Genomic DNA, 282766 nt, shown 5'->3' on the forward strand with positions numbered 1-282766 from the left:
TTAACTATATCCTGTAAATATAATATAACTTATTAGCTTTTTACTAAATTCAGATTCTATATTAGAATATATTTAAATTATATAAAACTATATAAATTCCAATTTATTTTAATACCCTAAGAATAAACTTTCTATTCTAATCAATCTAAGATCTATACCAACTAGCTATAAGCACTTCGAGCACTCTCCCAATCGATAACGATCGATCTGATTATCTACTAATACCCAGATAATATACAAAACAAAACCTTTTAAAACAGAATTATAAACCTTTAGATAAAATAGTTGCAGGATTATTACAAGCAATACTGAATAGGGAAATACTGAAGACAATAAGCCTTTAATTAGCTAACATTATACTACTATAAGTGGCTGGAACACCAGCAGCCTATAGGCCCGCTCCTTAGTATATCTAGAATACCCTTCGGGAGGTTAGATATTAGACGTTAATCACTATAAATAAATAAATAAATAAATAAATATCTGAGTTAGATAATAATATTATTATTATTACTTTTATAAATTTTTGGATATACTTATTTAATTCATTATTATTCTGCTTATACTTTGAAAAAGAATATCTTTCAAAAAGATTTATATCCATAAGTATTATCAGGGTTTCAATTAGTGATTAATCTACTATAAATACAATATCTAATATTTCTATCTTTTTCGTTTCTAGGGGTAGTATAGAATTTATAGATAGATTTATTTCAACAATATTCCTTTTACTATTTTCATTAAACCTTTGGATATTATCGACTTTGAATATATTAGAGATTACTATTCTCGGTAATTCGAATTTAGGAGTGATAGTATTTTATAAGGATTCTAAAGATAATTCTTATATCTTATGTGATTTACCTCTAAACTACCTATCTGGTGTAATATGTTTCTATACCTTGAAATCCTAATATTGAATTCCTTATCTTCAAATCTATATCTCCTTCTTTTTTGATTTCATCTATAATTATTTGGCTTACTCATATAATATAGTCTAGCTCAGATAAATATACTTTTATATATTTATTAATAATATGTGAATATCCCATAAAAATGCCCATTTATATTGTATCTCATAACTTATCATATCATTAATCTTTTGGAATTATTTTCAGATTGATGTATACATAATACTTACTCCCTTATATCCTACAATAACTGATATCCAGGGTTAATCCTGTAAAGGCTTCAATTAAGCTAACTACACTATCATTAATGATTAATCTAATATTGGTCCTATTCCTGTAATATATACATTATATTCAATAGTTTCATTTCAGAATTCCAATAATAATCCAGTCTCTTTCAGTATTGCTTTTATATCGACTTTAGCAATACTGATATTCCTTTCTGCAGCTCTATTCTAATGAAATAATATCACAATAATCAATTCTGATTGAGTTCCGGAATTCCACTCCTTGATAACTTGGATCAGTGGGATGCGAAGACTCAACACCTGTACGCGGTGCATCCTACGAACCTCCAGCTCTTATTTAAGAGTCTGCAGAGCTAAGATTGAGTCGCAGATGGAATCAGAGGGATAAGGGAAAGAAAGGCTCCTGGAGTATACTGAAGGATTATATTTCGATTTGGCGATAACAATATCTACGAAGAGATGAATACCAGTGAAGAAATGCGGATACGAAGGTTACGGAAACCCCGGTTAGATTCAATATCTGCTATCCATTACTACCTATATAGAAATACAATATGTAAAGTTAGTTTCTTCTTTTTAGAAGAATCTTTTCGATATAAAGCTTGCTATCGCTCTTTTTTGCAATACAACCCTTCCTTTATACTATCAGAATTCAGTCATTCGAATTCTATGACTTTTACAATACAGAAAATGCCATCGCTTTCGAATTAATTCTATACTCTGGGCATCGATACGATACAACGTTTTTCCTTCGATTTTCGAATTTTCGAATTTTTCGAATTGATTTGTATGTGGGCAATAGGGCTTAAAATTCGGGTCCAGTTTTGCCCCACTATTTTCAACAGTTTCGACTATACACATCTAATAAGGGCTAGAGGATATCAAGCTTATAAAGGTATACAAAGGGCTAGTAAAAGATAAAGTTAAAAGAAGAGTGGTGCCTTCTATTTTCATCTCACTAGCAGGAGGACCTTTTGTTATACTGGAGGCAACTCGGGAGGGGATAGCTCTTGCCCCTTATAGAAGGGAGGGATAGCAAATTGGATTCCAATCTTGGAAAAGGATTAGATATTGGGATGCTTTAATAGGATTAGGGGTAGGGAAAGAAGGAAGAGGGAAAGGTCTCAGTGGATGAAGACATTATATCTCTATTTGCACTCCGAATAGAGATTGGGCAGAGCACCCCAACATTTGTTTTTACTCCCTCAAATTGATTATATCCATTGTAGATATTCACTAGCAGTGCTAGGCCCTTAAAGCCTAGCCGTCCTATATAGTCTTAGACTGAAGCTGGACGTTAATTCAATCAATCAATCAATCAACTTGGATCAGTTTTAATACATTATCAATTCGAACCACAAGTATCTTATTGTTTATATTAAGTTCTAATTCAATTTTCTATTTCTTTAAATTTAATATAATTTTATTTTTTATCTTTAGGATTAGAATCTAGTTTATTCTTATTCAGCTATTTATAATTAATAAAAAGTAATGGTTTCCTTATAAGGATTTTAAAAACAGATTAATAATATCAAAATGAATAAATTCTAATTTTCTTATCTTATAAAAACTAAACTGTTTTGGGATCAAATTCTTTATCTTAATAAGAATATACATTTTATATATTAGAATCTTAAATAGAACCTTGATTAGCTTATCTAGTATTATAACCTTATAGAGATTCTGAATCTTTTTTTAAATTAAGATAATTAAATTGTTAATACAATAATAAATAAGTATTTAGATTCTTTTTAATTTTATTTAAGGAGGTTTTTATTATAAACTTATTTGATTTGATATCATTATTAATCTCTACACTTTGGAAAGCTATATCTTTATGTCCTTTTGCAATTTCCAAGATCATATAGATTTCTTTATTTATTTTTGCCTTGATAATATTTATTCTATTTTTCCAAAAGTATATATAATCTGAATTGAATTTACCCTTGAATTCAGTTTTATAAATCCTCTTGCCGAAAAGGAGGTTTACTCCTAATCCTAATATATATAATATTTTAAAGAGTAAAATCATACCATTATTCCCAATCTCTATTATAGTAATACTTATTTGATTATAATATATAATTCTTCTATCAATTTTGATTGTTTTTTTCTTTATTATTTTGATATCTTTAAAAAGAGAAAGTTAATCAGATATATATAAGAATATATTAATATCTATATATTAATGAAAGGGGGTAGTTTTACAAATAAACTCTTTGGAAATATAATACTTTTTGTTATCCAATTCTTCTTTACTTTCTAATAAATCAAGATTGATTAAAAGATTCTCATTATCTACAAGATAAGTTTGATTACTCTTTTTCTTGATAAAGAATACCTTGTTCGCTTTTCTTTATATCTTTTTTTATTGTTTAGCTCTGTAATATCTTCAAATTAATATTTGTATAAACATAAGATCTTTGTAATCGCATAAAAGATACTCTTTTTATTTATATAAATAATAAATATAGATTTTGAATTCAATATCTTATTCTTGCTTTATTAATAAGCTTAATCCCCTATAATCTCTTTATTATCTTAAAATTATATATTTATTATCACTAGCAATATAAGCTTATTCTATCTCTTGAAAACTAAGCTCTTTTACTATAAAATATTTGATCTTATTTTCAACTGTTAATATACTTTGTACACTTATAGCATTAATTATTATTTGATAATCAATTAATAAATTTCTTATAAAAATTAAAAAGAGAGCTTAATCTTTATATAAATCTTTAAATACAGAATTGACTATATCGAGCTTGTATCAATATTCCTTAAGCTTATCCCAAACTTCAATAATAATCATTTCTGGTTGATTTGAGAGTTTGAAGATAAATATCTGGATTATTATTAGATATAAGTTTACTATAATATCATTTGTTCTCGAGTATTTGGATTTTAGATAGTTCTATAATATATATACTGTATTATATTCATTAATTAACACTTTATTATTATCGCTGAGTAATCTATATATATATAAAAATACACTAGCTTTGTTCTTTAAATATACAGTTTTCTTCTCAATATTAAATCTGATACACCGGAGTCGATCGGGCAACCGTTCGCCTCCTCAAGGTGTGCTGGCCTAGCACGAAGAGTGTAATACATGAGATTTTCGCAGTCTGCCTTAGGCTCAGCTATTATCCCAATAAGTGGAAACTTATTAAAGTAGTTATACTACCCAAGGTTAATAAGAAAGATAGAATGTCCTTGAGATTATAAAGACTGATTATATTGATATTATATATTGGAAAAGAATTAGAAAGGTATATTACTAGTCAAATTGTATGGACGATTATAAAATACAATGTTATCAGCCCTCAGTATTATGGGGCACTACCGAAAAGAGCCGGTATTAATTTCATAGCTGTCTTTATTTATAATATCGAGCTTACTTAGCAACTAGCAAAATAATTATATTAGTAATAATAGATATACAAGATATCTATAATATATTTCTTAAAAAACAGCTTTTACAACATATAAAAAAACAGGATTAGCCTATAGTGTTCTTGCAATTTGTTGATTCATTTCTAATTGAAAAAACATATACATATAAGGCTTAAGGGAATTACAATATAGGATTTTCTAATTACATACAGTACCCTCCAGGAATTGCTATTCTCCTCAATTCTGTATACCCTCTACCTTATTGAGCTTCTCAATCAAGATAGAGTATAGCGTTTTGAATATACTGATAATATAGCTATATATCATACATTTAAGGACCTATCCATGAATACATATATGCTTTACCAAACTATTCGATATATCCTATAATAAGGAGATTAGAATAAGGTCTTTTTTGTTTCAGAAAAGTTTGAGCTTCTTTATATATCAAGGAAGTATGAAACTACAAATCCGGCTATAAGAATAAATCGGGATCTAATTATTATATTAATCCCTCTAGAATTCATTAATAGAGTATAATTAATCTTATATTAATTTAATATCTTTTTCGATTAATATCTAATATTTTTATAGTATATCAAAATGTATATTGCAAAAGCTATGCGTATTGCATCCTATATCCAATTAATAGCTTATATAACCTATAGACCATTTGCAATCTGCCTACAAAAAGTAATCATTATCTGTATACTCCTTGTTACTCTTTTCAGTTTCAAAATATAATTCGATAGGCTATACAAACAATACCCAAATACAGACTATATTCTAGTTAACATTGAGATTAAGAAATATATCAATTTAATTAGCAAAATGATTTATAATATAGTATAGAAAGCTTTATCTATTTACAAAATAATCCCAATAATCATACTTCTTATAGAAACTGGTTTTCCGGTTGGAATTATTGTATTAGAGTAAGCCAGATTGAGATTTGCATTTTGACTTCAGATAGTGGATATACAATACCTACTTGTAAACTAATTAAAGCTATGTATTAGGAAAAGAGAACAAAGCACAAGCATATTAAAAGATTCTATTACCAGATTGTAGAGAATAGAATGAGCAATCCCTATAATTGAATGCTTCAGATTCCTATAACTATACTTCTCCCCTAAATGCTGTACTGATCCAATTAATGGTATAAGCAAAGAGGATGCCGCGAAAGCATTTAAAGATTGATAGAATCTAATTCCTTAAGAAGATTATTTTATATTCTCAAATAGATTTGAATAATATAATAAACGCAATTACCATATAGAATATAGTTTTGTGATTTATTATAATAAGCAATAGGTCGATAATAACTATAGCCGCATATACAAATAATTGTATATCTTTAATATCAAGGCAATCAGTGTATAATAGGAATTGAAGTGTCTCCTGAATATTATCAAATGTTTTTATCAAGACCAAATATAGTTATGTATTGATAGTATCTTAATAATTTAGGGAATACAAGAAAGCGTTACTGATTTCTCCTAATAGGCCTATTATAAATATTATCAAGTAATACGATATTATAATATTGTAATCAAATGATCCTCTAAGTATATTGAGATAGAAAGCAATAAGGCAGTCGATTGTCTTACTAATCAGAGTACAACTAGGACTATTTGATTCTGGCTTATTATGCCTTGCTATTGTTAGTAATTCTCATTTTATTTTATATATCAATATTAGTATTTAGCGAATAAATAATAAAATACAAAAAGAGATTTAATCTTCAAAACATATAATATATGGAAACCAGTATATAACATCTTGAAACCAAGAGTTTCAAGCTTCCTTACAGAGTATTATATAGATCTTATAGCAATACAAATCGGATATAGTGATTTCGTAGTCTATTATACCAGATTCAACTACAAAAAATAATATAAATATTTGTATATACAGAATCGAGAAAAGCTTATTATATTTCTTTCGATATTCAATCAATAATTAAATATATAGTAATCTGACTACTTGTATCAAATCGATTATAATCCGAATAAAATGTAATAGTATATATCAACCACATCCTATAATTACAATATAGCTTTACTAACCTTTTTATTAGATCTAGATTCTATATTAGAATATATCAAATTATATATAATCATATAGATATCAATCTACTTCAATACCCTAAGGACAGCTTTCCATTCTAATCAATCTAAAACCCGTACCGATCAGTTATAAGTATTCCGAGCATTTTTTTGATTGATAGTAGTAATCGAGTCGATTATCCATTGAAACACCCGATAACATACAAAATAAGACCCTCTAGAACAAAACCACAAACCTTTAGACAAACAGCCACAGGATTGCTAATAGCGATATTGAGCAGAAGAACACTAAAGACACAAGTCCCTGATTAGTTAACATTATACGACTATAAGCGACTAGAACGCTAACAGCTCGTAGGCCCGTTCCTTAGTACATCTAGAATACCCCTTGGGAGGTCAGATATTAGACGTTAATCACTATAAATAAATAAATACAATAAATAAATTAAATCTGATATACATTATTATAGCATTTTCAATAATCGAAAAGATCTCAGTACTATCGATTTCTATCCCAAGTTTTCCGATCCTTATATAATCCTAAAATATGAATTCAATTATATAAAACCAATCCTTTCCTCTCAATTATATTTTTATTTGCTAAAACTATTTCTCATAAATCTTTTAAATAAGAGTTGGGATATATTTAGCTTACTCCTTTATATTTGTCAGAAATAGACAGCAAGTTAAGCATAAGGAGTGATATATTGAAATATATATATCAGATCTATATATCCAGGAAATCCAAAGAAGGAGTTTTATACATAGTGTACATATGCTATACACATGCTATATATATGATTTCCAATATCCCCTTTATAATAGGAATCTACTATCTAAATTATATAAACTCTATATATATATATATATTTGTGAAAAGCCTTATTAACTCTTGTGATAATACTAATGTTCTAGAGTTGTCTGTAGTGTCTATATCTCTAATAGAGTTTGATAGTTCTATAATTTAATATTGTATTGCAGTATAAGAGTACTCTTTATCTGAATTCTGTTTTTCCTGTCTATATTAGATCGGATTCAATCTATTTAGTAGTACAAATTCAATTTGCTTTTGTAAAATCCTTTTTGTGTGTATATTAACGGATTGCTTCGGATTCATTACCCTTTGATCGTAGGGTTACCTTTTTAGTATAATAAATCACTTAAATCTTATCGCATATGAATAGATCTCCAGCCTTATCTGTTATTCTATATGATCTTCTCATTTTGATTAATTTGGTTAATTTGATCAATTTGCTGTAATAGTAAATTGACCAATTCAATTAATTCGAATGATTCTTGATAAACTTGATGAATGTAATGAATTTGATGAAGCTGATGAATCTGATAAGATTGTTGGAATTGATAAAATCGGCGGGTTTTGCTGAATTAGTTAATTAATCAATTTGGTTAATTTGGTGAATTTGATCAATTGGTTAATTTGGTTAATTTGGTTAATTTGGTTAATTTGAATTAAATTAAATTAAATTGATTAAGGTGATTAATTTGATTAAATATAATTATTGTTAAAGTAGATAATAGCAATGACTCAACTAGGTGTAATGTAGCACAAAGACTTTTCATTAATTCCTCTAAACTATGAAAATTCTACAATTTATAATTGTGCGCGGGTTGGCGTCGGCCCGGGGTAGGCCCGCAGGGCTACTCACGTGTCCTCGCTAGCCCTTATGCGGATTGATTGTGATAGAGCTCCTCATTTTGTATATCGCGCCTCGAGATGTGTATGTTTATCTCCCGAAATCGGTTCGTGTAACACAAGAAAATGAGGCGCTGTGTGATCGCATCCAGACCGCATTTCAAAGAAAATAAGAATGCCATAAAATCACAAATAATCAATAAACAATATTCTAATGCATTTACTGTTTTTATTAGTAGATTACTAGAGGCCCTATAAATTCCCTTTATTTTTTCCCAAATACATTTTCCCTTTCAATAGGTTATTCTTTTACCCATTCTCTTTTCGGTCCTTGTTTTATCATGGTCACTCCTCAACCTATCGATCCCCAGGCGATTGTAGCTCAATCCGCAGCAGGTCCTGTTGGTTTAATTATTCCTATATGTTTTTGTTGCTCTAAGTATATTGCAATCTCTGCCCCTAAAGATTTCTGTTACTACGATAAGGATTCTAATTCTCTTTGTAGTTATTACTGTGTCCAGAAGAAAGTCTGTCAGTCGGTACTTCTGCAATACATTCCTGATGTCAATCTCATATATCAGACTCAGCTTTTTAGCTAACTACTTTGCTAGTAGTCAAAAGGAATAGAATATTGAAAATGTATTAAGGCATTAAAGTGAACGTTACATTAAGAGTGTAGAGGCCTTTTTATAGAAGGAAGATAAGCAGGGTAGTATTAAAAAGCTAAAGTCAGTAGAAGTATTATCTTTATTTATTGTAAAGAAGCTGGATTGAATAGGTAATCTTATAGAGCGTTTTGTAGACTTTTATCAAGCTGTTATCGATTACCCCTCGTTTCTTTATAGAGTTGTTTTTTACTGATATTCTGGATTTTAGAATAATTTGCTTATATTGAATATTGCTATTCCGGGTTCCATTCTGAAATTGGTATCCACAATGGATTCGGATGATGAAGGTAAATTCCTTGCTCCGGTTATTCACCTTTGCGCTTTCATTGTTCCTGCTTTGCTCTCTACTCCCACAAAGGATAAGGCTTTGGGTACTGTAAATATAATAGTTGGTTTGGAAGGTTATCGATTTCCTTATACCGATACTAAATTATTATCTTATCTCCATATCCGCATTTATTCCTTGATATATAAAAAAGATCGAATTAGGTATTCTGAGGAGTCCCTTTTTAGTCCTAATGAGGACGATGAGGATAATATTGGTAATAATAGTAACACTATTTTTCTTTACCGGACTACTGGTGCCTCTCGATATTCCGACATTCCTTATATCTCCAAAAGCAACATTGATATTACTACCCTTCAGATAAAAAAACGTGTTTTAAGGATTCAACAATTTCTATCCATCAATCTACAATCGGAAATCGATTCCTCAAGCTATCCTCCCTCCTCATAAAGCTTTCCAAATAGTTCCGAAACAAAAGGCAATATCAGCTACTATTGATTCTCTATTTGATTCTCGATATTAGAGTTTTAGTATTCCACAAAAGTCTAAAGTTTCCTTTATGAATTGTAACATCTATATTGAAGAGTCTAACATTCGTATAGATTCTCCTGAAAATATTCAATTCTGTAAATGCTAACAGGTTACCGACAACCAACCAATAAAGGATCAATTATCCAGCGAAACCCCTATAGAAGTGAAGGAGAAGGAGAGTGAGGATGAGGATAAAGTTGATATGCCTTCAACGGAGAAGGGTGAGTATAACAATAACGATGTAAATAATACTATCTTTAGTACTTTTCTTTTTGTACCAGATTCTTTTGATATATAAAGTGAAAAAGTTAATTCTTGCTATAGAACCTTTTCAATATACTAATATAACGATACCTTCACGATGGCGTTTTTATATTAGTTAAAGATGTATCCTTGTAAAGAATAAGGTTTTATAAAAGGAATGGTGATAATCCTATATGCCGAGTATCGATAAGAATTCAGTTAATATTGATTCTGATATTTACAAGTTAAAGTCTGAAGTATTTAAAAAACATTAGGATAAATTGGTATACTTGGCAGTAGTATGCAATATACCGGTGAGTAAAGGGTTGCATCCTCGTTTTTGTTAGGGTAGGAAATAGTAGAAGAAGGAACATCGTGAACAACTTCGACTTGCTAGTGATTCGCTTGTGGGTATGCAGTGTAATCCTATTGTTTTATAGCTTTTTTTCCTTTTTCTTTGAATTCTGTATTAATAGTTCCCCCTTTTTTATTATATTTCTTTAATACTTCTTTCGCATTATCCAGATTGCAAAAGGCTTCCCATATATCTTCCACTAACTGATAGCCCTTCCATCAAACTAGATACTGAATACCTCTACCCTTCTTTTTATGTGCTATGATTTTCTCTACTTCGTGTTCCAAGTGATCGTCTATCTCCTCTGGTGGCGGTGGGTCAGCGGTACCCTGTCGTTCATGCCATGGTTCCAGTAAGGAAACGTGGAAGACATTGTGAATCTTATAGGTAGGTGTTACGTAAGCGAACACAATAGGAGTTGTAAGCTTTACCACTACGCCACACACGCAATCTGTCCAAAAGGCACAGTATCAGGGATTGTTTCCTGATAGCTTACTACTATATATATCCATATAACAGTAGGTGGTAGCTTGAGTTCATATGCTTGACCACTGGTTTTTATACCTATACTCGAAAGGGGCCTATGAATCTGTCCGAAAACTTCTTCTTAGATCGAAGTTGCTTGATATTTCGGGTGCTTAGCATCACTTTATCCCCGATGTTGTATCGCTGGGGTACTGTGCTCTCTGTATTCTTCGATTTTCGGTTTATAGCTGCTTGCCACAGTTCTCTCAATTTATCCCTTTCTTTATTGAGGGAGGCGATTCGCTTGTGTGCAGCTGGTGCCCTCCCTGTGGTATCGGTGTTCTTGCTGATGTTGTGGAATGTTGGTAGGAATCCGTACATTGCTTGGAATGGACTTGTATTTATTGTATTATACCATATAGCATTATAAGTGAACTCTACGAGTAATAGTAGTGAAGCTCAATCGTTCTGCCAGTAATTAGAATAACAATTGATATAGTAAATCAGATTCTGGTTTTACCATTCTGTTTACCCGTCGGTCTGAGGGTAGAATGCGATAGAGAGCTTGTATTATATTCTAAGGTAAAATAGAAAGCTACTCCAGAATTTGCTCGTGAATTGCAATTCCCTATCCGAAACAATACCTTTTAATACTTCGAAGTCTTTGAATATATTTTATATCAATATTTGTACAAACTCCGGCGAAATGATCACTTTATTGATAGGTATATATCAAGTAATTTTCGTGAATCTATTAACAATTATTAAAACCGTATTGTAAATATTTTTGTCTAATTTCGATAAAGATAGATTTATAATAAAATCTATAATTATCTTTTTCTAAGATCCATGGGGTATAGGAAGGGTTTGTAATTCACTATAGGGTTTATATCTTTGATAATAGTCCGCTAATATATTGCGTATATTTTAATATGCATTTTCATATCTTTTCTTATTGAAAACCAGAAATATTTAGATTTCAAGATTTCTAGAGTTTTAGAAATACCCCAATATTTACCCGTAGGATTATTGTGATGGGCTTCTAGAATCTCTACTCTCAAAACAGAATCTGGTGGTATATAGGCATTTTCATTGTATTTAAAAGCCTATTAACGTCCATCTGCTAAGATAAGGCGACTTTAGTGGAGTATAGTCTTTGATTTAGATATTCTTATTCTTTATAAAATCATTATTTGCTTGAAGCCGCAATAAAGTATTTCTTATTGTCTTTGATATTAGCTCAAATGCTGTTTTGTCTTTTGTTAAAACACAAGCTATCCAATGTGGTATTGACTGTTTGCAACTAGCTTCAATCAGTAAACTCAACTATTCATAAAACGGTAGGCTATACCCTTTTTTTTATAAAAGGCCTATAATATTATATAAAGACTCCATCTTCTTAATAAAGGAATTTTGAAACAATTTCATAATCATTAATCTATTTCTCAATTTATTCTAAAAGATTAAAAGTATATTATTAATATCCTCTATATCAATAATGTAATCAGAACAGCGCGATAGTCTATTTACAGGATTCAATTTTCCCGTTCTGTATATTATCTCAAAATCGTATACGATCAAAATCTCTGTTCATTTTGCTTATCGATTATTCAGGCTTTTCTTTATCATAAAGTGCTGGAGGCTGTTGTAATCCAACTTAACTATAACAATATATCGACTCCCTATTGCATAGTGGCACCACTATACAAAAATAATATATATCGTTAATAATTCTTGATTGTGAGTGAAATATCACTGCTCCACTGGATTTAGCTTTCTCGAATAGAATACAATGGCATGCTATTGTTGGATCGGTATATCTTTAATCCTTTTCGAGAAAAGCTGTGACAATATATAACCCAATACAAAGATCGAAGCATCAGTTTCGATTATCATGCGGAATAAAGAATCGAAATATTGGAGAATAAATACTGATATAAAAGTTCTTTTCAATATTTCAAATACCTTTTGTGCTTTGTTAATCTATTTGAATTCGATTATTGTTTTCTCTTTCTATATTCTTTTATTAACACAATTATACTGTAAGCTATCGCCGAATAGGCTCTGATGAATTGTCAATAAAAGTTTGCAAAACCAAGGAACACTTGTATATCCCTTAAGCTACTAGGTGTTGGCTATTTTGTAATAATTTGAATATGCCCGGATTCCATTGTAACCCCCTCAGCTGAAATAACGAATTTTAGAAATTCGATTTTGTTAATATAGAAAATATATTTCTTTAACTTTGCAAAAAGCTTATATTTAATGAGACATACAAGCACCTATCGGACATTCGCTATATATATAATTCTATCTTTAGAATAGATTAGAATGTTGTTGAGATATATTATATATATATTATTCGTTAACCCTGCTAGCGTTTGATTGATATATATCTGAAATGTTGCAGGGGCATTAATAAGACCGAAAGATATCACCTTATACTCATACTGGCCGTATCGCATACGAAACGCCGTCTTCCACTCATCGCCCGCTTTTATACAAATACGATAATACACATCTCTCAGATCTAATTTAATGAATATAGCACCTTGTCAGAATCGGTCTAAGGATTCACTAATAAGAAATAAGAGAGTTCGATCCTTTTTTGTAATCCGATTAAGCCCTTGATAATCGATACATAATCGATAACCTCTCCCTTTTTTTGGAACAAATATAATAGAAGCTTCTGTCAAGCTAATGAATCTTCTTATCCATCTTTTCTTTTGATATTCATTTAAATATTCTTATAGTATTTGCTAACTCTTTTTCTAATAAGAAATAGATTGAGCTTTACAAAGGAGTTGAATCGGACTTGAAATCAATGCAATACTTTATAGGATAATATTCGGATAAAGGCTACTTTCTTCTTCAAAGAAAGCTTTCTTGTAGTCTTGAAATTCCTCTAGTATCTCATATAAGGTTAATGCAAGTACCAGGCGACCCCCTTTTATCTTTAAACGCAATACCATTTTGTTCGGGAAGATTACAAAGATTGCTTTGCTTTCTTTTATTTCCTAATAAAATTCTTTTGTAGAAATGATTTCAAGTTTGTTCAAGGTATGGTGGTATTGGAGTGATATCGATTTCCAATTGATATCGGGATTGACTGTTTGTAATTACGGAAGACTTAGGATGGCATTTATTTGTGGTAGGTTCAGTACTGCTAATATGAAACTATAGGTGTGGATTCTCCTTTCCCCTTTTTTATCTTTTATTTCGATAGGGAATTCGTAGTTCCCATACGATGCAATTACAATATTATTCGCTAACACAAAAAAAATGCTTTTCTTGGTAGAGATTCAATCCCATTCAATATACTTGTTTTGCTATATAATATTGGCTTGTACTCCCAAGTCGATAAGGCACCAAAGTACTATCGGTTTGCTATTATTATTAAAAATCACCGTAACTATAAAGATTGTTTACCCTTCCTTATATGAATCCAGCATTAATAGGATGCTCATTATAATTACTGGATTTAGGCGTTTCCTATATAGATAGTTTTAAATAGATTACTTTGATAATCAGATTTTCTATACCTTCTTTTACAATATCTACACACAACATTATTCCAACAGATCATAGCATAATACCTCTTTTATTGATATCTATAGTATATAACATTCCAAACACAATCTATATACAATACCTCAACAAGATATTTCAGAATCTTAAAGGATTCTCCTTGAAAGGATTGATTGGATTCTTGGGCCTCTAGTTTAGCAGTTAGAATTGAATTGTTTTTTAGGTAAAAGTGTTTAAAAGGATTTCGATATCAAAAGAATAATTAATTATATTTGCAGGGTTGCTGTGGCTCCCCTATATCTTTTCCTCGAAATAATTTCTCCACACTTTCCAATTTACAGGCTTGTCTTATAAGCTCACTACGCGATTCAGATTATTATAAGGATTCCGAGATTTTTCTGGTTATACTAGATAATAGATCTGTTAAGAGCCTCTCGATCCGAATACTCTCCGCTTCCTGCTCGATATCTTCTTCAAGGCCTTTTAGATAGGTTACAAATACATTCACAGTTTCTTCTTCCCTTTGCCTCGTATACACAATCTTTTGGATTACTTATTACTATCTAGTCCCTTTATTCATAATAACGTTATACATATACTCCCTGAAGTTTTCCTAGTTTATCTCTTTATAACTCGACTTACTTATATATCGATATCAAATCGCCAAAGGCTGTCTTTCAAAGTATTAGATAACATATTCTATCTTCTTTATATCGATAGAGAAATAGTATCCACTATCGCTTTGAAATATAATTTCTACCTGGAAAAAGAAGTTCTTAGCTTTCTCGATATTCTTTCCTTCATATTGTTTTAATCTCTACAACTTCAATAGTTTTCCCAAATTGAGATTGATAACCTAATGGATTACATTCGGTACAACTACAGGTCGGTTATACTCAACTGGAATAGTTACATATAAGATGTGGTTTATAGTTATTTTGTAAGCTTCTCTTATAACTGCCATTTCTTTTTTTATTTCTCGAAATTGTTGGGTTAACAACATATCCTCGCTATTATTAGGAAGGTGTAATGGAACCAAATAGGTATCACTACCAATACCCTACAGAAATTGATCGATAATTTCACCGGATTAATCTTGAATTGTATTGTGAACATCTTACTTTCCCCTTAGGATAGATATTCTTCTTATTGAAACCATAATAGTATCAATAGTTACTCAACTAAGAAATAATTGATAGATTGCTCTATATATAGAATGAAAAGAATTATTAAAGTAGATAATAGCAATGAATTAATTAGGTGTAATGTAGCATAAAGACTTTTCATTAATTCCTCTAAATTATGAAAATTCTACAATTTATAATTGTACGCGGGTTGGCGTTGGCCCGGGGTAGGCCCGCAGGGCTACTCACGTGTCCTTGCCAGCCCTTACGCGGATTGACCGTGACAATTATTGACTCTTTTTGATATATTTGTATTTAGTATTCCAGATTTAATCCTAAATCTTTTTTATAAGTTATAAAGCTAGGGTATATAAGCTGTTTTATAAGGATATCGGCTATCTATTCAATTTCTGGAATTCATATGATATATAATCTTTTAGTATTAATTATATCTTTTTGAATATAGTATTATCAAATATCAATATACTTTGTTTTATTATAGAACTTATTCTCTTATATTTAATCAATTCTACTAGTGTTATTATAATATAGAGTTGGAATAAAGGGCTTTTCCTTAAAGTATTCTTTTAAGTTTTTCATTAGTTTTTTTATTCAAACTAATTCTTTTGTACTTTTATTTACTATTATAATCTCAGTTTCTATTATACAAAAAGATATCGATTTCTGTTTTATTGAAGACTATATTATAACTTCTTTATATTTAATAAAAGCTACTCCTTGAATAGATTTCTTATTAATTACAGATCCCTAAGTCGAATCTATATAAACTCGATATTTGTATATAAGCATATTTAATCGATTTGAATAGATTATATCTATTGAATATATATTAGCAAGATATTAAAGTAAGTGTTTTACAAGCATTAGATAACTTTTCCTTAATGTATATATAATACAAGCAAGCTGGCTAATAGTATATACTATATCAGATTAAGTATAATTCGAGAGATAAATAGTGCTACTAATAATCTGAAGATATAGTATCATATTATCTTAATAAAGGAATTCATTTTCATTTATATCTTATACAGTTATATCAGGAGATAAAGACAAATCTTTTGTATTGGTAAGGTTAATCTCAAATCTTTACAAGATCTTTTTTATATAATTTGATTAGTATATTTTAAGTAATCAATCTTATTGATATTGTTTTATTTAAATATTTAAAAATATATTGATTTTATTTAAATCTTTATATTTCCATTAATTTCTAATTATCTTTTTTATCAAATTTATATTAATATGATTTTTTATTATTAATAGATCATTTACATATAATAGGATATATACTCCCTGTCACGGGATCACCTCTGGGAGTATTCAGAAGCTTTACCGCTGAGCTAAACGCCCAAAAGACTAGGAGGTAGAACTGGAAGTTCTACCTTACTCTCACATATATAGCAGGACAGGACAGGACAGAAAGGGCTTAGTGTCACCCCGTGACACCACCCCCCTCCTTAAGGTATGGTCTCCATACCATCACCTACTAGGAGGTTTCAGGATTCAGGATTCTGGATTCTAATGCCTCAGGCATTCAGACAGGCAGACAGGATCTATATATGCTAGCCCCCAAACCAATGAAGGCTTGTAAGCTATAAGTGGGCCCCCCACACAGCTCCACTTATAACCAAGGGTAGTTCTACCTAATGTCACGGGATCACCTCTGGGAGTATTCAGAAGCTTTACCGCTGAGCTAAACGCCCAAAAGACTAGGAGGTAGAACTGGAAGTTCTACCTTACTCTCACATATATAGCAGGACAGGACAGGACAGAAAGGGCTTAGTGTCACCCCGTGACACTCCCTTTTTTATAAAGAAATTCGAATCTGTTATTAATTCTTTAAATTCAATTTTTTTAAAGAATTTTCGAATTATAGTTTATTAAACTCTTGATATTTGTTTTAGACTATAAAATAACTTTTTTAGTTTGAAATATAATTTACTTTTGAATTTGATTTTAGAAAATATTTCTTTAAAAAATTCTAATACTTTTATAAAGATTTCTATATCTATTAATTTATTATTCAAAAAAACAATATTAATATTTATATTATCAATTTCTAGATTTTTTACTACAACTTTTGCTAATAAAGTATACAATATCGAATACCTTATTACATCAACAAAAGTCTTTTAATAATCTATTCCATATTTTTAAAGATACCCTTTGATTATTAATCTTACTTTTCTCCTAATCAACTTACTAAAGCGATTTAGTTTATTTCTTAGAACATATCTATTATTTAATAGCTTTTGGTTTATAGATATAGCTTTATTTATAATTTCGAAAATACTATTATTCTTAAAACTCTATAATTCATTTTTAATTACTTCTATTTATACTTGAATATTCCCTTATATAATATTTTCAAACTCTATTGATTCCTCAAGTATTGAATTATAATTATTAACTGAAAAATCTTTAAAATATATAAAGACAGTATACAATATAACTATATATTAAACAATCTAATCACTAAAAATCTTTCTCAACTATTTCTTATAACTTTTATTTAGAATATCTCGAACTAGAATAGCTATTAGAATAAATCTAGTTCTTAAAATCTCTATAACTATTTATACTCTTTATCTTAAAAATAAAAATACTTGCACGTTTTATACTGAATATCCAATTCCCTATAATTATTATTATTATAATATTTATAAAAAATAAATCTAAGCTTTTTCTTACTCATTTTGAATTTAAACTTTTTTTATTTATTAATATATATATTTTCTTATATATCTTTTTATATTACCAATTATATTCTTCTTTTCATAATCTTTTATTTATTATATGAATAAGGTTTTCTTTTTCTTTCTATTTTAAATAATTTTAGAATACTTTCTGTTACGTAAGCGGACACAATAGGAGTTGTAAGCTTTACCACTACGCCACACACGCAATCTGTCCAAAAGGCACAGTATCAGGGATTGTTTCCTGATAGCTTACTACTATATATATATCCATATAACACTTTCTTCTTTAAGTTCTTTAAATAAATATCTATATTTATTGAAGTTAGCATTTGCTATTCTAATAATAATTTTGGTATAAAGATTGAGAAGATAATAGATATTATTTCTATTTATTCTAATTATAATATGCTCTCCTTTGAATACTCTAGACTCGAATTTCTTAGTTATCAGGTCTGATTGCTGGGGGTTCCTAGCCCACACTTTATAATCGAATATTCTGAGCTTTTTAAAATCAAGCTGTTTGCTATATATAACCTCATATAGTATTATCGATATAAAGAGCATTCCTGTTTCTTCAAAAAATAATATTTTGATAAATAATCTGTTCTTCAAATACATATTATATTTGATAATAAATTCCTATATACTAGGCTTGATAACGTAGTTTAACACCGAGTGGCCCATATCACCGAGTGGCCCACTTTCACCTCAATTTACACCTTTCTCTTTCAATATACATTTTATTAACAACCTATAATGAATTCGAATAACCAAGAAGCTTGTATACTCCTTACTATCGAATCTATTTATAAAGATAAAAAACTAAGTATTCGAAAAGCCGCTATACTCTATAATATCCCTCATACGACTTTTCGATATAGAATGGAAGGTTTATTTCTTTGTACAGAAACTCGAGCCAATAGTTATAAGGTTATAGAATTAAAAGAAGAAGTGATTGTTCAATATATATTTGATATGGATTCAAGAGGATTTCTATTAAAATTAAAGAATATGAAAGATATGGTGAATTATATTCTTGAATCGAGGAGTGCAAAATGTATTGGAAAGCTTTGGGCATATCGATTTGTAAAGTGTTGAATTGAATTAAAGATGTGTTTTAGTTGTATTTATGACTTTTAAAAGGCTCTCTATAAAGATTCTAAGTTTATTGAAAAGTGGTTTTGACTAATTTCGAATATACAAATGAAATATGGTATTCTTGATTGTGATTTTTATAATTTCGATGAAATAGGCTTTATAATGGGTATAATATGTCTCGGAATGGTGGTAACAAGTATTGAATGAAATAACAAAAGCAAGGCAATACAATCAAACAATAGGGAATGGGCTATAGCGATTATATATAATAATAGGAAGAATAAAACTATATCTTTATTTCTAGTAATTCAAGAATAAATTCATCTTTCCAATTAGTATACAGAAATCGATTTTTCTACAAATTGGGTTATTAAATCTATATCTAATAGATAGACAAACAATAAAATAGATTTAGAATGATTGAAATACTTTGATAAGTATATTAAGAATCGAAAAAAGGACAAATATCGAATATTAATATTAGATAAATATAAAAACTATAAATCAAGAGCTTTTCAAATATATTACAAAAAGAATAATATTAAATATATATGTTTACCACCATATTTAAGTTATTTAATTTAACCACTTGATATAAACTGTTTTAATAACCTGAAATGTTTATATAGTATTCAAATTAATAGATTTATTAAGACATATATCAATTATATTTTAAAAATTGAATTCTTTATAGCTTTTAAAACTATATATGAAAAATCAATTACTTTTCAGAATATAAAATCAGAATTTCAAGGAATAGATTTAATCCCATTTAATCCTGAAGCTGTACTCTCAAAATTAGATATTCGAATTCGTATACCTATTCTTTTCTTTTTCAACCTAAATCAATAAATCTCTCAAACCCCTCACAACCCAACTGAAACTCTTTTTCAATCAACATTAATTAAATCTCAAATAACTTATCATCAATCAAACTCTCCTACACCTATATTTGAAACTATATTAACTCTAACTAAAGATATAAAGAGATTAACTTATGAAAATATACTTTTAAATACAAAAATTCATATACTTCAAACAGCAAATAAGGCATTAAGCAAACATCGACACACAAAAAAAACCTAATTATATCAAGAAGGAATACTCACTAAACAAAAGGCTCTTAATATATTATCTCAATAAAAAATTAATATTCAGATTCAACATGATGAGCATCAAAAAGAGGGAAATTCTAATAGGAAAACATCTTCTAATCGATATTATAGTAAATACGGAAAGATAGGATATAATATAAGAATCTGTCAAAATAATATAATAAATCCTAGATTATTAGATTCTTAATAGTTTCAATCAATTGATTCAATTGTTATTGAATAATATGAGTTTGAAAGTATAAATTGAGGTGAAAGTGGGCCACTTGGTGATATGGGCCACTCGGTGTTAAACTACGTTATCTGATTTATTTAATAGTAATCTCGCTATAATACTAATATCTTGAATTTTCTTTTCAGTTATTCTATTTATAAAATACTTTTTAGGGGGTAAGGGTTTGAATATTAATCCTCTCTTTCCAATCTTTATTTAAAAGGATATTCTAAATTCATCTTTCCCATTATTTGCTTTAATAATAGCAACCTTGTAATTGAACTCTTTTTCAATTTGATTAATAAGATCCATTAATATGAGTATAACAATCTCTACAGATTTATCTTTTGTAAATCTAAGCCAAATTTCTTTTATTGTATTATTAATAATTATAATAAAATATCTATTTCCATTTTCAGAAGATTCTTGAGTTCCTGATAGATTTATATATAAGCATTGTAGTTTTGTAGATCTACGAATAACTATATATTTATTGAAATACTTATTCATTTTTTCTATAAAACAAGTCTTACAAGCTTTTCGATTAGCACTTTTCTTTTTTTTAATATAATACAATCCATTTAAAGCTTTCTTTAGCTTATTTATCTGATTATAATTGAAATGATTTAAGCATTAATATATAATCTCAGCTTTATTGTTATTTATATCAATCTCTTTTGTTTCTAAATTTATATCCGCTATATATGCTTGTTGAATAAATAGTTATTGAATAATGTAATTGTTATTGATATGTCTTACAGTTATCTCTAACTAACCATTTTTCCAGTATAATACTGAATCCCCTTTGAAGATAACTTTTCGATCTGTTTCAGCAAGTATCCCAATTGAGATAAATTGATTATTCTGAAAATTCTTGATATATTAGATATCTCTTAATATAGAGTTTCTAATAATGGCTGTTCTGTATATAATACTTATAGAATATATATTATTTACAGTTTTAACTCTTTATAAAATATTCTATTATATAATATTAAAGAGATTTTCAATAAAACCAGTAAAGTAATAAGAAACTCCTGAATCAAGAATCTATATATCATTTTAGACTTTGATATACATTACAATATTAGAATATAAAGAACCAGTATATTTGTCTGCTATAACTATTTATACAAAACTATTATTCTCAATATTCTTATTTGAATACTAAACTTCTCTGATTTTATTATACTTCCAATAAGTATTTTACCAATATCCTTTCTTCTTATAGAATTTGTAAGTATAAGATTTAGTCTTAATAGTTTTATTAGAATTTAATAAAGTATTATTGTTTTTCTCAGATATATATTTCTTTTATTCCTATAATATTCTTTATATTCTCTTTTGCCTCTTTTTTAAGCTTTTTTATTATCTTTTCCTCTTATATTCTTTATATAGTATTAGTTATTACTGAATGACTTGTTATATCTCAAGGAATTCTCTTAACTTATTATAGAATATATATATATTTCATACATTCATATTTAATGATATAATGAAGTTTCGCTATATTTGTTAGATTTCTATATCTGATAGTGTATTTAAAAGATAAGAGTAGATCTCTATTTTGAATAGAGGTTATATTATTGTAGACAATTTGTACTAATAGTTGAGGAGTCGATCGAAGAAGACTTGAATCGTTTTTGTTTTAGGGTCGAATTGCTTGCGGGCGAATTGTTGATAGAGATTCTGAGTATATTGAGAATTCGTATTATTATTGAACATTAAGAGTTTCGCTCAGATTCCTGTAATATCTTCTGTATCGATTATAGGTATAAGTTAAGAGCAATACATAGAAATTATACAGGAATTAATAATTAAGAATGCAATTCCCACTTTTCTATTTTATTCAAAGATATCAGCTCGACCGCTCACTGGTTTTACACTTCTCCCCATATATAGAGACAGCACAGATACTGCTATCATAACAATTCGAATAGCTTTATAAAAATCTATCCAATTATATTCATTAAAGATAACAAATGTTCCCCATTTTGTTTGGATTATATCAATAGTGATCTTGCTTATTATAATATCAAGAGTAAAAATAGCTATAAAGAAATGAGAACTCAAGACTTAAGGAATATAGAGATATAAAATAAAGCTTATAATAATACAGCACTCATAATCTATCAGAAATAGACAGTAAGTTATATATAAGAAATGATATATTGAAATATATATATTAGATCTATATATCCGGAAAGTCCGAAAAAGGAGTTTTATAGTGGTGTGCATGTGCCACATACGTGCTACACATGTGATTTCCAACAATATTATCCATTTTGATATCTATATAAAGAATTTACAGAGTTTTTCCTTTTTCTCTTCTTTTTCTGTATAAACAATACTATATAGATTTGTGATTGTAAATATATAAATATAGATAGTATTATATACTCTTCAACTTCATGAGTTAATAATAATGATTGATCATAATACTGCATACTGATTGTAAAGTAGTGCCACGCACTCTTTAATTCTGTAAGCTGAATATAAGGTAATGCTGTATACTCTTCAGCTCTGCGAACTGGATATAATATTGATCATATCAATTCTATCCAAAGGCCATACTAACCGGGTCTCATAACCTATTAGAAGATTAAGTGGAAGAGGCCTCTATATTGACTATATTACAGTATGTATTGACCTTGATCCCCACATTATAGAGGATCAATATGCCTGCCTTGCCTGATCTAATCTAGTAGACTTAAGTAACCATATTACTAATCTCGTCATGTGCTTAGCGCTGGTAACTTCTATCTCTTTTAACAAAAAAACATATAATTTTATATAGATATCATACTATGATAATAATAACAATTAGTAACTTTTAATCATATGAGATATCTTGGTAAAATTCTTGTTTAATTCCTTTAACAAATTCTTAATACTAATACTAATACTAAAAATAATATTATATTTTTTTTTGTAAAATCTATATAGATAAGATATAAAAAACAAGTAATACTCCTTCATTTTATTATTATAATAATAATCATTAATAAGCTTTAGTTTTATATCTAATATAATAATTATCATTTTAATTTAGTAAAATTCTAATACTAATACTTAAGAAAATATTAATATTATTTGTTTTCTTATATAATTTGTGTAAATACAATATGAAAAACAGATAATATTATTTATTTCTTTTTATATTATAATAATTATTAATAAGCTTTAATTTCATTCTTGATATATAAATCTTTTAATAAATTGATTTTTAATATAAATATTTGTATAATAATAATAAAAATTAATATTTTTAAGATTTAAAGCTAGTATAATAATCTCTTAATAATATAAATCAATATCTTATAGAAAAGAACTCATTAGTATAATATTCTATAATTAAAACTTATTCATATAACTTTTTGATAGAAAACCTTATAAAAAGAAAATTATAAAGAACTTATTCATGATAAGTTCTTCATTTAATATTCAACCTAATCAGTTACATCATTAATCCAAGGATCATCAGCTAATTGCCTAGCAGACCTCCTATCTTCCGGCCGCCATTGAAGCATACCACGCATCATATTCAAAAACATCTCCTGATTCCTACCCTGAAGACGTACTTCCATCTTCTTCAATTCCTTATCTTTCGCAACAGGCATTCCTGCTATCCATTTACCTATACAATCACAATTCAGCTTGGCTTTCACTACAATTCCATTCTGAGTTACACACCTTCTTGATCAAAGAACTCGGGAGGTCGCAAACCTCTTTCGAGAAAATCCATAGGGGGAGGTCCCAACATTCCAATAACCTCTGCTAAATGAGCACGAGTGGAATAGCCTTTTCCATCGCTATCTTCACCATAAAACATATGTTTTCCCTCAAAGAGATCCCAAATCATTGCTCCTACGTTCCATATATCGATCGGATAACTCCAAGGTGATTTGATCAAGACTTCCGGTGCCTATTGAAGAATCAGTATGGATTCCCGAATCTGGTTTTATACTGACTCGGTAGATTTGAGGCCCTGCACCATGATTCCTCTTCAAATCCCCCCGAACTGCAGAGCCAAAGTCGCTCAACACAGAATCACCAAAAACTCTTGGGACATCGAATCTTCGTGACGCATACACAGTCACACCATCAATTACCTTGCGAGGTGAAGGAGAATTCATCTCCGCTTCTGTGAAGGCGTCGAGAATGGATTCGTCCTCAATTTCAGATAGGATATTATCCGCCTTAATGTCTATAACATATGATTAATACTTTCCAAAAGCCCCTAGAGGAAAAGAGAGAATAAATCTTCCATACCCGTATGAACAAGCTGACATTCTCTATGCAAATAATCCAAAGCCAAAAACAACTGTTTCAATGCACCCTTTAATATCTTCTCCGTAAAACAATGGTTCGGAAGACGATATTTAAGTTCTCTAAAGCTTTCCCACATCGGTTTCTGCACAAGACAAGTATGATCACCGCCTATACGGGGTATTGTAAATATCTCAAGGGCTGTCCTAATATGTGGAAACCCGGGATGGGAATTGTTGCCTTTCCTTAGACGTTTATAAATCTCGGATTCTTCCTTTGGATCTCCGTCACGAGTGTAGATTTTAAGGGAAACGTGTTCATGAGCTCTAAGTCGTTAGTATATGGATATACATGTCATATGAAAACACACTGTAAATTGCGCGCCAACCAGACAGTAGACGTCATGCCATATCCAAGCTTTCCGACGACTTGGTATTTAGACATAAATACATCTCCAATGTTTACAGGACAATATAGCCCCCTTTTGAATCCCTCAAGTTGTTCCTCGTCAAGTGGTTGAGCATCGCTGGTCAATTCATACCCCGTCGTGGGGAACCGCAATGGCGCGGATGGCGATCTTCTCGTCGCTGCTCTTGCCCATTTTAAGATCGATGCCATTTCTGTGTATGCACGTTCTCATTTTACGATAAAAGATGGAAGGTTTAATAATTCTTTAAAAGTATTAATTGTAATGCGGAACGCGATAATAATAGGAATGTAAGTGCAGGTTCTATTGACCAATAACCCCCGCAAATTCACTCCTGAGCCCCACCCAGCAGATATTTGCGTAGAAGCTGTCCTGTACAGCAGTTTCGATAACAAGAAAGCAGAATTATTCCAGAGTTTAATTGCCCATTGGCTTTGTCAATTAGTGGACTTCTAGATTTTGATAATCTTATAATAAACTCAATTTACATCATCGTCTACGCAGCGATCTGATAAGCAGGACAAAGAGCAAATAATTGGTCTCTCGGCAAGGGAATCTTAATATTCTACAATACAAATAGCTGTGTGAAGTTGCAAGTGATTCAGAGGCAATGAATCTTACTGAACAAGTCTTCATCACTCAGGCGCTCTCATCAATCTCGTTACCCCTTTAGTTCCGTTGCTCCTATCGCTTTCATTCAATGGTCCCACCATCTTCAATCTCTCCGTCAATTTCACCTCCACCTCCACCTCCATCGTCATCGAAATCATTCCTACTCAATAACTCTCCAGTCAGGATCCTACCCATATGTGGTATTCTCAAAAACTCTGCCTTTTCGTCTCAACGAAAATACTTTTTGTAGAAAATTAACCGGACTCTCCTCGAAAGGGCAAACCTCCTTCATAACGGGATCGAACGATGCACGATTTGATAAAGGAACAAAATTATCACAACCAATCTCGACGTCATTCTGAGGCGGATAATAACAGAGTCCGAGGAATTGGCAAAGACGAATGTATTCATCGTGGCTTCGGAGATATAGCTGTCCAGCAAAAAGGTTTAAAAGCATGATAATACGTGGATGAATTGATGGTAGCTTCGAACCTGTTGGAAGTTTGTGAACATCAAGGCTCTCGAATGACCTTGAAGAGAAGCTCAAGCGTGGCGAATAGATGCTCAAAATGACTTTCTTGTGTTGTTCTATGACAAAGCGTAACTCTTGAACTTCGAAAGGACTAAATATTACACAGAATGACAATCCATTCTTGCCCTCAGATGTAACGACCCAGTTGACAGGACGTAAAAATGTATCAATCTCGCCAAATTCGTGCATTTCTACAGTCTGCGCAAAGTCACGAGTGACCCAAAGATGCCTGGGCCACTTGGATATATCGAATAATCCTTTTGCTGATGTGTTCTTGAAAACATCAAAAGCAGGCAAAAATCCACTCGGAGCGCTGTGGACCATAACACCGGTCGTGGCCAGATTTCTGACATCGGCATGCAATTTATGTTCCAAAGCTGGTACACTTGGGGCATGCTCACGCTGTATCTCCAATTCTTTCTCTGGTTGCAATTCACGTTCTTGTTCTTCGTGTAAACTGGCACCTGCAAAAGAATTAAAACCAAATTGGGCACATTTCTTCCGAATAGCGATGAGTTCGGCAGAGTATTCCATGTCTGTGTTAGGAGCTGTGTCAGCCAGCCAACGCCCGTCAGCTTTTTCTTTGCCGAATCCGTATCTCTCTTCCAGGCTCTGTGCTTCGTCTTCTTGAATAGATGCAGGGACAATACCAGGATTTGCGCTTAGAGCCTCAAGTCGCTCATAATGACGCTTTCCTTGAATTGCCCAAGGCACAACAGACTTTCGAACTTGGTCTAATGTATTTCTTATACACCACAAAAGAACATGCTTGACTTCGATTTGGTCAGACTGGGTCATGTTCGTGGAGTGTATTATTTTTCGTTGAATATCTTTCGGCGCACAAAATAATACTGACTGGCCCTTTCCCAGTTTTCTCATACGCTTACATGCTGTCATATAGGTGTTAGTTATAATTTTGTCTATATAATCAGATACTTCTTTACCTTGTGCGAGACGATCTTTGTTCAGATCTGGTCCAAGTGTAACAATAGCACGATAGCTGACTGGAAGTTTCAAGTCTGTTCCACGTGTGTGAGATTCATCGAGATAAATCACACATCGGTCCATCTGCTTAGCAAATGGCGAGATAGTGAGGGGTTCGGTCACCCCATCACGGTTCAAAACGCAAAGCTCATCTGAAGAATCAAAGAATACCGCCGCGTGTACCTCAGTAACTGGAAGTTTTGCTAACCATCTACTAGCAACCTCTTCATTTTTTAGCTCCAAAACCTGTGCCCCAACATCAAGAATTACCCTTATTGTAGGTTTCGACGTTACGGCAAGGTTTAGGAGGATTTCGGCATTGAAATCTTCACTCTTGACCGTGGAATCAAATTTGTTTTCAGACTGCAATAAGCATGCGAGCACTTCTGCATTTGTTGAAAGTTGTTCTTCTAGATCTCGTTGCTGTATTGAGAGCGGGAGGATATACTTGCTGTCGTTTGTTCCGCTGAAGCCAGTGAGCGGGTGGTTTTTGATCCGAGCAATATCCCAACCCGATGAAGAAAGTTTCTTGGGAAATTCCTTCATCTCCTTTGGGAAAACGAGGTGATTTAGATAGAAATCTATCATTTCTTTGGAACGCCTTAAATGTGCGTATACATTTTCGGACCATTGATGTAGGTTATCAAGATTGACGCCACTTAATTGCTTGAATTCAGTCTCAATATTGGAGCAATCTCTGGTCCACTTCTCGTATTCTCCTTGACTGTTGTCCGATCTCAAAAGCTCTCGAAAACACCGTATTGCTTGGCTTTCGGATAGCCCTTCGTAATAGTAGGAAAGGCAAGTCAATAAAATAGTCATTTCTGGATGGCTAAACTCTGCTGCGGCTGCAGGCACATCTTTCCCATGGTATGGGACCGCTAGTGATGATCGTTTCAAATCCAAACCGAAATCAACCCGAAACCTCTTATTTGAAAAAACAAAATGTAGAACTCCGTGTGCAAAGAGACCTCGAAGGAGTAGAAGGCCCATTTTCGTGGAGTCAGCATCGAATATCGAATGCTGAATTATTTCTTCATCTATCTTGGAATCTGTGATAAATCGGTATAAGAGGTCTCGATTACTCTTGGTAAATTGGAAGAATGATAATCCAGGGAGTCCTTCATCGCAGATAGATTGTACCACCCTTTTAAGAAGTAAATCACCGAGTTCGGGCTGTAGGATCCGAAATCTCGCAAATTTACCACTAATATCCGGCAAATTCTCTATTTCGAAATCATCTTTGTATTTTCGATCAAGTTTCTTGATACAAGAAGTCAATATCGACAATATTCTTTGAATTAGCACCCAACGGTTAGGAGCAAACTCGATAGGCATTTGTCTGCCAAGGGTATAAATCAATTCAAATCGCACACTCAATATCTCGTCACTCTCATCTAGGATATCCCGGCAATTCTTTAGTAGCCATGCTTGGGTGTCATTGATTACCTTACCAACAACCTTTGCATCTTGATCCCCAGAAAGTACCATCTCAAGACCCATTAACTCAAAAGACAGCAAATGCTCTGGCTGTACTAGAAGTACGCCACCGGAAGCCATGCAAGTCTTGTAAATTTTTCGGAGCTGCTTTGCCCCTTCAGCACTCATTTGTAGCGCACGTGAGATTGGTACAAAAATATACGGCGATTGATCATATTACCAAGCTTTCTGACTAACAATTCTCTCATCTGTCTAGACAGCGCTCTGAGTACTACGACGCGACATAACTTTGTCTTGTCTGCCAGAGCCGATGCCACAAGTGGAACAATGACTGATGATTTTCCAAGCCCCATGTTCAATTGCATGACAGAGTTCGCTCCTGATGATGGGTCGATCATTTCACTACTGATGTCAGCCTGATCTTTGCGAATCAGAATTCCGTTCTCCAATTCAAGTAGTAGCCAGTCCGGATGCAACAATGGGTCCCACCCTTGATGTCCCGGATTTGAAAGTTCCATGAGAAGCTCTGCTTTATTGCTACAACAAGCCACCAGACGCTTCAAACGTTGCAAGGTAGTTACAGCCAGGCCAAAATGTACAATTGCCTGCTTCCACTTTTGCGAGAGCTTTATAGGATGCGAAGTTGCAATAAGAGCAAGAATTGTGGTTCTAGAAAGGCGCGGAAGCATCGTCGTGTTCTCTGTAGCTCCGAATACGCTTATGGAACTTAACAAATGCTTTTTAATTCTGAGGTACATGCTGTCTACCAGTGCCTGACTTCTTTCCAAACAGTCTGAGAAGTCGTGAGCTGACACCGCGGGATTTAGTTTAAAACATGGTATCTCGTGCAAAGCATCCAGACTTTGTTGTAGGTGATGACTGTATTGATTCTCAAATGTTCCGGAAGTGTGTCGAGAAAGTTCCACCAAGAGCTCTGAGACTTTTATATGATTTTTATCATTGCCCAATGACTTGGATATCTTAACCAGAAGTGAATTGAACTGGAACAATTCATTTTCACTAATAAGAGTTGGAGGTTCATTTTGGAGAAGATTCCTGAGGGTAATATAAGCTAAGTTCGGATTATAATTACTGGTGGGTCTTGCATAATCTGACCATCGCTGAGTAATGGTGCAATCGATCGAGTTTGACTTCTTGAGCTCTGATTCCAAGCGCAAGACGTATTCCCTGAATTCGCTGTTTTTAAACCAAGACGAGAATTTTGCTTGGACTTTAACATTGGCAGTTTCTATGTCAATGTATGTTTGACAATGTTTATCCGTGGATGCAATAGGCTTGTCAGTTTTCCATTGCTTCAAAAGATGTTTCATGGCTGTTTCAACAGCACATTCATTTTGGTCAATATAAGTCTGCTGCCTTCGACTGTAAACCTCCCATTCAGTTTCGGCTTCTTTCTTGACAAGTTTGCTTGCAGGTGTGTTCTCATAGCCGTATTTCTGAGCGCTGATGAGAACTTTAAGTGAACTTCTATCAGGCTCGAACCCTTCGCACAGAGGGAAAAGCTGATATTGAGGAATTTTGATGCAATCAAAAATCGGCATTGTAGCAAATGCTAAAAATGTATGGACAAGCGAATGGTCGACGTTTTTCGAGAAGACCAACGTGGACAAGAAGATCATGATTTTATACTTATCTCGAGTTTCAATACTGGCTGATAGCTGCTGATAGATTGCACACCAAGTTTCAGACAAGAAAGACTCGGGTGTACCTAACCACTTTGAATCGTATCCAATGATATTTTCCGAGATTGCACCAGGTCCAATGATGGGACTTGACAAAGAATTCATGATTCCTAATAAACCCGTATAAACCTTCAAGTTCTGTGACCACGAATATACCAACGCTGCGGTTTGGTATATATCTGCACGTCGGCTTTCATCACAGTTTCCGTCCCGAGAGTCGTATACTTTATCTTTGATGGTAGTAAACTCCTCTGCCCCAAAGCCATCGACGCGATAAACGGCATTCCTAATGATAGCCGCAGAAACTAGGATAGGATTGCTGCGATTGTTTGATTCGGGAATCGAGTGCTTCTTATCGGATTCAATTCGAAATGGCACGAGTTTCCTAGCATGTGTGAAGATAAGATCGACTTGCTTGCAGAATCGTTCATGTTGAGATAATATTGGGAGATCTTTCCACAAAATCATCTGCATAGATTTTTCACGTGCTGGATAGTATGTAAATTGTGGAGATAAATCTCTCAACTTCAGTAGCAACCCTATCTCGCTAGAGGAAAGCGTGGAGAATGACCATACAGATGAGGAAGTTAACCCATTTAATGCTTCTTCCGTGCCAGTCTTGCCTGTAAGGGCATCTGGTATAACATCTGAGGTTACAGAATGAAGATATAATCTGAATAAACAAGTTTTCAGGCTTCCATTATCAATCAGACGGCCAAGTTGAGGATCGATTCGATAGTCATGATAACTACAGGAGCTCGTAAATGCTGTATCGATTTTCACTTGAACATGTTCATTTTCTCGCGTAAATACAATCTCGCCGTCTGGAACGACCACAACTCGCGTTGCGTTGTCGTTGCTACGCAACACAAGTTTGTTAAACAAGCCTGTGAATGTACCGATATCCTGATTTTTGTCCACGGACATCCCTCGAAATTGTTTAGAAAAAAGTGTCCAATCTCCTACGGTAACGGAAAAGTCAAGGTTGAAGCGGGGGAGGCGTAGCTCCAAGATTTTGTCTTGCTGATTCAGCGTCATGTTGATGTGGCTCAGAGTCTCTAAGTTTCCGAGAATTTTTGATATAGCGCAAGCTGTCGGGCTTCGGATATCAATGGCTGACATGGAGCCGTTGATTAAATGAAAGGTTTGGTTGGAAGAATGTGTGATTGTCCATTCACTGTTCGAGGAATTCCATGGCATATCTACTGGCCTCAGTTGTATGACACCAGTCTCATCATTTCGCATGAAAATATAATTTTCTGTGAACGAATGTTGGAAGTCGTCTATGAGAACGTGCTTGGGAATAACCTCAAAGCATTCATCCCCTTTACGGGTTCGAATCACTAATTCGTCGCCTAGCATTTTGAAATGAACCTAAAAAAGTCAGCATGTGTTTGAGATCAAATACCGAACTATTAATCTTACTTGTTGCCCACATACATCTTTCCTAGTCTCAAAAGCCATGCCGGGCATTGTTGATGGGACAACATCCAACATTTTCTGTATACATATAAAATTAGATTTAGGGGATCACACATTGAGATGTACACTGACCTGTCCGAAGATTCGTTGATATGTGGCATGAGACTCATAATCACGAGGTAGACGAGCAAGTGGAGATCCATTGATGAGCAATTCTCCGTCTAAAATGTTCAATTCAACAAATAGTGATTCTTGGCCATTAATTGTTGCAGTTTTCGTTCTTAGCCATCTTTCATTTGGCAGATCAAGTGCTTTCCAAGGGGTTCCAGGTTTATACCCAGACCAGAGAGTTTGAATGGTCATGTCAATACCGGCGGTTTCATTGATTATGATGCCACGCAGAATTGATTCGGCGGAATGATTCAATCTATCAAAGCGTCTCAAACCAAATTGGATCATACTACCAAGACCAGTAGTTAATGCAGGACGTCTATCGTGAACTGTGATCAGGCTCTCGATAAAAATAGTTTGAGTTTCGGTAGAGCTGAGCAAAATATTAAGATTATTGATTTCGACGTCGAATGAACCGTGACACGCCAATGCCAGTTCAAGGGCTCGAATTTTTAGTGATTCAAGCTCATCTTCCTCTTGGCAATCATGGAGTATGCGGACAACATCTCTAGTCCACGTAATTGTAATAACCTGAATACGTAAGAGTAGACGAATACAGCTCTCGTGCACTTTTTTCTTAGTTGAGACACTGAGCAACCGAGTGGTTAGTATAATAACCACGCGAACAGCTCTCACATTCTGCCAATTAGACTCTACACTTGAGACTATCGCGTTTAAAGCCTGTAAAAGATGTATCCCAAAGGCTTCGTCCTCGAGGTCTTGGTGCGAATCTCGGCATCCGAGCTTACAAGCTGCGGGGCCAACCTGCCATGCCGTCTGTGTCAGTATTTGGAAGACTTCATCAGAGTTCAAATCAAGTAATCGGGCTTCACTCTCTCGCAGAATATTAAGCCATTGAAGATAATTCCCACATCTAAGAGATGCAAATTGATAGAATTCGTGCAAAGTCAATGTGGCCGGGCATTCTGCTTGATTTGCAAGAGTATCGTTGGTGGTAGACTTTGTGTCTTCTAGAAAGGCTTCTAGCTTTGTGAAAGCTGGAGCGAATCTCATGGTGCATAACTTTCGGATACCCAAATTTTCGCAGAAATCACCCGTCACTGCTATTTGGTCGAATCCGTCATTATCTACAACCATATAGTTCAACCCGGTTGGTTTCAGGACGTTTTCAACTGTAGCCTGAGAAACAAACTTGTTCTTATAGTGAGAAATGATAAATGGCTTATTACGGGACCCCAAGCGAATTCTCCCCAAGGATTTCTGAGCATAACGCTCTAAAGCAGTGTTTCTGAAATTGTAATATTCGATGCCCTGAGAGACTCTTGGTTTTGATGATAATGTGTCAACTAGAAGGCTATACGTGCTGTCACGCCAAGCTGAAAAGACTCCAGGCACGTCAAGCTCAAATGTTATCGACTTTGCCTCTAAATCATTCTCCGGGAGAGGGCATTCAAAAACATTTATTGTGACTTGCTCGGCCGCATTTTTTGCAATGCATTTCGGACAATAACTCGCGTGAGCAGTGACTTCACGGCGTTTATGTCCTCGACCGCGAATAATTTTCTCATATCTGCATTTGGTCAATTGATCACTTTCTTTCCAGGAATTGTACTGTCGAATCTTTGCCTCTAGCTCGAGCAATTTTGCTTCGCGGTCAGAGCGAGCATCAGAGTCGATCCTCTCTAGTAACCTCTGGTGCTGGGACGATTGATCGAAGTAGCGAACAGGAAAGCTTCTTGCAGTGTTTGTTGTGGAGAAGATACATGGCATCTCGTCGGATGATGCAGCATTTCTATTAGTAATGTATTCTTCGATAGAAGCTAATCTTAGCATTTCTGGCTTGGTAGGTAACAATAGAGGAGCGAACAAGTCTGATGTCAATCCACATTTATAATCCTTTACAAGTGGCTCTTGTGAAGTTGTACATTTGTCTAATGCGACCCATAAATCGAGCAAAGTCAAGATTCTTACGGACTGATCTTCGGCAACCCCTTGATATACTTCATCAGAGACTTTCTGGTAGGTAGATAAGAGATCTGCCAGAGCGATACAAGATGGCTCATACATTTGATGTGTATTCAGCCAACTAGCCAGATGATCTCGAACCCACAGTTCGATGTCTGCCAACTCCAAGTGAACTAGATCGCTATTTTGGGAACCTAAAGACTGGGTGCTCATATGCGGGAGTTGTGTATTCAATTGAAAGTTTCGAAAGTGACAATAAGGTTCAGCAAGTGCGTGTTTTAGTTTTGATTGATTTCGTGTCGATAAACGGACAAGGTAAGGTCGGAGAAAGTTCATGGTAAGCGCTGTGTCTTCTATCAGGTTGAGTGCAGCGATATCAGGGTATATTGGGTGTGACAGCATTGGCACATTGTTTTTCAAGTAGGATGAGACTTTGGACAACACCTCCTGTATCTGCCGCTGTAGCTCACGGTCAATAAACTTTTCGAGTTTGACTAAGCGCCGTTGTACCTTCATCGACATAATGAACAATATTTCTCTGGACATGGGAGACTCTAGTGCGCGTTCTAGAATTTGAGACATGAAAAAGATCATAAACGATTTGTATTGGTAGTGTGATGGATCATTGCAATCTCTTTTCATGAGTCCAGTCTGAAGGCAGACTCGAAGAAGGAGCCAAAGGGGTGAACGACGCCAGGGGTGAAGACAATCTTTCCACTGGACGATATCACGGGTTCTCTTTTGAATGCGATGGATATCAATACGACGACCAACGGCATGCAGAGACTCCGCAAGCATGCTGGTTATGAGGGATGGGTCGACAGTGTCTCGAATCTCAATGTCAGATGCGTTTGCTTTACGAGTTTTCGCTTGGACAATATTTGGCGTCTCTCGCGAGAGCTCTTCAATGCACTGAGATAGAGCTTCCTGGAATGATTCTTCGTGAATCCGGTCCTGATGGATGGCTACTGCGGGACCTGGGAAATATCTTCGTAATCGTCCGACAGTCGCCATGTTATCTGTATTCCTTGGTGATAGCTCAAACATCTCGAATGAATACTCTGATGAGAGGCGTCGAATTATTATTCCTGCATTTTGTGCCTCGACGTGAAAAGCGTAAACATCTGTATATTTGGCAAGGTCAGTAAGAAAATTTAGGGGGGTTAAAGATCTGTACCTTCAATTTCCATTGTTTTTAAACCTTTGATAATGTTTGAAAATAGTGTGCCAGTAGCAGATGAATCAAGAACCATGCCCTCTATCATCCCGATCATCCTTTTGACTGGTTGTCTTTGATCACTTGGCAGGAAATCATGAAAGTTTTGAAGCTCCTGTTGACAAAGTTGCGTAAGTACAACATCATATTTCTCTCGCTCATCCTCCTTGTCCGGTAATTTCGGAGGAAGAAAAACATGATGAAAGATGTATTCCAGAGGTAAGTCAGAAATCATTGTGAGATCGCGTCCTTTTGGGATGATAGGTTGAGAAGCTAGCTATGAAATAAAGACCTGGGCGATGCGCTTTCGTATTGTATATTGCTTTGATCGCGAACGAGACAAACCTGCTGTCGTCAAGTTCTCAGAAGCAATGAGATTCTAGCCAACCCTTCAAAAAGCAGTTGCAAAGAGATAATTTTCCGTGTTCATGAATTCATAGGTTCCCTCAAAGGTCTCTGTCGATGTTCCCAGGTTGCGGTGCGTTTCTGATGTTGTCTTGCTGCGATCGAGAACTGTTTGGTGGTGAAGTATAGACTTGAGAATTATGAGCTTGATATTGAATGATAGTCAAGTAGCTCTCATGCAATCGCAATCATACTATGAGTAGCTCATGGAAGAGGAAGGTAAAAGCTTTTGGTGGCCAACGGAGCAATTGTTGGACATGCAAATACACAAAAATAAGTAATTCACAAAAGTGAAACCAAAGGAAATTCTCCTCGAATCACCTTTACTTTTTGCCGCTGGAAAAGCAAACAGACGAGTTATCTTTTCCTTCCCATTTCCTCATCCTCGTCTGTTCATATCCCACGGGTACGCATCTTCCCCATGATGGTCAATATCCATTGGACTTGGACGCCCGTGAAAAGTGATTTTTCAATGTAGGCACCCATTTCAAACTTCTTAGTCCGATTACTTGTCGAATCAAGTAGCGCGTCTTACCTCTTGATAAGAAAGCAAAAGGAAAATGATAGAAGGAAAACATTCTGATTTGTCCCAGTGCTGAGGCTGAGGTTACATCTCTTGTTACAAAAATGAGGCTTCACTTGGGTGAGCATCGGTGAAGTTACATTAGGTAGTGTGGGGTTCCAAGGTTGTGCGCTAATCCCACCAATCTCTCAGCAAGCACGACAAGCAGGGCCAAGCTCAAAATAATCTGCACGGACCAGGATCTTCTTCCATATCAAGGAAGCTAACCGATTTCCCTACTACGTGCACGTCCCTGCTATATGCACGATCTCGATCACCCTTTTTGAATAACTTTAAAAATTAATAACAATTCCAATTTATAAGATAAAGAGCTAGCAATTTAATTGATAAATGATAAGATACAATACTATCTAAAAACATAATAAAATCTTCAGATTTTGAATTTCGATGGAACTCGTAGTGCTCGCCCTCTACTAGATCGCAATATGACCTCCTCCTCCTTCCCCTTCGAATTATTAGCCTCTACAGCATCAGAAAGCTCTATAGTCTTTGTCGATGTTAGATCTATAGTAGAAGAAGCTTTGGGGAACTTTTTATCTCTTTTGATTGGAGATTTTGTTGATTTTAGAGTCTTTTTAACCTCCTCTTTCGCATCACGTGCAATCTGACGATCAACCTCCCTCTGCAATACCCTCTCTTTCGTCTCAATCTCCTTCCGTTCCTTCTCAGCTTTCTTTTCAGCTTTTATCTGAAGCTTAGCTTCCTTCTCTTGCTCCTCTTTAAGTGCTTTATCTTCTTGATACGCTCTAGCTTTAATAATAGCAGAAGGTGACCATAAAAACGCACCATTCCCCTCCTCTCCAATGAGATTTAAACGCTTTGAACGAGCTCTTTTCCTTTTTTCAAGCTTTAGAGCCTCTTCTAAACCTTTAGATCTATGCCCCTGTATAGAAGCTTCAGCTCCTAATGTAGTTGCAGCCTTAAAAAGCTTTAAAGTGATCTCATGGGTGGGAGCGCGACGAAATTCTAATTTCATTCTACGCATCGCTTTTGACGTATACGGTGTAGCAAGAGCATCCCTGCGAGTTTTAAATGATGTAGGTGGCGTAAGAGGAGCTTCCGGAGCAATACAGTCGATCGTAAGACTCCTATTCATAGGATATATGCCCGTTTTTTTCGAAGGATCGTAAGATATTATGCCTCGTACAAGTGAGCTCCCAAGCCTTTTTAAATATGCCCCAAAACATGCGCTTTGTCATACCAACAATCCCCCCGCTATTGTGCATCAAATCATTCAATAATGTACTGTAATTCGTCGAAAGGGCACCGAAGGTTCCAACGTCGAGAGGCTGTAGTCGATGTGTAGAATGAGGGGGGAGAATTAAGACAATAATCTTTAATTCATCGCATTTTGAAAGGAATTCCATATTGACATGACTAGAATGACCATCGACAATAAGTAGACGATATCTTCCACCTGCTTTTCGACGTGTAGCAGGGTCGAATACGTTTATAAGCCAATATAGGCCAAAAGCATTCGACGACCACCCATTGCTTGAGGCTCCAAAATAGGCTTTATCCTTCTCCCCTACATCCTGAACCCATGTATCTTGTAGATCCCCTGAGTCTCCTTTATAAATAAGAGCGGGAGGGAGAGCTGTCCCATCAGCGCATATAGCTGCCAATAGGGTGATAAACTCTCTTGATCCATCTTGCCTAGCTTTTGTCACTCTGCCTCTATTATAGGCGCTAGCACTCATTATCCTCTTCATAGTCCTCCCCATACCGATCATAAAGCCCTTCTCGTCCCAATTGTATATATCTCTCGGCCGTATATCGTATTTTATGGTCACTTTTATCAACTAAATTAAAAAAAGAGGGGCATTAGCAAGAGCGTTTTAGGTAATAAAGATCAACAACAATAGAAAATAGCTCAAACCAGATCATAAAAGTAATCAAATATAGCAACATTATCGGCTTTCACACGCAAATTATCAATGCAACGGAGATACCGACTTTTAAGACGTGTTGAATGCCTCTTGACAAAATTGCTAGTCCAGTTCTTTCCCACCTCTCTGCCTAGGATCTCTTCTGCAAGGTTTCTGACTATGCGGCTTGTAGGAGGGATAGATCTCTGTGTCAGCTTGTTGATTTGATCAACTAAAACCTCCTCCTGATCGCTAGAAAGCGCTTGTTTCGTATCGGAGAGGAACTGTTTTCTCGAGGTGGTTTTACCTCTATGCCGCCGGGAGAGCGTGGATCGATCAATTTTAAAGAAATTAGCTGTCTGGGTGTATTTAGGAGCTTGAACCCCTTTCAAATGATCTAATGCAAGCTCTATACGAGCCTCTAAAGGCATATCATCGATGTTTGAAGCCATAATGTTGATATTTTCAAAGTCGTGCACGTAGTAGGGACGTGCACATAGTGGGGAAATCGGTTACCTAGGTAAATTTATCTTGATAAGCAACCTGGAAATTTGACAAACAATATTCTCTTGAACTTGGAAATCTTGTAATTCTTTTGAATATCCGAATCCAACTTTGAAAACCAAACGGCCCTTTCAATGCTACATCGAGATCGGTCCAACCAATTCGATATGCATCCCGAAAAACGTGCAAACAACATGGTTAAGAAACACAAACGAACATGTCAACCTGTCAGCTCCAATCGGCCAGGAGTATCTTGAGAATCGTATCGATACCTTTTCTGCAAGCAGGATTCTACAGAAGTTTACACTGGGTCGTTGAATGACAAGTGGCTCCCATGGCAGAGGAGGCCGAGAGTGAAATATCAAATCCTAGTCATCACTAGTTGGAAGAAGCTGCAACAAATCATCCCTTTAACGTCCAGCCTCGAAGGGATGTCCAAAGCCAACCTTTGCTCGAAGGCTGAAACGTCATAATTGGTTGCAAGTGTTACATCGAAGGCACGGGAAGTGCACGCGAGAATGGCTCGGCTGGAATGTACTTTCTGGAGGTAACATTCCGTTAGCTTTGTGCGTAGCGGCAGAAAGATTCCTATTTCTTGTCGTATTAAAATATCATACAAGAAGATACCACTTGTTGAGAAGTCAAAGGCAAAACATTGTAGGTGCAGAAACACACAATAGCCCTTTGAAACTCAATGTGTGCTCCCATCATGGTTGAGTGCAAATTGCATCTGCTCAAGGATAAATGCATTCGTGGACGCGGTAGACGTCAAGTAACTTGGCAACGAGGTCTCATATTCTAAGCCTCTACATTCTTCACATCCGTTGATATGCATAACAAAATTTACAAGTATAAGTCATTTCCATACTCTCATTCCTTTCTGTTGTACACGCGTTGTTCCTCTCTCTTTCCCAAACTGACGGCATTATTTTCAATATGAGGACTGCAAGCTTGTTGGTCTTTCTGGCCTTTGCTAGAGGTATTTTGGGTGCTATCTGCACTCAAGATCAATGTGCTGATGCCATTACATCAATCGGTGAAATCAACGTTGGTCTCCAAAGTCGTTCATTAGATTGCGCCAAGTTCATAGCTACTACTGTCACTCCCAATGCTTCGTTCGTCAGTTCCAATTCCATTCATATTCTTCGCTAATTGATACAGAATTGCTTTGATAACTACGTCTGCTAATATGGAAGATTATCCCTATGTTCCTTCTCAAACAACAGCCGATCATGGTACAATTCCTACTTACGCATCATATTGTACCGACGCAGCTGCATATTCCTCCGCCTGTGATTGTGCGGGAGTTACAACTTCAGTAGTTGTCGCTCCAACTCCAACTACCTATCTCTACGATAAATTACCACTTTGCGCCAATCCAGCTACATGTGCACAAGGATATAGTAATGCTGCTTGTGGAGGTGGTGCTGGTATTTGTATTCCTGGTGGAGGGAATGATGATTCTGGTTTCTGTGTCGCTGCAGGAGTGAGTATAAGCTATTCAATACTTCTTTTGTTTTTGATACCTCCTTTTCTTTCCTGATCTCGATCTTGATTTTTGTCTTCCGTCTATGTATTCATTTTACTTCCCACTACCTCATCAATACCTCACATTCATGAATTTCCTTGGAATCTGTTCCAGATAAGCAATACTGATTCCCCTATCTTACAGACTTGCGGAATTGTCTGCGAAAACAATTCAGACTGTACAACTGGTATCTGTCTTAGGGATGTTTGTTGTGGTTCTACCTGTTATAATCCTTCGGTTCAATTTGTTACGACATACCCTCCTACTCCCAACAAGCTTGCCAAGAAAGACTTTAGAAATTTTAAGGATCTTTTCAACAAGTTCAATATGGCAAAATCGAAATTATTAGGCTCTTCGAAGAACAAAATCTTGGGTACTTATCTACCTGAAAACCCTCAGCCTACGAATTTCTTCAAAGGTGGATTTTGAGATGGCATTATTTAGATTGCTGATATATGGGAAGCTGGTCAGGTTGGAGGAAATGGGAGTTGGGTTATTACGGGATATGTATCTCTTTCTGCTGAAGTCATAGGGAGGATTTGGAAGTGTTTGATCTATTTCTTTGCGTTCAAGTATATGATATATATCAATGCGTCGTCGTTCTCTTCTTTTACCAGACCTTTTCTATCTAGATTACAACACAATCCAAATTGATATCTTTACACGAAAATCAAAATTTTCCAGCAGTCCCGACTCTATATTTTTCTCGAAACAATTAATATTGATACTGAAATAATATCATGACTCATCCAAATCTTGGAATCTTATGTATTATTGAGTAAGCTCGTGTGTGAGACGTATTTTCATAATGACGATTGCTGACAGAATTTAGTATCCGAAAAGTGTCCGAATTTGGGGGCGGAAATGCAGATATAAATATCACATTACCACACGTCAAAATCTTACATTCTATCCAAACTCCCCATCTAAATCATACCTCACATTCCTCAGTTCCATCCAACTCCAAAACACCTCATCATCCCCATTCCCCAAACCCCAATTTCTCTTTTCCCATTTCCTCAAATCCCCCCCCAAAAAATGACAACCTTCATCGGTTTCCTCTCCTCCCCCCTCTCCCCAACCATAAACCACACCGTCCCCTACATCCTCACAAACTGGACTCTCTCCTACCTTGTCCTCGCTTCTCGCCATTGGAAACAATACTACGGATTCGATCACAATGAATCTCCCCGCTACGATGTTCAAGAATATGGGGAGCGCATGGTGAAAGAGGGGAAATTGACCAAGAGACAGTTGGACAGGATTAAGAGGGTGCAGAGCGCGTCGAGTAATAGTATTGAACATTTTGCGTTCTTTTTGGGGTGTATTGTGAGTTTTTTTTTTTCTTTTCTAGACTTTTCTTTTAGTTCGGATGGGGGGGAAGGGGAGAGAGGAAGGAGGGGTATTGGATTACTAGGTAAGAATAGTAGATGTATAAAAACTAACACCCCCAGATCCTAGCACAACAAGCAGGACTCCCGATCCAAACAATCAATAAATTCGGACTATCCTACAATCTAGCGAGAATCGGATATGGATTCGCATATACGTTTATGGAAACGAGAAATACGAGTGTATTGAGGACGGCGTTTTGGTGGTGGGGAAACATTAGTTGTATTGGTATTTTGTTGAAGGCGGGGAGGGCGCTTAATGAGGGGGTTTGAGGGGGTGTGATGAGGGGGTGAGAGGATGGGGTAGTTGGGGAGGGGATTAGTTTCGTGGATGGGGTGTAATGGATATTCTAGGTGGGAGAAATGGGTTTGGAATGGAGTGGAATGGTGAATGGAAGATGGCTAGTGCTTGAGATACACCAGAGTCCTGTTTTTTTTTTCAGGAATAGTATTGAGGCAGAAACGCCGCTTGTTCAGTCAATGAGACTTATTGTTCAGGATCTATGTAGCATTATACTCAGTGGTACTTGCTACTTTCCTCTTTGATATGCTTGTGTCTATTTGTTCTTCTCGTCACAATACAAATGACTGCCGAACTTATCATTCAGAGAGACTCCACGTTTCCGCTCAATAAATCAAATACATATATAGAATTCCCGGGCGGCGCTGGCAGGAAAATCTTGTTCGCAAGGGCCCCTCTGAAGAGTCGGGGGAGTAAATGTGTAGAATTCTGAAGCGTATATGAGATATTTCAGCTTGTTGATACGAAGTATTTTACCAAGGATAAACAGAAAGGTGCTTTATAAGACATGTTTGTTGATGTTTCGCGCAGAAAGGAAGATGATACAGCAGTGGGTATGGGATACATCTCCAGTAGAAATTGCATACTTCAATTATTATGGTCAACGAGTGTTTGAAACCCTTCCTGCAACTTTTCAAAAGCAGAATCGGATACTATGTATTCCAAGTGAGCCGGGGTAATTTTCTGGGATGCTGCAAATCGCAGAGTCCACATCGAGGAACGAGTTGCGCGACATGCTTGCAGCCCGGGCTACTGCATAGCAAAAAGGTCGACTGTATTGCTTGAGTATGACTCTGGAATCTGAGAATAAGACTGACGACGGAATGGTGGGCCTTCGTACTGTCTTTTCACTGCTTTCTTACTTGGCTGCAGTTGTTCATCAAGGTCAGCAAGTGAAATGTCATCTCACCCATCACTGTCTTGTCCAGACGACACAAGCAGAGTGTGAGTGAGAGGCTCCGTTGACAGGAGTATTGAAGAGATTTCCGGTTTTCTAGCTGATATCAATCGGTATGGTCTGCTGATGAGTTGAGTTGAGCTATGTTTTAACTTTAGCATGGCTTGATCAAATCTAATGATATCAATCGAAGATGATCATCTTGACTTGCAAATCAATGTATTCTGAAACAGACTATTGTATCCAATTGATGAGGGCAAAAAGACAGGAGGTTTTGGAAGCTTGAATTTAGAGCAAAATTTGAGAAATAATACTGTATCTTGAGTACAATTCTTTCCCCAAAATACAGCTTTGGATTAGTGGGAGGAAGTGATTACACTAAACAGACAGAAAGCTTGTCAAACTACGAAAGAACCCGTTATTACCAGTGCAGTGAAAAATGCTTAAAAATAATTCCAAAGATTTGCACCTTATAGATTTAAAGAGAATTAACACATCATGCTGGTACGGGGTATACTAAAGCAAAGCACCTGCATCTCAATAGGTCTCTCAATGACCCTCGGCAGACGGCCAATCGCTCCAAGTTCAGATGCCATTATTTTGAATATACTCTGCTGCTTTTCCGCCGGGTTCAAACTGTGAGAGATGGCTTAAGCATTGAATATGCCAGTCTATATATCAACTCAAATATATCAGTAGTAAAGTGCGACGTAGTGAAGTGGAGTAGAGCGCTTCTGGTAACCAGAAAGTTGATTGAAAGAAAATAATGAATAAACACTTAATATCCATTGCTCATCTTATATACAAACAGCAATCTAGCAGTGGCAAAATACCACACACTAAGATTGGCTAGAGGTGAAGTACCTTCTAACAGCGCATGATGTTCAAGGTAACCTCCTAGCTAGAAAGATATAGCGCAAATTGGATTCCCTGCATGTTCAAATCTGCGACAACTTGGCTATATCCACATTCTTTATTGCCATGGTCTTCAGCAGAATCTTTAACACTCAATCCACTCTGACTTTGCTCATAAGATGAAGACTTCAACATTCTAGTACTCTAACGAAATCTTGTATCGGTGATGGTGGCTTACAGCTTTCATCTAACTTTAAGAGGCTAGCGTCCTTATTGAGCCACTGAGGTTAACCTTGGAAGAACCTCATCGTCCACGGGTCGCACTACGATGCAAATGCCTACCTAGTAATAAAAATGTGAAGCCATTTGTATAGATCAAACAGAGCCTGATGATTATTTGAAGGCAAAAATTGAATTATATTAACTGTCTTGCCTCGACATCTGATAAAGGAGACATTAGAATATTATGGTAAATATGTACAAACCACACAGGGGGGCTAATTATAATTCTACAGTGTTTTTCCGAAACATGCCTTCCTCAAACTATGCTTTCCAGTGCGAATATCTTCCGCCGGAATCAGATGAACCAATTCCATTGGCAGCCTTTTTGATCCAAGCTTCAACAACCTTGAAATATTCGTCATTGTTCTTCTCCAAGAATCCGAAATGAGCATTGCCATGAACACCGACATCAGCCATCTTGATCCAATCGGTCTTTACACCGACTTGATTGAGGTATTGAATGACACAATGTTCGTAAGTGATGTGAGGAGATGCTTCACCGGTGAATGCGACGTATGGTACCTTAGCTACATTAGGGAGGGTATGGATGGTGTAGTTTGCGGCGCTACTTTGTTGAATACAAGATCTGCTCTCTGGGGTATCCTCGCCAACCGTCTCGGTCTTGAGTTCGGTATAGTTGGAGATAGGAGGATCATAATTAAGATTGGAGACAGTCAAGCCAAATGGACGAGCAGCTGATCTTCCAACAGAAGATGTTGCGTTTCCGGTGTAGGATTCGAATGGAATGTTTCCAGGTTCGAGGTTGACATTTCCGAGCACGAGATCTGGACATTCGTCTGAAATTACAATTGGGTGGATTGCGCCAATAGAGTGAGAAATCAAAAATGATGGACCAATCAATTGAAGAAGTTCGCAACCAGCGGCACGCATCGAGATTTCTTGTCGAGTATTGTTAGTAGTCAATGGCATGAACGAACTTTCAAATGCATCAAAGATAGGATCTCCTCTAACTCCAGTACCGGGCCATTGGGTATGTTGTTGGCTTTGGGGATAAGCATTGGCAATTTCTGGAGCTGTGAATCCGACCTAAGGAAAATGGTAAGTCTCTGTCATTATAGCGTATGTGGAAGCTAAAACACACCTCACTAATGTTTGCAGTTGATCCAATTCTCAAAGGATATCCTACGAGATCCTCCTGGGTTCCGCGACCTACACTGGTTTGATCGACAACGTAAACTTGGTAACCCAAGTCCAAGAACATCGATGCAAAGCCTTTGCGATTATCAGGTGTGTTGAGCCATGTCTAATTTTGATCAGTCGATGATGGCTTTCAGAGGGATTGAACGCAACATACTGCACCAGAAATTCCTCCACCGTGAAATAAGACCACAGGATATGGTTTCTTGATACCCTTATGTGGAGTCAACTTTTCAACATACGCCTGATCGTAGGTCAACAGACCAATGGCTGCGTTCACGTAATGCCCTCCTACCCAAAAGACATCGCGTTTGTAAGATGTCTCTTGAGATTCACATTGTGGTCTGATACCATTGATTCCAGTACAATCCAGATCATCAGAAGATTTAGCTGAAGAGACCGTTGCAAGGCCGATAACGAGGGACCAGAGGAAAAACATCTCGTGAAAAGAACGAAAGTGGTAGGTGAGATGAAGATCAAGATCGAGTCTGAAGTCAGAAAGAAAAACAAACTTTCAAAAAGGGTTCATGCCACTACATGGTAAATTAAATGACAGCGGACTAGAAGTCTAAATCCGACTTGCCTTTGCTTGTACGCAATTTCACGAACTCCGCAGCATTATTATCGGATATTGTAGATCATATCCCATTTTGAATTACCCACGGATTACCCACCGATGAGATTTATGAGAGACGGAGAATTTGTCCCATCATAAAGTGCGATTGAAGGAAATTATGATATTGTATCCGATATCGTTTGTACAATAGTCCTCCAGGCTAAGTGCTAGAAGCATGTGCTAAAAGCATGTGCGTAAGGATTATTCTCTGGGCATCTGTCACTTTGACCGCTGTATGCTCAGGTTCATCTCTTATTGACATGGAAGAATTCTGGAATCTCAATCGAGACCGTTGAAATGTCAGAACCGAGTGATTCTCAAGGAACCCTTATATTAAGAGCAAGGTCTCGTTATATATATGTGATGTTTGTAGTTGAGACGAAACGCCTCGCATATATAATAAAGGCAAAACCCGTAAGTTTTGGAATTTGAGCAGAAGAAACGAAATTTGTATGAAGAAAACTTACTGAAGTACTAAAATTGCATTAAACTGGATGAAACTAGAAGAGAATTTTTAGCAATGGTTTAGCAATGGTTTAGTAGAGATTTTCCTGTGTCTTTGAACCGATTTTTGGCATCGTGCGTAAACTTGCGAGTCATGATCACGAGATATGCCACTTGCGGTCTTACCATTTTCTTGTTTGGGAGCACAACACTGGTAACCATGATCAAGTGGATTGGTTCAAATCGGACATTAAATTGTTCAGGTTTTCTTGAATAATTCACGCAATGAATACGAGGTCATGTTTTTATTGAATGCCGGGTCCGTGCGCAAAGCACTTTTTCACATCAAAACTCACCCATTTTAGAATTCAATATGAAATCAATTCATACTATTATATATTTCAAATTTTATAAAATATAAATTTTATTTAAAATTTAATAATATGGTTTTAGTTTTTTTATTAAAGCTTTCAATTAAGTCGAAAATTAATCATTAATTTTAATGTTTAAAATTTCTATGAGAAATAATGCTTATTTTAAGAATCAAATTTCTATATAGAATTTTATTATCAATTCAATTCAAAAATTAATAAATTTAATATCAAGATAATCATTAATTAGATCTCTTTATACATTATAAATTTCGAAGCTTTATAATGAATATTTGAATTATTATATATTTATAATATATAGAATAAAGTATAGTTCTGGTGAGGAAACTCGCTTAACTTTCAGCCCGGCATTTATCAAAAACATGCCCTCGTACGTATGTCAAATTTCATTTTATGAAAGAGATCGAGAGACTCGGAGAGAGCGTTCTTCAGCATGACAATGCATTCATTCATTGTTACATCGTTCCGGCACTTTCCCACGTGTCTTTTTTCTATGAATACCTACTCTATTCAATAGTCGTACTTCGTACAAGGTTATGAAGGTTATGTGTTAGCCGTGGATCATGGATCCTCTTATCCATTTTCAAGGAAATCTGTTCGAATTCTTACCTCGCTTCCCCATCAAAAGTTTGTTATATCACATCATCTTAATCAATCAATTTTTGCCATTAGTTTGTGGAAAGCCCGAAATTTCGCCTCGCGAGCATTTCTCAAAACCTTCCACCTATCATAACCATTAACAAATCGCCATTCCGCATCTGAATGATCTACATATAGGAATGAAGATTAGGAAATTCATCCGACAGTGAGGCCGGGGGCAAATGTGATAACCCACTGTTGCACAAGAATTACCCAAATTCTGGTAGACCGATTTTCAAGGTAGTTTTAGGTTTTCCCAGAAAACCTATGGTGGTATTTTGAGGGGTCGCTACCAAGTCCAGGCACCGTTTGAAAAGGCAAGATGAAGCTCATTTGATACACATTAGATATCGCTCGATACCGGTAATTCAGACCAGATAAAACGTTCCTCAGGTACCGAACGGCAACACCGTTTGCACAGTCGAGACGGTCTGTGTTTCTTTCCATATCGGCATGAAAACCTTAATCGTACGATTAGACCACCTCACTCTGGACGAAAAAACGGGCATATCAAAAAAACAGTATTATTTCCAAAATTATCTATTTAAATCAAAAATCGATATTTTGATTTTAAATTGGAATATATTATAATAAAGCTTATAAGTTATAATATATCTTCAGGTTATCTATTTTTTTTGTTATTTCAAATTATTATTAAATTTTGAATTAATAGTGTTTTGAAGAAAGTCTTGATTTTGGCGGGCTTGGTGTGCCCGTTTTTTCGTCCAGAGTGAGACCACTAATAGGTGCGCAAATAGCAACTGGCGTTCATAGGTAAATCGAATGAGGAAAGTCGCCGGAAAAATGTCTTGATAAGTGATGATGTGACCTGGGTGGATATAATTTACACAGGGCACAAGGAACATGTTACTGCGGTTTCCTTGTGATCGGAGTGAAGTTCAACATCTTCACCCTATTTCCTTCTAACAATCCAGAGAAAGGTGGACTTTTTTGTGCTCCTGAAAGCTTGATGGTAGAGGAATGCAGCAACGGGATAGTAGTAGGGATCGAGTGATTCGGCATTCGACAATTAGACTGATCTAAAACCCAACCGGTCTTGGAAAATTATCGTTACTAAAGGATATGTGCCTAAGATCTCCTCAATTCCATGGATGGACCTTCCAAGACTTCTAAGGGATGTCACGTAAGATCCTACATTCAACCATATCCTTTCCTTGCTACCTATATTTCTACCGTGTGCTCGTGTTAATATGCGATTCCACTGCGATGTTTTTGACGGGATATTCTCAAGGCTCGGATCATATATTATACTTTCTTGATCTGAACTAAACCAAAGAGTCTAAGTAAAGATTTTCGTTGTATTTCTATCTTCCCCAGGTCTTTTCCACTTTTCAGCAGTTCGTGATTGTTTCTTCGCCATAAAGTTTTGCATGTAAGAATTGGTGAATCATTCAATGCGATCCTCAAAGCCAGGCTTCCCCGCGATATTCCCCTCTTCTTTTCCAAGAGTCTCGAATTGAGGATCATTTACGTTGTCATTGGTGTTGGATTGTGCTGCGATCGACTGGAGAAAGTGAAGACGTCGATTTAAAGCTTCTATCTTCCACATCATGCCCTCCTCGATACTATCGTCTTCGTCATCGATTATCTCCTCCGCGACCAAAACCTACGCAACCACCATCCCCACAGGTACTATATCAGCTCTCATCGGTCAACCACCAAATACTACCAATGACTACTACATCGTCGCCTACCTCAATGGCGCCTTCGGCATTCACGGCAATCCTAATAAGGGAATTACCATTCCTCCTTTAGCACCACCAGGCTACGTTTACGAATCCCGCGCCACGTCAATTTTAATCGGAATGACCGTATCTATTTTCTTCATGTTCACATTTACGCTTGTTCGTCTTCTCATTCGTCTCCTAAATCGCGGTTTAAGACTCGGTCTGGACGACCTCTTCATTGTTCCCGGTGTCATCCTCGCAATTACGTGGCCAGTACTACAGATTTTAGCCGTCGTATATGGAGGCGCAGGAAAACACATCTGGGATGTAACGTATGAGGAATATGGATACTTCAAACGCTACACCAATTGGTCCAAGATATTTTTCTTCGTAGCAGTAGGAGTGGTGAAGGTTTCCATATGTCTTTTCAATCGCAGACTTACATCTATGACATCGAATAAGTGGCTCTTGTTCAACAACGTCTTTCTAGTTCTCCTGGCCATCTATATTCTAGTATCACTCTTCTGGAATATATTTCTGTGTAACCCTGTTTGGGGAGGTTGGGACGCAATTCGATTGGGGAGAGAAGGAGTTGTTGCGAAATGCTTCCCGGTGGGAAAAATGGGAACAATTATGAGTACGATTCACGTCGTTATGGATTTTGGTCTATTGGCTGTCCCGCTCATTGTACTGTGGAAAGTCAAGATGGGATGGAGGACTAGAGGGAGATTGTACATTGTTTTTTGCGGTGGGAGGTGTGAGTATGATTGGAAGTATTATGAGACAAATCGAGCAGACGAAGTTGAGCTCGGATGTATTATGTAAGTTCATTTTCTCAATTTTGAAATCTGGCCTTTTTATTTCATGGCCGGATTTTCAGAGTACAAACGATAGAAAACTAACACGTACTAGGGTCTTTCAAAGCTCTCGAGGATTGGACATTAGTCGATTTAACACTCGGTGTTATTGCCGCCTCTCTGCCCGTCCTCTCAGCCATCATCCCAGCCAAATGGAAAACAATCCACACCTCTTCGTCCTATAAAAATCCATCTCATCTCGGTTCTCATCCTCTCTCCAACGCCGGAAACTACATGCGCTCGAAATACTCCGGCAAAAATGGAAAAGACGTGAAGAATGGACGAAATCGAGGAACGAACGGCGGTACATTTGGAGAAAGTGAGGAGAACATTGTGAGAACAGACGTTATCGAGTTGAGTTTTCAAAGTAAAGGGGAAGTGGAAAGTAGAGAGGAAAGAAAGGAAGAAGGAAATGGAGAAGGAGGAAGTGGGAGAGTCATGAGAAGTTTCTCGAGGAATAGAAATCGCTGCGATTCGAATGAGAGAGCCGGTACGAATAAGCTGGATAAAGAGACGAGTGAATGGCACGGGGCCAAAGGCCAATATGGTCATAGAGTGGAAATTAGTAGGGACGAGTGACAATTAAAAGATTATGGGGGGTGGATGGGCTAGGACGATTTTACGTATTTTTACACCCTGTAATCCGGGGATAGTTAATGAGAAGCTTCAAAGACGGTTTTTATAGGGATTGGTGGCTTGTGGTTTGGAAATGGGATCATTTCATTGATTTTTGGCGTTTCACAGATGGCCGAGTCATACTAGATTGTGGACTCGTGGATATACCAAGCTTACCTGTACTCTGGGATTTGTACAGTGGGCAGGTGGGTGTTTGTAATTGGGGGGAAAATATTTATGTTATGATGCCAATGAATTGTAAATAGGAGGAGGGATATCTTTTTGAGTAGGAGAATGCTGCAATACAATCTCTGCAATGATATTTTGCTACTTTTATTCTATCCTAGTCACGAGAATGTCCGCGTCTATCTAATGGAAGTAGAAAAATGCTACGGGGATCCAGAATTATCATCTCTCAAAGTCAGTGTACAACAACTTTAATTCTCTATACCGGTAACCATTGGCAATAACCCCATCATTTATCTGCCACTTCATTCCGTTTTAAGCCTGACATTAGACGTGGATGTGCCCCCCTTAAAGCAAAACGAACGTAAGGAACCATAGACTCTGCATAACCGGACAAATCAATTTGAATTACCACACCAATTTTACTGTTTCTTATGTCAAACAATATTAAAAAAAAGATCTTCGCCACATAGTGATCAAATGGGTATATATATGAAGGAAGTTCCTTGAGTTATCGAATTTTTGATATCAAGTAGGGTGGTAAACCACATAGCTGCACAGTACAATAGTGAGTTATAAGAATTGAATTGTTCCTACAATCATAGGTAGGAATCATAAAAATGTGCATATCGTTTCCTAATTCATCAATATCCTATCTTATCGCGTTCCTTTCTTCTACCGCTCTCAGAAAGCATTCATCACTCCCCATACGCCCAGTAATCCCACAAAATTTAATCCATTAATTAACCCTCTCTTCGAACCATCAGCACCACCATTGAAGACAATATTGGTAATAGCAAATGTGTCCGCACTTTTAGTTGAAGTCGAGCTAGCACCTCCATTTCCAGTTTCAATGGCTAGAATATCGGGCTCGCTTGCAGGGCTTGTAGTACTACTGCCACTGATGGCTACATTTTTTGAACTTGAGTAGGTGCTATAGAATGTCGACACCGGCTTGCCCGAACTATATACTATTATTTCGCTAGTTCGAATTTCGGTGATGGAAGTAGTGTCAGTCAAAGTACTGTAATATGTTGATACAGGCTTTCCGGAACTGTAAATTACTATTTCGCTAGTTCGAATTTCCGTAACAGAGGCTTCTGATATTGCCAAATGATTTGGTAGAGACGTTGCGGCAGAAAGAGGAATGGTGGATACAATGCCTCCAGCATATTGCACGATTAAACCCGCAGCACCAAGGGTGGCGACAGCTGAATTGGAGAGTGTGATCGCTGGGCCATTGACAACGAGGGAGTGGGAACCGAGAATCACGTTTGATGCATCAGTCCCTACAGAAACAATCTCGCCTCCTGCAAGAATAGCAATCGCGCTCGATACAACTACAGGTACGGGCGCAGCAGTTGGGATACTGTAGGCTGATACTACTCCATTCGATTCTTGGACTACAAGACCTTGAGACCCAAGACTAACAATTGAACCGGAACCCGAGAGTGTTATTGCTGGAGCACCGGAAGTAATGGTTTGACCGGCCACGATTAAAGTCGATGCACCTGGAATTGCCGAGATAATTTCTCCACCAGCGAGAGTAGCGATGTTACTTGGCGATACCGCTGATGCGACGGCCGTAGTGGTTGGAATTGTGTAAACATTTGATTGGGATGGGTCTCCATTTTCATTTGCAATGACCAAGCCAGATGGCGTGAGTTGAACAATGGAAGAAGAAATGGTAATAGGAGCTCCACCTAAAGAGGCAGTCTGGTCTCCTACAACTACTGTCGAGTCACCAGGAATCACGGAGATGACTGAAGAAGCAATTGTTGCGATTGGAATTGGTGTGTTGGCTGGGATAACAGGTACTGACGATACAGGCTGTGGTGAATCAACGGTAGTAGTTGGGTCTTGTACAGCTAAAACAGAAGTTGAGAGTACATTAGATGACGATGCCTCTAAGGGTGGAACACTAGTATCTGAAGGTACTGAACTAGATTTTGGGACTTGAACATCAGAAGTGGATGTGCTAGAAGGAGAGTTGACAGTGGATGTTTTTGATGGTTGACTTGGTGATGGTGATTTAGCGGTACTCGCTGGAATTGAAGTTGAAGTTGCTGGAGTTGCTGATGTGACAGGAAGAAGTGCATTGACGGGAGGTACAGCTCCTGGTGGATCAAAAAGACCAAGTCGTGCATTATCTTGGCCACAGTGTCTAAAATATGGTCTGAATATATCAGCTCCTGTTTAGATACTTATATATTTCAATAACTTACAGTCCAAGTGATTCAATCTGGGGTGTAGGGATAGCCAGGGCAGGAAAACATCTATTATAGTCATTGTCCATAGCATGCATACTTTGGATAGCACCGTTAGTCGAAGATTCGGTTAATGTAATTGTTGAACATCCTGAAATGATATCGCTCAGAGTAAGCAGCGCAGCTGGCGTTGTATTGACTTGCTGATCAGACGCCGTGTAGCGGGCAATTGTAGAGACATCACTAGGATTCATTGAAATAATCACATTGCTCATTGTTGGACCAACTTGACCACAACTATTATATCCACTGATAGTATTTATGACCATGTACATTGATGGAGAAGTCCTAAACTCATTAGCATGAAACAGTATCTCTGGAATGATGTAAATACGCACATTGTAATCCCTATAGCTTCATTGTAATACGTGGAGGGGTAGGATGTATTTCCACTTGCTTGAGGAAAGTATGACAATTGGACTGTTCCAGCGAATCTATTTACCAATATTAGCTAAGGCAACGAGTAGCGAGAGCTGCTCATACATATGACATGGCGTCCAGATCAATTGGGGAGTGATTCCATTAAGATTCCATTCAGTGCAGGTGTTGATTGGAATGGATTGGTTTCCCCAGTATGGCCCAGGAGTAACAGGAAAAAACTGTGTCGTTGATTGAACATTTGCATATGAAAGAGTAGCGGAAGGTGTGATTGTAGAAGGGATAGATGCTGATACTGTAGATGCCGGGGTTGCGGAAGTGGTTGAATTTGGAAAAAGAACTATATACCAGGCATGAGTTCAATTCTCCCTTGATATCAAGAAACTAAATAATAGGGACATACCAGCAGCCTGACCAAAATTAAGAAACAGTGTAACCACCCATAGTGATGATACAAGTCGCAGAGACATTATGAAAAGATTTCAAATGATGATTAAAAGAATGTGGGTTGGAAAAAGAACGACGCAACAAGATTCAAAATAAACATCACCACGTCTGCCAAAGATATAACATTGCGCCCTCTCAACTTGATACTCGAGACGTTATCTGACATAGAGCTTAAATCTAATCTGGAAGCCAAAAATAATCTCCAAGATTCATCCGGGTCAGATGTGATGGAGAGCTGACTTCAACGAACAATCAATTATCTAGCTCACAATAAACGATTTGACCAATTGTTGAAAAGAAATAGATGTATTTGTGGGTACATTATCCTACTTTTGTAAACTTTACATGGACATGTCGAATCCTCGTGGTTGTTAGGGACTATATCCTTGGCATAGTGATCCTTCCACGGCAACGGTAACATTTTCAGGGGAGATACAACAGATGTGATAAAAAAACGGATCGTCTAAGGAGAAATCAGGTTCGATCAAGCTGTCTTCTGAATGATTTGATACAATGCTCATCCACACAAGTCAATCCCCTGTGTAGGTAGAGTATTTCAAGTCGTCGAGCTTGAAAATTAATCGCTTGTATGATGATCTGCTATACGTACAGCCGGAACCTTCGAATCATTTGGCGCTTATTGTAAGTGATAGAGTAAGGCACACGTGGGTCCTGATACCTGCAATGGTGATGATTGATATTGGTTCACTAGTTATGAACGCACTGTACGTTACTTTATCCGAGTTCTAACGAAAGGGTGTTCGTTGTTCTACAAGTGGCCATCCGAGTAAGTAATCCGGATATCCACAATCTATATGTCCTTGGTATGCCTCTTACACAGGAATAAGTTCGTCAGGATAGAGGGCGAAATGGTCGAAAGTAGAAGGAAATGCAGTTTTGCTTGTCTTTCCAAGAGTTGTTCCGTATTAGATGTATCTAGAATAGGAAACAAATTTCGGGGCAATTACAAAGGTAAATAGAGGTGGCAGTCAGCACATCTGATAAAGTGACAAAAATAACACGTGACCCTATGATAATTGGTTCGTTTTTGTCTAAGCTATATACGGTTAGTGACTTGTGACTTCCATCACTCGGTGCAACGTGGGGTTGCATTCTTTCAGGGGGTGGAGGTGGTGAGATCTCAAACTTCTTTTCCACCTCCGTACATCGTTTTTCTACCAAATCTATCTCCATACCTTGCTTTGTATTCAGCTGCTTTCATACGTTACCAAATGTATACACCGCAGTCACTAATACTGTTAACGTTCGTATTTTTTGTCATTTCATCTCGCGATGCTCGATTTGCCCCCCTCCCCACTCTCGATATACTATATTGGAAGATTATGGAGCTCGGCTCAAACACCCATTGACCCATTATGCGCTCAAAACCTCCATCACAATCATGTTTGGATGACTGCTCCAATCTATTTCTATCTAATCGCCGTACCTGTGATTCTTCATTCTTAAACGTTCATAATGTCTCTGATTTATGAAAATTTGACTGAGCCAGTGCCTAGAATGGACTTCTTTCGTAGGCAGTTTGATTCAACAAAGAAGAGGTAAGATCGAGACCCATGAGCTACGCCGTAGCCTTGCAGATATCTCCAAGATCCTCATTTGCAATCCTAGTTATCCCCCTGGATCTGGATAGCTTCTGCTTATGGATGCCAGGATAAGTTTCAACGAGAATACTCTACCACGTTTTTAACCGTGCCTTGTGACAAGGCGCTGGTCGTTGACATGCGGAATGGTAGTCGTGATAAAATAGAGTCTAGCTACCCCTGCTTGTCGTGGTAGGATTTTGATCTCCATTGATGAGTACCTCCGGAATATTCCTCTCTTTCTTTTCTGCAAGCCTTCTCATTCTTATCTTGTATTTGCCAATCCAGCCATTGTCGGCCCTCATGTTTGTCGAACAGCCGTCATGAAAATACAGTTCCATAATGGGCTCTCGTTCGCTTTGATTGTTGTACTAAAAGTCACAGCCAGTCCATTGAATGGTGTACCTGAAAATCAGTTGAAGTCAAAAAGTGTTGTTCCCTCTCCATTGGTTATACCGGCTAGTCAATACTTTGTGAGTTTGATATTTTTTTTCTCAAATTCTCAAATTCGAAAAAAAAAATCTTACATCTTTCTAGGATGGTGATGATGGTGAATGGTCTTCGTTGGCATTGAGAGTTGGGAGCCCTGCACAAGATGTTCGAGTATTGGTATCAACCAATTCACCACAGACCTTAGTAGTCTTGCCAATTGGTTGCACTTCTGCAGCTATATCACCAGTACCAAGTGGTTGTGCGAATGCTCGAGGGGGCCTATTCAACAACAGCTTATCCAATACTTGGGAGGACATAGGATTATTTGGAATCAACGGAAATGGCGTAGGATTCCAGGCAGATTTGGGATATTCTCAATCTGCGGACTTTGGCTTAGATTCAATTGGATTGGGATATGTTTCAGGGACGAATGGACCTACGCTCGATAATCAAACAATCGGTGCCATTGCTACAGCATCGCCATTTTATACGTATGTAGTCGTCTGGACTCTCGAAATCATGGCTAACTTTAGAAAGAGGAATATTCGGGCTTGGTACTCAACCATTAAACTTTACGACTATAGGGAATTATTCATCTGAGTCCTATTTCTCATCTTTATGGTCTCAAAACCTTATCCCAAGTTTGACATGGAGCTATACAGCTGGAGCAAAATATCGTATGCAATCCCTTCTTTCACCGCATTCCGAACCGTCTCATTGAAGATAATTCAGGACTCAAAGCCGGACAATACGCGCAATTAATTTTTGGAGGATATGATACGTCTCGATTTACGCCAAATTCTGCTTCCTTTACTCTTTCGTCAGACATCAATCGAGATATCGTTGTGGCAATTCAAGCTATAACATATAGTGGAACAACACAAGCTAGCCTTTTGCAAAGTCCGACTTATGCTTTTATTGAATCAACCGATCCAAATTTCTGGCTTCCTGAAGCAGTTTGCCAAGAATTCGAGAAAGTTTTTGGTCTTTCATTAGACAACAATGGTCTCTACTTGATCAACTCTACACAATACGCTTTGTTGACCTCTATCAATCCTCAAGTTACATTTTCTTTAGCGAATTCATTGACAGGTGGTGACATCGCTTCTATCGTACTACCTTTCAATGCTTTTGCTCTATCAGCTTCATATCCTTTTGTTCCAAATGATACTTATTATTTTCCTCTCAGAAAATCTGCCAATGAAAGTCAGAATACTTTAGGGCGAGCTTTTCTACAAGAAGCGTAAGTCCTTATTCTATAAATCTACACATCTTTCTAACAATATTTTAGTTATCTCACAGTTGATTATGAACGTGGAAATTTCACTGTCAGTCAGTGTTCTTTTGTTGATGGTTCCAGTTCTGAGATCAGTACTATTATATCCCCCACTTTGACAAATAATTCCTCATCTATGTCACAGTCTTCATCCAGCGCTGATTCTACTGATCCCACTAAACATTTGTCAATTGGAATTATATGTGGAATTGCTGTGGCATTAGTGGCTGTTCTCATCATTGGAGCTCTTGGTGGATTTTATCTTTTCCGTCGTCGCAACCGTCGCATATCTACAGCAGAGATTGCTCTACGTGGAATCAATGGATCATTCTCTAAGGATGGTTCTCGCATGACACCATCGCCAAATCCATCATCCATCCCTCCAATGAACCCTTCTCCAGATCCCTCGTCAAACCAAACGTATATGCAAGAAGTCAAACCGATAGCCGAAGCGCCAGGTCATGAAACTCGTCAGCTAGTGGAACTTCAATCTCCTGATCTGAACAATCAGTCAAATTTTATTCAATTTACAAATAAACCAACGGAAATATATACAAAAACATCAGAAGATCCTTATGAGGATTATACAACCGCTGCACGCCGAATAGAATCCCAAAGAAAGTTTGCAGCTTCATCTGAAATGGATGCAAGTTCCACGATATATGAGCTTCCTGGAAGTAGCCCATTGGTCGAGATGGATGATGAGAGGAGCAGGCATACTTTGTCGCCACGATTATATCCATCTCAGAAATCACTGCAATTTTATCGGGAAGGACACAACTTATTATCACAACATTCCTCATACCAAAATATATCTCCGGCCATATCAGAACTATCACCAAGTCCTAGAGTTTCCTCAACACAAGGAAGGATATCCCCATTCGAAATTCTCTCAAATAAATCATCTACCCCACAAAAAACAGAGCCTATTGACACTAAACCCTCCACAAAAACAAATCTTGAACCGCCCACTTATCGCTATAACCCGTTAAGAAGATCAGGCACAGGTTACTCGGGCAATTCAGGATTCTCAGGGATTTCAGAAGAATCAACAGGAACGCCCATTTCAATGACAAGTCCTACTCTTGGAAGACCTCCCTCGATGTTCATGAGAGCTTTCTCAAGATCTGGCAGGCCGGCTTGGATTAGAGAATCAGCTCCGAGTGTTCCGTCTAGGGGTTCTTCTAATGCTACGACGCCAGGTGGGCGAACTGGTAAGAATCCTAATAACTCTTGGTTCTTTTAACGAGTTTTGTTTTTAATAATGATGCTATGTTCTTTGTATATATTTATTCCTTAATTTCTGGGTATATAGGGGAGGGAAATTTCAAGGGCATCCTGATTGATAGAATTAATAGAGATGGAGCTGCATGCTCTACAAGTATGAGATCGGTTATTGAGATCATTTAGTGTGACATGGACAATTCAGATTAATCTTCCAAAAATACTACTGCATTCGTAGCATATCCGGCCCTCAAAGCGAATACAGAGTTCCGCAAAATAGTCCGAAGGTCAAGCACAACATCTTCTTCCGTGCTGCATATTTGAATTCAAGTGCTAAACATTTCATTTATCTCATATCTCAATCTTCCTTTCTTCACTTTTAAATGCGTTGTTTTCTATTAGCTGCTTGAACTTCCTATATATTTAAACGTTTAATAGCCTTCTCGGCGGCGATATTTGAGGGGAGGGGGTGGCTGATGTGGCTCACTTAAGCCACACATGTGAGAACAAAAATGCATACCTTGGTTTATTTTGGTCGATCAATCCGTTTGTTTGATGAAAGAAACATTCTTTCTTTTACCTTGATTCCTTTTTGTACTTGACGAATATCGAAGATATCGATTGGCTTGTTTGCACTCAAAACAGATCATACCATGGGCAGGAGCAAATCTACTACATCTACAACCAGATCTAGTTACATATATTATGTACATCCACCAACGAAGCATTGCTGTCATGAGGATTCAACACGCGCAAACGTGAATCTTCCTCGCGAGCTGTACAGATTATGTATACGAACAGCAGGAGTACTTTTGAGTTGTCCTAGCTTCTCTATCCGATCGAATATCAAGTTTTCACGAAGAAAACTTGAGGTTTGTTTGGTGTTGCACATGATGTCTTTGTTTGTAAGGTTACTTCGAGTTTGTTATTGATAATTTATAGTCATTTCTTTTTTTATGTTTTGTTTTCTTTCGAGGGAGCAAACCTTTCGATGGTACCATGGGAAGCAACGGCTACTTGCAGAGCCAGTATGCTGAACACAATAGAACTTGGCAGAATGGGATATACCTTTTTGTGTTTCCTACAATCCAGATTATGACAAATGTTTCCCCTGCATTTAGTCTTAATAAAAAGTCGGGAACGGGAAACTACTTCCACACGGGAAGTGTATGATCTATTCTTTTCCTCCAATCTCGTGGAAATATTCCGCTGGGTTATTGACTTTCACTTTGTCTCTTTCTCAAAGCAAATCATCCACAAGATAATCTCCATGTCCCGTCTTTTGACATCCAGGAACTTTCTGGGATCTTCTTATCCAATCTTTGGATCAATCTCTTATAGATACGTCTGGAAGCCCGAGAATAAGAGCTTTTTGATTCCCAAATCTACTTGGTTCAATCCATATGAATATCTAGTCAAAATGGTCAGCAACCAGAAAAATACCGAAGAATCAGAATATGCTATTCATCTTGAACTACTCAACGATGATCCAACTGGCCATGATCGAGATAATCAGCAGTATATCACACCAGTTTTCACAGCTCCCCTTCGAAACCAAATCGAGCAGTATGGATTGATAGCCGGACAATCTAGCATTCTTTCCAATAGTGAAAATCGGAAGGATCCAAGGCTGTTATATAACATAGCTGCACCTTTCAGTTCATTCATTTGTGGCTCCCAAGGAAGTGGAAAATCACATACTCTGTCATGCCTTTTGGAAAATTGTCTTGCGAATTCATCCGTTAGTAAGGTGAAGAAACCTCTATCGGCTTTATTGTTTCACTATGATGCGTTTATTGGCGATATGTAAGCTCATTTGGTTTTTTCATATGTAATTATCCATGGACTCAATGCTTCTTTACTTCCTGATATCTTCCGATGTTCTTCATTTTGCTTACTTGACGGCTAAAATCTAATTTGTTGATGTTGCAGGAAAGGGACACCTTGCGAGGCTGCTTACCTTGCAAGCAATTCAGACATAAAAGTTCGAGTTTTATGTCCGCCGACCAATGTTAGAGCCATACGAGTAAGTTCAAACTCTGGTCTCTCTTGTGTCATCCTTCCAAGTAGCTCTCATCTTATTTCGTTCTCTTCCGTCAACATCACGCAATTGAATGACTTGAGTGTCGAGAAGCTGTTGTAGACCTTGATTACTTGGACGCATCATTGGTAGTGTCATTCCAACAACCATTACTGACACACAAAATCTGACCTCAGCGCACATACGGTGATATTAAGGGTGTTGAAGTTCAAGAACTATGCATTGACGAGACTGATCTTACAACGCAAAGAATGTTGAGCTTGATGGCCGTCAAAACATCAGAAGAATTGCCGCTCTATCTCCACAGCATCACTAGAATCTTACGGGTTCTCCGGATTGCTCACCAAATCAGCGGAAAGCCTTTTCATTACGGAGAATTCAAGAAGCACCTTGAGGATCTTCGACTGACAAATGGTCAGGAAGGACCGCTCATACAACGATTGGACACACTAGAAAGCTTTATGCCAATTGAGCAGAGGAAAACTAAGTCCCCTGCCCCTTTGAAAAGAGGCAAAGGAACGGATTGGAGCATAAAGGTTACATCTTTCCTTGCAGTTTTGAGTGCATTAATCTCATAAACTAACATACCGTAGGCGGGAGAGCTTACCATCGTCGATCTTTCATGTCCTTGTGTGACCGTTGAAGCTGCATCATCTCTCTTCAACATGTGTCTCTCATTATTTCTAGAAGAGAAATCCAACATAGGGAAAGTTGTTGCCCTTGATGAGGCCCACAAAGTATGATTTTCCCTGAAAAAACCGCGCTTGGATTTCTGTGACTGACAATTCTTGGCATCTTTTAGTATATGTCGAATAATACAGACGATGCCTTGACTGGTAATTTATTATCCACGATCCGTCTCCAGCGCCATTTAGGTACACGGATTTTTATCTCAACACAAGAACCAACAATTTCTCCCACCCTCATCGATTTATGCTCCATGACTATTGTTCATCGCTTTTCCAGTCCTGAATGGCTCAAATGTCTTCGTTCACATGTTGCCGCACTACATAATTCGGGGTCTAATTCTCAGGATGATGAGTCAACGAGAAGAGATGTATTCAAGGAAATTGTAACATTGCGAGTGGGTGAAGCATTATTATTCGCACCCGAAGCAATGATCTACAAGGATTGTGATAGAATCAACTCACTACCCAGTGATGAATCTGTCGATACGACGACATTAAGTATCAACGGCGAGAGTAGCAATGGTTTGTCGGAGAGAGGAAACGGAAAGGCAATCGAAAGAGATAATGACAATGATAGTCAAGAATTGAGAAAACTGGGAACGGATTATGTCAAGATAAAGGTGAGAGCTAGGCTCACTAATGATGGTGGAAGGAGCGTTTTGGCTGCTTGACCTTTTTGGGGATCTCTAATCAATAAAATTGAAGACCCAACGTTCTTTGCCAAGAGTTCAAAGATGCAGCACTTTCAATTATACGAAGGCAATTATTTGAAAAACTTCCTATTAATATTTTATTGATGGAAAACTGTTTTCTTTTAATACTTCATTTCCTAGAGGGGGTAAACAATTGGTGAGTGTAAACATGAGTGTCAATGAACAATTGAACATCATCTCTTTAGTATTTGGATCACCAATTTTATTTCAAATCTTTGACCTGGCCAGCAAAATGAAGTTTACACCTGTTAAGAACTCAAACTTCCTAACGAATGTTTCATCCTATCATGTCTCGTTCTTTCCGCAATACTATATCAAAGCCTCTCCACCTCTTCTGTCAAAACGCACCATGACGCAATAATGGAGATCTATGTACCCCGTCTCTTCTAAGTGGATAGTACCTATATCCTAATACTTGTGTAGATAAGCAATACGGGTATTCTAATAGGATACCTTTACATCTTAGTTGGAGCCAAGCGAAATAGCTTCAAAAAATATCACTAACGACTTTCAAGTGCCGGATTAGCTCAAGTAAGTGCCAGACTGATAGATCTTGGGAAATATGTACCGATACACCCCCATATTACCTATCATTCAATGTGCAAAGTGTCTTCAACTTCACATTCAAGTACCGATTGTAAGATAACCTTGGTCATAATTCTTTTCGCACTAAAAAAATCCCATTCCCATAAGTCTTCGACTCCCCCACAAGATGTGTGGAAAACTTTCTCGTTCTTTTCGTATTTCTGAGGTGGTAGAACTGTTCTTTTTGCATACAATTTGAGGCTGGAAACTCATGATATCATTCATACTTAATTTTTAATATTCAATTGAGATTCATCATCTAATCCATCTTTAAACATATCCATACATCCATCTACAACTATCAGCATATACATAAACACAATGGCTCAACCACCCGGCTCCCCTCATCTCCAAGTCCCTCACTTCGAGCAGACAACTACATCCCACCAAACCTTCGTCACCGCACCCGAGACCTCAGAGTCCATGCAAAATGCCCCAACCCCCCGAAACTCATCTCTCGATCCCAACTCTACCCCCCAAAACCCCACCACATCCGAAGAAACCACCCCCCTCTTCCTCGCCCCTCCCCCTCGCCTTTCCTACCACCGACAAACCTCCCGTTTCTCCGAAGACTTCTCCTCTTCGGAATCCTCCCACCACAGCCCCACCCAGCAATCCCGCAGCCCCTTCCAAGCGCTCACCAACCCCCCCTCCCCTCCCGCACAGGATCCAGAATCCCAAGAAACCAAAAACGAAACCACCACCCGCACCACCAGCTCCCCTCCCCAACCCATCCACTTCCGCTCCATGACCTGGCTCCACTGCGCCTTCATCATGATCGCCGAAACCATCTCCCTCGGCATCCTCGCTCTCCCCTCGGTCCTCGCAACCATCGGGCTCATCCCCGGTCTCATCCTCATCATCCTCATGGGTCTCCTAGCCTGGTACTCCGGACTCCTGATCCATCGCTTCCGCGCCGCCTATCCATCGATTGTCTCCTGGGCCGATGCATGTTCGATTCTTCTCGCTCCCCTCGGAATTCCCAATGTAGGAAGAGAAATGGCGGGGGCGGCGCAAATTCTGTTTTTGCTGTTTCTAATGGCGAGTCATATTCTCACGTGGATTATCTGTTTGGATACATTGACGGGGGGGAAGGTGTGTAATATTGTGTGGGGAGTGGTGGGGATGGGTGTTTTTTGGATCCTGGATTTGCCGAGGACGTGTAGGGGTATGAGTTGGTTGAGTATTGTTTGTGAGTATTTTGGTTTATTTTTCTCTCGTGTCGTCTTGTTTAAATATGCCAATTGAGGATACAATGTGAAGTTGGGAGAAGAAGAAAGAAAAGAATGGGAATAGGGATAGGAAAGGAATTGAAAAATGATAGAGGAATAAGAATAAGAATAAGAAAGAAACTAATCAATATCAATACACAGCATTCGCAAGTATCGGAACCGCAGTCATCATCACCATGGTATCCGTCGGCGTGCGAGCACCCACCGAGAAAACATACTCCTTATGGCCTAAGAAAGATCTGTCTCTTCGCGAAGCCTTTCTGAGTGTAACGAATATCGTATTCGCTTATGGTACGCATACCCATCTCCTTCCCATTCCTCCCCCAAACTCCAAGCCCCAACTAACCCCCTTTCCCCAGCCGGCCACATCGCCTTCTTCACCTTCATCTCCGAACTACGCACTCCCTCCGACTTCCCCAAATCCCTCGCTACCCTGCAAACCATCGAGATAGCGCTCTACCTCCTCTCCTCCATCCTCATCTACATCTACACCGGCACTTCCATTTCCTCTCCCGCCCTCCTTTCCGCGGGACCTCTCCTCTCCAAAATCGCTTTCGGCATCGCCATTCCGACGATTGTGATCGCGGGGGTGATCTTTGGACACGTAGCGTCGAGGTATATATTCCTGCGCATATTTACCGGGACGACGCATGCGGAGACGAGGACGAAAAGAGGTTTGGTGGCGTGGTTGGGGATTACCGCGGGGGTGTGGGTGCTGGCTTGGATTATTGGGGAGAGCGTGCCTGGGTTTAATGAGTTGTTGGGGTTGGTGAGTAGTTTGTTTGCGAGCTGGTTTACGTATGGGTTGCCTGGGGTGATGGGGTTGTGGTTACAGTGGGGGAATGGGAGAGAGGGAGGGAGGTGGGGGAGATGGGGAGGGATGCTGGTTAATGGTTTGTTGGTGGGAGTGGGAGCGGTGCTTTGTGGAATGGGGGTTTGGGCTAGTGGGGTGGGAATTAGGGAGACGAGTCAACAGGGGGGGAGTTGGAGTTGTAGGTGAGGGTTGTTAATGGAGAAACATGGAGAGAGGATTTGTTGGTAGTTTAGTTTAATGTTTAATTTTTAATCTAATTAAATTTCTGTAAATCATCTCTCCAAACTCTCGGCATCAGCAATCAGCAATACAGTATAATTCAAGACAACGAATAATTATCAGTAAAAGAAATCAGAACATACGAAGTAGTCTCAACTAAAACACATTCACATACCACAATAAACCTACCTTCTCGTGTTCCCACCTAAAATCAACTCAAAGCAAGAATTCCAATAGGTATAAAAAATTAAGCACAAGAATCAAACCAATTCCGCAAACAAATTCCAAAATCCATTTTCCGATCCCACAAATCCCAAACTCCATCTCTCATCTCTCATCAAGCAGAAGAATCAAGAATTCCACTTTTCTTCTCTTGGGCTTACATGAAATTCTAAAACTCGAGAAGAATAGATTGAGATGATATCAATATTTATTTGCTTACTTACTAACATCCCTTAAATCTCATATTTGAAATCAACAGTTAAGAGAAGAGAAAATAATAGAGATACGCATTCTTACTTCATTTCGCATGCTGTATTTGCATTTGTATTTAAATGTAATGTCCTGAAAAGTAACACAAGAGACATGAATAAACAAAGAGGCAAAAATTTTCACCCCTGATTCCCGTTTCCTACTGACAGAATCAGAGATAGAGATAGAGACCGAGGTGGTTTCTCCAGTTTTGTATTTTCATTTTGCTTTGTAATAGGGGGGTTGATTTGGAATTGTGCGATGTACTCGTGTAGATATAGATGAATAAATGGTTTAGATGTGTTCTTGTGGTGTATGCACTTTTTCTCATGATCACATGGTTATTTTTGATATAATTCGATGCAACAGAATACGACATAATAGAATATATACTTGCAGAAAGATATATCGAAGGATGACGTGAAACTCTTTCTTGGCGGATTGCGGAAGAGCGAGGGATGGAAAGAGGAAAGATACGGATGTAACCCGGCATGATCATACCAAATGCGGGGGCTGAGATGTATATAGGTATTCTCAAATTTGAAATCGGTAGATAAATATAGGAGAGCGAGGAATTTATTTTGGATCTTTCATTATTGGTGATATAATAAGGGTATGAGATTGTAGAAAGATACCTACAGTTGGACATGATATTCAAGAGATTGAAGGGTACTGAATATCATCACATCTATTCATCCATCCATTCCGATCTACATAACCCCTCAATGTCGAACTATCGAATACAAGGACGAGTCATGATAACATAGAAGTCATCATCCCTAAAGAATTTTACTGTGAAACCACCATCACCATCATCATCACAATCAACGTAACACCAACACCAAATCCAACGTCCGCATACAAGAATTCTCCGAAAATCCCGCGAAATAATCACTTGATTCAGTTCCTGATTCTAGACCCATTTCCACTGCCCTCGACCTACCTTGAAGATCTATCGAATCCTACGACAGGCAGACATATTGTATCAACCCGTTAAAATCTCAATATAAGAGATGCCTACCATGACTATCGTTTCACAACCTCTGCATGCATAGAAAGGTAATGAAGGAATGATTGAATGACCGAGTACATCACATATTCCCCTACAGAAAATGCCTCAAACAGTGCAGAAATGAATGGAGAAGAATTGAGAATCCTGACTCTTGGAAATCCTCTCGTGCGACTTCTGATACATGAGTAGGATATTTATCTAATAATTCTCACCTGAGGAGAGTTGCAAAAGTCATGTCCTGCATACACTGCACTGCACTGCAGATTGGAAATTGAGGCAAGGTAGGTAGGGAATGGTGATTGATGGATGGATGGATAGGTAGACTGGCCGACATATTTTGATAATATTGGATTGGAATATTGGATTCCTGAGAATATTTGTTGAAGGGAGGAAGAGTCCTGCATTTGAATGTGTGTGTATTTTTTGATCACGACATGATGTGATGTGTTATGATAGGATGATATATCGAAATAGAATGGAATGGAATAGAATAGAAATATTCAATACTTTTTGGTGTTTTGATAGATGAGGTCGAGGGAGGTGAAATGATCGAGCGATGAATAATCTGCTGAGTAATTGGCAGTCCACGTACCTAGGTAAGTGGGGCAGGTGAGCGGCAGTATTTTCCAAGAGTGGCTGAGTTCTGAGTGGCTAGGTATCCATTCCAAGGTTGTCATTGCCACAATCATTGGGCAGCTGGAGTCGGGTATACCCAATGGACTCATCCATTGTCTTACTCGTCGTATCATATCTATTGTAGGTTTCTCAGAATCGAGAGGAAGTACCTACTACGTCGTAGGTCGGTAGATATCTATCGTATAGAATGGAGTACGAAGTAGAGACAACAATCGGATGATATTCCTATTACAGATTATTCCTGTATCAATCCCTCTTCAGCTCCTTCTTCTACTTTTTACTGGTGGGTACTCCGATACCACATTAATTTTTCTCTACGAAAAGAAAAAGAGAAAGAAAAAAAAAATCCTTCCATGTTGTGCTCATCTCCTCTGTCCCTCTCTCTCGTCTGTGCTGTAATGCTGCATCACGGCTGTATCTGTGTAGAGTAATGTCTGTGATGAATATCATACCAGAATATCATTATCATTGGTTTATCAATAGCCCAGTCAAATCATTCATCCATGAAATCCATGAAATGCAACAGAAACATGACTAATGCAGTCAAGGTATTACTTCCGCTCTGTTGCTCCGTTCGTACTACTCACTCCACTCCATTCACGCCACTGCAGGTGACAAAAGATTCCAAGCAGAGGGATGGATGCAGTGAATGAATGATAGATCACCTAGAAGGAAGGGAAGGCTAGACTAGTCTATCTAGTCGTGTAGTCGTGTAGTCGTGTAGTTTACATCGGTACCTGCTTTTAGGAGTTACCTAGGTAAAGTTAGAAATAAACGCGGAATATCGTCAAGCGTTCCCGGCTAATTGACCTTGCATTTTTCATGCTGATTTATTGTTGACTAGCACGTAGATAGACAGGTAGGTACATACGTATGCCTGATATGTGCAGCCGCCGATAACTTGGGCGCTTGTTTTCTTTTTGGACTACCTAGATACTCATATGGTGGATACCTAGATACCTGACAGTGAAGACGGAGAAGAGACCCAGAAACTAGATGGACGAGACCAGAAACGAGATGGGCGAGACCAGAAAAACAACCATGGATTCTTCTCAAGCATACTCTTAACAATACGACCACTTCCCCCAGATGCATCAAATACCTCACATGAATGGTCAATCCACTTACAACCGCATGGTACCTGAATAAGGGTAATAAGAAAGGATGTTAAATCAACCGACCAATCACCATTACATTATGCATTATCGGCAAAAGTATGGCTTGGAAACATGAAACACAGAAATGCAAGATGGGGTTCGGATGATGAATTTTTGTTTCCCTCTTCAACGAATAGAGTCAAGGAAGATAAAATCCTTTCGGCGTGTCCTACGCTCGTGCTGGGATGAGAAAGTTGATGGAGAGATTGATTCCGTACGAATGGGATGATAGAAGAGGGAAGAGGGGACGTTTTGAGGGTCACATATTCCGTGCATCCCTAGGTAGGTAGGTATCTTTGGCTCGGATGATGATCTATAGAACGGTATTGGCAAATTGGGGTTTGAATCCTTTCGATACTATTCGTATTTTGGCTTATATTGTGTATGCATACATAGCATTGCGTATATAATAAAAAGCGGTGATACTTGTTACTCGTACAGTACAGTACAATTGAGATATTAGCAGTCGACATTTATATCATCCGTCATGTCTAAATTCCTGCCTTTAGGTTTTCGCGCATCGTCATTTTTCCTTACTGTAATTAATTAATTGTTTATTTCGCTCTGCGTTGTTTTGCGTCGCTTTGTTCTCCTTGGAAAAAATAAAAATAGTTACATTTTTTCCAAGATTCACGATTCCCTTTTCAGTCGAAGATGGAGATGGAGGGGCAAAGGAATACGATACACACAGACGGGTTTCTATCTCTCTCCAGCGTTGCATGAAGATGAACAAGCAGCTCACGTTTGTGGCTCAGTGAAACCCACAAAAACCTTCACAGGCGGCATTCAGCTGATTGGGGGGCATTTTGTTTTCCTCCCCCTTTTTGGATTTTAGTTGTCTTTATTTTTTGGTCGTTCTTATTGCGAAAATCTGTCGGGATATGATCATTTGTTGAATTAATGGTTGGATTCGTGCCTTAAGTTATAATTCTCGCATACAATTCTTCTCTTTTCTTCCAAATTAAATCCTCTTTCGATGTTAGCATCTCAAATCCACATCCGGAGAATTATCCATCCATGCAATCAAATATCTTAACGCCTCAAAGAAGCTGGCCCGCTTTGGTAGACCATGTACTTTATTTGGTGGAACCTATTCCGTATACACACATGCAGCTATCGACCATCAGCAAGGAATGTGATCTGCCTTACTGGTCCACCAAAGAAGGCTTACGATAAAAAGCTTCGCAACTCAGGGGATCCACCACATTCCTAATTGGATCCTATCCATGCACAAACTAACGTCCCATGAATCTTGTACCTGAATTGCTCCTAAACTCTTATGGCCTGATGGACCGAGTTCTGGCGGTATGAGATATAAGATGTTGATAACCTCCTCTTCTGGTATGTTTTTTAATCATCACATCCTTCCATCAACCTTTCATTCTCTCAAGGTCCATTTGCTTGACGCAAAATACTCTCGACGAGTCATTCCTTCATTCTTGTTCTTGCCTACAATCATTCATCTTGATTCTTCACATACTACACATTGATCTTCATCGTTAGATCTATATTCATATTCAAATTTTGAGTCAAAGTCGAATTTTAAGTCGAATTCAATTTCACCAGCCAAATTCAGAAATCAAATCCACAAATCAAATTTCAATATGTTTACCCTTCCTTTATTCTTGGTCGCTGGCGGCCTTTTCACTCTTTCTATGGGAGCCCCCATTGAACAGCGTGCTACAAGTTCCTACACTATTTACTCTGGTGATGGAGATACTTCAGTTGGATGGCCAACTGAGAGTGATTGGATTGCAAGCTTCGATACCATGTATGTTTATATCACTCATCCTTTAGATGTTCAACCTGCTAACAAACCCTCAGGTTCGATAATCAAAACAGTGTTTTGAAAGCTTCATGTACTCAATTCGGTGTAGAGAACAATTCCGATGATGAGATTTCCGATCTCAAATCCGCCATCTCTGAAGTTGCCGAGACTACTGGTATTGATTCTCGTTTCATTCTCGCTATCGTCATGCAAGAATCCAATGGATGTGTTCGAGCTCCAACAACCGTCTACTCCATCTCTAACCCAGGACTTATGCAATCTCACGAAGGATCCGGTTCTTGCAATAGCGGCTCTTCTGTTCAAAACCCTTGTCCAAAGAGCGAAATGGTTCAAATGATTACCGATGGCACGGCCGGTACTTCATCCGGTGATGGACTCGTTCAATGTCTCAAGGAGAGTGCTGCTACCGATGTTTCAAAGTATTACAAGGCAGCTAGAATCTACAACTCCGGATCGATCGACTCATCTGGAAATCTTGGAAATGGAGTAGCAACTCATTGTTATGCTACTGATGTTGCCAATCGTCTTACAGGATGGTTCACTGGAACTTCTTCGTGTGATAGCGCTACCATTGGTTCATTGACTGGTGGAGCTGCTTCTGCTGGTTCCAGCGCAGTTAGCTCTGTGGTTTCGGTTGCAAGTTCGGTGGTTAGCTCTGTGCTCTCTGAAGCTACTTCGATATTGTCTGTTCCTACCTCTGCTTACGCAGTTCCAACATATGTTTCTGTCGGCGGTGTATTTGCTCAAGCAGGTACTTCATCCTCATCTTCTTCCGTCGTCGCAACAGTCACTTCCGCCGTTTCCGTTCCAACAGCCGCTTCATCCTCATCCTCATCTTCATCTTCCTCTGCCACTGCAGCCACTACCTCCGCTGTAGTCACCTCCGCAATCCCTATCCCAACAATTGCCCCCTCAAACTCTACCTCCGCACTCACAACCTCAATCCCCACTCCTTCTCTCCCCGCAACCATCACTACCGCCTCCAGCTCTCCCACCAGCTCCATCGCCATCACCTACCCCTCCGCATCCTCCTCCTCCTCAAACAACACCACCCACACCCCCGGAACCGAATGTGCCACCCCCGGTACATGGAACTGCATCGACGGAACAACTTTCCAACAATGTTCATCGGGTATCTGGTCAAGTGTTGGTGGATTGGCTGCAGGAACCAAGTGTACGGTGGGAGAGGGTGATCTCATCAATATCTTTACCACGAATTCTGAACGCAAGAGAAGTTTGGGAGTTGGAGCGGAGAAGAGGGGAATGAGACATACTCATATGCATGGGTTTAAGAGAAATGTTTTGTAGATCTTGGGGGCTTTTTTATGAGGGGGAGTTTTCACTTCTTTTGATGATGATGATTAATTTTATCATCTCGCCTTTTGGGCATTTTATCTTCTTGAATTTTTCACTTTTTTTTTGTTTCACTTCTTTTTTTTCTTCTTCTTCTTCAACAGACACTTAGGGTTCGGATGGGTTGGGCATAGATGGAAGGGATGATATCACACCATACCGCATCACATCACATCACACTACACGATACAACGAGATGGGCTGGAACGGAGTGGAACAGGATACATTGGGCTGGGATGCAAAACGACATCATAGGAACGGAAAAGAAAGCTACGAAACCTGGTGTTTCTCTTTCAGGTGTGGTCTGTGGAATGCAAGGTAGATGGGATGGAGTATTATGTATTGTGTATACCTGAGAAAGCGGCTTTGATTTGGATTTTCTGAGGGAAGAGGGTTTGATAGAGTAGTATATTTCTTATACTCGTACAATTCGATAGTAAAAAATCTATTTCACGCTTTCTCTTATGATGATTTACCTTTCTTGTGATTTAACGTGATGGGATGGATTTGATACTTTGTATTCTTTTCCTTGCTTTTTTTTTCGTGTATTTCGGAATTTAGAGGGATTTTAACTACTAGATTAGCTGGTGTGATGCTGGGTGTGATGTCAGATATCAGATTTGGGATTTTAGAAATGCTCTTTAATGTGAATAAAAATAAAAATAAAAACAATAACAACAACAACAACAATCAAAGAAATACAGATGAAAATATCGCGGAATATAAATATATATATCGATATAAACATCGATATACAATTATATTGTATAAATGAGAGTTCAGGTGATAGTATAATATAATCTGAAATAAATGAGTATATTCCTTACTATATACTCATTCGCTTGTGAGATGTAAGATTAGGATTAGGATATTGGGATTTTAGGGTTTTAGGATTTTGGGATTAGGATTTTAGGATTAGGATCGGAATTAGAAAATTGAGGGTTTGGGGTTTGGGGGTTGGGGGTTGTGGCGTGTTGGTGATTTGTTGTTTGAAGAGTAGAGTGGTCTGGGGGTAGTTTGGGGAGTGATGGGGGTGATGGGAGTGATTGGGAGTGATAGGGGTGATGGGGAAACGGGGAGTATATAGCTAGAATGTAGATTCTAGAATCTGGAATTTAGAATTTGGAAGAGATGCGAAGACTGAGAGGCGAGTGCAAAGGCCGAAGAGTGAAGAGCGAAGAGTGCCCAGGTGTTTATTGAATTGAATTGAATTGAATAATATCAGATTTTGTAAGATCTTATATAAAGATCTATGAATGAGCATCGATTATTAATGTAAACCTGAGTATTTGCGTGTGTATGTGTATGTGTATAAAGTACTTTTTATATATAAATAAATGAATGTAAAAATAAATTAATTCTAAGATAAGATTAGGTTGGGAAAGGAGGGAAGGAGGGAAGGAGGGAAGGAGGGAAGGAGGGAAGGAGGGAAGGAGGGAAGGAGGGAAGGAGGGAAGGAGGGAAGGAGGGAAGGAGGGAAGGAGGGAAGGAGGGATGGAGGGATGGAGGGATGGATTTTTGTGAGATTGAGTGGGTGGGTGGATGAGATGATGTGTATACTGTTTGTTGATTTATTTAGATAGGTAGTGGGAGGTAGATGGATGGATGGATTGATGGATTGGTTGATTGGTTGGATGGATGATGGATGGATTGATAGATAGATAGTCGATTTTGTGTGATATGCGAGTTTACGGAATGGGATTGGGGGTTGGGTGTCTGATTCTGAGAGAGGGTTGTGTTGCGAGAATTTGAATAGAGTGGGTATGGAAATAGAGATGAGATTGATGGATGGATGTATAAATGGATGGAAGGATAAAAAAAGGTAGGCAGGGGAGGGACTTGAAAAAAATGGTGCGTTCATGTGTATGTGAGTTTTTATGTGTGAATTTCTATATCTCATCGGCTGAGGTTTCTGTCGCACATACTGAATAAGAGTGGTAGATTGCGAGGGGTGAGATTTCATACTGTGTGTTTTGAAAGATTGCTCATCTCATCTTGATGATCATTTACTGGAGATCATGAGCATTTCTCGGCATATCTACCCACCTAGAAGATTCCATCCAAACATGATGGGGAAGATGCTCCGGAAAGTAGCGTTTCTGGGAATCTTGGGGGTAAGTAATAGAGATAGGTGGGTGGTTTTTGTCCGGGACGATCTTTGAGTTTGGAGTGGGGATTTAGGGCTGAGGTATACGGGATGAGAGGATTGTGAGGGGTAAGATGTTACGTTATGTGTTTTAAATGATAAGCTGTCTTCTTTTGACGATTTTATACTAGATAATTAATGGGCGGCTCTTGGAACACCCACTCACCTAATAAATTTTATCCAACTGCTATCCGGAAAATATGGTCCGGAAAAATGTATTTCGTGGTAGCTGGAGTTAACGGATATAGACGATTTGGTTCATCCGCGATCTGAACGCTCCCCAAGCTTTGAAAGAGATCAATTCAGAAAGTTTAAGTTTTGGAGATGTGTCACATGGCATTAATAGAATCTCAATATTTGGGATTAGATATTTGATTGTAAGGATCTGGTCGTGGATTTGGATAGCGATTTTAGTCTATATCTCTGACTCATTGTTCTAGATTTAGGTTTTAGATTCTACGTTTCTTCATTCACAAGTTCACTGTTTACACTAATATGATATGACGTGATCGGCATCGAGAATCTCGCAAGGTGTTTTCCCTACCCGAGAGATCCGGATCGACAGAATTTGTTAGATCGACGAATAGTTTTTTAAGCCTTGAAATCTCTGTAATTGGAAGTTTCTACCGATATCTACATCTAAATCTATATCTCAAGATTCTAAAACAAAGTAGACTCTTCACATTAAATTACTAATTTCTCGAAACGAGACGTTTTTAGCGAGGGTCTCCTGAATGGGTTTCAGAATTTCGGTCACTTACCCCGCGTACTAATTTAGTGTCTGGGGTTATTGACAGTAGTACATGCTAAACTCATTGGGATTAGGGGGTGGGGTAGATTTGATATGATTGTATTGGTTGTGAGTATTGAAAATCCGGAGCTGGGAGTCGGGAGTTGGGAATTGGAGATGCTTATCTTGAAAGCATGTACTAAGAATCGATGTACTAGTCCCCTGTTCGTGTTGATAAATGATGTACTAGTAGATGATTCACCTGAGTTTATGTGGAAAAGTTTATTTTGTTTCGGAAATATCAGGTCACGATGAAGATAGAGATTTGAATGTGATTCTTGGTGTGCTAGGAGATGATACACTAGTAGATGGTCCATATGAATGTATATAGAAAAGTTTATTTTGCTCTCGAGTTTGTGGGGTCCGGATAAATGCCAGAATTTTGATGTAACTGTTGATGTTCAAGAGTATGGTGGACTAGTAGATGGTTCACATGAGTGTATGGAACAAACTCTATCTTTTTCTGCCTGGATGAAAATTTGGATTTGGATGTGACTCTTGCTATTCTAGTGTGTGAGAAAAATTCGATAGTGTTGACAAGATGTTCGAGAGAGAGCGCTCTAGAGTTGAGGCTGTATAATTCTAGGGGATTACTATTGATATTGAAATGTAGAATGGAAGTCAAATGGTGTACTTAAAAGTTGCATAATTTCGAATCTACACGAGTGATACTATCTCCTGAATTTACCGAATCGACAATCTTATCGAGTAGATGGTTTAGAACCGAGAACCAAGAATCTGTAAACGAGACTTCGTTAAAATCGCCCAAATATAGTTAGTACGATGCAAAGAGGCCACGATTGGCAGGATCTTGCTGTTGAATAGTACACACACAGTAGTCAAATTGCACGAAACTATGTCAATCTTAGCCACTCCCATTAGAAATATATTTACTGTCTACTGAGAAAATAAACTGGAATGTCTAGAGTTTAGACTGCAATATTTGCCGAGAGAAAGAATCAGAATGCTCATTCAATAGATCAGAGTTTAGAATGCAATGATAGTAGAAAAATTGTTAACTTTAACCTATTCAGTCTTTTCTAAGCGTTGAGATGATTTTCACTAACGAATTGATTTGAAATAACGAACTGCTAAGATCAAGAACGCAATAGTCACTTCGAAATGTGAAGACTAGATTCGGAAAAGCACTACAATCTGGAAGAAATGTTGGAAATTCGTGAATGTGCTGTCAAGAAATTAGAGTTCAGGAACAACATTTCTAGTCCATGCTGATCTTCTATCTATAGCAGAGCACCAGTAGAATTTTCGAGACACTAGTAATTATTTTGATCATCTGAAGAGAAGATTTTTTCACGTCTAAGATTGAGAAGCTAATGAATTAGTTCGTTGTGAATCACATAAAAGGCTCGAGGATTCTCTGTGTAAGACCTCTTTCTGATTTGCGTAGACACAGTCTGACTTCCATTCGTACAACCAACCACTACCAACAACATCCAACACTCAACAACACAACAACATAACAACATAACAACACATCTGCTATCATCACAATGTCTTCCAACTCTAACAACACCCAACGCCCACTCACCGCTCTAGAAGCGAGAGTCTTAAACCTAATTGACGCTCACCTTCGTCTCCTCGTCATCGAACCCCCTCAACCCCCTAGGAACCAACCCCCAATTCCACGAACCACTTACGCGTATTCCCATCAACAACAATCAAGAGCCGCTCAACAACCAAGAGCCGCTCAACAACCAAGAGCCGCTCAACAACCAAGAGCCGCTCAACAAACAAGAGCCGCTCAACAACCCAGGGCCACTCAACAAACAAGAGCCGCTCAACAACCCAGGGCCACTCAACAACCAAGAGCCGCTCAACAACCCAGGGCCACTCAACAATCCAGAGTGACTCAACAACCCAGGTACCACTCACGCGAAGAAGAAGTTCTCTATCAACAATGGCAACAACACTTGAGGACTCTCGACTTACCAACCACGGATGAAGAAGATGAATATGAACAGTTTGAATAATCGTGTTTTTGATTAATTTTTCTTGTTATTTCCTTTGTATTCAGTTCTGTACTTCCATTTTGTTTATTTATTTCCGATTATTCTTGTATCTTCATAGATCTCGAATTTTTAATGTCTTCTTTGTATTCAATTCTATGTATTTCACTTATGTTTATTTATTTCTAATTATTCTTGTATCTTCATAGATCTCGAGTTTGTTCGCACTTGTATCCTTGCATGTTTTTGACTTTCTTCATATAGACGAGTCGTTTAGGTTTCCCCATCAAGATGGGGTTTCCCTACTCGCTTGGCCGAATGGCGCTCGTATGAAACAAAATAACAAATAAATTGCCAACACTGCTGTCTTCGATGATGATGTATTTGATTAATTGTGATGTGACAATACGTGTGTGTGTGAATGACATGTGAATAGCCTCACTTTCATACTTAATTCCGAAAACTATTGTATAATTTTTCTATGTGATTGCCCTGAGGGAGTAATGTATTTCAATCAGTCATCGTAATCTGCTTAGTCTGTATAATTAGACTTTTTGGGTAGGAAATCCGGGTCGTGATAGGCCTAGTGTCTTGTTCGGGTGTACTTATTCTGTAATGATTGGTCACATAGAGAAAAGAGGCTAAATACGTATTGAAGAGGATGAAAAGCTTGATTGTATTCCTATAAAAGGTTGAAGCTATTTAAGGTGCTAGAAAGCTAGTAAAACCACGCTAGAAGGGGCTGTAGTATTCACTCTGTTATCTCATAGACAAGCTTAATTCTATACGTAGTTCAGATAGATGGGAATAGATATCATATAATTGTGATTCTTACACACAAAACTTTGTTTTTTTGATTAAATCATGACACTGGCGCCCCTTGCAATCCATATTACTATCCCGTAAGATTTTCATTGATTTTGCTACATAATCTGGAAATTGCCAAATAACTACGGAAGGGAATCCCTACCTACTTTATGATACTGGAACACACTCGCGCTTCAACATCGAACAGTTCCACAAATCGATAACTGAAATTAAGCATAAGGGGTTTCGAAGAAAGAGGTAGAGACTAGGATGAGAATTTTCACAATTCATAAGTCTAACCTTTAACTCCTCAAGAGAAATGGCATGTAAGCACTTGTGATACTTCATCGTGCTCATTGTTCTCATTCTATCTTCTTCCACTTAAAGATGATATACATGGTAGGCCAGCAAGGAAATGGAACAACAGAATACCAAACGAAGTCTTCGATGCAAACATCTTACAATCATCCGCCAGCGAATATTTATAGTATGTGATGTGATACATTGAAGCTACAAATGCGTGCGAATGAGATTTGATACATGGTTTGTGACAATACGGTTGGCTGGACTCAATAGGTAATGACAGTAAGTCTTGGGGGCAGAAAATTGACTGGCAACTTGGTGACAAGAACTTACCATAATAAATCAGTAAACACGAGATGGCAAGGGGAGATCTCTTGAGAGGTTGTTTCAGATCATGATTATGTAGAGGAGATTTTGATGTTATGGGGTGGAAAGTGGATTAGCTGATGTATAAGTAACTGAAGCTTTAAACTGGTGAGGAATTTGATATAAAGTCTTTGGCAGTGAAGACGGGATGTGGGTTCATGAAATAAGGAGATGGGTCTTCAATAGCAAAAGAGGTGATTGAGGACTCCCAGGGAGCTGTCGTCTGGATATTGATTGCTTACTAATCAGCGCGGCCGCGTCGGCTTTCATTCAATTTAATCAATCCCCGCGACATCATCATAATGCTTCAATCATGCGACGCGTTGTAGTAACAGGCCTTGGAGCCATAACACCATTGGGTGTAGGAATCCGACCTACATGGAGTCGTCTTCTCGCAGGAAATTGTGGTATAGTTTCGCTACCCACGAATTATTTCGAAACCTCACAACGAGAAAGTCTTCCCAGCACAATAGCTGGTCTTGTGCCAACTGGTAACAATGCGAAGGATTCATGGCGAGCTACAGATTGGTTAGAGAAAGGAGAAGATTCACGAATGGCCAAATTTACACAATATGCAATAGCAGCTACGGAAATGGCACTCCAGGATGCAGGATGGAAACCACAAAAACAAGAGGATAAAGAATCTACTGGTGTTTGCCTTGGCAGTGGTATTGGGGGATTGGATGAGCTTTATACTGCTAGCAACAATTATTCTAGAATGGTAATACATCTTTTTTTTCTAATCAAAATATTAATTGAGATTTTTATAGGGCTACAAATCGGTATCCCCATTCTTCGTACCAAAACTCCTCATAAATCTCGCGGCAGGTCATATATCAATGAAATATGGATTTGAAGGTCCGAATCATGCAGTCACAACCGCTTGCACAACTGGCGCACATGCGATTGGCGATGCATCTCGATTTATTGCTTTCGGAGATGCAGATGTGATGGTAGCTGGTGGTTCTGAGTCTTGTATACATCCATTAGCTTTTGCCGGCTTTGCTAAAGCTCGTTCACTTGCTCGCAAATATAATGACAACCCCGAATCATCATCCCGTCCATTCGATCGAGATAGATGTGGTTTTGTTATTGCAGAAGGTGCTGGAGTCGTTGTCTTAGAGGAATTGGAACATGCTAAGGCTCGCGGAGCTGAAATATATGCCGAAATACGTGGATATGGTTGTAGTGGTGATGCACATCATATCACTGCTCCGAAGGAAGATGGAGCTGGCGCATTCTTGGCGATGAAAAGAGCTCTTAAGAATGCTGGAATTTCACCTCGAGAAGTTGATTACATTAATGCTCATGCTACAAGTACGCCTTTAGGTGATGCTGCCGAAAATGCTGCTATCACAAGATTGATGCTTGGGGAGGAAGGGCTTGATACCGCAAGTCAGATTTCAGTCAGTAGTACCAAAGGTGCTATTGGACATTTGCTAGGTGCAGCTGGTGCAGTGGAAGCTATTTTTTCAATCTTGGCTGTGAAAGAGGTACAATATGATATCACGTGCGATTTCTAATCACTAACTGTTTCCTAGAACATACTTCCACCCACACTCAATCTATATAATCCAGATGAGAACATGAATTGCAATTATGTCCCTTTCTCGGCACAAGAAAAAGAAGTCAAGGTTTCAGTATCTAATAGCTTTGGCTTTGGTGGTACGAATGCTTCACTCGCCTTCTCAAAGTACAGCTGAGATGTCGAACGTAATCGACTTCATTCAAGTACCGCCTCCTATACCCAAATATCTCACCTCTTTTTGTATAACAGCTACAGGTTCGTTCCAATTTCGACAAGCATAAACTTGAGGTGTTCCGACCCAGGTTATGTCAGGATCTTTTCTATATGGTCCTGATGGATCCAGAGTCAAATCGCCTGCGCATCGTATAATTTCTCGATTTGGTCAATGCAATTATCCGGGTTTACATAAATGGTCAATATGATGCATCGCTGTTAGACTTGAAAATACCAACGGACAACCTTGTTGTTTTAGTAAATTACTATTCCAGTCGTGATCGGCATAATTGCCCGGCATAGTATCAACGTGGACTCTGGTAATAAAGTAAGGAGGATCTCAACCAAACAATGTAAGGAATGTATAACTTTAAGTCTATAAAATTGTCAGTCAATATTGACATTGGATGTGTGAAGTTTCATACTCAAGATAGTATTCATCGTTTAGTTTAAATGGACTTTTTAATAGAGTCAGTTCTTCGGTATCTTGCGTATCTTTCTTTCTTATGCTAGCTGTGATTGTCCACCTGCCTTCTTGAAATCCACGAGAATTCGAGATTTCACGTGCGGACAATGAGTCCTTAGTTAAAGTCAATTTGTTTTGGCCATGAATTTGATGTATTATTAAAATCTTATGTAACATTCGTAAGACTCAGCTAGGAGGAACCTGTAATACTACTGTCTATTGCACAATGCCCAGGTGATCTTGGACCGCCCGTATCAGGAAATGGTGAAGGATCGGAACTTCAATATCGCTATTAGACATGTCAACCTTTCAAAAATCAATGGTATGGCTTGCTTCACTTATCGTTGTAAGATGTGCGTTCAGGTATTCAGTGCTTTCCTCATCAATTACAAAGGTCTTTCAGTGTTCATACATCGATCTTAATTCGCTTTCATAGTCAAACATATCGTACTTACACTTTACAACACTGTCATTCATTTTCGGGACATGAATTCTTCCCATCATCAATTGCGTGACCTCTACTATTTTATATCATTCTGACGAAACGTTGAAGTTAATTGAATTGTATGTTATTGTGATTCTCTTTTGAAAGCCTGCATAGACTTCAACTACTCTGCTGAAACCTTCTTAGCACCAGAATACTGAGGCTCGGCTAAGCCTTCTTCACACAAGGAAGGAATAAATAGATGTACGAGACAGGGGAAGGAGCTTTAGAGTTTGATGACTACATATTTCTTGCGTCTTGATCCAGAGTAGATAAAATGTGATATCGGACACACAAGCAGTTGATCATTCCAATTCATAGATTGTCACTTGCGGATTTGTTGTATGTGGAATGGTACTCATCTTGCAATTGTATATCCGCACCATCAATCATATTCACCAAAGATTTTTGACCAAATTAACTTACCACTCACAATTTTCAATATGCGCCCAAATGCCATTACAGTTTTTCTAGGACTAGCGATTTTGGAGGTAGCTGGATGTCATCCCATTTTGGTTGGTACTTTTATTCTCTTCCTTTGTTTAAATGTGTTACAAACAGAGAAGCGGAAGTGCATGTTAACAGTATCTATATCATAGAATCCAATCGCACCTGGAGCACAAATGCAATCCTTAATGGAGACGGCGCACTTGCGATTGTATCTGACGCTTTCAGCGATAACATCTTAACTGCGGCTGGTCCGCTTGGTATAGCTGTGCGTGTTGGTTCATCTGTCCGTAAGAGATCCGCGCCACTGCCTGATGCCAACAAGAGGGGGAGAAATTTGGAATAATCGAGTGGATAATTCGAGCCCTCCTGCTACCCTTTATGAAGACGGAAAAAATTACAATAATAACGTGACGACCATTGCCATGATGCGGGGATTGGAAAGACAAATATGCCGACTCTCATAGGAGGAGCTCTTATAGGAGCCTGCAAGGAATGTTTTTTCAGCGTCTGAGTCGAAGAGATCACGAAGAGAGAATCTGCGGGTCATAGTTGAGCTGAAAATTCCAGTCCCTCATTTACCCTTGATGAACGAGATGAACGAGATGATCCAGATGCATCGGACTCTGTGCTTGGTTCTTGGGGATTGTATTGGGTGATATCACATCCTTCATTGGTGTTCCACGAGCAGGGTCTCCTTCAGGTTGGTGAAGTCTGTAGCGGGGACTTTGTATATCATTGTGTGACGAGGGGGTGAATGGAGGGGGAATAAACTTTTATTTGATAACCAAGAATTGGAATAGGCGGTGCTTTATTTAAGATTGATTGATGAATGTGAAAGATGAAAGCCTTCATATGTATACGCAATATCAAAGGTTTTCGACTGAAGAGTCTCAACCTTGACCTTTTTATTCCACATATTTCATTCTCTTTCAGCATTGTCCAATGTCTACGGATATCCATCAACAAATCTTTTCGAGCGATGCTCAACAGTACATCCACTTGACCTCTAAGCTAAGTGGCCAGATATCATAAACAATCGAAACAAAATTTGGTTTTTTCTCACATCACCATGATCACCATGTAGCAAAGTGAAATTCAGATGTATTCCAACAAACTCATGACATTTCTATTACGCTAAGCTTATTATACACCATCTCATTCCCGTTGATTCCGCGCAATTTGAAATTCAAGCTCGAGATAGATTATCTTCATGTTCCATTCATAATAGGTCTTCTCCATAAGTTGAAGAAGAAAAGACAAGAACATCAGAATTGTTGAGGGGCTTTAAAGCACTTGCCGCTTATCCCCGTTTCTCTAGTTGGATAAGAGGATATCTATTAGGAGAGGTGTCTATTCATATAATAGGTGTTCTTTATAAGTGGAAGAAGGAAAAACAAGAACATCAGAATTGTTGAGGGGCTTTAAAGCATTTGCTGCTTCTCCCCATTTCTCTAGTTGAATAAGAGGATCTCTATTAAGAGAGATATCCATTCATATAATAAATATTCTTTATAAGTGGAAAAAGAAAAATCAAGGACAACAAAGTTGTTGAGGGGCTTTAAGATGATTGCTGCTTCTCCCCGTTTCTCTAATTGGATAAGAGGATCTCTGTTGGGAGAGGTGTCCGTTCGCAAAATAGGTCTTCTTCATTTTTGAAGAAGAGAAGAAAAAGATCAACAGAATTGTTGAGGGGCTTTAAGGCGCTTGCGGCTTCTCCCCGTTTCTCTAGTTGTACAAGAGGATCTTTACTGGGAAAGGTGTCCGTTCGTAGGGCTTTAAGACGCTTGCCGCTTCTCCCTATTTCTCCAGCTGTATAGGAGGATCTCAACTGGGGAGGTATCCGTGGATAAGTTGCAAGAGATGGTTGGGATAGATAAATGAGATAGATGAGTGGATTAGATGGTGGAAGATAGATGGTTGAATAAATGGTGTATAGATAGTGATATAAATGATGAGAGGTAAATGATAATAGATAGATGATAAGAAATATGGTAAATATATGATAAGAGATGGATAGGATAGATAGTGAGCTAGATGGCAAATAGATGGCGAGGTAAATGATAGGAGATAGATGGTAAGGAGAAAATAGTAAAATAAATGGTAAGATAAATGGTAAGATAAATGGCAAGATAAATAATAAGGAGTAGATAGCGAAATAAATGATAATAGATAATGAGATAGATGTAGTAAATAGATAGTGATATAAATGAGAGGAGATAAATAGTGAGATATATAGTAAATAGATGGTGAGATAAATGGCAAATAGATGGTAATACATGGAGGAAGGAATAAATGGTAAATATATGGTAAGATAAATAGTAATAGATGGTGATAGAGGTGGTGAGATAAATGGTAAATAGATGGTGATATAAATGGAAGGAGATAAATGGTGAAAGGTAAATGGTGGGATAGATGATGAAATAGATGGTTAATAGATAGTGAGATAAATGATAAATAGATAATGAGATATATAGTAAAATAAATGGCAAATAGATAGCAAATAGATCGTGAAAAATATGGCGAATAAATAGTGAAATAGATGGCGATAAATGGTAAGAGATAAATGGTAAGAGATAAATAGTAAGGGATAAATGGTAAATAGATGGTGAAATAGATGGCGATAAATGGTAAGGGATAAATGGTAAATAGATGGTGAAATAAATGATCGGATAAATAGTGAGAAAAATGGCGAATAGATGGTGAAATAGATGGCGATAAATGGTAAGATAAATGGTAAATAGATGGTGAAATAAATGGTAAGATAAATGTTGGGATAAATGATTGAATAAATGGCAAATATATAGTGATAAAGATAGTGAAGAAGATAATAAAATAAATGGTAAATAGATAGCAAGTAGATGGTAATAAATGGTAGAATAAATAGTGATAGATAGTGAGATAGATTGTAAGATAAATAGTAAAGATAAATAAGAGGTAGATGATGAGATAGATGGCGATAAATGGTAGGATAAATTGTAAGAGATAAATGGCAAAGAGATGATGAGATAGATGGTGATAAATGGTAGGATAAATTGTATGAGTAAATAAAGAAATGGAGATGGTGGGATAGATGGTAGAGTATATGGCGATAGGTAGATGGTGAGTTAGATGATTGAATAAATGATAAGCAATAAATAAGAGATAGATGTTGATAAATGATAGGGGATAAATTGTGAGATAGATGATAAGCGATATATGATAAGCGATAAAGAAGAGAGAGATAGATGGTGATAAATGGCGTAGATAAATGGAAGGAGATAAATGGGAGGAGATAAATGGGAGGAGATAAATGGCAAAATAAATGGCAAGATAAATAGCAAGGTAAATGGTGTAGATAAATGGTGAAGATAAATGGCAAGATAAATGGTACAGTAAATGGCAGACTAAATGGCAGACTAAATGACAAGGTAAATAGTGAGAGATAAATAATAGGGGGTAAATGATGATAAATGATATAAGATAAATGGCAAGGTAAATGGGAGGAGATAAATCAGATGAGAAGAGATAACAGGATAGATGAGAAGAGATGACTGAATAAATGATTGAATAGATGATTGAATAAATGAGAAGAGATGGTTGAGTAAATGACAAGAGATGGTTGAGTAAATGACAAGAGATGGTTGAGTAGATGATTGAAAGATGCTGAGATTGATGGCAAGAGGTGTGGGAAAGAACGAGGTATTTATAGACTTTGAGAAATTAGCGTAGTGGTCTGGAAATATCGTTACTAACTGAATCGATAGTATCACAAATTGACGAAATAGAATTCTTTGAACCAAAGACCCAATCAATCTGAACGTTCAAGTAGTTTCAAGATCCATAGAAACATACTAGAGCTACAATGATTGGAAATCACACCATCAGGACAGATTTGATCTTTGGTGTCAAAAGTCGTAACGTGTCGGTTCGTTAGCCAACTCGTTAAACTCTGAATTCAGAACTCGGCTAGACGAACCAGTTTGATTCGAAATCGATAGTTGAACATGTTAAGCCTAGATTGAATAGTAATCACTCAATAAAAACAGATTTAACCTTTGGCGTTCAAAAATCGTAACATTTCAGCTTATTAACTAACTCATTAAACTCTAAATACAAACTCGATTAAACAAACCAATTGATACGAAATCAATAGTTGAATATATTAAACCTAGATTTATTAGAAATCACTCGATAAGAACAGATTTGATCTTTGGCCTTCAAAAATCATAGCATTTCGGCTCGTTAACCGACTTATAAAGCTCAAGTTTCGGAACTCGGCTGGATGTAAGATTACTAGGCGAGTTTAGTTAGAATTTCAATCACATACTATACCTGTGTACTTGTTCAGATAGAAGATGTACCGATTTGTAACAGCAAAGAATAATTCATCACAATTTCTAGAACTTTCCTTCGTTACTAAACTATTGATCGTTCCCTACATTCAATTTTCCCCGCGTTTTAGATTGACATTCACGATTTTTCCACGCGAGGCTATCCTTGTAACACTCCCCAGATCTGCCTACTAGCTTGAGTTGATCAATCGACATATCTGTTCTCAACCTCTAATGCCACCTTTCTTCGATACCGAGCCAATCACACTTCTTATCATGCTCTTCCGTTACACATCTAGGATTCCCATTGCAAAACACAACCTCGGAAGTACCGGCACCATTCCACGAGTATTAAGTTACTCGTTTCGACTCAATAGCTTATCCAGATATTTATCTAACTGGAATTTATGGAGTTCATCTCCTCTTTACGATTTATAATAGCGAAATGATAGTAGATCGAAAGTAAGATAAACGAGCGAATATCGTCTAAACTCGTCAAACCCCCCTTCCCCCACTCACCCTACGTGACACCTAACCACAAACCTTAAAAAAACCACTGTACATCTGTCATCTAATAATAACGTAACGGCGGGATTCTTATCGAGCATTCAAATCACAGAAAGAAAATCTCCCACTCCCCAAAAACTCTATCAATCGACTTCCCCAGAATCATCTATTATCTTCCAGTTACTAAGTTTCAAACTTCATCAAGGTCTAGATCGCTCCCGAATACGATTATCGCACATCTACCATGTCCTACCTAAAATGAAATTTCTAGCAACTACTAATTCGTATCCAATTATCTATCCACTACTTCCACCACCACAATTAAGTAAGTTTCCATCCATCACCACTCATCCACTAACTACTCCACCCCCTCCTCAAACCCGACCCAACCCAATTCCTCGCACATTCCAGACTCCCGATCTCCAAAATATACCCTAACAATTATCACCACCATTGCAACATAATCTCTTCTGCAAATCCGTAACTCAAAATTTCCTCACAAAAATTCAATAGTCCAAACCACACTTTCGCAAACTAGCGAACATCATTTCGATAGTTAACCGAGCGAGTACTTTCCCTAATTTCCGACTCACGATTTAGATCAGGACGTTCGAAAAAAATATCTTAGACAGTTTCTTCTCCTGTGCTATTATCGATATGCCGATGTATCAGTCGATTCGTACTTCCTGATATATTTATCACACTAAGTGAATGGGATTATCAAATCTTCCGTTCTAGATCTCAATGAGATCTACTGTTGATCATTGATTCGATCGCTCCAGAGAACAAAAAAGGACACCTAGATAGTTTGAAAAATAAGGTTTCGCGATAAGAGGAAAAAGGAAAGAGTCAGGAGGTGAATTAGTTTTTCTCACGGATAACATTTGGATAGCGATCTGATACGCGATCCCCATGCCATTTTCAATTTTCGCTGTCTTCATCTATCTCGGAAGTAATCGTTAGAAATTCTCAGCTAATCGGATACAAATTTGTATCTACCCTCTGCTCGCATAATTGCCGAGTTCAGGACTATAGAACTTCTTCTTGTTTCCTTTCTATTCCCTTCGCTTCCCTTTTTTCATCCCTAGCACTTACCCAACCCCCTACCAAATCAATTACCCTCGATTACGTTCTATCCCCATCTCGAACATCTCTATTACAAATCTCCATCACACATTTCCCAATCTCCCTCTCCCCCTACCCCAGTCGCAGTCCCAATCCCAATATCTCCCAGAAAACATAACAACACCCCTCCTATGAAAAGTCACATATCAAATAAACAATAAACTCCCCCCCGGCCTCCCTAAACTATACTCCACAAATCCTCCCCCCCCTCAGCCCAAATCTACAATCATCGTGTTTCCCATTATTCCAAGCGTATCTATGTACTTACCAACATCCCTTCTTTTCAATTCCCTCTTCAATTCCCCTCTTCAATTCCCCTCTTCAATTACCCTCTTCAATTACCTCCTCTATTCCCCCCTCCCAGACCTCCAATCCCCCATCTAAAACCCCCCATCCCATCATACAGAAACCCCACACACAATTCCCCCAACCATCACTCCAACCCCCGCAAAATTCCACTACATAAGCAATTGGAAGCTCTTAGTAAAATTTACAAAGCCATCATCCATCCATTCATCTATTCATCTCTCTATCTATTCATCGCCTATCTATACGGCAAGAAAAGAAATACTATTTATCTATTAATTGATATCTATATAAGATTAGTATATAGTACAAAATCATATCATTCAGTTTCTTTTATAGTCCTTTTCTATTTTATAAAGTATTTATTTATAATGTGTTTTATTAGTGAGTAGGTCATATCAATAAGTAAAAATCACTTTCACCTCAATTCATTTATTCAAAACTATATTATTAATAACAACAATATCAATTAATTAAAATTATAAGATTCTAATAATCTAGGATTTATTATATCATTTTAACAGATTCTTAGATTATAACCTATTTCCCTTTCCACATTTACTACAACATCGATTAGAAAATACGTCCCCATTAGGATCCTTCCTTTTTGATACTTATGACATGTAAATCTAAACATCAACCTTGTTGTTAAGATAATATATCAAAAACCTTTTGTTTAATAAATATTCCTCTTTAACAACAATTAGGTTTTTTTTGTATATCAACAGTTTATTTAATACTTCATTTGCTACTCAAAATATACAAATCTTTATACTTAAAAGTATATTCTTATAAGCTAATCTCTTTATACTCTTAACTAAAACTAATACAATCTCAAATATAAATATAAAGAAGTTTAAATAATAACGAGTTATTCAAGATTTGACTAATATTGATTAAAAAAAAAGCTTCAATTAAATTACAAAGGATTTAAAAGATCTATTAATTCAGATTGAAAGAAAAAAAAGTAAATATACAAATTTGAATATCTAATTTCGAAATACAGCTTCAGGATTAAATAGGATTAAACCCTATTCCTCGAAACCCTGATTTCATATTCTGAAAAATGATCGATTCTTTATATACAGCTTTAAAAGCTATAAAGAATTCAACCTTCGAAATATGATTAATATATGCCTTGATAAATCCATCAATTTGACCACCATATAAACATTTCAGATTACCAAAACAACCTACATCAAATAATTGAATTAGATAACTTGAATACAATAATAAACATAAACATATAATGTTATTCTCTTTACAATATACTTGAAAAACTCTTAATTCATAGCTTTCATACCCATCTAACATCAACATTCGATATTTACCCTTTCTTCGATTCTTAATATACTTATCGAAATGTTTCAACCATTCTAAAACCCATCTCATTATTTGTCCATCCATTAGATATAAATTTAATAGCCCAATCCACAGAAAAATCGATTTCGGTATACCAATTGGAAAGATAAACCTATCCTTGAACCACTAGAAATGAGGATATTCAGTTTCACCCTTTCTATTACCACATATAATCACTGTAGCCCATTCTCTATTGCCTAGTTATATTACCTTACTTCTGCCATTTCATTCAGCACTAATTATCACCATTCCGGGGTATATTATACCTATCATAAAGCCTGTTTTGTCGAAGTTATAGAAATTGCTATCTAAAATGCCAAATTTCGCTCGTATATTTACAACCAATCAAAATCATCTTCAATAAGCTTAGGAATCTTTGCAAAAAACTCTTTGAAATCATAAACACAACTAAAACACATCTTTATTCGATTCGACACTTTACAAATCGATATGCCCAAAACTTCCCAACACGATTTGCACTTTTCGATTCGAGAATATGATTTGCTATATTTTCTACATTTCTTAATTTAGATAAAAATCCTTTCATATCCATATCGATTATATATTTAGAAATAATATTCTCCTCTAGTTCTAAAAAATTATTAGATTTAGATCGATATTCAAAATAAGAAATAAAACTATTGATTCTATATTGTAAGTGTTTGTATTTGGGATATTATATATCTTGTAACTTTTCGAATGTTTATTTTTTTCTCTTTTTGATAGCTTCAATAGCAAGAAGTATATGGGCTTTTTGATTATTCGGATTTATCATAAATTATTGATAAAACGCATATTGAAAAGAGGAAGAGATGAATTGAGATGAAAGTAACCCACTCAACTGATATAAACCCACTCACTGATAAAAAACGTTATATTCATTATTTATCTATCTATATATATATTTCATCCCTTCTTTCCTCTCTTCTTTCCTCCCGTCTTTCATCCCTCCATCCATCCCTTTTTTCCTCCCTCCCTCCCCCCTCTCAAACTCCCAAACTCCCATTCACAAGCGCCCTCTTTTCTCCCTCATTCATAACCCAACTTCCAATTATTTCCTCTATTCTTCTCAACTCATCTAATCTCCATCTGAGCTCCATCTCATCCCAAATCCATCTAATTTCCATCTCCTATACCAAACTACCTACATATATACCTATATATATATACATATCTCCCCGCAAAAACCAGCCACATATCATATCATATTACATCACATTACAAAGCAATCAGAAAATTTCCCAAATTTCCCAATTTTCTTTCCCTCTTTCCCTCTAATCTCTCAATTCAATCTCTCACCCCCCCACTCTCCCTCCCTGCCCACCCCCCCCAAAAAATACAACTCACAACTCACAACTCACATTCCATTCCATTCCATTCCACTCGGAACCAGGAATATCAAAAAACCAAGATGATCACTTCATCTTCATCTCTTTATCTCTATATCTTCACTTCCTAGAGATCCTTCCTAAAAAATCTTCCCAACGTCATCTTCAACTTCATCTTCCCCAACTCATCTTCCCCAAATCCTTCCCCAAGACCCCCCCCAAGAACCTTTCCCCTTCCCTCCCGTCCCTTCCCTTCCCTTTCAAAAAAAAATAAAATTCTAAATTATAGACTATATAATATAACATAACATAACATAACATAACATAACATAACATAACATAACATAACATACAGCAAATGACTCTCATCTCATGCCCCCCCCCCCCCTAAAAGCGATTGATTTACTCTTACTCTTATTATATCCTAAATGAGAAGATGATTTACTCTACTCTTATACTCCTTGAATTCTACGATTAGAGTAAGTAAATAAGTAAGTAAGTAAGTAGGTAAATAAGTAAGTAGGTAAATAGAAGTAAGTAGGTAAAATAAGTAAGTAGGTAAATAAGTAAGTAGGTAAATAAGTAAGTAAGTAAGTAAGTAAGTAAGTAAGTAAACAAGCCGAGTTGATCCATATCAATAAATACTTTTTTTATAATGCTTTCTTTACAATGCTTTTTTTACAATAAATAAATAAATGAATAATAAATGAATGAATGAGAAAAGGTATCATATACACCAACTAACTAACTAACTGACTAACTAACTGACTAACTAACTGACTAACTAACTATCTCTCTCACCTCCTTTCTCACCTCCTTTCTATCTCTTTCTTATTCCATTCTCATTCCCTCCTATCTTCCTTTCTTCCTCTTCCTTTCTTCCCCCATCTTCCTCACTCATCCACCTTCTTCAATCTCATTCTATAAACCCCATCCCCCTCATCTCACCTCTTCTCCCCACCCCACCCCAACCAACCAACCAACCCAACCCCCCCCCCCCAAAATCTAAACAAACTTAACCTCCCCAAAAAGTCCCGCTCTAACCTGCACCAACGCCGCCAACTCCAACAAAAACTCCTGTAACACGATAACATTCGTTAGAATATGACTTACGCTTACCTTTTTATCTTCTGTCTCTCCCTCTGCATCATCCATCACTACCTCTGTCTCTCCCTCCTCCTCCTTCCCCTTTGAACCACCACTCCCCTCCACCCCACTACCATCCATCTCAAAATTCTCCACCAAAGTTTTACTTTCCCCCGCTCCATCCCTCGTTTCCGAAGCTTCCGCTTCCACCTCCACCTCCACCTCCACCTCCACTTCCACTTCCCTCTCACCCCTATCCCCACTCTCCCCCGTCCTCTTTTTAGCAACCTTAAGATCCGGAAACGGTATCGCCACAACCTCATCTCTCCTAACCCTCTCCGGAATCCCCACCCTCCGATTCAAAATCCCCTGATCAATAGCCGCAAATGCCGCTGCCTGACTAGGCACAATAACTCTCTCCCTCCTCTCTCCCTCCTGACTTCTCGATTGCGAACTCCCTCTACTAGGTGATTCCGCACTCGATAAGAACTGAGGTGGTGGATTCAGCGTCCGATTTGTAGGAGTAGAGAACCCATGACTCCCACTCGTACTTCTCTGTTCACGATTTGGATTTGCTGGACGACCGCGAGTTTGTGGAGATCCTGATCTAGAAGGAGTATTAAAGTCACCAGAGAAGATGCGTTGAGCTACTTTATCAAGAGCAGATTGACGAGGGGGTGATTCTGTATGGGCGGATGATTCACGGTAACTTCTAGGTCGATGACGAACCGGAGTGGTCATGGATGCTGCTTGTTGAAACGCATCACGACGTTGTTGAAGTATATCTTCAAAACGAGGGATTTCGGCTCGATAACTATTAACTTGATCGACCAACATATCAAGTCTGGTAAGTAATTCTGGTTTTGGTGTTTCTGACCATTTGAGACGACGTTGTGTTAGTTTTAAAGCACGAATTTGTGCTTTCTCCAAAATTTCGTCCGGATCTCCTATATTAGTGAGAAGAAGATCGTCCACAATTTCATCAGTTCTACCTTCTTCAGATTCTTCATATACATATTTCGAAGGGTCAGGCAAAAGCCACCCATCAACACTCATATAGCCACATGTTGCCAAATCTATAATTGCGGCCGTCAAAGAAAGATTTGTCTCGACGGAATTTATGAAAAATGTCGACAAGATATCGAGTAAAGTCATGAGAACCGGATCTTCAGGTCTCAAAGTATGGGGACGAATATCTCTCGGCGCACCAGGAATGGTCGCCTGAGAACCGGGAAACTTGGAAGTTCCACTAGCTGATTTAGGCGCAACAAGTGCAATGGAACAAGAGTGACTTTCCAAGATATTCATACTATCTTTGATGTGATTTTCATAAACATCATCAAAATTATCTTCACCGCCAAGATCTTCGGCCATTGAGAGTAAACACTCAATTTCTCTTTCATGAGCTGCAATAGAACGTTGCGGTCCGTCACCCAATACATGACCTGTTCGAAGTAGTGTGGTCACAGCGTATCGATGATGTCGTTTCAAAATAACGGATAAAAGCTGCAACGTAACGGTTACAGTCTGTGAACTTTCTGATCGTAAACTGCCTAGAATAAGATCCACCAGATTGTATAATGCAGGGGCACCTCCTTCTACTTGCAAAGCAACTAGAGTTGCAAGATCCAAAGACTTTCGTTTCCTCGCTGCGCTCACAGAAGCTTTCGAGCCTGAAGGAGCTGGTGTAGTATCAGGTAAAGCGAGAAGGTAATGAAGGATAAGATGAATCATGTCAGGATGATCTAAAGATTCTAGAATTCGTCGTAAATATGTCAATACTGCAACCGATGAACCTCCATCAACATCTGAAGATTCGAGTAAAGATGGATATCTATTACAGACATTAGTTTTAGTAGCCAAGGAATGACAAAGAACCCATACAGTAGTTGTTGTAGAAAGATGACCTGAAAGTGCTCCAAGAGTGTCTGTTTAACCTCCATGGATTTGCAATGATTCAGCACATCCTGCCAGAAGACCAAATGTGAAAGGAAAGTTTCCATTTGCGATTGATAATCCTCATCGACTGAGCTCACAATCTCATGTGTAGTAAGAGGGTGTCGATAATCCGAAAGCGCCAGAACAGGAGGTAATGCATCCGGGGGATGATCAATAACAAGTTTTCGACTGAGCTGACTGTATAGTGCACCAAGTCCTGTAGCCATGAGAGTAGCCAAATCACTCTCAACTATCCATTGCTCCAGCGCCACATCATTCGAAGCTGCTTCAATAATATAGAGAAGACCTGTCCTCGCAAAATCTCCACATCTCCCTTCTTCATGTATGTAATCAATCAACAGATAGAACAGCTGAAAATCCTCCTTGTGTGTCTTTCCCGCAAACTTCTCATGTGGATCCGCAGTATATCCCTTTGCAGCATCCTCATCCCTTCGTTGCGAAGTAAACCAAACCGGCAAGATTTCCGGGTCAAGTCTAATCTTGGTCGTAATATTGAATGACAGCTCCACCACCTCGACCGCCAATTCCGAGCCCAGATTAATATTATTCGACCCGGTAATCCGAACCAGCAGATTCATAAGACTTTTGGCGAAAACATCATTCTCGACAAAATTCTCCTCCTCGCTATCAAGCAATGCAGCAAAGAGAGAGACCGCCTCCCGAATAATCCCCTCATTATACGACGTCGTAGCTATCTTCCCAATCGAGATGTAGATTTGTTTCTCCGCCGCAAAAGCGATGCAAGGATGTGGTAAAGGACGACGAGACTCATCGCCGAGCACTCGAGTAATTTCAGACAGACAGATGCGTATTTGTTCCGCAGCGTCATAATCTCGAGAGAGATCCGTCGCATTGCGCCATAATTGCTACAAGATATGCTGATTAGCTCTCCCTCCTCACCGTCCCCCACATTCGCAACAGAGCTATCTTACCAAAAGACGATTATATTCCCTCTTGAACCTCGCCAGTCGTTTTTCCGGATTATTCAAAGTTACCTTGCTGCCAGCTGGCGCGAGCGATGTGCCCGCTATCAAGCGTTGCCACTAATTATCGAAAAGAAACATCAGTAACTGCACTGTCATCCAGAGATCCATCTCTCTGCACAGATCAAGATACGATGCCATGTCATATACGCAACAAACACTCTCACACCCAAAAGAAACCGCGCAAACTTACAAAATCCATGACTTTGGAGGAGGCATCATTCATATCACCTTGACAAAAGTTATCGCATAAAAAAGTCCGAGAGATAGTAGCCGACGCGATCTGGTGAAACGCGCCTGCAACTTAGATGCGGAAGTTTAATTCTTAGTCAGCAAAGTTCGATATCGTTATCAGAAATGCGTCAAGTGACGGTGAAATGTACACAGGATGGTGAACGTGGAGGGGCTTATGAATTAATGAGGAGCAATGCGATTTCAAGTATATCTGCATATTTCATTTCCCCCTTTTCAATCTGGTAGTAAGTACCCTTATGATGACGATGCAGATCATAATTTTTGACCCACCTCATATGCCAAGGATATCACAAAATGCCCAAACTGGATCTTATGCAAAATGTATGATACGATACATCGTATATAACTTCAAATTTTTAAATACATATCCAAGTACAAATAACATATATACAGAATGTCCTTCATGAGTTCCTTCACTCTAGAATGTCTAAACCAAGTCCAATCCATCTCATTTACAAACCCAGAGCCCCCAACCAAACCGCCAAAATCGCACTACCCAACCACACAATATCAGTCTTCTTCCCTGGAATTCCCTCAGACGTCTTCGAACTCTGCACTACTCCCGCAACTGTACTATCAGCCAACGCTGGTATCGTTGTTGTTCCAGTCTGCGCCCCCAAGACACCCTCTGAAGTACTTGTACTAGCCCAATCCATAACCACCACGATTTTTCCTAATCCTCCTCCACTGATCGCAGATGTGGTTGCACTTCCTGCCATCGTCTCGTTTTGCACCATTGTTTCATCACCCGCCGTTATATAGAGGGAGGTTGTAGATGTAGTGCTTGATGCCTTGGAAACGGAAGAGGGTGTTTCGACTGGCGTCGAGGTAATTGTGTTTATGACGGCTGCGTTCACTGCCGAAATTGTTGTTTGGATGCTTGATAATATTGCCGATTTGGTACTTGTAGTAGTGGAGGTTTTAGTGATTGATCGAGTGAAATATGAGGTTGTAGTGTGAGTCGAAGTAGTGGACGATATTGTAGATGATGCGGGTATTGATGATTCAGCTGTCTCGCTGGTTGAACCAGCAACAATTTCGGTACCATAGTTCGCATTCATTATTGATGTGGTGGTGGTAGTAGCCGTGATTTCATTATAGGGGACAAAGGCGGTAGGAACACCTCGTCCAGCACCCAATTTACAATTCTCAAGGTTTGTTAGGGAGTCTGATTTATCTGATGCGGCATAATTGACCATCCAATCACGCAATTGTGTTGGCAATGTTGTTGAAAAAGCTCCCGGTGAGTTCCAACCGTGATCTGTATCTTCATCGGCAAGAAAGAACCCGGATGGATAAGGAGATATTTCATCACCGGATGAGCTTTTGATGTCTCTCGGGCGAGGGCATGCGTATGAACCATGCTTTGATGTCGGTGATTGCAGTTTGCATATATGACATCTGTATATACCCAAACAGGTGTTGGCGATTCATAGACTGTTCCATAAGGATCGGTGAAAGCGGTACCGTGAATGAAGGTTGTCTCGGCTCCGTAACCCCCCAAATCAGTCCCAATTATGGTTGTAGGAAGACCATTAATGGACGATCTCGTTATGGGTTTCGATGGGGCTGTAAAGTTTGTAGGAATGGTCTGAATACTCGTGATGGCTGTGTCGTCGTATTTGTATACGATGGTAGAGACAGTGGCTACAGTAATATTGATGCTTTCAGAATACCATAGAACTTGGCCGACTTGAAATGACGAGAGATAACAGCATTCGAGATTGGCTTCAAGAGTGGCGGTAGCTGCTTCGGAACTCGTTGATGTTTCATTGTATGAGATCGAGGCCGCTGCTTGACATCAGTTTTGATTCTTGAACAAAGAAGTAGTTTTATGAATGACATACTTCTCTGTGGGAGTTGCCTAATGCCATGTGCTTGTATTGCCCATAGTGATATTATCAACAGAGTGGTTCGGATTGTCATTTTCATGATGAGACCGAATAGAATCTCAGGCCCGAAGGATGAAGGGTAAAAAGGTCTCGAGCATGGCTAAAATACGGAGCAGATTTATGGTATTTAGGAGAGCAGAGACAGGGCTGAGTTCTAGGCCACCAACTTCATCTTGAGAGCAAGAGCGTCGGATCGACCCGCAATTTGGACTGTTGGCGCCTACAAACCTCATCAAGAAATTTACGAATCCGAATATCTGGCGCGTAGCGCCTCAGCCTTGGAGGAACATTGAAATGACTGGAGAATATAGACTTGGGAAATCTCTGTCCAAAATAGAGATTGCGAAAGGCTGATTTCTTAATCCCTATGTCAACTTTGATACGAGGGATACTTGGCACTCCCATCAGAGCTTCGTTTCTGAAATATGCCGGTTGCAAAATCTTCGAATATTTGATTTTGAGCACATGTTCATAAAGTTTTCAACGCTGTGAAACGTCTCTGACATTAAAAACAAATTGAGAATATAAGGAAGGCTGTAAAGTATATCTCTTTCAAGAGTTGTAAAGTCAAATTTTGGAAAGTTTGAAGATCACAATCAAAAGACACATCGACACTTCCACCTGCAAGGTGACTGATCTTGCAGGATTCTCCTAGGAAGAATCGATGATTTTCTCATGTGATATGAGTGGTGTCCGAGCAGGCTTTGAGAAAAATCTCAAAGATCAAATTATAATAGCACACTCAAATGGGGGGGGTGTAGCAATACAGCCTCTCAAAGTCTCAAACCATTCGTTGTCAAGTTCATGGATGGAAACGTTCTCGACCTTTGACAGCCCAGGCAGATTTACTTCAGGAGATGGCAAGACTGGTCCAAGTAGAGTGGGGTACACGCGTCTAGTAGTGTCGTGATAAAGAGATGAAGCGATGGAGTTTGGATGTGATCAGAGCATAAAAAAAAATGAAGTCGTCGGGATTCCATGCCTGTTTTACAGATGTGACCGCACGAAAATAGAGTGATCTACCCAAGTCCCTAATCCGAAACCAGCTAGCTCTTACCTTTAGACGCCCAAGAAATGCGGAGACGAATCTTGGTATAGATCACCCATCACTTCTTCCCTTGCGATCCTAGGTGACTTCCCGTGCTTTACCATAAAACTCTGATGATACCCCTGATAACTATATCGTATTTCGAAGAAATTCGTTCACGCTGCCCATGCATGGAAATATGTGTACAGAAATTGCCATCTCTTCTCTGGCTTCGTCATTCATCATTTCTTTCCAAACCTTAACGGTAAGGTCATCCGTGGCACCCAGTGTGATTTATACACATGACTTTTGAGTCGAGAGAGACACGTTGAACTCAATTGAAATGAGTTTATTGAAATTAATGAAACGAACCGAGACCGATACTGGGTGGGTATGAGCGAAAAGCTATTTTCAGTTGGAGGATCAGATCACCGTCGTCACCCGAGGCTAAATCATGGAGACTGTTAATATCACGGAATGCTCGGGTCGCCTTTGGTTCATTGCAGATATATTTGAGGTGTGATGGGCAGTTTCACACATAATTTTCTGGTGTCAATTCTCCTGATGAGACTGGTCGAGGTCCCATGGATGGTGCATAGCTTGGTTTCCAAAGTGTCATGGCGATGTACATAATTTTTATGAGAATTTATGAGCGTCTGTCTGGGTTTACATCAATAGGAGTTTGATTTTGAATCAAGCAGCGGTCGTGGTTCCCGATAAATGAATACTCAGGTACGACGGTACTGCTGATCCTGTCCCATTGATTATAGACGAGAAGAGATTTGGGGGGGTGAGCGGGGGGTCTGCGACTCTGTATTTGGTCACCAAAATTCTAGAACCACCCCTAAAAAAAAGGGTACTACTAATGCTGTGTCTGAAATATCGGTCAAGCTTGCAGATGGTGTATGCGGTGAATTGCATGATCGTTTGCCCGATGTCTTTTTCCTAGATTTTCGAAAAGGGTCGCAGAGGAAAATACAAGACGGAAAAGGAACGAGGACTGCAGGTATCCAAACGCGATTCAATCAACATTACCGGATCGACCAATTTCCCCGATAATGAAAGTTATGCCCCATAGCCTGGGAGCTGTTTTAGGATATGTGGTTCTCGTATGCAAGAGACACAACCATCGACCTGCGAGCTCCACCTTGAATGATATATTATCGGGAGACATGACCATTGCTTTCGGAGCGTTTGCGCATACCCGGTGGTAAGAATGGTCACTGGAGTCTGGCAATATTAGATAGAATAGCTACCCCTTTGTAAATCAGTCATGATGAAGATAGTTTGGGTTTCTGTATCGACACAGTCGACAGTCCCCGAGCGCAAGGGAGAAGATTTGCAGCTGGGCAGAATGGCCAAATGGTAGGTGAGAATGCAAGTCGGTTGTTGTTTTTGTTGTAGTTGTGGTTGCTGTTGTTGTTGCTATCGAAACATCGCTCTCGGTAACCAGTTGAATGTTGCCATGGAAGGCAGGGAAGTTCCTAGTCGCTGGACGGCTGTCATCATCAGCTGAGTTGGGATGAGGGGTAGATTGATGGCTGGAAACGGAGCTATTTTCACATTTATTCATGGATGTAGCTTCGGAAAATTAAGAGAGATCTGGGTAGTTTGGGAGGGAGGTATTGATGGTGAGATGGGATTCTGTTGTTTCCAAGTTTTGTGGATGTTTTTATTTGGATGGATTTGGATGGATTTGTATGTATTTATATGTATTTGTATGTATTTGTATGTATTTGTATGTATTTGTATGTAGGTATTTGTGTGTAGGTATCTGTATGTATTCGTATGTGTATATGTATGGATATGGATATGGATATGGTAACTATTGATATATCGATATATCGATAGATGTATACCGATATATTACCTACTGCGTAATAATAATAATTACCTTGATGCCGTCCACCATAGATATGTAGGTAAGATATACGATAGCGAAGACAACCTATGAGAGAGTCGTATGCATGAAATCATGATATGTATGTAGGTGTATCGGTATGTAGTATGTAGCATGTAGTATGTACGAAGGACTTGGTTGCATCATTCTTCTTACATCGTCCCCAATCCCTTGCACGTCCTTTTACCTACATGAATGATAAGCTGCGCATAGTGGAGAAGAGCGCCGTGCGTGCGGAAAGTGTCCCTTTTTCTCTTTGTTTACATTGAATGGATTCTTCACGATGCAGCCAACAACCAATGATTTCCATGTCGTGAATACCGTCTTTTGATATGTGAGACGACGGGGTGGATGGTTCATGAAGCAACATATAGTAGCGGGCTGGGTCGTGTGTGTATCTTTGCTCTTATTCGATATTATCCTCGTTGGACCTTCTGCAGGAACCCCGACAATCCACGGCGAACAAATGGCATTGTGCGATTTTCTCTTTCATAATTGTCGATGGATCACATACACATACTCGAATCTTCTACCTTGCTCCAAAGAGTCGAAAGGTCTCAAATGCATCCATGGATCGAATCCAATGGGGACGGATTTGGAACTTTGGCTATCAATTGGGGCGACAATTGAGTTTACGGAGCCAATCATCGGATGATGTCTGTAATTTCATTTGAATTCTAGTGCGGGGCGTGGAAGACTTCACTAGGATTAGGGGTTATTCAAGGTTTCTCACACTTCATACTAGGCATCAAGTAGTCAGGAAGTGGTCAGGAAGAGGTCGGTATTATATCTTACTTTACTTTTATATGGATGGTAGTCATATGGATGGTAGTCATATGTATGGTAGTCATACGCATGGTAGTAGGTAGGTAGTCATAGTCATAGTCATAGTCATAGTCATACTCATACTCATACTCACACTCATACTCACACTCATACTCACACTCATACTCACACTCATACTCACACTCATACTCACACTCATACTCACACTCATACTCACACTCATACTCATACTTATACTAGGAGATACTACAAGACTACAATCTACGACTAGGTAGAAAGGCTGAGGTAGCGATATCGAGGTCGTAGGTACGGAAGTAAGAAAGGAAAGAAAAGAAAAAAAGGGAGCACGGTTGCTAGAGCGACGCGTCTAAATATCCACCCCTACCACACATACCTATCTAGTAGGTACTCCAAGAAAAAAAAAAGTTACCCAACTCGGCACATTCAAGCATAATAATAATATAAATAATAATAATATTAACAATAATAACAATAATATACGATAATAATAAATAAATTCTTGTTTACTACCTAGGTACCTAGGTATATTTGTGATTATTATTCTGATATTGATTATCCGATTATTATTCGATTGCCCGATTCTTTCATTATTCTATTACAGGTAATAGAGTATACATCCATCCTATCCATCCCAATCCATCCCATTAAAACCACAAAAAGTCAGCCCCATACAATTTTATACTCTTTCGTCTTCTGTCTTCTGTCTTCTGTCTTCTCCTCTCCTCTCCTCTCCTCTCCTCTCCTCTTCTATCCTCTCTCTCTCTCTCTCCTACCAGTCAACCAGCCCAGTCCACCAGTCCAGTCAGCCAGTGATAACATAATCGGTCCCGGTACGACAATCATTTGTTGATACAACCCCCTTCAACTCCCTCGCCCCAACCCAAACAAACATCATCCAATTACTTGCCTCCCTTTCTTCTAATTTATTCTTCTTTGCTGTACCTGTACGTGCAAACTATCTTCCTCAAGATTCTTCATTTTCCGCGTCAATAACGACCACCGCTTTCTCCTTTTTTTAATATTGAAGCTCCTTTTTTTTTAATCTCCCATTAAATCAAACAGTACAGTATTCAAGGCGGGAGTGAATCTCTCCTTCGTAACCCCAATTCAACAAATCAACTTACCTATACATTCGTTCCTTGAACCACTATAAATCCATCTACCAGCTACGCGCATTCCTCGCGTCTGATAACGAAAAGGCCTGCTTGCTTTTTTATCAACATTGTCATTTGTCCAAAATCCCACATTCCACAAATATACATCTGGCTACTGCAAGGTGATTATCCTTCTCCACAACGACACATTCGGGGTTTTTTGGGGGTGGAAGTTGGTAACTTGATAAGATGTCTTCTTCGTCTTCGCAACCGGTAAGCGCACACATCGATAGATAAATTTAGATGAGAGAGCGCGTGGAGGGTCATGCGGTGGTAATGGTTCTTGCAAGACAAACATGAAATCTAATATTTATAATGCAGGTTCCTCCGCTGAGGATTCAAAAAGGTTCCATATCATCTGGATCACCAGTCAAAACTTCTACACCGCGACCACTTTCAGAGCTAGCTCCAACAGCTCAAAGGCGGAATTCTCCAAGTTATAAGCAAGCCACAAAGGTAAGAATTCCATGTGTCGATTTTCAGCATTTCTCTCGCTCGGAGATTTAAAAGCTAATTCTGACGTAGAAGATGAGTCTCAATCTCAATGGAGATTCGTCTCCATTCCAGTCCTCCCCGTTCACTTCCGCCGAAGGCTCCTCTCCACATCTCTTCTGGCAAAACCGTGATCCAGGCACACCAAATCGAGTCGGCACGGAAAATGCGTTCAAAGATTCCTCGATATCCCCAACAAGAAAATCATCCATCGAACGTTTACAGCGCGCGTCGCGTGTGAAGAACAGCACCATGTACGCAAGGGAGCAGAAACTCGAATACGACCCCATGTCAATACCCGTTGTTGAGAGACCGTTGGCGAAGAACATACAAGGCAATGCTTATGGAGGAAAAGGTCTGGAAGGGTTTAGATCGGAGCATAGTCGACCATATAACCACATGAAGACGGATAGTAAAAGCAGTATTTCACTGGCCAGTCCGCCGCCTCTGAGCCCGAACAGAGAGCCCTTGAAGGTAGCAGCAGCAGCAACAAACGGTCTACGATCACCCAGCAAAGATCAAATTTCTCCTACGAAGTCCTCCATGGCAACTAGTCGATTTACTGGCAAGGCACTTTACGATCCAGAGCACAATACCTTTGGCGATGAAGATTCGGGTGATGAGAGAGAACGAGAGCTTCCGCCTGGACGAAGTTTACACAGACATGCGAAGAGTGTTACTTTTGATGTAGCTCCTCCGCAGATCAACGAGTACGAATTAGCTACACCTGATATATCATCTATTGGAACAGGTTCTCGGGAGAATAGTTATGATTCCGAGGAGGATGACGAAGAGGATCTCTACTACCATGACAACGGGCTTGAGCAAGACGATAGCTTCGATGCTTCTCTTGAGGATATTGAAAAGACACCAGTTGTTGGACCGGATGACTGGAGACATCCCAGCCCGAGAAATAGCTATGGTCAAGGTTCTGCTTACTTCGATGATCCATTTGACGGTCCAGATGGTAGTCCAAGGCCTGATGCTCGTCCTCCATCCTCGGCGGGGCGTCCTAACGGGACACGCAACGATTCGTTAAACTCAAATGGCGAACATCGACCACTACCACCTCTACCCGGTATGGCTGCCAATGACCGAAGGGGTTCGGCGTCCTCGGGTATTGAGCGTGGAGCAACGAGTTCACCCAGAAACCTGCCTACGCCACCTCCTCCCACCTCTATCAGCAAAGCAGATCTTCAAGGAATGAACGGAAACAAGCTGACTTTGGAGGAGAGATTGCATTTGATGATGATTCAGGACGATGATAGGCCAAAGTCTTCTGAAGGTAGACCAAAATCTGCCGAGAGAGATGAGCAACGAGAACGTCGCATGCGTCGTGCAGGAGCACGTAAGAGTCAGACACCTGAACGAGAGGCCCAACCCATCAAAATCCATGAAGATAAAGAAGACCGAGAAGATCATGAAGATGAAGATGCATTGGATGATCTTCCAGGATTGGGTTCGTATCAATTACCACCTCGCATCTCACGAGAATCAATTTTGAGAAAGGTCAATGGCCAGGAACCATTTACTCGGGAGTCAGATTACAACTTGGATTCGCCTCTACCTAGCTCAAGTCCCGAACGTCCAAGCACCGCTGAAATGGCACATATTGACCCCGACACTCCCATTCCATCTACGGAGGATTCTTTTGTCGAATCGGCGGACGAGGATGACGAGGATGACGAGGATGATGAGGATGATGAGGATGACGAAAACAGCATCTTGATCAAATCTGAGGCTGGAGACGAGGAAGGAGTTGACATGTATAATCTTCCTGACATGTATCAGCGCACCGAATCCGGAATGGAGAGTCATCAGACTGAGAGTGAAGTTGGGACGGTGGATGATTCTGAATTGGAGAGCCATTATTCCGATGAAACATCATCCGAAATGCCACTGCATGAAAGCCCACAATTCCAATCGAATAGCGTTCCAGAAGAGGATGGTCCACCAACTCCAAGAAACATCAGTCCTTCTAGTATCTCATCGGATCCGGCAAAGGAGAACAGAAGAATATCCCTGCCCGAGTTTTCAGGACTTCTCGCCGATAACACAGACTTGAGTCTGAGTCTGAGATCGTACATGACACCATCCCCTGAACCTCAAAACGAAAAGGAGAGAAAGGTCTCTCAGATGTCAGAGGCACATGAACATCTCCAAGGATCCAAAACACCAGAGGCGGACGATGAAGCTGCGCACCAGGCACCAATCAATGAGCGTAAAGCAAGTGTGGCGGAAACTGAACCAGAGACAGAAACAGAGACAGAGACTGAGGGAGAGACCGAGGCAGAGACCGAGGATGATACTCCAGAGCCACAGCAGATTATTTCCGAGCCTCAAGAGGAACCTGCTCCCATGTCGCCACTCAAGAAAATGGTTTCACGTCCAGAATATGATGGATCTGAATGGGGACCACAAGAAGATGATGATGAGGAGGAGATGTCAGAGTCAGATTCAGTGATTCATCATCCAGTTGATGAGCCAATTGACCATCCATTCAGAGCATCTTTGGACCAACCATTTAGATCGTCGATTGATCAGCCATTCCAACACCCATTCATCAATCCTCCTAAGATCTCTCCTACACCACCACCACCCTCGGATTCTCCTGGGATTCCCGAAACAGTAGCTACTATCAAAGCCCGCAGCGGGTCCAAACTCAAGACAAGGCCATCCGTAACACCTTCTGACCTAGCAGCCATGCGTGAAGCTCGGCGTCAAGTCAGTGGTGCTGGTCCTGTCGTTCCCCCAATCCCCCAGCGACACCGCAATCGCCCTTCATTAAATGGAGAGCAAGACCCCGAGGATGAGGATAATGATAACGATGATGATAATGATGCGGAGAGGGGTACCATACAGCGAGCTCCCAGCTTCAAAAAGCGAAGTCTCACACTAGACATCGGCGGTGATCTTGGACTAAACTTGGAGTCAGATTTCGACCGGGTCATTGAATCTTCAAAGGTAGCATATGATTTAACTTCTCCTCACCCGACTTTCCTTACTGGTGGACCTGGACAAGCGTCCGAATTGTACAACTTAACCGAAAAGGATGATCATGCTAACAGGAGTCCACGACAGCGAGGATATTTGATGCGACAAAATACCAAAGTAGTTGTTGCTAGCAGCGACGAAAGAGAGCCACGGAATACCAAATCGGTCGAAAACTCACCTACCAAACCAGACAATCGACCACAGTCTTGGGTCGTTGAACCATGGAACGGCTCTCGCAGAAGCAGCGCTCGACCTTCCAGTCCACGCAAGAAGCCTCCAACCGGACCAGTCCCTCCAATGCCGGGTCATGAAAGTAATGCCACTGGCTTAGGTATCGTAACAGAAGGTCAAGTCGCAGAGCCTGCATCTGATGAAGCTAGTGAGCGAGGGAGGTTGTTCGTGAAAGTCATTGGAGTGAAGGACTTGGACCTCCCCTTACCCAAAAGTAGGTCTTCACTCAATCATTACCTTTTGACACACTAACATGAGAATAGATGAACGATCATGGTTCAGCCTGACTTTGGACAATGGTGTGCACTGTGTCACTACAGCATGGTTAGAGTTGGGACGAAATGCTCCTATTGGACAAGAGTTCGAACTTGTTGTGCCCAATGAGCTTGAGTTTCAATTAACATTGAATGCAAAACTTGAGAAGCCACCACCACCAAAGCGCGCCCAAACTTCTCCGATCAAGGCTTCAAAACCTTCAAAACCTTCGACTTTTAGCCGAGTATTTGCTTCACCAAAGAAGAGAAAGGAACTTGAGATGAGGCAAAAGGAAGAAGAACAACGCATTGCACAACAAAAACAACAAGACGCTCAAGCATTGAAGAAATCATCACAGCCAACTGCGTGGGATCTCCTCTCACCGCTTGCTGCCGCAGATGGTAGCTTTGGTAGATCTTATGTTTGCTTAAAGGATCATGAGACTCGCTGCTTCGGAAGACCTTATAATGTCGATGTGGCTGCTTTCAATGAATGGGCTACTGAAGAGGTCAGTCAATCATCGAGTGTCATGAGCAAACGTAGCGTTCCTCCTCCAGTTCGAAAGCGCGCTCCCTATACCATTGGAAAGCTACAACTACAGCTCCTTTTCGTGCCAAAACCAAAGGGCGCAGGTGATGATGACATGCCCAAGAGTATGAATGCTTGCATCCGCGAGATGAAGGAAGCCGAACTCGAGGTTGCTCGACAATTTGAGGGCCACCTGAGTCAACAAGGTGGTGACTGTCCTGTAAGTTTTCACATACCCACGTAATCTGATCATTACTAACACACTTCAAGTTCTGGCGTCGTCGTTTCTTCAGATTATCAGGAAGCAAACTCACGGCCTACCACGAGTCGACCAGGCAACCTCGTGTCACTATCAATCTTGCAAACGCCAATAGACTGATTGATGATCGCAGAGCATTAACACAAAAAGAGACTACTGCCAAATCTGGTAAACGTCGCAAGTCTGGTTTTGCTGAAGATGAGGAAGGTTACATGTTTGTTGAAGAGGGTTTCCGTATTCGATTCAACAATGGCGAAGTCATTGATTTCTATGCAGACTCACCAGCCGACAAAGAGGCATGGATGTCTGTTCTCGACCCTTGTGTAGGAAAAGAACGTGCAGGTGGTAAAGGTGGTTGGTGTGAGATGGTCCTCAAACGGGAAGAACATATAATGAGGAAAGCTTCCGGAGCTTCGGGCAAGGGCCGATCACATTCGAGAGTCAAGAGCACCATTTTTTGATCTCTCTTCTTCGCGTTTACTCCGTCGGTTTACGTCGCCTTAACAACAACTGAAAGGGGTCTTCCTTTTCTTGTATTACTTTCTGCCCGGGCGGCCTTCATTCTATTTCGGCAAAACATTGTTTCTTCTCGTGCGAGTTCGGCTAGAAGTAGATAAAAAGTTTCGTCAACATTATTGACAGTCACAGGCACCATTTTTGTTTTATACGTCATCTTTTGATATGGAAGCGAGCGGGTTCATGGTTAGGGTGGGGGAAGTGGGAGCATAATTCTTGACTTTTTTGTCTCATTTGCGTTTTCACAACTGCTTTTGTAAGATTTCTGGTTTGAGTAGTCTTAGCTAGTTTTTTCTTTTGGCATGCTAAGGCAACAAACTTATTGTTTTGTTTTAAGGATTAGGTTATCTTTGTTTTTCTACCGTTGTTTACCTCTCCTTTTGATTGGTTGGTTTGCAGTTTGGGTTTCCTTTCTTTGGGAATTGGATTGGAATGGGGGGTTTAAGGGGATTGTGGAGGAGAATGAATTTGAGAGGGGGGGGGTGAAGACGCGTGGGGAGGAGATCAGATGAGATGGTGTGGGAGAAGGAAGATTGTCATTGGAACTTGGTGACAAGAAGAAGCTTGATTCGATTTCAGTAATGATTCGTGATGGATGTGATGAGGAGATGAAATACACGTATACGTATGAAGGGAGGGAAAGAGAAGTTTCATGAGTTTGATTGGGAGGTGTGAGGAGAAGGTGTAGTGAGGGAGTAGTGTGTGAGTGAGGAATGGGAAATGGAAATGAGAAAATGAAAAAGAATATTCAATTTATATTTTATGATTTCTCTTTGTGATGATGTGATGATGTGATCTGATGTGATTGATGTGAACTGATCTGATGTGATGTGTGAGTAGGTAGGTAGGTACTCATTTCGGTCAGTGGAGATGGTGTGTGTATATTTGTATTCGTATTCATATTATATACATATACATACCTAGGTAGGTATAGTATACATATCTAATCAGCAAGCAGTACGATAGAAGCAGAATCTTTTCCCTTTCTCCCGAGTGAGTGAGCGAGTCTCTCTTCCAAGTCTCTCTTCCAAGTCTCTCTTCCAAGTCTCTCTTCCAAGTCTCTCTTCCAAGTCTCCCATAGAAATACCTACCTACCTCATAGAATTCTTAAATATCGATTGACCTATTCACTTCATCCACTTCACTTCATTCACTTTATTTACTTCTCCTCTCAAAATCATGATCTAGTATATATATAATAAGGTTTGCATATATATATATATATATCATCCGACCGGCTGGCTATCTTCTATACATTCATGTATGTATGTATGTATGTATGTATGTATGTATGTATGTATGTATGTATGTATGTATGTATGTATGTATGTATGTATGTATGTATGTATCCTATGTATTTTAGTAATCTAGAGATGGATTCTAGTTTACTATAGATGTATGTATTTTAGTTTATTATATATATACTCTGATTTACTATAATATATTAAGTAAGTAACTAAATAAGTAATTAAGTAACTAAGTAAGTAACTAAGTAATTAATAAGTATTAAATAAGTAATTAAATAAGTAATTAAATAAGTAATTAAATAAGTAATTAAATAAGTAATTAAATAAGTAATTAATAATAAATAAGTAAATAAATAAGTAAATGATCCAGAGAGATCATTTATATTTATATTTATATATTCGAAAGATCTGGTATATATTATGATGTGGAAAAAAAATGAAAGAGAAGAGGGAAAAGAGAAGGGAAGAGGAAAAAGATAAGGGGAGTGGGGAAGAGGGAAAAGAGAAGAGGGAAAAGAGAAGAGAAGAGAAGAGAAGAGGAAAGAGGAGTGGAAGTAGAAGTGGAAGAAGAAAGTAGGTAGGTAGAGCAAGAAATTGAATAGCTAGATTTTCAGAGGTTTATCAAGTTAGTATCATGCATTTATGTAGTTTACCGAAAATCATCTACCGGTATTGTGAACTTGAACACTTTGGATGTAATCCGTAGTTATATTGGCATTAATAGTCAATCAATCATTCAACTACGAGTAGTTTTGCCAAACAAGTACTCTGAAAGAATATTTGAAATCTTGATATTCTATAAAGAATGTAGAAGGAAGTGAAGCTGTGATTCTCTGATACCTAGTATATAAAGTAGCGCTCTACTCCTAAGACAATCTAAGAGTGATTTTCCCGCTGAATTGGCAATCGTAGATCTCCCTCTCCGCCAAATCCATGAATGCCGCGTCCCCGAGAAGTCTACCAATCAAAGGAAACGCCATCCAAGAAGTTCACGTGAATCTCTGACTTCACCTCTATAATCTGGCAAAACAAGATAATCGTATGAATAGTTATGTTGCTCTCGCACATGTCTCCGCAAATTTCCTAGGTGCAAAAACCCATTTTCATGATTTTCTCGGTGAAAATAGCAACTTCGTTCTGGACAGAAATACCACACTTTAGATTCGCAGCTTTGGCCTTTATGTGATGACAGACTCCTCTGAGAGTAGAATCGCAAGCCACAGTATTCGCATTTATACGTTTCAAAATGGATCGCTTTGGGAAGAAAGGTTGGAAGCCAATTGTTGATCAGTGTTAAAGCAAAAGCTGATTGTTTGATTAAAATTAGACTGAACAGCTGGCTGTTGTTGATCGAGGGTAGGTCGTGCGATAGGTTGGTGAGAGGGATTGATTCGGAAAGCTGGTTGTTGATGGTATGTGGGTGAGAAAGTTGATTGCTGATTGAAACTCAATTGAGAAATTGATGGCCGGTTCAGACTGGGTTGGAAAGCTGGTTGTTGATCAAAGGCCGTTTGAAAAGCCGGGTATTGATTAGTGATATTTTGGATACCTGATCGTTGATCGAGAGTAATTTGGAAAGCTGGTTGGAGAGTAGGTTGTGAGATAGGTTGTTGATGAAGATCGATTGAAAGATTGGTTTGTTGGTGGGAGTTCAAGTTAGAAAAAGATTGTCATTTGGGCTAGATTGGAAAGCTGGTTGTTGATTAAAGGGTAATTGGAATGCTGAGTGTTGGTTGGTGGTACTTTGGACAGCTGATTGTTCATCGAGAATAGTTTGGAAAGCTGGTTGTTGATTAGGCGAAATTTGAGAAGCTGGTGTGTGAATGATCCCTTCCAAAAATTGTGATGGTGTACCAGTTGAAGGCCTGGTCTGGGGAAGATGTTTGGTACGAAGGATGAACTTTACTATTCCAGGAACTGGTTTCATCGGCTGGGATGGCAAATGTGAGGAAATTCGCGGAACCTATAGAAATAATGATAATTAGCTGATTGTGATGAGTATCAGGCTGGGTGGATAGGTCAAGAATTTTGGAAGTAGCTGAAGCGAGGAACGAAATATGGAAAACACACATCGTATCGGCATGAGATTCCAAAGTGGTTTTCAGGCGAAGACTTTAGACAATACAAACATGTAAGAAGTTCTCCTTGCTCGGTAATCTTAGGGACGATGGTCCACATCGTTTCGAAAGAAGTATTGAATCCCCTCTTGCAATACGGACATAAAAAACGTTTCGCTCCCGTAGAAATTGGTGTGTAGATTTTTCTGGATCTTGCTTCTATTATTTCCTCCGTGAATTGTAATTTCTCTCTGATGGAAGGGACTTCACAATGAGGGCATTTAAGAACCTCCTCTTGTTCCATATCAACAGGGGCAATACGTGACATCGATTTGCGAGTGTTTATATAACTCTTTGTGCAATACGGATAGGTATAAACGTTTCACTTGCTCGGTATCGACATAAATTATAATCTTCATTCGGCGGATTTTTTGTGGAAGGCGAATTTGGGGTATCCGGCATCTCGTCATTATTCGACAGAGGTACTTCCGAGAAAACATCATTATATAGTTCTCCAAGCGTTGCTTGCTCATCTATAGTTCCCACCAGTCATGATGAGATCCTTGTCAGTGGTAATGGAAATGTCGATGCCCTCCGATGAGCTATTGGCTTGCAACAAACAGTTGCGACCAATTGCTCTTTAACGAACGATTTGTTCGGATTATAAATGTTTAGTGTGCTAATACAATATGCTATTAGTCTATCCAAGAAATAAACGCAGTCAAGTTCAAATGGGAAAAATTCGAGAGAAGTAATAAGCTTGATGTTTTGTTGCAGGATGACTTAGCTGGAAGTTTTAGGATGAATATGACTTGGTAACTATTGCGCCTGCCACGTTTTCCTTACAGAATTGAAATAGGAAACGACGAGATTGATCTAGCATTCGCCACAATGAGAGCTTCAAATATGAAGAAACTCATCTGGGCATTGCATGTCTCGAATTCACAAATATGCCTTCTCTAGTTTGACCATTTTGAAAAAGAGATTGTATTTGGTCGCGGCGGGCCACTTTTTGAAGAAAGTAAGTGAAGGTAGATAATGGGATCATGTTTTGAAGTCGACCTGTGATTGAATTCGAGTATCAAAGAATACGGTGATATCTTCAGAGTGCCAGATCTAACCTGGCTTTCCTTCCACTGTTTCCCAAGACATTAGATGTACCAATTCTTAGATTATTAGATCTGTCTGAATCACGAAACTCGCGACGCTTCTTACCCAAATCACACTATCACAAACGCAATATAAGTCGGGAAAGTCACCTTTTGTAAGAGACTGTTTATCTCCAAGCCTATCTTGCATCCTTGTAGTCTTCCCATCTCATGATTAGATGGGACGATCCACCTCTCCCCAACACCAGTCCTCACCGGACCAACCTTCGTTTCCTTTCCTCCACTCTCCTACATCATCGACTTCCTCTTTTCCAACCTTCAACCCATTATAGATGTGAGGAAAGAATCCCGCTTTTCCCTCTGTATCCCAACACCCGCCTATTTCTTCGGGTTGCTTTCCCACTGCATTCTCCCATTTGATGTATGGAGCCACTTGCTCATACTTGATGCGGAGAATGTAGACGTGGGATTCTTTTCTAATTGAGCGTTAATTAGGGGCAATGACACGGAGAAGATGCCAAGATACGCTGGAAAGAATGTAGAAATCGAAGGAAGACGGTGCAAGAACATACGAGAAAAATGCATTCAAAGTTCTTAGTAATTGCTTCGAGGTAGAGCAGTGAACAAATCCGTCTCTCTTATCGAGATCAGAGACTGGAAGGACTTCTGGAAGTGATGAAGTAGGTTTCGCATCAGAAGGAATGATTTTGTAGATATAAGTTGGATATGTTGAAGCCATTTTTACGTTTGTTGCACGAGATGGATTATTGTTTCCTGTCGAAATGGATCTCTATGTGAAAATATAGATATATAGCGTTGATTATGAGAGTCTCTTGCTGTTCAGTGAAAGAGACAGATGAACCTGTGATGTGTGATGCGAGAGTGAGTGGAAGTGATGTGATGAATACCTGGAACAAGTAAACGAGCAGGGAAAACTTCGGTATAATAAACGATCCTTTCAAGTCTTTCTCTCTACTTCTTTTTGTAGATGATATATCAAATGTTTCAATGACCAACGCTTTGATAAGACAAAGGAGGAATTATGTCAAGCATTTCCAGAATTTCAGCAGCAATAAAAACAAATCGAAGTTTAGACATTATTCCAAACAAAAGCATACATTCAGAAACAAAATCATGGCGACACTCCCGGTGAGCTTTGTAGTAGGTAGTCGATGTCAATCGATCAATGTGATGTCGACGCATAGACCAATCAGAGCAGGGATAAAAGCTATGATGGATTTATCTCCATTCACACGTGACCATCTCACCGCTCTCGCTGGCAGAATTCGTCTTGCCCCGAAAAAAAGTTGATGGAAAATATTCGTGCTGTGAGGAAAAGAAAAAGAGAGTTTAGTCTTCAAGAACACGAAATAACTTCAACTTCCCAAAATCATCAATCACCATGTCGTCAGACGAAATCGTTTGGCAGGTTATTAACCAACAATTTTGTTCTTTCAAGCTCAAGTAAGTCGATTATATCCATAGCTCTTTCCATCTACTAATGATATCAGGACTACGAAGGATCAAACTTTTTGTCGCAACGAATACAATGTTACTGGTCTCTGTAATCGACAATCATGTCCTCTCGCAAACTCCCGATATGCTACTATTCGCGCAAATCCTCAAACCGGTACACTTTACCTTTACATGAAAACAATTGAAAGAGCACACATGCCATCGAAATTATGGGAGCGCGTAAAGCTATCTTCCAACTATGCCAATGCATTGGTACAAATCGACGACAAATTGAAGTACTGGCCTAACTTCCTCATTCATAAGTGCAAGCAGAGACTCACAAGATTGACGCAAGTCGGTGTTCGCATGAGAAGATTGGCCAAAGAGGAAGATAGATTGGGCGAAAAACTTGTTCCAAAAATGGCGCCTAAGGTCAGAAGAAGAGAAGAAACCAGAGAAAGAAAGGCAATGGCAGCTGCTAAGGTCGAGAGAGCGATTGAAAGAGAATTGATTGAAAGATTGAGGAGTGGTGCTTATGGTGATCAACCATTGAACGTCAGCGAATCTATTTGGAAGAAGGTTTTGAAAGGTCTGGAGAGACAAGGAGAAGGAACTAGAGATGAGGATATGGATGAAGGGATCGAAGAGGATGAATTTGAGGAAGAAGGAGAATATGAAGATGAAGAGGGCGTTGGCGACGTGGAGTACGTTAGTGACTTGGGAGAAGATGAAGAGGATTTGGAAGATATCGAGGATTGGCTTGGAAGTGATGATGAGGAAGCTACCGGTGAAGATGATAGCGAAGATAGTGAGAGTGACAGCAGCGAGGATGATAAGGCCAAGAAGAATGCTACCGGCGCAAAGAGAAAGAGAGCACCAGTTTCCAAAACCAAGCCAAAGAAGAGAATCTCGAAGATGGAAGTCGAATACGAACAAGAGCTCGAAGGACCACAACGAGAATTGGCTTTCTAATCTGGGAATGCATGGACTTTCATTATACCTGGGGTTGGGCGTTCTTTATAGGTGTTGGTGCTCTTGGTCCCTCAAAAATAGCTGTTAATTTATAGTACTGTAGACAGCTTTCTTACTTGGCTATGTATATCAAAGCAAGCGAAATTCAAGAACAATTTCTGGAAGAAAGAACCAAATGAATTATTGACTGATTAATTTATTGTGATTAATTCCATATCAATTTTAATACCGGTACCATCAGTGGCTCTTTCATCGGCCTCCTTATTAGTCTCATCCTTTGGCGTGGTGGGGTCAGATCTCTATCTTGCAGCGAAACCTGGGAAGTTTCAACTTAATACTTCCTCTCCATAAATTCATAACTTCATAACTAATTTGCGACACCATTCTACAAAACACCATAAATTCAAGACCAGCCAATACTTTCAAAAACGATAACAACAAATTCTTTGAATTTATTGTCGGTGAATCACCGCATACCAACCAAGTTCAATTGCGACACACAGCCTTAGCCATCGCTGGTCCAACAACGGTCCTTAAATCAACACAATGTACTCCTCCTATCTCAACTCTATTACCTCCAAAGTAACCTCGATCCGACAAAACATATTTCAAGGCGAAGCCGACGGCGATACAGAAGATGACACCTATCTCTGCCGCGTAATGCGCACCTATTATCTCCAAGAAAAGAAACAAAATCTGCCAGCGTGGCTTCCCCCCGATCCACGTGGTCCAGCACCTGCTCCTGTCGTCCAACCAATGTATACCCAACCCGTCGGTTCGACATATGGTCAAGCGCCTCCTACACCAGGCGGCTCACAAGGATTAAACAGTCTCTTCGGCGGCGCGACAGGAAGAACAAATGCGCCTTCGCCACCACCAGGGAGTTTGCGCGCCGCGAGAGGAACAGCCGGTCCGGCTCGCACTCAGAGTCCATTCGCGAGTCAGCAGGGTGCAGGCGCAACGGGTAGTTTATCTGCGCGAGACAGATTGAAGATGGGGAGATCGAAGGGCAGCGCGATGAATACTAATGCGAGTGCGTCGGGTGGTGATGCGAGCTATGATTCGGGAGGAGAGAAACCGTTTATGGCGGCAACGAGCCCGTGGGCTTCGAATGAGGCGGAGTTTGGTGGTGGGGGATATGAACCTCCGGCACCGAGGAGGGGGATGGGATTACCCAGTGGAGGACCTGGAGCGGGAAGGAGACCGGGTTTACCTAGTGGACCTAGATCGGGGAGATGATTGGAAGGGAAAGGGGAAGGGGAGATGTGTATTTTGGGGGCTGACTGTGAATATCTGACGCTGGCCGTGGTCGTGGGATTTTGATGCATGGCGTGGAGTCTTAGATGGTATGGTGTTAAGGAATGGTCATATTTTATCTAGTGGTGGTGTATGGAGTTAATACTTTAATCTAGCATGATATGGTTGGAGCAGTGGAGCAATGATATTTTGAAATAATAAATTAATCCCTCTGGTTCTGCATGCCCATGTCATGCACTTGTTTTTACACCCTCTCTCTTCTCTACCCTTTCGCCTCAGATGGCTTCACTATAAATACACGTAACCCATCCATCTATCCTTTTCTCTTCAAATCGCTAAGTAGAGTTTGCAACAGAGAAAAGGGGTGACGCTATTCCAAAACTCAGAACGCGCCGCAAGTGCTCCCTCTAAATACCTGATCTCTCAGATTTCTGGAATATTCAGCAAAAATACACCATCATTGTCAATCCACTATCGCGATTCAATTCTCATCACTGCCATTTCTATCTATCCGAACATCCCATAATACACCTTCATGAATAACAGTGAGAGGCGTAAACCGACAAAATATATTGGAACTATCACTCCAACTCGCATTGTCTATTACACTTGCTCCAACTCCAACAGCCATTCAAGAGCGGAGCCCAAAAGGGACATCATATCACATCCTCGCTCTCCATTCCTGTATATTTATCACGAAAGCTATCACTTCACATTATCGAACCCAACAAGCAGCACCACGCCTTATATACCCACCCGCAAGTATCCAAACTCTGCCATGCACACCACATACTCACAAACACCAGAGTATATAAGTGAATCCCCTCCCCCCCCCCAATCTTTTCCCCACCCCTCTCCCTCCGCAAAACCGAGCTGGAAAACCCATGAATATCAGTATATAACAATTCCACTTCTACTATACATTTCCTCTCCAGACATCACACGTTCCTGGCGGAAACGGAAAATTATGGGGGGTGAGAAGTATGTTGATGAATCACCTATATTTAGATTAAGAATGTCATTGTGGCAGTTAGTATAGTCTACAATCTGTCAAGTTGGAATTTCTTGTTTGGTTTGTGGAGGTTGATGGAGGAATTGTTATTGTTGTGATTATTATCATTGTTATATTTGTTTGCTATCATTGTCTTCACCATCAATCATTTCTTGACATCGCATTCATAGACTATATCCCTTTCCGACAATAAGTATGCTACTGATTTGACGAAAGTTTTGCCCCTATTCACGGACGAAGAGCTTCGCGTCTTGACTTCTATTGACTCTGTGGAAATAGGTCACAGTGGGGAATGAATTGATAGAATTTAGGGTATAGTTTACCTTGTATTAATTTGACTAACGAGAAAAGCTATAATATGGTTGTGCTCTCTACGAGGACTTGCTTTATATACCTGCACATCTATGAGATTTTCTTGGGAGCGGGTCGGTAGCATATCTTCCTTCCCTTCATACGATCAGATTTAGATTTGATTATTATACTATACACTCTATATCATCCTTTCGGATATCATGGGTTCGTTTATAGATTTGTATTTTGAATGGATACTTGAAGAGTCTTTAAATTGAAGATGTATCTAAACTGCTTTTTTTGGCATATTTGACATCTTTATCACCGATGATCTATTAGCATTAGCATTGGATAGTAGTGCACCAGTTGGACTATTCGATACTACCTCGTCTAGTACTGGTTTTCTCAGAAGAGAGCTCTCTCGACCTCGCCTTGCAGGCATGATTCGAGGTAATCAAATGGATAGTGTAGCCCTGTTACTTCCCTTATATTCTTCGACGCGATCCATACATGAATTTTACCATCAGACCCAGGAATATACTCATCAGCTGATCGATTCATATGTTCACGTTTCTGTCGGCATTAAAACCTCGAGTATAATTCCAGAGGTGATATCTGATGTGGAAACTCGGCAGATCGACCTTCTCTAGATGCAGTTGACTCAAACTGCAAGTATAATTCACAAAGACCTTTAGAATTCTATTCTACTTTGAAATACGCAAACAGAGTCTAGATAATGATGAATATTTTCATCCACCCACACCCAGAAACCTCTAGAAGAGACGAACATACTCCAGTGAAACCGGACAAGAAACAGAAACAGAGATGAAACTACCATTACTACCACATATACACCACTTAAACCGCGACCCCTACACTACAAAATTCTCTTGCTTCCAAAGTCCTCCCATCGCAACTCATTTCTCAATATTAATGACCAGGTCGAATGCTAATTTTACTCATTCCATTGACCGTAATCTAGTCGTACATTTTCGAAGGTTAGTTTTGATATCTATATGTTGTGAAGACTTACCTCGATTTTATGCATGCTTCCTGCCTTCTAATGTTAGGAATAAATGAATTTTGGGCGTCAAGAAAGAAAGATTCCAATGATACCATCACCACTGTCTATTGAGAGAAAAAGTTGGACGCTTATTATTTATCATCTTCATTTCTTCTACTTTGGTTTGCTAGATTCTTGAAAGTATACTCGGGTTCTAAGGGCCATTTTTGGTGCTACTTGTCTATCCATAATTTCTATAAACTTGCAGATTATTAAAGACGGCCTTGAGGAGGACTCGCTTCAAAAGTGAACAAGATATTGATATTCAATCATGAAATGCCTACACTACGAACGCCCCCTCCGGTGTCAAAACACATGATTATAGCCAACTCCCATGCATTCATGCACCCATCAATTCATTACATATACCAACAAAGCTAATCCTGTATCCTCCATCCATCTATCCAACTCACATAGCCGAGAAACCCAATTTGCCAAATAGACTATCCATCGCAACCCACTGCCTACCACATTTATCCAGATATTTCTCCACTACACTTTTTAGCGTACCAAATCTGACTCGGTTGTGTTCTGCTAATGCTGAAACGAGTTCTATTTTCATGTTAGCTTCTGTCTCACGAATTCCTTTCAAGATAGGAAAGTAAAAGAAGCCTTACCTTTCTCCGTACCCCTAGCATTACTCTTCGCCTTATCCACATCAAACAAACTGGAGAAGTAAAGCAATTGGTTATACATCATTTTCTCGGTGTATTCATATCGCATTTTGCCCAAACATCCTTGAGCCAACCCCTTTGGTCCCAAGCATCTATGACCATAAACACTCATTTGTCTGGTACGATTACCACATGCTTGATCATCGCACACGAGCCAGCCTTCATAATATTTACATGTTTCTTGACGAATTTGATGTTCGAGTTGTGTCATGATAGAAAGGGTTGAGAGAGTGGTGCCACAGCGACAGATTATACCGGACGGAGAGCAATTCTCAGTACTATTGAGTATACCTTCGAATCCGAACATAGCTTTGCATGATCGACAGCGGAGAGTGAGACGAGTCGAATCCTTAAAGCGCACAGAATCATCAATTTGACTCTCGAGGGGATGGATTTCTGCTTCATTGCTGCCCGCTGAGTTGTTGTTATTGATGCTATATTTGCGTGCATCAAGTCCGAGACAATCAGCCAGGCGTACTGTATCAGTGCCGGAGATGTTTGCACACAATCTCTCGACGGGTGGGAAAATTTGTTTGTAAAGATACCATTCAACGTCTGGCTTGAGACCTGAATCGCGCTTCATTACATCTTGAGGGGTAAATGAACGTTTGGCGGCACTCTCAGATGTTTTCCCTTCTCCTGTCACGATGTAGGCGATAACATCATCTTTTCGGACCTGTTTCCCTTGGCCAAGTTCCCGTAAAGCAACTTGAACTTGAGGCATATTATCGGCATTAGGATAATCTTTTGGCGCTTTTCCAAGTTTCGTGTAGATTGTATATTTTTGAACAGGAACATTTCCTTCCCTCATTTTTGTTGAAATTTCTCGCAAATATCGTGAATTCGGGTGATAACAGCCTCAGAATCATCACCAAGAGACCAGAATTTCATTCAAAAGTTGAGATGAAACTTCCTTTGACAAGTTACAGTACTCACGACGCTTCATATCTAAACCCTTGACTTCCATTTTGTCAATGAACTTTCCATCGACCTGTACAAGGTTAATGGCAGCGTATTTCTTCTTAGCTTGAAGTAGGATACGTCTAAACACGTTGTCGATATCGATTTCTAATAGCCTGTACAAATCGTTGACAGACTTTTTGAAGTCGTTTCCAACTGCAAGAGCATCTTGGATATTATCCACGTTGGCATTGATCATGACGGAATCTGTATCACCATAGATAACTTGTAAAGATTTGCTCTCGGCCAGATCCTTGGTACTTCGAAGAATCTCACGACCCTTGTATGTAGTGAGAACTGCAAGTGGTCGAGCATAAAATCTAGATTTGGTGTAACCCAAACAACCGTACATAGAGTTAGCAGTAAGCTTCAGTGCCAACTGTTTAATATCCCAAGTCGCCAATTGCTCCGAGGTTGCATGTTTGTCTTTCATAAGACTTTTGACTTGTCGACGTCGACTGACAAGTGTGGCAATAAGTTTAGGCAAGATACCTTGATCCTGATCTTTTGGCACCTCTGGAACCCGATCCTCGTCATTGGACTATACTTATTAGTAAAATATGACTTTTAATGGCAGAGCATGAACGTACCAGATTTAAACCTATCAACAGTAGTAAAGCAAATGTTATATTCCTGGATAATACTGGGATACAGAGAATTGAAATCCATGACAAGCACGAATTTATCGTATAGACCTTTCTCAGGCTCAAATACTAGACCTCCCTTGTACTTGTCCTTCTTCTTAACATCCCCACTTTCTTCATCAGCATTCTCTTCCTCGACTTGCTGTTTACCTTTGAAAACAGCTTTGTCAGGACAAATATACTTATTGCGATGAAATTCATGTAACAGAATGTATTCATTGCGTTCAGCTCGAGTACCGGTAAGTGTTCTTGCCCAGGAATTTCCCGCCAAGTTAGTGAGAACTTTGGTTAAAGGAAGCATTTGAACCTTCAAGGCCAGAGCTGCAATGAAGTACGTGTCTGCTTCGCAATGACTGATATAGTCCATGAGGCCATCCTTATTAGTAGCCCATGTCTTCAATGCAGCCTCGTTGTCGATTTCTCGACGGTTAGTACCTGACAAGTAAAGGCTGCACATCTCTGTAAGGGTCCAAGATGTACATTTCGTCATAGTCGATTTACCCATGTCGTTGGCCAAGTCACACATTAGACGCCCTGACATTAGCGTGCGTTCTGCAAAGAAGTTTCCGCCCATCTTCCCCATAGAGCTTGGCCATTGTTTACGTCTCATTCGACCGATTCGTGACCATTGCGGGGTCTTTCTAGCTTGAAATCGGCTTAGTAGAATACTAAAATCAACGCCTTCTAATTGATGGCCAACGAGGACATCTGGGTCAACTGAATCCAAACGAGCAAGGAAGTAGCTCAAAATCTCATTCTCTTGCTTAACTAGCTTGACAAGCCCTATCGAACGCTGTTTAACCACACCCTCGAATCCGATGGGAAAATGTGATCCATTTGGCCGCATGACAGTAAAAGTTTGGCAAGGCAATTTTTCAGGTGGAGTGGTATCGCTTAGCGAGATGTTTTGATAAATGCGTGCACTGATTGCGAGAACTTCTTGTTTATTTTCTTTGACATTGAAAACAGTTCGCATCGCAATGCTCATCAAAGTCAATGGTGGCGCTTCGAGATTATCAGAATCGCTGATGGGAGTAATCAGATTTGGTTTTGTAACCTGAACTTCTAATTTGCAGTGAGAAGCGTTTTTAAGAGCTCCAAAATCTGCATCTTCAAATTTCAACCAACACGGACCCATAATGTTCTTCCATAGAACGAATTGTTCAAAGAGTGGAGTATTTGCTCCAAAAACATGAGAGAAAGTCGAGCCCGTGTAGCTGGTCTGCATTTAAATGCATGATCTAGAGTGGTCAGTTTGAGTAGCTAGATGGTAGATTTTACACTTACTTGAGTACGGATACAGTAACTTCAAATATTCGCCTTCCTTCGGTATTTCAGGTAGTTCGAAAGCGTATTTCCTAGTGCAAGGTTTGATTTTGTGCATCCCAACTTTCATTTTGGTCATCATGCTATCAACCTCTTCGTAGACATCCTTCATCTCCACCTCGTCAGTTGTGTCCCGACCGTTACGTTGAAGGTATTGTCGTGGAAGAAAGAAGAGCTTCCTCAAAACGTTGTCGACTTTTACAAAACAACTAACAAAAGTGCCCGTCTTCTTGTTCTTGACCTTGCCAAAAAGACACAGATTACCGTGCATCTCAGTATAATCAGTCCAAAACATGTGAAGGCTTCCATCTTCTTCAATTGCGTCATTATAGTCGAGTTTTCCAAAGGACGTTGTTTCCGTAGGTTGGCTACTGTTCATAACATTCAATCGTTGCGTAACATCGTTCCAAGACGATGCATCCACTTCGTCAATTGGGCCGCGAGGTGGGGATGAAGTTGTGGGGGTTGGATATAGCTCCTTCTTCAACTTGGGCGGAGGCCTGGTCCCGGAAATATTGACGCTGCTAGCTGTGATACCATCTGCTTGAGCGACCTCCATCATGTCTTCATCCTCTTCCTCTTCCTTAACACTGATATGAAGTCTTCTCTCGACAGCTTTCGCCACAGGAGATGAAGGCTGCGGTTCATCAATGGGCATATCATCGTCGTCAATTCCCGCCATAAAATCATCGTCGTCGCCCATATAGACAGGAGGGCTAGATGGCGCAGCCGTAGTATTGGCAGATCGACTATCCGCTACCTTAGTTCTTTTTGACGTATGTCGAGATTCGTTTAGCGATGGAGATAGAGCTCTCGTCCTCCTCTTTTCCTGCGTCCTACTAACTCTCGAAGGCTGGGCTTTTGGCCGAGGAACATTGGTGTCTACCTGCCCTAAAAGTCCCTCTAAAAAATCGTCATCTGCCTTCGTTTTAACAGGCTGCCACAATTAGCAATGCGTAAACAGATCAGACTAGTTGCAATTACCTTTGGCTTTTGCTGAGCAGCTGCCGGTCCTTTGGTGAAATAGTTGCTAATGCCTTTGTCCATATTTTCCTTTTTGGCCTTTTCTTCCTCTCTTTTCCTCTTTGCTATGAGACTGTCAGAAGTGCAATCATAATAAGGGCCTCCAATACCTACCAGCCTTTCCATTTTTGCTCCTCGTAGGAAGCTCCTCTTCACTTTCAGTTCCGTAGCCTCGTCTATCATCTCGATCCCAATCCTCACGGCCATCATCTGCGTAACCTTCGCCGTTGTCGTCGATGACGAAATCATCTTGATCTAAAGCGATTTCTCACGACTTCTTGTACCCTTCTTCGTCAACCTCTTCATATAGATCCTCTCCCTGATGTACTTCGTAAGTATCGAGACCGCTTCTTTCCAGACTCTCGAAGAGCACGAAGTTCTGCGAACTTTGCTCGCGCAGAAGCGGCTTTCGACATTATGAATTAGAGGGATGGTGTGGATAGATGTTGGAAGGTGTAGTTTTCGATTGTTTATAACATTAAAAGAAGAGAAATGTACAAATATGTTCTGAAAGAAAGTTATCAAAATTGGATTGGAACCCCCTCATGTATGTAGGTAGATAGGTATGTGTGTATGTATGTGTCTGTGTACAATATTTTGGAACTGTAGAGTGGATGATTGATACGCGAAATTGGAGAAGGGGAATTCTGACGCGCTCCTACCACTTTTCGCGTTGTGAAATCGCGAACCCTTGTAAATTATCGACACGAAAGTTAATTGGATTTTGATGACTAAGTCAAACGGATTATTATTAAACCGACCACGAAAAAAGTATCATAATGATGAAAGAATGGAGGGGAAATTGATCTTTTAACTCTAGCCTTGACAAGATGTTTACATGTCGGCGCCTGTCCGAGGAGATGCCTACAAGCACTCCTCGGAGATTCCAACGATTCATAGTACAACTCACAACTCATAATTCCCCATAAGACAACTTTATAGGTCATTTGCCACGAATGCGACGGATTACTGATAGTTACAACCTACCAGCCTATTTCACAAGATGAAAGAGTCTTCCGAGCCAACGAAGAGCAGGACGGCCAAACGACAGGAATGGCTAGATTCGCGGGGACAGAGGCCCGCAGGACAAACAGCCGGCAGCTATTGATCCACGAATTGACAATAAATTTATTTGGAAGCTTAAACAACTGCAAGATCCACTGCAGCTCGCCGACTATGTGCGAAACCTTCTCTCGAAGGACGATTTTGAGGAGGCATTACTTTATGTTCGATCTGCAAGCAAGAATGTTGAGTGTGTTGTTAGTTGGAATCATTTGATTGAATGGCAATTCAGTAAGGGACTGTTGAACCCGGCACTTAAAACATTCAATGAGGTTTGTATTTCTGTAATATATGATGAAGCTTTTGTTGACCAGATGATCACAGATGAAAAAACGAGCGCAATTTCCAGACGCGCAAACCTACACCATCATTTTCAAAGGCTGCAGCGAGAGTCCTCATACCAAACCAGCCTTCGAGAAGGGATTAGCAATTTATACCTCGATGCTCTCTGATGGTTCCCGTTTACGACCAAATACTATTCACATGAATGCAGTACTTAGGCTTTGTTCGAGGGCAGGGAAGAGGAGGCTTTATTAGGAAATCGCTTCTCAATGCCTGCTGAGGGGAATCGCGCACCAGACAACCTTACTTTCACGACCATCCTGAACGCATTTCGCATGAAGGTTATTAGCCAGCGAGACATGCCTGAAAAGGACCTTTTAAAAATGAAAGAGAAAATTATAGCTAGTGCGCATCGAATGTGGGGGGACATCTATACTCGTTGGCGCAAAGGAGATATAATGGTCGATGAAGAGCTTGTCTGTGCTATGGGCCGGACATTACTACTTGGTTCAGAAGAAGACAACGATGATGTTTTGTCCCTTGTTCAGCAGACAATGAACATTCGACGCCAAGTACCTCAGCGAGGTACAAAATCTCGAAAGAAGATTGAACCGGGACTACAAGGGCAGTCCAGACCTGATGACAATAAGGGATTAGCCGAGATAGAAGGCGGTGATATCGATCCTCCTAAAGATCTCGAAAACATATTTTCTAGCTACGGAACTGCAGTGGCTTCATTGCCCAAGTCGCATGTATACGCTACTCCAGGACCAAACACATTATCTATGATAATGAAGGCATTACTAAAATTATCTAAAAAGGACGCTGCAACAAAATATTGGCAACTTTTCACGAAAGAGTTGGGTGTTGTACCTGATGCGGATAATTACCACAGATATCTGAGAATCCTCCGAGTCTCCCGATCGAGTCGAGAGGTCCTGGAACTTTTACAAACAATGCCCAAGAAACCTTGAAACCCGAAAACTTTTCAAACTCGCACTGAGTACCTGCGCTCGGGACAAATTAACCCCAACGTCTTCACCACCGCGGTTAAAAATCCTCGATATAAATGCAAGATGCACCTCCCAGTCCCAGACATTAAAGCTCTAGTAACTTAAATGGACGTCGCCGTCTCTTCCTCTCTCATCCGCAAAGCCTCCGGAAACCGACCTACCAAATACGAACAAGGTAAACAAATCTCCCGCGCCCTCGAACGCGTAGGTCCCTCATACCTTAACCTCCGTGCTCTCGCCACCTATGGAAACCCCACCGTCACCGATGATCACTTCCAAAACCAAGAGTTCAAAGACCAAGTCCTCTTTCTTATCCGTCGCATAATAGGCGCTTACGACACGCTCATGGATAAAGGTCTCGTGTCCCGCGACACGTACACTGAAATATACGAACGTCGCAATAAACTCATGGCCTACGAAGAACGTGCCAAACAACAGCAGGACGGATCTAAAAAATACCCAGGCCGCTTCAAGTACAAGCTCGAGCCCAAAGAAGATGATGAAGAACCCCAAATGTCTACCGATCACCAGACCCCTGAATTCCAAAAGCCTATCGATCGCCGCACTCATGAATTTTCGAAAATGCAATTCAAAAAAGCAGTCAAGGGGGGCTTGGCTCCATTTGCTGCTACTCAGGGATATGTGGCGCGCGTTCAACCGTTTGCAAAAAGGAAGTCGAATGTTGGGGCTCCGGCGTCGTTTGCAAACAGGAAGCCAACTACTGAGACGTCTGCTAGTTTTTAATTGTAGTTTCCCGGGGCGTACAGCATTGCTTAATGCACAAGATGGTTGCTGAGATAAACTCCATATGTTATATACTGTACACTATCAGCTTTCATGTTATAAAAATACCCAACCTATACAATACATCCGCAACTCATCCATAACAATTGATTTCCAATAAAATTCATCTGCCTCACAAGCGAAATGCAGCAAAGACGATGCGATGTTCAGTTGAATTTGTCTTTTATTATGGATTAAGTCTTACAATGACAAATTCTGAGAATTATCTGATTACTCAATGTCTGGTGTTATCCTCCCCGGAACTGAATTCAATCAATATAAAAATATTACCATGTCTTTCAACTTTAGCGATGGCATGCCTCTCTTCTCGCACTCCATCAATATCAATAACCTTCTCCGGCATCATTGATCTTCAAGCGATACTCCACCCAATAACAATGCCCGACATAATCAATACACTCTTCCTACCCCTTTATCAAACCACGACCCATTCATGCTTTTACTTCATTCTCACTCGTACTTTTGTCCTCTTCGTTTATCAAGCAATACTTACTCACCCTCATTCTCTCCAACTTCTCGCCAAATCCCTCACTAATCTCCGTCTCATCACCACTCAAATCTACATCATCCGTATCATCGACACTCATGTTCACACTAAAATAATCTCTACCTTTACACTGCTTCTCCAGCCCACTTCCCGGCGTCTGAACCCTCTGAATTGGATTCGAAACTTTCTTGTCCTCTTCCAGTTGCGCAGGGCTATAAATCTTCCCCGAAGGCGTAACGATTCTCGGAATTTGAATTGGAGTATATGTCTCTACTCGTTTAAGAGTTGAGATTGGCTGGAGAGGAGAGGAACATTTATCTAAGAATGGCCGAGCTGAAGATGGGGACGCCATTCCTCGTGAGTGACAGATGTTTACTAACGTAGGGACTCGCTTTGATTCAATTCTTGTGTTGAGTTGTGGAAGAACCTCGTTGTCTATAAATGCTTGCGACACTGTTTCTACACGAAGACTGGAGGTTTGAATTATGTGTTCGTTGTCTTTGGGTTCTGTTGACTCGTCTTTTTTGTTGTCAGATGTTGCGAATTCCTCGATTTTTGATGCTGCTGGTGCAAGCGCGGTTTCAAGACCTAGTTTACCGAATATAGAAGATGCAGTGCATGCGGATGCATCGCACTTATTCTGCTCTTTTGTACAGGTGCCGGCCCAGAGACCTGGCTTGACATTGGCTGTCTCTTCTTTGTTCTCGGAATCTGCTTTGGCCAGATCAAGACTGGAAAGATTGTTGTTCGTTTCGTGGTTAGTCACAGTCGCAGTATCAATGGGTTCAGGAACCACGACTGTCAAGTCCGCGTCAGTAGAAAAGGCTGCTATATTCTCATTGATTTCTGCAGGGCAGGGTGATTTTGAATCACCACAACCAGCATTTTCCTCGTATAAATCAATGTTATCGATAGGACGAATGAATATACTCTCATCCAATTTGTTCGACCGCATAGCCACTGAAGGGCCTTCTCCAGAAATGGCATTTGAACGCTCCCTGCGATGTATCATGTCCTTGCCAAAATTGAAAATAGTGTGTTCTTTTGCACCCTTTGTTTCAGAAGCTATCTCTTCTTGATTCTTTGGAACGTCGTTGGGTCCTGAAACTCCGCAATATTGATTATCAAGAAACCTTGAAAGCTTGTGCCCTTTTTTAAAAGATGAATTTGAGCTCTCTCTAGTTTCTTCCTCAACAACTTCGATTTTGAAAGATGCACCTCCATCATCCGAAGAGTCGTCAAGCTTTGCGTGGTGAGTGGCTTGAGCGAAAAGTTCGTCTATCATAGCTTGAACGCTTTCGGGAGTTGGCTCAATAGAATCGTACATTTCTCCAGCATTTTCGGATTCAGCCCATATCTTTGTTGCGGTCTTGCGATTTGACTGAAGATCATTGTCTGCGTACACGGAATTGCTGCTGCGATTCACACCATCAAAGCTATCCAAATACTCGAGAATCTGCTTAGAGCCTCTAAGAAGAGGTGCCGGTCTATCGGAATCGTTTGCCATGAATAATTCAGTAATAAATTCATGATCTGACTTTCGAGGAGTTCCAGCTTCCACGCAGAGGCTCATATCATTGCTACCTGAAATATCCTCACCAGCTGCTTCCTCTGCTTCTTCTTGCGATTTTATACTGAGTGAAGAACTTTCAGGAGATTTGATGGTAACAAGTTGGAACTCATTCTCCAAATCGGAGAAATCGGGTAGATCTTGGTCACTCTCATCCCTGTCACCGAGAGGCGATAGTGTTGGTCTCCATACAGGCTCGCGGGTTCTGTAAATTGGCTCAATACCTGCCGTTTGTGCTTCTACACGTGAGCTTTGTTCGGGAGCACTGTAAAGAAACGTGGAATTCTTGTCGATGTCAACTCGTGAGATATCCGGTTTGGATTCGGAAATTTGGGTTTGAGTCGATTCTGGAGAGCCAACAAAGACTTTGCGCTCCGTCTCTGATTTATGAAAACCTGCGAAGGAACAACTGTGGAGTTCATCCATAGCTTCATCCAACATGAAATATTGGGACCTGCGGTCCGAGGCATTGTATCTGACTTCTGACAAACTTCCACGGCTTTGTTCACACAGATCAACCAATGCTAAATCATTTTTTCCGTAGGTCTGTGTTCGTGTCAATCCAGCTTTCATTTCTGAATAGTCAACGCGAACCTCACGTTTCGGTGCTTCAACAATATCACCCCGTGCGTAAACATAAAAACAGCGTTCGGATGAATCGTATCTAATGTCTGAGAATTCACCTCGATTCTCTCGGTCCATATCAGCCATGGCAAGATCGCCGTTGTCATAAAATTTGGTTCGAGCCCATCGAGTCTTTGTTTCCGGGTATTTAACGCGAACACTAAGCTCAGACTCTGTTTTGGGAACCTTCCCCCACAGATGAACGTAAATGCAAGTTTCTTCTGGGCAATATGATACTGTATCCGAGTATTCCCCTTTGTTTCGTTTGCGAATATCTGAAATGGCAAGGCTTCCTGTTGAGAAGTATTGCATGTGGCGCCATTTGGCGTCTGTTTGAGGAAATCTGACATACATCGCGCCGTCCAAAAACTGCCTGCTCGTGAACGAACTTATGTTTTTGCGTATCATTTTAACGCCCGAGACTTCCTCAATTGTTTTTGTATGAAAATTTTCGTCGGTCTCCGAGATGTTGTCTAGGTTCTTGTCAGATGTCTCCTCTGAGATTCTCTCGTCCCAATCTTCTATTGTCTCTTCCGAGGAAGAGGAAAGATGGAGGTTCTTTGTCATTTTATTTACGGTCTGCTTGATATTGTGGGCAATTCTCTGGTGATCTGATTCATCGGACTTAGAAGGGGGTGGCTGTGATCTCTGACAGTGACTCTTTCGTTCTTCAACCAAGTTCACAAAAGGAGCATCGACTTTTTGAACATAATGTCTATCAAATTGATAAGGAACTCTGGCTCTGCTTTCCAGCATTGCGTTTCTAGATTTTGCTGCGGCTTGCCATGTTGGTGGTGATGGAGCTATCTGATCCTCGAATGCCGAGTTAGATTTAGAATCAGATGTCACTTCCCGAATTTTAATCATTGGCCGTGTCCCTTGGTGGGATTTTTGCTCTGGTATTGCCAGTGTATTAATTTGGCAACCTATTGACGAAATTGTATCCATGAATTGATTGCTAGAACAAATGTTAGCTATGGTTTGTAACCTCTAAGAAACAATCACCTTGGGCCTGATCTCTCAGGAATCACATCTGGGCTCGAATCTTTCAGAAAATCAACGGGTTTGGTTGGGCGTAACTTGTCAGGGGAGGGCGACGGAGAGACAATCAAACCTTTCCCTTTGGCGGCAAATGATTCATTGTTATAGTCGTCAAAAGACTCAATCATCGAGCAAAGATATGAGTCTGGCGTTTTTGATTCGTCTTCATCTACATCTGTTGTTGGAAATTGACTTGTCAAATGCTCATTAGATCCTACACTTTGTATTGTTTGCGCTTGACTCGTCCCTAAAGTCAAAGTGTCAAAACACATACTTCTAAAATACTAGAAGTAGGAAAACTCACAACTGTCTGCGTCGTATCCTGCTCGACCATTGGGTAGATCTTCAGACTGTCGGAGTTTTTGAAGATCTTGAGTATTGGTTAGACATGTTCCTTCCATGAAATATCATTGCGACGTATTGAGAAACTCACTCTCGATTATGGTATTGAGATTCTCTTCCAAATTATAAGTTCCTCGTAATCGTTCCTGAGGAAATCTTGATTGACCATCAGATGCTGTTGTTTGCAGAGGACTCGAATTATTCGCTTTCAAATCTATCAACTCTTTTGCCAACCTCTCGGCAAATATGTCCTCTTCACAATAATTTGGTAATCTCTCTTCTCCGAGAGTGTTTTCACGAAGGGTTGTACTACGTCTAGGGGATACCTTGTTGGAGATTGATCCGAGTATGTTAACGAGACTCTTTCGTCTTCTTGGAAGCAGTTTCGATGCCTCGTCTACAAACACAATATTAGCTCAAGACGGAGAGATTAAGATGATTGTTACTTACTGATTTGCGGCTCTGCTTTGAGAGGAGTTGTGGTGAGAGGTCTTTCATTCTCAGGAGTACCAAATTCACCAGATTTTTTTGTACGAATGGTTCCCAAGAAGTCCCATGTTGGATTTTTGCGGCGAATGGGGCTAGAAGGACCAGCAGAATAACCTCCCACATCTTCCACATCAACGTTGAGTCTCCCGCGTGACTTTAAACCTCTTAAACTATCAAAAATTTGTCGAGCTTTTTTTTGGGAAGATGTCCGTCCCAAATCTGATATCTTGTGTGAGTTGGGCGTATGTGGAGCTTGAGGTAGAGGTACATTCTCATCATTCATCTTCTCAGGGTTTTGAAATGATATGGAACCCATGTTTGTTTAACTCGCTTTCAGGATCTACCTACACTTCATTAGTTAGGGGTACAAATCCAAGAATGGGAAGATATAGATCATGAGTAGCACGGGAAGAATAGCGAAATGGCTAGATTAGACCAAGATACGGAGAAAAGAGAAAAAAACATTCTTACTTGTTTGTAGTTCATTAACCAAAAATCCAAAAGAAAGCAACATGTAAAGATTGGGTTGTTGATCGAAGAGAATCAGAAGGAAAGAAAAATTGACTGGACAATATCACATATCGCACCATTGAGAAATGGCAAGAGTAAAGAATCAACTTATCTGGATGACATTCGCACCTACCTGAGTTGTAATGTCACAATCAATCAATATGAGTCTCGTTGCTCTTAGAATAGAAAAGGGGGTCGCGAGGTTGCAAGATTTCTATTCTTAAAGTCCAGCCCTGGTGGTACATTAGTTTACAAATCGATCCAAACCTTGAAAACTCAGATCGTTTTCAACATAATAATAAGTTATACACGAAGCTATTCGAAATATATCTATTTATCAGGTCTTGGAGTGAGCAAAGATAAAGGGATGTTCGTTCTAACTCAAGCTAAACCGTACACTTGATCACGCGGCCGCATTTTCCGCTTCAAAGTCACTCGCGTACTCCCCAAATGCGACGTTAAACTTTCGCGACCTGAACTTTAGGATTCTATTTATCCTCGGCCATCCTATTTCTCATTCACCATAATTCCTGTCTTTAACCTCAAATATTATCATTCGATTTTGAAGATATTCATCCGCCTTTTTGAGTATTGTTGCATCCGGACTTCAGGAAATCTGCGAATTTATCAACTCTAATAATACTGATAACAGATAGCGGTAGCTGCAACTTAACACTATGGCACCCAAAACTGACTTACCCGATTTCAATGGATTCATTAACAAAGGTAGGTAACCTTGATCAGGACATGCAGTATGTTTGCTATGTCGTCAGTGACTGACATAAGATTAGGACGTGAGCGTCGCAAGGATGAGCTTCTAGCAAATAAATTCCTGGGCAAGAATCGTCGAGCGAGTGCGCCAGGAGCGACAAACAACAATCGCAAGCCAGGCGCTGGTCCCTCACTTGCAAGCAGAATGGGCGTTGGAAAGGTATGAAGGCTACTGGCAGGTGTCTACAGATCTACGAATCTAACAATCGAATAGCGCGGCCCGGCTACATCCAAACCTGCACCAAGGCAAAATTCCACACCTACTGTCGGAAATGTTGATGCGGAATGGACTCATGATCTGCACTCTCTTAACAACCCAGGCAGTTCTAGAACATCCCAAAATCCTCCTCGTGGCCCTAAGAATATCAACACGCGTGCGCGCAATGATCGACTTGCGAAAGCTTTCAACGGCTCTGCATCAACACCGAACTTGAACGCTCAGTATAATATCGTTGGGAAGTCGAAGGCGACTAAGAGTATGTCTATCAAGGGACTCGCAGGACCGTATATTGTAATGGCAGAAAACTTTGCGCGAGGCACTTCAGCACAAGATATCGAGACCGCAATGACACCAGTTGGTGGACCTCCACTAAGCTGCCGCCTTATCTCTGATTACCCCAGAATTATCGCAGAGATCATTTTTGATACAAAAGATGGAGCTGACAATGTCATTGATACATTCAACAACCAAGAGGTATTTTCACTCAAGGTAGAACACCCTTGAAGCATTACTAATAGGCCCATGATAGGCGGATGGTAATTTATTGAACGTTTACAATAAGTCGGGAGCTCCTGCGCCAACGCTTCAACCTGCCAGCCAACGTTCTGTTCCTCGATCAAGTGTTCCTACAGGCCCAAGAGCTAGCCGTGTTGAACGCAGTGCAGGTTCCGATAGCTACGATTCAAGATATGATAGCTCGCGAAGTTCTCGGGATGATATTATCGATGGCTCCTACGGATTTGAGGATCGCATGGATACCGATGACCGGGACGGGGGCAGTCGTAACAACACTCGAAGCCAAGGACTTTACAGTGACAACCTTGTAGGAGGTCGTGCTGGCAACAACAACAACAACCGCAATGGCAATAACTGGAATGCCGGGCGAGGAAATGATAGAAATCGCAGCTATAGATGATTACGGGACATGCGATTTTAATTCCATTTTTCCCGTTCACGGACCGTTGAAGACCACCGAAACGTTACGAATACCTCATTTTGAGATTTTATGATGCAAGACACGGTTCTTGCAGGATTGCATGATGAGCAGCGACTACAGAAAAGGAGATGCGACGCGGCATTTTTATATGCCATGGGATCAAAGATTTTCATGTCTACATGGAGTTATGGGGAAGGGTACGAAATCCGCGATACCTTGGCATACCTTGCGATTAATACCCCTGTGTATAATAACAAATACAAAAATAAAGCATACAATTTTTATGATATTCAATCAGCTCTTCTTCGGTTGACAAGATTCGAAGGGACTAAACTCCATTCATCCTTGACCTTGGACATCCATTACTCTGCACGTCTCACATCAGACGGAGAGCGTGCTTTATGCGTACCTCTATCTTGATAATTTTGAAGTTCACAAGGTTGAAACATTGTCCCCCGCATCCTGGTCCTTTCTTTTGGCCTCTTCCTTTGCATATCTTATCTCTTTTCTTGGACTCATATACCGTATCTCGTCTATGGTTTCATCATCAATCCAATTTCTCCACTGCCTTCCTTCACTTTGTTGTTCATGCTTGATTATTTACAGACCTCGCCCTTTGCGTCTGTACTTCTCTTTCCCATAAGAAGAACCTTAGAAAAACATACATCTCAATGAATTGGTGATGACTTGGGCCTTCTGACCTAATCATATATCTAATTTCTTTTTGACCGAGCTCTGGCAAGTCGTAGTATTCGATAACTGATCATCGCCATGTAGGCCTGGGAAACCTAAAGCATGTTATCGTCTGTTGTCTTGCTCTCATATCTCTCATTCAAGCTCTCATCCAACCCGAATACCGCTTGTCTTGAAGGCTTGATTTATGTGGATCTGGGAACAAAAAGACCTAGTCCCGAATAATATCAATAGAAATCTATATACTCACAGCTCTATTTTTCATACATTATTCTTCTTTAGTCAAGATGTGCAATAGTTTGACTGCCCTCATGATATAGGCCGCATGTTTCCCGTCACGTCACCCTAGTGATGCATGTGCCAGTTGGGGGTAAAATTGCTCGACTGATCCGAATGCTGAAGCTACAAGTACTTGAAGATTCGTTAGTTGACTCAAGCGCTGGAGCCCTTTCAGTTTATCGAGGTTTATGTAAGTGACTGAAGTTACTCGGAGATCGATATAGCGATAAGGTAGGTCTGTGTTGCTGGATATAAGCAATTCGGCAATTGCCAATTAAGGCACTGCAATGGTGCATAGGGTAATGATTACGTGGGTCCGCGGATCATGAACAATTAACTGGAATGCTAATCGTGTTCTGCGCGAGTCTCTTTGTTAATACAACTCCCGTACTGGACCCATCAAAGCCTCCATCATCAGAGAAAGCTTTCGACATCTTCAAGTTCGGTCGCGCTGATGGCACTGTCCTTCTTCCTGCTACTATTGATACATCATTATATCGAGATCCCTCTGACTTCACTGTATTAGAAAAACCTGAGAGAAAAGACACCACCTCTAGACTCCAATCCTCAAGTCTCGCCGATTGACTCTCATTCATCCCCGGATACGTCGTCCACATAATCCCCGCAAGTGCACATATCCAGCACCAGTATGCGCAAATTTAATAACTCCGATCAGCTCCACGCTCCACGCTCGTATATTCATGCAAGCTGTTATTCAGTAGCAGAAAATCCGAGAAGCTATGCAAATTCAAAGCTGCAACTTATATGCCGCGAGGATCCTATTCCGAAAGAATTGCAGCCGAGCGTTTATGTAAGGGAACCTGAATGGACGCCTACTCCTTCTGCTGAAGCACCGCCAACTGTTCCTATGGATAATGGAAGAAGGGTGAATCCTTAACAGCATCAGTAAGGTTGCGTTTTCTAAACAAAATTTAGGCCACAGACTGTAGCTTGTAATATTCGTGTTCATTACAGGGCTTCCTCATAATTAGGTCGAGAGATAACTAGATGGGTATTGATGAAAGAGTGGTTTGATTGCCTAAGACGTTGAACAGGAACATCTGTCTGAAAGATGCGTACCTTGTTTAATCTTAATGTCGAAATTTTGATTCACGTTGTTTAGTTAATTGAATGTTGCGCCTCCTAACAAAGTGTCATTGGAGCGGATCTGGGGTTTGTGACTTGAAGGATGATTGGATGACCCTTAACCAACCAATCTAGCATACAAATTAATCTTTGGAGGGTTAGAAAACACTATCTGAATCTAATAACTCGAAGGAAGATTTTAGTTTTCAGCCACCATAAGCAATCAACATGGGCACCAGAAGACATACGAAGAGATTTAAAGGATCTTTTCGGGGAGTTATCCGTTCATTCTCAAAGTCAGGAGACTTCGAACTTGGCTGCAAGAGCAAAACAACAGAGCTGTATTTAACTTAATTTGAATGGATGTTTTTAGATCTTTGGATTAGCAGGACATCGAGAAATCTAAAAGTTCACACATCGCCAGAAGCAGTGTTGTCGTTTCTCCCTCTCCACTAACATCGCCAATTCAACCAATTCGACCCCCGCTACTTCCATACTTTGCGAAAATTGCGGGACTCTGATCTTTAGCGCGGTGAGAGCCAGAATAGACTCTATCTTCAGGCCTAACGTTCTTCAAACAGAGAGCGTTCATGTTGTAGGGCATCAAACTGTACTTCTTGTTAAGATCAGCCATTCTATTGATGTTATAGATCTCCCCAGTACAATAACCAAACTTCCAATCTAGGCCATAGCTTTCCATCAATTTCTCAAATTTTGATGGCTCGGTAAGGCTTGGCATCGAAAATCCGAATATCAAAACTCCACCGGCTTTTGCATATTCAACCAAATTTTGATTGATAGCAACGAACTCGGATTCCATGATTGCCGCATTCGTAACGATGATGACGTCAAATCCTGTGGTTATCCGATACATATCATTGCCGATATACCATCTGTAACTTCTCTAATCGTGGCTTTAGAGCGAAGTTGGGCAAGTACAGAAGCGTACATTAGATCGAACCATGACTCCTTAGCCAAGAATACCAGAAGTATTGAAGTAGGAAGTGCAGGGAGGTAGGAATTATCGAGTGCTTCTAAGATTGCATTGATTTCGTCTTTGTCCCACGCGTACTTTGCAACTCTCCGCAGACCTCTCGGATCCTTGTTATGAGCCGTATTTTCGAAACAATACATCAAATATCTCTGGTACTTCGTCGGTTCATCAGACTCATAAGCTATAATTAGGTTGGGCCATCCGCCATACCCTCCCACGTCTTCCGCACATCCATGACCTTCACCACCCAATACCACGAAGTTGGTAGTTGCATCTGCTCGCCCAGCACAGGTGATGACATGTTCCCAGCCATCTTCAAAATCATACATGTAATGAATAGTCCTACCACTGGTGAGTCCACCATCCATAATTTGATGAGGCCTGGTGTGTTTGCTATTCTCGGTTGGGTATGTGCTGAAGCCGCCATTATCCGACGTGTCCAGATTGGTAATCCTGCACAGTACCGGCTGCATAACGAACCTATGTTCGGAGCCCATCATTTCTTTATGATCGAGAACGTCGAAATTGTAAAGATGGCAGTTCTTCCAATCAAATGAAACTTGGAGGGCATCATGCAGGTCGGCGAAAGACGCTGTGGCAGGACACGTGAGAGTTCGGCTGATGCGAGGGGGTTTGTGATATGACGAGGGCAGAGATCAACCTTCAGAATATAGTTCCCGCGCTTGCATTTTGCCTTGTGGGTTGGCAAGTCCCCGGTTCGACAATCTGTACCTGTGAACAATATCTAGTACACGAAGCTTTTGGAATGCATTTGGCTTTTCAAAAAAGCCACAGGCGTTTCCAACTGACATTGAACCTTTCATTTAGAGCCCGTTCGGATTGTTTTTTTAATTTGTTAACGAAATGATTTGTTAACTAATAATTTAGTTTAATTTTGTGAATATAGATTCAATTTTGTAATCTACAAAATATAGAGTAATAATATATTAATAAATACTATAATAATCAAAGTTACATTACAGATTTAACGAAACTTGATAAAACTGTTATACAAATTTTCAAAATTTGTAAATTTACATTTTATAGTTTTTTGTAGCTCAATATAAGTATTCGACAAATAATTTTTTTTCAATTTTTTTATTAATATAGATTGTTGGATAATATTTGTATTTGGTAAATGCTTATTTAGACTTATATTGTTAATAAATGTAGCTCAATATCACCTAAAAAAATCGATCCGAACGGGCCCTTAGTATAGATTTCCCATATAAATCGTATCTTTCACATGACGAGACTCAATACAAGCCTTCAAAGAGACTTCTGACAATTTGAAAACATACCACAGTATTGCCGAGAACGACACAAACTACAATAGAGGACTTTTCCACCTTGGTTCTGGCATACGACACACCCGTTAGCCATGATGTGTTGACTCAAGTGTTGTTTGCGGATTGTTCAATGAACAGAGGTAGAATTGGAAGACGGAATATCCGTCAGTTTGAGATACGTTGGGCTGGTGGGCTAGGGAAAGACTCCAGATTTATAGCTAGCCGTATATCTGGACCTGCTAATAGTGAATAACAATGACTACCAGTTTCTTTATCTCTTTTTAACTAAATGTCTCTGCACTTTCCGTGATTTGATTGCTTATTCCGGATAAAAGTTGACAACACGGTGGATACGCGTGAATCATTCTTTCCCAACTTCCAAACTGTAAAGGAAAGCAGAATCAATTCATCAAATAGGATCAATAAACAGTAGGTAACGAGAGTAATCATTACTTTGCTGTAATATGGGCTACCCTCTCTATTGCTTATGCCCCTCTCTAGTAACAATACATCGTTCGTACTCCCCAATCTAGATTTTTGATGCTCGACTTCTGGATTTTGCTGCAAATCAGATTAGCCATATGTCACTATCAAAAGGGTTACTCGAAAACTTACCCTCCATTTCTTTCCTCTTAGCTTCAAATCTTTCAAACGGCGCTCCATCAACGAATCTCTCAGCCAAGGCATCAATCGAATTATACACCGCCAATATTCTTGAATCTCTCAGGGGCAAGTTCTGCAGCCTCTTCGCCTCCATCATACTCTTTCCATCATTAGTTTTCAAAATTTCCTCCAGATACTCAATCACTTTCTCTCCAAACCCTTCTGACTCAAAAATCCGATTGGCAATACCAAACGATAATATATCATCTGCAGTAAGTTTTCCTCCAAACATCAAGAACTCATTGGCACGATGAACACCCATGGATTGAGTTAGTGAAATAGCCGAGCCACATTCTGGAATTAGACCAAGTGCCGAGAATGGAATTTGAAGGTAGGTTGATGTAGATGCGAGAACAATATCAGCTACTCCTGGAAACCATGCTGCTCCAGCACCTACTGCTGGCCCATTTAGAGCGAGAATGAAAACCTTAGTGTGGTCGATTATTGAGCGCATGAGTTCGAGAGCTAGGTCATTAGGTCTCTACTTAGATCTGGGAGTAAAAAGGCGCTTACATAAGGTCAATTTAGAGAGGTATGTAATTTTCTTTTCCGCAGCATTGGCATATTCCTTCTTGCCAGATAATGAAACATCTTCTATATCTCACGTGTCAGCACGTTGTAGACATTAGACTTCCTCCCAAACCCACGTCTGACATCTGCACCGGCACAGAAAAATCTCCCTTCTCCTGTTAAAACTGTAAATACAGTATCGGGGTGTTCATTTAGTTCTCGCAGAGCAGCAATAGTTTCTGGTACTAGACTTCCTCCCAAAGAATTGAGGGCTTGAGGACGATTGAGCTAATCATACATCAGCGAATTCTTATACTACATACTCAATGTTCATATCTTACTTTGATGATTCCTATCTTATTTTGGATGGTGACAATGATGTCTTTGTAATTATTCTTAGACATGATGATAGTTAGGCTTCTTGATTGGCTGCCTCTTTGAAATCTCTAGTGGTGAAATGGTTGAAAAGGATTAGCTAGAGTAAATCAAAAATCTCACAGTAATTCCGAACTTTCTAACTTTTGAAGTAAGGAAAAAGGAGGAAGGTAGTTGAGCTATATGCGCTGATCTGCCGAACCCTTGTCCAGAACGCGGGGAAGCTTCCCCGGGGGTTCCGAGGTATATATCTCGCTCAACCGAGCTTGAGTCTAGCATGGCTCAGATGAGCGTTGCTATGATAGAGGAAGAAGCGCCGGGGCGCAACACAAAAAGAACACGCTCCTAATGATAACAGCTCTGTATGATTTGAGTGAAGAGATTTGACAAGTTGGTAGTTTTCACCATACCGGTAACCTCAAGATTGCAGGAATCGCCACTCGTCGCATGGTGTGGCTGATCCGTACATACTGCACCGTGCTTGGTTCTTCATGATCTTTGAGCAACTTTCAAGTCATTCCGAGAAATCTGGGTCACAAAACATGATCGATGTACAGTTATGCAAAAGCGAGATAGGTCTTTGTACTCTAGACCCTTAAACCTTCTCCGTATGGGATCTGCTTGAAACAAAACGGGTAACCTTATGCAGCAAAATTCATACTAGCCAAGCGAGTCAGGGCCCACCTTTGATAATCAAGAGCCTAGAGACGATGTGATAATCTTCATATTGACGTGCCTGTCACGAAGAGTTATCCGAACCTTAAATCTATCATGGCATATATTCAAGTTCAGATTCTTATTAAACACACTGTCAAATTTCCAAAATTTGTGTATAATATAGGTGGTTCAGTCAAATTCCCACCATTAGACGTTTGAATGAGTGGGGGTCGGCGGGGTAGCGACTCCTATAAAATGTGAGCTGCGCATGTCTATCAAGTGATTCACAAAAGCGCTTACGCCACTTTCTTGCATCTGGAAATACAACAATCTTACTTCTTTTTACGTGAATCTCTTTTTGATATGAAGTCCTGAGCGCAATTTCAAATACACAAGATCATCCAAATCTCACTCTCCCTAGGTCTCCATAAGTGATCTCCAACAAACCAAGCAACTGCTCCCTCCGAGTTAGCTATCTCATCTCACCACGCAAAGTCGACAAACTCACCAAACGAAACGTTCAAATCAAAATGTTTGAGCACATCATCCTCCGCCACATTCCTCCTCTCCTCCTCGCCACAACAATAACCATAGGCGGCACCATGCCTCTCTGGAACGCCGAAAACGCCATCCGAACATTTGGCTTCAACGAGAAAATAGCTGTTTCTAAACCCGCTCATCCCGTGATGGTATCTGGCTCGGCCCGCGTTACTGCTGTTGGTCTAGCACTATGGGGTTTGTATTTGGGCGATCATTTCGAAGCGATGGATGTTGTGATTGCGTCTTTGGGATACTTGGCCTTTGTGGATGGTTATGTTTGTTGGAAGCATGGGGTTCCGGGGAGTGTTGCTTTTAGAACGCTTAGTGCTGGGGTTATTTCTCTTTGGGGGTTCTTTGGTATGACAAGCGGTAAGTAGTGCTTCATTGACAGGAATGAGTAGGTTGGGAACTTGGTTGGTTACTGGGTATGGGTCTGTTTGATAGGAAAGCTATCCGGGCCTTGGCCACGGCAAAAGGAGAATTGTTTCAGAAAAGAACTCAGTTGGAATTTGTCTTTGACCATTGCAATTTTGTGATTCATCTTCCAAGGACTGGTCAGGAACAATCGAATGCGATGTATTTTCATAACAAAAACATTTTTCAAAAACACAATATCATCAAATTTACAAATACTACATCAATAGGAACAAAATCGAACCTTGATCAATAAATGTTCATCCTACGAGAGAGGGTATATCGAGACGAAAATGAATCAATTTGTAAATGAACAGTGGAACTAGAAGAAGCCTAATCTACGACCCCCCCCCCCTTCTAAATACCACACATAACAACGGGAAGTCGAACCAACTAATTAGGATTCTCAATTGTAGACAGATATGCTAGGCACATGCATTCCTCCCCTTGGTTGTAAATATCTGACTTTTTATCAGAGATTCGAGTATGACATCGAGTCGATTCATAGCTGAAGCTTCTTCTTACAAACTGCCACATAAATCCCCTGTAGATCCCAAACACCACATGCGTAAACTTAGAATAGAAACTTTAGAAAATACAGCCAAATTAGCCCCAGAAACAGCCTTAAATCAAACTCCGAAGGTATCTTTTTGAAAAGCTCTCCGATGAAATCAAGAAATACAAGTGGGTATCTAATCTGACATACTGAACGCCGCGTGCGCAATGAAATTTGTTGATCTGAGAATAAGAAAAGTGAAACTGAAATGAGGGCGCCTCAAATTTGCGCAAAGTCTGGCTGTAAAAAGATCGAATGTAGTATAGTAGAGAAGCCAAGGTTTCGGATGATTGTTGTTAAGGGTCGTGTTGTGAGGGAGTTTGCTACTTTGAAGAGGTTCAACATCAGGTGTAAGGAAGTATTACGACAAATCCAGTGATATATTTGACGTACTCTGGTCGTCGGTATTGTTGAATGCCTGCGAGCTTTTATACTAGGTGGAAGGATCGAAAGAATTACAACATGGCGAGAGCAGGTGATAACCATCGGTTAATTCTTTTCATCTTCTTTCTCAGGCTTTGTCTCGCCGTTGCCGCCATCTTCGCCATTATCATTGAGATCTTTCGTTTCTTCATCTGAGATTTGCTCTTCGTCTTCAGCCCAATTTTCTGCGAATTGACTGTCTAGATAAGCATCATATCCACCAGATGCGCGGGTTTGAGATGCTTTGATAGCTTGTTCTATCCAGTCTGGGTCAAATCTTCCGTAACTACCATCTGACTTGAAGTCTGCGGCAGTGGTTGCAATCTCATCTCCAGTCATTCCATCGAAAGGGTATGGTCCACCCTGCTCAGCCATCGTTTGTTTTGTCAATGGATGAGTAAGAACCGCCTGGTAACAGTTAGTAAGATATGGTAAAAAGAATCTAAAATTATTCATGACCTTGATATTCGCATCTTCTTGGAAGATGGGTGATTTGAAGTCCGACAACAAGTGGTCAACATCCGCGTACTTGTCAGGCTTTGGCTTCTTGCGAGCATTACCAGCAGCACTACCACGCCTCTTCTTTGGACCTCCTCCGCGAAGGCAGACCTTCTCCTTTTCTCCTAAATCACCACTAAGGATACGAGGTGCTACTCTTCTGATAGTCGGCTTTTCTTCTCCTCTAGGGGAGGAATCTTGTGCAAGATGAGGGTGAGACTCTCTTCCGGATGCAGTGCGAGGGGTGTTGAATGGCGTTGGGACGTAGGATCTATCCGAGCAGGATGAGATCATGAAATGATCACTGAGCGGTCTTTCTGCATGCAATTGGTTCATCTCCCTGGTAGGAGCCAGGTTCCTCTCCTAAGATTGAATATTAGCTCGTTATCTGAATATTGAACACGTGATTATATGAATGTACTAACTGATCTTGCTGCTGTTTGATACGGGGCGATTGGGTCGAGCAACCCAATCGCCTCGTTATAAGCCAAGGACGAAGCTTCTGACACCGGGATTGATGTCGCTGCCACCGCGGTCTGGGGATTAATTCCAGAATCCGCGGGGCCTAGAACAGGCGAGCTCGGTGGAGCAGCCGTCTCCGGAACAGGAGGCGCACTAGGTAAAGCCATCAGAATAATGGTAGTAAAAATGGGTTGGAAGTAGAGGTTATGGCCGAGAAAACTGAAAAGAAACGCAAAGTCGCAGAATTGGTCCAGCAGATAATGAAGTATAATCCTCTCTTTTCAGAAATAGAGAGAATAAAGTCAGAGAACAGAGGGTTTTCCTTTCTGAAACGAGTGACTCTTTTGAGTGAAAGATTTCCAACCTGAAAAAGACTGTTGTGAAATTGAAAGTTGAAGAGAACAAACAAGAACTCACCAAAATATTCTTTTTAGAATATAATAAATATCTGTTGTAGCCTCCTCCTCACTTAGTGCGTCATTGGTAGCCTCGTGCTATAAGTGCTATAAGGGGAAGGTGTCATGTCGGTGTTCGGAGAGAGTTAATCCGACTCAGGGTTCTGGATATGGATGATGGAAATTGGGACAGCTTTTGAATCCATTGAAGTAACCAGTTCCTTTTAAACACTTCCACGTCTTTGATTAATAAGTTTCTTGATCTGTACTTTTTCTTGAGATTTCTTTTCTCTGATATTTCTACTATCAGATTGAAATCTGCACAAGGTCTGCGACACATGTATTAATATCATAATCATAAAATAACACCTAATAAGTTCGACAAACGTACCTTGAGGAGCTCCAGCTACGACCAAACAAGATGATCAGATCCACGCAAATTGCGAGGCTGGATGGTATGGCGACTCTCGATTATACTGTTAGAATTTGGCTAACCTCGCACTAAAGGCCTTATGTTATGCGCCTCAGTTGACGACGAGCAGGTGCGCATGCTGTTCCTAAGTTGGGGGTTGCGAAGCTGACTTAGGTACTTTCCAGACTGAAACTTCCCTGGCAGAGATCAAGTCGCAAGTCAAGATGGTTCTCCGAAAAATGAATCGAAATTCCGCCGATCAAGCAACTCTCGATAGCGGTCCATATACTATGCAGTACGTACAAGAACATAATATCCTTTGGTCCATTTGGATGCATCTTGTCTCTCGTTGCTTCTGTAGCCCTTACTGTGAGATGCAGCAAGGCCTAGAGCCATGAGACTTCTTTTAGGAAGCACATACGGTCTTACAAAATGGAATGGCAAAGCGAGAATTAGCAAGCGCAGATCTCAATTTTCCTCTAAATAAAATGCGCATGTGAGACACGAACAATTGTTCCCGCCACGAAACTCTTGAACATATCTCTTGATTTTGGCGTTGGGCAATGAGGGATCTTATTGCCAGTCTGAATTCGAAATGGAAATTCTCGATGCTATGTTCTGCAGAGACAGAGTTGCTATCTGCCTTTTTTTTTGCCTGTGATCCATTAGCAGCTAGAATTCATAGTGGATATATCATGCATACCTTTCTAACAATATCTCAGCTATATGATCGCCAACGACATCGTTTTCCTATGCATCTGCGAACGCTCATACCCACGAAAGCTTGCATTCACATACCTCTCTGATCTTTGCACCGAATTCAACACCACCTACCCCGCCACTCAGGTACACTCTCCAACTTTACGCCCATATGCCTTCATGGATTTCGATACGTTCATTTCGCGGACAAAATCCACATATTCCGATACACGAGCAACACAGAATCTTGACAAGCTTAACGATGAACTTCGAGATGTCACCAAGGTCATGACCAAGAATATTGAAGACTTGCTTTACAGAGGAGACAACCTGGAGCGTATGGGTGAGGTGAGCAGCAGATTGAGAGAAGACAGCAAGAAATACCGCAAAGCTGCCGTAAGAATCAATTGGGAACTGATGTTGAAACAATATGGACCAATTGGCGGGCTGGGACTTTTCATGATCATCTTCATCTGGTGGAGATTCTTCTGATCCTTTAAGTGCTCATGGATAAAGTCACGTAAAATAGGGTTTGGAGAGGCGTTAGTGATGTACATGAAAGGAGTTTTCGAGACCAACGGCGGTAGCTTTTGCTTCCATGTATAATGATTCCCAATAAATCGCAATTTGTCTTCCTTCAAAATAATTAGATCTACAATGGTCAGCTGCTTTTCACAACAATCTTTTTTTGGCTCCATTTCCACTTACAGCGCAATTCGGCTTGGAATTTTAAAGTACGAAAACAATCCATCATCATTCCAGGTAAGAAAGATGAATCACAAGAAGGCCCAAAAGCTCGATGACCTGTACATCTGTATTCCCTCCACTCAAGACGTGACATAGGGTCCCTTAGTTCTAGATCGCCCCTCTCTCTCTTCTCGCTGCAAATACTAGAAGAATAAGAGAAGGAGGACTGACACACGAAAGATAATGTAATGACTCGCGAAACGATTGGTTGTGAAAGCCAGAGGTCTGGCAACGATGACTTGAAAGAATTCGAGCAAGCAGCTGCTAGTGCAGTCGAAGTGGAGCAAGTGCATTGTAACTCAATATCAAAAGCACCCACGATTTCTCAAAGAAAGGTGGGGTTTGTTGAATTCTTGTTGCTGACGATTTCAGTTCATGGTAGTAGGCATCGAAATTATCAGCAAGAGGGCTATTACCGCAAGGGAGAGGAGCTATGTAAAGCACCGATGGCCATAAGCGAGATTCACGTCTGTAATTTTGTACCAAAAAAGCAAGTATTCGAAGTAATCGTAGTGTCTAATTGCGTTCTTTCCTTGTTGTCCTGGTTTCATAAGCTTAGGCTGTTCGACATAAACGAATTTCTTTGCTTCAAACACATAAAGATTCTCGACGGAATTTGCATGGGAATTGGAAGAGACTGCCACATCGACTTTAAATTTGCTCAGATGTTTTATCTAAGTTATGCAATAAGAGTATTGAAAATGAAATCCGCCTTTGCTTTGAGTGGCTGACTCTCCACCATCTTTCCTTGCTACAATAGCGATATCGGGGACTCTCTTCACCTGTGTACGAGTTCAGACCAGGCTGAGGATAACCTGGCAGGTTTCGCTCATCTTCAGGAGAGGTATGTTTGCATTGCCGAGAAGCGTTGCGAGAATACCAGCTGAAAGCCGGAGAAATAACAATTTCTGAACAGGAGTGAAATCCTGCAGCTTGGGCTTATCCTGTTGAGATTGGTGTCAGGATACCAAGAAATGGTAAGATGAATGGCCCAGGTGCTGGAAAGATCGATCAAATCGGTTTATCTCCTTGAATGCAGTTTGGTTATTCCGTGCAGTAGGGCCTATGATTTAGTCTCGTACCGTTTGTCTTTGAAAGGGTTGATAATCTTGATAGAAGTCATCTGGTTCTCCACCATCATTTGGATTGACCTCGTCTCTGTCCAAAAAATCCACACAGACTGCCCTCAAGTTTGAAATCATCAAGGCGTGGTTCGGAAGGCAAATACCAAGCCAAGGGGAAGAAAGGCGAAAGTTCATCGAGGAAGAGAATCCGTGTCATGTTGTTCTTATGGGTGTGTAATAGCATTTTCTTGATGAATTTAAAGCGACCAAATTGTTACGCAAAGATTCAATTGGTGCAGTCCGAGTACTCTCATCATTGCGATGACAACATTTGCTACTCAAAGAGATAGAGAGAGAAGTGAATAGGAGTTTTTGAACCATGATGGTCACCAGCTGAGTAGCTTGTAGGTGTGGTAGGACTCGCATTGAAAATCATGTTGTATCCGTCGAACGAGTAATTGGTAGGTGTCACCGGACTCATCTTGAGAATCGCATTCTTGTAGGCAGTACGTACCGGTTCAGGAAGTTCCAAGCACCCGCAGAATGAGGATATGTTGAAGCCCCGTTTGCTTGGGCCTGCTTCAGGGGCTTCGCTCATTCCTCCTGTGTTATTGCGAGTGCCTGGAACTTCCCACCCACAAAGGCACCATGCCTTGTTGTTGCAGGTTTTCTGGAGTGTGTCGCAGAGGATGGGCAGATAGACATTACTTTCCAGAGTCTTGAGTCTTGATGGTGTTGCACCGGTGAGTGCTGTTGGTTTATGGCTTCGAAGATATCTTGGTGGCCCAGATTAGGGGATTGGGCGGCGGAAGCAACATCAGAGTATTCGGATGGAGTTCAGCATGACCTGTGAATTGCTGGGTCCCTCAGGATCTGCAAATTTGCATGTATGCAGTGTTGACCACGTATACCGTTGATATTCAACGGGCTGACGTGCCGGGGCAACGAAAAGGATTGCAAACCCCGTCAGTTCAAAGCTTGTTGGTTCATTCTCATGCCTGCTCCCATAAATTCTTCTATTATGGTGGTGAAGCTGTGCCGTGTCTAATAGGAAATTGGAACCCGGGATTTAATTATCTCCGCAGGATTCAAAGATCAGTTGTCATTTGGCGGCTTGGAAGGTTGGAAACCCTTTGCTTAAAGAAGTAGTTGGCGCGGGTGCTCTTTTCGAGGCTTTGATGCTTGCCGAGATGGAAGTTGGAGTGGAAGAGTGAAGTGCTCGATCTTCCCTTCAAAGTGCTTGCTCCAATTTGACCTCTTGCGAGATTTCCATAGCCAGAGTGTCTTACTTGAGAACGCCAAGTTATAGTCCATCCAGCATAGTTTGGACTAGATGGACTATAATTTGGAGAGGTTGGCGAGTAAGATGGCGAGGTAGGACTATTCGATGGACTGGTTGGTAATCCATGCCGCAGCTTATTGTGGCACTCGACATCTATGTTCTAGAAAGAGCATCTCGTAACCAAGTCAGGGATTCTTGAAATGCAAGCTATAATGCTGCGCTGTCCAATGGGCGTCGGCAAACTTCCTAATGCTCAAGATGAGCACGAAGCTTTGTTTTAAACTTGATGCAACGATGCGAATCACTGAATGGGTTGAATCTTGCGCTTGATTTACTGGTTTTCGGTCTGCCAGTCGCCCGTTGGATGGGGTAGCGTAGTTCTGGATAAATTGTTTCTTTCAAATCATCTCGCACTTGATCATCGATATCTTCGAGTTTGGAATTTGGAATTGAAATTGAAAGGAGGATTTAGAATAGAGCCTGAAGGGAACCCTGGATAGGGGTGATAGGTTTTGGATGAATGATAGTATGAAATACGTCTTCATGCTCAATGAATCCCTTCTCGCTCTTTCGGTATAACTGCAATGATGTTAGCTTTCAATTAGGAATGGCTAAGGATAATGTCATACCACGGAATATATTCCAGGAAGGAGCCACGATTGTTCGTGACCATCCGATTGTTCACGCGACAGCGCATCTTTCGACGTCGATGGGCCTCGTCGGTATTTGCGTGTCGAGTGAAATAGGTTGAGTCCTCTGCTGCAGCCGATGCAAAGAGGTTTTTGTTGTGGGTGCGTTGGTTATTTATCTCTCTGCGCCACGAAATGTGTTAGTATATTGCTGCGTCTTTGTTTTAGGTTGAAGAAACATTACTTACCCATCGAACTGCAAGGTGCAGTAGATGCAAATCTCTTGTCTTGGCTTTTGATGCGCTTCCGGTGGTGCAAACGGCGATCTGAAAATCTCATTGTTAGGCACAAGAAATATTTTAAAATTATTGGAGAGCATTAAGTGTTGCTGGGTCTCACAAACTTATCAGAAAAGTAAAAGAGAGATTCATGAATAAGACTTACATATTCTCAACAATTACTTCTCTCCTAAAATCGCAAACGATTTCTCGTTATTTCTCTCACTATTTCCGCAAAGAACACGATTACCAGTCGAGGGCATACAACTAAACCTACTACGATCTACCCCATTTGTTAGTACGTATCACTTATTGGAAATTGTTAAATACTGAACGAACAGTGGCAGCCTCCATAAAGTACGAAGGCTGCTTCTTGTCGATCTTGGAGGCAAAGAGAAAGTATTGGAAAACTTACAAATAGGCCTACAACCATGCCATGCACAGCAAGTCAGTAAAAAATTGAGGCATTATGGGATGCGAAGGCAACGGAGCAATTGTGAATGTTTGTATGGGGTTGAAGTTGTCGTTGGAGTTGGAGTTGGTGTTGATGTTGATGGAGTGGAAGCTTTGGATTGTTTGAAAGGTGATGCTTTAAAAGGGATTAAAGAGATTGTGGGAGAAAGAAATCAGGTCCAAGGGTAAAAGTTGCCCTAATTACTATATCCAGTCAGATTTGAGGTTCTGCTTAGTCGGCGACATGATGGGTGCCTCGAGGCAGCAACATGGGGATTGCTCAGATGGAAAGCTTTTGGTGTAAGAGAAATGGAGGTGGCCAGTTGTTTACAAGAGTAAACTGTATTAGAACTTATTATAGTTGAATCTATGGGTATGTGACCTGCCCCTTCATGATATTACTATCATCAAGTCTAAAGAGATATGAACTTTTGTCAATAAACCGAAGGCTGGATCTTTGTTCTAGAGCAAAGGTTGATATTATTGTTTTACCAGTGATCATTTGCTATTCATTACCACCCCAGATTATCATAACACCTTCTCAATAATATATGGTTGATGATTAGGTCTTTTGTTACCTTTCCACCACAGAAAACCTGTTCAGCTCCTTACTTTCTTATCCAAAGCACATGCTGAGATTAAGCAACTACTACAGATCTATGAATTTGCTGTCTAATCTAATACAAGAGCAGACAACAATCTAGTTTGATCTAAGAGATCTTTCCCCATGTTCACCAATAAATTGTTTACAACTCAGGAAACTCATTTGACCAACCACTAGCAGGAAGGTTAATCCGAGATATAGTCTAGAACTTCTTCATGTATTTTGCCTACCTCGTTTTGGGCATCTTTCTGGCTTATGGATAGACAAGATGCTCAGAACGAGGTAGATGGCACTTTTTTTGGTTTCATGCCCCTGTATTTGAGATACCTGGTGAGATGAATTTTTTTGAATCTTGGAGGGTTCTGTAGAATTAATTCTAGAATGTTTGTTTGATAGCATTTTGAAAAAGTATTCTGACTTTCTCCATTCTTCTCCATGGGACTGGGGCGGGAGACTCAGTAGCGCTTGATTTGGGTAGTAGGAAGAGAGTGTTTCATATATTGAGATAGGAGTAGAGAGGGTGTAGGAATGACCCTATTTCTCCAAATTTGCTACTAGACCCTATTATCTGAAGTTTTTGATCGATTAAAAGACCATTCAAAGAGTGAAGCCCCAAATACGTTCAGACCTAAATTATTTGTATTTGTTTTCCAAATATAAATCTTTCGCTCCCTCGCTCTCTCTCCTGTCCTAGAACACAATATGAGAGAGGCTTATTCACACTCGCCCTTAGAAATCGGAAAGTAGGACGAGATTCAACCCTACCATTCCCTTTTCGAGAAAAAAAGTTCCTTATTGAAGTTTACCTCCTCCCTCTTCCTTCTTCATGTCCCTCTCTCCTGAGAAACAAGACCATAGCGGCTCATTGAAGCTTGCTATTAGATGTAAGTAATTGCTACTGTGAGAGGAGTAAAGACAAAATTGAATATTCAAATTAAGATTCATAATCCAGGGAAGCAAAAGAGCACGATACTGAAAGGAATCAAGATGTTTATATTTTCTCACATAGTTATTAGATCGTTCTGATCTGAGGCCTTTGACTTTCTCATCGTTTGCGGACCCTTTACTGTATTGTATGATTTTTAGCCTCAATGAACAGGACTAGACAAGAATACGAGTTGGCAGTCTAAAGTTCAAGTTCTGTGATTCTAGTTTAAAATTTTGTGATTGGGATACGTTTCTGACATTTCTTAATATCAACATGCATTCTTGGCACTAAATGCTAAATCGACTACTTTTACTATTCTACTATTGAATATTCCGCAAATAAATGCCAAGTCTAGTAGAATCGCTTCTGCGAAACCCAGAAACACAGACCCACTTACTTCAATCCTTTCATCTCATGACAAACCTCGCTTCAATCCTTGCTTGAAGCTAATCCATGATGAAACAACTTCTTCTCCTTCCTCTCCAAATCCTTTCCCATCTGTAGTTCGAATGCGTCATCTTTCCCTCCTTCTCCGACTCAACCAAGTTAGGAAATCGTTTCCTAAGACAGCCCAGATAGGTATCGACATGACTCCCCAAATCAGGGCTACTCCCCTCACTAGCCAAGCTCTAGCATCCGGACTAAAGCAATAAAGAAGGTTGAGTCTAAGATTTCCACATATTGATTTGTGAAAGGGATAAGGGGAAGCAAGTGTGATGTCTGCATTGGCAGGACGAAGATGCTGGTTTGAGTATGCGTTTAGGAGAGGAGGCAAGGGTATGGGTGGATCTTTCGATCTGTTGTCATTGATAGAGAATAGGTGGATGGATGGATACTAGGCAAAACAAAGCAGCGAATACACTACAGAAAACAACGACAACTCCACATCTGATTATCATATGAACAAAACTTCTGACTGCAAACTTACTCGAAACAATTGTTTAGCAGTAGCTCACACGATTGGTCCTCGCTGGAGATTGAGATGTGGTGCTTCAACGAGTGATTGCTGGGTAACACACTTGTGAGATCAATAAGTTCGAATTCACCATGAGGATCATGTTGTGAACCTAGGAATTGTCAATGACCAGATTCTTGATCCTTATAATTCCATTGTACCAACTCATCAATATCGATGATGTTGATGTCGTCTGAACATCTTCTGAATAATTCCATACCCGAGTCCATCAAATGATCAATTAACCCAGTCGCTCACCGGGAAGCGATTGCGTAGGGAAATTTGCCATGCAGTGAGAGGTTACGATTACATAAGCACAATGACATAACAGCCCTTTCAGCTTCGACCCCTTGTGATCATCCACACACCAATCATACAGCGCTAACAACCCCACAGACTGCGGGGTGGAGTGTATCACACCCAACAATTATCTTAACATTACTATTTCGTACCTCTCCAGGGCTCTTCCCAATTACATATGGGATCAGAGATAATTCACGGTGATTCAGTCAATTCCGTACCAAGAAATCAACACACTCCTTTCTCGAAATTCAAACCACGTTTCCTTTTCTTACAGGTTTCCTTCTCTATTGTGATCGTCACCAGACAACTCGTACCTGCAGATAACATCCACTCTTACCACTAATTCTCTTGGGTACTTAAAGTACGTAACATACTTGATCAGACCTCGAATCTAACAGACAGTATACAACATACAACAACAAACAAGACTTTCAATACACAAGATATTCTTTTAATTCCAACTTCACAAACAACATCACTATCATCCACACTTTTTACTTTCATCTCAATAAAACAAAATGGCATCCGGTGGCGCCTCTCCTCTCTCAGCCGCTTCCCCCGTCCCCTCCCTTCGCGAATCAACCAACCCATCCATTTCTTCTCCCTTAGCCCAAACAACCAACTCCTCCTCTACCTCTCCGCCCCCCACGAAAATATGCGTCTTCTGCGGTTCTTCCCCGGGACTCTCTCCCTCTCACATGGCCATGGCGCGTTCTCTCGCCCAACACATGGCTGCGCAGAACATATCACTCGTCTACGGTGGCGGCACCGTTGGACTCATGGGCGAAGTAGCTCGAACCCTCGTTGCACTCTCAGGTCCCACTTCCGTGCACGGCATCATACCCGCTCCATTGGTGAAATATGAGCGCGGGCCCAACAGCGACGCGGCGAGTATTCACAGCAAGGAAAACGGAACCGGGACACCAGAAAATGGAGACGGGCTTCCTGAATATGAGATTTATGGAAGAACTACTGTGGTGAAGGATATGCATGCGCGGAAATCAATGATGGCTAAGGAGGTTATTGCTGGGGGTCCAGGTTCGGGCTTCGTTGCGTTGCCAGGTGGGTATGGTACCCTGGAGGAATTGATGGAAGTGGTTACCTGGAATCAATTGGGTATTCATACAAGAGGTATTGTCGTACTTAATGTGGATGGGTATTGGGATGGATTAATGGCATGGGTTAAAAATTCTGTAGAGGCTGGATTCGTGGGAGAGGCTAACAAAAATATCGTGGTGGATTGCAAGACGGCAGAAGAGACGATCCAGGCATTGAGGGACTACAAGTTGACGGAAGGAAGATTTAAATTGGAGTGGGGCAATGAGTAGACAGGTGTCCTATTTCTCGAGGGATAGAGATGCCTGATACAGTAGGGAGATGTTGCATTTGCAGATGCGTTAGTCTTGTCTTTACATTTTGGACAGGCGAGTGTTCAGAGCGGGAAAGACAAAATGGATTTACATCTCCGTCATCACGGACGTAAATCTAACTTCTTCCACAGAAAGCACACGAAGCGCTGAGTATGTTGAAAATAGGAAGTACAAGCCCGAAAAAGGAGACGGAAGGTAACATACCCCTTAGCATTTTAGATTTTGGCAATGCATTGTTAGCATGGACTATAGCATATAGGATATCAAAGTATCAGTTTCCTGTTCCCAATCAATAGTTACATACGATAGATCAAATGAGCAGCCATTCAAAATCTTGAAACCGTAACGAAACTATGGATATAATGGAGTGGAGTTCTCGAATTAAGTTATTGTGTATGCGAAAGTTTCATGTCGAATATCAAGGATTAGAAGATATTCACTTCGCAACAGAAAGCTTCTCTCCTGATCCTCTCCACCTGAAAATAATATATTCCATCTCCTCCTCCCTCCCCTCCTCTCCCCCACTCCCAGAATAACTTCAACACCAACTTAGCCTACAAATAGAACAGTATTTTCAGAGGTAATTAGGTGATCTCACCTCCTATATTCCCCCTCCCCTCCCTTCCCCTCTAAGAAATCTTCCAACCTGTACCATGCGAGCACCACGTACGTACACTCTGAACATCCAAGACAATCACCAACATTAAAATCTCATTCTCATTCTTCATTTTGGATCCCATGTGAGATTACATGCATGAAAAAATATTCCATACATTTAGGGCCGATGTCTGAAGCAATCGTCTCTGTGTTCCAAAAAAATCATAGACATTTTTATGGATATTCCAAAATGCGTCCAAAAGTTCAGATTGGGATAGCCACACGGTTAGCATTCCCACATCCTCTAACTGTGCCTACCTTTAATTGTGCATTAGACTTTGAAATTCGAATCACTTTCAGACAACAAGAACACTGCGTTCAGAGCTCATTTCTATTAGCATAAGTCATGATCCATAGTGCCATCCAAATTGTTCAACCTTCATTTATGCATCTACCTCCATCGAATCACCACCCTCCGCAGCTTCGGTACCTTCTGCGCCTTCTGCACTATCCGCTGCCAAATCTACCCATTGCTTTACATCCTGACCATCGAATAGCTTGAAACCTTCAATGCTCTTAGCCCCTTCTGCTTTAATTCCTACAACTCCCACACTTGTGTTCTCGACCGTCAACTCCTTGTCTTGAGCTAGAGATTCCTTAAGTGCTCTTAAACCATGCTTAACCAATTCCTCTCTTCCACAGTCTGGAAACTCCTCCAAATGTCTCTCCAAATAAGTTCTGGCCATTTGACTCCTCGCACCAATCGCACAAGCATTCATTTCCTGCGTCATGCCCGATGGTTGGAACTCGAATAGATGAGGTCCGGTTTCATCAACACCAGCTACGAGAAGACCAACACCATATGGACGCTTTCCGTAATGTTGAGTATTAGTTTGAGCGCGGTCACCGATTGAAGCGACGAGTCGTTCGATGGGGATAGCTCGGTCATATGTTAAACGCGAGGCGAGAGTTTGGTTTTTCATGAAGTTGGAGAGGACGCGGGCGTCGGAGGCAAGACCGGCGAGGGCCAGTCCGACGTGCTCATCGATTGCGATTACTTTTTTTTGGTAGGAGGAGAGTTCTTCTGCGTTTCTCTGTTTGGGAAAGAATGTGTTAGTCTTGATTCAGTACTATAGAATGGGGGCGAAGCAGAAGATAGTAAATTGTGCCGTATCATATACTCTGCTGTTTGTGGTCGTAGCAGAAAGTAAATAGTCCATAACTACTAACCTTTAAAGCCACAAGAACAGCATGAGTCTTGCTAACTATTCCCACAACAACACTACCCTGCTTCACAGCCTCTGAAGCATACTCGACTTGAAAGATTCGACCCTGTGGGGAGCTATAATTGCCATCTCATCAATTTCAATTTCCATTTCCATGCCACCAAGAAGTAGTTGACTTACAAGGTAACAGAATCGTTATCATAATTGTTTCTGAACATCTTGATTAAAAAGCAAGTTGAAACCACTCAGACGCAGAGATAAAAACACGGGTATCTTCAAATATGCGTCAAAAACTTTGGATGTAGTGGTTGAGAAGTGTAAATTGCAGAATGGAGGAACTGGACGCTTTTGTATGAGGCAGACACGATGATGAGGCAAGCTCGAACTGTTGTTAGGTATGATTTAGAATAGGTAGCTAGAAGCTTAAAATGGCAAGACTTTGAGGTTTATTGTTCTGCGTAAAGGAGAAGAGTTAGTGCTGCTTTAATGAGTGGATCAACAAGGCTATGAAGCTATCATTTAAGCGCGTGCTTCCGAAACGTCAGCTCCAAGGCGGTTGGTGATTGATACTTTGAATCTCTTACTAACAACAAGCTTGAGCAATTCTATCTTCCACCAACAATTCTCACATCTACCCGTTCATTCAAGCCGTCTATCGAGAACAAAAAACACACACAAGACAATCGCATAGTACAATTCTGTGTGATACGATAGTTACTGAGCTACACCGATAACGCAAGCAAGCGACCGATAACTATCAACCTCAATCGCAACCTCAATCGCAACTCATCCAACGTGCCATTCCCAGGTTATTCAATATGACCGCCGGCCTTAAAACAATAATTTCCCTCTCTTTCGTACGTTCTCTCTCCCTCATTATATGCCCCATCCCCTCAGTCTCTAATATCCCCCCTAGGTCCTCGCTCTCGGATTCCTCCTCGTAATCCTCTCTTGCGCGCTCTTCCACCAATACCTTCCCCTCCTTGTCGTTCTCACATTCATTATCGCTCTCTCCCCAATTTCTCGCATCCCGCTGTTCTTCTCCCGATGACTTTTCCGATTCTTCCTCTTCTGGAGTTCTCGATCTCGGTCGTTTCGCAACGGGTTTCTTGTGTATGATGGGTGTAGCTCTTCCGGCGGTGTTGGCGCATAGTCATATTATTACTGTGCCAGCCATGGTCATGAGCATTATTGGCGGTGTGCTGATTTACGGCACGGTGATTAGTTTTGGAATGTTTTTCCAGGAGGAGGCTGAGTTTTAGGAGGGTGTAGGAATGGGAGGAGGAAGTGTTGCAGGGGCAGATGTATTGGGGATGGGAAAGGAGGAACTGGAAGTGTAAGGATATATAGGGTTTTAAGCGGATGCAGAGATTGGACTTTTCGTGAAAGAAAGAGATAATGATGATGACAAGAGAAGGTTGCGACCACTATGTAAAAGAAGATGAGGAGCACAATGTAGCCATGGCTGTGATGAAGGGATAAGGTCTATGTCAAGGACTACTTGTCCTTTCAATTCATGGTAGAGACCTCACCCCAAGGAGTGCCCTCGAGTACTTGGACTTCGATTTTGGATTCAAAGTAAAGAATAACACATGCGAATGATTAATGGAATGAAATAACGTCATACGCATGGAATTTAACGCGGTGAAAGACATGATATGATAACGAGCAGACAATTCAGAAAGAGCTCAAATGCACGATGTAGTAATGGTAGTCAGGTCATGCGGGAGGGTTGGGACAAAATAGGTAGGAAATTGATTTCAACATCCAAAGGTTGTCGCAATTGTAGAACCATGCACGCAAGATCGTGTACCAAAAATGAGTTGAGAATGTAAAGTTGGTATTACCAGTCTATGAAATATATCTATCTAGGTATGTAACTGCACATGTGAATCCTTGCGGACCTTTTCTTTTCTCTCTCTATAAAAAGATATATGTCTTCGTTGAGATTTTCTGTACTCCATGTCCCGGTCTCTGTTCCTATCCAATCCATATCCAATACACGAAAGCGCCATCCCAAGGTCATAAGTCGTCAATGCCCCGCTCTCTATATGATAGATACGATACGTTGAGGTATCTCGAACTGGGGACTTTACCATAAATTTGTGTTTGAAAATCTCCCAAGAAACCAAGAAGAAAAGTGAATAGCCCCATGAATAACTCCGGAAAATCTTCCTTCATTATGCATAAACCAACCGACTCGCGTCGTATGAAGAAAATCTCTATCTCATTCAACGAAACACTCCAAGTGTTCCATTAAGCTTTGTTAACATCTCATCTCTCTCGCCAATGGGGGTACTAAGAGCCGTAACAGCTCCGCCCGCACCAATGTGCCATTTCTCTGTATCCTTTTCTTCGGCTTCAATGACGCCATCTTCATCGTCCCAACGGTACATTGATCGGATAGTAACACTGAAGTCGCCGCGGCCGCCAACATCCATGTATCCTACAACACCAGAGTATAGAGAACGAGGTTTGTGGTGTTCGATATCTTGCAAGAGTTCACAGCTACGTTTCTTTGGTGCGCCAGTCATAGATCCAGGTGGGAGAGAGGCTGCTAAAATATCGAGTCCAGTGTATGCTATTTTCTTGTCGTCCTTGATGGTAAGTGATGACATATTTGTCTCGATATCATCGGATCCGGATTTGGTATAAGAACCTTCGACAACAGAAATCATCTGGAAAACTGATGCATATTCCTCAACCACCATCAATCGTGGAACAGAAACGTTGCCAGACCCACAGACGCCATGTAAATCATGACGAACGAGATCAACAATCATGAGGTTCTCAGCCTTTTCTTTTGGATCATTAAGGAGTGCGGTGGCGTCTGAAAGTGTCACTTCGTCAGTCTTACGAACGGTGCCTTTCATAGGTCGAAGAGAACATTTTCCGACGCGATTGTCCCACTTAAGGAATTGTTCTGGAGAACTAGAAACTAAAGTCGCAGCGCCAAGGCGAAGAAAAGAAGCGAAGGGGGCGGGTTGACGTGTGCGAAGATTTTTGTACAAGGACCAGGCGCCTTTAGCTGGAGCTGGTCTTGGAGTTTTGTTGTAAAGAAGGATTGACTCAGTAGTGTTGTGGACTGATGTATGAGGAGGATCGCTGCGAAGACGGGTGATGGTGGTTTGGTCGGTGAGGCATAACTCGTAGGAGTCACCACTAGCAATTTTATCTTGGCATCGACGGACCTTTGCTTCATATGAATCGGCTGTAGGTTGAGTGATAGCCATGGAAAACTTCGAAGCGGGGGTACGAACTGGTGACCAAGCTCGTTTTTCTCGACGAGAAACCTTTATGCGATCGCAAGATAAGACGAGATCACCTGGTCGGAGGGGGATTTGGCGAGTGCTTTTTGGAGATTTCGGTTGGGCTGCTTTTTCAAGCTTGGGGCCAACCGCTTCCATCCATGCAGTGTCGCTTTGGCTATCACCAAGGCTGGCCAATTGCTGAAGGTAGAGAACCTTCTTCACGTGGTCGACCACTATACTTCGAGTGACCCATGCAAAGCAGAGATCTGGTCGGTTGCTATGAGCATCGGGTCTATCAACTTTCACATCAATAGTTTCCAGACCCAGCTCGTATGTCGTATATCCCATAAACCCTCCCCAGAAAGGCGATTCATCATTGCCTGCAGCAACACGCGCAACCTCTAATCGATGTGCTAACAAAGACCAAACTCCGCCACAAGACTTTAAATCAATCTCCTCTTTAGTATCGAGATATTCGCCGGATGAAGAGGGGATCTTGGTTATGTATCCGTCCCCGACACGATATTCGAATCTCAAACAATCATCGATGTCCAGGCCTATGATACTATATCGTCCTTTCACATCGGCAGATCCTGCGGAGGATTCGTCTGCATTGGTGGATTCCAGTAGAATATGATCTCGACCCATGTCCTGGATGGATTCCACAATATCAGGTACAGATAGATTCTCTGGTAAATCAATTGTTCGAGAAATGCACATATTTTTGGGCTTCATATTGCCGGTCGAGATATCGCTAGTCGGAGATACAGGTATTGTTTGTAAAGCTTCGAATTGTTGGAGAAGGCTCACTCGTGTAGCAGATTGGCCGTGCATTGTACCGTCGTAATTTATCTCCGTCTTCCTGAAAGTTTTATTCCAATCTTGTGCCGACTTGAACCAGTTTATAAAGATTTCTTTGCTTGTATCATTTGTGCAGACCGACTCAGGATGATATTGTATTGCCCAAAAGGGTTTCGTTGCATGTCGTACACCGACCAAAACTCTGCTGTCTTTCACACCGCAACTTCTCGCATGTTCAGCGTCTAGATCGGCACTTTCAACCCAAGCCAATGGTATCAAATCGGGAGATTTTTCTGTTGGCTCCCATCGTGATGTGTTCCAATCTTCATCTAGAATGTCGTCCTGGCCTATATCGATACATAAACTTTGATACAAGGTAGCGGTAATCTCCCCAACCCCACAGAATATTGAATCATTTCCAACGGCGGAGACGGCTTGGGCCTCTCCTGCATGTAGAACCTTTCTAATCATTCCATGTTGTGGACCATTTAGCCTCCTTATTTGTCCACCGAATTCCAAGCACAATCTTTGAAATCCTAAGCAAATACCCAATACTGGTAACATCTCCTCATCGGCAAGTCTCCAGATTTTCTTTATAATTCCGATATCACTGTCCGTCTCCGGATTTCCAGGGCCCGGCCCGCATACTACCGCTACATAGTGTCTCAATTCTTCGTGTAATGCTTCCTCAGATGCTAATAGGATGGGATCATTGATTTTGACCGTTCGCACTGAGGCGGTGAGTGAAGTTTCAAGGAGAGAAATGATATTATTCGAGAATGAATCATATGCATCAATAAAGAGTATTAAGGGTTTCTGAATCAACATCGTAATTTGTCTGCACCTGCCTTGTAATTTGAGAGGGTTTCCTCCGTACTTCCCTTGTGATTCCCAGGTAGAGATTTTCCAAAACAGAGGAAGGAAAAAAAAAGTTGCTTTTTTGATATTGTGTTCAAGGAGGACAAAGATCTGGCGGTGTAATTTTCCCGGGCGGTGGCAGAATTCAATTAAATAAGGTTTAGCTTACATGATATGGAATAGTGGGGTATCAGGGGCTAGATATAAATACTAACTAACTATGCTTAGGGCTGATTAGCGGCGATTAGTGGTAAACCACGTGTGCATGTACCGACGTCAAGATATAAAATGATAGAAACCATTTTTGCAAGAATCGTGAGAAGATTCATCTCTCAAATGTCAATGGGCAATTCTGCCTCGTCGATTCAAGTAATGAGCTATGTAAGCTTACCTAGTATGTATAGTTTTTGTGTAACGGTTATCCCACTGCATGAGTTGGGTTTAGTTTGCTTTCACGAGTCCCATCACTGCATGAATTAGCTAATAGTTACTCACAAATACGGATAAGCACTACTAACATCCGAAGTCTTACTCGGGTATTGTTTTGCTTTTCAATTCCAATGACCTTCCAAGATTTACTCGGTGATAACATATATACTTTGATATACTTTACTTGTGGTCAGTACCCTGTCCGGGTAGGTCGATCCAGCGCAAAGGTTGTGCCTCAGTTCTTGTTCATCTCCATGTCCGGACCAACTTGATCATCGTTGATGTAAAGGAGAAGAGGTCACACGAGATGATTACGGCTATTTTGATCTTGTCGGTTTCAATGTTATCGAGAGTGCTCCATGAGCTACTGAATCCGAAGCACTTGGTCAGTTCTCATGCTCAAACGAACCCCAATCAGACATCGACCCTGCCATAATAGTACTCAGAGGCCGGTGAAATGATGTACGCTAGTCATGTCTGATCTTGATATCCTATATTCTAGGGTCCTCCATTCATAGTATGAGTCTTCGTCATCAATTCGAGCTCAAAGACATCGCAAGTGTGGGACCATGTTGAGACTGACCGAAGATCGTTACTACCACTTCGTCTGTCAAAGATGATCTTTGAGCTCACCTAGAAATAAATATAAATAGCATTCAAAAGACTGGTTCGTTAATGCGGTAGCGGTTGATAGCGATCGTCAAAATATTGAGTACCCGAGTTCAGCTGTTCATGCGGTATTTGGACGAACCTCTGTACTCAATATAGCCCCGATTAATAAAACGCCGTTGCAATTGATTCCATTTGTTTTGTCTTTATTTACGTTTCACTTCAATTCTAAATATCGCAATAGCCTAGATTGCTATTGGGGGCTTGCTGCAGTTCAATTATTTGAAAAGAATCAGTGGATTTTCGTACGGAGGAGAAATGCGCTTAGGTACTATATAAGGCGTCTTAAGGAAACATTTCCATCGAGAGCGCAAAGGCGTCAAACAGGCTTGTTTGGTCAGGTCAAATGCGCTCTTGTGGTGGAGTGGTAACATCGCCTGGTTCGGAAAAAAAACCCCGCGGGGGTTTCTCCTCCCGCCCCTCTTATGGGGCGGCAAGGTTTTGCAAGTTCGTACGTTACCAGTAACTACTGATTTAAATCTTGTTTTTATTTTTATACCTACCCAGCCCAACGTCGTGCTCTGGAACTGAATTATGACTGTTGTAGCTTTTCTTTTGAGGGGGGGACGGGGGGACGGGGTTGCTCCAGTGATGCCAGCGGGAAGCGTATGAGTGATCGGTTTATTTTCATGATCATGATTCACTGCATAGTAGACAACCATAATTGACATGCTTCCTGTCAGGTCATTGTGCTATATTTATTAGTTTATATGATTCAATCACTTCGAATGGCGTGTCGTTTGAAAGCTACATCCCTCGATCGAAGACGAGAGATGTGCCTACCTCTGTCTTCTCTCTATGCTTACACGCCTCCAATTCTATCGTGTTTCCCTCGAGACTTCCTGAATCGTTAAAAGGAACCCTTTTTTTCCCAAGAGAGATTTTGCCGCCCCAGCAAGAGACAGCAATTATGGATCTCTCAATTCTTCAAAACTTACACACTTACCTTGAAGGTTTGTTTAGAAATGCATATTGATCGTTCTCACTGTTACATAGCTAATCAAAATCAGGCAATCCAACTTTTAACTGCCCGATTTTGTCGCTAGCATTGTCTTATATTCTTGGCAGCCTGATGATGATCTATACTCCCCCACGATTCTCGTGGCGAGCATGTTCATTTTTACTTTTCTCCGTCTATGGTTGCGCCGCTTTATACTATGGAAAATCCAATGTCGGTTCCTATTCACATTTCACAAGTTACGTGCTTGCAGGCCAAATACTAGGTACCATTAACTATGGATTATTCAGACTAGAGTCGCCGCATTTTTCTGCCGCAACATTCAAGCAGAGACTAAAATGGGCCATGGATGCATATCTCAACCCAAGACAAATCGGAACGACTTCGCAGCCGAGAAACCTGTCGTTGTTCCCAATAACAAAATTCGCTCACCTGACGGATCCAAATGTATTTGTCATTAGCAGATCACTCATGGCATGGTTTCACTATCTTCTCTGGGGAATAGTCAACGACCTTCAAAGAGATTATCACACTCATCTTCAGGTTGGTGATTATAGCCCGGAGAAAGAGCAATTCTTCCGGAGAATATGCCATGTTACTATACGAGAGATAGGCATAAGAATATCACTACCTGTATTGTGGATTCTGCCTGAGATTCTTAGCATTTCTGCGCACCATTATTTTATATCTGCAGTTGCGGTGTTCATTGGTGGTGCCAAAGCTATACCTGGCTGGAACTATCCTGTTTATGGATTATTGACGGAAGCATATACCATCCGAAGATATTGGGGGTACGTGATCATTTCATATGACTATAGAGAATGCAGTCCATGCTAAACTTGTTTTCATTCCCAGTGTTTTCTGGCATCAATTCTTGCGTCGAGATCTTATTGCTTGGGCATCATTCATATCCTCAAAGCTATTTCGTATTCCCCGAAATTCTAGGTTTAACAAAATCGCCATGCTGTATTTGGTGTTCTTCGTCTCTGCATGTATGCACGCCATGATATATATTCCAGCAAAAATGAAGTTTCCGAACTGTGGACTACGTCACATATTTCAGTGGTATTCCCTATGTCCTTGTGCAATTATTGCTGAAGATCTTGTTCAGAAATGGGGGAAGAGAGTGCTGAGACGCTACGGATGGAGCAATGATTCGAGATGGCATTATTGGATTGGGTATTTATGGGTTTGGGGTTTCTTTGCTTGGAGTTTACCCAAATTTGTCTTTCCAAAGGACGATTGCGTGCCTTAAAGAGACTATCTCATTTTACTGCGTAACTCAAAATCTGTTGAGCCAGCGGCTTGGCACCTATCTCCTCAGTACTCGAGAATTGTATATGTAGATTTTCAAATGTCAAAACGCTTCCAAGAATGTTTAATCTCAATCTTGTTATCTTCCGTGAAACCTCAAGGCCCAAATCTGAGCATATTGAAGTAATACTTACTATCATGTCACGTTCTTAAACGTATAGTTCGGGGTCGCTTCTCGGTGATCGGCACCACAATTATTCCGTCGCCTTAGCTTATTATTGTGCCGTAAGCTTTCCATAATTATTTACATCTAGACAACGTACCTGTTGACTCTTATACCTCAACAAATAATTGAAGAAGTCTTATCATCTTCAATATGCCGGCCGGAACAGCTCCTCCAGCTGCGGGTGCGCAAGCCCAAGAAGGCGGTATGAGTGTGAGTCCCTCCTAGAGCTGCCCGATAAAATTTACTGACAATGTCATGAACAGCCTATGATCAAATCCGCTGTGCAAGGCATCGCCATTTTCGTTGGCATGCAATTCTTGATGAAGCAAATTACTGGAAATAAAGGACCTGCGGACTACTGCTACAAACTGATGCATCTGGAGTAGTTATGAATGTCCCAGCAAACAATGGTGAAATCCCCCCATATCTTGCGCGACCAGACAAATTAGATGAAGGAGCAGTATGGAGTCCCATTCCTCAGAGAATTGCACCGATGTGGCCTACGGATAGTCCTCTCGACATCACTATTGTTGTTTCCCCCACTTTTGTAGCGGAACCTATTGCAAAAGTACCAAAGGAGAGAATCGTACTGGATGAGACTGGATTCGCATTTGGAGATTACAACCAACACCGATCGATTGATGCGAGCTTCGATGTTCCATCTGAGGTGCAGAATAATGGTACACTTTGGGGTCACTTCTATATTGGAATTTCTGGAAGTAAACTGGATCCTGCTACACCCGGCTATGATCCTACAAGGGCATTTCACTTTGTGCATCCTCTCACCCAATACATTGCGCAAAAGAAAATCAGAAAGACCAAAAATCTTTTGGCAGCTGCTGAAGAGACGGATGAGGTGAGTTTGTTAGGTCCAATTTCAAAAGATTCCACTAACGATTGATTAGCCTGAAGAGGAAATTCCTACTGGGCCTGTAATCAAATCTCACTATCATCCTAACTTTACAATGTCCTTCATTCCAGATTCTGGCGTCATGGACTTTCCATCTTTACATCCTGCTGTTCGTCAATATGTTCATTTGGAGGCAAGTGGAGCTAGAGATGGCACCGGACTCAATGGATGGTACTATCCACTACTCTTCGTCAACACCTTTTGGCAATTGAAGACTCACATGACAGTACTCAATTCAACCGTCACCAGACTTCCCATTCATATTGACCTGCAAGACTTTGCCAATTGGAAATTTACCTTGATGGCAAGTATGGACGAAGGTGCGAAACAGACCGCCAGAAATGCTGCTCAAGGACAAGCACCACCCGGTGGCGGAGACGGTAGTGAGTTTGAGATGATCAAGGAAGTTTTATTAGATACCAATATATATCTTTTGGCCACCACGGTCATCGTTAGTATTTTCCACATGATCTTCGAGATGATGGCCTTCAAATCCGACATCAGCCATTACCGAAACAAGAAGAACAATGTTGGAATTTCAGTTAGATCGATCCTCGGAAACGTCTTCATGCAAGGTGTTATTTTCTTGTACTTGATGGACAACAATGAGAACACTAGTAAGTTCATATCTCAGCCCCATGTTCATAGATATAAGTACTCACATTTTGTAGGTTGGATGATTTTGTTCACTCAAGGAATGGGGATTGTACTCGAGTTCTGGAAGATCACCACGGTGGTCAATGTTCGTATTCGCGATGCACCAAATTCGATCATACCATACCGCATCGCTTTTGAAGATAAACATGTCCTCTCCGAGACGGAAGAAAAGACCAAGGAGTACGATGCAGTTGCTTTCAAGTATATGTACATGATTGCTGTTCCACTTCTTATCGCCTATGGAGCATACTCCTTGAAATACGAAAGTCACAAATCTTGGTATTCTTTCGTAATCGCAACTCTTGTCGGATCTGTCTACGCATACGGATTCTTGATGATGGTCCCTTCATTGTACATCAACTACCGACTCAAGAGTGTTGCACATATGCCAGGTAGAGCGATGATGTACAAGTTCTTGAATACATTCATCGACGATCTCTTGCATTCACTAGTAAGATGCCAACACTACATCGTTTGGCAAACACTCAGAGATGGATGTCATCTTTTTCATTTACCTTTATCAAAGCTGGAAGTATAAGGTTGACTACACCAGAGTCAATGAATTTGGACAAGGAGGTGACGATGAAGAGGTTGAGGAGAAGATTGCGAATCAACCTTTGAAGAGTATCCCGGGCGCTGATGCGACCGTCAAGGAGGGGCTTGAAGGTGCCAAGATCGCCGAGAACAAGGCAGATGCAGTAATTGGCAAAGCTACAGGAAGTTCTAAGAAAGGCGGAGCAACGAAAAGAAAGTGATGACCTAGTAAAAAGGGTCGGTTCATGTGTATAATGAATATATGGTATATATTATTAGTTACTACTTCAAACATACCAGGGCAGGACACTGGCGGAAAGAACAATTCAGGAGTACTTTTCCCAACTGGGAATCACCAACCTCAGCATCATGAACTTGACCCGCCGTAGAGCCATCTATATTCTGTGAAAAGCTTGCACACCATAGACTTACAGTGTCAACCCTAGTTCTCCTGGTACAAGGCTGCATGGGTAAATGCCGTTTGAGTAATTCTCCGCCAAGTAGAGCACACACGGTGTTGGAATGCTTGGAATATAATGTCTTGCTTCGGGGAAGTTGGTTTGGCATCCGCTGGAAATTGCCGCTAATCGAATTTTACAGCCGGTGCCTGATGCGCCATTCTTTTGTTGTCGCTTGTATTGGATTTCCGCAAGTGATGTTGATTGGTATGCCAGCAGGGGTATACCAGATGTTGACGGCCAAGTGCCTAGCACTTCTACATGATTGTTCTCTGCTACAGTTCGTTGTTCTAGAGATGTTCTTTTTTTTTGAGAGAGAGAGACGGATACTTATTCTGGGGGTTCGAAATGTTTCACTCGAAGATCTGTGATGAGTTTATGAATAATTCTATCGGGATTTGTTTGAATTAGCATTGAAATTTCGCTGTTCTTGGTGAGAGCTCGAAGTGACATAGTCTGTTTCTTTCGGATCTTCTCCGTCTCTTGGGTGGCTGTCTTAGACATCCTTCAAGACCACCAAGCGAGTGCGAGTGATGGCGACTGCGGGGTGGCTTAATGAAAGTAAGGGATGTAATTGTTGTCTTGTGGCATAAGGGTAGTTCCGAGGTGGCGGAAGCGGTAGTAGGTTTCCCCGCTCGTAGTTTCTCTCTTGGTGTTCTCGGCTTTCGAGTTACGACTCCGATACTTTGCATAGAAAATTCTTGGAAACACGATGATTTCGGAATCGTTGGATTGAAATTCATGCTTTCAAGGTAAGAGTTCAGTTGGATAGAAAGGGGTGAGTTGTGATCAAGTCACGACATGATGGATTGTGTACGCCTATTCTCAGGTGGCTCATCGGCTGCAGCATGAATTAAAACAATTGGGAGCGGTGAAGTCGTGACGGTAGTGATGATAGGAGAGTCAATCTATATAAACCACTTGAATCTTGGATTTCTAGTAAACATCGATTTTGACATTGTTGTCAACAGGCACTTATATCATCTCTCTCAAATACCTATTTCTTCTGTAGATCACTTGAACAAAAATGCATTCTCACTTCTACACTGCTGTCCTCGCGGTGCTTTTCCGCATTACCCTCTGTGATACCTTCTACTACGAGGGTATTAGCAGTGTGTTAACCTCTACTTTCACTCCCATCACCTACTTATGACACATATCCCTCTTATCCAACGAGCAAGTCAACTTCCACAGAACAAACGACTTATATACTACCCACTAGCGGAGTTCCAACTACAACCGAACCCACTACTTATGTATACCCCACAACCACCACATCTTCATCATCAAGCACCTGCGTATCTCCAACTTTCACCTGGACGGAACCCACTACTGTTCCTACAGACATACCAAGCTATGGCAGTTATCGCATGGGGAAACGTGCTGACCCTCCCAAGCTCACACCAGACCAAAGTGAGTTCAGCTTATAGCTTTCTTTCTCCTACCAGATTACTGAACAAAGTTAATCATCATTACATGTAACAGTCGAGAAACTAAGAAAGCTCATCCGCATATATGATGCGATAGAGAAGGCAAAGCCAGTAATAGATAAAGCAATCGAAGACGGTCTTACTAAGTGTCAAGATTTCAAGGATTTAGTTGCTATTGTAAGTTTACCTGTTGTTGATGAGTAATGAAATATGATACTAATGAGTTTGCTTTAATTACAGCTCAAATTGTTCGCGCCTATTTTTGATGGACTTCAGGAATGGCTTGATGAACGTCATTTGTGATTTGATAAAACATGGGAAAAGTTTACATCTTACTTTTTTTTCGAACAAGGAATTATGGAATGGTCATTTTTGGATGTATTCAGATGGGATCTAAAGAGGAAGTCTGCTTATCTTTGGCACATTTGACATTCGTTTGGCGTGCTCGAAATTCATCTGTCTTTACCCATTCTACCGGTCTCAATCACTCACGACTTATGATATATTACTATTATTCTCGATTTTTTAACGATCTACATTCCCAAATTGTGCTCGCAGCGTCCATCTCCATTGGCCTTGGTCAAAATATACTGTGACTCTCGAAGATTGAAAATTCTTCAGGGAATAGGCTCATTCCACAGTTCAACTGCGAGAAATGAATTTGAGGTCTTGCTACTTACTTCGTGTCTCTAGGGTGGTCAAAATTATACAGTTATGTGGTATTAATAGAAAGCTTTGACTGCTTCAACATGCATATTCCTACGCGATGATGGGAGTAATTCTGACCTTTGGTGAACCAAGTCCTAGATGATAACAACGGGTTTTGTTTAGGAGAAAGAACCGATATATTTTAAGTTACGCCCTTTTGCAGGCCATCGCAACGTGAAGTTAGGAGAAGTCCTACTGAAGTCAAACAGCACCAGACTTTGGGGGTGTTGGTGTTCCTTCTGTGAATTCCCCTACTCAAGTCATATTCACGATATTTGTTACCTTATATAGCTATTAACTTTTCGGGAGCACAATTTGCGGCCCCTTCCTCAAATCTAGACCTTCGAAAAACATGAAGGTATTTTAAGACATGGCTGGACCCAGATTCTTTCCAGATATGGAGGCTGATGATAAAATAGACTCTACATTTTTGGCACCAACACCACGACGACACCTTTTAATATAAAAAGTATTTAGCTTTGTTGAACAACGGCTTCCAAGCATTCATACTTCTCTTCTCAGCTCCTTTCAATAATATCGCAAGTCTCTAAAGTGATTTAATTTTCAATAGTATTCCACGAAAGCTAATTACATCGAAACCAAGGCTAGATTCTTGAATGCCAAACCTATGTAAATCAATGTCCGTTTGATTTACGTAATGAATCTACTCATCGAAGCTCGATTTATTGAACGGGATCCAAGCTATACATTATGCCACCACTTTTAGGTCGCCTATTAGCCCGATCTCTTCCAAGTTGTCGTCTCCTTGAAACACGTATTGCACAGGGAAATTCTCCTGCCCAGGAATTTTCAAGACGTGCCGAATGCCCACTTCCTCCCATTTTCCAGTCTGGCAATAGCCTTGTTGGGCGAGTGCGCAATTGGCGCGATGATGAGGGCAAATTGTGAATAAATTTCATGTCTCCGGTCATATCGTAGCCTTGGCGACAGGTATGTACCACTCTTTTCCAAAGATCGCCGAATTCCATCACACGGGGGGGGGAGTGCCTCTATCCATGAATTTGGTAGGGTCAATTGAATCACTAGCGCACGTGTTGTTTCCGCTCGTCTTCTGATGTATTGTCGATACTGATCCGCAACCTGATAGTCAGGTGCGAAATATAGTGCCGCTCCGTAGCCTCGAAAATCAGTCGCTCCCTCACTCACTAGAGAGCCAACATTAATCTTGCCATCCCTGTATTTCAACCTCTCTGTCGAGATGGCTTTGAACAAGGTTTGAAGACCCGGGACTCTTGTGTTTCGTGGTACCGCACTACTTGCAACACTAGGATTAATGGTATGGTTGTTGATCGTCCTCTGATCGCTTTCCTCCTTGATTCTTTCCAAACTTAGGTATCTTATTTCCATGGTTTCGGTTACCCAATACTGAGCTGACTTTGTGCATCTTACGTCCGTAAACTCGACATCCATTATTGCAGCAATAAGCTCCTCACTTATTCCCCAAACCCTCATATGCTCCTCCCAGTCGCTGGAGCTATCCTCGAGAACCTGGCGAGGGATATATCCTAAAACTTTGCTGATAAACTCGACCTCGAAGATTGTTCCCTGCTGATCCTCTGTTGATTTTGTTATCTTCCAAGCGTCCCATATTTCAGCAGCTTTATCGGGAGTCCAACCAAGCCATTCAATGGTCTCCTGGCTCTCGAGAAACTCGGGCATCATAGTGAAGCCTTTCGTGTCGATTCCCTCTGATGAACCGGAACCGGAACCGGATGAGGAGAGTGATGCATCTTGTGAAATGGATGATGATACTAATCTTCTTCGGCGTGTAGCTGGTTTGAGGAGATTTCTTTTTGTTAAAAATGCATCGTCGAGGGATTGAAGATGGGTTTTTCTGCCATGGTGAGAGAATATAGTCTGAGGTAAACTCTAAGGAATTTATTATAGACTGAGAGTGTGTTCTGAGTCGTCTACCAGGTCTACTAGATGTGAGAGAATAGTGTGAAGAGATATAGTGTAATGAATTGATTACAGATTGAGAATGTATTTGGAAATGCCTGACAGATTTGATGTCGAGAAGATCAAGTTGTGTTGCAAAAAAATGGGAGCGATGAGGTATATTTATAGTAGGTACGAGAAGACAAGGTTGAGTGGGTAATGTGGTGTATTGGTCTAGAATCTGTGATTCATAGTCATTCATTCTAAGTTGTAATGATATGATATTGTTACCTAGTTACAAGAAGTTTGACAGTAGTTGAAACTAAGTTGACAGTAGTCCAAACTTAATCTGATAATAGTTCAAACTGAGTTGATGAGAAGTAAAAAGAGCCGACAGTAGCTCAAACTAGTTTGATACTCAAATTCCATGTCATGAACTAACGAAAATAAAAAGACGGGATGAGATATTCGAAGTGACTATCAAATCTAGTTCCGTCATAATCAATCAGTCCTTAATCTTAATAATCTTTAATTGTATTACCAAACACATTCTTAAGAATCATAAACTTATAGTTCCAGCTTTGTAAGTGTGCGAAAAATAGTAACGCAATTTTGATGAACTATATGTAACACAACGCTCTCTCCAACAAATCCAGGTACCCCTCCAACTGACCCAAATACTCCTGTCATTCCCGATCCTTATCCACTCACTCCACCTAAGAAAGGACATAGAAATGTGACCGAGAAATTCGTAAGTTGTGCCTTTTACTGGTACTAAACTATATGGAAGAAAAGGCTGATATGGGTGCGCAAAGCTGGATCGACTTAAGAAGCACGCAGGGCCGGGGCTTGGGTTTCATTAAGAATGGCGATTTTAAGACAAGAACTAGTTTGCTGCTTTCCCAATGTTTCAACGGTAAAACGAAGCGGAAGTAAGGGGAAGTGTAGGTGCTTGGCATTACTTGCAGATCTTTGGCCATGGGTAGTATAAGGACAAACCGCATTATTTGGCCCCTGCCTTTGATATATAGATCAAGGTCAAATTTACCTCAAAGTGTTTGTGGGCTTCAATGCGTGTGGTCATGCCAGTAGTACCAGCTCCACATTATCAGTACATTCGGTCACAACATTAATTTCTGTTCCGACATCAATAGTTTACAGTTCCAAGAATTCTTCCACAACTGCATACCCCTCAAGCACACATTCTTTTGGATTTTCGTCAATGAGCACCTCTGCTTCTAGCAGAACCTCTACGAGCGGTATCATATCATCACTTATCTCTTCAGCAACCTTATCTAGCTCAGAAAGCACTCTGCATACATCCACCGCGTTCCCTTCAAGTCTTATTAGCATATCTACTTCACAAATATTCGAGTCAGGCTCCACCTCATCAAATAGATATCAATCGGATTCAGCTTTTTCCAGCATCTTTTCAGCCACCAAATTTCCATCAGATACCACTATTCTCAGCTCTGTGTCTTTCTCCGATATCACCACTAGTACCAAATCTTCAACTACTTCTACTACAAGCTGTAGCGCAACTCCAAGCAGCACTAATCCATGCCCAGAGCTTCAACTAGTCGGCAATGATCCTGATCCACTTGATGAGGATAAACCTATTACGAACAAAAAGGGTATTTTTGACTTCGATTTCTTTTACGTAGATCGTATAGAAAATCCACAATTCTAAAACAAACGATGAATATAGATGTGCAACAAAAAGCTAATCTCGATATCCATACTAGTTGCAGAATGCGAGAATTGGTTAGAATCAAACGTCGAACCTCCCGAGGGCTCAACTAATTCTCCAGGATACATAGCCTGGGACCAGATGCGTTCGTATTGTCCATTCTCTAGCTAGGCAGCTCCACAGTCTGATTTTCTGATCTTTTCCCGCTCCACTTTTCAAATTGAAGAAGCTAACTTGGTTGCTTTCTCACAGGTGATCGATGTAATCGCATTGAGAATGTAGATAAGAATGTTGCCATAAGAAAAGAATACATACTCCAACAATCTTCTGTATTCCGGTATGAATGTGTTCAAGAGGCTGTTGCGTGGGTATGTACTCTTCCTAATCGGTTTCATTTGTTGAGTACTATCTAATTGTTTCCAGCTTAAAAAACACGCGGATAAAATACCGGGTCTTCTTGAGTGGTTGGAGGAGCATAAGGATGATTGGCATTCTCCATGTGGTCCGGGGATATGAAGATGTGTCCATGTAGCACATTTTTATACGCAAAGGCTTGGCTGCAGAGGTACAAGAGGCTCTCAAAGTTTGTTGACTCCTTCTTGTATTGTGATATGATCTCGGTTGGCGTTAAAGCAGGGTATTTAACAGTCCGAACTGCAGTTCAACAATACAAAGATTTCATATCTAAACGCAATTAGACAATTGGAGATCTTCTAATTGAGTTCAACATCATGAATAACTTAAATGTTCTAGTAAGTTTGGAGTTTAAGAATCGTTCTTGTCGGATCACAATACGGACTATTAAATATTCTACTCTTGAATCTCTTATTTACTCAAAAAATCTGATCCGATGTTAATCACTACACATTATTCATGAATTCAAAACAGCTCGAGTGACAAAATCTTATAAGGGAAAGTAGCAATAGACTTCTATCAGGCTCTAATCCTTGAGCTTTAAGTGACTCAATAGATTCAAAATACAAGAAGAGGAAGCGGACAGCAAACAGGTCAAAGTTCTACGATCGAACTTATCTCTTTGTCATTTAAATATAGATTTCAAGCTTTAGACTTGTGAAAAATGGAAGTAATAGACTTATAAGACAGCTATTTAAAGGGACTATCGGATATGGATTCTTTAATGGCGAGTCATTTCTCAATTTTGTTGAAATCCGGTTGTGCTACCAAATACTCCCTCAGAGTCACTACTCCAAAGTCAGAGCTTCATTAGCGAGCAAACGATAGTCTTCTGGTTATGATGAACCATAATTAACAGCTATTTACCTATAAGTTGCTTGCAAACAATGTGAAAAAGATACAGGAAATCAAGAATCATCATATTCATCACGTGATGTGGCTAGATCAAAAGTGGCTAGGTTCGACGTTACCTTGGGACCTCCATCAAAACAAGGCAGGAGGAAACTGACAACGCATCGCACACCCATTATTCTACAAACTTTCATCATCCGTCGAAACATCATCTTCCTCCAAATCGCACTCCTTCATTGGGGTATCCACTTTTAGCACCCCCTCCCCATCCACGCTAGTCCCCTGACCCTTCTCCACAATTTCCCCAAACAACCCCGGTTTCGTCTGCAACACCCCCGCCACCCAACACGCCTTGCGAAACTCGACGCGATAATCCTTCCACTCCGTCGTTTTCTTCCCCTCGTCCCATCCCCCTCTCTCCACTACCTCCATCGGCATACTGTCCAGCCGACTCCACAACACCACCGTCTCATCTTCTATACTCCGCGCATCCAGTACCGCGAATGTGTTGCGGCTGAAATGGTACCCATCGGTTTGCGGAGCCGAAGTCACGAATTCGGAGAGCGTGGAGAGGGAGGCGTTTAGGAAGCCGGTGGGGAATGGGAGGATGGTGGTGCGGGTGCGTTTGCCGAGGGGGTGGGAGGTGGGTGTGCGGACGATAGACCAGATTTTGGAACTTTCTTGAGTGCGTTGGGAGAGTTTGATGAAGTGAGAAATTAGCTAGAAAAATGTTAGTAAGTAGGTAGCGAATGCGATGGTTTGAAAAAAGGGAAGAAGTCATACTTCGGGTGGGATTTCAGCAGTGCAGAAGGTGAGGATATTTTCAGTCATCCTGATGGAGTTTTATGAGGTTGTTTTGGAAATTTGGGAAATCTGTGTTGAATTTTGTTCTGATTAAATACCGGGAAATGAAGTGCTGAGCTTGGTTTTTTTATCACATTGATAGATTAGGATGGCTGATGCCATGAAGTGTATCGCCTAATTTTGTCACGTCACCTTACATAATCAAATCGTCGCTGGTAGGGTAAATAAGGAATTGAGTTGCAGGAAACGAACAAGATATCTTGTATTTTCGGAGAGCTCAGTACCAATCATATCTTTCACATTAAGCAGTGAGTGTGTCATCCCCTTTAATTCAAGAATCTGATAATCAGATAAAGGCACCAGATTTTCGCTTAAATCTAGGAGGATAAGGTCCGATATGATGGTTTAACGTCGAGAATCATTAGCATCGACAGCCGCATGATTTTAGATACCTCTGTATTTTCTCAGAAATATATAGCAAATGAGTGAAAAGCAAACCCCAGTATAATCACATGGCAAAATAGCTAAAAGAAGAAGAAGAAGCCCCCTCTAACACGATTTTAGTCTCATGCTATGCGTATAGTCTACAATCCTCTAGTTGATTTATATCACCCATATATCACCGACTTAATCTTTGACTGAAAGAACAAGATAAAAAAATGTTTATACTTCACCCTATCCAAATTCCGCACTTCGTATCATCCTTAGTGGGATCATAACAAATGATTTTAATAGCCAATAGAATCCGTGGTTATCATAAATATTCCTTGCAGACATCAATGTCAGGAGAGTGGTGTACATCCAACTCTTCATCATGGACCTCTGTCACGAAGCATGCTAATCTGGCTCTCATCGTGTAATTGAAATCTGGGAAGGTCACACGTTCGATATGCTGGCTCATTCTCGAGTGGCATAAGTGCTGAAGATCGATATTAGCATCTTGCTTATTTCCGTAGTCGATGCTGAATAGATCGCTGCCTTGATTGAAGTAGACAGAGAAGCAGAATCTGTATGTTGCGGTTCTGTAGCCTATGTCGATGATTAGTTCAGATATATCTGACAGTTCGGATTTAACGACTTCCGAGACTCCAGACCCGGTGCCTCTAGCTGTATGCAAGTTGAGTGATTAATAATTGAGAATCGGGGAGAGGCAGCCATAAAAGCCAAGGGCTCGTGGTGATAGTACCCAAAGGTTCAAGATATCCGAGATATCACGCACTAATGCTAAGTCTGTGTACACGGCGCATTGCAATTATACGTCATGGAAAGCCCCAGCCAGTTCGTGTTATTTCCCCAATAGAAAAGAAATTCTGGCGTTGATATCTTTTCTAGGCAACGATATACAAAAAACAGAACTGCTCAGTATATTCATCACGAGGCCGACGTATCTCCCCCCTCTCGGGAGGATCCGAAAATGGTGCAAAAGCGGGGTGTAAGCACCCCTACTCCACTTTAAAATAGCACTAGAGAAACCAAATACGAGCCGGCTACCGAAGTTGGGCCCTTGGTTCCTGGAATCTAGGTAACTACAAATTTTAAAAGAAAAACGGGGTGATTCTGACGCTAAGCAAAAGTTATACAGCATGGAGACGTGTCGGCGGGCTGTATACGAGTTGTAGCATTGCAAACAGAAAATTGTACAAGCAACCATTTGGATTAGTTAATCTGCAGGAGTATGGATGAAGCATTCGGTCTGAACATATGACGTTAACACCTTGAAAATGCCTCACTACATTGAATTGATGCAAAATCCCCCGGATGATTCCATTTGCTGAAATCTACTAGGAAAGTATCTCACTAATACTACCCAAGAATCGTGCATTTGCAAGTTACCAAGCAGCTACCAACCATTCACAATCATCGGCCTAATTGCCAGGGTACTCCATTGGCGTTGTGACGAGTGAGAAGTGTTCTGAGGTCATGAGGTGTCGATTCTAGAGACCAGCCCAAACAAATCCCAATGGCGTCGGAGAGTCGTGGTATTAGCGAGTGATGAGTCGCGATCTTTTTGAGACAGGGATACAGATATAGGATTTGATGTTCTATCTCGTGATATTCCGTTACGGAATCGCATAGATAATTCCATACAAGAATACCTTCAAGTTTGGGGCATATATCATTTGCTAACTTCCGTCATCATTGTACAACTGGAAACCGACGTAACTATAGCAAACAGTATTATTTGACCAAATTTTATCAGTAATCTCAGTAAGATGGATACAAGTTTGGCTAAGCCCATAACTGCAAAGCAAAGGGGGGATTTAGAAAATAAAACATAAGCCTTGTGGCTTGCCAATTTGATTCGAGTTATACCGCCCGGCGCACGCCGTATAATCCCATCGTTTTGAAACGACCACCTGGTGGACGGTAGAAAGTAAGCAGAGAATAACTCTCATTGGCTCTACGCACACGAGACGTTTTGGCGAGCACGCATCTCAAACAACGCAATTGCATCGATGAAAGCGGCACAGTAAGCTCGAAGCCTAATTTGCGGCCCACCACTCGCTAGAAGGCTGACATGCTCTTTTAATAAACATGAGCCACCACATAGTTGTGTTGGCTCAAGATTCCTGGCTTGCCGTGCCGCCTCGGCTTTGTCCCAAAATGTTCGGTAGTTGCTAGTGCTATCTCACGCCGCAAATGCCACCACTAGATGGCTTCCTCCTGAGAATAGATAGCATAATGTCTGCCGGTGAACGTTTTTGCAATATAAATAGTATACTGATTACTTTACTAAGCATGTGTCAAATTCAATGATATCGCTGTTGTAACATGTTTCTCATCACACAATGGCGCAGTCCGAGTGAATTGTTGTGACATGTTTCTCATCACACAGCGGCGCAGCCCGAGTGAACTCAATGTAGATTCCCCGCGACCCCATTCACTTGTGTAACGATAGACATAATTGAGTAATTAGGGTAGAGCATTATCCTCTCTTTGAGCCTTGAATCTTGACGTGTAATTCTGCATCTATTCAGCGCCACTGTAAAGAAATTTGAGAACGAAACTTGAGAAGCCTTCTGCGTGGTGTCAAACTCCGAGGACTATCACCACCCCCACAAGACTCAGTAACTTGTTTCGGATAAGCTCAAGAATTTATTGTGCCTGCGTATATCAACGAGCACCATGCAGTTGAAGAAAGATGAGGCATGAGAGCAAGCCATACGTACTATCGATACGGTATGACGAAGATGACAATAACCGCTGCGAAGGATTCAGGGGCTATGTATCTTGATACTAAAGCCTCAGTGAATGTTGGCATGTTTTCCTTTAATATTTAATGCGTCTTCCGATATATCGTAGTGATTCATGAGGATTGGCTTTCTTATTGTATTTCATAAGATAGCGCTGCAGCACAGTCGCTCTTCAGAATGGGTATTCTCACAAGCAATACGCAACCCCGAACAACAAATTCGACATTTCGACTATTAAATCGACCAAGTTACGCTCATTCTGAACATAGTATCAGCGATATGGGCGACAGTATTGATAAAAGGCGGTGTTGCCTACCTATCTACCATCGATCGGTTGATGGTCTTCCAAATCCAATGAAAGGGGCATGGAACTGGAAACGTAGATTTTGGGTATTGCTTTATCTATCAGTTCTTGGCAGTATTGCCATGTTGTCAGTATTGCCATGTTGTCAGTACTCTCACAAATCTTGTTTGTGTTTGTAACTACTGGAATTCTTCGAACTAACCAGAACCTTAGGCTATGGCTTATGCTACTTATGACCCTTCCCCGTCACCACATGCCTCATGTGCCATCGAGCGGAATAAATTATTTGGTTGAGCAGTGGAAAGATCCCAGCGATCCATCTTCTCTCCTTGCACCTTGGAAGCCAGATTTCACAAAGGATATTGTACCGCTGTCATGCCATTCTCACAATGACTACTGGAGATCCGTTCCTCTTTTCGAAGCTGTCGCTGCAGGTTGTACAGGAGTAGAAGCAGACATATGGCTAAACAATAAAGCCGGTAGCGATGGCTTGTTAGTTGGCCATTCTTTGAGATCGCTCAGAGATGATCGCACGCTCCAGAATTTATACATCAAGCCCCTCCTCAGCATCCTTGAGAATCAAAACAATAATTCTACAGAGTCAGACGGAGGTTCCAGCAATCCTAACGGCGTATTCGAGTCGAGTCCCAATACTACTTTAACTTTAGTCTTAGATTTCAAGTCCAACGGGTCTGAACTATGGCCTATAGTGAACCAGGAACTTGAAGCTCTTCGTTCCAACGGTTGGCTCACCAATTGGAGTAACTCGACTGAAAAAATCAACTGGCGCCCAATAATTGTCGTCGCTACAGGAAATGCCCCATTTGACCTCTTGATCTCGAACACTACCAACCGCGATGTATTTTATGATGCCCTTCTCAAGGATATCGCCAACCCTAAATACAATCAATCGAATTCGTATTATGCAAGCGTTTCCATGAGTACTTTGGGGAAAATCTGGCTTTGGAAATTCAGCTCGTCGCAACTAAACCAAATCAAGACTCAAGTCGCTTTGGCAAACGCAAAGGCTCTCAAAGCTAGGTACTGGGACACTCCAGCTCTGCCAGTAATCTTCAGGGAATATATCTGGGGAATTTTGGTGGAAAATGGAGTTGGAATGCTAAATGTTGATGTGTTTCCATCATCGCTGTTCTATCTCTTGGTCACTAGACTTGGTCAAAATAGACTTGCATGTTAGATTTCTTGCAGATTTGAGCGCAAGACAATCTTGCGAATTGCCTTCTTTGACTGGACTTGAGGTCTTTCGGACCTATATTTTGGGTCGCTGGATAATCTGACCTCGAGATATGCCGATACGAGCGTCGACAAGTATGCTATGAGCAAAAAGCCTGTTTTGTTGTTGCCTTGAGGAATTTGATCCATTTTTGGAGCCAAATGCAAGACATCCTGCAAGATGTCGAGGACGATGACGCGTCTCCACAAGGACGGAACGAGGTTAAGCTTAAGCCATCAAGATTTCCAAGAAGGATTGTAATGTCGATCTCCAATTGAATGATGGGAAGCATCTGATTCAATTGATAGATTTTAATAGAAAAACCAAAGAGTACTACTATAAGGTTTACTTGATCTGCAACTTTTTTTTGTTCTGTTGTATGCGCGTGTAGGAATAGGAATTGAGTTGCACGCGAGAGGATGGTCACGAGTCTAAGCTAAGGTTACGTAAGCGTGTGTGACTACCTCGCTACCTACCCACAATACTTCTCTGTCGTGCTAAGGATCTTTTTCCTCGAGAATAACTTCAACCATAATCTTGAATCGGTCTTTCGGACTTTCCATCGTTGTCTTAAATGGCCGATTACTGCACTGCTCTGTTTCAAAGAATTTTACACTTTTCACACATCAACCCGAGGTGGAGTGGTCGGAAAAGGCAGATTCCAGCAATAGACACAAGCGGCGTTCCAATAATGGAGATGCTCATATTGAGTTTAAGCATCACTTCTCCCTGTTGTCAGCTCATGTCAAAGGTTCACTTGATTCTCATGGTGTCTATGAAGTCATCACCAGTTACAAATGCAAGTGTAGATCATCGCACTCCGATACACCCCAACTACCCCGCATTGTTGTGAGACCTGCAGTAGTTCTGCCGCTCTTGATATATATCGGTACATACCAGCCCGAAATTCGATTTAGCAAAAGATATTTTCCGTACGCTTACATGCGATAGAAAGTTTCTGATTCGTAATGATCATAATAACACACAGCTATCGCTGCATCTTGCCCATTTAGTATGCATATAAGAATGGTGGTGGGAGACAAGCAGAGGGAATTTCAACCCTACTACAAAGCAAATGGGCATAAGACACCTTAACAGTCCCATTCTGGTCGTGTAAATATGATTTTGACATTTTCATTCTGATCGATCAAAATATCCTCGATTGGACGTTAATTTGTGATTATGCTGCTTTCTCATTTCCTTCTACTATTTTCGGCAACAATCATAACATGTTCGCCGGTAGAAATTACTAAATCGCAGTTCGGTGAACGTCAAAGTAGTAATACCTCATCTCCAATAGTTGACCTCGGATACAATGTATATCAGGGATATTACAATTCCACATCACAACTCAACATCTTCAAAGGGTATGTATCGCGTCAATTCAATCGTTCGTAAAAGCAGGAAACTCACAGATCCAGGATTCGATATGCGGCACCTCCAACAGGAGCACTGCGCTGGCAAAAACCACAATCTCCTGCAGTGAACAGAACTTCGATGATAAAGGCAACTGCCTACCCTCCTCACTGCCCCCAAAGTCCCAACGCTCCTATGTAAGCATCAGTCAAGTGTTCCTGATATTCCAAAATACTAACAATCCAAGGGCCGCAAATTACAATTTTACCAGATCAGGTCTTGGGAATGAAGATTGTCTATTCCTAAGCGTGTGGGCCTCACCAAATGCGACAAATCTTCCAGTGATGGTTTGGATTCGTAAGTCTATGGTTTATGTCCATTTCTTTCCCTTTCGACGATCCAAGTTAACTCCCTTTAGATGGCGGAGGCTACGGCACCGGCTCCGGTAACAATGATTTTTCGGAATTGGCCAACACCAACTCAAACGCCTTTATTCTAGTAGCGATCCAGTACCGGCTTGGAGCCTTTGGGTTTCTTTCATCGTCAGAACTTGTCGGCTCGGGCGGTATCCCAAACGCCGCTCTTTATGATATGAATTTCTCACTTCAATGGGTTCAAACTTACATTTCCAAATTCGGAGGTGATCCTTCCCGTGTGACTATTGCCGGAGAATCAGCAGGAGGCGGGGCGGTAATGTTACAAAGTATGGCTTTTGGTGGAAGTTTAGGGACGAGTTTGTTCAATAATGGAATTGTGGCAAGTCCGTATCTGCCAATGCAGTATGATTATGACGGATTGTTACCAGAGGAGAGTTATAAAAAGTTCGTGGAAGCTGTGGGCTGTGGAACGGGTAATGGGAGTGCTTTCGATTGTCTGGTCTGTGCGGATACGATTGCGTTGCAGAATGCAAGTGCATGTATCTCTGCAAGCGTGAGTTACGGACAATGGGCTTTCTTGCCAGTAACAGATGGCGAATTTGTAGTAAAGAGACCATCGGAGCAACTATTAGCCGGCGAGGTTAATGGTGTGAGAATGTTATCCGGAGTGAGTATTCCTTTCAACTATATCCTCAAAAATAGGACGCGCAGCTAACCTTTCCTAGAACAATGCTAATGAAGGCCCTGTATTCGTCCCACAACACATCAACACAACTACCGCTTTCAACACTTACACACAATCCCTCTTTCCTCTAATATCTAACTCAACTTACGATCGCCTCCTCAAAATCTACTCCATCCCACCAACGATCCCAGGTCCTCTCTTCGCATCAGCAGGTAATCATGGTCCCACGGCTCTCAACCAATCTGTCTACGCTATGGGTCAACAGCAACGAGCCAACAACCTGTATGCTGAAACTACCTTTGTCTGTCCCTCTTACTGGTTAGCCTCCGCATATCCCCAAGCCTGGAAATACGAGTTCAGTGTTCCTCCATCGCAGCACGGAGGAGATTTAAATGCATATTATGCTGTAAACCGTGAATACATCGGCTTCGGAACACTATCTCCTGGCTTCCGTACTGCGGTGGAAAAAATATGGGGGAGATTTATCATTTATAACGATCCAACACTACCTAATGATGTCATTACATCTATCACCACTCTTGGGAATGGAACTCAGACGGGAGATAATATTTCTGCAGCAGGAGCCGACGTATGGCCGCTATGGAAAACTGATGGGTATGGCGCATATCAGATGTTAAAACTGAATATGACTGGAGGGCAACCGAAAGAGGTTGTATGGACAACGGCAGATGGATTGAGTTTGAATGTGACAGAAAATACAGGGTCAGGATTGGAAGCTGATTTAGCAATCGTGAATGCTTACGATTGGGAAGGGGGGAGGGGAGCGAGATGTGATTTCTGGGCAGATATCGGAAGCGAAGTGCCAGAATAGAGCAGAGACGATGAAAATGAGGATGTTATTTTGAGAAAGGATGCAAAAATGTTTGAAAAAAACACTCAAGTCTTATTCACGTGCACAAATGCAAACATGTTCCTTCTGCTATCATGTTGATGCACTAACTTAATATGAATTGATACTGTGTATATGCGTATTTTTGAAGACGAAAATTAAAAGAACTGATTATAATGCCTAGAGACGAAGCTCTTCTTATACTTCATGAACGAACGATCCAGACTTTTAGTATCTGCTATGAGAGCACAATTGAAGCTGGATTATCATTCACCACAAAGAAAGTTAGAGACTAAACGAGAATAGTAAAATCAATATCAAATCCCAAGTCAATCTCATCCCCAAACGAATACGAAAATATGAAGCTATTCCAGGATCTGCTTATCTAATCACGATAAAATAATCCCTGTCGTTGCGAATTATAGATAAGATAGCGTCATCGATTCCTATCCACCAAAAGATATATGTCGGACATCACCCCACTATCCCATCAACTCATTAAAACAATTACAAATAAATTCATATATAAACTTTACTCTTGTACTTTTTCTTCTTTGTTTTCGGACAATCTCTTTCTCCCTTCTCTCATAATCTCAATCGTTGAAATCGAATTCCGCCAGAAAAGAAAGAAGCAAGATAGAAACGAAGCACGCAAAAATGGTTAATTCAGTAGATGATCAAACGGCAGCCCCGTCAATTGAAGTCAAGAACCTTACCTATAAATTCCCGGATTCGACTTTGGGTCTTACGGATATCACGCTGAGTTTGCCGCCTAGCTCGAGGACTTTGTATGTTGGCTTATTATTCCGGTCTGCGCTGTCTTTTGGCAGATGGATATCCCTTCACTCAATCTCTCCGCACAATTCTCATAATTTACCCTCCATCTTTGTGAATCATAGCTAATCTCCTCCCTCTCAGACTCATTGGTGCAAACGGAGCTGGCAAAACCACACTCCTCCGTCTCCTCTCCGGCAAACGACTTGCTCCCACCTCTACAATTTCCATCTCCGGTCTCGATCCCTTCAAAGACTCTCTCGTCGGCGTAACCTATCTCGGCCTCGAATGGGTACTCAATCCCATCGTACGAACCGACATTGGTGTGCGTGAACTCCTCACTTCCGTGGGCGGAAACCACTATCCCGAGCGAAGAGACGAGCTTGTGCAGGTTTTAGATATTGATTTGGAATGGCGCATGCATCAAGTATCTGATGGAGAAAGAAGAAGAGTACAACTTGCCATGGGACTTATTAGACCGTGGAGAATTTTGCTACTAGATGAGATTACGGTGGATTTGGATCTCTTGAGTCGAAAGAGATTTTTGGATTTCCTGAGAGATGAGACGGAGAAGAGAAAGTGTACGATTGTGTATGCGACGCATATTTTGGATAATTTGGCGGGATGGCCGACGGATCTGGTGCATATGAGTCTTGGACGAGTGAAGGAGTGGGGGAACATAGAGAAGTTTGAGAAGGAGATGAGTGGAGATAGTAGTGGAAATTCGAGATTGGGAGAATTGGTTCTTAAGTGGTTGGGAGAGGATTTGAAGGAGAGAGGACCCAGGAAGAACGCCGGCAGTTCGGGCACTAGTTATTTGGTGGCAGGTGTCGGTGGTTATGGAAGTGAGAAGATGGTTTAGCTGAGGGGATTGACGGGGAGCAGGAGGACAGGGAAAAGGTTAGATGGATTCCAGTGAGAATAATGTGGTGAAGCGCTTTAACGCGTATATACACATGGGACAACACAGCACTCGACTTCAACTAGAGAGCAGGTCCAAGGGATGTTTCATATTTCATACTTTTATTTTTTATTTTGTCTATTTTCTTTAGAGTGCCTTAACGCCTTTAACTTTGTATGTATCTATGTATGGGCAGAAAGGTTTGGCGTTCAACAAAAGTATCACAGGAGGCGTACTTTAACATACGATACCCCTTAGAATTATTCAACATAGAGAATAAATCCTCAAAGAACTATCTTCACTTGCAATTGCAAGTTCCATGCTTGAAGTGTTATTCTCTGATGTTTCTTTTGAAGATGGTTTCCATGCTAATTGGGTGATGGCTTTGGAGGGGTAGTAGTTATTGCTATGACATCGAGTTAGTATATCTAAATAAGAGGAAAGAAGAATTAAAGTAGAAGTTTGAGGGAAGATCAAGATCAAGATGAGAATCATTAGGGAAGAAAAATAACACATACCTAATCTCCAACTCCAACTCAGCAACAGTAATCTCATCTCCAATCTCCACCCGATAAACCTTGAATCTCCCAACTTCAGTCCCAACAGCTAAATACACGGTACTTTCCCCCACCAGCTCATCGCAGAAATCAATTGCGGTAACAGGCGCTTCGGATGCGATGGTCGCTTTACATACGAATTTGTCTTCTGCGTCGCGGCCCCAGATCTTGACGCTTTTATCGCGTCCTGCGGTTGCGAAGACGGGGGATGTGCTACCAGAAGGAGAAGGCGCCCACGCCGCATCAAGAATCATTCTCGTGTGGCCTTTCGGGTTACTCTCCGCCAACGCATAGGTATTTCGATCTGAATCATCGCGTTTGAAGATCGCCCATTGACGATCGCGTCCGACGGAGAGGAGATACTTGTCATCGCTTGAGAAGCGGAGACGCGCGACGGTGAGAGAGTGCGCGGTGAGAGAAGGTTTGAGTTCATGCCATTCTTTCGTTTCGAAGAGTCGGATGACGGCGTGGTCGATCGAGCTGGCTTTGCAGGCGGTGGCGATGATCGAGCCATCGTGGGAGGCGGCCAGCGCGGAGATTTCGTAGCCGTGGCCGTAGAGTTTTTCGGTTTCGGGCCAGAGCGTGTGTCGGGAGAGATGGTCTTCGAGGGGAGGGGAGGAGAGATCGAGGGTTGATTTGTGCACGATGGATGCGGGGTCTATGGCGTCGCGGTCGCGGTCGTCGGGTTGTGAGACGGTTTGGTCGTCGGTGATGGCTTCGATGGCTTTGTTGGAGAGGCCGAGGACGGGCATGTTGGCTGCGTCGGGCATGTTGGTGGGGTTTTCGTTGCCGATGCCGCAGAGTTTGTGGAGGAGCGTGGCGACGGCTCTGGGTTCGTTGAATACTCGGAGGAGTTTCTCATCGGCGCCGGAGACGAATTGAGAGACGCCGAGAGAATCGATACAATTCAAATCATAGCCGTGGATCTGCGGTCTCGCCATCTCATGCCAACTGCTTAGTGCATCTCTCTTCCACTGGGCGTGTAAGCGAGTAGTTTGATCCGTGCTAGTCGAGAGTAAATAACTTCCGTCTTTCGACCATGCGATTCCCATGACAGGTTTCACATGGCCTGTGATGGCAGTATTTTGGGCCCAGCGATCGGAAGATGTATCGTGGTTCCATAGACGCCAACTTCCCGTTCGGCCGAGCGAAACGACGGTGTTGCCGGTGGGAGACCAGAGACCGGTCCAGAAACCGCCGGTGCTACCGGTGGCGGTGGTAGAACCCTTTTCCGCACTGATCTCGCCAAGTCGTGCGATGGTTACCCAGACGCCGGTGTGGGTGTCGGGTTCCCAGATGGCGAGAGAATTATCTGCTGATGCGGATAGGAGTTGGGGTTTTTGGTTGGAGGTCAAAGATGGAGAAAGCCAGCGTGTACTGTAGATCCAATCTTCGTGTCCGAGCAGTAAAGCTTCGAATGTAGCTGAGAAATCTAGTTCTTGAGCTTGGAATCGATGAGCCTTGTTGGATAGAGATTTTCCAGGCATAAATGCACCGAATGTTGGATCGGCTGCTGTGGCTGCGGCTGGCAATTCTTTGCCTTGATGGATTCTCCAGAGTCGGATGTATTTATCCTGACTAGCTGATGAGAGTAGTAAATCACTCGTGAGACTATCGCTCTCTTTGGTGAATTCTAATGATCTGATCCATCCTTCATGTCCAGATAATGTGGCTTTGTACTTGAATTCTGACCCTGCCTGCGCATCAAGCACATGAAGTTGAATAATATCCTTAGTACCTGCAACTGCAAGAACCAAAGAATCTGAAGCTCCAGTCAAAGGACTCAAAGCCAAAGCCAAAGGGAATAATCGGGGAGTAATCGTGATAGACTGCTGCAAACTTGCAACACTGCTGTCATCCAGTTTCCACACATTGACAATAGCATCTGCTGATCCGGTAGCAAAGATTTTGGATCCTTCCGTCACAGCTATACAATTGATTGTGCTCTGATGATTGGTAATAGTTTGAACACAAGTAAAAGTCTTGGATACTTCATCCCGTTTCCAGATCCTGATCGTCTTATCAACAGATCCACTGAGTATGAGACCATGTGATTTCGGCATGAATTTTACCACATTAACAGTATCCGTATGGCCACTCAGAATTTCGAAAACACCTCTGGAAGTTTCACTCTAGAAATCATCAGTATCTTCTCTTGATAGGCATCATGGGACCAGTCATAAATCTCCATGATCCGGATCTTCATCAAAGACATGTCAAAACTTACTTCGGGATACCATAATGCGATATTCCTATCTGTTCCATAGGCCAAAAGTCCAGACTCGTCCCAATCGGCAGCAGAAGGATGTCTATTGGCACCTGCCGCAAGATATTCTGGAGTAATTTTATCCATCATATTTAGTATTGTTTCATCAACGCATTCACGAAAGAAAATAAGATTTATCGTAAAATCGTTCGGATCATATCCAGGTGGAACGCCAATATCATATAAAGTCGTGAATTCGTGGTGGGTTCAATATTGCTGTTCTGGAGATATTTTGTTGATGTCGTGAAAATTGTTTTCACCCATTTTTACAGGAATTTTTGGTTGGAGTCACATCACCACAATGCATTTTGAAAATCGGTTAAATATCCAAATTTCATTGAAACTCTTTGATATTGATATGAAAAGAAGTGTAAGACTTAGAATTAATTTTATACATCTTGTAAAACTGGGCATTCAATTCTTCTATAATTCTTTCCATCATAAACTCAGGTTTCCACAAAGAATAAACGTTGCTGTCTGAAGCTACAAGTCCAAAATAAGCGAGGCTGTGAAGCGTCGCATTTCTGCCGCTGCCAAAATTTCCCCGACGCAAACCACCACTTCAATATCAAAACCTCCAAGAATTCAAAAGTCCACAACATAACTTCAAAATGGCGACAGACACCCTCTCTATCGTGGTAGAATTTACGTACGCCTCTCTGCTCCGCCCCAACACTCCCTAAAACAAATCCAACTAACCCTCTAACAGTGGCGGTCTCGAAATGTTATTTTCCGACCAACGATCCCACAAACTCTCAATCCCCAAAACAGATTCCAAGGGCGATCCCGTTACAGTCGGCTGGTTGGTAAATTATCTGTGCGACGAAATCATGCAAGATAGTAGAAAAGGCATGTTTGTTCTGGACGATCACGTGTGAGTCGCAAGTTTATTATTTTCCAATTTCCTCAATGTCTCGAAAGGCATGGGAAGGGAAGGACACTAGTGTGTTACCATGGGTTGGTTTCGATGAAAGTATTTTTGGATTCTCTTGGGCTTGGGTGTCGATACCATGTTATGCTATGCCCCTAATGTTCATCTGAATTTCCATTATCTGCACCTTCCGTCGACTTTCTTTTGAGCTTTCACCGTTTCAAAACTATCCCCGGTACCAAGCCACTTCCCCGTATGCACCAGAACATACTAAAATTCCATACTAACCACATATTGCGTGTCCCTAGGCGTCCCGGCATCCTAGTCCTCATCAACGACGCAGACTGGGAATTAGAGGGTGAAGCTTCATACGCATTGCAATCCAATGATAATATATTATTCGTGTCGACGCTCCACGGGGGCTGAATCTGATGGATACCGGGTTGTGGGGTCGCGGTGAAGTTGCAGCTGAGTTTGTTTGCAAGCTACATACAATATATCATTTTTTTTAGATGGTCTGAGAAATTTATTGGATACTGAAAGGACCCCCTTATTTCACTAAGGCGAGATACTTGAGTCAGGAATTTTCATCATCCTGGTTATATGATAGCATACGATTGTGAGGAGCGACCGATGTATCATATATCAGCCAGCTGATGATCCGAGAATTCGATGACAAGAGATTTCGCCTTGTCTCGGCTCAGCAAAGTTTGATCATCGGGCCGTCATACGATTATACATTGTACATTCTAAATACATTCCAAAATGGTTCTAATCCAAATGATACCTTCCATTCCCTTGCACGTGATGTACCCGTGTTCTGATCTGCGTCATGGGTTAAAGGTTATCGCGCAATTGACAAACAAGGCTCACACACCCAACCCCTTTCTCTTGACGATCCCACTCCAACATGAAGTTTTCAATATTCAGCCCAGAGATGTAGATATAATTAAATCTGCTATACCATTTTTTGGAAGCGTTTGTAGTAGAAGCAGGACTTGACATGATGTTAAAATTACCTATTTATTATCCCTAAACTAAAAACCGGCTATTCACAGGCTCTTCCCGTCCGTCCGTAGAGATGGGACCATACATAGTGTGCAGTGTGTACCCAAAAGCTAGTTTCTCGAGCATCCTCCAGTCTGTGCCACACATGTACCGTCCCATCCGCGCCGCGCCATAGGCCAAGCCGTCAAGATCGTAGAATCCATGACATGGACAATGAATCGCATTGCGAATCGAAAGAGCCCATGTCCTGTTGTACACAGACGCAGACAGGAAACGGGAAATCGAGCCAGAATTGAACAGAACCCCACACTGGGTTTGAATGGCCAAAAACCATCAGCACTTATGCCCAAAACGACCGATTATTTCCTAAATTTGACGAGCCTAGGGGAATTGCCTGGTTCAGAATTTTTCCCTTGCGCATACCAATCGTTGCCATAAGCATGCCAAACAAATCCAGACCTGCACACTAGTTCCAATTCAGATCTCGGACGAATCGAAAGAAAAGTCAAAGACAGGTGCAACTAAAGGGGGGAGCGCGGCAGATCTAGATTCCATCCCGCTGCTAGCTGCCAGTTTAACCTTACTGACTACTGCTAGTTGCCGGGTTTGCTAAATTTGTTAGACATGCTGGGATTGTTTCCCGCGTTTTCGTTTGCAACGAGATGAGATCATAAGATCTGTGCGAGATGCGGATGGAGATGAAAGAGGGAATGCAGACCCGTAACAAGCTCAACAACCTGGACTCCACACATTTCCCAAAGGAGCGAAATGGTTTCTGCAGGTATCGTTGAGTGATTGAAGGATTGCCAAAGTGGCTCGAGTGGATCAAACACTCGAAGACTCAGCAATTTATTAATCATTCCCCCATTCAGCCCAGTCCGGTGATAGGAAATAGGAGATAAGCTTATTTGAAAAGGGTTTAGTGTGATGCGACGCTTGTTCAATTTACATACCCACCTAGTATACGGCATATACGTACGGAACGTTACTTCAAACGAAGAAAGACATGGAATGGAAGGATATTAATCCTGCGTTTAAATCGCACGTGGGGATGTGAAGAAATGGCTTGAGTCAGTCGTGCGATATTTGTTTGATGCATGCCAGATTGACCACGATTCGTTTGTCAAAGTGACGATTTCATATCGCCATTCCCAGCATCGGTAGGTGGTGTATGTAACAGAATGTAACCTGGGGTGAAGCGGTGAATGCTCGAGTATGCATGCAGAACCGCATCAATCGTACATACCCTACCTGTTCCCCCGGGTACGTCCTATGTACTATGCACCATGTACGTATGTGTGTGTATGTAGAAGCAGTGCAACATCAGAGATTTCGTCAGTGCAGAGCAGAGCTTGCTTGCTTGCTTGCTTGCTTGCTTGCAGATAGGTAGGTACTCGGTGTGAAGATCAATGCGAAAGCGAGGCAATTGCCGTGGTTGAAGACACTGTACCTACATACCGTGTAGAACAATTCATACATTCTTTCACGTGCTGTTTGCGCAGTAATCTGTACACATACGTGCGTTCATTTTAGAGATTTCTCTCTGCAGTTTTTCGGTGTGTTAGTTCACATTGAAATGTTAGTTTGGGAGGAAGAAATCGGAAACAGGCAACTCCCTACCAAGATCTCCTTCTCCCTCGCGTCGGGTTCCAATAATCGGTACGGGATGATTCGAGGCGAAAGCTGTGAGGCTGGCTGTTTAAGGTAAGGGATGGATGAGATGTCAATACTTGCAGCCTCATGGCATTCGGTCAGTGGTCACTACGTGTAACTTCTTTGAGGGTCTGGAGAAGATTCAATAGCGATATACTCGCACCTTTTGTTTTGGTATCCATATCTTGAGTTCTAGTCCTTCAGTAAGTGTAAAACATAAGATTACTCCACAGCAGTATTTAGAATAGCGCATGGTTATCACCATGGGATCTTGGAAATATTGAACAACTTGAAATGGATCAAGCTTAATTGATAAGAATGTGGTCATATTGTTCGTTAACAAATCTAATTCGCTCGACTATCTGACTATCAACTATTGTGATAATTATACTCAATATTGTACTTCTCCTTTCCCACTTTCTCTCCACTTATTCCCCCCCTCATCGATTCCTCAACCTATCCATACAAGATATACTCCATCCCTTTGCCCCACTCCCATTCTGTCCTCATACATCTACTAATACCTCCCCGTTCCACTATTGTCTGCCCAAAATACAAAGATCCCTGCCCTTCCTAAGAAATACATGATATCCGCAGTTTGTAAGATTTTGTATTGACTGTACCACCCGGTAAAAATGAGTAAAAAATGAAAAATGGAAGAATGAAATGATTGTGATAATGAAAGATATAAAAAAAATAAAAGAGAAAAATGTCCAGATAAACTACTTCTGATACAGAAGTGATGGGTAGGTACTCGGTCTGGTGCTGTAAAAATACAACGCTTTTTTGTAGATGGTCGTGTGCGCGGTCGTTTGATAATGATGATAAGAATGATAGTCGTGTTGATGAAGATAGTTTTCTACCATTCGTCCATTTTCGTTTTTCTGCTCGTTCGTAACTTGCATTTCTCGTAACTTTGTACGTTTGTTATATGTGCTCGCCCTCCCCTCACCAATCCCCGAGCTTTCTTGTCTTGAACTATTAGCAGAAGCTTAGTACAGCCTCTCTCCAAAAGAGAATCCGCCTCTTGAGTTTTCACCACGATGATCCTCATAATCTGAGGTAATTTCGTCTGATGAACTTGAGCAGGTAGATGCCGTTCCATCGCTGGAGACAGAACCATAACTACTATGTACACTCATGCTTCCACTAGTATGACTCCTCAGACTCGCATCGGAATCGTACATCGTTACATCACTACTGAATGGTGAGGTTGCATCCACGCCCATGAGTCCATGACAACTCCGCATGTTAGACGAGATATAACGGCTAGCATTTGTACCAGTACTTGCATGGCCGCTCTTGGATAATCGACTTCGGGGACTGATGTTTCTATCTTTGCCTCGTCCTTTGATGCCCTTGTTACTGTTTTTGTATAGATCGGAGAAGTAAGACCAGAATTCTTTGTTAGCCTCCAGGTCGATTTCGCCGCTTTCAAGTTTCAACAAGAGATTTTCAATTGTTTGCTGGTGAAAGTTGTTGTGGTGAGTCTGATTGACGAAATGTTAGAGCTTATTCCATGAGTGGGACGATGAAAGGAAAGGTAAAAATAAGAAGTTAATGAGTTAGCGTACTTTGAGGTTACCACGTTGTGTGAAACGTTTCTCGCATCCGTCGAGTTTGCATTCATAGGGTTTTTCGCCAGTGTGAACGATTCCATGAGCACTCAGATTGCTTGGTTGTCCGAAACGCTTGCCACATATTTCGCAAGAAAAGCGTCGTTCGCCACTGTGACGATTCATATGCGTCTGAGGAGATTCTTGATTAGCATGAAATTTGACAGATGAGAGGCAAAAGGGAACTCTTACCTTGAGGTTTCCTGCTTGAGAGAATTGTCGACCGCAAGATTTCCAGCTACATGTCTAAACACATACTATTAGTTTGGTGTACATATTAAGTGACATGCATAGATTCTGACTACTTACATATGGTTTTGCACCGGTATGCTTTCGGAGATGGATTTGCAAGTGTGTCTTCTGTGGGAAACTTGATGGACAATTCTCGAAAGTGCATCGATACTTCTTCTCTTTTCTCTTGGAGTGTCCTGGTTCACTCGAAGCCTTACCAGATGTGAGCATTTGCTTTTCTTCTTTTTCATATCCATAAAATCTTCGATACATTGAATCCTGCCGAGAAAGGGTGTGGGGTGCACCTACCACAGTTGTAATCTGAGGAATAGGTGGTAATTGCGTTTGCAATGTTTGTGCTTTAGTTTGAATGACTTTCATAAGTCGGTCAATTGCTGTGCTCCCAATGTGTGCCTCATCAGAGCCAGTCAAAGGAAGAGGATTCATGTCTTTGCTAGGTGGTGGGGTTGATTGTGTTTTCGGTGGTGATTTTTGACCTGCAGGTGTTGCCCATGAAGGTTCAGGTTTGATTTGAGGACTTTGATTTTGATGCGTACTTCCCACAAATCCTTGTCGGTTGCTTCCGTTGAAAGGTGCCTGTTTTGGAGTAGGAGCAAAAGATTGCATCATGCCGGGAAGAGGTCGTGGCTGAATGTAATTGGCTCCGTAAGTTGGGATGATAGTGTTTAAGCTACCATCATTGTAAGATGTGAAACCATATGAGTTCTGTTGAATCTGTTGATGGCTATTGGGCATGTTGAAAGTGCTGCCACCATAAGAGCTTATTGGCATGATGGGAGCAGCAACGGTTGCTCTCCCTAAGCCTGCTGAAGTTGTTGTTTGGGGATTCATAGATTGAACCATGCCGGCTGTATCCATATAGCAAAATGGAATGTGAGAATCCTCACTCCAGCGCCAGGCGTTGCCTGATGTGTGTGATATAATCGTCATTTTTTCGAGTTTTCTTGCTTGATGCAAGACTTGTTGTTGCTGATAGTGTAAAGATTGATCTGAAGTTGATACTTCGTCAAGTTGACACAAAAGCTTGAAGAAAGAAGTGACTTGAGAACAGATATGAACTGAAGATGATCAAAGAGGTTGAAGTTATTGAGAAAGTGTATGTATTGAGGAAGGAAATATGTTCAGTATTTGTATATGCGTCACACCTTGGAAATGAATGCGTATTGTGAGATCTGGACAAGTCTTTTCCGGCCTTTAAAGCAATGGAAGGAAATTGATTCATATAGACTTGTTCCCCACTACTGGTGAAAGTGCCGGTAGACAAGGTTGTACAGTGCGATTCCAACTATTCCAATCGAGTGCCTTGACCGGGGAGGCAGAGATAGTGAAACAAAAACAGACAAGGCTGGCAATTCACTAGTATGCTTTACTGCTGAAATCATTCCCATACAAACGATATCCTAAAAGGGTGATTGATAGATTTGCTACTGGCAGGGATCTATGAGATACCTGACCAAGGCTGCAATTTCGAAGACATTGTAGCTAGAGTGATGGCCAATCGGAAACTGACATGGTCGTGATCCAGAAGGACGCTAACATCATGCCAGCACGTCAGAATTCGAGGCAGCATCGGCTACCTTGTGAACCTACAGTGTGTGGCGCTGAGGCTTTTGATGAAAGGGATATACTACCATCTTTCGAAAGAGGTCAAGTCCTCATGGGTCATGGATCTTGCGAGGCACCAAGCAAGATCTACCATGAGCCATGATACAAGAAGATATAAGCACTGGGATTAAATCCATAGTGGAGGCGGGAAGGATAAGGTCTAGAGATCTCATGGGGGAGTGATGAATTCGACCTTGCTTAAAGTGGCTTGAAGCGAAATCTGTTGGCGACATTTGAGGTATGGATTATGTCGAACGCCATTACTATAATAACTAGTTCTAAGTAAATTCTTAGCATCAGCCTAGAGCCCGATCGGCTGATATTATCGGATCGGTATGCATAGAATAACTTATTCCACGGTCAGATAAAATCTTTTCCAGCGCACTACGCGGCCTTAACAATGAAAGAAATGTTTGTATATGCAAATACCATATCAAATTGTGATAGAAAGATGTGATAAATTGGCGGGGCTCGGAAAGCTCGCCGCGGAGTACTTTTAGATCCATGCATATGTGATGAGTTATTCGGGCTTAGTGGAGCAAACATTAGCAAACGCTCGAGGCTTCGAGTCAATTGCTGGTCTCAGGAAATCACTGAGAAGAAGAGGGGCATTATATTCAAGCCTGAACAGCCCTATGTGGTTGAACAAACTGTACATAACATGCGCCCATCTGGACGGTAAATTGTTTTCGCTGGGTTAGAGTAGAGAGTCGTGATGTGCCATGGGAGGAGAATAAAGAGCCAATACGAGACGCGATACTAAGCCGGGGGGGGCGGACGGCTTGATCCCGTGGAAATGGTACTGTACGGATATGGCCGTGTCAGACTGACTTGTGTCCCGGATAATTGCATTTGATCAACCCTTGTTGAGGGCTGAAGCCTTGGAAATTCTCACCAATGGTTGGCTCTATACCCTGACAACCATGCATGGCACTGTTTTTGAACCAAAATAGTGACAGAATAAGTGCGACTTTAGGTAGACCAGCATTTCGAATTTAGGGGCATTGCAAATTGGAGAAGATTGAGCATCGAGATGCTGATTGCTGATTGCCACAGCTTGTGGCGAGAGAACAGATTATCTGGATCATAACGCGTAAATTTGTAAAACTTGCAAACTCAAAACCCAAAATCTGAGATGTTGTGGCATGTAGCTAGTTGCATGTGTGTGCCACACATCTCAGTCAGTCGTGACTGTGTGCATTGACCTCCATCATAGATTTGGGGGATGATAGATTCGTGAGACGCCAACCATGCAAACTTCGTATGTGATTAGTTGTGGGGAATGCTAGACGGATCTCACCAAGAATCTCCACGGCTGGGGCTCGAAATCTATGCCATCACAAATCTACTGCAAGTGACGTTCTCACGATGTCACCCATCCAATTGACCCATGAAATGCTTACTCTTCACCCCCTTGCTTTACTGGAGACCCGACACTTTGGTTGGTGGTAGATCCTCGTGGATTCAACTCAATAAGTCCAGTCTTGCGAGAATAATGGGTCGGCATCTCCAAACTTTTTCGTCAAAATGGATGTTGGGAAGTCGTAGAGATGTCGATGCGTAAGTGGAGCGCATACATTCTCATCTTTGATAAGATAACGTGAAGTCGCGAACCGGTTGAGTATGAAGAAACGAAATCAAATTGCATGGCAATACATTAAGTGGGTTGGATCTACAAGTGGATGTTGGGCCCAGGTGCATTTTGGCATCACCTGCTCGAGACTCGTTCACTTGATAAATTCTGCATTCGAGTATCCTACTGTATATCTTGTATATCCTGTATATCGAATGTGGTTGTCGCATATATTTCCTTGTTTATGACCCTGTCGTGTTGGTGGGTATTTTCCCTAGTCAAGTCTCACAAACGGCTGGCTGCATATTCCCTTTGTAATTGCACGAGGATCGTTTCATTCGTTTGTAGAGAGATCGAGATTCGAGATAGTGGTATGAGTATCTAGCAAGATGATTAGTTGGATGCTTTCAATTGATCGATGAGGTCAATATTGCGAGAGGAAAGGAAGGCAGGAAGGTATTTGATAATTGATACTACCTACCTGAGCAGAGACAGACAGACAGACAAGACATCTTTTAGTAAGGAAGCCAAAATGTCTCCAATATGGATCGAATTAATTATAAAAATGCGGTAGCTACCCGCAGAGTGATGGGATTGTTTACCCCGCCGACGAGTGTATGACGAGAGGGAGAGGGAGAAGGAGAAGACGGAGGAGAGATTGACAGGAATTGATTAATTTTGAGGTAGCTAGGCAATAGGTCGTAGGGAAGTAAGGTAGTAAGGTGGTGAGGTGGTAAATTAGTAAGGCAGTGAGGTCGTCATCTCTTGTCAAAGTACCGTGCGATCATACAACCTACCGTACTCCCAGCTAAAGTGTCTGTGCGACAGGTAGGTAGGTATCGATGACCAGCGCCAGTGAACATTTCTATTTCCATTTCCATTTCCATTTCCATTATTGACAACAACAACAACAACAACAACAACAACAACATCATCATCATCATCATTATCATCACCATTATCATCATCATTATCATCAACATCAATAACCTCAAAATCAATACCGACAACAATATCAACAGCAACAGCAACGACAGCTCGAGATTTAATCAACCCCCAATGCATCCATCCATTTTTTTTTATCATCTTCTCTTTCTTATCACACCACAGCCATCATTGCATACGAAGAGGGCCACCAATTCAACTCCATGTGGAAGATAAATCTATATTAAGAGTGATGGTCCAAGGATGCATTCATAAAAGCGATCAATTCATCATAGAACCACTGGTCTACCTCCCTACGTAAGATGTCTGATCGGTTCAAATCGCTTTCGATCTTCCTCCCTCTACGCTCTCTCCGTCCTAGTCTTTGATATATCCTAGCTACCTTACGCGAGACCCGAGCAAGAAACACTTGGTTGACTATCTTTTAGAATTAGAAGCAGTCTAGTCCCGACTTCTCAAGGGTCTCATCCGATAAACTTATGCCTTTTGCACAGACTCCCGAGTTCTCCATTTGGTGCCGAATCGAAACAGTAAATATCTTGGTCACACATTGCCTTTACAACCGACCATGTAAGTCTCACCTCAACCTGAAGGCCCCCCTGCTCTTTGAGGCTTTTGCACAGACGTTCATCATTCTAATCGTTTCCTATATCGAATTGCATCCTCTCGTCGACATACCAAGGTCTGTGCGGAGGCAGATTGAAACCCTACAGGGTCCCCAACCATCTGATTACGAACCATGCAAATATCGCTGTCAACACAATCAATCCATATCTCACATGTTCATACTGCTGTAATCGGCTGCTCTTCCCGCAATACACGATTTCACAGCCATCATATTCGCAGGTTGTGCAAATCACAATTGACCTCATTGTACGGTAATTTCACTTTGAGCCTCTATCACGGGATATTGATGGGTACGAAGATCATACTACAAGCCACTTTTGACCACATAAAAAGCAACCAGACACTGCGGGTCAAACGCGAGTTTACGAGGCAGTACAGCTTTTGCCCAATCTTGGTTTAGCCTTTTCCTCATTTGATGCTCCATAAGCTCGTCCTAATCTTTAAGGGCCTATTTCAATTGTATTTGGGTCATCAGATAGTGCAATCTCCAACAAGATTTTCATGGATTTGAGAGATTACGCAGGATTAGTTACGGAGCGCTAGGCCGCTCCCAGACCCGAATCACCCCTGGAAAGACTATTTTCGCTTCCATTCTCATGATCTTACTCCGTACTGATGCATGCGGTTTTAAGTGACAATTCTTATGCATGCATTGGTTCAAGTAAGATCCCAAAATCCTCGAAATATGCACGTTTGGATGTTTTTCTTTTGCTTAATTCGCAAACTTCAACCGTTTAGGTTCGTCTTTCAATTTCTAGAAGAGATTTCTGGCTAGAACACGATCGATCACAACTGCCATTGCGTCGTATTGAAGATTGATGATCTCGTGTGTATTGCGGACATCACATCTATTTTGATTCGCTACCGCTTAGATTCCCAAGTGTCTCAAGAGGATTAGCAAAGAATGAATCTGCTGAAATCAATGCTCTGAGCTGCAGAGGGTTTGCATTCCAAGAGACCTTGATTTTTCTTACTCGCGCTATCCGTTAAGGGCGCGGCAGATAAAACTTCCATGGCAGTATCAACCATACTACTCTTACTCATGCTTAGGGCTTTGACTCAAGAATCATATATGAGTGTTTGAGACCACCCCGCGAATTTAATCTCATCGGAGAGACTTGAAGATGGGGGGCAATTTGGAGTTGGTCTATCACCCGATTCCCTGTCATTAAGCACCCGTTTCATAAAAGTAAAATGAAGCTTCTCATCATATCATCTATATACTGTTGTTGTTAATATCAATATGTTTCAATCAACTCTCGTATGCCAACGTTGAAGTGATTAAATTTTGAGAAGACCCTCAATCTTGATTGATAATTACCAACTATCCTTCCCATGATGGTTAGTCCTCAAGTCTGATCACCCAGAGTAGACAGGGTAGAGAGTCTTCATCGTACCACTTTCATGCATGCAGCATCTGAGGATTTAGTAACTCTACTGTGAGACGGTCCACTTTGGCTACAAATCAGTTGCACTGAATCTTTCTTAAACAGGAAACAAAATATGAATATATTCGTGTAATTGGTTCACCGGCCGAATATCATGAACGTTTCCAATTGTACACAAGGCAAGAATTACCCCTCGCCCTCGGACTTGGATTGAACCCCAGAAATGAGAAGGGGAAGAGCCGAAACTTTAATATATTGTGGCTGTCAAGCGCGGTGCGCAACCGCTGTCATTTATCGAGTTTCATCGTTTAGCTCGGATGAAGGTTTAGCGATATTTCGGATTGCTGGATAACTACATTTCAATCCACTCCGCTTTGGTGAGTGGGGCGGAATTCCCCACTTCATGTTTGCCGGTATAGCCTGTTGCCCCTCTCTTCTTCCTTGACAATTTTCCTTTTCACACCGTACTTCACTCCACAATATCCCATCATGACGCCCCTTCAGGCCGTGAGCCTTCTCATTCATCTCCATTCATTTAATAAGATAGCAATTCTTTCATGGCAAGATGTTTTCGGCTATGGGAATCACCTCTTAGGCTTAAAGAAACAGGAGCAGGGACTTGCATTAACTCTCCCTCCTGCATGATCTGGTTCGCAGATCAACTAGGCCAACTGCCGTAAGACATATTAATGAACTAACTTACCACGTTGTATACAGTGAACTCCTCTAATCTCGCCATCCTTGTTACTTTACTGCTGAATGTTTTACATCCGCCTTTAGTCAAGCTAATCAATCTGACTACAGAAATGTTAGCTCATTAAACATTCGCGAGTATAACCAAATGTGTCACTGGAAAAATGGCCATCTCAATATAGATCAGACAGTATCATAGAGTTCATGTTGAATGAGAAGTCATCTGATAACAGAAACAGGGGATAGAAGGTCAGAGAGGTCACTATGTGATTATGTTCTTGGAGATCCCGTTTCTCAAATTGCCTGTTTATGATTTCGAGGTGAGAATACAGAAAACGACCATCTGAAACTTGAATTCAAGTTCGTATTGTTTTACACGTCCAAGCGTTCTATGGTTCAGCGGTGTTTTTACTCTTCACGACTTCCACTGCATACAGCTTCTCCATTGGGTTATGATATCTGCCAATCGCATCTACCCTCTCAGGAGTTACATATCTTCGTGCACGTTAGCTTCTTGACCTCTTCTTGGTGGCGTCAGACATTACGAATCTTGCATTGTTTAGCAGTGCTAGCTGAGAGAGCTTGTTGAATATTTTGTGGCGGAATTCGATAGTTGCTCGATACTGCAGTGCAGCCTGTACTGCAGGGCGTTCTTTACATATCGAAAATAAGTATGGGATATCTGCAATCCATACCGCTTGGATGGATTCCATCTTTTCTACGGAGGCATCTCCGTCTCGCCTCGGTAAGTGGGCAGGGTTTGAAAATCTCGGGATTTTACTGGGTTTGCGAGATTCAATCCACTTCATGGTACTGCTTTGGTTCCTTCCTGCATGTTCACGTGATTTAAAAACTTCTTAATGATATATCCGAAAAGACTTGAGGATATAATTAGATGCAGGTGTAGATGTGCATACGAGCATCGTCGCCAACATGAAAGATTTAGGTGAGAGGAACTTTCTTTTATCCACATGTCTACTGCAAACCCCATTTTTGATACTGCAGTTTTCGAGCCGCGATTGCCCCACGCTTGGGGATTGAATCCTTTGCTTTGTCTATGTACTGTTGTTGCTGTTATTACCTCTTGCGTGTGTTTAGGTTGTAAGAAAAATGGATTTTTGAAGAATATCTTTTGAGAAAGATTGAATGGAAAATTTTGAGGATGGAGAGGGGAGCCTACGTGTTGAATTGATTTCTTGTCTTGATTTTCAATTTTCATACGCTAGTGCAAATGGAGGGGAAGGAGAAGATCGTGATGTAACGGAAATTTTATGGAGGGATGCGAAAGATATATGCTATCCAGTCACTCAGTAGATTTTGGGATACTTACATATTGTATATGATCTTAGTACAGATAGTTGAGTTTCTGGTTTGGTGCAAGATGTTTGGGATGGAGGGGTTGGTGGGTAGTGGAAGATTGGGGGAGGAGAGATGGAGAGTTGAGAGATCTTGTACATGTAGACAGTCGACTACGCTGACATAGATTATATGAGTACTGTAGGGGATAGCTGTTGCCCTGGGGCCGGATGGCCTTTGGTCAGGTAGTTGACATTTTATTTTACTTTGCTAGTGCATTGGCACTATGTTCAATTTTCACACTGAGACTTTCATCACCTTTCTAATCAAGACTATCTCATTCCTCAAATTCTATTCTGGTTTTTATATTTTATGTATTTTTGAATTTTTATTCTTGTTTTGGTTTTCATGGAAAACGCTTTCATAAAGAAGAGACCCAACTCCAAAGTAGGAAGAGGCTCGAAGGTGTTTTGTATCAATAGACATCAGCAAACTAAACTCCAAGCCTACTGATGACATTTGAGATATCTTAGCGCTAGCGCCTTCTTATCTCGTTACCGAGAATCACTCTTCAAACTTCTTCATCAAATTCTTTACCCTCTCGCTAATCCTCCTAGTGACTTTGGCCGGGGCTGCTGGGGGAAGTTGGGGGGGTTGAGGTTTTTGGGAAGGAGCGTGTGTGGTGGTTGACTTACCTTGACTAGGGGCGCTTTTTTCTCTCTCGAGTTCGGTCGAAGCTTTCTCCTCGCCTAGTTCGAAGATCATGGCGCCAAAAATGGTATGAATTTGTTCCAAACATGTATCTTCTGTACCTGTTCCCGTTCAAGCTCTCCGCGTGATCAGCGCACAATCTGCCGATGGGTCTTCCGTTTACGGTCCCCATCAACATTTTGAACTCATCACTCGATGGGTCGTCAAAAGTTCGCTTCACCGTCACTTCACTTTCAATTTGGCCTTTCGAGACACCTTGCGAGAGAAGAACATCTCTCATGGTAGCAAGGGTTCCTGAATTACCAATTGGAGCACGGATGATGTACTTTAAATCTGTAAGTTTTGACACTACTTGGGGAGATGAACCTGTCACATTCGCAGTGACCGCATCGCGCCAAGCTTGGTAGATGAGCTCACTATTGTAGAGACGTGGTGTATCTAGTCCGGGAATGTCAAGATCAGTCGCCGTAGCTGACGTTTGCACAATGACTGTACCCACCTTCGCAGATACCCACACGTTGCAGACACAATTGAATCCGGGCCAAACTGCGTCAAACCCCCTGTTGGTGTATCCTTTCGAATGGAAATTGACTTCGGACCAGTGATAGCCTTCGAAGTCGATAGGATGCTTTGGGTCGGTGAGGATGTTGCGCATGGCGCCGAAACAGAGTCTTTCAATACTGTCTTGACCATGGCGTCCGCCGGGGGTTGAAATAGCGGATGTTCCAATCGGGAAATGGAGTGTCTTGACGAGGGGTGGTGTTGATGGCGTCCTCGATGGCGCGGATCACTTTGATTCCGCGATTGAGGTATTCTGATGGTGTTAGAATTTCTCCCAAGCCTTTATCTTGGTTTGCTTCGCTGAATCGTTCGGGTCGATTCATAATGTTGTCCATGGTTAGAGAAATTAGGATGACTTACTTTGACTTGAGACTAGAGTGACTAGACTAGACTTGATTGGTTTAGCTTATTAAGGGACTCGTTAGAATGTTTGATTTACTTTGTCGCGAATCTAAGTGGATGGGGAAATCTAAAGAGATCGACAAGGGGTCCTATATGTGGCGTTTTATAGCCACGTGTCCGCCTTTGTTTGAGAACTATTGGATTGTTATTGGATTGTTGTTTGGATGTTGTACCGGTGCTCGATAATATAAAGAAATTATTGAACAACGTTTATTGTTACACGGCACTAGAGACTTCTGGAACAAATGGAGAAAAGTTAACTATTGGTGTGTACTATTGTATCGGTGTTGTTTTGTGTCCCTTTGTTGCAGTCCTCAAACTAGCGGTAAATGGAAGAGGTGATTCACAAGATATAGTGCGCAAACTAGCAGCTGTCAAGCAATAGATAGCGTCGATTCGCACACCCAAATTCACATTGTGAGACAGCGATACAGATCGGAGGACCCTGAATCGAAGGGTCTTTGACAAGATCTTCAAAAGGGTCTTTTTGGTGTCTCGGAGTCCCCCAATTTTTTCAATAGGATTTTTAAGTTAGAGAGTGAATAGCTTCACTTTCCTCGTATATATCACACTCCGTGTTTTCCGCTCCACCTCCTCTCCACCCATTCTTTCCGTGTTTCTGGAATTTCAATTGGGAATCTGCATTTTGGGTCTGGATGGTGGGGATTAATTTTTAGTGCGATCTGATAATGAATATCACTATTTGGAATTGTTTGAAATGTTTGAAATGTTTGAAATACTAGGTAGGTAGTCAGTCGTCGTGAATGATTTACATACGTACATGCATGGATTGGCGGAATGATCAGATTTGGTAAGTCGTTAAGGGTATTCTGTGGGTATCTGGGGAAAAAAAGGGGAAGTTGGCGCGGATATTATTATTTACTCATTTTTTGGATACTGTGTAGTTAGTTGTATGTATATCCTCAATCTGAGATTTTATTCCTCGCTGTTTTGATTTCTTTCTTTCTTTCTTTTCTTTCTTATTTCTGTATTCTCATTCTTGGATACGATATTTATACATCACTCCTTCTCCCTCCCTTCCTATTCCATTCCATTCCTCCCAATTCCCACCCCTTGAATCTGCCTTCCTCCTCCGCTCTCTCCATCCCCTCATTCTCTCCCTTACCAAACAACATTCCTCTCAGACTCCGGAATCCAGACTGCAGGTTCCAATGTATCCTATGCATATATTTAAGAAATTATACTCTATCAACATCTCGTACTTTTCTGACTGATGTAATTACGACTGTGATTCCATTATATATAAGTTGTATGAGAATTACATGTGTAAACTGTATATAGAAATCACACATATACGTACATACATATACTATAATCAAAGAACAGATGAGATCAGTTCGATTTTATATCTACACAACATCCATATTATATAAAACCAATATCCATACAGAAGACGTTGGATATCTAGGTATATAAACTCCACATCTATAAATAAATAAATAAATGTCAACACAACACAACACAACACAACACAACACAACACAGCAAAAGTAAAAGTAAAAGCAAACACACACTCACATAATCATATACTAGACCCCGCCGCCCTTCACCAACGTCTATCCATCTCATCTCCTCTCCTCCACACTCCTCTTCCCATTCCCATTTCCCATTTCGTTTCCCTCCTTTCCATCTCCGATCTTTCCCCTCCATCATCTTGCACAAACATCGACAAAAGAAAAAATTCAGCCCATTCAATTCTTTATACTTGTATAACCCATTCCATCAAACCCAATCCCAATTAATCACAGAAAACCCAACTCCAACCTCATCATCTACATCATCCTCACCCATATCATCCTCACCACATTCAACCTCCCCACCAGATCACCTCCCCACCAAATCAAACCTGAAACCTAAACATTCCTCAATAGCGATCAAAGCCAATACAAAATCCAATCTCATCACATCCAACTTCACCATATCCAACCTCACCACATCCAATCACAACAAAATCCAACCACCATAACAAAAACACAACCATACGAGACAAGACGAGCCGAGCCGAGCCGAAACAAAACAAATTAGATGGGACGAATCCGACTCACCCCCCAGAACCTCCTCCCTTCAACCTCCAATCCCCACTAATAATAATTAACCCCCCCCCCCCCCCCCCCCCCCCAAGATTATATTTTCCCCAAATTCCCAAATCTATATATTTATATATCCATACATTCATATATAATAATATATATATATCCATACATTCATATATAATAATATCTATATATCTATATATCCATACATCCATATATCCATATATCCATACATACATAGTAATACACAGTACACAGTACACAATACCAATACCTATATCAAACTCCCTCCCTCCCTTCTCCCTCCTACCAATACCACCCTACACACCAAAACACCAAAATCCCCCCCCCCCCAAAAAAGAAAAAAAAACATATTCATTCCCCTTCCACGTAGTAAATTTTACAAAGTGACAAGTAACCTTATAGGATTACATACATTATTCGAGTAATCATCCATTATTTAATGAAACGTGATATGTAGGTAGGTACCTAGTACATAATTCTCTACAAACGATTTCGAATATGAGATGTTTTTGTGTGTGTATTTTATTTGATTTTATGGATTATATCGAGTTTCGTTCATTGATCTATCAATCATGGAGTTGCTGGTTCCCCTTCATACACTAGCTACCTAGGTACCTACCTACACAGATCCTCAAGAAAGATAAAATACGAACTCCTAATCTATCATCCTATCCACCAAAAAAAAATCTCAATCTCAAAAATTCATTCTATTCCAGACATGACATCATCATCAAAATGTCCTTCCAAATAAGCGGGAAATCAAACCCGCTTCCCTTCCCCCTAAATCTCATCCTCCTCATCATCAAAATCTTCTCTATCCTCCGCCCCCATCTCATAGAGAATCTTTCCACCACTCCCAATGCCTCCCTCTTTCTGCGCATCGAAATACGGTAGTACAACATTCTCCCTATCCCTCTTCTGTTTCTCCGTCAATCCCAGCGAAAATGTTACATCGCCCTCTATTCCCTCCTCCTCCTCCTTCCCCATCGCAGCATCCGAAATATCCGGGACCGCGAATGCGGGATGCTCATCGAGAAGTTGAATACTTCCTATATCTTTCGTCGTAGGAGATGTGGTATGATGTGAGGGCGGTGTGTAGATGAAAGTTTCACGAGTTCCTCTCCCGGATTTCCGGCGCAGTTCGAGGATTAGGACGATTTCCCCATTTTTCGCATCGCTGGTCATACTGGCATTATTGCCAAAACCCATAAGTACACCTTCTTTTCCTTCTGCGGTGCCGAATTCAGGCTCGCGTGCTGACTTGTCGCGCGCTCGTTTGCGTGCTAATTCGTGGGTGAAGTTTTGAGGGGTGATAATGGCGGTGGCGAGGAAGAGGAGAGTTGTGAGGGGAGTGGGGATGTAGGGGTTTGTTGTTGAGGAGGGGAGAGGAATATCGAGGTGGTGTGTGCAGAGGAGAGAGATTGTGGGGTGGATAATTAGGGAAGAGAGGAAAGGGGAGAGGTGCTCTGGATGAGCTGTGAGGGGATGGAGGTTATCGATTATGAGGAGGATTTCTGGATGAGGTCAGCTGATTGATTCCACTATTAACCATTCCAGAAGAGAAGAAGAACATACTTTGTTGAGAGCAGAAGGGGGAGTTGTAGGCGAAGGTAAATGCGCCACGATTTCTCGACGAAGTTGAGCAAGTGGTTTACTATGAGCCGAGACAAAAACATCTGGAGAAAAGGGTAAACGTTTCTGGAGAGTGGAAAATGATATGAAGATGACTTTTGATTTTGATATCTGTATATTTCGGTCAGTGTAGCTGAAGACGTACCAGAAAACAAAATCCCAAAACAATCTATCAGGAAACATGACGACTCGTTCATCCACGTGATCATTGATCCAGCACAAATTTTCCACACGATACGAGAACTACTCGTACACAACATCCATCATCCTGTTCCCCTCATTTCACTCCTCATCATCCCAGCCTCATTCTCCCTATACAATCCTCCAAGTCCAAGTTCTTCCCATTCCCTCCCTCCCTCCCTTCCCAATCAAACCCCATCCCCAAAAGAAAAAAAAACCCCTCCCCCAAAACTCACCAAAGCTCTCCTCCAAAACTCCCTCACAACCAACCTCCCACTCTGCTCCAACGAATCCAGCACCAGCGTAAGCGGACTCGCTCCATCTCTCAAATTCAGCAGTTTCTGAAAAAGTAACGTATTATGCGTTCTTCTCTGTTGGAGGGGTGAGGGCGCCATGCTCGTCTTCAGGAGCTTCAAATGTATGTATGTATGTATGTATGTATGCGTATACTTCTATGAACCCCCTAACTGTATGAGATGAGATAGGAATGGATAAAAGAAATGTGCGATACAAAATCCCCAGGCGGAGCGGAAAGATACCAGTGGGAAAAAAACTCGTGATGCGATGATCAGCGGGAAAGGGTGAGAACTTTTTTGAGCTTTAGGATGTGGTGGGGGCGGGGTAAGGAAGGATAACCTTGAAAAGTAGTACGGTACTGGAAATTTTATTAGTTTCCTAACCTTAACCTTAGCTGTACTTAATAAATCGTGATCTCGATAATTCTTTCAAGATATGTTCAAATTATTTAATACATCGATATCAGACCAAATATCTAACAAGTATGAATATGCATCAAAGTTTATCAATACATTTTCAATTTTCCATCACGAATTAACACAGATGAAAAGTTGTATGCGAGGGGAGAATGATAATATCACGTGATTTCTTTCCTCTTCGACTTTATTCTCCAGGAGTTCGTGATTATACTAGGTATGTATTGAACTGGAGTCATGTTGATCGACATTACAACCGAGTACTTATAGAAACTAGTATATCCTATCAATAGTGAAATTAGGACCTTAACCAAAGACTTTGTAGCAATGTTCCACACCTCGCAGGCAATCGGTAGTGTTCACCAAAAGCTGTTTCTCCCATTGATCAAAAGCTCAACTGTGACTCTGCAGTCCCTCTTGTCCTAAGGTATATAAATCAACATGTCATTCCATTCTCAAAAGTTATATACAATCACCATCACCATCACCATCACCATCACTCAATCTTAGATCTACAAGGTCCTCTTCTATCCCAGCCCAAGGAATCGAACCTCTTGACACGTAGATTGATGCGCACTCATGAACTCATACCAGACGTCTAGATTTAATTTCCATGGTTTTCTTAATTACCACCATCAACTATAAACCATCACCTAGCGATCAACGACACCAAAGTCCTAAGACCATACCATACATTTCCTCAACTGCCTGACAATCCCCATACATCTTGTCAAATCCATCCATCACTCCTAGAACTCCACGCCAAATGCATATCAACCAATCCATCCGTCCCCCCATTTATTCATTACCCTATCCCAAGGAGTGTGATGTAAGCTTAATTTATTCCACCTCTATGTCCTTCTTCCTTCTCTCCCCTCTACTCTCTTCCTGAATTTCCAGCCCCACTTAGCTCTGCCACATATGCTCACTCAACTGCAACATGCACTCTCCCATTCCCCTCTTAGCTACTGTCGTGATTCCTCTCTCGTTACTTCCCAACTGTTCACTAAAGCACAACTCAACCAACCCCTTCAACTCATCATAAGTAAACTTAACCCCCTGATCCTCACCCTCTCCATCTCCATTCGTATTCCCAGCATTTGCACCACCCTTCTCCTTCGCCCAGCCCACAATCCCATCAGGTCCCTCTTCAAACAATCCCCAATATCTTCCGCTCCTAATCAAGCCCACGCCATCTTCTACACCCTTCAAGTTTTGCTGCAGCACTAGTACGTTTAGTCTCATCCTTTTCCCTCCTTCTTTATTGATTCTTTGGATTTTCGGCGCGTTGTCGACCATGAATGTATCAATCAACAATCCCAGCCCCTTTCTCACAAAGTTGATTTCCTTCTCCCTCAAGAACTTCACTATCGTTTCATCATACGCCACTAAATCTGCGTTGAGAGAAAGGATAGTTGGGTCAGGGTCTGAGACAGGTTGAGAAAGAATATATGGGTAAGTGTTTGATCCCGAGGAGGGCGAGAGAACGCGTGCTAGGGAGTGGAGGATTTGAATGCGTGTTTCCATGTGCAGGGTTAGGAGTACAGTAGCGGCTAGTTCTTGGAATGAGGAGACAATTGAATCGAATGCGCTGTATTTCACGTTAGCCATAGATCAAACCATAAAGGGAAAAAGACTTACACAACAGTTTCTTGCGTCATAGGAAGATAAACCACGACCTGTTCATCTTGTGCTCTCGTGGGATCATTTAGTAGAGTCCAACGTCTATGCGGTGGTTTCTGCATTGATGGTGTACGAGATGAATCTGCATCATTCCTCGTGATATGTCTTAGCTGACCAATTTTGATAGCTAACCACTTCATACTGGTGTATAAAACGCAAAGAGACGAGATGGTTTCTCGATCCGAGATAAGATCATCCGCCTCAAGAGGATTCTCATTTGTCTGTAGAATCAAAAGACCAGTTTCCTTGTCTAGTAACCGATAATCGACTTCTTCACTGGTCCATATTTTCTGCATGGTATCGTGAATATCACCAGATTCACTGGCAAGCAGTGCAGACAGCTTCAGTGTCGACCCTTCGGAATCTCGAACTCGAGATACGAGCGATTTGAACCAGTCATAACATCTATCATAATATCTCATCATTTGCGTGATGATAAGTTGACTCAATGCTTGATCATGTGGAATTGTGTCCAACATCCTGCAAAAAGCTGTAATTAATGTAAAGAAAGCAGCTGTACCTTTGAAAACAGGTCGCCTGGCAACTCTTGCCCACTGTGCATCTTGTTGGAATGCATCCGTCTCCTCAAATACTGAATCACTAAGCTTGCCTAGAGTTTCGTCAAGTTGAGGTAGAAAGACATTGACAAGAAAGTTATCCAAGAACGACGTCAAAGTACTTGTGACCAAGTCCGAACCAGGTGGAACAATGGCCTTTAATCTCTGTAAGAAGCTCAAAGTAGGAGGCAACAACAGGCTCATGTTGAACACACTTGGCTCTACCAAAGACTTGTGAGTTCCCATACCACCCGTTTTAGCATCGAAAGCGGAACCAGTCAAACGTTTCGTTCCATTTCTGCCAACGGAATTCTCCAAGAAAGATTTCGCTTTCTTACTATCGGCACCTGATTTCCTCGAGCTCGACATAAGACCCGGTACGGCAGCTCTGATGATGTTCTCTAGATCGTCATATTCAGTCGTCATAGAGACAGACTTAGCATCCGCATCCGAAAACCTGAAAAGCTTCTCTAACTTGGACGATTTTGATGCACCAGGTCTGGGAGAATCGAATTGATAGACATCTGCATCTGTAGTGACATAATTATGCAACAAGGAGCGAATTTCGTTCTGGTATAGATTCCATAGTTCCCTGAAACCACCAAGAAGTATGACTGAATTCCTCATGCCTTCTCTTTTTGTGATAGCTTTTACCACATCATGAAATACACGATGACCCTCAGCAATAGCCTCGAACTTTGCGTATAACGTCCACAATAGATCATAAATGACGTCGGTACGAATCGTATTCTCTCGACTAGAGAACGTTTGGTTTCCTTGTGTGGATGCGAGTCCACCACGTAAAGAGCTTGGATGTTTTTGATCGACTTCGCTATTAGTCTCATTGACGATACCAAATAGCTCGACAGGAAGTCTCTGTTTGATAGTATTCACGGCAATATCCAAACGACCCAGCTTATTCAATGCTTCTGTCAACAATTCCACATAGTAGAACGTATCCGCTTCTGGATTTCTGGACGCATCTTCTACCATCGGCTCTGCCAAATCCATCGTGTCAAGAACCTCAAAAAATGGACTCACTGTCATTGAACTCTCGAACTTCTCCTTCGCAACACCACCTTGAGTCTTGGCCAGCATCTGCCATCTCTCCTGGCAGTAAGGCGACTTCAGATACAAATGATCATGAAGTTCCTCAATCAATATATCCGTCAAGGCCGTTTCCTGATTCGCGAGATAAGTCCTCAGTTCACTCAGACCTCCAATATCATCCAACTCAGGCGATCGAATTCTCCTTAACGCATCCTGTAGAACATCTACCGCAGTCAAGAATCGCTTCTCCGAAATCCGTGCTTCTAATTGATCCGGAACCAGCCGTAAGTCCTCCACCTCCGAGAGCGTATGTAACAACTCATCATAAGTCGTCGAAGCCGCGCCCAATTTTCTCAATTCGGGATCGGTAGTCGAGAGATTAGCTTTCGATTGTGCGAGCGAATCTTTCAATGTTCGTACCCTCTTCTGCGACGTCTGAATACTCGTTTGAATCTTATGAAAAGTACCAATCGAACTGTTGAATCCCTGATGATGTTCATGCACGATGTTCTTCAAAGAGTCTTGTAAATATTGCATCGATTGTTGAAACTGCGCATATTCATGAGCCTTGCCAACTGAACTCGTGTCTAGAAGCTGCAATGCCAATTGTACTGGCACACATTCATTCTGACACAACGCAGGCCATTCCGTCTTAATGTGTTCTAGCACTTCCCCAATTTGTTTCTCCGCATTGGTTTCTTCTAACTTTGGTCTGCCAGCTGGTTCTCTCGGTCGTGAAAGACCTCTCGATCGAGGTGTTCGAGGCATGGAAGGTGATGGCGTTCGAAGCCCTTCTGGTATAGGGGGTGGAGTGGCATATCGATCAATGCCGGAGCCATAGGGATCATAGTCTCCATCTTCAGTTATTTGTCCCGGATAGGCACTTGCATTTGTATTTGCATTCCCATTCCAGCTGCCATTTCCATATCCATTCCCATTCGCATATCCAGTAGAATTGCTGTTCATGTAAGGGTCCCCCCCGAGACCTCCATATCCTCTTCCTGACATATCCTATATTATGGAAATCGCATTACTTTTCCGATTTGTTTCATGCCATTCGCAGATGTGCTATAAATTATGGACGCTTGGAGATTAATTGGGTTTCGAGACACGGATTCCGATATGCTGAAGCTCGGCCGCAGCTTCAAGACACCGCGTGGCATTAGTAAATAAGCGAGTGTGAACATCAAGTTATGTTTGATATATATCCCAAATTCTATACGACGACAACTGTCACGCCACATCTCTTTAGAATAACAACACAGTAAAATAAGCCTCAAAAATGCACAAATTACTCCCACGATTGTATTCAAGCAGTGATATTCAACAAGGGGATCATGATGACCCATCCTCACCTACACTCACCCAATTCCATCTATTCCCCAGTATTCCCACAGAACTGCGCTACAAAATATGGCATCTAGCCATCCTCCCCCGCGTCTTAGAACCCTCCTTAGATTTCCCAATGGTGTGCCCACCAATTTTACTTGTCAAATATGCACACTTACAATCAACTAACACACTCTCCCTCTAGATGAACAAAAAGCGCAATATTCCCGTCGCAGACCACCTCCAGCCCTTTTCTTCACGACCCAAGAAAGTCGTCTCATCTGCCTCGACGAATATATTGTCCAAACAATCCGCAACAAACCTTTCTATATCCATCGCCGTCTTGATACACTTTTTCTCCCAATCAGCAACCGAATTTCCGAAGATCTTTCACGCACCGAGCCCTTCTATGGCTGGCTCATCTCCCAAATTTCCACCCTCGCCCTCGAAATCTCCGTCGATCCAGCATTATTGAACCTCAGACCATCCTCAAAATCTTTCCGTGTCTTACCTCCCAGAGCCGCTATCATTCCATCCCTCGATGGATACATGTGGATGTATTCTCTCACCTCCCCATCCACAATCCTCTACCTCACCTTTCAACTTAGCCCTGCGCGGCCAAGACCTCGCTCAACGCCCCCTCCACAGTCACTATCTTCTCTAGAACCACTATGCTCCCCATCGTCACCGATTGACCAATACTACGCAGATATTAACCAATACGCAGACAGGACCATCATAACAGAATACGAAGAGGATTGCGAGACGAATATGCCATGGTCGAAGCTTCTGCCCAAGCCTAAACTCGTACCAGATCCCATGGCCATTACAAGAAGACAACAGATGGCTTTGAGATTGGAGAGCGAAAGAATGGTCACGAAGAATGTAAGTTATAGGACACACAAGGTGATCCGAGAATGAATGACAGTAATGTTTGTACAAATCATGGAAGTGAAGTCGTGTCGTTCGGATATGAACGATGGGGAAAGGAATGCATTAGGGAAGTAGTACTCGCGCTGCGAGGTGCAGCTAAGGAATCTTGGGCGATGCAGAGCTAGGCAAGTATTTGAGATAAGGAACGAATTATCCATTTTGAATTATCACAAGGATGAGCACATTTTATTGTAGCATCGATCATGCACATTCCAATACACACAATATCATACCATCACACGCGTAAAGTCACATTCCCTTGAAGCCTGAGTGAACTCAATTATAAATCAGTGTACTACCTTTTAATTTGATTCTCTAGAGAAGAAACTTTCTCGCGCTATGAATGAAGAACAAAAAAAATGGTGCAGCTCAAAAACACATGAAGAAGTTGGCACCACTAAAAAGTAAGAAAAAAAGCTTTGTATGATTGATACGACATTTCGAATTCCTCCCCCAAGCAAACAGTCAGCTAGATCAAAGCCCATCCGTTACTTCGAAAGAGTCCACCCAGTCGTTCAATCGCTACCAGAACTTTTCGGAACAACACTTCGCGGCGAAACAAAACACTGGGATTTGTTGTTTTGTTCGAATCTTCTTTTGGATCAAATTCGTGAAGTTCGTGATGTGAACACAAATCGACCGTGATACGCTGTGATATTGGTGATTAGCGTAGGCCCATCATCATGGGAACTAGGGATGATTGCATACCTTAGAAACACTTGCGGTGGACAATGGAAGGTCCAGACTCGTCGTACTCTTGCTTTGAGATCCACATCTGTTGGAAAGTGGACAAAGATGCCAAAATAGAACCACCGATCCAGACGGAGTATTTTCTCTCGGGTGGTGCAATGATCTTGACCTTCATCGATGATGGTGCAAGAGCAGTGATTTCCTTTTGCATACGATCGGAGATACCTGGGTACATAGTAGTTCCACCAGACTGAGAGAAAATGTTAGCATAACCTCCTGTAAATTTCGCAGATGGAAAATCTTACCATAACAATGTTACCATACAAATCCTTACGAACATCAACATCACACTTCATGATGGAGTTGAAGGTAGTAACGTGGATACCACCGCTCTCAAGACCCAAGACAGATGGTTGGAACAAAGCTTCTGGAGCACGGAAACGCTCGTTACCGATGGTAATAACTTGTCCATCAGGAAGTTCGTATGACTTCTCCAAGCTGGAGGATTGACTGGCGGTTTGAATTTCTTGCTCGAAATCAAGGGCAACATAACAGAGCTTCTCCTTGATATCACGGACAATTTCACGCTCGGCAGTGGTGGAGAAAGTGTAACCACGCTCAGCCAAGATCTTCATGAGGTAATCAGTCAAATCACGACCAGCCATATCAACACGAGCAATGGCGTGAGGAAGGGAGAAACCCTCGTAAATTGGAACAACGTGAGTGACTCCATCACCGGAATCGAGAACGATACCGGTGGTACGACCGGAAGCGTAAAGGGAGAGGACGGCTTGAATAGAGACGTAGAATGCAGGGGCGTTGAAGGTCTCAAAGACAATTTGTGTCATCTTTTCTCTGTTGGACTTTGGGTTGATTGGGGCCTCAGTGAGCAAAACTGGGTGCTCCTCTGGTGCTACACGAAGTTCGTTGTAGAAAGTGTGATGCCAGATCTTCTCCATGTCATCCCAGTTGGTGACAACACCGTGCTCAATTGGGTATCTAAGGGTGAGAATACCACGCTTGGATTGCGCTTCATCTCCAACATATGAGTCCTTTTGACCCATACCAATCATAATACTATAATATCCCTTATCAGTTCCTATTCGGGTGACACGAGTTGTGGGGGGAAATGGCGGGGTGTCGTGGAAATGGAATTCTTACCCATGATGACGGGGACGACCGACAATGGAAGCTATATTGCATGTTAGAGATGTTTCAATATCATCGAGATAGTTGTCGATGATTGATTTTGATAGAAATCAAGGTGGTGGGTTGCAGCAGTTGCATGCAAGGATGATCATCTACTTAAGGGAAAACAGCTCTTGGAGCATCGTCACCGGCGAAACCGGCCTTACACATTCCAGAACTACAGAACCTATCAGTCTCATTCTTCTTACTCATAGAGTCTTCGCCGTTGTAGAAGATTTGGGGTTTCTCGGTCGGTTGTTGATTCCTTCCGAGAGCTACCCCTCTGTCTTTCGAGGCTCACGACCATTTTGTTGGATGGTGGGAGCTTACCCATTGTCAATGACGAGGGCTGCGACTTCTTCTGTTGATTGAGAGATGATGTTAGTAGATGCTCATGATAATCATGTAGCTGCGCAAAGGATGTACATGCGATATACATGTCGGAATGAAGCTTACCTTCCATGGTTGATAAATTAAGACGTTAAGTCAAATAAAAGAGGCGTGGAATATGGCGGTGAGTTAATTCTCGTGATAATTAAGATCTCGAGAATGATGGAGTTTTGTATTAAAGTAAGATTCACGAAGTTGTTAATTCGTGGTTGATAAAAAAGAAGATGGTTGAAAGAGAAGAAGGTGTGTTGTTGTTTTGTCAAAAGAATTGGTGATCGTGGTCGTAGTAAATGGGAAAGGACGATGTCACGAAGTTTGAATGTGGGCCGCAACTGCAGGAGGCGAAGCGATCTTATTCGGTATTCGCCGCTTTAAAATAGAATGCTGAAGAAGGATTTGATAGGCAGAAAGGGGAATGAGGGGATGGAGGTATGTGTGAGACTCGGTGGGAGTGAATTTTGGTATCAGGAGAGAGAGGAAAGAAATGGTAAATTAGTCATGAACGGATCTACCTGGGCATTCATGTAATATATATAAATAGCTTCAAATGCTGGCCAGAGAGGGGAACGACAAGATACAATGTAGATTCACAATTAAAAGCAGCATGTAACTATTCCGAATTATTTATGCCCATAAGATAGGTAGGATAGGTAACAGGTGTGAGAAAAATCCAGGTGGCTGTGAATGGGAAGAAGTCGGTGTCGTTGGGGTAGGGACATTGGACAACAACTTCTTTGCTTTCCAAGTTATCCGTTCCTCTATTCGTGTTCTATTCATCCATTCGTGTTCTGTTCATCCATTCGTTGTTCCTCAGGAGCATTCACATTCAGCCAAAGTATCCAATACTGGACTGGGTACTTCGTAGGAAGCTTCTTAATCTTCCCCTTTCCCCCTTTTCCTGTTCCAACCAAGTTGACTCAACCCCCATGCAAGCAGGGTCATTCAAGGTCACACCGACTCTATCCAGGTAGGTAGAAGAGGATGTATATCGTACCAACCCTCCGAACATATAACCTCTCATTCCCGTTCTTGGAAATGATGAGGCTACAATGTTACATGAGATCACCTAGGTCTACGATGACAACTACATCTACACTCAAGTCTCATGTACCACCATCAGACGCGCGTTAGATGTTCAGTCAGATACAATATCTCTTCCATCATTGGTTGATAGCTTCAAGTTCCTTACCATACCATCAGCGAACGAGTCTTACACTCGATTGCCAAGCAGGCATCTCAAGATATCTCCCGTAACGCTGTCTTGACATACGTATATCTGCTCTATGTACTGGTAGAACGAGCAAAGTCTACTTTCCACATCTACCCAAATGTATCCAAATCTCTACTACATCTTGATCAATATCCAGCTACCTAACTCCATCATCCTTCGTAATCGCTTTCCATTTCCTACGTATACGTAGCTATACGAAAGTCCGAAGCAAGACAGCATCCGCCCCCTGAAATAAAAACGGCGAGAGGCAACTTCCCATTGGTGTCGAACCAAGAAATTGCATTGCTGGTCCGAGAGTCAAAGACAAAAAGCCATTTGACGGTTGGAAACACTTGTTCAATACGGTGAGCGACATGTGAGAATCATGCAATAATTGAGGGGCTTGGTGGGGTAAAGCTTCAGATGATTACTTGTCTGCTGGTATCAACCAACTTGCATTTATGCATGAATTCGTTTTATATTGGGGATTCAACGTGTATTGTTGATTAGGTACCTAGTAAGCTTTAAGACTTATTTCAAATAAAGCTTTATATGTTTAATTGTAGATGTAACTTTCATGCATTCTCTATCATAAGTCCTCAGTGAGGTGGCAATCTTATTCAGAAAGTCCTGTTGCAACTTCCCTCCCCCCCTTAACAAGATTGGCAGAATATCAATATCAATGTCCCAGTGTCATTCCCAAATGTCTAATCTACCAAACTCCAAAACTCCATCCCGGTTCATCCATGTGACGTAGTAGCTCTCGCTATAACTCGTATCCCTCAATCGTTTTAACCTTGTTGATATCTCATCCTCACTCATGCTGCATTTGCAGCCTCCTCCCTCAATCCCCCAATCAAGACATCACAGGCATCCATATCTGCCGCATCAATCTTCTCACTACTTCTTCCCAATTTGCCCAGCTCCTCAGTCGCAGCATCCATTCCCTCCTGGAAATTTCTGATCGCACTACTCAAAGCATAAACGGCCTTTCTCCTAACGTCCTTCTCCTCCTTCTCATTGACACACATCTTGACCAAAAGTGGCACACCCCCTTCCTTTAACATAGACTTCTGACTCTTCTCATTATTCTGCACTGCTGTTCCTATGCACCAAGCAGCCATTTTCCTGATTTCTTTTTCCTCATGTCCCAAAAACTCCAATAAAGGTTTCCATAACTCGAGTACCTCGATGTTGTTGGCATTATCGAGGTTCTCAATAAGTTGTTCGAAGTTGTCAAATGCAATAACTTTATCTTCAATGGTGACTTCGGGGTCGTTAGATTGAACGGCCCATATGGAAGCCTTCATGAGGTCGGCGTCACTGGGACCACCAAATAGCACATTCATGGCATCCGCTGGGAGGGCTCTGGTTTGTGGAGGGGTGCGCTAGGATCGGCGGCGGTGGCAGTAGAGTTCTCTACACTCCATTTGAGGAGTTCGTTCATTGCTGGTGGCATGGCCATGATGGCAGATTTCTATATTCTTTCTAGAACTGAATGTTGTGTAAATTCGTATGATCGAAAAATCGAAAATCGGTAGGTGAGATTGCTTTGCGGCCGAAAAGGGTTTATAGGATATTGAACATGAAAATATTTATTTCTCAAAAAAGTGTAGATGAGATCAAGAGAAGGTTGTAATTTTGAGTAAAAACGTATCTAAAAAGTTTTCTTCTCTTGCTTATGAGATGACTAATTAAATTTGTCTATTTATGTCTACTAACTTCGAGATGCTTCCAATCGAGACTTTTTTGGCAGGGCATGAGAGGAGAATTTTGGCGGTGGGAGAATGATGGCTTGCTTATTCATACATTTCCTCCCACCAATAACAGCTTTCTTGACAATCTTGAATTCCAGCCATACAACTGCAGCGCAGCTTTTAGAGTATCGCATGGTTGATAGATCAAGCATCTATTACTAACCTACACGTTTGGTTTTCATGACTTCCCTGCGTACGATCCCTTATTTGGGTACCTGTGAAGTTTGCTCTATTAAACACATATGTGTGAGATCATCTCGACATATTTCCTTGGGCCAGTCTTGAAGAGCTGCTCGAGTCTGATGTGGAAGTCTACATTGCATAAAATAACAGTTACTCGTACAATGAAGGACTCGGGGCGCTCTACTGTTTCAATCAGCATCATTATGTAAAGTTACAATTTGATACATCAGACAAGTGCTGAGAACTCACTGGTCATACATACCTAGTATCCAACCGCAACTCGAGTCTTTGAAGTTGAAGAATCTAAGAACGCCCTCCTAACAGCCTACTCAAGACATGTACGCAATCAGTCATGCGAATCTCACGAGTTTACGTTACTGAATAAGATCAATAAACTGTTTCATAAGCGCATTATTTTCTGGTGGTTTGGTAGTACCGCAGCTTCGACTGCCTTTACTCATGGAACAAGGCAAGCAAAACTTGAACTTGCTTCCTTTCTTTAGGTACTTAAGCTACTGTTCTTCGTTGAGAGTTCTTGATCTATATTTGATCGCTTAGAGTCGTTTGCCAAAAACGCTTTGCCTACAGTAAATCCCATGATGACTCTCACCACGAACGTTTGAATCCGAGACCATCGAAAGACCGGAAATATTCAGATCTCATAAACACAGTCTCCGAGTGTTGTGCTCATAATCGCGGTTTTCACATTTATCGAAATAGAAATTAACAGTGGAGATAAATGGTTTGCTGGTAGTGAGACGACCACTCCGAAGTCATTGATTCCCTTCCCATTTCTCAGTTCATATCTCTCTACACTTTACCTCATATCAAAGAGCATATACCAACAATCTATAATCAAATATATTCACCTTCATACACCTCTTTACAACGCCCTCCTTCCCCTTTACATCTTATCAACTACTCGAGTAACTCCATTCCTCTACATGACTGTCTTCCAGAGTGTTAGCCTGGTGAGCTCCCAATTTAAAATTTAAACCTCATAATACTGCAATTCAGTACTTGTACTCGGCCCAATCCCTTCATTCTAAACTCAGAATCCAAAAGCTTCTTTGTCAATCACCATCTTCTTTCTTATTTCTCCTCTTATCTCGCGGGTTGTTTCTCAAATTCCAAGTCCCAAGTCCCAGGCTTCCTATCCCTCTTCTCTCTTTTCATCCATATTTCTTTTCTAGATTTCACAACTCCATTTACCCAATCCCTCCCCTCACGCTCCTCTCCGCTCCCCCTCCCTCTCCTCCTCCCTCTCTCCTCCTCCCTCCTCCCTCTCCTCTCCCTCTCCCTCTCCCTCTTCCCTCTCTCCCTCTCCCTCTCCCTCTCCCTCTCCCCTCTCCCTCTTCCCTCTCCCTCCTCTACTTCACTCCCCTTCTCCCACACACCCACACCCAATTCCATCACTAACACACCCCAACCACTCTCCACTCCCCACCCTTTCTCTTCCCTTTCTTTCCCCCAGCCCTCAACAACTACAACTCCACCTAGCAACCACCACCCCAGCAAAACAAACCAAACCATCCACATCCACCTCACCCTCCCACCCACCCCCCAAACTCCCAAACTCCCCATTCCAATCCAAGTCCAAGTCCAACAAAGAGAAGAAAAGACAATAAAAATGCACAAAGCCAAAGCCAAAAACAACAAGGAGCAAAGAAAGAGTAAGAGTAAGAAAAAGCAAAAAGCAAAAAATCTCAACCGGCCAATCCAAAGTTTCCTATTCCTTCATGTATTCATTCATTCAATCAAAAAACCTATTCGTGCCTGCCGTCAAAAGAATAGAATAGAATAAGAGTAGAGTACGAGTAAAAAATGAAACACAAAATATACATTAAAATGAAATATATCCAAACAAACCAAACTCTTAGAAAAGCAAAAGCAAAAGTAAGAAGAGCAAGAAAAGGAGAATAAGGATAAGGATAAGGACACGAACGCGTTATAGATGATATCATATTGATGTGATGTGATGTATGAAGATGAAGAAGATGATGAAGAAGAAGATGATGAAGAAGAAGATGATGAAGAAGAAGATGATAATGATAATAATTTGAAGGAGTTTGAGGTGATTTATGAGGATATTATATATCTATCTATTTATCGATATTCTTATCTACTTTCCTACTTTCCTATCTACTACGAGTTTATAAATTTATATATATATATATAGCTAACAACTACACCGTATCTATTTCATCTCTCTCTCCTCTCTCTCCTCTCTCTCTCCTCTCTCCCGCTCCTCTCCTCCTCGACTCCTCTCTCTCCTCTCTCTTCCTCGCTCTCCTCTCTCTCCTCTCTATCCTCCGCTCTATTCCTCCTCTCTATTCCGCCTCGCTATTCCTCCTCTCTATCCCATTTCATTCCCATCATCATCCTCCTCCTCCGCGCATCATCCTCATCACCACCACACTACCCCCTCCCTTCAAGCAGATTCCAGGAATGAATCTACACTATCAAACCCCTGCCATACACTAGATACACACACACACACACCAAACCAAACACAAACACAAAACACAAACAAACACAAACACAAACACAAAACAAAAATCATTCTTTTATAATCAAAAACAATCAAAAAACTATTTCAAACATTCAATAACATGGAAGCGAGCAATAAGTAAGTAAGTAATTGTTATTCATCCCTACGCCATCCACATACATCCATCTCCTACCTACTCTTAACCCCTACCTACACCCCCAACTTTCTACCCTCCAGCACTCATCGCAATCGCATATGAATTTTCGCTCCACATACACACATCCACAAATATACGCTCTAACTACCCCTTTTCTCTCTCTCCCACAAACCCTTCCTCAAACTGTATATTCATAAAGGAAGAAACTAGCTCACGAAACATTACATTTCCACGCAGCCATACATATCATGCCATTGAGACAAGATTGAAAAAAAAAGTGAAAAAAAAAAAAGAATATCTCAAATTTCTTATTATGAATCTCTGAATCTTCATACCAACGCACGCCCAAACGCCTCATGCAATGCGAAAGAATCCCCGAAATGCAACTAACAAACTCAATAGTATGTTGGCATTGGCATTAGATTTCAATTGTCTTCATCGCAGATTCATCATCAGCATGGGTTTCCTTCTCAGAAGTTCCTGATACTAATCCCAATCCTGTAACTTTTTCACCGGCCTTTTCATTTTCTTTGTTCTCGTTAGGCGAATCGGATTCTATAAATGGTTGGTCCGAAGATTTGTTTTCCTCACTTGGTCTTGGGGTTTGAACATCGACAAGTTTCGTAGAGGGAATATCTATGGTGCTGACCTTCATTCCTGATCCGGATCCTTCTTCAGCAACTTGAGCTAAAGGACTAGATTTTCCATAACCAGGACGATTTGGACTTGGAATTGGTGAGGCTCCTGAGAAACGTTGCATAGAACGTCCGCGTGGCTCACCAATTTCGGCAGCTGGGCTTGCGTAAGGAGATCCAGACGGAGATCCTCCATTGCCATTGACGGGTGGCGCCGATCTTCTTCGCACATTCTTGCGACCATACTTCTGATCCATTCTCCATCTTAAAATATCAAAGTAACCAGGTTCAACTTTTCCTGACTTAAATTCCTTCAATTTTAGCTCATTGGTTTCTTCATCCACAAACCATTTGCCACTGCTGAGATCATCTGCGACAGTAGCCAAGAAAGCAGACCACGATCGTGCGACGACATATTTGCAATCGTAGTCCCGACCAAATAGAATAACCTGACCCCATTTACCAGCTGGTCCTGGTGCCAAATCAACTGCCAAGTTGTTTCCACCCCAATCTCGAACGAGTGGGATCCAAGCGGGATGAGCGTAAACCTTTTGAATGGCATTAGGAGGTTGAGAATCCTGGCGGGCCAATAAATCTTGTCTCCAGTAGGGGTTTTGTGCATTTGCAGGTTGCTTCGACGACGAAGATGAGCTACCACCTAATGCCTTGGGTGGAATCGAAGGTCTATAAGAAGAAGATTCTGTAAGATATTCCTGGTTGACCTTTTTCCAGTTTTCCCACTCTTGTACAATTTCCTCACAGTCAAGCAACATGGAGCCAAAGATAATTCCCGTAGGTAGACCACCACGTTCTTGTCCATCGTGAAGTTGCATCGATTCTCGAACTTCCATTGGAAGGGAACAGTCCAATTGATGCTCTAATTCATTCAAATCATTGTTTGTGCATCCCTCGCAGAGTTGATCGAATAATTCTTCGTAGTTGTCCTCGGCCCATCTATCGATTTTCTTCCACGAGTGTCCAACTGGTGGTGGTGGAGGAAGCCCCTCTTGGAAAGCTTGCAATTGAATTTCTCCTGGTGTAACATTCTCAAAATTTTCTTGCGTAGATTGTCGCTGAAGTGTAGATGATCTCATTCCTGGCGAATATGGAGATTGTGGACCTGGACTAGCAGGAGGAGCAAATGGTGAACTTGGGTAAGCATTGCCATTGAGTGCCGATGTAGATTGTCGACCTGAATCTTCAAAATAGGGGGAATTCAAATCTGCGCGTGATTCTGAAGCTGTTGTTGCAACTGATGTTAAAGGTTCGTGTCGACTTTGTGCGAGAGGAACATGTCCGCCAGTTCTATATGGAGAATCATACGACGAGTCTGTTGATTTGATTATTTTGGTTAGAAGAGAGATTAAAGTTTCGCGGGGAGTTTTGGTTTCAACATACGACGATCATAACTGGTCATAGTATGCCAGAAAGACTTAAAGGCAGAGCCCAATGGGCTAAAGGGATCAAAGTTAGCATCATTCGCAGAATTATTAATTCAAGGAAAGCGAATTGGAGGTGATAGATAACCTTGATAACAGAGGATCAAGACAAAAAGGGGAATTTTGAATGATGACTTACTTTCCTGCCATGACTGGCGATTATTCAAGTATTGTTGTAAATACTTATTTAGATGACTGGATGAAACTGTCACAGTTTTGATAGCTGTTGATGAGAAATTTCCCAAAGATATTTGACGTGTGTAGGCGGGGAGGTGGTTATTTGTTTTGATTTGTTTGTTGTTGATCTTGAGAGGTTATGCGCCGTACGGAGAGAGGAGCGAGGAGAGATGATGCTGGAGATTTGGGGTTATTAAGGAGATGGAGATGGAGATGGAGATGGAGTTGACGTTGGAGTTGAGTTGAGTTGAATTGAATTGATAGGTAGGGAGGGAGGGAGGTTGGAAGATTGAGAGACTGGGAGACTGGAAGATTGGAAGACTGGGTGATTGAGTGAGTGGTGGTGAGTGGTGAATAGTAAGTGAGTAAGTAGTAAAGTCGTGAAAAAGATTTATCAAATCGCGGTTTGATTTAATTACTTTTATTGCAACTTATTACACTTATTTCACTTATTGCACTTATTACACTTATTACCCTTCTTACCTAGTACGTACACTACAATCTGCACCTAAAATCTTTGCCCTGAATTTGGTGTATGGTCACTTTACTACTTCCTTCCCTGAAACCCGCCCTTGGTCCTCCTTGGTCCTCCTGGTCTCCTGTCCTGGTCTCCTGGTCTGGGTGGTGAGTGGTAAATGGTAATAAGTGGTAAGTGAGTTTATCAATCAATCCCATCAATCAGTCATCCAATCCCAACGTCAAGAGAGCTGACTAGCTGAAATTTGGGTGGGACCCTTGGGAGAAAATGCCGATAGTGAGCGAGCGCGATAAGTGAAGAAGGAGATTGGAGATGGATGGGAGAGAGAGAAAAAAGGAGAGGAGAGGTGGTGACGAGGCGTTTATTGGTACTGATATGTATGTATGTGTGGATGTATGTACGTATAGATGGACGTATATATGTATGTCTATGTGTGTATGTCTAGACAGGTGTACCTAGGTTGGTATCAAGAATTAAGGAGGACTAGAAGAACCATCGAGGGGATCTAGAAGAAGAGTCGAAGAACTAGAAGAACTAGAAGAGATCTTGTAATGTTGTAATGTCCTTCTCCTTTGTATCTCATGATTATCATCCATTCAACATTTATAGTGAATATTCAAGTATCTATCTAATCCATATATACAAAGCCGGAGCACTCGACCGTAGTAAATCATTCGTTTGAATGGTGGCTTATTTCATGCATGTTTGGGGTATAAATGTATTAAATACTATATATGGAGAAGTAAAATAAATAGATATTTATTATCGTTTTATAATCCAATCTTGTTTGTTATCGTTTCAGCTCAAGTCAAAAGGGGATGATTATAGAAAGAACTTGAACGACCTACCTACCTTCCTGCCGTGCATACAATACTTTGTTCGATGACGACGACGGGAACAAAGGCAAAAAAGAAAAGAGTGCATACAGTCTATAGACAATAGGTATTCGCTATCTGAGATTCGCAGTAGATCAAGATAACGATGTTGGCGATATGATATATCCCATATGCATCAAGTCATGATACAATATGATAACTGCAGATTACTACTCTTATGAGATTGGCTTCATCGCATTGTATCTGATGTCTGAATCGTTCCATCAAAATAGACGGAAACCCAACATTAACTCGAATGGATGATACCTTCAAGTCAAAATACAGTCAGCTAGCCTATATCTGGTATTCGGTATTCTATAATTGAACTTTTGATTCATATCATATGCAACGCTTCGCCACGAGTTTAACACATACATGCAAACGAATCGAGTGCTGCTGAGGATATATATATATTTGGGTAAATACCAATCAATTACATCTCATACCAGGAAATCCTTCACATCCACATTGGTCCAACAGTCTTACCCTCACTCTGCCCCAATCCCCCCCTCCCCAGAATCGATTCTAGATGTCCATTTCATCTTTCCATCAAATTTCGCTTGCATCACTCCCTGAACCCCCTAAATCCTTGAGTATCAATAGGTATGGGGGTTTCCCTTTGAGTCTCCACCGCTAATTCATTCTTTCCCGCTTGCATGACATCTCCGGAAAAGGAAAAGGGGAAGTCGATATAAGTGAACCAGGATTATCATTATCAGAGGGGTAACCTTAACATATCAATCTTATAAATCTCATCACCGTCTGAATATTGTACAGAGTACAGAGTACCGACAGGTGCTTGGCGAATGGTATATCAGCATCCAGATATTTACCCGTCATCGAAAATCAAGAATTCGAGGGATCACAAAACCGTTGATCAATATTAACCTTAACTTCTAGTCATACCATACGTTGCCTGCGCAACAAGAAAAGGGAAAGAAGACTTCTTCAGGGCTGAGAATGTACGACGAAAATACATATTCCTACCAACTGTTGGCGGCGTAGCATCACACGTACACATATTCTCAAGCCTTGGTCCTCACTATCCCTCGCCACACGCTACAAAGATTTACAAAGTATTCATCTCGTTATGTATCTTTCAAAGCTAATTTCATCCCAGGTCAAAATTAACCTCGTGTGGCTTCGTTTCAAATCTTATAACCATACATTAGCTTCCTATAAACCTGCATCTTGCGCTCCCCGTGCAGCGGAACAAGCACAATCAGGCATTTGATATCATCTCATCCAATAATCTATTCGCGATCAATTCCTCTAGCTCCTTAAAAAGCTTGGCGAGTCGACCGCCGAAACGACCGTGGGGTTACACGGGATGATTGGTTCTGGCTGGTGATTATATTGATCGTTAGGAAATAAACTCATTAAGGCGCCAGAAGGCACATGGCGAATTGTTTGGAGGGGAAGTTGGAGAGGGCTGATGAGGCTGGTGGGATAAGTCATGTGGTGATGGCTTTTGATGTCACCGTTGTTTCATGGCGAAAATCGATTTATTGGATGGAGAAGACATTTTCACAATCGAAGGTTTCAAAGCTGTAGGAAAGGAAGATATGTCCTTGATATGCAATGCGGTTATTTAGCTTTTTTCTTGTTAGAGTCAGCATTGGGTATTGAGTTGAATTGGACTCGTCTATCTTTTAGGTGTATTCAACTCAACCTGTAGATACTTTTCCTAAGTAGCAATCATATTCAGGAATCAGAATTTGAGACTCAAGTCAAGTGAACTTTGGATTCGCCACAATATCTCATTATCATTGTCTCAGCATAAATACCCAATATACACAAAACGAGAACGACGACCCCAATCCAAGCATACCTCTAACGTGGCACGTGATGCTCACACTCACACTCTTATTAATGTAAGCGCGCGGCGGTAGCGGGCTTGGCTGAAGCTATCATTGCGCAAGCTTGATTGTGATTCAAACAGCTACCTAGCTAATCATATCGCAACACCAACAACTATATCCATCTACAAATTTGAAACGAGTTGCGCCATCAGTCGAGACATACTGTTCGACAAGAAGTGATTACTGAATTGAGCGCCAAAGGGTAAGTTTAGAGAAGGCGGAGCGAAATTCAAGAAAGCAACGGTCAAGGAGCAGATAATCGGAATCGCAAAGTAATAATGTCGGAAGAACGTCTTTGGAAATTCAGAAAGCCGGAATGGATGAACAGTGCCACGGCGAAGGGTGCTGGTGTTTATGCTGCGGGGGCTCTGGTATGATGGCCTTGCAATCTCATCCGTGGTGTTTTTTATTGCGATTCTACGGAAAGCCCGATAATCTGCGATTGATCTGTGTTTCAAATGTCTCTACTAACACATCTACAAACAGTTCTCTCTCTCATTCTTCATCCTTCTCGATGCGGCTCTTTGGTCCAAGTCGGCCCTCAATGGGTCTGACCCCCCAATTCATATCACATTTATCGATTGGCTCCCACTCATCTTCTCTTCTCTCGGCATGCTCATTATCAACTCAATCGAAAAGTCCCGACTCTCCGCGGACTCTTTCTCTTACAGTGGAAGTGGTGTCGCTTGGAAAGCAAGAGTAGTTCTGTTCTTAGGGTTTGCAAGTTTGGCTGGAGGATTGGCTGGAGGTATTACCGTGTTGGTTTTGAAGTATGTGGTGCCTGGTGCACAATGGCCTACTTTGGGAATGGGTGTTGCAAATGTAGGAGCAAACGCTGGGGTTATGTTGAGGTAAGTTCTACATTTTAGTCTGGTTGGAAGCAAGGGTTTCGTGGCGGGATGATAAGGAGTAGAAGGCTAACATCACTTAGTTCGGTGGTCCTTTGGATCTCGCAAAACATTGAGGACGAGTACTCCTATAACCTCGCTCTTTAAGAGAATCTATCATGTGCGAAGGTTTTGGCATAGATTGATAAGAGGTGTAAGCTTAGAAAATGCGGAACATGATGGTATATGGGTATGAAGAATGAACGGACAAGGAAGGGGCATGATGAAGAATGATCAAATGCTTTTAGAGCATCACTTGTAGTTTAAGGGGCATGGGAATCTGTTAGCGATATAATCTTGAATTTCTATCTGGTGTTAGTGATAACATTCTGACTTTTTGGAGAATATGTGATCATTGCTTCGACGTTCTCGCATGATAGACACTTGATGGATCCAATTGATCTTTCCAATTAACGAGATCTGTCTCCGCATTGAAGACAAATACCGTTTTGTCAACACCTAGATACAGATATGCCATAATGGTTTACAAGCTTCCCATAGGTAGACTTAAGAAAGTATGGGGATTTCCCGAGCTAGAAGTAGCTCTAACGAATCGGCAGCCGAGAAACCCTTCGAAAAAAAATAGCTCATCTTGAAGCTTTATGCACATCATTCATCATTACTCTACTTTTAATTGAATGATTTGTCCTCAATAATATTTTTCTTTTCTACACAAACATAGGTTTTCAATTGATGGCTTCATAATATTTTATCTAGGAATATATCTTTATATTTGATAATTGAAGAACCTAAAATCTGCTGGGAGTGTCCATCCCAATCAAGATCTTATCATTTTAATAAGGGCGAACCAAAGAGCTGCGAGCTCAAACAAAAATGGTGAAGACTGTAGATCCAAAGCCAGCACCTGGCGCCTATGATTCGCTCGCAGCGCAATATGCGAGAGCGAAAGCGCGCAAGGAAGCTCAGGAACAGGCACTTAGAGAGGGAAAGAAACTGGATAAGGATGGGAATATAATACAACCTAAAGTACCCAAAGTACCCAGGAAGAAGGATAAGAAGGATGAGTTGAACGAGGCAAAGAGAGATAAATGGAGAAGGGAGTGGTGGGCAGTTGGAGGATGGTGGGCTTGGCTGGCGTAAGTTTTCTATAAGGCGGGCTGTGGAGGGGCATTGTGCTAATATATTTAATGAATAGAGTTATGCATGCCGTGGGAATCTATTACTTCACAAAGGGCTTCTTACTCACACGACTAGTTTTGGAAGAATCATCTACCTGCGCCGAACCCCCAATTGCGAGAACTGTTGATTATAAAGGAGCCGGTACACCGGAGGGAGGATGTTGGCATCCAAAGACATTCGACAGGGCTGTGGTAGTAATTGTGGATGCGTTACGCTACGATTTCACGGTACCGTTCGCGGGTGACGATTCACAGGCCTTTCACAATGCATTACCATTCTTGTACGAAACTGCGCGCAGAGAACCAAACAAGGCTTTCTTATTGCCTTTTATCGCGGATCCACCTACAACTACATTGCAAAGATTAAAGGGGCTTACAACCGGAACACTTCCTACATTTGTGGATGCGGGTTCGAACTTTGCAGGTACCGCTATTGAAGAGGATAATCTTTTGGGTCAATTGAAGGATGCTGGCAAGAAAATTGTACATCTGGGTGATGATACATGGACCGCGCTGTTTCCTGGATACTTTGAACCAAATATCAGTCGTGCATATGATTCTCTCAATGTTTGGGACTTGCACACGGTTGACAATGGGGTTACAGAACATATTATGCCGTTGCTCGCGAAAGAGAAGAAAGCTGAATGGGACGTTATGTTTGCCCACTACTTGGGTGTGGACCATGCGGGCCACAGATATGGACCAAATCATCCGGCTATGACGAGCAAGTTACAGCAAATGGATATTATGATCCGAGGACTCGTGGAGAAGCTTGATGATGATACTTTATTGGTCATCATGGGCGACCATGGCATGGATGGTAAAGGTGATCATGGTGGAGAGAGCGACGATGAAGTCGAAGCTGCATTGTGGATGTATTCTAAGAAAGGAATATTCGGTCGCACAGATCCAGCTTTTGCATCACCTCCACAAAACGCAAAGACACGACCAGTCAATCAAATCGACTTGGTACCTACACTTGCACTGCTTTTAGGTTTGCCAATTCCTTTCAATAACCTCGGAAAGCCTATCGAAGAAGCTTTTGCAGGCAAGAAAGGTAATGCCTGGGAAAATTTGGCAAATGTGGCTAGAATGACAGCTGCTGGAATCAAGAGATACCAAGCTGCTTACTTTGACGCCAGGGGTATCGATGAGAGCACAATTGATGGTTCTCCATCTGCTCTTTGGTTGTCAGCTGAAAAAATCCAGGGTTCCAAATCAGCTCAAAAGTCTACCGAAGTTTATCATGCATTTTCTGCCTATCAGACAGAGACTTTACGAATTTGTCGAGATCTCTGGGCGCGATTCGATGTTCCTAGTATGATTTTGGGTATTTGCATTCTTGCTGCTAGCGTATTAGCTTTGGTATTGTATGCCAATGGTAATGCTAGTGATGGTAATGAACCTGAATCAGCAGATCTTGACGAAGCTCAAGCCAAATTGGAACTCGAAGCTTATGCAAAGGGCGAGAGAGATATTGGAGATGAGGAAATTAATCCAAACTTACTTTTGTCGATTTCTCTGGCCTCTGCTGTTGGTGCTGCCGTAGGATTGGCTCTCTGGACAATGAAAGCTACCATTTTGGAAGATGTCATCGAGGGACAAGTTATTGAGTTGAGTCTAAATGGTGCTGTCATTGGTGGACTCATTGGAGCTCTCCTGTCATTGATGAATATTGGTAATCCCTTCCCCAAAACATTCTGGGGTTGGATGGCAACTGTCTTCACAATCAGTCAGTCTATTGGCTTTGCATCGAATTCCTATACTATCTGGGAAGACTCCATCTTGTTGTTTTTCATTACAACTTTCGGAGTAGCTGGTGTTGTTTCTTCGCTTAGACAATCGGAAGTACGCAGTCGCACTTTGGGAGTGTATCACTCTCTTGTGTTTATGGGTCTTGCTTGGGTTGCTTCGTACTCCAAGTTGTGCAGAGAAGAACAGATGCCTTACTGTAGATCTACTTACTATGCCTCTGCCACATCGTCAACTTCTGCTCCTTGGCAATTACTCATTCCATTCTTTTTCGCAATCTCCTTACCTGCGTTCATCAGAGCTTACTATGCAACTAGTCTTTCCTATGAAGGGTTTGCGCCAGTCTGGATTGATGGAGCTTTTAGATTCGGGCTCTTCCTCATTGCTATCTTCTGGACTTTAGATGCCGCTGATGATGGAAATTGGTTCCCTGACTTTTATGAAGGTGCCTTGAAAGCTATTCGAGTACCAATTGCTCAGACAGTTCTTGCCATGGTTGTGGGTGCTGGGTCTGTTGCGTTCTATCTTGCACCACCTTGTATTGCTATTGGTACCGTTTCGATCGGTGATCTTTTACCGGCTGGAGCCCCCAAACAACAAGGTACTCGGGTTATGATTCTCGGCTATGGTAATAGTCATGGTGCTCGATACTTCCTTCTTGTTACCAGTGTGCTTCTAGCAGTACTCATGGTTCAGAAGCCTGTGGGATTTGGTGCTCTTTCTCTCATGTCTCTCCAAATTCTTTCTCTAGTAGAGTTCCTCGATCTCAACTCCTTGACCAATTCTCCTATTGGACCAATCATGCTCGCCATCCTCGGCTCCTTCCACTTCTTCAAAACTGGTCACCAAGCTACTCTCTCTTCCATTCAATGGGAATCCGCTTTTATTCCTCTCCACACTATCCGCTACCCTTGGTCTCCATTACTCGTCGCTCTCAATTCATTCGGTCCTCAAATCCTTGCCGCAACCGCAGTTCCCCTCATCGTCTTCTGGAAACAACAACCAAAGAAGAAGGGACTCTTGAAAACAGCCACCGCTGCTTTGGCATGGCATATTCTCTACTATGCAGTCATGGCATTGGCTACTACCATGTGGGCAGGTTGGTTGAGAAGACATCTTATGTTGTATCGCATCTTTAGCCCGAAATTCATGATGGCGGGTGCGGTGCTTGGAGTGGCGGATTTAATTACTTTGACGGTTGTGTTGGTGGGGATTAGGTGGAATGTTGCGGGTGTATTGAATGTTTTTGGTTGGCCTTGAGGGGGAGGTTGGATTGGAGGAGGGGGGTGGATGGGATTAGAAATCTTCAATGTTATTTAGAGATAATGGGAAGAAGGAGGTTTGTAGAGGGGGACATGGGTGTTTTTTGAATAGCATAGCGTTGGTATGGTATGGTATTATGGTTGGGTGTAGGGTCAATGGAAAAATCCATCAGAATTAGAATAATATGTTTGTTTATCGATTTTTGACTTGGTCATCTAATCACTGGATGTGTATTGTAGGAAATTTGTAGGTGTGGAGTGGAGTGGTCCCATGCCGTGTAGTGCGATGCAGTGTATAGCGCAGTTGGAGAATCTCAGATCTGGATGGTTACTGGGTATGTATCTATGGATACCCATGAATATGAATAGAGATGCTATAGTTTGGAGATGCTGATGGAATGATGCTGATGGAATGATGTAGATGTAGATGTATTTGTATATATATATGTATATGGCTGGTTTACATGGCTAGAAGCTACAGGCTATCATTTTGCGTTGGGTGGTTCGGAAGTCTGCTTGTGGAGCTGGGAATAGGTATCTGGTATATGGATGGATGGTTGAAGTAGGTTGAGGTAGGTAGGATTGAATTGGATGGTGAGGGAGTGGCTGGGTGGGTTTGAATGGTGAGGGTGAGAGAGAGTGGGTTTGAGATTAGTGGAAGTACTTAGTGATAATGATAGTAGAGATGTGGATTGAGGGAGAGGAGGGGGAGGGGAAGAGGAAGAGAGGGAATTGCTTTTTATTTCTCTTTTATTATAATGGTGGATATTGCTTGTTATTGTATAGATACCTACCTAGTAGGTATTAATGATTAATGAGGGAAAGAAGTGATGGGATGGGTTGAGATGAGATGAGATGGGTTGAGATGGGATGAGACTAATATCAAAAACCATATATACCAAGCGAGGTAATAGATATTACCTAGATAGATATTCACTTTGTCTTCAATCTTATATCACAATTAATCCTGAGGGATAGGTATTTGATACTGAATACTTATTAATAATAACGCATGTTCATTATTTGAACAAATATTCACTTATTCATGGATTTTCTATTTCAATCGCATCCTTTTTTTCGCGGAATCCCTTGGTAGGTAGATAAAAAGTTGGGAAAAGCTTTTGGGGGATTGAAATTTGAGTGGGAGTACCTACCTAGTATATGAGTTTAAGGTTGAAATTTCTGAAATTTCTGAGATTTATTTTTATTTTATTTGGGGGGTGGGAATGTATAGGAGGAAGATGTTTCTAAGAATTCTTAGATATAGAACTTGATATATTAAGAGATATTTACAAGTTCATTCTTGTAGTGGTGCCCCGTTAGTCTGTACACCCATTGGTGGCGTCAATTGCGAATGTTAAAGGGTCCAATAGATATGCAACATAAAGTTTGGAGGTACGGTATCATGTGATTTGGACCCATTGAAATTTGATCCGAGTTGATACGGCGCGATACGGTTTTGTCGCGAAGAGCCAAGTGTATGGTGTAGCTTCTACATTATTTTATTTTACTTCATAAACAACGATAATTTCCGTGCATTGGATTGGACTTTTCGAGAAAGAATTAAAATTTAAGATTAATTCACAATGTCGGATTTACCAAGAAGAAGACAACGTCCGGATAGTACAAAAATGTGGGAGGAAAGCGAAAGTCGTGGGTCTGCTCGAGACCGAGATGAGATAAATGATCGAGGAGATCGACGCGATGAGAGAAATCGCAATCATGATCGCAGTCGCAGAGATAGAAGCAGGTCGCCGCGCGACTCGAGAGATCATAGACGCAGTTCGTACAGAGATCGAGAGAGGGAACGAGATCGCGGTGGGAGGAGAGATGAATATCGAGATGGGCGAGGGAGTGACAGGAATAGGGATTATCGGGAAAGAAACGAGGAGAGGTCGGATAAGAGAGATGGACATCGAAGAGATGTGCCGGATAGGACTAGAGGTGAGCTTATGCCCAATGCGCTTTCGCAGACGGTGTTTGCGCTGAGAGGTAGATCTAACGTTGAACAAGATGATACTCGACAATCTCGAGGAATTGATGAGGATAGAAATGGGAGAAAAGGTATGTTTTCACCGGATTCAGCGCAGGATGGAACATTTGTACTTGCGATCAGAACACTGTCTAATACGCATCAAGACAATGCGCGATCAGGAGAGAAATCAAATGAACGAACAAGATCTAGGAGTCCGCGGCGCGACGATGAGCGAGATTATAAAGAAGATAGAGGTAGTGAGAAGACACGAAATAGCGAATATATAGACGACGCTCCACAACCTGTCAGCTTCAGTATTGGGGCTAGTCATACAAATACAGCTACAGCTCAAGATCACGATCGGATGGATGTTGATGGTGGAAACAAGAAGGCGTCACGGCATAAGAAGAAAATTGAGGAGGAGGAAGAGGAAGAAGAGGACGATGATATTGTGGTTGAGGATGATGGAATGGCAGCCATGCAGGCCATGATGGGTTTTGGGGGATTCGCAACGACGCAAAATAAACAGGTAGCAGGAAATAATGTTAGTGCTGTGAGGAAGGAAAAGAAGACACAGTATCGTCAATACATGAATCGGGTTGGAGGATTTAATAGACCTCTGAGTCCGAGTAGGGATTAAATGAGGAGCAAAGGAGTGGAAGAATAGATCATGGCAAACAGGCCAGATGAGGGGTTACATATTGAGAGAGAGGGGAAGACTGTGTGAATTCGTAGATTTGTGGATTGAAGATTGGCAGATTGGTAAATTGGTATTAATACATGACCACATGATATCCGGGGAGTTATCAACCTTGTCCATTGGCACTTTTTTGAGCGTTTCCCCATACCAAGATAGTTGAGACTCGAGAGGATAAATACTCAGGAACACTTTCCCGATTACCGGAAACATAATTCATTTATCCGTAACTTTCGGCCCGCGTTTCTATCCGTGCTTTGAACATTTGAACCAATAATCATATGGCATCATGAAGCCTTCCCTGCAGCCTCGCGCCACAGGCTGATCGCAACGCAATCTATCCACAAATTCGCAACGGTGTTCTTTGGATATCACGTCCTATGATTTCTCCCATAAAAGCCTTTTTCCTTTCTTCATCATAAGTTAAGTATCCAGATTGCCAGTTCTGGATCTTCAACTTTTTGTTTTCTTCAATTGGAATTGGGGAAAAAGATGACGCCTGTCACATTGCGGCCCGTCACAGCTCTGGTAGCGGTACTTTCGCTGTTGGGCACTTCGGTCCACGCGGCTGAGAAACAAGATGTGGGAATTGTGACGACGGAGATCGCGCGAGAACAGAATAGTAGTTTGTTATGGGGTGCTTACAAACCGAATTTGTATTTTGGGGTTCGTCCGAGGATTCCTAAGAGTTTTACCGGAGGCTTGATGTGGGCGAAGGTGGATAATTTCGTGATGTGCAACATAGTAAGTTTTGTGTTTTATGGGAGGTTTGGAGGATGGGAGTTTTGGGTTTTGTTTGTTGTTGTAGTGATGAGGAGGAAGATAGAGCAATCATGGCTAATTGGATAATTTATAGACTTTAGACATACTTGCGAGCAAGGTGATGGTATGAGAGGTTATGGATGGGAGGAATTCGATGCTCGCAATGGCGGGAAACAAACTATGTACGATGAGAGCAATGGGATTGATATCAGCACTTTCTTTGTCAAGTCCCCTGGGGGCAAACATGGCGGAAACTGGGCTACGAGAGTGAGGGGTAAAGTTAGGGATGGGTCGCCTGCAGATTTGAAGACGACGATGATTTTCTACGCTTCTCTTGAAGGATTGGGAAGTTTGACGGTTGCGAATGAGCAGGATGATTTGGGGTTTGAGGGAGAAGTCAATTTCAATGGTGATTCGGATGGCTTGGGCGAATATAAGATTACGGTTACTCCTGGTCGGGGCTATCATCCTGCTTCGGATCATCCGTCTTACAAGGAGAAGCCGTTGGATAGAACTTTTGTCCACTCTCTTACACTTGATGAGAAGTTACTTTGGGCTGCCAAGCCTCATTGGTTCGGCAAGTTGAAGGAGCAAATCGATGAATATCTTGGAACTTATGGAGAAGATAATGCTCCTCCTCCATATCAGATTTATACCATCTCACACGCACCAGATGAAGGAAACTTCCATTTGGTTCAAAAGGTCTTCGAGGGAGATTTTGAATTCGATATCATTTTCAACAGTGCCTCGGCGGAGAAGGAGCTTTCTAGTCAAGAAATCTCGAGATTGATTGGCGAAAATAGTGTATCCTTCTACAGCAGATTTATTTCTAACTTCGATCTGCAACCACCTTTTGATATTGAGAGTCTTCAAAGATTCTCGAGTAAAATGTTCTCAAACTTGATTGGTGGTCTTGGATATTTCCATGGAGATTCGGTGGTCGATCGTTCATATGCTGAGGAGTATGAAGAGAGTAACGAGGGCTTTTGGGAAGAAGCCGCAGCAGCAAGGGGACGAAGACAAGAAAAGCTGGAAGGTCCATCTGAACTTTTCACTACCGTTCCATCGCGACCATTCTTCCCTAGAGGATTCCTTTGGGATGAAGGATTCCATCTTCTTCCAATTGCCGACTGGGATATTGATCTTACCCTTGAGGTTGTCAGAAGCTGGTTCAATCTTATGGATGAAGATGGATGGATTGGTAGAGAACAAATTCTTGGTGCTGAAGCTCGCAGCAAGGTTCCTGTTGAATTCCAAACACAATATCCTCATTATGCCAATCCACCCACGCTATTTTTCATCATCGATGCTTTTATTAGCAAGCTTGGTGCACTGAATGGTACTTCGCCAGAAGCAAAGGAGCAACTCAGCCAAGAACCTTCAATCTACTCGGCATATTTGAAGAATCCAGAAGCTGGTCTTCAATATCTTAATGAGCTCTATCCTAAGCTTAAGAAGCACTACTACTGGTTCCGCAAAACTCAAGCCGGAGATTTGAAATCTTATGATCGTGATGCGTTTAGTTCCAAGGAAGGTTATAGATGGAGAGGTCGAACTCCACAACATATTCTTACCAGTGGTCTCGATGATTATCCTCGTCCTCAACCACCTCACCCGGGAGAGCTACATGTTGATTTGATGTCCTGGATGGGTATGATGACCAAATCTCTCAAGAACATTGCTGGTCTCCTCGGTATGGCAGATGATGTTGCCGAGTTAGCTACCATTGAAATAGCTATTCATCACAATATTGATGATTTACATTGGAGCGAAAAGGAAAAATGTTATTGCGATGCTACGATTGATGATTACGAAGAACATCAATTGGTTTGTCACAAGGGATATGTTTCTCTCTTTCCTTTCCTGACAGGTCTCATTGATAAGGATAGTGATAAATTGGGTCACATTCTTAACTTGTTGGGTGATGAAGAGGAATTGTGGAGTGAACATGGTATCAGATCTTTGAGTAAGAGAGATTCATTCTATGGAACAGATGAAAATTACTGGAGAGGTCCTATTTGGATGAATATGAATTTCTTGGCCGTTTCTCAATTACTCGTAAGTTCCCCCTTTCTGATGATTCCTTAGCCGAAAATGCTAATCCTTTCATAGAAATACGCAGAAATTCCTGGCCCCCACCAAGAAAAATCTAAAGATCTCTACACGAAACTTAGATTGAATCTTATCAAGACGGTCTATGATAGTTGGCAGGAAACAGGATTTGCGTGGGAACAATATAATCCTGAAACGGGAGTGGGACAGAGAACTCAACATTTCACTGGGTGGACAAGTTTGGTGGTTAAGATTATGGGGATGCCGGATTTGAGTGGAGGGGCTTTTGAGGCGGAGAAGGGGGGGAAGGTCAAGGATGAATTGTGAGAGGTGGTGGGAGATGGGAGATGGGAGATGGATGAGCAAGGGGGTGAAAGTTTGTGAAATAGAAGAGTGCGCGAGGAAATGAGAAGGGGAATTAAAAGGATTGTGATGTGATGTGATGTGATATGATATGATTTGACATGGGATGAAATGGTGTCATATAATGCAGATGCATACTTATGGTGTTGTATTGTATTATGTATGTATGTATGTATGTATGTATGTATGTATGTATGTATGTATGTATGTATGTATGTATGTATGTATTATGTATGTATGTATGTATGTATGTATTATATATTACAGATATAGTAGTATAGATATCTATCATCTTATATATCTAAGTAGGTAGGTAGGTAGATGGTGAATCAAAGGACATGTTTATGATTTAGATATCTAGGTGTTTACATCTAGATTCTAGAGTGGAGATGGATTTTAAGGATTTTGAAAATGGAAAATGTGGATGTTGTTTTGAGTGTGTGAGTGTGTGAGTGTATGAATAATAAGATTGGAGATTGAGGATAGGGAGATAGGGAGATGGGATAGGGATAGAAATAAGAATAAAAATAAGGATAAGGATAAGGATAGGGGAGGGATAAGGATAGGGATAGGGATAAGGATAGGAATAGGGATAAGGATGGAAATAAGGATCGGAAATAAAGATAACGATGGAGATAAAAATAGAGATAGAGATAGGAATAGAAATGAAATAAGAATAGAAATAGAGATAATAATAAAATAAGAATAAGAATAGGGATTAGAAATAAAAATAGAGATAGAAATGAAAATAAAGATAAAGATAAAGATAAAGATAAAGATAGAGATAGAGATGGTGGTTCTGTAAGGGGGTTTGATGGGATGAATAAGCGAGTGTATATCTGGATTAAGATATTTAGGGTTGAGATAGAATAGAATAGAGTGAGGTTGTATATTTTATAATTGTACATATCATGATTGAGAGATGGTTTAGAGATGATTAGGAAATCATTTTTGGATGATGGATTCCTTTATTTGTTATTGGATTGAGGATTTGAGTATATGTATGTGTTGTTTGTTTTGCTTGTATATAAATCTTGTGTGTATATGTATATGTATATATTTTATATTAAGGATTCTTTCTTTCTAACTTTATGACTTGCCAGGTGAGAATTAAATAAAAGTACTCGTAGGATGAGAGGATAAGGAGATAGGAGGGTTGGAATATGTGAGTATGGAGAGAAATAATATATAATAGATGTGTAAAGAGATGAGAATGATTTTTAGGAGGGATGTGAGGGATATTAGGGAACTTGTTGGTGGTTTTTGTTGGGGATGTGTGCAAGTTGAAGTTTGGAGGTAGATTGATTGATTGATTGATTGCTGTGTAGAACTAGAGCTAGGAGAAGGAAAATGAGGGTATCTATATGTATATTGATTAGCAGGATTTATCGAAATTGTCGACAAGAAGTTACAATAGAACTTGACTATACCGGAATAAAAATTCGATCAAATCAAATCCAATATAAAGAAGACTCCGATATATAAAATAGTGATTCAAATATTCTAATCAAAATTTATATCCGATTTCAGTTCCAACCCTAATCTTTTTGAAAAAATAAAAACATTATATCATAATCAAATCAAACTTATTCATTGAAAAAAACTTATTAAACTAAATCTGTTATCAAAATCTTATATTAGATTTACAAAAAAGTATTCAGTATTCTGATTTTATTCAACATGCTGATATTACTATATAAAAAGTAGTTAAATAAGGAAATCATTCCATATATTCAAGATTCCGATATATCTTAGTCCGGTATAATCAAGTTCTATTGTAGCAAGTTGATTACTATAGTCTCTTATTGAAATCGTATTCTACGATACTAGTAAGTTTAGAGGACTTGATAGTATGATTGTAAATTTCTGACATGAATTTTTATACAGAATGACTGGAAAGTTATCTCAAATGCCGTGTATTCTTTACTTACTCTCAAGCTATTTATAATATCATATACATACACGTCGATTGCATTTTCTTTGAGCTTGAACTGTCGTATGAGTATAGTTGTCAAGTCATAATGAAAGGACAGATGGATGGATTCTCGAAACACGTGGGCAACAGTAGAAAGCATAGTATGCGAAGATACGATCTTTGTAGAGACATCTAGGTAGCTTGTTGGTATCTATTAGTGAGTTGTTGTAACTTGTAATCTCTCGAAAGATTGCTGTAACTCTGGGAGAGAGATACTAACCTGCATGCCAAAAAAAACGAAGTGTTGTTGGGCATATTTTCCGCATGAAATCAAGGACTTAGGAACTTTTACCATACAATCAATACTGATCCATTGCATGATTACATTGACAGATGAAGCAGGAGGTATTTGCTGTAACAATTAGAATTCAATCCATTGACCCCCAGATCGGAGACACTCATATATCAGAATGTATTAACTCCACTAATTGGCATTGATTCCAACAGCTCATGCAAACTGCTCATTCAGTAAGCTAGTTTCAGACTCCTATTGAGAGGAAAGCTACAATCGCGGGGAGAAATGCTCATAGCTTGCCTTGCGAGACGAAGATTCTCACCCCGCCTCCACTCAGATTGCGTGCATACGAAGTAATTTGAAGGGCCAAGTATATCTATTGCTGCGTTGCGTAGTTGAGAAATATATTATAGTACCAATAGGAAGAACGATACTTGCATCCGTACCACAACACCGGTACTGAGAATTTCCTAAAAGGGAAGGTGGCGTTCGGAAATCCCTGGCGCAGTTTCAGTGGCCTGACCAATTTCGCTTGAAATTTCACTATTCTTTTGGAGCAAAGTTACAAAGGAATACATTTGTAGTTGGCTTACTGATGCGGTGCTCATCCAGAAACTGTGCGTAGAAATGACCATAGAGACATGTTCACACGATACTCGCAAGCAGACTACCACATCCTTTCTTGACATCCTCCAAGCCGAACCTTTCACCTAAAATGTTTTGTTATAACCTATCATCCATGTATGATTTGTCGAAAGATTCCCGCTAATCCATATGGGTAGTTATGGTATGGTTACCCACACCTAGCAAGCATAACTCAAGCATCGAATCTATCCGGATGCAGAAAAATGCATGTGGTATCCTGGGGTATTGGATAGTTTCCAGTCCCGACATTCTAATCGCGCAGTGTCATTTGTTGATGCTAGACAAGAACCAGCTCATGTCCTAACCGCCCCAATCTTGTTAGACCACAAGAAATTCACAATACGCACTGCTACTACGTACCGACTAATCAAGGCAAGCTGTCCGTTAAATGTTGGATGAAAACTGCTTAATGCACCGTCCAGGTTTCCAAAACGATGAAATGCATTTGCATTGCTAGATGCAATGGTAGAGTTACTTTCGGTACGGGGATGAAGTCACAAGTCAAACAAATATTCTCAATAAGACCTACGATGCCTTGAGGTAGACGGATAGATGCTCCATATTTCTGCCACATTAAAAGTTCAGGAATTTGCACAATTCCCCTTTCTATTCAAAATCAATAATCGAAATCAAAATGCTAGTTGAACCGAGATCAGCCACTGAAGCGCCGGCACCAGATGGAGGATTTGTTGCCTGGGTGCAATGCGCAAGCTCATTTTCTCTATTCTTCCTGTCTTGGGGTCTCCTGAGCCCATTTGGTAACTCCTGAGCACTGCATTATTCAACATATCCTTACTGAAGCCTTTAGGTTTTTTTCAAGCATACTACGAGACTGACTATCCTTCATGGACTCCGTCTCAGATCTCTTGGATTGGGTCTATTCAAGCATTTTTTCTCTTCGGATTCTCCATAGTTGCTGGTCCAGTCTTCGACCATGGATATTTGAGGTCTCTTGTTTCGATAGGATGCTTTTTGTGCGTGCTAGCAATGATGTTGAGCAGTATAAGCTCTGAATATTGGCATTTCATACTGGCTCAAGGAGTCATGTTCGGCATAGGCAGTGGTTGTTTATTTATCCCCAGCATTGCTGTGCTTCCAGCTTATTTTGACAAGAAACAAGCATTGGCGTTGGGAGTTGCAGCTTCTGGTAGTGCTATAGGTACGTGTGAGAAATATAGAGGCCTTATATCAAACGTTGACACGTATAATTTGCAGGAGGTGTTGTTTTTCCGATAATGCTCAACCAGTTGCAACCAAAAATTGGTTTTGGGTGGTCGATCCGCGTCATTGGTTTTATCATTCTTTTGGCCGCTACAATTCCTGTACTCGGAATGCGTGTGCGGACTCCTCCGTCTGCAATCAGAAAGATATTCGATACGAAAGCCTGGAAAGAACCGCCGTTCTTGGTTACTAGTATCTTTTTTTCTAGTGGTTATGGGCGCTTATATCCCGCCTTTCTATGTTCAATCATATGCTCTTGACACCAATATAGTGGGAAGTGACCTTGTTCCTTATCTTCTCCCTTTACTCAACGTCGGATCTTTCTTTGGACGCATCGTATGTTTAAGATTTATCTATATCCTTACCAATGCCTGGTTTCTAAAGAAATTATAGATCCCAACCCACTTCGCCGACATCTATGGTCCATTTAATATCGACATAATCTGTGTTCTCCTAAGTGGAATCTTAGCTTTCACCTGGATAAATATTCATACCACTGCTAGCATAATTTTATTCACTGTATCGCATGGCTTCTTTTCCGGCGGTTTGACATCGATATCTCCAAATCTCGGTGTTGCACTATCTCCAGATACGGGCGTTTTGGGTGTCCGCTTAGGGATTCTCTTAATGCCGATATCTGTAGGCATATTGGTCGGAAATCCAATTGCAGGCGCTCTGAAATCTTATGGGTGAATTTCTCTGCAGGTATTCACAGCCGCATTGTTGATGGCCTCTCTCTTGGTGGTTGTCATTGCTAGAATCTTAATGTATGGTAAGAGCTTGACGATTAGATGCTGAATGATATAATACATCATGTTATGATCATGTCATAGCCAGATAAACTGCTGTCTTACTAGACACACAATCCTGAAGCAACGGTAGCATTTACTTTAAAGGGTCCGTGACTAAACATTTAAAATTGGAAAAAATTGTATGTTGAGGTTGCAATGACTGGCCTTTATACGCCACATCACCGGTAAAACGGCAAATACTACCCGGTAAAATACTTCTCGGAACGTGATTCCGAAACCAAATGCGCCCGAGGGGAATGAATTTGCTACTGTCGTGTACGATTTTCGAATACGATACACCATTCAATCACGAAATTCATGAGATACATGAATACCCAAGATAGATAGGGAAAGCGCAGTGTACTAAGTGACTTGGATTGGAGCAAAAGTCATGCCATTCCTACATTGCATGATGGTTCACACCAGCATCTTCACTTCAAGTAATATGTCTATTCAGTGATAATATAACTTCAAAGCTCTTAGGTCGTAACACACGTTTACTCAAACACTTGAACGGACCTAACCAAACACCACCTACACAAACTAATCTCCTGGCCCAGAGTCTCGGGTCAGGCTGAAGATCCCTCTTGGTTGACATGTGATAGATTAACTAGGCTTAGAAATTGGCATTTGACTCATGTAAAATTTTGGAGTGAAGAAGGCAAAGCGTCCTTATAGTGACATCCTAGATTGTAGACAAGTGTTACATTGATTGTATCAGGATCTTCCAAATACATACGTATCCAAATACCCAGCAACTATTTCACGGCTAGAATGTTAAACACTAAGCCAAATAAATGTATGGCTGCAGACGAGTACACGCATTGTCTTTAGTTTTACGTGCCGGATGATGATCACATACTCCAAGATATTTCCCAGGTGATATCATTTATCTAGAGCCTTGGAATCTATCCCAACTCTGGGATGCTGCAGATAGATGCGAACACATCAGCAAGGGTCAAAGTGAAATTCACCAGGGCACTTCTACACCAAAGTTAGAACGATCGAAGAGTTGTGTTATGTAGATTTCTCGTAGGATCGCTATTTACCCCCAACTTCTAATGAAAGAAGTAATAATACAAGAAAGCAGATGGGTCATGAGTTTAAAATCTCGTTGAATCCAGGGTTCAAAAGTCATCGAGACCCTAAGAAATCTATCGAAGATTAAATAAACAAAAAGCCAATCTATCACCAGTGTATTCTTGGCCTTGCCAATGTAGTATTGTTCCATAGGTAGAATACTGTCTCAAATGATCAATTCACGTCTTAAAGACATAATCTTTAGCGCCTGCATCTGCAGATGCACTACGCCACTACGCCACCAACGATTTTCCAACTATGATGGATAGCTTCAGTATCGAGTTGAAGATCCATAAGCTCACAGAATGCCGCTGTTTGGAGAAGTTCACCATACGAATGTAGCCACAAGTGTCGACTCTGCGAATACTACTCGCATATCTGAGGCATTGATAACAAAACCGAATCATGATGCCAAATAGTTGTCAAATATTTTATGGGTGCGGTTTCATTGCTAGCGTTATCCTTACAGAAAGAGAAAATTTCTTCGGTATTGACTTCGTAGAGGTGTAGTCAATCGAACGTTGAATGGACAGAAAATCCAAGAATCTTTTGCGCCCAGCTTTTCACCCTTACGCTTATGTGGGTATAGCTCAAGGGTCTGCGTCTATGGTGGTGGCACTGTATGCAGTTGTTTTTGTTGATGACAAATATACATTTGAAGAATGAAGAAATTGTTGGAGATACATTTTATCCGATGCGATGATTATCCTCAAATGTACCTTTGTGCTATAAGCGGCACTGACACCTTATCTCCACTAGGGTAGCTATCATCTGGTTTCAAGAATACTACCTCAATGTTGGATGTTAGTGACTTGTTGGAGGTATAGTACATCAAGCTTCTGAAGCTTCGCTTAGATGGGATTGAATTGTAAGATTACACAATAGAACTAACGGACTTGAGTGCACCAAGTGGTTTAGATTAACATTGCATTGCTGAAGTGTAGTATGATTCTATGATATAAAAGTCTCCCGCTGCCTCGAGAAGATCCATACCATTCACACAGCATTCTCACACTCAATCATATTTCGGACGCTAAATTTATCTCTACAGATTCTATAGCAATTGACAAGCTTTAAAAATTTACTTCATTATGGACTGTATCTCGTTTAGTCCTAGCTCTGCTTGGTTTGAAGAATTCGACACTAATATACTCGTGCAATGACAGGGTATTCATTAATTGAGTAGCTCGGTAACTCATGACACTACGATTGCCTCCTCCACATTTTCAGATCAACACTTGTCTTCCGATGCTCTCCTCTGGTGGAATGCTACAATTGAAATCCTATGGAATTTGCTCGTGTCGGGAAAATACGACTTGCGCCAGCAGACTTCCGCCATGATGTTCTACCACACATACGTCGTTCCCAATCTCGGTCCATTTCCGATGGAGACAAACCAGCCCCCTCAATGAAAAGCTACATGACTGATGATTTCAGTCCTATTGAATTTAGCTGGAACTGGGGGAATGCACAAGGAGATGTTGATAGAAGAGTGCGCTTTAGTATTGAAGCTATTAACAAGCAATCTGGCACAATTACCGATCCATGGAATCAGAAAGCTACGATTGATCTTGTTAACCGCCTTGAACTCGATGTACCGGAGATAAAAGTGCAATGGTTCCATCGTCTTCTTAAGGATTTCACTCCCTCAAGAGACGTTCTTTCTAAAGATTTTATATCTCCTTTCGACCCGCAACAACCCCGTTCAAGTTTATTCATGGCATTTGAAATGAGAGATAAGATGCCTGTTGTCAAGCTGTACATGATGCCGTTTGCGAAAGCAACGGAAACATCTCGAACTGAATCTGCTATTATTCTTGAATCTCTAGCCAGCTTCGCTCAGGAATTGGAATGGTCATCCCTCCAAAGTTTGGTTCGAGCTTTAGATCTGAAGAGCAAATCACTGGGACTTGACCCATTCATGATTACCTTTGATTGCGTTTCGCCTCAAAAGTCACGCATGAAGATATATGCTAGGTGTCCAGATATAAGACTGGCAAGCGTCATGGAAATCATGAGCATATTTGAGGATAAGTCCAAAATTGCCAAAGGTCTAGAAGAGCTTCGAATGTTGTGGAATCTGGTTTTCAGTTGGTGAACAGGGTCAAGCCGGACATCTTCCCTACAAATCGCATATTACTTCAGGAATCCTCTACTATTTTGAGGTTCGTCCTAGTAGTTCCAAAGTAACCACAAAGGTTTATCTCCCGGTAAAACATTACGCAAAGGATGATCTTTCTGTTGCTAAAGGGCTGCAAACATTCTTCAACAAACACGGAGGTTCACAAGACCAGAGTGTAAGAGATTTTATGGATGCTCTGGATCGAATGTGCACTTACCGTCGTCTTGAAGCCGCCACTGGGCTATAGACGTACATTTCATGCAAAATTGAGAATGACTCTTTGGAAATTACCTCTTATTTGAGTCCCGAGATATACAATGAGGGGCGTTGGTCGCACGGAAAACCTACCATATAGGAAGGATTCGGGTGAGACTTCTATGCCAGTGTTTAGTTCTTCAGTATTCCATTCACCTATAATCAGTAAGAACGGTGATAGAAAACGAATTGGAAAGTTGAAGCCATTCTGATGCATCATCAAAGATTGCTTCCCCACAAGCGAAATTTGAGAGAGATGACAGCTTCAAAAGGATCCAGCAATGAAAAATCCTTCATCTCATTGATCTATCATCTGTTCTGCATAGCTTAGAACCAAGATGAGCTTTGCCAGCGCATTATCTTTCACGGACGATACTTGCCATCCAATCTGAATAAATCGAGTCCGAAGCCCATCCCTGGTTAATCTCTCGAGTTTCTAAATATCACATGCCACTTGACAAGAAGAAATAGCCATACATCGTGCCTGGTACTGATATTACTAAATCTATATGCTTTATTGCATGTTAAATACCTAACATAAGTCTATACACTGTAACGGTGGCAATGATTGGATAGATCTTGATGATTTGATTCTTCTAGTTGGAATATGGATATTGTTACATTTATCGAGTTCATTTCAGATGATAGGTGTGATATCATCCAATGTTGTTTCTGGTCTTGCGGACCTGATGTACTGAAAGACAAGAGAATTGCAAATTGTTGTTTAGATGCGAGAGTCCTAGCCTCTTTTTCTTGCCTTCTGATGAAGCTCTTTCTTTGTGAGATGATCTGAATGATTTTCAACTTCAATCAATGTAATATAAAGCTACAAGCTACAAGCCACTTGTTTTTTATTCTATAGCCACAATAATGGATGAGCTCAGCAGTTTTGAGCAAACGGAGTCCCAGATTGAAGAAACCTAGTATGTACCTGGGAAACGGTAGCCTTGGTAGAGATGGAAGTCTTTGATAGAATATACATATGTGTCAACGTAAACAACGTAGTAAATATCAATGGAGAAGTTGAACATATAATACAAGACAATTGTATAAAGTATACAATAGCCAGTGAATGAATCGATAGACAGATACCTAAGTACTTGACATATCCAATGACTTGCTCTATGAAGCTTTGTATGAAGCAATTCTCATCTTTGTGTAGCATTTATGAATTATATCAACCTGCCTGACTGTCCAAAATGCACGAAGTTACACCATGGAGATTGCTTTGAAGTACATCAAACAATGCACAAACAGTATCTTCAAAAACGAAAAATGTTGAATTCGGAACTGGCCGAATCAGATGACACCAAAGAAAGTTCATTGATTCAAGGTATGATTGCTTCGGTTATTAATCTTTTAGGTTTGGAGGTTGTTTAAACAACAACCAGAGAAATAACCACTCGGACTCCTCCGACCTCACAATCCTCAAAAACTCCTCCTTTGCGCTTTCTAACATTATAACTATGGGCAGAACAAAATCAATACCTATCGATACTAGGAATTTGAGTGGTATAAATGAGGCTCAAATAATTTCTTCCACAAACTTCATCGGTACCAATGCTCAGGAGGATCGCGCGATCAGATGTATAAGAGAGGCTCCATTTGTCACCTTCAGCGACAGCGGAACCATAAATGACATCTACGAAGTTCACAGAAAAGCTCAGGCTAGCGACCGTATCAATTTCAGGACGAAATGGACTTCACAAGCCTTACTTCGAGATGAGGAGAGCTGGATTGCCCATCAGTATGCAGATGGGGTTCCTGGAAACAAACAAATGACAAAAGACATCGCTCAAAAAGATGGAGTTCGCGCACAACAAGAAGGAATCATCCGAAAATACGTCGAGCCAAGTAGTGAATTCATACCGCGCCCTAATCGCATTACGGATAAGATACGACGTCGCCCAAAGCAACTAGAGCTTCCGCCAGTCGTTGATGGTATCAATTGGCTTGCGGATCGACTGAAAGAAAGGACAGTCAACAAGCAGACAGCCTTTCTAAGTCACTGGCAGAATGGTTCCTACCGATGTGCCGAGTCAAGAGGCAGAGTCAGAAATCTTTCGACAGAGTATGCATCTGAGGCGCCTATGGAAGATCTCGAGGACGATGAACCATACTCTTCGGGAAGTGACTATCAATTAGCATCTTCTCCAAAGCAGCGCACGCCTGCAACATCACCTCGAGCTTGTATCAATTGCTATGAGCGGCATCATGGGTGTGACAAAAGTTTGCCTAGTTGCTCTACCTGCAGCGCAATTCATGCATACTGCGTCTATCCCAACGTAAGTCCCCCAAGTTAAATCATCGTGATTTGACAGCTGATATGTTCTTTGAAGGTTACTACTAGAGTATCTCCAAAGAAGCGAAAGAAGTGGTAGTTGGATATGTTTGTGTGGGTGACAAGCATCAAATTGGTTTCGTTAGCTAAAGGGATCTTCTGGGGCGGCTAGATTGGCTGTAATATGTGGTGATATCAGATGATCATGGTGAAGGGAGGAGCGGTGGAAAAGTCATATCGTGCATAGTCTTAAGCAAAAGTTCTCGTCTCCGAAGAGAACAAACAGCTTCTACGATATTCAGCGTATCGAGTACTTCACGAGTCGCTACTCACAAAGGAGGAACATGTCCAGTAGCGTGCACATATGGTAGTGAAATCCGAAGTAAATCATTCAACCTCATTATATCATTGCACTCCAGCTAGTCATACGAAGATCAGATCTTTTACGCCCTGGGGAGTAAGAAGCTCGTCTAATCTGTGAATCGAAGTGCATCACAAGTGAGATTGCCAATTAGGTGAATAGACCACTCGCGATGTCATGAACCTTGAACATTGATTGGACTTCGAAACATTCGTGTACATATATACTATCGCTGTGTTGATATCCAAAGTAATGAGGTTGAGTGACTTGGAGTGAAGTTAAGAATCTAGCCTCGGGATGTGCCGCTGCTGGGGGACCTTGAATCATTTACCAATCATGCAAAATAGTCACCGTATAACAGGGGATCTGGTATCCTCGTCGTTTCAAAGTAAAGAGATAGCTTTAACACAAATTCATTATTCGTCATATTTTACTGTTCTCTGGTCCTAAAAATTCTCGGACATTTAATATATTATTTCTAACAGTCATGAATCTCAGCTCAAGCCGGTAGTAACATCACCATATCACGAATTCGAGCTCTACCTAGCTAGGCGCATCGCATCCAAATGTTCTCACAATGCTCGATCAGCTGTCGCCCGTTGCTCCTGCGAGAGTACGAGTTGTGCTGTTACCAATTGGGCAAATCAAACGCGCAAGATTTCTGAGCTTCGTAGAAAGATTACAACCTCAGAATGTTGTACGTTTGGGGGATATCAGTCCAGATGGACGTCCCAATAGAAGTGAGAATTAAACTCTCCTTGATGCGCATTTGGCAGCGCTGACAATTGGCAGATATGTTCTCCCCATTAGCCTTTCCTTTGGGGATGATTGTTTATGATCTCACGACACATTATCCACCCTCTACCCACCTCGCGTTATCTCCCTTTGAATTACACAGAGAGCCACTCGTTATTATAGCACTCGCGGATGGTGCCGAGCTTGAGCATACATCTTATAAAGGGGTTTCGAGGAAGAGTCCCAATGGCACTGGAGTATCGCGGTTAGATCAAAATGTGCGGAACTTATACCAAGATTTGGAAGATTTGAGAGATAGATACCCCAAGGCGCTGGTCCACCAAGTATTATTGTTCGACCATATACATGAGAAGTCTGCTACAGCCTTGCCAGAAGGCCTAGTGGCTATACCACCAGCTGCCGACTGCGGTTTAACGACAATGAAGACTGTTATGTGCGACATATCTGCCTTGTTGCTTGCGGAGATGACGACACTCGCAAGGTCACTCCAAGCCTTACCTACAATCGAGTCACCAGCCCAATCAGGAAATAGGCCGTTCAATGGAGGATCTTGGGGCGGAGGCTCACCCGATGGATCCTCAAGACGGAACTCTCAATTTGGAGTCCCTCAACAAGACTCCAGATCTTCTTCTCCCGCCAGCGCCGTTGATCGTGCGAACTATCGAATGTCGATGCCAGTCATTCGATCGGCACCCTCGGATTCTGGCACATCTTCACTACTAGGTCGCTCTGGCAGTCCTGCAACCGGACTCCGCTCTGACTCGCCACCAACCTTTGATAACATAATTGGGGATACTGGGCTTACAACGCAAAAACTACCTTCTCGACTCGGCACTCCGAGTAGCAAAGGGGTCAGAGATAGTAGTAGGGACAGAGTGTCGATAATAGGATTCGGATCAGGAAGCACTAGTGAAAGGTCAAGAAACAAAGGGAAAAGTCGTGTTGGCATTGTCATTGGTTCGATGTATATGTGCGCAGGGCGGTGGAGTGATGCATTACGCGAGCTTGTCGAAAGTGCCGCTATTGCGAAAGCAAATCTTGATCATTTATGGCATGCAAAGGCACTCGATAACATTCTTGTGAGTATGCTCATGCTCGCCTGGACTGGCTTGGACTTTCAAATTCCCCAAATCTGCTATGTATCTGCAGAAAAAGCTCCTTCCTTAACGTCGGCTCTGGAGCCAAGAAGTCCCGCAAGCAGCCGTTTAGTCTCGCTACAGAATCTGGCTATTTTGCTTCCAGAGCTGTTGGATAGAATCTTAAATCTCTATACTCGTGCTGCGAATAATAATGGGGAGGCTATGCCACAACATCCATTTTCCGAAACTGTCATTCGATATGCAAAACTTTCTTCAGCTATACACACAGGCGGTGGTCAATTGAATGATGAAGTTTTACAACTAGTTGTTCTCGGAACCCCCTTTCAAAAAGCCCCCAATCTCGCAACGCCTCGTTTGAACATACAGCCCACCCGTGGGGAAATTCTCAAAACCATACTAAGAGCATTTCCTGTGTATTCATCCTCTGAAAATATTGTTGTTGTGGATCGAATAATAATATTGAGCGGTATAGCTTCAGTTCTAGGATCAATGGGGTATAATAGGAAAAAGGCCATGGTAATCCGTGAATTAGTTTCGGTGTTAATTCCAGCCCTCGTCCAAGCTCGTCTTAGAGGAGCAGCCGAAATGGGAGTTCATCCAGCTGCAGGATTGGCAGCTCTAAGTGCGAACGGAAACACTAACGGTGCTGGAGCTCTTGAACTTGGTGAAGGTGACATGGAGAACGGTGTAGACTCGTTTCTCTCGTTACTAGGCCAAACTTATGGAGTTGTAGCCTCTAGAGCTACTGCGGAAGAAGCATTCGATGATTCAGATGAAGCAACTATTCTTCGGATACTTGACGATTCTTCGATCCGCGCTTTCGGGAGCCAAGCTTTGAAAATGGAGGTTCTGAGATCTTGTATCAATCTTTCTGAAGCATTGCCGGATTTTCAAGGCGTTCTAAAGTTCACTGCAGATTTATTAAGAACTGCCGGTAGTGGTGTAGCGCCGGGCCCACGGAGTGAAGATGCATCCCCCAATATGAGTCGCGAGGAACAGATTCGATTAATGACCAATATTACTCGCACGCTGGGAGCTGCTAGGAATTTGGGGGTTCATGAACTTTCCGCAGAGTATTGGGATGAATTTCTGGTTCGAGGTGTTGAGCTTGAGCCTCTACCTCAATCGAGAGCCCCAATTCCCCATACACGCGGAGAACTCCCTGATGGAGAGAATATAGCTACAGCGAGAGAGATAAATCCTTTCATATACAATCCTTTCTTGCGCCCACTAAATGCCTCCATCGTTGATCATATCATGGTTGCTGGTGAGGGAGCTGCTTTTAAGGTTACTTTGCAAAACCCATATGAGTTCGATGTGGAAATAGAAAGTATCAAACTCGATGCTGATGGGGCGGGCTTTGAATCTGCCGTACAAAAGACTGTTATCGGACCTTACAGAACACAAATTCTCACCATATCAGGGACACCTAAAGACCCAGGGTCCCTTAAAATCACCGGATGCATTATAAAAGTAAGAGGATGCCGAGAACGGCGATTCCCTATATTTTCGGATTCCTGGTCACCACAAGGCGATGTCAAAATTAAGTCTATTGGCGTGGCAAAGATATTCGGGCAAAAACCTCGCCCTACAAGCTTTGGCTCTACATCATCAAGTGTAGTACCTTGGGGCGTCATACCTCCTCTGCCAACTACCGTAGGATTGAATGTCATTGACAAACAACCTATAGTCGCAATAAAGTCTACTAATCTATCACAATCTGCTTTGATGGTATTAGAAGGGGAGCGCCAAAAGTTCTCTATTACTTTAGAAAACCTTTCAAAGGAGACACCCGTAGATTTACTATTATTTTCCTTCAAAGATTCTACTCAGGCGCCACTACAAACAGCAATGAGTAATCGTGAAGCATCACCAGCAGAGCTATATGAGTACGAATTAATCCTGGCACGCAAACAAGCACTTCGATATATTCCAAATCCTGACCAGAAGCCATACATCGAACCTGGTGGAAAGGCCACTTTTGAATTAGAAATCCTGGGAAAACCTGGTTTAACAAGTGCTTCTGTTCATGTGGACTATGCTCATCTTGGTATCCCTCAGTCAGAGGTTGAAGATGGTTTCCATACTCGTCAAGTGAGCCTACCACTTACGATAACCGTAAATGCAAGCATAGAGCTGGCACGAATGGATGTTATGCCATTTACTGGAAACTTGCCCCTATCTTTGTGGTCTAAAATTGATGGTACTGTTGCAGCTGAGGATTTTATACCGCAAGATCATTGTTTACTAATTCTTGATCTTCGAAATGCTTGGCCAAGCAGTATCCATGTCTCGATCGATATTGAGAAAGGAGGCAAGATTGAAGAAGAAGTGGTACCGGGTAATACGTCCCGCATCATGTTTCCTATTCCTCGGATATATTTGGAAAACCCAACTGCCTCTATCCCAGCTCTTGATCCCTCGCGACAACGGCAGTTCGTCGTAAGCGCAGGCCGAATATCCGCAGATTCCGAACGAGCTACTCGGGAAGCATTCTGGTACCGTGAAGAAATTCTTAAAATTCTGAAAGGAACCTGGGAGACGCGGTCTGGCGTCCGTCGCAAAGGAAATATAGAATTACGCGGTCTTCGTCTCAGCCAACGTGTTATTGACGCTATCAGAATTGAGGATATTTCAATTGACATCTTAATAAATGATAAGTCGGGTCCAAAACACGACGTTCATACCGATACATTCTCTTCGATTACTGTTCGCATCAGCAATCGATCGTCTAACTCCATTCATCCACTTCTTCGTCTTCAACCATCTATTCGCAATCATTCACTGACTCAAACTCTCGATCTATCCAAGAAATTTGTTTGGAACGGTGTGCTGCAACAGACTCTCCCACAAGTTCCTGGGAACGAACAAATCGAAGTTAATATCGGCATGACTCCGCTTTGTAGAGGTGAGTTCGAACTCAGTGCTTCAGTCGAAGAAGTGAGATTAGTTGAGGTGCAGAAAGAGGAAGTCACAGTTAAAGAAGGTGGGAGAGCCAGAGCTGATACGAAGAATCTGATGGATGCGATGCTGGGGGCTAAGGAGAGGAGGATCTGGCATTCGAGAGAACCTTGCTTGCTTGTTGTGAGGGATGAGGATGATACGGAAGATGAGGAAGAAGAAGATGCTGATGATCAAGATAAAGTTGATGATAAAGTTGGAAGTGCTCAAGATGATTAGAGAAATAACTAAAGAGCAAAGGAGTCTAATTGTATTATCGTACGAATGTTTGTACCTAGATTTGCTGTGTATAAGGTTAAGCGTTCATTTGGAATCGGAATTTTAGCGGAGAGGAGACGAAAATAGGGGATAGACGCAGTGATGAGAATTCAACGGAGGTTGGCTTTTTGAATACCCACCTGGGTAGGCATTGCATGGCGGGGGCTGGGATATAGAAGGAGAGATACAATGAATGTTGGAGGGGTGAGGGGGAAAGAGAAAAGAGAACAGGGAAAAGGGAATAATATAGATAGGATGAGCATGAGCATGAGATACCTTAAATGATGTTTTATGATCCATTTTTACTTTTACCATGATTTTCATATAAACTTCCGTTCTCGAAATGCTTCCCAAGGGTTCGGCCGACTTTCACCCACCCACCCACGGAAGGGGCACTGTCTCTTGAATCGATGAATTCTTCATTTGCTATGATATACTCAACTTATTAGATTCACATGAGAAATACCTGTTATTGATATGTCAAGTAAAGTAAACTTATGCCCCCACATAAAGAAGAAATTCAGCAGCACAAAAAAGAATACAACGTTTCATTACTCGAGGAGTGTTCGATCTTATAACACGTTGATAACACGAAATCTCTATTTTTATAACTATCCTTGTCAACGAAGACATATTCTAAATTCTAGTCGTAGCCAAAGCCATCTAATCTAATGCGGCATGCAATAAAGCAATGATACAACAATTTCCAACCCTCCCATTTCATAACACCAGAAAATCATGTAGAGCTATATACACAAAATTAAGCTTATTGCCGACAAGTAGTTCCTCAATATCATCATCTAGTTCCGACCCTCTAGAGAGCCCCATGTTGTGTGACACTTCCCTGACTTCTAAGACCGCCCCTGGTAGGTTCTTCCGGCGCCTTGAAATTACCCTCTACCAAACTCTTAAGCTTGTTTGCCATAAGTTGATATTTCTCCTTCGGCTCATAATCGACTGCAGGTACAAAGTCGGCAAAGCCGGTTCGGAATTCTAATTTTCTCACATTCTTCAGATGTTTCAAGGGTTTGAACATGCCGCAATCCATGAATATTTCCGTGGCGGTCATATTAGCCTTGAGATCCGCCTTGCTTTGTTTGTCCTCCATTTCATCCAATGCATCTTCATCATCTGAATCAATTGATTCGGCATCTAAACGTGTCTCGGCCGTGACTTCGACAAGTAGATTGATGGTGAGCTTATTGACGACTGGGGATTTAGATAAGATCTTGACAAAGTCCTTGACGAAGGTCAAACTGCTTATGCATCTGCGAAATCTAGTTTCATCTTCAGAATCAAATTTCCCAGTCTCGATGTCCAAAAATAATGGGACGTTCTCGGTATGATCTTCTTCCAATGCACAATCGAAGACAACCTTTTGAAATTTTGCGAATATGTGAGGCTCCACACATCCACCCAAGTCCTCTTGATCGTATTGTATGGTGCCATTTGGCAGTTTTTTCGCGACAGATGTGAGAGGATTGTGCCTCCATGGATTCATACCATACATGGTACCCAATTTGTAAATCTTGTCGTTGAAAAAGAGAAGGTCGTTACAACAGATGACGACGGTGGCTTCAGTGAAGAACATGGAAGAGGCCTCTTCGTATATTTGTTTGTTAACCCGCAAGATCTCAGGCCACATGCGGTATTTTGCTACGAAGTCGCTTCCACCGGAGCTTGTAGAGTCTGTTTCCCACTTCCCTCCGTACTTTGTTCTTATGGCCGTTCCTCCATCTTCTAAGTTCACCACTTCAACATCATCAGGTGTAGGTATTGCCGGGTCGACTTCACTGAGAATCGACTCCGCTTCGGGATTCGACGGGAACTCTGGATCATCATTTGTTTCGATCGTACCTTGTTGCTCCGCCATTGACCACAATAAAGTTCCCAACTCATCGATACCCCCGGGTCCATCATACTCTATCTCCATGTCTGAATTATCGCCATCGAATGAGATCGTATCTTCGTCGGTCCAACCATCCGATGATGAACTACCGCCAGAACTTAAATGATCACCCCCTCGCCTGACAAAAACGTATCTCACGGGAAGAATCAGATATCGATATATCTCTAGTCGAATTTCTACAATTCTTATTAGTCAACGCATAAGAGATAAGCATGGCGAGATATTACCTTTCGGAAGAGAGAGAAGCATAGATGGCATATCTGGTGTTGGAATTGCTGCAGGATGATTTGCATAAAGTTGAACCTCTGGTGGTGGAGGCATTCGATTTCCAGTTTGTCGAATGTAACGGTTAAACTCTTCTTTCTGATCACTAGATGATTTGCCGATTTCAGCTTGAGAATCATCGGAATCGTTGTTGGCCATTTTCGAGCACTAGAATGATGTTTGGCTGTAAAAATTTGGAGCTTGTGGATTGGAGATTGAAAATGATTTATGACCTCAATAAAATTCTAGATTATCGCGGGGTACTTTGGACTAACCCGATTAGGCAGCGCGTCAAATTAGGTAGTTGTAGATAGACGAAGGGGGAAATGGAAATGCCGCTTAGGGGTCGGGAGTTGAGAGGTATTTTTCATGAGAGCCGTGATAAATATCTCTACTTTGAATCTAATTGAGCTGTCACCGTGGTAGTCTGCAGTTAAGTCTTGTATTATAGAATTAGTTAAGAAAGGAGATGTAGATTACTACGTCCTTTGAAGCATCATTTGTTATACGTAAGGTATAGTTCAATAGCTATCTACAAATCTGAACTTGAAGTCCGCTTCGAGTTCACTGAGTGAGAGTCATCGTAGTATACATTCCTGATTTCCTGATCTAAACTATTTTCGTTAGAATCGAATATTCAGACTAAAGTCAAGATATATTCTACTTATGGAAAATACTTATCTAAATTGCTTAAATATAATCCCAAGATGATCTTAAAAGCTAGAGCAAATATACTACATCATACAGATTAGAAGTAGTGTTCTCTTGGCTAGATTGACTTTGGATTAGGGGAGACCATTTACCGTAATGAGTATAGCGCGTCATTGATGAGCTTAATTCATGAATGATTCACACACTACAGAAGATAACCCGAATAATTCACCAATGATTTACAACAAAATTATATCATGTTCTTGTTTCAAGAGAGGTAGCACATGCACTAAGTGTGTGAATCACACACTATTTACACGATTGATGGCACACGTGATTCAAAATTTGTACCTTCAGTAGATACACAAGGCTTCTTTCGAAGGGTATAAAGTCTCGACTTTGGCCTCCCTATCATCTTCACAAATTTCTCACATACATTTCAAGAACAAAAAACCCTTCATCACAACTCTTCCCATTAATTACTATATAGCATAGCTTCTCAACATGTCTTTGTCTTTTGAGGGACTCAAACCCGAGGAGTTTCAGATTCTCGAGCAGGAAAAAATCATTGGCGCTTCCATTAACGGGAAGAGAAAGGTTTCTACCGGGCTTTTGAGTAAGCTTTCTTGGAAACATCATTCATTGATATCTTCCAGCTCCAATATAACAACTACTGATACCAAAATCTTTAGGTCCAGAGAACAGCGATGGAAGCACTACATCTTCATTAAGTTCCGGATCCACAACTTCAATCCGAGTCCTTCACAAAGGTGCAGCAAGCGTTGGAAGTTTCGACCTTCCGGAGAGCCTCGAGTGTCTAGCTCTTGTCGAATATCTTGGATATACGAGACCCAAAGTCGCGGAGATTTTCACAAGATGGTCTGCTCGTCCAGATCCAGACTCTAATCCATATGACCTTAAGAAGTAAGTAGTGACACTTTACTCACGCTACTAGCAGCCATATATTCCGTTTTTCAAAGGGTGTAGAACATTGCTGACCTTCATTCTTTCTAGTCACGCCCTTGTCGAACTTATTAATCTCGAGAGAGAGCCTCTCAGAGATTTCCTTGATCGACCAGCAGAGGCAATGAGACGTCTTGGGATTTCAGAAGAAATGGTGAACTGCATGACGGCTCCAGAGCATAAAGCTATGTTCGAGACCGGGACACTTGCTGCTTGGTTGGACATTGCCATGCGCTCTAGATATGGAACCGCGATGCGATATCTCGATATCTTGAAGTCTCAAGCCATCCGAACCATCCGCACTAAGAAGGGGAAGAAGAGAGGAAAGATTGACAGTGTTTTCCAGCCTGGTGGTTCCACTACTACCACAAATGTCGCTTTAGCCACGAGTTCTGCTTCCATGAGCTTGGAGTCCAAGTTTGCTGGCGAAATGTTCCCGCGTGAGCATGTAACAATTGTTCAAACTCCCCCGCAGGACCGCCCAGGATTCGTCACTTTGTACAAAGGAAAGAGCACAGGATTCGACTATCAGAAGCCAACGACGCTCATCGAGGAAAACGGAAATCTCAACATGCAATTCTTAGCAACATACACTGGTGGTGAATTCAACGGGCAGAATTTAGCATGGTATTGGACGCGGGAGAAGGAGACTGCGGAGTGTTACCGCCAATGGGCAGCAACGTACGATGTCCACGGCGAGACATGGATCATGCAGATACAAGTTCCGGAAACATTCTTGCAGAGCGTCAAGATCGAGAGATTGTGGTATGGATATGACTGGAAGTAGTATTTTTGGTACTGCAAGAAGATGACTCGCAATTCCAACTTGCCGGAAAACTTGCGCAAGTATGCCACCGCCGATGTCATGGAGGGGCATATCTGTAAGCGCCATCCTTCCATTGTACCAAAGATTTTGAAACAGGATGTTCAACAGAAACTCACGGAGGATGATTGCTTGGTTTTAGGCAATGGACGAAAATCTACACAGACGGTGTTCATGAACTGGGAGGTAGTCGATAGGCTTGAGCCTCTCATTAGAGGAAATATGTACATAGAAGTTCATCGCGCTGCGGTCAAACAAGCATAGATGATGAAGGTACACAGTGTAAGATAGCAGGTTGAAGCATGGGTTTATGAAACGTAGTTTATATAAATAGCATAGCCTGAAAATTTAAAATATTCATTAAAACCACCTCTTCGGAAGACAAATTCCATTTCTCTTCTTTGATTCTACTGTAGATTCGTCACTAAGAATTGGGCTATATCTAAGATTATAAGTATTTCATAGATTAGCTTCTTGTTGTTATTTGATCTTATAAATTCTCTTTAAATTCAATTTACAGATATTAAGGTTTCCTTTTCAATTCTTTTTGTATCTTTATATATCTATCTCTAAAGAATTTAATCTTACTTTTCATTATTGTATTTTACTTTCTTTATATCTATATTGTGTATAGAAAGCGATTCAATCTTAAACCCTGAACTATAGATTGTAATAACTTTACTTTTTTTAAGCACAATCGCAGAAATTATTTAATTTCTTATTACATGGGTTATATGATCTATTAATACTTATTCTTATAATAATATAATCCCCATCATCTCTTTAAAAGACTTGATATATTAGTAAACCTGTTGTATTTTCTATCTTTATATTCCAAGTTTTATTTAAATTGAGACGATTGAGTTCAAGGCATGATCGATAATTGATAATAAATAATGAATTAAAGTTAACAATTTATACAAAAGAATATCAAGTTATTGAATATAAGAATTGAAGGTATAATATCCTTTTATACCTTTTGCTAATAGGACCTTAAGATTTTGCCAACAGAATCTTTTTCTCTGTTCTGGCAGGCATAATCCTTTCAATCCGTCACATCACTTTCCCTTCTAGAATCGGCAATGCTCTTATTGTTCTTGTTTCTATTTCTTTATACCTTTCTTATTTTCAATCTTAATTTCTATATCAAGTACTATTCTTTTTCTTGAAATCGAGAGCAAGGGCGAAGTGTTATAATCTGATTTCGAATCCGAGATTTCGATAGTATAAGCCTTTTTTACCTTAATCATTTTTCTTAGTGTATGCCTAATAGCTATACTGCCTTCATTATTGCAAACGCGCAGAGTTCTTTTTCTTTCTGGATTCCCAGCTTCTCCTAGAAATAGAAAGGAGGTTATGGAGAATTCATCCTTGAATGGACCCAGGATACTGCAAGACAATATAATTAATCTATTTTCTTTAAAGAAGGTCGAAATTATAGAGAGCAATTTCACTAAGGCTTTTTTCTTTAACAAAGTTATAATTGTTTTGATATTATCGTTACAAAAACCGAAATACTAGTTTCCAGGGTTTCTAATTCTCTGTTTTTTGCTTTTCATTAAAATTCTCTAAAGATAGTTAAGGATTGCTATATTGATAGTTTAACAGCTATCAATCTGAGATTTGGTTAGATAGAGGGTATAGATTAGAAGGATAATAAACGAGACATTATACTGCTATTCTTTTATTGTTTTAAAATGTTTCTGGAATATAATAACTTGAGGTTTTTTTTAACTATATATTTTGTTGTCTTGTTATTAGAATTTCTTTTGCAACTTTGTACTACGTTTCAGGAAGTTTTTATATTCAAAATATTCAATCTAGATTTCGACTTTAACACAATTGTTAGCCTTTTAGAATCTTTCTTTTTTTTCAAATTGGGATAGCTTGGATACCTTATTTCTGGTATCGAGCAGATTCTTGATAATCTGCTTTTTTATTAATCTAACTGTATTGAATTGTATTTGCTAGCCTGAAATTCGTTTGATTCAGTTAATAATCCTGATTAAAGAAACTAATCCCTTAAATTGAAAAGTTATTAAAGCCGATGCCTTTTCCGTATTTAGTTTTGAAGTAATAGTATTTGTAAATAGTTCAAGTTGTTTATATAATGTAACTTCATTTGCGGCAACTTTTGTGAGTTTATTGTTGATAATAGTAAGGAAGGAGGTTTTGCTAATATCTGATTTATTTATTGGAGCTAGGGAGTAATTACAGCTGGGGATTCTTGGTAATAATATTCTTTAATAGAATAAATTAAAGAAACTAATAACTAAATTTATTTTTATCGTAGGTCATGAGCTAGTATATGAGTATATAGTATATAAGAGGGAATAGACTAATATTAGTCTATTATGGGAAGCTGGCTCGTATTAACAACTAAATAGCTATGAAACACGTGATTTTCATGAAACAGTATATGATATTCTTATTTTCTTATTCTATATTCGAGGGGAAAGGCCTTATTTTATGCTTTTTCCTACTAATCTAGCTTTCCACTTTCGTTTATTTATCGTAGATCTCTTCCTAATCCGGCCATTCCATCAAATAAAGCTTTTCTTTCTTATTCCTTATTCGATTTCGCTAGTACTATGTCGATCTTACTACGAATGGATTGAAAGAACTAATAAAGAGCTAATAAAGAATTGATTTTCAGGCCGTTCTGGGCTAAGAGCTCTCTTAAGCGACGATCATGTGATTTGATCATGTGATCATGTGATTCGCTCTTAGTTTACTATATGAATATAGAACTATATATATATATATATAAAGATATATTATTATATTATTTTTTTATATAAAAACAATATATATTACTATAACTAATTTATTAGCGAACTTTTTCTTATAATCATTAATACAATCAATCAAAAAATTATATTCTTCTTTCGAATTTTATTTTGAAAAATAATAAAATAAATACATTTGATAAGTATATTAAAGATCGATTTTATCCTGAAACATATTATTTGTAGTATTTATAATGGGATACGATGACTCTCACCTATATATAGTATATCCTACAAATCTTCGATTGTATGATCGAAAAGCTAAGTAGAGTCAGCTGGAGCTGGGTAATGGTTATATACTAATTGGAGACTATATTGAAAGCAAAGATATATATAATTGATTACCAAAAAATGATTACAAAGATATTCGAAATAAAGGATTACTAATAAAACAAAGATGAAAATTATTTGATAATAAAAGGAAAATAAAAATAGGATTGATATAGAATTATATTTTTATAAATCTATATAGAGAATAAAGCCAGAGTATATTATAATAGAATATTTGTAAAGTAGAATTAGTTCTTGAAATAATAAATAATAAAGCTTCTATAATATAATTAAGTCTAATTGAAGCCTGTATTAAGAATAGGGCTGATATCCTTAACTTAATAAATGAAAATCAATAGAATATCTTTGGAATACTAGTGTGTAGAGTTTTTATAATCCAATAATATATACGATCTACAGGTATACTGGATCGAATATTTATAAATAATAAAGGGAGTAATAGAAAGTATATAAAAACTAGAATAATATCTATTAAGGCTAGCAGGAGTATATATAGAATAAGAGGAGGGATGTTTTTAGTATCTTATTTTTGAATATATAGAAATAGTATAGTGATGAAGGAGCTTCGATATAGAAAGAATATTTTTAGCAAGCTATACTCAACAATACTCGATCAATATTATAGTGACAAAGGATTTCAGATAAAAGCCAATCCTATGATATATATATACAATATATTTTTAGTACTCTATTTTTGATTATAAATTATATATTAAAGAAATAGATTCTATAAGTAAAGCTTTGATTAGTGGATTAGAAATATTATGAAAGGGCTGTTTGGCTAAGGATCTGAAATAGTAAGCCTGTAAAATATAGTTAGTTTTGTTATATAAGAGAATCCAATAAGGTAATGTAAAATAACTATTAGCTATAAGATATAATATATAATAATAGTAATAATAATACTATCTATATGGCTTAAGAGAATAAATATATATATCAGTCTATAATCGGATACTATAAGGTAAAGAATATAATAAAGATATTAGATAAACTTAAGGAACCAAATAGAAATAGAAGTGTAAAGAAATGGTTTTGATTCTAACCGGAACTTCTGAAGGTAATTACACAATAAATGGTTTAATATAGTTAGAAGATTCTACAAAAGCCTAATACTAGTAGCTTTATCATAAGTGAGCCGGGAAAGTATCTATAGATATAGCGAACCTACTTTGTATTATAATATATTCTAGAAATTAGTTATAATATAATTCATTTCTGACTTACGATGTCGACAGACTTATCGCCAGACTTACAAACGCATTGAGCGCCTCTATAGAAGCTGTAGGGCAGAAAGGCCGCAAACCCTACCGATCATCCCTATGGTGGATCGATAAATGTAAGGAGGTATATCGAATATATACATAAGCCAGGAGAACTGGAACTGTTGACAAAATAGCAACTGTCCAGCAGGACCTACAAAGGGTTGTGCGAGTATCGAAACAAGTCTATTGAATTAAACGCCTAAACAATATACAAAATGATCAGGAATTATATAAAGTCATAAACTGGCACAAGCTGACCTCAGAAGCAGCCCTTAAAGCCCCTCCTCTGGTAATCAAAGACCAAGAGATTACTGATACTAGGGAAAAAGCCGAAGCATTTTTTATAGTAATATTCGATCGCTTCAAAGTATTAGATAATCTATAATACAATTCTTTACAGAAATAGAATAACTAAATAACCTTATTATAGAAAAGAAACGATTATTATAAAAGAAATAGAAAAATATATTTATTTATTTATTTATTTATAGTAATTAACGTCTAATATCTGACCTCCCAAGGGGTATTCTAGATATACTAAGGAGCGGGCCTATAGGCTATTAGCATTCCAGTCGCTTATAGTAATATAATGTTAGCTAATTAGGAGCTTGTTATCTCTAGTGTTTCCCTATTTAGTATTGCTTATAGCGATTCTGTGATTGTTCTGTCTAAGGGTTTGTAATTCTATTTCAAAGGGCCTTGTTTTGTATACTATTTGAGTATTAGCAGATGATCAGGTCGATTATTATCAATCGGGAGAGTACTCGGAGTATTTATAACTGATTGATGTAGGTTTTAGATTAATTAAAGTGAAGAATTTATTCTCGGAATATTAGAATAGATTGGAATTTGCATAGTTTTGTGTAGTTTGAATATATTCTAATATAAAATCTGGATCTAGTAAAAAGATTAATAAAGTTATATTATATTTATAAAATATAATTAATATATACTATTATATTCTATTCAAATCGAAATCGATTTGGTGTAAATGGTTAGTTATTGCATATCTGATTATTGATTGAATATTGAAAAAAGTATAATAAGCTTTTCTCAATTCTATATATATAGATATTCATACTATTTTCGTGATTGAATTTAATATAATAAGTTGTAAAGTTACTATATCCGATTTATATTACTATAAATCTATATAATATTCTATAAAAAAGCTTGAGGCTTCCTGATTCCAAGATATTATATACCGATTTCCATATATTATATATTTAAAGATTAGATCTCTTTTTTCCTTTTACTATCTGTTTTTGAAACGCTGATATTTGGCATATAGGATAAAGCAGAAGCTGCTAACTATAAGGAAGCAGAATAAACCAGGGTTAAGCGATCCAATTGTACCCTGATTAGTAAGATAATCGACTGCCTTATTGCCCTTAATCTTAATATATCTAAAGGACTATTTGATTATAATATTATAATATTGTATTGCTTGATAGTATTTATAATATGCCTATTAAAAGGAGATAGTAGTGTTTCCTTATATTCCCCAGATTACTAAGATATTATCAATGTATAATCATATTTGTCCCTAATAGGGGTAATCAATAATACTTAGAAAACATTCTAGTTCTTACCATATGCTAATCGCCTTAATATCAAAAACATGCGATTATTCGTATATACAACTATAACTACTATCGATCTATTGCTTACTATAATAGATTACAAAACTATACTTTATACAATAATTATTGTTGGTTCAATAATGAGATCAGGAATACGGGAGACGTGGTTCCCACTATCATTAGTAGGCCCCTAAATGTCTGTATTGTATTCTGTCTAAAGAGCTAGCTAATGAGGGGAAATAGTAGGCCTTATATAGGCACTACTGAAAGAGCTAGTCTCCTTTGCATTCGCCTAAATACCTTTGATACAGTAGCCATTGTATTGAAGTCATTCTTTTGAAGTGAATTCCCTTGTTCACACATTCGGAACTCTCTTTTATGGCTTCAAATACAATGGCTGAAAAGAAATTCGTAAAATCATAAAAATCCTCCATCTGTTGGCTAAAGTCCCTGACTTCTTACCAGTAGAACCAATCCCTTTCTTTAATTTTGTTTTACTTATTTCATTACCTTGATATCGATCTTATTTGTATTGATCAGATCAGCAAGAGCTTGACATAACTTTCCTTTCGTTATTGCATTAGTCGGATTAGTTGGATTATCAATCCAGATCATTTCAACGATCTTTTTTTGCTTGTAGGATTGATGTAGTGTTATAATATCGATCATTAATCTTTTTCTTTTTGGATTTCTTATATATAATAGGATTCTTGGGATCAGCAGCAAAACATTTGGGATAGTAATCTTGTATATGAGCTTGAATCTGAAATATGACTACTCGCGGAAAAGATATTGATATAGATATCTAATCATTCTTGAATAAATCCAAGAGAGGTTTCTCTGGATTTGTTGTATATGTAATCGCTATTCCTGAAGAAGGTAATATAACTTTGCCGGAATTTGGCAAAGTTACCTCGGGATCAATATCATGATCCCTATCCCTACCACCTCTACCACTGTTTTTTACCGTTATTATCGCCGCTTCTATCATTATTACCATCTTGATCGCTATCCCAATTATCATCATTATCCGAATCATTATTATTATTAGGTAATCCTACAAGAACATCAACCGGTAGAATTCTAGAGTCTGGTTCTGGTACTGATAAAGGTGTATGTGGGATTTGTATATTCTTAGATTGGAATAGAGCTGGTCCTCTATGCATATCAAAAGGAATAATCGAATTACTTATAACTTTACCAGATTTTAGCAAAATTAAATAACCAGCTGGAGTACTATTCTAAAATTCGACAAAAGGTTCGGTTTGTGGTCTCGGACCAAGTCCGACAGAAAAATAGGCTCATTTCGTAAATACGAATGGTTGTATCTTATTAATCTAGTATTCCAAAAACTGATCCGCAGTTCAATCGTGATACTCTTTGTGGAGAAATGCTTTCATTAAAGTATTATTGAGATTTGTATTCATATTAATATAAACTCTATAATGTTGCAAAACCTTACAAAAGTTATATAATATCAATTTATTAACGCTCCTAAGTAAGGCTTGTCGAATAAGCTCGAAATCGAATATGATTGTATTCTGAAGAAATGTGTCAGTGATTCTTGTATTCGAGTATGCAGCTATTCGAAAAAGAAAATATCCGTCAATCTGGTATTCTATCCCCATTTTGAATGTATATTCTTTATAAAACTACTTAGTTTTATTGAAATCTTTTGAAAAGGAATAGTTCTGAGATTCTCCTTTGAACTTCAAATCCTTAGCAGTTTCCTGAATTTTTCTTTTTTCAGTTACTGTTTTGTCAGGAATATAGGGATTGAAAGGAGCAGAAGGATAAGGAAAAGCACTAATCATATCTTTATAAAAAGAAGTCTTAAACTCTTGTTGTAGAGGATCAGTATCATCAATTGTCGTATCGATAAATCCTCCTATACCGGTAGATTGATTGAATAAAACAGGTTTCTTGCCAGCATCGGGTTTCTTGCCAGCTTGCTTAGAGCTAGTACTAACACTTGCTCGGGATATCATAATGCTGACAACGGGAAATAAAAGAAATAAAAGTGAAAAGATATTTCGAATAAATAAGTTAAGTAATTTGTGATATCACTAATTAGTATTAATTCAATAATAAAATCAGGAATATGGGAGATGTGGTTTCCACTATCATTAGTAAACCCCTAAATGTCTGTATTGTATTCTGTCTAAAAAGCTAGCTAATGAGGGGAAATAGTAGGCCTTATATAGGCACTACTGAAAGAGCTAGTCTCCTTCGCATTCGCCTAAATACCTTTGATACAGTAGCCATTGTATTGAAGTCATTCTTTTGAAGTGAATTCCCTTGTTCACACAATTATATTTGTCATATTGTTTAGATTTATCTGAAAATACAAAATAGTCTTCTTAAGGAATTAAATCCTATTATTCCTTGAATGCTTTTGTAATATTCTTTTTATTCATATTATTCATTGAATCAATACAATATTCGGAAAAAAAGTGAGGCTATAAGAGTTTAGAGCATTTGATAATAGGAATTGCTTATCTCATTCTTTATAGTTTTATATTAAAATCTTTCAAAATATCTATATCTTATTTTTTCTTCCTGATATATAGCTTTAATCGATTTATAAGTAGATATTATATATCTATTATCTAAAGCTGAAATACAAATCTCAATCTAACTTATTCTAATACAATAATTCCAATTAGAAGACCAGCTTTTATAAAGAGTATGATTATTGGGGTTGTTTTGTAAATAAATAAAGCTCCTTATATCACATTGTGAATCGTCTTACTAACTAGATCGATATATTTCTTAATTTTAGTATTGATTGGAATATAGCCTGCATTTGAATATTATTTATATAGCTTATCGAATTATATTTTGGAGCCGAAGAGAGTGATGGGGAATATACAGGTAATAATCGCTTTTCGCAGGCAGGCTGCAGATAGTCTATAGGCGGGATACGATGACTCTCACCTGTATGTGGTGTATCCTACGAACCTTCGATCATATGATCGGAGAATTAAGTAGAGTTAGTTGGAGTTGGGTGGTGGTTATATACTAATCGGAGGCTGTATTGGGAGTAAAGGTATATGTAGTTGATTATTAGAGGGTAATTGCAAAGATGCTTGAAATAAAGGATTACTAGCAAAATGGAAATAAAAATTATTCGATAGTAAAAGGAAGATGAGAATAGGATTGATATGGAATTATGCCTTTACGAATTTGTATAGAAAACAGAACCAGAATATATTGTGGTAGAATATTTGTAAAGCGGAATTAGTTTTTGAAATAGTGGATAATAAAGCTTTTATAATATAGTTGAGTTTGACTAAAGCCTATATTAGAAGTAGAACTGATATTTTTAATTTGATAAACGAAAATCGATAAAACATTTTTGGGGTATTAGTGTGTAAAGTTTTTATAATCCAATAATATATATGATTTGTGGGTATATTGAATTGGATATTTACAAATGATAAGGGGAATAGTAGGAAGTATATAAAGATTAGGATAGTGTTTATTAGGGTTGGCGGGAGTATATATGGAATAGGAGAAGGAACGTTTTTAGTATCTTATCTTTGAGTGTGTGAGAGCAGTATAACGACGGAGGAGTTTTGATATAGAAAGAATGCTTTTAGTAAGTTATATTCGATAATGTTTGATTAGTATTATAATAGCGGAGGATCTCAAGTAAAGATTAATCTTATGATATATATATATAACACACTTCTAATGTTTTAATTTTGATTACAAATTATATATTAGAGAAATGGATTTTATAAGTAGAGCTTTAGTTAGTAGGTTGGAAATATTATAGAAGGGCTGTCTGGCTAGAGGTCTGAAATAGCAAGCCTATAAGATATAGTCGGTTTTGTTGTATAGAAGAGATTCGGCAAGGTAATACAAAACAACTATTAACCGTAAGGCATAATATATAATGATAGCGATAGTAACACTATTTATATAGCTCGAGAGGATAGATGTGTATATTGATTTATAATCGGATACTATAGAGTAGAGGATATAATAGAGATATCAGATAGACTTAAGAAGCAAACAGGAATAGAGGCATGAAGGAATGGTTTTGGTTCTGGTTGGAACTTCTGAAGGTAATCATGTAATAGATGGTTTAATGTAGTCAAAAGATTCTATAGAAGCCTAGTACTAGTGGCTTTATCACAAGTGAGCCGGGAAAGCGTTTGTAGGTGTAGCGAACCTACTTTGTATTATAATATATTCTAGAAAGTAGTTATAATATAATTCATTTCTGCCGGACGCTCTGCCCCCTGGTGGACGAGCGAATGCAGAACGGCACATCAAAACTATAGAACAGTTAGAGCTGAGGGTACCGACCAGGCGGAACAATGGCGGCGGGGATTGATGACTACGATTAGAAAAGCGAAACGCCAATATTGGCACAGAATCATTAACAAAGTAAACTGTGACAGAGATCTTTACAAAGTGATTGGCTGACACAAGCTCGCTGTCAACCTTAGAGTACCGCTCCTGGTCGTCGATAACGTAACGATCAAAGACATTGCGGAAAAAGCCCGGATTCTACAAAAAAAATCCTCAAGCATTTCGATAACAACAACGATCTTACAATAAATCTACTCCGACCAAACCGCATACCCAATAAACTCCTATAGAATACAAAAGTGTCCCTCGAAAAAGTGGAAAAAAGTGTTATAGGAATTTCGAGTACTTCACTGGGGCCCAATCAGATCACTATTTGTCTTCTGAAAGCTTACTAGAACTTTATTAGACTAATAATTGCTGGGATCTTCAATAGATATCTATAACTTAACTACTTCCTAGATAAATAGAGATAGATAGAAATAATAATAATCTTTAAAATTGAAAAGAAAAACAAATCGTTAATATAATCCTAGCAATCGATAGCCCTATTTTTATATATTTTGAAAAGTCTAGAATATATAATTGCTTGATATATCTTATAAATTATAATAATAGCAAATATACTTAGCCTTCAATACAATAGAGCGCTTCCCAAGCGAATAGTAATGAATCTAGTTACTTTGTTTATATACAATATCGAAAAGATCTTTGCCCACAAACAAGAAATCACAATGATTATACTAAACATACAAAACGCATTCGACACACTCCTGTCGAATAAACTACTGGAACATATATACCAGTAAAAATGGCTCTGCTTTTTCCTATAATTAGTCCAAACCTTTCTAAGCAACCGCTTAATAAAAGTTCAGCTAGAAAACACAACTACAGAATATAGCCACATCAAGTATAGCACTCTGCAGGGCTCCCCATTCTCATTTGTACTATATATTTTATATCTTGCTAAACTTTTGAATCAAAATATTAAATTGCACTTTAGATATATTAATAATATCTATATCTACTATATATCCAAGAATATTCATAAAAATATTGATTTCCTTAAATGTAATTTCCGCTAGATTTTCCAATGGAATAAACGAAATTGTATAGTGTTTGTATTAGAAAAGCTAGAGATAATATATCTCTTCTAAAGGAAAAAAGTATATATTCTGTATTTGAAAATGAATAATAAAATAACGATCTGCTTAATTAGCAAGACGGATAATGAAACTGTTTAACTAGCCCTATATTAACTGAAAGTTTAATTTGATTGGAAACTTTCCTTCAAAAAACATATAATAGAACAAAAAGCGAAAGCCTGCAAAGTTACAAAGCATATCAAAGCATATCAAAGGGTTCGCACAAACATACTACAGCCTACCAGCTACAGTATTATATAAAGAAGTGATTACCTGTATTCTTTCCTTTATTCTTTATAGATTCGAGATATAGTATATAGATTGAATAAAGCCAAACCAAGTAGGGGGAGCTGTTTGTAATCTAATGATAAGTATAAAGCTAAGCAATTATATTATCAAAATCAATCGAATGATTGTTTTAACAATAAAAGGAGTTCTACCTATTTGATATACAATTCCGATTATTACAATCCTAAAAGACTCTAAATTACTATCCAGCAAGCTAGTATTCGAATAGGTACAAATAAGATTTGCACTCCAATTTTGTAAAGTGAATGAAAATCATTTATTAGCGATTTATTTAATATGAATACCTCAATGCAAAATAAACAATACTAACCTTTATAGACTAACCGAATTGATTCCAAAAGTATCAAAACTAATACTCTCTCTGTCACACTTCTTTATAGAGAATTGTAACAACTCTACAAAAAATATAAAGAAAGAAACAGCTGTACTTGAATTCATACAATAATAGAACTATCTGCCTGACAGTCATATTATAATCTTCTCGAATAGTATTAAACAATATTATTGAGAGTAAAAGATAATTAGCTATAGCTATATAATCTATCAGGAACAATTTCTAATAACATTTAGTTATAAGGTAATCAACCTGCTTTTGTATATCTTTGACATTAAGATAATAGGTATTCTAAAAGATTTAAAGTATATTATTCGATTAAAGCTGATTGGATAGATTACTATATATATCAACAGCATTTCAATTATTTAGTGTATCAAAAACAATATCTTCGATTTATTCTAATAAGTGTTTTTATACTATTATGAGATTATAAGGAATAGGTAAATAGTAATCCGATAATCATCTAGATATATTAAAATCCTTAGAAATAAGAAGACCAATCAACTCGCCGATCTGGGTATTTATAATGATTATTTTGAAAACGATAATTCATCGTTCCCTATTATTAATAGGATAAGCTTAATAGTTAGAATCTTTAGATAAAGGATAGAATAGAAATAATGAAAACGAAATAAGGTTATTCTCGTCAATTGATACTATTACTAGCACCTCAATTATTAAGTTAAGAAATCTAAAGAACTTGTTCTTCCTATTTTATTCTTCAATAACTAGTAGTATTCAAAATTAGATATAAGGATTTTGTATTCTACTATTAATATTTTCAATATAATAATATCACCTCAGAATACTCCTATGAATATAATAAAGAATCTAAGTATCTAATACTTTGCTAACACTTTCATATCTAATTCAATAATTGATTGAACAAATCTGGCTCAATTCTATAAAATACAAAAAATATAATCAACTATCTCTCTCTTCTTCTAAAGATTCCAATAGATTTTGTAATCTTTTTAACGATTATTAATCACTTCAAGCAACCACATTTAATCTCTCCGGAGATTCTCTAATCTCTTATTTTCATATTGTTAATCAGAACTGTATCTCCTTCTAAAGCTACTTTCCCCTCTCTATTGCTATATACAAACTACATCAAACAAAAACTAACAATATAGAGCCCTCTAGTCAATCACAAATCTAAGCTATTCAACATGAAGTAAATTGAATAATACTGATATTACAAATAGAAAACAAATAGCAGGAGCACATATAGCACCCCTGGCCGTTTCTCCCCCGGCCTGTATCACAGCTATAGAAAAACGGAACGCATAGTTATGTATCACGGTGCAAGGGATAGGTACTAGATTGGATATATGATATTCTACAAAGAGGTTGAAAGTGGTACAATGTAATTTTGCTATATAATGGCAAAGATGATTAATATCTACTATACTAATATACTACACTAGTAAATTCGTAACAATATCCTTCCCTTTAAGACTTGCTTGTTCTAAGTAAGCTAAGAGAAAGTATATTATACAAATCACATTTTCTTTTATTATAATGAATGTTTTTCGCTCTTCAAGTTTTTTTGTAGCTTTTTGTTCAAAGATCAAAATTGCTTTAGCCTCTAGGTTTTCTAGTATTCATTTTGGTGGATCTGGTTTCTCTGGGTATAAGTGATGGTAGTGAGCTATGATCTTTTTATTATTTTTAAAATTTGAGGCTAATTATTATTATTATTATTATTATTATTATTAGTAATTTTCAACCGGGCCGTATAGGCGAGCCTCCCAGGGGGCATTACGGTTGGGCTAACTGCGGGATAATCTCTAATTTACATGATCCCCCTCTCCTAAAAATGAGGGTCTCAATACCCTCAGTAGCCTCCCAAGCGATAGCTAGCGCGCTTGCGCTTTTGTCTCCGATCCTCTGAGCGCCTCCGTGCGCGCTTTCCGATCTTTTATATAATGTTTTGATTGAGAGCTGCTTTATCCTGTAAGGGTAGCTTTTGTATATATTCTAGTGCAGCGCAGAGTATTGCATATATCGATTTTGTTCTTTATAGCCTTGCTATATCGATCGCCTCCTATTCTGTATTTGTGTTCACCCGGATCGGTCAATCTATTTCCATTTTCTCTTTCTATTCTTCTGGTAGCGTTTTAGGGCATATACTCCTGTAAAAGTCTGTTATAGTAATAAATTCAGCGAACTTGGTTAGTATGTGTATTAGCTATTTCAGTAATCGTTCTTAAGCTGTCTGGTTACAGGGTGGGTATTTAGATCTGATATCTAGGGGCCAGGTTTTGTAAGTCACAAGGACTTTGTAGTAGTGCATGATATACTTAAAGGATTTGTATATACTATATAAGCAATGGATTGTTATTTCCTTATGTTTAAATTGTTGGTGATAGCTTTCAAAATCACCGTGTGCTAAGCGAATTGTTAGTATGCAATGGAGAGTAGCTTATAAGAATTCTAATTCATTAGGGTATTTGTTTGTACTCCTTGAATTCCATTTCTGGTACTATTTGGAGAGCATTGGTTTCTGTTTGATTCACCATATCTGTGCTGCCGATTTCATAGCAGTTTTTGCTATAAAGCGGATACTGCTTACTATAGGTTGATTCGTATACCCTGAGGCTGATTTTCTTATTCCTTTATTAGCAAATATATCTGCATATTTATTCCCTTCAATCCCTGTATAACCTAACAATTATTTGATCTGGATCGAGTGTGTTTGTATTAGTTTGTAATATTTAAGGAAAGCCTATTGTGATGTGATAGAGGCTGTGCCTTTTATTCTCTATATCATCAATGTGCTATCGATATATATACAGATTTCTATTTATTTTATACTGGTGATATTTCTGATCACTGCTTGAAGGCCTCAGTATACCCCGATTGCTTTTGTGTCGAATATATAAGAGTTGTGATACAATCCACTGTTTCCTTTGTATACTATCATTTATCCTTTATATATGATATATCTATATTCTACTCACCTATTATCCTTATTGGTCTGTTCCGATTTATTAGAGAATATGGTGATCTGATTGTGTATGTGCTTGTTCCATTATTCCTGAAATTGCTCTGCCGCTATCTCTTTCGTAAGGCCTCTAGTAAGATCCATTTGATACCCTAATATATAATAAGGCTCTACTAAAATCATCTCCTTAATTCAGGGAAGGTACTAACTAATCACCTGAATCTTTGTTCTGACTGGCTGCAATTGGCCTTTTCTGTTACCAAAGAAATAGATGGCTTTTATCCCTTGGTAATAAAGAAGATGTTTTAGATCAATAGTTTGGGTATGGAGAGCTACTCTCCATTTTATTTGTTTTAATATTACTTCTGCTAATGGGAGAGCGCTGTCCCTTATTATTACTGTATTCGGGGTTGTTTGTCAGACTGGAAGGATTTCTCTGATCGCTATTTGTAGAATCTTGTTGATAGTTAGAATCACTCCTTCTAATCGGGTGCTTACTACTATTGGTGTCTCGTCTCGGTGCTGTTCAGTGGTTTTTGTTTGTCCTGTGTATCATACCTTTGCCCTATAGAATAAAGCTAGGTATAAGCAAGTGATCACTACTTTCCATAAGGATACTGCTGGGGGTCTGTTTGTAATTCGAGCTAGCCCTTGAATGTGATAAGCCAATTTCCGGCCTTTGGCTGCTTGCGTTTCAATATACTATTTGAATGTGAGCTTGTGATCAAATTACATGCCTAGCTATTGTAGAGCCGATTCTGATATGATTGGAGAAATAATGCAATCGCGGGTTATTTTGTATATTGGATTAATGGAATGCTTGTGCTATGTTATATAGATTATCTCTATCTTTTCGGATGTAAAGATTATTTTATTCCTAGCTTCTCAGCGGAATATGCTTTTCACATCTCTTGCTAGCATTGTGACGTTTTGTTGAATGCTTGCTGATGATTGGTATAGATAGATATCATCTACATACCTGAATCGGAGTTTAGAATCTTGCTAGAATAGCTCTGCGAAATAAAGTATGTATAGAACTGGTGAGAGGGGTGAGCCTTGTGGGGTACCGCATTCCACTGTACTGTAGCCAGTTATTACTTCATTAAATCTAATTCTGAGTTGCTTTTGGGTTAAGAAGGAGTTGATTAAAACAATCAGGTTTTGTAGGAATCCCTGTTCCCTTATTTATCTTAGGAATCTGTTTTTAAATAGAGTATTGAATACTTCTTGTATATTTAGTGTAACCATTATAATCTTGTAACCTTTGTTGAGTGTTACTTTTGTATTGTGAATGAACAATACTATTAAATCTATAGCTGATTGTTTTGGAAGGGTATTGTAATATTGTGGGCTGAGTATTTTTTGTATTAGGGTTATTTATATTAGATATCTTGCTATAATCCTTTTCAGGTTTTTTTCAATATAGGAGAGGAGGGCAATAGACCGCTATGATCGTAGGGATGTTCAATCTATCTTTCTTACTTTTAATAGTATAACTATTTCTGCTTGTTTTTATACTATAGGGAAGTGATTGAGCTGTAGATATTTATTGAAAATGGTATATAGAATTGAACCTATTTCCATTCAGATAGCTTTTAGTAATCTCACTGTAATCCAGTCTGTCCCCGGGAATGTATTCGAGACCCCTATAATGTTATATTCCACTTCCTCTATAAAGATAGACTCCTTTTAGAATAGTTTTTCCCCACTTTGATTGTGTCCAGAGTCCGAGAGATCGTCGGTAGCTTTGAAGCACTATAAAATCTTTGAGTGTAGTAGCTCGATCTTTTCTTTATTTGATATAGTAGTGTGTTCGCCTACTATAATCAATAGAGAGTGGTATATAGGGCTTAGGTTGTGCTATCCGATTACTCTATATAGATCTCGATCTGATTTCATCTCATTAAGGAATTTCCTCTAATATCCTCTTTTGGCCTATTATATGTACAATAAGAATACTCTATATTCTATAGAGTAATCGCTATTGGTTATACAGCTCCGAAGATATATATCTCGAGTGATTGTGCAGTCGGATATCCATCAGGGGGCCGATTTTCCTGTCTTCCGATCTGGTCTTCCTATCGTTCTGATTGCCTATTGTAGTACCTTCTGCATGTTTTCGATAGCTCGATTTAGGGCTATGTTTATAACTACTGTTTGTACCTCCCGTTTGATTTCTATTATATTAGCTGATACTATTCTTTGAAATAAAGATAGGTCTTCCTCCCTGATGTGATATGCGTATTGGGATCTCAATGCTGAGCTTGCTCTTTGTATAATAGTGAGGAGGGTATTATAATCGGATCCGTAATATATATCAGCCCTTACTTCTATATATATTTCTGAGATATTGGAAAAGACTAAATCGATTATATATCCTGTTCTATATATTACTTAACCCGGGATATTTGTGAATTTGAGGCTTCTATTGCTGAATTATTCCGTGAGCCGATTGTTACTATGTATTGTATTCATATCTAGCTCGAATAGTGTATGATAAGCATTAAAGTCTTTCCCAATGATCATATCCCCAGTTAATATTAGGTCAAGGATTATCTTTAGGACTCTTGAGATATTTAGTTCCCTATATAGATTTAATAGTTTAATTCTGTTTATAGAAAGCTATATATAGTCTCTATACTTTTCTCCTACTAATTATAGTACTTGTAGTCTAGTCTCAGTTTTGATATATATCATTACTCGTGGGTATCCCTACCCTTCCTCGCACGTTTCATTTCTTCTCCAGGAAATTATTGGGAATAGATATTGGTATCCGTTATGTGTTTGAATATGTATATTAGATATCCAGAGCTCTTGTATATATATTACATCAATCTTTTCCTCAAATGCTCACTGTAATACTGCTGTATACAATGCAAGGCTTTTCCGTGTGTTTATCTAGACAATAAATAGCGGATTCGATCTATTTATATAGATTTTCTATTATTATATTATATTCTCTAATCATAGCCTGATTATTTAGAGCTTTAAGGTTAAGATTCTTATTGATCTTTACTGTCCTACTATAGGTAATATGTTAACCTTACACATTCCGCTCTTTATCCGTTAAGCTTCTCGAAATATCGTTTGCTTGCTCTCTTCCAATATCGCTTTCCGAATTGCTGTTATCTTCGTATTGGGAGACTATATTCATTCTAGATTTTCTTTTTCTTCCTTACACTATTATTGGTATTTAAACTATTACTACTAATACTAAGATAATAATAATACTAATCTCCCCTACTTGTTGAATAATCTGGATTTGCTTTCGATCCGGGTATACTATCTTGCCGTTCACCCACTAAAGCTTGATGGGGTAGTTATCATAATCCGCTGGGAAAGGCCTGTAGCATCCTGTATATTGTATTGGGTAATTACAATTCCCGGTTGGCTTATAAGTAGATAACGGGTGTACACATTTTCTGTATACTGCTTTTCTTTTGCATTTCCAGTTTTCATAGTATTGCTAATATCCTAAATCATATCTTCCAAAGCTTATCTTTTATTTGCTAGGAACATTCGAATCTCATTAAATAGATTACAACGAGATAACTGCTCCTAGAAGGATAATATCCAGGTAATCCGATTCTGCTTATTTGCTTTAAGCTTGGATCTCGCTATTTGTACTGGACATAATCCCATCTGATACCAGATTTCTTTTCTTATTTGTTTTTCCCCAATCTCTATAGACATTCCCAGAAAATCAATAATAATCATCGGAACCCCTGGTACTATATATATATATCATAGCTTATTGATTGCAAGATCTATAGTTTTAATAGCTGCTATAACCTGTTGCTTGTTTGCAAGAAGAACTATACAGGCTTCTGGGAAAGCTGTGACTGCCCACCCAGTTTGGGTGGATGTTACTGCTGTAATAGCTCTAGCCCCTAAAGTAACAATCTCTGGGATCGCCTTTATTAACGCCTGTCTGATCTCCCATAAGGATAACTCTATCTTGGTTTGTTTGTTGAGTTGAAGGAAGAGTCTTTTATTTGTGTATTCTAATCTCGATACTCCACTAATTACCCGCTTGGGTCTGTTTGCAGCCTCTGCTTCTATAATTGAGCCGGAGGGAGTAGCGGTCACGGTTTTGAGGGTTCGAAATATCCCCGCATATGTTTGTGTAGTTGGCTTTACACTTTCTATTACTAGTTTCAAGTTGAAGGTCCCTTTTATACTATCTGTAATAGCTGTTAGTGCTCTGCATATCAGTTCTTCTGCCAGTCGGCTCAGATCCTGTTTCGCAAATTGCGCTGCGAACTGTACAAGGATTGTCTCGAAGCTGGTGAGTACTAGAGCTTTGTTTGCAATGCGCTTCCGTTGTGTATTGATTTTCTTCTGAATAGCTGTCTTCACAGCTATTTCAATGATGTTCTGGCTGCTTTTGAACGAGCTTGAGAGGGGATCAGCGCTTTTGTTACTAATCCGCGCTCTCTTCGGAGCGGTAATTGAGGAGCGGTCATCGAGATCAATCGGGGAGCCCGTTGTTCCTGTAGGTAACGGCTAGCTCGCCGGCCCTCTCTGATTCTGCTGCGACAGCATTCTCGAGCCAAGCAGCTCGGAGCGCTACAGTGATCGCGCTGGTATGTATTGTATAATATGATTTCGGGATATCCGTAGATATGGTTGTTATAAGCTCGTGAGCTGGTATCCATTAAAATACTGTTATAGTTAAGGATATTATGAGGCTAATTATCAAGTTGGGGTATAATGTTTTTATTTGATTAAATAATGATATCTATTCTCATTATGATTATTTAAAATACCTTCAAATACTTACTTTTGAATTAGCTCCTTTTTGTCGTTTTCCCTTTTAAGGATTCTATCCCATATAATAATAGTTTTTGTTTTGTTGATCTAGAATTATATCGGAAATTATTTATTATTATATATTGATAAAAGTAAAAAGTAATGAAAGATAGGGAAGATTTGTATATTCTTTAGTAATTGAATAAGATAAGATTGTGGATAAACTTTAATGATTTTATAAGGTTCAATTTATTTATTATTTAGTTTCTTTGTTTTTTGAGAAGTCTTTATATTCTTTGTATTAATAAATATTTTTTGTTCTATACAATATTGAAATGAATCAATTCAATATCGATTTACATACTCCTTGTATATATTTATAGTTTGTTTAGCAAATACTTAAAGTTAATCCAGAATCCTCTTTATTCTATCCACTGTTTTATTGCCCTTAAGAATTCACGTTTTTGAATTAGTATTATTTCTGGTAAACAGGGTTTGCTTAGCTTTATACCAATACTTAGATTAAAACTATAATTAATAAAGAATAGAGAATATTCTATAGTTTCCGAAACTATATTATTAAAAGTAAACTCTATCAATAATAATCATTCTATTTAATCATCTTGATAGAAATTAATGAAAGCGTGTAGGTATTGCTTGAGAACTGAGTTGATATACTTTGTCTACCTATCTATCTGTAAATGGAAGACTGAAGAGTATTTTAAAGTTACTATTAATCTTTCCAATAATTATGCCCAGAATTCTGATACGAATTGTATACCTCGATCCAAGATAATATTGTCTGGTGTATCATATAGGATATATATCCGATTAATAAATATACTAACTAATTCTTCTATAATCAAGATTCTTATACCAATAAAGTAATACATCTTTGTCAATCTATATATCATTACCAGGATATGCTTATATATCGAGTTGTAGTGTTTATTCTCTAGAAGAAATGTAATATAATCGATTGATATATCAGACCATACTCGAAATAAAACTAGGAAAGGTCTTAAGAATCCCAATAAAGCTAATTTTGATAACTTAATACAAATATACAACATACATGCTTGCATATATACACCAATCTTCTAATATATATTTGACTATCAATAAATTCGGAAGATAATATTGATAATCTTAATATATTCAGGATAACCAATCAGACCAGAAAAATATATCCTGTAAATAATTTGTACTTTCAGCTTATCATCAGACAATATCCAAAACTTGTTATAATAATATATTCTATTATTGAATACTCCACAATCCTATATAACAATTCTCGGGATACGATGACTCTCACCTGTACGTGGTGTATCCTACGAACCTTCGATCGTGCGATCGGAGAGCTAAGTAGAGTCAGCTGGAGCCGGGTGGTGGTTGTACACTAATCGGAGGCCGTACTGGGAGCGAAGGTACACGCAGCTGATCACCAGAGGGTGATCGCAAAGATGCTCGGAACAGAGGACTACCAGCAAAACGGAGATAAAAACTATTCGATAGTGGAAGGGAGATGAGAGTGGGATTGATGTGGAACTATGCCTTTATAAATCTGTATGGGGAGCAGAGCCAGAGCATATCGCGGCAGAGCATTTGCAAAGCGGAATTAGTCTTTGAAATAGCGGATAATGAAGTTTCTATAATATAGCTGAGTCTGATTAAAGCTTGTATTAAGAGCAGGGCCGATATCCTTAACTTAACAAACGAAAATCGATAGAATATCTCTGGAGTACTAGTGTGTAGAGTTTTTATAATCCAACAATATATATGATCTGCAGGTATACTGGATCGGATATTTATAAATGGTGAAGGGAGTAGTAGGAAGTATATAAAGGCTAGGATAGTATCTACTGGGGCCGGCGGGAGTATATATAGAGTAGGAGGAGGAACGTTTTTAGCACCTTATCTCCAAGTGCGTGGAAGCGGTATGGCGGCGAAGGAGCTTTGATATAAAAAGAATGCTTTTAGTAAGCTATATTTGATAGTGCTTGATTGATATTATAGCAACAAAGGATCTCAGACAAAAGCCAATTCTATGATATATATATATAATATATTTCTAACGCTCTACTTTCGACTACAAACTATATATTAGGAAAGTGGATTTTACAAGTAGAGCTTTGATTAATGGGTTGGAAACACTATAGAAGAGCTGTCTGGCTAGGGATCTAAAATAGCAAGCCTGCGAAACATAATCGGCTTTGTTGTGTAGGAGAAATCCAGCAAGGTAATGCAAAACGGTTATTAGCCGCGAGGCGTAGTATATAATAATAGCGACAGCAATACTATTTATATAGCTCAAGAGGACGAATGCATATATCAATCTATAATCGGATACTATAGGGCAGAGGGTATAATGGAGGTATTAGATAAGCTTAAGAAGCAAACAGGAATAGAGGCGTAAAGGAATGATTTTAATCCTGACCGGAATTTCCGAAGGTAATCATGCAATAGGTAATTTAACGTAATCAGAAGATTCTATAGAAGCCTAGTACTAATGGCTTTATCATAAGTGAGCCGGGAAAGTGTCTGTAGGTGTAGCGAACCTACTTTGTATTATAATATATTCTAGAAAGTAGTTATAATATAATTCATTTCTGCTGGACAGCACCGAGACGGGACACCAGTAGTAGTGAGCGCCCGATTAGGAGGAGCGATTCTAGCTATCAACAAGGTTCTATGAATAGTGATCAGAGGAGTCCTTCCAGTCTGGCGAATGACCCCGAATACAGTAATAATGAGGAACAGCGCTTTCCTATTAGCAGAAGTAGCACTAAAACAAATAAAATGGAGAGCAGTTCTCTATGCCCAAACTATTGATTCAAAACACCCTCTTTATCACCAAGGGATAAGAGCCACCTACTCCTCCAGCAGCAGGGAAGGCCAATTGCAGCCAGTCAGAACAAAGATCCAGGTGATCAGCCAGTGCCTTCCCCGAATCAAGGAGACGACTTTAATAGAGCCCCATTACATATTAGGGTGTTGAACGGATCCCACTAGAGGCTTTACAAAAGAGGTAGCGGCAGAGCAGTTTCAGGAATGGTAGAACAAGCGCACACACGATCAGATCACTATATTCTCTGATAGATCGGAACAGACCGACAAGGATGGTAGGCGAGTAGGATATGGATATATCGTATATAGAGGACAGACGATAGTATGCGAAGGAAACGGTGGATTGCATTACAACTCTCATGTATTCGACGCGGAAGCGATTGGGGCATACCGAGGTCTCCAAGCAGTGATCAGAAATATCACTGGTATAAAACAAATGGAAATCTGTATGTGTATCGATAGTATATCAATGATATAGGGAATGAGAGGCACAGCCTCTATCACATCGCAGTGGGCTTTCCTCAAATGTCACAAACTAATGCAAACACACTCGATCCAGATCAAATGGTTGCTAGGCCACACAGAGATTGAAGGGAATGAGCGTGCGAATGCACTTGCTGATAAAGAAATAAGAAAATCAGCCTTAGGGCATACGAATCGATCTATAGCAAGCGGTATCCGTTCTATAACAAAAACTATTATGGAATTGGCAGTATAGATATAGTGGATCAAACAGAAACCAATACTCTTCAAACAGTACTAGAAATGGAATCCAAGAAGCATAAACAAATGCCCTAATAAACTAGAACTCTCACAAGCTACTTTCTACCACATACTAGTAATCCGCTTAGCACACAGCGATTTCGAAAACTATCATCAACAATTTAAATACGAGGAAGCAATAATTCATTATTTATATAACATATACAAATCCCCTAAGCACATTATACACTATCGCAAAGTCCTTGTGATCTACAAAACCTGGCCTCTAGATATTAGGCCCAAATACCCACCCTGTAATTGGGCAGTTTAAAAATGATTACTGAAATAGCTAATATATACACCAGTCAAGTTCACTGAATTTATTGCTATAACAAACTTCTATAGAAACATATACCCTAGAATGCTACCAAAAGAATAGAAAGAGGAAATGGAAATAAATTGACCGATCCAAGTGAATACAAATACAGAATAGGAGGCGATCGATATAACAAGGCTATAAAGAACAAAATCGATATATACAATACTCTGTGCTGCACTAGAATACATACAAAAGCTACCCTTACAGGATAAAGCAGCTCTCAATCAAAACATTATATAAAAGATTGGAAAGCGTGTACGAAGGTGCTCAGAGGATCGGAGACAAAAGCGCAAGCGCGCTAGCTATTGCTTGGGAGGCTACTGAGGGTATTGAGACCTCATTTTTAGGAAAGGGGGATCATGTAAATTAGAGATTATCCCGCAGTTAGCCCAACCGTAATGCCCCCTGGGAGGCTCGCCTATACGGCCCGGTGAAAATTACTAATAATCATAATAATAATAATAATAATATAACAATTCTCATAGTCTTCGGAATTCTGCTGGCCATTTCGTACATACGGATTTCTAATTACTGCTAACAATTGTTGTGCCATATCGGATTTCGTATAGGCATTGTTAATCAATTTGTTGATAGGCTTGTTTCCTATAGGTATTATCAAATCCATAGATGCCAGCATTACTTCCCCTATCAATTCTTTATACAAATCAATATCGAACCTTTATACTAATAAAACTATTCTTTCTCTATTTTTCAATCATTCGTCATCAGGATTCAAAAGATTTAGTCTGTCTTCCCACTTGCAGCTCAAGATATCCGAACGAATGGCTTTAGTACCTGGTTTGTATACGATATGAAAATTGTATTGGGATAAAAACTCGGATTATCTAACTTGTTATTGATTAAAAGCCTTTATTATAATAAAATATTCTAAATTCTTGTAATCTGTAAGAACCTCGAATTCCTATTGCAAGCCCTAAAGTTCAGATCGCCATTTTTCTATTGACTTGATTATTGCTAGAAGCTTTTTTATCGTAGATTTCGTAATTACACTTTATTACTAAGTACTTCGATAAGAAATAAATTACTGATTACAAAACATTCTCATTATTATATTGAGAAAACACTTCCCCAGAAACCCAATTCAAAGTATTAGTCTCTAAAACCGTACGTTGTTATAATCAAAATACATAAGAACAGGTATAGTTATAAAAGTCTGTTTTAGTATTTCGAAAGTATCCTTATATATTTAATCCTATATCTAGAAAATATTCTTATATAACAAATTGTTTAAAGGATAATAAATCTTCAAGAAATCTTTTATAAATCATTAATAGAAATTAGTAAATCCTAGAAAACATTATAGATCCTTTATTAAAAAAGATTACTCCCAAAATATAATCGCTTTGACTTTATCGATATCCATTTTAATACCATTTGTAATAATAATCAGATCTAAATATCATATAGATATTATCTCGAATTTGTATTATTGATATCAATCTGTAAACCTGTATTAGCGAGTTTTTGGATAATTATTGTATATACTCCCTGTATTCCGTTTAGTTATTAATAGAAATAAGAATATTATCAAGGTATCTATATAGTATTTGTTGGTTTATTGAAAAGCGTATAGTTAATGTAATACTGAAAAGATACTGGCATATTATATAATCCAAAGGGTATACAAGAAATTTAAATAACCCAAAATGTATAATGAAAACTGTTTTCCATTTATCCCTTTCCTGCAATATACAGTTTATTGAAGATAATGATAATATCTAGTTTGAAGTAAATCTTAATATTATATAATGTATTAGAATCTTTGTATAAGAGAGTAAAGGATAGTAGTTCTTTATTATAATATTATTTAATTCTCAATAGTCTTAACAAATATGAACTTCGCTTTTTGGCTTTATTATCAAAAAGGAATAGTATTATATTATAAGATCTTGATTTCCGAATAAATCATTTAGAGAGATTATTATTAATCTATTTCTGAACTATCTCGAATTCCAATAATAATAATAACTGGTTTTTGAAATAAAATATTCTTTGTTTAATATTAGTTTCGATTCTGTAGTCCCAAGCTTGTTATAGTAATAGTACCTCAGCGTTTCAAGGAAGGAAAGCTGATAATTTGTTTCGAAGCTAATTAAGGAGTATGTTTTGTATTTCTTTATTACTAAGATCTGATTTTCCTATTAAAAACTTTGATATATTAGTTTCAAAGATTCTTTATAGGTAAACCGATTTATAGTATCTCGAATAAAGTTATATAAATATGATAGTATTGTAGAAAATACTTCTGTTAGGCTATTATATCCCTGAAGTATATTTTTATAACTTTGTTCATTTTTGGCAAAATTGTCTATAGAGATATAATTGAGCTTATATTTGAATGCTATAATCTAATTTAACTTATCCCAGGTGATTCGCATTATATAAATATTGTCTTGTTGACAAAAAAGAAACAAAGCTTGAGGCATATAACCATCGAATATTCTTTATATTTGAACTTGTTTTGTATTCTCGAATTATTAATAATAATATTAAAAGAGATAATAATGGTTTTTTTTTGTTGGATTTGGGTTTTTTTTATCTTATCCTGCAATCTTGTTTATTACTACTAGGTATATCTTCAGCTGATTTTGTATTATCTGTATTTATATATCTATATTCTTATTACAAGTCCTTATATAATAGTGATTTACACTAGAAGTAAGTATTACTTTAATAGGTATATCTTATTCATATTAGGATTTTTCAGATCTATAATCACTATCAAGTTCATTATCGTCCTCTATATATAGTGACCAATAATCTTTTATCTTATAAGCTTTTAGGAAATAACTTTCAATAACAATAATATATCCAAAACCCTTTTGATCTTTAATTAATACTTTAAAGAATTAAAGTATTATCAGATTATTATTAAATCGATTTGATTATAAATACTTGAGAGTACAAACTCCCTTTACAACAATATTATATTATATAATATCAAAAAATAAAAGAAAATATTATATTCACCCAATCTATATACAAATTATAATATTATAATCATAATAAATCAAAAATAATTAATATATCAGGAAAGAATTTCATAATAAAGAATATCCAGATTTCTAAATATAATCCTATCACTATAGACATAATAAAGTATTCCATAATAATATCTACTATATTGCCATCGGCTAAGCAAAGCTATCAATAATAGGATAAAAGTTAGATATGAATTTTATATTGATTAATAAATAATCAATCAGCAAATACTTTATCAGAACACTTATTATTAATCAGACTGATTATATTAAAAGGGAAAGTGTGTATTGAAAATATAATAATTTGGATAAATAGAGATTTGCTATTTATAGAGCTGAATTATAACAGCTTAGTACTATCTATAGTATATCTTATCCATTCCTCGTTTTTTGATGACCTCCACAACCAACTTATTACAAAAATAATACATTTCCCAGGAACTCGTATATACTATTAAACAATAATAGTAATATTGTACTATTATATAAAGAGATATTAAAAAACACTTTCCAAAGATACTAAAGAACCATTCTCGATATAGCCATAAAACTGTATTAAGCTATTATCACATATAGAACTATTATTGATAATCATATTCCCGAAAGTCATTCTGATTGTAATTATTATTGCTTTGATATTATTCGTCTTGACCGAATTATTGATTTCCTTTTTCAATATTACTGTAACTATATCCTAACACCCCTCTTAAAGATCCTATATTATATCCTCTAATCACTCACTATATATCGACTTATTTTTTCGCATTACAATCTCAAACAAAATAATCTGATTTCTTATAATAATAGCAAAGGCCGAAATAGCGTTTCTTTTTGTATTGTTATATCTTGTTTTGGAATTTGATTGTATCGAGCTCTATAGGATTACTATATAGAGTAATAACAAGTATAAAAAGGATTGTATTAAATCGAAATTGATTGTAATTGTTTTTTAATAAACCTATATTGTAATAATCATTCTCTTAGTAATTCTGACTCCAAATTGTGAATTTCTTTCTCTATTCTTCGATATTATCTAATATACAGAGACTTGAATCTATATAAACTATAAGTTTTAATTTCTTCAAAGACTTTTTGCTTTAAAACAAGAACTATCTCTCAATTAGATTTGTAACATTAATTACCTAAATATTCCAATTATATATAAAATATTACAAAGACTTATTTCTCCAACATCTTAAGTTTATCAAAACTGAATCACTGCTTCCCGCTCGGAATTGATTATAACATAAAGGCTATCAGCTTTTTGAAAAAACGAATCGGCGATTATATAAACCAAGTTATTTTATAAATATCATTAATATCTTTTAATCATTCTTAATATACATATCCTCCGATAAGGAAAGCTATATGCAAAAGTTTCTTCTTCTCAATATCAAATACAATAATATCAGATATCCAATAGATTTGTAATTCTTATTTCCAAGCTAAATATTCATTTTGTTATATTATTATATTAGTCTTTTCTTCTTTAAAGGTTTCCGGATTTTTGAAAGTTTATTACTAAACGTCAGCAAATGAGTTGAGGATCTGGACTAGTGTGTTTTGCAGTAATTAGAAAAGCTGATTTTATAATACTATATTCAGTTATATCTGGGTTTGTAAATGAATTTGTATATCAATCAGGGCTGTACGCTCGTTGCTTAGATTTGTATCTATCCTAATCTATATATTATAAAGTGACTCCAATAAATTATTAACAACACTATATAAATAATATAAATATGATTATTCGTCCTCAAAAAAACTAAACATTAGATTTTGAAGATTAAGATCGAAGATACTTAAAAGTTCACTCGCAAGCCATTACTATTCAATAAAAACAATTCAAATACTTATTCTAAATTGTCGAATATTTGAACTTCGTTTTCTACAAACAACAAACCAAGTGTATTTGTTATTTTAAAAGCAAAAAACAAAAATAAAAATGAAAATGAAAACAAGAATGAAGATAAAGATGAGAATAAAGACGAGAGCAAAAACGAAGTTTTTATTAGAGTATTATTATCAAGATCGAATTGCTATAATATATAGTAATAGGACCTTTAAGAAAA

At 40.0% G+C, this 282766-nt stretch overlaps 72 protein-coding genes across 72 annotated transcripts; 41 read left to right on the top strand and 31 right to left on the bottom strand.

Moving 5' to 3' along the window:
• Positions 1 to 24077: 24077 nt before the first annotated feature.
• On the bottom strand, positions 24078 to 25515 carry EAF02_007666 (uncharacterized protein; the record flags this gene model as incomplete). Its single annotated transcript, XM_038903714.1, has 5 exons — positions 24078 to 24265; positions 24322 to 24553; positions 24600 to 24835; positions 24901 to 25223; positions 25268 to 25515. The coding sequence occupies 5 exons, from the start codon at positions 25513 to 25515 to the stop codon at positions 24078 to 24080; spliced, it is 1227 nt and encodes a 408-aa protein (XP_038756528.1).
• A 502-nt stretch (positions 25516 to 26017) lies between these two features.
• On the bottom strand, positions 26018 to 35565 carry EAF02_007667 (uncharacterized protein; the record flags this gene model as incomplete). The annotated part of the gene is made up of 7 exons (XM_038903715.1): positions 26018 to 26155; positions 26220 to 27358; positions 27413 to 29055; positions 29130 to 31969; positions 32036 to 32095; positions 32150 to 35238; positions 35292 to 35565. 7 exons carry the CDS (start codon positions 35563 to 35565, stop codon positions 26018 to 26020), a joined length of 9183 nt encoding a protein of 3060 aa, XP_038756529.1.
• A 3834-nt stretch (positions 35566 to 39399) lies between these two features.
• Positions 39400 to 40647, top strand: EAF02_007668 (uncharacterized protein; the record flags this gene model as incomplete). Its single annotated transcript, XM_038903716.1, has 4 exons — positions 39400 to 39478; positions 39547 to 39805; positions 39852 to 40176; positions 40363 to 40647. 4 exons carry the CDS (start codon positions 39400 to 39402, stop codon positions 40645 to 40647), a joined length of 948 nt encoding a protein of 315 aa, XP_038756530.1.
• Positions 40648 to 41142: 495 nt separating this feature from the next.
• Positions 41143 to 41882, top strand: EAF02_007669 (uncharacterized protein; the record flags this gene model as incomplete). The annotated part of the gene is made up of 2 exons (XM_038903717.1): positions 41143 to 41547; positions 41673 to 41882. The coding sequence occupies exons 1-2, from the start codon at positions 41257 to 41259 to the stop codon at positions 41880 to 41882; spliced, it is 501 nt and encodes a 166-aa protein (XP_038756531.1). The 5' UTR covers positions 41143 to 41256.
• Positions 41883 to 44206: 2324 nt separating this feature from the next.
• EAF02_007670 (uncharacterized protein) lies at positions 44207 to 45542 on the bottom strand (the record flags this gene model as incomplete). The annotated part of the gene is made up of 3 exons (XM_038903718.1): positions 44207 to 44992; positions 45048 to 45209; positions 45261 to 45542. The coding sequence occupies 3 exons, from the start codon at positions 45540 to 45542 to the stop codon at positions 44207 to 44209; spliced, it is 1230 nt and encodes a 409-aa protein (XP_038756532.1).
• A 3223-nt stretch (positions 45543 to 48765) lies between these two features.
• Positions 48766 to 50318, top strand: EAF02_007671 (uncharacterized protein; the record flags this gene model as incomplete). Its single annotated transcript, XM_038903719.1, has 2 exons — positions 48766 to 49639; positions 49795 to 50318. 2 exons carry the CDS (start codon positions 48766 to 48768, stop codon positions 50316 to 50318), a joined length of 1398 nt encoding a protein of 465 aa, XP_038756533.1.
• Positions 50319 to 51094: 776 nt separating this feature from the next.
• On the bottom strand, positions 51095 to 54569 carry EAF02_007672 (uncharacterized protein). The gene is made up of 5 exons (XM_038903720.1): positions 53589 to 54569; positions 53291 to 53525; positions 53146 to 53241; positions 52766 to 53095; positions 51095 to 52716 (listed from the first exon to the last, which is right to left on the bottom strand). Exons 1-5 carry the CDS (start codon positions 53653 to 53655, stop codon positions 51225 to 51227), a joined length of 2220 nt encoding a protein of 739 aa, XP_038756534.1. The 5' UTR covers positions 53656 to 54569; the 3' UTR covers positions 51095 to 51224.
• A 987-nt stretch (positions 54570 to 55556) lies between these two features.
• On the top strand, positions 55557 to 58187 carry EAF02_007673 (uncharacterized protein; the record flags this gene model as incomplete). Its single annotated transcript, XM_038903721.1, has 5 exons — positions 55557 to 55706; positions 55771 to 56156; positions 56203 to 56342; positions 56398 to 56908; positions 56957 to 58187. 5 exons carry the CDS (start codon positions 55557 to 55559, stop codon positions 58185 to 58187), a joined length of 2418 nt encoding a protein of 805 aa, XP_038756535.1.
• A 1398-nt stretch (positions 58188 to 59585) lies between these two features.
• EAF02_007674 (uncharacterized protein) lies at positions 59586 to 61566 on the top strand (the record flags this gene model as incomplete). Its single annotated transcript, XM_038903722.1, has 5 exons — positions 59586 to 59971; positions 60098 to 60191; positions 60383 to 60742; positions 60800 to 60943; positions 61009 to 61566. 5 exons carry the CDS (start codon positions 59586 to 59588, stop codon positions 61564 to 61566), a joined length of 1542 nt encoding a protein of 513 aa, XP_038756536.1.
• A 948-nt stretch (positions 61567 to 62514) lies between these two features.
• Positions 62515 to 64425, top strand: EAF02_007675 (uncharacterized protein; the record flags this gene model as incomplete). Its single annotated transcript, XM_038903723.1, has 3 exons — positions 62515 to 63385; positions 63567 to 63716; positions 63785 to 64425. 3 exons carry the CDS (start codon positions 62515 to 62517, stop codon positions 64423 to 64425), a joined length of 1662 nt encoding a protein of 553 aa, XP_038756537.1.
• A 4913-nt stretch (positions 64426 to 69338) lies between these two features.
• EAF02_007676 (uncharacterized protein) lies at positions 69339 to 70831 on the top strand (the record flags this gene model as incomplete). The annotated part of the gene is made up of 2 exons (XM_038903724.1): positions 69339 to 69505; positions 69559 to 70831. 2 exons carry the CDS (start codon positions 69339 to 69341, stop codon positions 70829 to 70831), a joined length of 1440 nt encoding a protein of 479 aa, XP_038756538.1.
• A 4492-nt stretch (positions 70832 to 75323) lies between these two features.
• On the top strand, positions 75324 to 75803 carry EAF02_007677 (uncharacterized protein; the record flags this gene model as incomplete). Its single annotated transcript, XM_038903725.1, has 1 exon — positions 75324 to 75803. One exon carries the CDS (start codon positions 75324 to 75326, stop codon positions 75801 to 75803), a length of 480 nt encoding a protein of 159 aa, XP_038756539.1.
• A 1765-nt stretch (positions 75804 to 77568) lies between these two features.
• Positions 77569 to 79587, top strand: EAF02_007678 (uncharacterized protein; the record flags this gene model as incomplete). The annotated part of the gene is made up of 4 exons (XM_038903726.1): positions 77569 to 77976; positions 78026 to 78748; positions 78797 to 78986; positions 79039 to 79587. The coding sequence occupies 3 exons, from the start codon at positions 77569 to 77571 to the stop codon at positions 78956 to 78958; spliced, it is 1293 nt and encodes a 430-aa protein (XP_038756540.1). The 3' UTR covers positions 78959 to 78986; positions 79039 to 79587.
• Positions 79588 to 80389: 802 nt separating this feature from the next.
• On the top strand, positions 80390 to 80739 carry EAF02_007679 (uncharacterized protein; the record flags this gene model as incomplete). The annotated part of the gene is made up of 2 exons (XM_038903727.1): positions 80390 to 80517; positions 80565 to 80739. The coding sequence occupies 2 exons, from the start codon at positions 80390 to 80392 to the stop codon at positions 80737 to 80739; spliced, it is 303 nt and encodes a 100-aa protein (XP_038756541.1).
• Positions 80740 to 90339: 9600 nt separating this feature from the next.
• Positions 90340 to 93564, bottom strand: EAF02_007680 (uncharacterized protein; the record flags this gene model as incomplete). The annotated part of the gene is made up of 4 exons (XM_038903728.1): positions 90340 to 92254; positions 92305 to 93245; positions 93312 to 93422; positions 93556 to 93564. 4 exons carry the CDS (start codon positions 93562 to 93564, stop codon positions 90340 to 90342), a joined length of 2976 nt encoding a protein of 991 aa, XP_038756542.1.
• A 505-nt stretch (positions 93565 to 94069) lies between these two features.
• EAF02_007681 (uncharacterized protein) lies at positions 94070 to 95549 on the bottom strand (the record flags this gene model as incomplete). The annotated part of the gene is made up of 3 exons (XM_038903729.1): positions 94070 to 94981; positions 95029 to 95408; positions 95465 to 95549. 3 exons carry the CDS (start codon positions 95547 to 95549, stop codon positions 94070 to 94072), a joined length of 1377 nt encoding a protein of 458 aa, XP_038756543.1.
• A 1345-nt stretch (positions 95550 to 96894) lies between these two features.
• EAF02_007682 (uncharacterized protein) lies at positions 96895 to 97167 on the bottom strand (the record flags this gene model as incomplete). The annotated part of the gene is made up of 2 exons (XM_038903730.1): positions 96895 to 97026; positions 97075 to 97167. 2 exons carry the CDS (start codon positions 97165 to 97167, stop codon positions 96895 to 96897), a joined length of 225 nt encoding a protein of 74 aa, XP_038756544.1.
• A 390-nt stretch (positions 97168 to 97557) lies between these two features.
• Positions 97558 to 97811, bottom strand: EAF02_007683 (uncharacterized protein; the record flags this gene model as incomplete). Its single annotated transcript, XM_038903731.1, has 2 exons — positions 97558 to 97766; positions 97793 to 97811. 2 exons carry the CDS (start codon positions 97809 to 97811, stop codon positions 97558 to 97560), a joined length of 228 nt encoding a protein of 75 aa, XP_038756545.1.
• A 2775-nt stretch (positions 97812 to 100586) lies between these two features.
• EAF02_007684 (uncharacterized protein) lies at positions 100587 to 105617 on the top strand (the record flags this gene model as incomplete). The annotated part of the gene is made up of 5 exons (XM_038903732.1): positions 100587 to 100610; positions 100719 to 100853; positions 100923 to 104328; positions 104378 to 105117; positions 105168 to 105617. 5 exons carry the CDS (start codon positions 100587 to 100589, stop codon positions 105615 to 105617), a joined length of 4755 nt encoding a protein of 1584 aa, XP_038756546.1.
• A 3701-nt stretch (positions 105618 to 109318) lies between these two features.
• Positions 109319 to 109529, bottom strand: EAF02_007685 (uncharacterized protein; the record flags this gene model as incomplete). The annotated part of the gene is given in 2 exon segments (XM_038903733.1): positions 109319 to 109509; positions 109523 to 109529. 2 exon segments carry the CDS (start codon positions 109527 to 109529, stop codon positions 109319 to 109321), a joined length of 198 nt encoding a protein of 65 aa, XP_038756547.1.
• Positions 109530 to 110299: 770 nt separating this feature from the next.
• Positions 110300 to 110824, bottom strand: EAF02_007686 (uncharacterized protein; the record flags this gene model as incomplete). Its single annotated transcript, XM_038903734.1, has 2 exons — positions 110300 to 110561; positions 110658 to 110824. 2 exons carry the CDS (start codon positions 110822 to 110824, stop codon positions 110300 to 110302), a joined length of 429 nt encoding a protein of 142 aa, XP_038756548.1.
• Positions 110825 to 111382: 558 nt separating this feature from the next.
• EAF02_007687 (uncharacterized protein) lies at positions 111383 to 112674 on the top strand. Its single transcript, XM_038903735.1, has 3 exons — positions 111383 to 111549; positions 111597 to 112565; positions 112616 to 112674. Exons 1-2 carry the CDS (start codon positions 111488 to 111490, stop codon positions 112510 to 112512), a joined length of 978 nt encoding a protein of 325 aa, XP_038756549.1. The 5' UTR covers positions 111383 to 111487; the 3' UTR covers positions 112513 to 112565; positions 112616 to 112674.
• Positions 112675 to 113058: 384 nt separating this feature from the next.
• Positions 113059 to 113751, top strand: EAF02_007688 (uncharacterized protein; the record flags this gene model as incomplete). Its single annotated transcript, XM_038903736.1, has 1 exon — positions 113059 to 113751. The coding sequence occupies one exon, from the start codon at positions 113059 to 113061 to the stop codon at positions 113749 to 113751; it is 693 nt and encodes a 230-aa protein (XP_038756550.1).
• Positions 113752 to 116544: 2793 nt separating this feature from the next.
• On the bottom strand, positions 116545 to 121178 carry EAF02_007689 (uncharacterized protein; the record flags this gene model as incomplete). The annotated part of the gene is made up of 9 exons (XM_038903737.1): positions 116545 to 116687; positions 116753 to 117610; positions 117746 to 118310; positions 118360 to 118370; positions 118414 to 119523; positions 119701 to 120676; positions 120724 to 120827; positions 120877 to 121017; positions 121091 to 121178. 9 exons carry the CDS (start codon positions 121176 to 121178, stop codon positions 116545 to 116547), a joined length of 3996 nt encoding a protein of 1331 aa, XP_038756551.1.
• Positions 121179 to 122375: 1197 nt separating this feature from the next.
• EAF02_007690 (uncharacterized protein) lies at positions 122376 to 123080 on the top strand (the record flags this gene model as incomplete). The annotated part of the gene is made up of 1 exon (XM_038903738.1): positions 122376 to 123080. One exon carries the CDS (start codon positions 122376 to 122378, stop codon positions 123078 to 123080), a length of 705 nt encoding a protein of 234 aa, XP_038756552.1.
• A 144-nt stretch (positions 123081 to 123224) lies between these two features.
• Positions 123225 to 123863, top strand: EAF02_007691 (uncharacterized protein; the record flags this gene model as incomplete). Its single annotated transcript, XM_038903739.1, has 1 exon — positions 123225 to 123863. The coding sequence occupies one exon, from the start codon at positions 123225 to 123227 to the stop codon at positions 123861 to 123863; it is 639 nt and encodes a 212-aa protein (XP_038756553.1).
• A 491-nt stretch (positions 123864 to 124354) lies between these two features.
• Positions 124355 to 128792, bottom strand: EAF02_007692 (uncharacterized protein; the record flags this gene model as incomplete). The annotated part of the gene is made up of 5 exons (XM_038903740.1): positions 124355 to 127562; positions 127610 to 127892; positions 127950 to 128015; positions 128079 to 128384; positions 128438 to 128792. 5 exons carry the CDS (start codon positions 128790 to 128792, stop codon positions 124355 to 124357), a joined length of 4218 nt encoding a protein of 1405 aa, XP_038756554.1.
• Positions 128793 to 129663: 871 nt separating this feature from the next.
• Positions 129664 to 130893, top strand: EAF02_007693 (uncharacterized protein; the record flags this gene model as incomplete). The annotated part of the gene is made up of 4 exons (XM_038903741.1): positions 129664 to 129712; positions 129778 to 129917; positions 129972 to 130451; positions 130507 to 130893. The coding sequence occupies 4 exons, from the start codon at positions 129664 to 129666 to the stop codon at positions 130891 to 130893; spliced, it is 1056 nt and encodes a 351-aa protein (XP_038756555.1).
• A 1335-nt stretch (positions 130894 to 132228) lies between these two features.
• EAF02_007694 (uncharacterized protein) lies at positions 132229 to 132471 on the top strand (the record flags this gene model as incomplete). The annotated part of the gene is made up of 1 exon (XM_038903742.1): positions 132229 to 132471. The coding sequence occupies one exon, from the start codon at positions 132229 to 132231 to the stop codon at positions 132469 to 132471; it is 243 nt and encodes an 80-aa protein (XP_038756556.1).
• Positions 132472 to 133438: 967 nt separating this feature from the next.
• On the bottom strand, positions 133439 to 134463 carry EAF02_007695 (uncharacterized protein; the record flags this gene model as incomplete). The annotated part of the gene is made up of 2 exons (XM_038903743.1): positions 133439 to 133827; positions 133863 to 134463. The coding sequence occupies 2 exons, from the start codon at positions 134461 to 134463 to the stop codon at positions 133439 to 133441; spliced, it is 990 nt and encodes a 329-aa protein (XP_038756557.1).
• A 1321-nt stretch (positions 134464 to 135784) lies between these two features.
• Positions 135785 to 136832, bottom strand: EAF02_007696 (uncharacterized protein; the record flags this gene model as incomplete). The annotated part of the gene is made up of 5 exons (XM_038903744.1): positions 135785 to 135816; positions 135871 to 136383; positions 136432 to 136512; positions 136566 to 136716; positions 136770 to 136832. The coding sequence occupies 5 exons, from the start codon at positions 136830 to 136832 to the stop codon at positions 135785 to 135787; spliced, it is 840 nt and encodes a 279-aa protein (XP_038756558.1).
• A 1158-nt stretch (positions 136833 to 137990) lies between these two features.
• On the top strand, positions 137991 to 138377 carry EAF02_007697 (uncharacterized protein; the record flags this gene model as incomplete). The annotated part of the gene is made up of 1 exon (XM_038903745.1): positions 137991 to 138377. The coding sequence occupies one exon, from the start codon at positions 137991 to 137993 to the stop codon at positions 138375 to 138377; it is 387 nt and encodes a 128-aa protein (XP_038756559.1).
• Positions 138378 to 139459: 1082 nt separating this feature from the next.
• Positions 139460 to 140520, bottom strand: EAF02_007698 (uncharacterized protein; the record flags this gene model as incomplete). The annotated part of the gene is made up of 3 exons (XM_038903746.1): positions 139460 to 139801; positions 139853 to 140254; positions 140317 to 140520. The coding sequence occupies 3 exons, from the start codon at positions 140518 to 140520 to the stop codon at positions 139460 to 139462; spliced, it is 948 nt and encodes a 315-aa protein (XP_038756560.1).
• A 649-nt stretch (positions 140521 to 141169) lies between these two features.
• EAF02_007699 (uncharacterized protein) lies at positions 141170 to 142351 on the top strand (the record flags this gene model as incomplete). The annotated part of the gene is made up of 4 exons (XM_038903747.1): positions 141170 to 141203; positions 141256 to 141290; positions 141346 to 141455; positions 141883 to 142351. The coding sequence occupies 4 exons, from the start codon at positions 141170 to 141172 to the stop codon at positions 142349 to 142351; spliced, it is 648 nt and encodes a 215-aa protein (XP_038756561.1).
• Positions 142352 to 142794: 443 nt separating this feature from the next.
• Positions 142795 to 143337, top strand: EAF02_007700 (uncharacterized protein; the record flags this gene model as incomplete). The annotated part of the gene is made up of 1 exon (XM_038903748.1): positions 142795 to 143337. One exon carries the CDS (start codon positions 142795 to 142797, stop codon positions 143335 to 143337), a length of 543 nt encoding a protein of 180 aa, XP_038756562.1.
• Positions 143338 to 144004: 667 nt separating this feature from the next.
• Positions 144005 to 145960, bottom strand: EAF02_007701 (uncharacterized protein; the record flags this gene model as incomplete). Its single annotated transcript, XM_038903749.1, has 4 exons — positions 144005 to 144446; positions 145490 to 145531; positions 145582 to 145764; positions 145830 to 145960. 4 exons carry the CDS (start codon positions 145958 to 145960, stop codon positions 144005 to 144007), a joined length of 798 nt encoding a protein of 265 aa, XP_038756563.1.
• A 3660-nt stretch (positions 145961 to 149620) lies between these two features.
• On the top strand, positions 149621 to 150430 carry EAF02_007702 (uncharacterized protein; the record flags this gene model as incomplete). Its single annotated transcript, XM_038903750.1, has 1 exon — positions 149621 to 150430. One exon carries the CDS (start codon positions 149621 to 149623, stop codon positions 150428 to 150430), a length of 810 nt encoding a protein of 269 aa, XP_038756564.1.
• Positions 150431 to 151512: 1082 nt separating this feature from the next.
• EAF02_007703 (uncharacterized protein) lies at positions 151513 to 152513 on the bottom strand (the record flags this gene model as incomplete). The annotated part of the gene is made up of 3 exons (XM_038903751.1): positions 151513 to 152163; positions 152300 to 152411; positions 152476 to 152513. The coding sequence occupies 3 exons, from the start codon at positions 152511 to 152513 to the stop codon at positions 151513 to 151515; spliced, it is 801 nt and encodes a 266-aa protein (XP_038756565.1).
• Positions 152514 to 152870: 357 nt separating this feature from the next.
• Positions 152871 to 153557, top strand: EAF02_007704 (uncharacterized protein; the record flags this gene model as incomplete). Its single annotated transcript, XM_038903752.1, is given in 3 exon segments — positions 152871 to 153152; positions 153193 to 153406; positions 153424 to 153557. The coding sequence occupies 3 exon segments, from the start codon at positions 153114 to 153116 to the stop codon at positions 153555 to 153557; spliced, it is 387 nt and encodes a 128-aa protein (XP_038756566.1). The 5' UTR covers positions 152871 to 153113.
• A 969-nt stretch (positions 153558 to 154526) lies between these two features.
• Positions 154527 to 157175, bottom strand: EAF02_007705 (uncharacterized protein; the record flags this gene model as incomplete). Its single annotated transcript, XM_038903753.1, has 1 exon — positions 154527 to 157175. One exon carries the CDS (start codon positions 157173 to 157175, stop codon positions 154527 to 154529), a length of 2649 nt encoding a protein of 882 aa, XP_038756567.1.
• Positions 157176 to 159213: 2038 nt separating this feature from the next.
• EAF02_007706 (uncharacterized protein) lies at positions 159214 to 160516 on the top strand (the record flags this gene model as incomplete). Its single annotated transcript, XM_038903754.1, has 3 exons — positions 159214 to 159256; positions 159314 to 160052; positions 160117 to 160516. 3 exons carry the CDS (start codon positions 159214 to 159216, stop codon positions 160514 to 160516), a joined length of 1182 nt encoding a protein of 393 aa, XP_038756568.1.
• Positions 160517 to 160891: 375 nt separating this feature from the next.
• On the top strand, positions 160892 to 163063 carry EAF02_007707 (uncharacterized protein; the record flags this gene model as incomplete). The annotated part of the gene is made up of 6 exons (XM_038903755.1): positions 160892 to 160943; positions 161005 to 161022; positions 161128 to 161597; positions 161647 to 162268; positions 162323 to 162759; positions 162848 to 163063. The coding sequence occupies 6 exons, from the start codon at positions 160892 to 160894 to the stop codon at positions 163061 to 163063; spliced, it is 1815 nt and encodes a 604-aa protein (XP_038756569.1).
• A 1264-nt stretch (positions 163064 to 164327) lies between these two features.
• Positions 164328 to 165033, top strand: EAF02_007708 (uncharacterized protein; the record flags this gene model as incomplete). Its single annotated transcript, XM_038903756.1, has 4 exons — positions 164328 to 164412; positions 164495 to 164713; positions 164786 to 164907; positions 164971 to 165033. 4 exons carry the CDS (start codon positions 164328 to 164330, stop codon positions 165031 to 165033), a joined length of 489 nt encoding a protein of 162 aa, XP_038756570.1.
• Positions 165034 to 166248: 1215 nt separating this feature from the next.
• Positions 166249 to 167121, bottom strand: EAF02_007709 (uncharacterized protein; the record flags this gene model as incomplete). The annotated part of the gene is made up of 1 exon (XM_038903757.1): positions 166249 to 167121. One exon carries the CDS (start codon positions 167119 to 167121, stop codon positions 166249 to 166251), a length of 873 nt encoding a protein of 290 aa, XP_038756571.1.
• A 1438-nt stretch (positions 167122 to 168559) lies between these two features.
• On the top strand, positions 168560 to 169543 carry EAF02_007710 (uncharacterized protein; the record flags this gene model as incomplete). The annotated part of the gene is made up of 4 exons (XM_038903758.1): positions 168560 to 168971; positions 169083 to 169172; positions 169280 to 169395; positions 169451 to 169543. 4 exons carry the CDS (start codon positions 168560 to 168562, stop codon positions 169541 to 169543), a joined length of 711 nt encoding a protein of 236 aa, XP_038756572.1.
• A 930-nt stretch (positions 169544 to 170473) lies between these two features.
• Positions 170474 to 171124, bottom strand: EAF02_007711 (uncharacterized protein; the record flags this gene model as incomplete). The annotated part of the gene is made up of 2 exons (XM_038903759.1): positions 170474 to 171013; positions 171077 to 171124. 2 exons carry the CDS (start codon positions 171122 to 171124, stop codon positions 170474 to 170476), a joined length of 588 nt encoding a protein of 195 aa, XP_038756573.1.
• A 727-nt stretch (positions 171125 to 171851) lies between these two features.
• Positions 171852 to 172344, bottom strand: EAF02_007712 (uncharacterized protein; the record flags this gene model as incomplete). Its single annotated transcript, XM_038903760.1, has 2 exons — positions 171852 to 172204; positions 172317 to 172344. 2 exons carry the CDS (start codon positions 172342 to 172344, stop codon positions 171852 to 171854), a joined length of 381 nt encoding a protein of 126 aa, XP_038756574.1.
• Positions 172345 to 174468: 2124 nt separating this feature from the next.
• EAF02_007713 (uncharacterized protein) lies at positions 174469 to 175793 on the top strand (the record flags this gene model as incomplete). Its single annotated transcript, XM_038903761.1, has 2 exons — positions 174469 to 174722; positions 174809 to 175793. The coding sequence occupies 2 exons, from the start codon at positions 174469 to 174471 to the stop codon at positions 175791 to 175793; spliced, it is 1239 nt and encodes a 412-aa protein (XP_038756575.1).
• Positions 175794 to 177011: 1218 nt separating this feature from the next.
• Positions 177012 to 179079, top strand: EAF02_007714 (uncharacterized protein; the record flags this gene model as incomplete). Its single annotated transcript, XM_038903762.1, has 5 exons — positions 177012 to 177196; positions 177251 to 177382; positions 177433 to 177542; positions 177604 to 178229; positions 178288 to 179079. 5 exons carry the CDS (start codon positions 177012 to 177014, stop codon positions 179077 to 179079), a joined length of 1845 nt encoding a protein of 614 aa, XP_038756576.1.
• A 675-nt stretch (positions 179080 to 179754) lies between these two features.
• Positions 179755 to 180733, top strand: EAF02_007715 (uncharacterized protein; the record flags this gene model as incomplete). The annotated part of the gene is made up of 2 exons (XM_038903763.1): positions 179755 to 179885; positions 180016 to 180733. 2 exons carry the CDS (start codon positions 179755 to 179757, stop codon positions 180731 to 180733), a joined length of 849 nt encoding a protein of 282 aa, XP_038756577.1.
• A 303-nt stretch (positions 180734 to 181036) lies between these two features.
• EAF02_007716 (uncharacterized protein) lies at positions 181037 to 183685 on the bottom strand (the record flags this gene model as incomplete). The annotated part of the gene is made up of 3 exons (XM_038903764.1): positions 181037 to 181178; positions 181291 to 183461; positions 183557 to 183685. 3 exons carry the CDS (start codon positions 183683 to 183685, stop codon positions 181037 to 181039), a joined length of 2442 nt encoding a protein of 813 aa, XP_038756578.1.
• A 521-nt stretch (positions 183686 to 184206) lies between these two features.
• On the top strand, positions 184207 to 184892 carry EAF02_007717 (uncharacterized protein; the record flags this gene model as incomplete). The annotated part of the gene is made up of 3 exons (XM_038903765.1): positions 184207 to 184244; positions 184305 to 184469; positions 184775 to 184892. The coding sequence occupies 3 exons, from the start codon at positions 184207 to 184209 to the stop codon at positions 184890 to 184892; spliced, it is 321 nt and encodes a 106-aa protein (XP_038756579.1).
• Positions 184893 to 187468: 2576 nt separating this feature from the next.
• EAF02_007718 (uncharacterized protein) lies at positions 187469 to 190911 on the bottom strand. The gene is made up of 4 exons (XM_038903766.1): positions 189053 to 190911; positions 188936 to 188989; positions 188702 to 188875; positions 187469 to 188617 (listed from the first exon to the last, which is right to left on the bottom strand). The coding sequence occupies exons 1-4, from the start codon at positions 189923 to 189925 to the stop codon at positions 188120 to 188122; spliced, it is 1599 nt and encodes a 532-aa protein (XP_038756580.1). The 5' UTR covers positions 189926 to 190911; the 3' UTR covers positions 187469 to 188119.
• A 2030-nt stretch (positions 190912 to 192941) lies between these two features.
• EAF02_007719 (uncharacterized protein) lies at positions 192942 to 193259 on the bottom strand (the record flags this gene model as incomplete). The annotated part of the gene is made up of 1 exon (XM_038903767.1): positions 192942 to 193259. One exon carries the CDS (start codon positions 193257 to 193259, stop codon positions 192942 to 192944), a length of 318 nt encoding a protein of 105 aa, XP_038756581.1.
• A 4427-nt stretch (positions 193260 to 197686) lies between these two features.
• Positions 197687 to 198729, bottom strand: EAF02_007720 (uncharacterized protein; the record flags this gene model as incomplete). Its single annotated transcript, XM_038903768.1, has 3 exons — positions 197687 to 197934; positions 198026 to 198517; positions 198585 to 198729. 3 exons carry the CDS (start codon positions 198727 to 198729, stop codon positions 197687 to 197689), a joined length of 885 nt encoding a protein of 294 aa, XP_038756582.1.
• A 2925-nt stretch (positions 198730 to 201654) lies between these two features.
• EAF02_007721 (uncharacterized protein) lies at positions 201655 to 203081 on the bottom strand (the record flags this gene model as incomplete). Its single annotated transcript, XM_038903769.1, has 3 exons — positions 201655 to 202388; positions 202530 to 202617; positions 202923 to 203081. The coding sequence occupies 3 exons, from the start codon at positions 203079 to 203081 to the stop codon at positions 201655 to 201657; spliced, it is 981 nt and encodes a 326-aa protein (XP_038756583.1).
• Positions 203082 to 204305: 1224 nt separating this feature from the next.
• Positions 204306 to 207697, bottom strand: EAF02_007722 (uncharacterized protein; the record flags this gene model as incomplete). The annotated part of the gene is made up of 2 exons (XM_038903770.1): positions 204306 to 204990; positions 205041 to 207697. 2 exons carry the CDS (start codon positions 207695 to 207697, stop codon positions 204306 to 204308), a joined length of 3342 nt encoding a protein of 1113 aa, XP_038756584.1.
• A 405-nt stretch (positions 207698 to 208102) lies between these two features.
• On the top strand, positions 208103 to 208939 carry EAF02_007723 (uncharacterized protein; the record flags this gene model as incomplete). The annotated part of the gene is made up of 2 exons (XM_038903771.1): positions 208103 to 208157; positions 208224 to 208939. The coding sequence occupies 2 exons, from the start codon at positions 208103 to 208105 to the stop codon at positions 208937 to 208939; spliced, it is 771 nt and encodes a 256-aa protein (XP_038756585.1).
• A 265-nt stretch (positions 208940 to 209204) lies between these two features.
• EAF02_007724 (uncharacterized protein) lies at positions 209205 to 211535 on the bottom strand. Its single transcript, XM_038903772.1, has 7 exons — positions 211286 to 211535; positions 211160 to 211190; positions 210959 to 211112; positions 210803 to 210833; positions 209947 to 210740; positions 209660 to 209891; positions 209205 to 209600 (listed from the first exon to the last, which is right to left on the bottom strand). Exons 1-6 carry the CDS (start codon positions 211290 to 211292, stop codon positions 209661 to 209663), a joined length of 1248 nt encoding a protein of 415 aa, XP_038756586.1. The 5' UTR covers positions 211293 to 211535; the 3' UTR covers positions 209205 to 209600; position 209660.
• Positions 211536 to 213247: 1712 nt separating this feature from the next.
• EAF02_007725 (uncharacterized protein) lies at positions 213248 to 213894 on the bottom strand (the record flags this gene model as incomplete). Its single annotated transcript, XM_038903773.1, has 2 exons — positions 213248 to 213817; positions 213853 to 213894. 2 exons carry the CDS (start codon positions 213892 to 213894, stop codon positions 213248 to 213250), a joined length of 612 nt encoding a protein of 203 aa, XP_038756587.1.
• A 1419-nt stretch (positions 213895 to 215313) lies between these two features.
• On the top strand, positions 215314 to 216046 carry EAF02_007726 (uncharacterized protein; the record flags this gene model as incomplete). The annotated part of the gene is made up of 2 exons (XM_038903774.1): positions 215314 to 215340; positions 215870 to 216046. 2 exons carry the CDS (start codon positions 215314 to 215316, stop codon positions 216044 to 216046), a joined length of 204 nt encoding a protein of 67 aa, XP_038756588.1.
• A 916-nt stretch (positions 216047 to 216962) lies between these two features.
• Positions 216963 to 219623, bottom strand: EAF02_007727 (uncharacterized protein). Its single transcript, XM_038903775.1, has 3 exons — positions 219231 to 219623; positions 219051 to 219106; positions 216963 to 218982 (listed from the first exon to the last, which is right to left on the bottom strand). The coding sequence occupies exons 1-3, from the start codon at positions 219239 to 219241 to the stop codon at positions 217436 to 217438; spliced, it is 1614 nt and encodes a 537-aa protein (XP_038756589.1). The 5' UTR covers positions 219242 to 219623; the 3' UTR covers positions 216963 to 217435.
• A 3138-nt stretch (positions 219624 to 222761) lies between these two features.
• On the top strand, positions 222762 to 223478 carry EAF02_007728 (uncharacterized protein; the record flags this gene model as incomplete). Its single annotated transcript, XM_038903776.1, has 3 exons — positions 222762 to 222854; positions 222970 to 223334; positions 223415 to 223478. The coding sequence occupies 3 exons, from the start codon at positions 222762 to 222764 to the stop codon at positions 223476 to 223478; spliced, it is 522 nt and encodes a 173-aa protein (XP_038756590.1).
• A 726-nt stretch (positions 223479 to 224204) lies between these two features.
• EAF02_007729 (uncharacterized protein) lies at positions 224205 to 227521 on the top strand (the record flags this gene model as incomplete). Its single annotated transcript, XM_038903777.1, has 2 exons — positions 224205 to 224467; positions 224527 to 227521. 2 exons carry the CDS (start codon positions 224205 to 224207, stop codon positions 227519 to 227521), a joined length of 3258 nt encoding a protein of 1085 aa, XP_038756591.1.
• Positions 227522 to 229109: 1588 nt separating this feature from the next.
• On the top strand, positions 229110 to 230138 carry EAF02_007730 (uncharacterized protein; the record flags this gene model as incomplete). Its single annotated transcript, XM_038903778.1, has 3 exons — positions 229110 to 229467; positions 229537 to 229587; positions 229663 to 230138. 3 exons carry the CDS (start codon positions 229110 to 229112, stop codon positions 230136 to 230138), a joined length of 885 nt encoding a protein of 294 aa, XP_038756592.1.
• Positions 230139 to 230557: 419 nt separating this feature from the next.
• Positions 230558 to 233367, top strand: EAF02_007731 (uncharacterized protein). The gene is made up of 3 exons (XM_038903779.1): positions 230558 to 230939; positions 231072 to 233015; positions 233070 to 233367. The coding sequence occupies exons 1-3, from the start codon at positions 230688 to 230690 to the stop codon at positions 233334 to 233336; spliced, it is 2463 nt and encodes an 820-aa protein (XP_038756593.1). The 5' UTR covers positions 230558 to 230687; the 3' UTR covers positions 233337 to 233367.
• Positions 233368 to 236861: 3494 nt separating this feature from the next.
• On the top strand, positions 236862 to 238141 carry EAF02_007732 (uncharacterized protein; the record flags this gene model as incomplete). Its single annotated transcript, XM_038903780.1, has 5 exons — positions 236862 to 236985; positions 237036 to 237386; positions 237443 to 237640; positions 237720 to 237784; positions 237842 to 238141. 5 exons carry the CDS (start codon positions 236862 to 236864, stop codon positions 238139 to 238141), a joined length of 1038 nt encoding a protein of 345 aa, XP_038756594.1.
• A 2463-nt stretch (positions 238142 to 240604) lies between these two features.
• On the top strand, positions 240605 to 241688 carry EAF02_007733 (uncharacterized protein; the record flags this gene model as incomplete). Its single annotated transcript, XM_038903781.1, has 2 exons — positions 240605 to 241409; positions 241465 to 241688. 2 exons carry the CDS (start codon positions 240605 to 240607, stop codon positions 241686 to 241688), a joined length of 1029 nt encoding a protein of 342 aa, XP_038756595.1.
• Positions 241689 to 243162: 1474 nt separating this feature from the next.
• EAF02_007734 (uncharacterized protein) lies at positions 243163 to 244077 on the top strand (the record flags this gene model as incomplete). The annotated part of the gene is made up of 2 exons (XM_038903782.1): positions 243163 to 243981; positions 244036 to 244077. 2 exons carry the CDS (start codon positions 243163 to 243165, stop codon positions 244075 to 244077), a joined length of 861 nt encoding a protein of 286 aa, XP_038756596.1.
• An 838-nt stretch (positions 244078 to 244915) lies between these two features.
• Positions 244916 to 249374, top strand: EAF02_007735 (uncharacterized protein; the record flags this gene model as incomplete). Its single annotated transcript, XM_038903783.1, has 2 exons — positions 244916 to 245078; positions 245131 to 249374. The coding sequence occupies 2 exons, from the start codon at positions 244916 to 244918 to the stop codon at positions 249372 to 249374; spliced, it is 4407 nt and encodes a 1468-aa protein (XP_038756597.1).
• Positions 249375 to 250227: 853 nt separating this feature from the next.
• On the bottom strand, positions 250228 to 251745 carry EAF02_007736 (uncharacterized protein; the record flags this gene model as incomplete). Its single annotated transcript, XM_038903784.1, has 2 exons — positions 250228 to 251498; positions 251550 to 251745. 2 exons carry the CDS (start codon positions 251743 to 251745, stop codon positions 250228 to 250230), a joined length of 1467 nt encoding a protein of 488 aa, XP_038756598.1.
• Positions 251746 to 252741: 996 nt separating this feature from the next.
• EAF02_007737 (uncharacterized protein) lies at positions 252742 to 253987 on the top strand (the record flags this gene model as incomplete). Its single annotated transcript, XM_038903785.1, has 3 exons — positions 252742 to 252853; positions 252930 to 253161; positions 253252 to 253987. 3 exons carry the CDS (start codon positions 252742 to 252744, stop codon positions 253985 to 253987), a joined length of 1080 nt encoding a protein of 359 aa, XP_038756599.1.
• Positions 253988 to 282766: the final 28779 nt, after the last annotated feature.

This window comes from Botrytis sinoallii, assembly GCF_014898435.1.
Source record: "Botrytis sinoallii strain Bc 23 chromosome Unknown BSIN_013, whole genome shotgun sequence".
Lineage (NCBI taxonomy): Eukaryota > Fungi > Ascomycota > Leotiomycetes > Helotiales > Sclerotiniaceae > Botrytis > Botrytis sinoallii.

Excerpts from the sequence above, each read along its gene's own strand:
- EAF02_007672 (XM_038903720.1), bottom strand. The coding sequence starts at position 53,655 with ATGTCTCTGCGACTTGTATCATCACTATGGGTGGTTACACTGTTTCTT. Across the intron at positions 53,242-53,290 it reads ATCTGGACGCCATGTCATAT|ATTCGCTGGAACAGTCCAAT; the intron begins GTATGAGCAGCT and ends ATTGGTAAATAG. Across the intron at positions 52,717-52,765 it reads CAGATTGAATCACTTGGACT|ACCATATTTTAGACACTGTG; the intron begins GTAAGTTATTGA and ends TGATATATTCAG.
- EAF02_007687 (XM_038903735.1), top strand. The coding sequence starts at position 111,488 with ATGTCGTCAGACGAAATCGTTTGGCAGGTTATTAACCAACAATTTTGT. Across the intron at positions 111,550-111,596 it reads TTTTGTTCTTTCAAGCTCAA|GACTACGAAGGATCAAACTT; the intron begins GTAAGTCGATTA and ends TAATGATATCAG.
- EAF02_007718 (XM_038903766.1), bottom strand. The coding sequence starts at position 189,925 with ATGACGATTATATCACACACATCAGGCAACGCCTGGCGCTGGAGTGAG. Across the intron at positions 188,990-189,052 it reads ATACCGGTGCAAAACCATAT|ACATGTAGCTGGAAATCTTG; the intron begins GTAAGTAGTCAG and ends GTATGTGTTTAG. Across the intron at positions 188,618-188,701 it reads CACAACGTGGTAACCTCAAA|ACTCACCACAACAACTTTCA; the intron begins GTACGCTAACTC and ends TTCGTCAATCAG.
- EAF02_007724 (XM_038903772.1), bottom strand. Across the intron at positions 211,113-211,159 it reads GCCCTCGTCATTGACAATGG|AGGGGTAGCTCTCGGAAGGA; the intron begins GTAAGCTCCCAC and ends CTCGAAAGACAG. Across the intron at positions 210,741-210,802 it reads GGTCGTCCCCGTCATCATGG|GAACTGATAAGGGATATTAT; the intron begins GTAAGAATTCCA and ends TCACCCGAATAG.
- EAF02_007727 (XM_038903775.1), bottom strand. Across the intron at positions 218,983-219,050 it reads TATGACCAGTTATGATCGTC|ACTCGTCGTATGATTCTCCA; the intron begins GTATGTTGAAAC and ends TCAAATCAACAG.
- EAF02_007731 (XM_038903779.1), top strand. The coding sequence starts at position 230,688 with ATGACGCCTGTCACATTGCGGCCCGTCACAGCTCTGGTAGCGGTACTT. Across the intron at positions 230,940-231,071 it reads ATTTCGTGATGTGCAACATA|CAAGGTGATGGTATGAGAGG; the intron begins GTAAGTTTTGTG and ends CATACTTGCGAG. Across the intron at positions 233,016-233,069 it reads TGGCCGTTTCTCAATTACTC|AAATACGCAGAAATTCCTGG; the intron begins GTAAGTTCCCCC and ends ATCCTTTCATAG.